The 207,677-nt window shown below is 38.6% G+C and overlaps 2 protein-coding genes across 6 annotated transcripts; one reads left to right on the top strand and one right to left on the bottom strand.

Annotated features, from left to right (window-relative positions):
* Positions 1-8,510: 8,510 nt before the first annotated feature.
* On the bottom strand, positions 8,511-18,103 carry DORIP1 (dopamine receptor interacting protein 1). Of its 5 annotated transcripts, none has more exons than XM_089907651.1 (5): positions 15,080-18,103; positions 14,753-14,977; positions 12,840-12,929; positions 11,508-11,642; positions 8,511-10,671 (listed from the first exon to the last, which is right to left on the bottom strand). In XM_089907651.1, exons 1-5 carry the CDS (start codon positions 15,274-15,276, stop codon positions 10,488-10,490), a joined length of 831 nt encoding a protein of 276 aa, XP_089763777.1. In that variant the 5' UTR covers positions 15,277-18,103; the 3' UTR covers positions 8,511-10,487. The 5 variants fall into 5 exon arrangements, with proteins under 5 accessions (XP_089763777.1, XP_089763776.1, XP_022426373.1 ...); XM_089907650.1 differs by having other exon boundaries at positions 14,753-16,259; positions 17,782-18,099; XM_022570665.2 differs by having other exon boundaries at positions 14,753-15,277; positions 17,782-18,099.
* On the top strand, positions 17,494-122,781 carry LOC149750283 (uncharacterized). Its single transcript, XM_089907653.1, has 4 exons — positions 17,494-18,168; positions 21,866-21,948; positions 74,595-74,645; positions 101,777-122,781. Exons 1-2 carry the CDS (start codon positions 17,704-17,706, stop codon positions 21,932-21,934), a joined length of 534 nt encoding a protein of 177 aa, XP_089763779.1. The 5' UTR covers positions 17,494-17,703; the 3' UTR covers positions 21,935-21,948; positions 74,595-74,645; positions 101,777-122,781.
* The last annotated feature ends 84,896 nt before the right edge of the window (positions 122,782-207,677 follow it).

The raw sequence follows: 207,677 nt of genomic DNA, 5'->3' as shown, positions 1-207,677 counted from the left end.
ACTTGACTGTCACATCCCTAAGTCAATTTTAATCTCTACCAGTCACTGCCCTCCTCCCCCTTTTCATGCCATTTACTTGTTAGTAAATGTGATCGTTTGTCTAGTAGTTTGTCCCACATTCTAGATCTGGCAGATTGCTTTTTGTGTGTTTTGTTTGACTTACTGTCCTATTCTGCAAGTGTTCTATAAACTAACTGATGGCTGCAGAGTCTTCATTAGATTCAGGGGTTTTTTTTTGTTTTTGTTTTTGTTTTGCAAGCATAGTTGATGCTGCATATACCTCCTATTGTATTGCATCTGAGGCATATTATGTCTGGTTATCCCACTTTCAGTGATGCTAACATTAACCATAGTTTGGGTTCAGTTGTCAACCTGATGCCTTCGTTATCAAGTTCCCCATCAAACTCTCACCAGATGGTTTTAGCAGCTATTAGTGACTACTGCTGGATCCATTATCATATTGAGTTGTAAAATAGTAGTTTTCTAACTCTGCCATTCCTTCTGCATTTATTAGCTGGAATTCTATAAAGGAAAGCATTTCCTCATCACTTATTTGGGTACCTTGAGACAAGGTCTATTAAGGAAAAGCTGGGGAAATTGTGTGATTCATTCCTTTCTCAATCTTTAATGAATTAGTGCCCTAAAAAACTCCAAAGGTGATCAAGTGTCACGAACTCATGATTTTTTTTAATATATTTGTTTGAATATATGTGTTTCAATCAACACATCTTAAGCCTGTGTATAAGATTAAGTTCCATTGAAAGCCTCCTTGCTTTTAAAGAATTATTTTCACATAATTTAAAATAAAGACAAACTTAACAGAGAAATTGTAAGAGTAATACAAAAAATTACTATATACCTTTCTCAAGGTACACCAGTTTTTGACATTTTGCCACACTTGTTTTATCATCCTTTCATCTTTTTCAAGCCATCTGAAAGTAGGTTGCATACATTGTCTTTTTATCCCTTAATACTTAAGCACATATGTCGTAAGAATAAGGATATTCATTCTCTTATTAACCACAGTTCAGGTATCAAATTCAAGCATTGTTGTGTTTTGGCTTTTCCTTTTCCTTTTCTTCCTCAGATCTAGAATCTCTAAATGGTATTTAGAGGTCCCAAGGTTTTGCTTGTGTTTTCTGCTACTGAGTTGTCCTTGCTTGTAGGCTATTCAATAGGCAGAGTCAGGAAATGCCTCCTTTAAAATTTTACTTTATTTTACTTAATTTCTTGGATTTTAATTGTTTTTTTCTTAGCTTGAAAATCTTGGTTTCTATCAACATTAACATAATTTAATTACCTATTTGATTTGTTTTACAACATACTTATAATGTTTTCAAAATAACAGTACTGATATAAATAATAAGACCAATGAATGTAGTTGAGTCCTTTGTGACATTTTTTGTCCTTAGAATATATTTCACAAGGATCAAAAATAAAAACACTGGTTTTAGGGTCAAATGAAGTAATATTTTTATTTGGTTAAAGCATAATTGATTCATGTACAGTGAGGCTATTTTAACTGAGGTTTTAATTTTTAGAAATATACTTTCTAATCTAATTTTATTTCTAAATTATATGGAATATTTACTTGACTACAAAGTTGAAACTATACGAGAAGATGCATTCACGGAAGTTTTGTCACGGAAGTTTCTCTTTCACTCTGTTCATTTTTATTACTGTATAGGTAATCGTTTTTATTAGATGCTTGTTCCATTATTTCATTTTGAAAAAATCCTTCCCCATTTCCTTACCAAAAAAATAGCATACTATAAAAACACTTTTTTCCACTTAAAATATTCTGGAGATTATGTCATGTTAATATATTGAGATAATTCTTAATCTTTTTTACGATTACATAGTACCTCGCTGTGTAGATATACCATAGGACTTTTATCTAGTCTTGTGCTGATGGACATTTGGGTTGTTTTTAGACTTTTGCATTTACAAATAATGCCACAATGAATCGCCTTGTGCGTTTGTGTTTTGAGCACAGATTTTTAGAAGTGGAATTTCTGGGCTGTAGATGATATGCAATTTTCCTAGATCATGCCTGTTTTAGTTCAGGCTGCCATAGGCTAAATACCACAGACTGAGCAGAAATTTATTTCTCATAGTTCTAGAGGATGGAAGTCCAAGACCAGGGTGCCAGCATGGTCAGGTTCTGGTGAGAGCTTCTTCAGGGTTGCAACCTGACAACTTCTCATATCCTTACATGAAAGAGAGTAGAGAGGGGGAGTAAGCTCTCTCATGACTTTTATAAGGACACTAATCCCATTAATGAGGGCTCTATCTTCATGACCTCATCTAATCATGATTACCTCCCAAAGAGCTCACCTAATACCAACACGGCAGCGGTGGGGGGGGGGGCAGGGGGTAGGGTTTCAGTATTTAAGTGTCGAAGAAACACAAACCTCCCATCCATAACATTGCCCAATTCTCCCAAGACGTACCATTTTCCATTCCCATCAACAATAGAAAAGAGTACCTTATAGGCTGTTTTTATTAGTTCACCTACGCAGTGTTACCATTAACAGGTAACACTTGGGGGCTTCCCCGGGGCTTCCCCGGTGGTGCAGTGGTTAAGAATCTGCCTGCCAATGCAGGGGACACGGGTTAGAGCCCTGGTCTGGGAAGATTCCACATGCCGCAGACCAGCTAAGCCCATGCACAACTACTGAGCCTGCGCTCTAGAGCCCGCGAGCCACAACTACTGAAGCCCATGTGCCTAGAGCCCGTGCTCCTCAACAAGAGAAGCCACTGCAATGAGAAGCCCGTGCACCACATCGAAGAGTATCCCCCGCTGGCCGCAACTAGAGAAAGCCCCCGCGCAGCAATGAAGACCCAACGCAGCCAAAAATAAATAAATAAAATAAATTTATACATAAAAAAAAGGTAATACTTGGTCTCATGTTCTTTTTGGTTCAAATTATGTCTAATATTAAAATATAATTAAAGACATGAAAAGCTTATTTTTAGAGTACATGAAAAGTGCCTTAAACCTTATTGAGTAAGGCAGGATCTAAATAAGGATGAGCCAATCACTTTTGTTGTCCTGATTAGAAAGAAAGTATTGGAAAGGATATTCTTGTGTGTGCCCTGAGGACAGTTAGAGTTTAAGTAAGCAGGGGTCCTAGAATCTAATAAAGCAGGTGTTTTCAATGAATAGAGGACTATGTCTCAAAAAGTTTTAGAGCCAGATGGCAGATAAACTATTTTGGACTGTATCTGGTGGATAAACGATTTTGAGCAGGAACAAGATATGATATTTCACTACTATTTAGTATCTAGGAAAATTTAAGCTATTCACTTTCCTCCAACATTTTTACTTTTGCTTTATTTGTTTTTGCTTTTCAAACTAACTCATGAATTTAACTTTTTTTTTTTACTTTTCTGATATTATAGTTTGTTCTGTGAGCTTATTTGCCACAGAAAGAGCAACAATGGTTTTCAGTGTGAACTGAAAACTTCATTGTGAACTTGAAATCTTCACACAGAATTTATTCATCTCCTGCAGCAGCACTACTTATCTACTAATTTAATTTCTTAATAGAATATTGAGGACCTCCCTGGTGGTCCAGTGGCTTAGACTCCACACTCCCAATGCAGGGGGCCCGGGTCTGATCCCTGGTCAGGGAACCAGATCCCACATGCATGCCGCAACTAAGAGTTCGCATGCCTCAACTAAAAGATCCCTTATGCTGCAACTAAGAACCGGCGCAGCTAAACAAATAAATAAATAAATATTTTTAAAAAATAGAATATTGAAAGAGGAGTCAACAGTAACTGTAGCGGGACTTCCCTGGTTGCACAGTGGTTAAGAATCCGCCTGCCAATTCAGGGGACACGGGTTCCAGCCCTGGTCTGGAAAGATCCCACATGCCACGGAGTAACTAAGCCCATGCGCTCTAGAGCCTATGCTCTAGAGCCCGCGAGCCACAACTACTGAAGCCCACGTGCCTAGAGACCATGCTTCGCAACAAGAGAAGCCACCTCAATGAGAAACCCGTGCACCGCAAGGAAGAGTAGCCCCCACTCGCAGCAACTAGAGAAAGCCCGCGCACAGCAACGAAGACCCAACACAGCCAAAACAAAAAACAAAAACAGAAACAACTGTAGCAAACACTTTCACAGTGCTTACTGTGTGCTGGGCACTAAGTGCTATAATAATAATTCATCAAATCTTCACTGCAACCTTTTGAGATATATTCTATTATTATCTCCATTTTACAGTTAGCAAAGTTGGAACAGAAGAGTTAAGTAATAGGACCAAAGCCACACAACTAATGACAGAGTCCAAATTTGGACCCAGGCAATTTGGTTTCAGAGTCTAGGCATTTAACTGCCATACTCTTGCCCCTAATTGACATCAAGAAAATCAGTAGTCGAGAACTGATGGTAATAAAGAGAATCCAGTGGTAATGTGATCACGTAACACGATTCACCTCAAAAGTCTGAAATTCCATTATTTTTTTCCTAGGTGAAAAATGTCAATCCTGAATTAAGTCTTCTGGCATTTCCATAAGCTCTCTAGGGACAGGAATTCCTAACCCTTTTCAAAGAAGAGCTGAAGAAAGCAGAGAGGAGGCCAGAAACATGAGGGTTGTGGAAGTGATGAAGAAATCCCAGAAGTCAATTTACAGGTATAATTTGAGCTGGGTTGTTGTTGGCAGAGAGCATAGTCAGCCTCACCAAAGACAACACCATTGTATGTTATCCCCAAGCTATGAGTGCTTATAGTGTCATAGAACTGAGGGAAAATTGTACTTGCCTTGCCCAATTTTTAAAGGCCAGAAAGTTCAGGAATAGGTCTTGCTCCATCCTGTACATTCTATACTGGGGAGCTTCTGCCACCTAGTGTTCATGTAGAAAATGGCAAGAGTTTGGAATCAACAACACTGTCCCTCCACAAGTCCAGGAGTATTTAAAGACTGGTCCCAATGGCTGTCTCATTTTTTTCTCAAGTTATCTTCCCTCCAATGAGAATTAGAAAATATTTGATATTATTAATTCTTTGTGGAAGAAAGAATTAATAGAAAGAAAGAACTTCAGCTACAATAAATTTCTTTTAAAATTTGATGGGGTTTGAAATTTGTTTTATCTTTAATTTTAGGATTTATAGCTTTCTAATGGAAATTTAAAATGGTTAGGCTTTGTAGTTAGACATAGAGGCAATAATGAAGCAGACGGAAAGGGGACAGGGCACAACCTTTAAAAGAATGACATAGCCATTGGGACACAACAAAAACTGGTTGGAACCAACTAGGTCCAAGATGGCAGAAGATTCAGCTTCCAGTAGAACTTGAGCCTCATTATACATTAATTGTAATGTATTAGCATGCTAAATGACACACCCACAGGCGCCATGACTGTTCTGAGACCAACCATAAAAGGCCAAAAAGTGGGTGGTGGCCCAATTCCTGGAAATCTCCACCCTTTCTCCAAAATAGTTGGAATAATCCTCCCACTCATTAGCCTGTGAAATTATCCAGCTGATAAAAACTAACCACCCCATATTTTGGGGCCTCTTGCCTTCTGAGATGACCCACATTCTGTCTGTGGAATGTGTCTCTCCCAAGGCTGTTCTTGCCTTTTGAGATGGACCACATTCTATGGAATGTGTATCTCTCTAAATAAATCCACTTCTTACCTATCACTTTGTCTCTCACTGAATTCTTTTTGTGACAAAACATAAAAAACTTGAGCTTCATTAAGTCCTGAGACCTTGTGTGTGATCTCAATTAAAATGCAGTGGTTCAAGTCCCAATCTGAGTTGTGCAGTTTCAATTGCCTTTGAAATCACAAGTTGAACAATCTGTAGTCTCTTTCCTCCAAAACCTCCTCCAGGGATGCTAGGTAGCAACTGGGAAAGGACTGTTTCAAAGACCTCACAGCAGTTGTCTGTAGAACCGTCCCTCCTCTGTACTCAGAGCCTGAGGTGCTCACCCTGCCATAGTACTTCCCTCTGTACAGTCTCCATTGATTGACTCACCGTTCCCCCTTTTTAGACATGTGCATACCTCCAGGGCAGAAATCATTTCTAATTCTATTAGCAAGTAGTGGATATTAAGTATGTATTAAATGGATGCTGTAGAGAAAGTACGTCTGCTATTAACTTGTTCCAGCTTGTAGCCCTCAAATCAAGCTTAGCCTGCTTGGGCAAAGATTTCCCTAACCAGCTAACCATTTCATTTAAGCCCTAACCTGGTGTCTTCTTGACCTGAGCACAAATCAACTTTCCTGTGTTTCCCGCCTTCACTCCTCTTCTCCTTTCCTTCCTTCCCATATGTTGGTTATGCAGAACTATTTATCGTGCTGGTTTTCCCCCTCTTCACAAACTCTCTCAGCCAACTTTTTCCTACTCTACTCTTAAAGCAAGCTAATTATGCTCAGTGTACTTTGATTTTTCTTTGTTACACTCTCTGTTAGATTAACAGGGAAATATAAAAAGTCTATTTTGTTGTATCTGTTTGGGGACAGTCTATACCATCAGGGTCTTCTTGCTTCCCAACTCTGGCACCTGGGATACTAGTTTTGAAATGTAGGTAGAGGAACATATAGGAATGACATCTTTCATAAAATAAAATAATGAGTTCTTGAAAATTTGAGAAAATAAAAGCATCTGAAGGCAAGTGTCCAGGTAGAAAGAAATGTCTGAACAGGTGGCCACTGCAGTTTTCTTCAGAGTCTCACTTTCCTGTACACATTTTGTCAAGCTGCTTACTTCTATCACCGCTATGCTGGCCCCCAGGAGTATACACTTCTTTCTTCAAAGCCCGAACTCATTGGTTCTTGGTTTTCTTCAAAGTACTGTGGAGCCATGGTGGACTTTTCAAAAAGTCTTTACCAGTATGAACCAATGATTATCATTGGGTGGAGAAATCGTGGATGATCATTTTCTTCTTTACAGTTTTTCTGGGTTTATTGATTTCTTACTGATTTATGTATTAGTTTTATAATCATCTGAAAAATTAGACTTTACAAAATTCAAAGGGAAAACAAGCAAGTAATAAAAATATAGCTAAGCATACAAACAGCAGGTTTCTAATTTTACCACACTGTTGTCTGCACAGCTCATCGGCTCCCCAAGCTCTTGTTCCATACCACATCATTTTTGAGGGCCTTACCAGAGTAGCTCACTTTTTCATTTTCAGTGGTACTCCTTTTGACACCGTATAGACCTCATTGAGAAAACAATGGATGGACTGTGGAACTGATTGCTCTTTGAGGGTAAATAATTTTATATCCTCAGGTAGATATCAGCATATAAAGAAATCTTCTAGCTACAGAGGCCTCCCCACCAACTTCCTCAACTTCTCAGAAATAAAGTAAAAGCTTGTATTTCCTGAGATCAAATTAAATTTGAAGTTAAAGGCCATCCAGTTGACCAGACAGTGAACCCTGGGCCAGTTGGGTGGGTAGGAACCCTGTTTGTTAGTAAGGCATCAAGTGGTTAAAATGAACTTCAAAAGCTATGTGATCTTAACTTTTGATTTTAACAAAGGAAGGTGAGAAGAATATAAATGTTTGCTTAGGCTGGAGTTTAGTAGTAGTAATTGCAGTCATTTTTACACGAACTGTTTACCTTTCCTGCTTAGGTATAGTGCATTACAATTATTGTCAAATAATTAAATGTTATTAACTCATTTAATCGTAAAACTAAACTGTTGATATATGCTCAATACGTACAGCTTTTTATGTGTCACAGTAGTCATCTGCTTATATAGCTTAGTTGTTTGCTCATACTCTTAAGAATGAAATAGAACCTAGGATTCACCCTAGTAAGCATGCCTGTGGTAGTGCCTTTGTTCCTCTTTCTCTTTGATTGGATCCGATCCAGTGACAATGCCTCAGATGTTAAGTCAACCCTAATAATGAAAAGCTACTTTGAAAGATAAATCTAAGATTATTTGTTAAGTTTTGGGTGGGGGGTGGGTAAAGCTTCTTTGGCTGAAGAGAGGTTGGAGACTTCTTAAATGCTGGACATTTCCCCTTAAATTTGCTTTATTTGTTCTTTTTCTCCCTTTGATTGAGGTGAGGGTTTTAAAATCATTTCTTCTCTCCCCATAGGTATAGTTGTGATTTGTGGCACTTTGATTAAAAACATATTCTGATTATTCCCTCGTATCTTTTGCCCATCCCCACCCCCAGCATTCCGATTTCTCTGTTTAAGGTTATAAAAAATTTTCCATACCCTCACCTTCACATTTTGTGATAATCTTGTTTACTTCATATTTTTTCATCCCTTTTCTACTCACTATTTGGTCAGCAGGGAATAATTTCTTCAATTACCACCATAACAGCAAAATACCTATTATCCTTAAATCCTAACCATCTGGGGTCCAGAGCCATACTTAAATTTCATTACACATTAATCCTGTTACTGATATGATATGTCTGTTACTGATAGAAATGTCTGAACAGGTGGCCACTGATATGGCCATTACTGATATGTAGCTAATGACCTCTGAAAAGGTCATTAGTAATAGAGAATCTAGGAGACCTGCCTGTACATGAAAGAGGTAGAAAAGATATTTTTTATTAGCATGTTCAAGGTAGTCAAGATATTAACAAACATTTTAATCCTCACAACAACCCTGTGAGGTAGGTAAGTCATTGTTTCGTGACAAACTAGTATTATTCCAAATAAAGTGCAATTTATAAAAGAATAAATCTGCATCAGGAATAATTTTGTTAATGATACCATTTATGTATATGCTAATATTTGTGTTTTTGTATACTTTGATTCATGCAGTTGATTCATGCAGTAAGGTGTCCCCAGAAAAGTTTACTATAAATCAAATCCTATTTAAATACATGTGGGAACAATTTAAATAAACTCTGGGGTGAATTTTTTTAATAAAATAGATCACTTTTTGAGCAAATACTATGAATATTCCTTTCTTACACAAAATAAAAAGGCATCCTCATCAACGTTGCACTCACATTTATTCATTCTTCAGTAAGTTATCTCAACATGGCACCAATGCAATGTAAGACTTAATTTATTGAATTAAACCTTAGCAATTTGGCATATGGCAGTGAACTGTGTTGCTGTGTAGAAATCTCCAAATACATTGCGCTCAATCTCAACCCAAAACCTAGGATGGACTAATTATTGAAAACACTAAAATAAATGATGATAGATTTCAAAAAGTATTGTCCCTTGAGAACATTACTTATTTTTTTCCTTTAAATTGCAAAAGGAAAAGAGATCTTAGGGTCTTTGAAAAGAAACATAATATTCTGATAACTATAAACTTCTGGTGATTTATATTACAAATCAAAGAAAGCCTCATGCTATCAATTTACTTATAAGGGAGCACACAGATGTTATCCCCAAAATTTACGTATTTTTTCCTCTGTGCCAATATGACTTACTAGGAAGAGAAATACAGTTGACCTTTGAACAACATGGGTTTGAACTGTGTGGGTCCACTTATACGTGTATTTTTTTCAATAAATACATACTACAGTACTACATGATCCGAGGTTGTTTGAATCCGAGGATGTGGAACCACAGATATGGAGGGATGACTGTAAAGTTACATGGGGATTTTTGACCGCGTGGGGGGTCAGGGCCCCAGCCCCTGAGTTGTTCAAGGGTCAACTGTATTCCCAGGCACCCATTTTCTCTTAAATCCACATTTAAAGTACATTTCCATTATTCATCCAACATTAGTAAACATACAGTTTGCCTAACATTTTTTTTATAATTGTCTTATCTGCAAAATAAACTTTTACTAGAGAACTCCTATTACATTTAATTTAAACATTTAGATTAGTTATATAATTTATCTGTAACAATAACTTTAAGTTTGGGAGCTTAGTTAAGTTAAAATCCACTGGTAGGTTTTTAATACTTTAACAAGTGGTTAAAGTAATTTACCATTACAAAGAAATAACTGAAGTCCAGAAAAACATTCTCACCAAAGTATTTTAAAAAACTGTTGCAGGAACATTAGGCAAGTCAACAGGTAAAATAGACTAAGCCATCTATAGGTTGTACATTCAAATCCATACTAGATCCAGTAGTGCACTTTGGATTATAGTGAGGTAGGGCAAATAAACACAGTCAGATACATTTTGAACTGTTAAATTTATATAAACTGAAAATTGACTTATACCCAGGTTTTATTTGGATATCCAAAAAGAAAAACTGAGAATTCAAATGATGAAGTATTTTCTTGGATTCAAAGACAGAACTGTAAAAAACCTTTGAGGTACATATACAAAGGCTACAAGATATATTTTATTTCAACATAAAATATGCTTGTATAAAAATAACCTGGGATATAGAAAAAAGAAATACAAACATTTTTGCATAGATTCTCTATATACCTGGGGCTAAACACTAGATAATACACCTCTGAAACTAATATAGCTGAACTATTTCCTTGGATACCAAGTATATACAAAATAAAAGCCCTTCATCTGGGGGAGCATGGGCAGGAGGGAAAACAATTTAATTTAGCATCAGTCTATATTTATTTCTCTGTTGCTCGAATATAAACTAATGATGACAAGAGGAGAAACTCTGGGGGTTTATTTAACAAAATTAAGTTCACATTTCTGAGGCCATCATAGTGCATCCAATGTCCATCAATTTGAAAAGCTGCAGAATAATGATGTTCCTCTTTGTTAAACAGTGTGGCACCTTCCAACAAATACCTGCAAATTAAATGACAAAGTGTAGCAGAAAATCACAATACTTTGTTCTTGAGAAAAAATTCCCTAAATTTTTAACTAATAAAAAACTGAGATTATTTGCATTCTATTCTCTGTAAAAGATATCCATCTGTAAAAATTATGTATTATAATTGGTAATTTGGAGAAAGATGTTTAAGAATTTTAAAAATTGATATAATTTAAGAATTTTTAAAAGCATATTTTAACAGTTTAACCCATAATCTGCATGGTTCTGTTATATAAAATACACACAAGAAAATTTTTAAGGCAAAAAGTTAAAAGAACACTGTATGTCCTAATTTGTATGCAGATATCTTAATCTAATGATGAGAGTAACATTTTATGTTTAAATGATGACCTCATACTATACACTACTTTGACTTGAAATACAAGTAATAGCCAACCAGAATTTACTGACTATTTACTATCTCTCAGGTACTAAACACTTCACATGTGCTATCTTATTAAATCCTCACAATAATGGCACCAGATAGATACTGTTATCTCTGTTCAATAGATAAGAAAACTGACGTGTAAACTGGTTGTTACTGGCTCAAGGTCACATAGCTTGTAAGGTAGGGCTATTCCATAGTGTATTCCATAGTCTAAGCACTTAACCACTATGCACTCTGCCAGCAATGACTCCCTGCAGTAGATTCTAACCTTATCCAGGCTACATAAATTTAGAGATAGCTATGACTTTTCCAACAATACGTATCTCCCTTAAGGGCTACTCAAAATCATGATAGAATAGCAGAAAAATATAGAAATAAATTTATTTTTTACTAGTTTTATAAAACAAACAAAAAAACACATACTTGTGATCAGATAAATCCAAGTAATAGGGTACATATGCCAGATCTTCAGATTTCCAATGCTGCATATTTAAGACAACAAAAGGGGGTGCCCCGTGGCAGAACACTCGCTGGGAAAATTCCCTTAAGCCACCACACCTAAAATTGAAAATAGGCATGAACTTTACTACACTTGGGACAAAGCTGCCTTTTATCACTCTGGGTTGCCTTTATTACATAATTTCATAGTAAGCATAATTATCTATTTTAGGTATGGGTATATATCAACAGTATGGCTATATTAATACCTTATATGCCTAATTCCCAGAGTTAATAAACTTTGAGATTCTCTATATAGGAAATGATACTTTTAAAACTCCAGGAAAGGCTAGCTGTGTTTATCTAAGCTTATAAAAACATGTATCTTTTAGACTGATAGAAAAGTTTTTATTTGTAAATACATTTTTCTTTCTCTAGGCTGGTTTCAAACGGGAATAATGGCAGAGAGGGAATAAGATGACTCTTATAGTCTTCTTTAGACTGGATGAAATTCCCTAATTGCTTCCTTTTGCCATTAGGATGAAGCAAATTCTGTTTTCTTAGTAGTATCAGGTATTAAGCATATGGATCAGAATAAAACAAACGCAATTATACAGTAAAATCTCGATTAACCGGAATGCTCAGGGCACAGTATTTTGGTTAAAAAAACACTGACTAAACTAAGTTACCAGAAAACCATTTTGTTTCAGTATTTGTTGCAAAAATACACTAGTTCACTTTTTGGACTTAAGTACAATTAACTGAAGGTATTTTATTCTTTCCTTTTGTGATTAATTAGGCCATAGGATCACCCTTCTAAATATTAATTCTTATTGCACAATGCTGTAGATATAAAGATTATTGAGACTGGGATGAATATGTTCTGCCCCTTTGTATTTCCTTTTCCTTTTCTTTTTTTTTTAACCACGTTGAACTTTTTGGTTGTCATTTACCTCTTTCTCCTAAATGAGGAGTGCAGAAAAAAATCCAGTTAATTGAGGGTCCCGATTAGCTGGGTTCCGGTTAACCAAGGTTTTATTGTACCTACTCAGCAGTAGGGAAAAAAAGAAAAGGCATTTGCTTTGTATTCATCAAGTAACTGTAGTATTATATTCTATATAGTGATATTGATAATGACAACACAGCATAAAATGGCATAGTAAACTAGAAGGTGTTAAGATTCCAAAACTATTAGGCTTTCTAAATACTTATGAGTTGCTATTTCATAAAATATTAACATCAAAGAACATACCAAAACAGGTTTCTTTATAAAAAACGTACAAATACTTTCATCTTAAATGTCTCTCATACACTCACCCACACTCTTCACACAGTTCAATTCTGGAACAGAATAACTCATCCACAGCCAGTCGTATCAAGTTTCCATGTGGAATTTCTTGGGGAGGACTACAACAATTGCATAATGCATGTAAGAACTGTTTCGATATTTTACATGTAAATACATTATTAGGATAACAAATTTTACAGGTCATTCATTATTAGCAAACCACATATCAAAGTATAACCTCTGTTATTCATCTTTGTATTTCTTATAGATAGTATAGAAACCAGTTGAACTTAATAAACATTAATGCATGAAGCTTTCAAGAAACATTAAATCTTTCTATAAACTGATCCTGAAACATGCAGTCGTTACTTTAAAAGTTTCCGAGAGGATTCAATAGAGTGGATTCTGGTCTTGACGAAGAAAGCAGGACCCAGAATTAGGAGAGTAGCTGCTTAGTTACCTGACTCAATGCAAGTTACAGCCATTGTTGGCCTCAGTTTCCTGATTTGTTAAAAAAATTTTTTTTCCTACATACTTCAGAGGTTGTTTTAAACATAGGATTAAAAAACAGGCAAAAGACTTAAAAAGTTATATAGAGTATAATGAAAAATATTTTATTGAGAATCATAAAATACTAGTATTAATATAGGATTGTAAATATTTCATTATAGTTTCAAAAGATATACACATAAAAAGATACTAGTTTTTTAAAAACAAGGCAAATTTCTGAAACACTTTTTTTAGTCCATTATGATTTAGAGTAACAATTTTTTCTCCTGATGGAGATTTCAAAACCAACATCATCATATCAGCAATACAGGAAAATGGACAAAGTGTATTTCAGAACAAGAGAGACATTAATTGGTAGACCCTAAAAAAAATAACGTATCTTCAGCTTTCCCTAAGTAGCATGATGTTATAATACAGTATTAAACTAAATATGCTATACAGAAAATGTGAATTTAATAAGTTCAGGTATGTGACATACATTCCCAAAAGGGAGCAAATCTATTAGGCTGTTTTTCTGGACCACAGGGCCAAGTAGGCTTTCTGACAACAATGTGTTTGGTTCTATTTTTCTGGACCACAGGGCCAAATAGACTTTCTGACAACAATGTGTTTGGGTCTGTTTTCCTGGACCACAGGGCCAAGTAGGCTTTCTGACAGCAATGTGTTTGGGTCTGTTTTTCTGTCCTGTTTTTTTTTTTTTTTCCACTGGCAATTATCCCTTTTCTTGTTCATGTCCCCTGGGGGCATTAATGTTTCCCAATACTCCACTAGGGCTTGCCAGTTTGGCCTTCCTCCCTATCATTTACCAGCTTGGAGGTCTATCTTCTCTCCGAAAGCCCAAAATACTCAGCAAGCTATCAGAACCTTTCCTAGCCAATGAAAAATTCCTCACATCCAGGTCCTCTTCAGGTATTAACATTCCAAGTTTGGGGTTCCTGTCTCTAATCATGCCCTGGCCATGACATGGAGTACTTTCAATCTTCCTGTTCAATCTTCCTAGCCTACCTGACAGAGATCCATTCAGAGTGAAACATCCCAATATAGTATTAAGTGTTGTTCAAGAGGTTAAATTTGTGACACAAGGAATTAGTTATCTTCACAGTCATATTAGTAAATTCTGAGCAAGAGGAAAACATTTTGCATACTGAATAGTTCATTACTTTGCAAGTGAAATAGTTATCAATTGGTTTTGTAAAGTAAATTCTGAGATGTTTGGATGTAATAGAAGAGTTACATTTTTGTCATGGGACCTAATAAAGAGTCTTGCGTTTGCGTGGTTGCTTTATGTGTAAGTTGTTACACAGGTCTGTACTTTAAGAAGTACTTTGACTATATCTATCTACCTACCTCCCTATCTCTATATATATCATTCATTATAAAAAAGTATACTATTTTTGCTAAAAGTGACAAAACAGACTTTAGAGCAACTTACTTTATATTAATTGTGCGCTGCTGATCTTCCTGCACTCGAGTTGGGCATCGCCAGTTGGAACAGTAACTCTCTTGTATGGTCGACATGAGATTTTCAAGATTTTTTGTAAAATTATCATGTTCATTCCCAAACAAATCAATTATTAATGAAGCTTTATGAACTTCAGATTTGTATTGCTGTTTTTCCATTTTGTCCCAAATCCAAAGTAGCTTCACAGTTGTAAAGCTGTAGGTGTCCATTAAATAAAGAAAACAGTCTATAAACTCTCTACCTAAATGAAGAGAGAGTTCCCTGGGGAAATTTTCATTTTCATTGAGAATAACATACAATAACATCAAGAATCCATCTATGGTGCAGGTATTTTTCAGTCTTATTTCAACATAGAGTGGTGTACAGGATACTGCTTTGCGGCCAGCTTTGATCGTAAAAACACCTCCCCAAGGAAGAACAGGCCTCCAAAATGAGCGATCTTGGTTATAGTTATTTTTAATTGATGCTTTGATCTCTTCAAACAGTGTCTTCATCCTGCATTTTAAAAGTTTAAGATAGTACTCGTAAATTTGACTTTATATTTTAAATGCATATGTTTAAATGAAAATAAAGGTATCTAAAGATTCAAATTAAATTTGGTTAGCTTGACCCCCAATGTAACAAAAAAATTTAAAACAAGCTATGAGCCATTTTTTGGCAACCTGCATGGTCTCTGGAAAGACCATTTAAGAAGCTGCAACCTTTTCTTGAGGTACGGAATGGTCATTTGATAGGACTTTATATTAATTATATTGCAGATTTTATCAGTCATAGAGGAAAACCCTGTAACAAAAAAATCCTAAATAAAAATAAAACTATTTAAAGATACAGTCTAAATTTGGTTGGGTGTATTCCTAATGTAAACCTCTTCCTCCCCTCAAAATACAAGCTGTACTTCATTTTCTTGATAATATGTGTGGTTCCACTTATGAAATTGATAATGGAATTCTTTGTTGGGCTACAGAATAATGACCAACTGGCTTTGAAAGACAACATATGAAGAGTAATTGTGAGAACTTAATTGAATAGTAGCACAGCTAAAACAAAAATCATTTCTATGCACTTTGGGATTTTTATTTGAAATTTAGGACCATGCTAGATATCCTATAATTTTAACTACAGAGGCCATGCTGGGAAGAGCTGATTCAGAACTTGATAATTATCTTGATTCCTCTCTGCATGTTTTGGGAATGAACGGAGGCGTCCTTCCTATTTAAACTGGTACCTATCTTTCCCCCAACCTTGAGGATAGCTAAGCACTTGGTTTTAACATCATTGACAGTATTCTAATAAACATGTTGGTGTCATATGTATGTTATCTAAAGCAAAATTGAAAAAAATTAAAGAATGAGGTCCTAATGAAACTGAATTGAAAAATTGCTTTACTTTATTTGGGACAAACGCATGTCTAAACTAAAAACATCACAGGGTTTTCCAATATGTTTCATCCTTCCGTTTTCATGAAAACTGGAAGCATCTGAGGAATAGGAACAGAGAAATTAGTGACTGAGGTCAGTGTCTTACTTTGATTGTCTTTTCAAGTGCCACATCCTCCCAAGCACAATAGGAATCCAACACTCAGTGTTGCAGACCTATGTGTCTTGTGTGAAAAATTAAGTTCAAACTGATTTTGTAACACTAGCAGACTAAAAATTCAATTTTACCACACACACAGAGTATTTTTGACTTAGGCAAGATACTGTGGACTCTAAAATATTCAACACTATATTTAGCCTGAAGTGTAGATGTTTATATATAGTTGCTAACATGTGGGCTCTAGTTAACCACTTAGGAATAAGAGGGAGTGGAAAATTTAGAGCCTAGGAAACACAAACTCAGTTTCTTCTAAATGAAGAAGAAATGCTTCAGAGCATATTTTAAAAAAATCACAAGGCATTTAAATACTTTAAAAATGAAAATAGCTTTTTTCATGGTTTGACTGATTTCTGTTACATTTTAAAGAACTCTGTAGCAAGGTCATAATTAAGAGCCCGAGTTCAAATTCCTAAATGTTGCACTGGAAAGGAACTGTAAATTTTTGCAGTATTTTTTGCCAAATTATCTTTTATACATGACCAAATGAGTAACTATAGCTCTGTAAAGCAAGTTACACTCTAAGAGAATTAAACTACAATTATATATATATATTAAAAAATATACACATACATAAAATGAAACTAATTTCTTTAGCCTTTTTCTGGGGGAAAAAAAGGAGGTAAGAGAGGATGCAAAGAATTAGAAGACAGTGTAGCTTCTGCTGTACCGTGGTGATTTGTTACAAAGTAAATTACCAAAAAAAAAAAAAAAAAAGCGGCTAAAAGAGATGGAAAAATGGCTGCAAAGAGCTTTACTTAAAATTGTCTTAAGTTCTGGCCACACCGTCAAAAACATCGTTTAGAAGCCCTGAAGAAGGTATTCTGCTGGCTTTTTTCCCCTGCCTCAACAGGCCCTCCAGTTTGAATAAATCTGGAAAACTCCCTGGACTTCTATTTCCTTAGCAAAATGACACATTTCTTCTGCAGTCGTTTCCAAGGGTGACAATCTGTACTCCACGCAGGTCGTGAGGACCAGACCATTTGCCCAAGGCATTGAGTGCCGGACGCCCTAACAGCTCGGGGGTCCCAAGGGTACCCTCCCGAGTCAGCGCCCCAAAATAATCTGGAAAACGGCGCTGAGCTCCCGCTCGAAGCAGCTCCAGGCTGGGCGCAAGGACTGGCTGGGCGCGCGGTGGGCGCTCACCTCCGCCCCCCGCACTCCGGCCACGCCCACCCCGCCCAGGGCCCGCAGCACCGGGGAAGGCCTGGCATTTAGGGCTGGCCGCGCACGGCGGGCGGGTTCCCGAATCTGGAGCCGGTGAAAGGGCTGGGCGTCCCCTGCCCGCCTCCAGGCAGTGGCCCGATGAGCGCCTGGGACTGCGGGTAATGGGCGGGAGGGCCGGGCCACGGAAGGCGTTCTCACACCGGCCAGTCTCCGTCCACCAGGAAGCCGACTTTTCGTACCTCCCCGGGGACCGAAAACCGCCGGTGCTCCCGCACCCGTCGCCGCCGCCGCTTGCTCATGGAGAGCCCGTGCCGCCGCCGCCTCATCTACTAGAACCTCCGGCAGTCTCGGCCTCCCCCGGCGTGAGCGCTGGGCCCCGGCACAGCCTCCATCGCACTCGCCGCGGCGGCAGCCACAGCAGCTCCAGCGCCCAGGCCCGATCCGACCGGACCCACGGAGCCAGGACCGCGGGACGCGTAGCTTCTTATTACGGAGGAAGATTCGGCCTGACCTCCGCCCCCCTCCCCCCAGCCCCCAGTCCCCAGTCCCCAATCCCCAGTCCCCAGTGCCCAGTCCCCAGCAGCCTGACGGTCTGCTGCGCAGGCGCGAAGACGCCCCTGCCAAAAGTGCGTGTGCTCGGTGTATATACAGCTTTCGTATTTGCCCAATGGACACCAGGATCAGGTGCATGGGGCGGGACCTCGCAGAGAGGGGCGGTGTTCCAGTGTTAGAAAGTGGGTGGGGCAGCCGGAAGTGGGCAGAGTTTGCACGGAGGCGGAACTTTGTTGGCAAACCTGCTTGGCTTCTTGAGGCTTGTATCGTTTTAGGACTTGACTTGATTTTGGTTTGCTTCTACGTCTCGTCTTTTCAAATTCTTAACTCAGAAGAGAAAAGCTTGTTTTCTCCGTAAGTTATAATTATTCAAGCATTTAAGTATATATTTAATAAAAAGTTGAGTTAGTGTGTTAAATGCTATTTTTAGTGTTCAAGTTAATAATTGGCCAGTCTGCTGTAATTTATAATGGAAGTTAATAACAGTTAAAGAAATTAGATGGCTTTGGCCCCATTATAGAGATGAAAAAAAATTGAGTTTTGGAGGTGATAAAGTCCCACACATTTTGACAGCTGGATATTGAAGCTAGAGCCTCTTAATGCTACAGTCTGTGGACACAACCACTTTTCCTGTTCTGTGGGTCCTAGTTCTTGTATCCGCCCTTAAAGAGTCAAAGCCCGGAGAACACAGGCCATCCTGGAAAACTATCTCCACTTGCAATTAGAAATGGGGATGCTGTTGAGATACTCCCCATCCTGCCGTGCAACAAAAAATGATTGTCTGGAAAGTGAAGCTCAACCTCCAGAATACACAATGCACAGAGCTCAAGGCCAGCCCAAGACATCAGTGTGGTACCCAGTCACAGCAGAGTCTTGGACACCTTCTTGACTAATTTAATGGCCAGCCAGGGCAATGGCAGGGACCTTCCTCTTGGACCTCTCTTGAGGAGTCTAGTGATAGAGGGATGAATCTTCTGGGAGAGAAGCTTGACTCACTCAAGATAATTACTGCCAGTGGAGTTGGGAAGAAATGGACACCTCTCAGAGCAGAGAGGGAACAAAGAGGCTCTGCCCAAAAAGGAAGAATTAATAAATCTGGCAAAATCTGCTCTTTTTAGCTTCCTGGCTTTTCTTATTTCTTATGGCATTTCACAGGTGAGAAAACTGAGGTGCTGATGCATTAAATAACGAGTGTGTCTGTATTGGAATTCACATACAAAACATTCACTCTCAATATTAAAATTATCTTGCAAGGAGAAAGCCCTTTACAAATGTTCGTAAGTGTGGATTATATGTTTAATTGACAATCTCTCACAAGACACAGAATTCATTTTATACTGATTGGGTCATTTTCTAACAGAAAACAGACCCAATAATGACGGTTGTCACCATTTCTGGAGAATATCAGGGAGATGGCTCCTTAAACTGTGCTGAAGCTCAGCTAGGCAGAGGAAGCATGAATTCCTGGCATACTTGGATAATTCACAAAATTCACTGAGACTTTTAACCAAGATTTCCATTCTGCATCCTTTCTGCTCCTTTCAAAATCTGACGGCTGAGCTGAAGGTATTTTTAGCTTAATTGAGATATAGTTGACATAATATATGGAGCATATTTAAAGAGTATAAATTGGCAAGTTTTTATATATGTATACCCCCTTGAAAACATCACTATATTCAAGTGAATAAATCCATCATCCTCAAGTTTCCTCACGCGCCTTTGTAATTTCTTTCTCTTATCCCTCCATGCCTCCCACACCTAAGCAGCCACTATTTTACTTTTTGTCATTATAGATTCATTTGTCTTTTCTAAAGTTTTACATAAATAGAATCAGACAGTATGTATTACATTTTTTCTGGTCTGGTTTCTTTTACTTAGTGTCATTATCTTGACGTTCATCCATGTTGTTTTGTGTACCAGTAGTTCATTCCTTTTTATTGATGAGTATATTCCATTATATGGATGCACTGCAGTTTGTCATCTGTTGATGGACATTTGGGTTGTGTCTAGTTTGGGGCTATTACCATTAATGTTGCCATGAACATTTGTGTACAAGTCTTTGTATGGACATATATTTCTTTTTTCTCTTGGATAAAAATCTAGAAGTGGAATGGTTGAATCATAGGTAGATGTATGTTTAACTTTTTAAGAAACTGCTAAATTTTTTCCCAGAGTGGTTGTACCATTTTACAATACATTCCCATCAGGAGTATATTTGAGTTCCATTTCCTCCATAAAATAAAATGTTTATAAAATGTCCTCATGGACACTTGGTGTAGTCAGCCGTTTGTAATTTGAGCCATTCTAATAGATGTATAATGTTATCTTGTGGTTTAAATTTATATTTTCCTAATGACTAATGATGTTGAGCATCTTTTTATGTGCTTATTTGCCATCTGCATATCTTTTTTGGTGAAGTGGCTGCTCAGATCTTTGTTACATTTTTTAAAAATTGGGTTGTTTGTTTTTGTAAATTTTCAGAGTTCTTTATATATTCTGGATACATGTATCCAGATACATGCTTCGCAAAGGTCTTCTCCCAGTATGTGGCTTGTCTTTTCATTTTCTTAATAGTGTATTTTTAAGAGCAGAAGCTTTAAATTTTAGTAAAGTCCAATTTATTCTTTTATGAATTATGCTTTTAGTGTCATTTCTAAGAAATCTTTGCCTAACCTAACTCAAAAAGGCCATTTCCTATGTTTTCTTCTAGAAGTTTTACAGTTAGGCTGTATGTTTAGGTCTATGATGCATTTTGAGTTAAGTTTTATTTATGGTATGAGGCATTTTGGTTCGTATTTGTTACATATGGATAACCAATTGTTCCAGCAATATTTGTTGAAAAGGCTATTCTTTTTCCACTGTGTTGCCTTTGTGCTTTGACAAAAATCAGTTGTCCAATATCATTTTATAAACATTTTGTGTTTTATTTGTTCATCATCAACTATGTATAGATCACAGTGTGCTAGCACTGGAGTTATGTATCAGTACGTACTGTCCATAGAATAGAGACTAAATATTGCTAACTTAAATAAAATGAGAAATTTATTGGAAGAATGTGAGGTATAATAGGATTTTTTAAAAAGCTAAGCAATTATCAGGTCTCAGCTACCTTGATTCACCCAAAGGGAGGTAGTTCCCCAAAGGACAATGAGACTCTATATTATAGAAGAAGAGGTCCTGGGCAGATGTCTCCTGTAGCAGTGCTTCCCAACTTTTTTTACATCCACACATGATAAATGATCAGAATTGGGCAGTGTGCAAGGATAAACTGATGGAGATTAGGAGGTGTCTATATGGGATGTAGTGAAAAAAATCCATTATTTTTCTTTATATTATGTAATTGTAAGTAAAAGGCAAAGTGTTAGGGAGATATGAAATATTGAATTTATATAAAACATCGCAATAAAATCTAAAAATTTGATGAGAAACTTGAGCCTGTTTCCATGATATGATTTTTATTTCAAACCTAAGTATAATATATGTATGGAAAAGTGTATACAGTTGTCCCTTGGTATCCATGGGGGATTGGTTCCAGGCCCTCCTCCATCCCTGGGGACACCAAGATCGTTGCATGCTCAAGTTTCTTAAATAAAATGGAGTAGTCTTTGCATATAACCTATGCACATCCTCCTACATACTTTAAGTCATGTCTAGGTTACGTATAATACCTAATACAATTTAAATCTATGTAAATAGTTGCCAATGTGCAACAAACTCATGTTTTCTTCTTGGAACTTTCTGGAACTTAAAAAAAATATTTTTCATCTGCAGTTGACTGGATCTGCAGATGTGGAACCCATGCATATGGAGGACCGACTACATCATAATTATGCAGCTTAATGAATTTTCACAAAGTAAGCATACTGGTTGTATGTTCTAGTTACATATACTTGCAGAACTAATCACCCCTAACTTTAGTGGCCTAAAATAACATTTATTTTGCTTATGAATTTGCAGTTCGGTCAGGGCTTGGCTGGGATAATTGGAAGGCTGGGGGCTGGAATCATCAGAAGTTTCCTTCATTTACATGTTTGGCTGTTGATGCTACCTGTTGACTGCAAACTTAGCTATGTATGTGACTAGAATACCTCCACAAGGCCTTTACATGTGACTCCTTGACTTTCGCAAAGCATGGTGACTGGGTACCAAGGGTGAATGACCCAAGAAAGAGAGCCAGGTGGAAATTCTAGTGCCTTTTCTAACCTAGCATTGGAAGTCATATGTTGTCAGTTCCAATGCATTCTGTTTGCTAGAGGTGAGTCACTAAGACCAGCCACATTAAAAGAGAGGGAATTGGTCTTCATTTTCTGATGGAAGGAGTGTCAAAGGATCTATGGAGATGTTTTTAAACCACCATACATATCTAAACAGCTCCCTGATCAAGAAACAGAACATTACCAGTGACCCAAACTCGCATTCCTGTCATTACCTGCTGTCCCATGAGTTACCACTCTTTTGATTTTTAAGAGCATAGATTGGTTGTTGCCTGTTTTTGTACATTATATAAATGGAATACTACAATATGTACTTTTCAGGTTTAGCTTTTTTCTCTCGACATTGTGAGATTCATTCATGTTGTTCCATGTACATTATTCTTATTACTGTTAAGTATTCTATTTTGTAAATAGCACATAATTTTTTGTCCAATTTAAAAATGTCATTTTAGTTTACCCACATATTTACCATTTCTGGTGCCTTTCATTCTTTTGTATAGATCTAAGTTTCCATCTGGTATCATTTCACTTCAGCCTGAAGAACTTCCTTTAATGTTTTCTGTAGTACAGATTTGTTATGTTGGTTTTTAAAAATGGCTGTACATTCTTGGACACTTTTTCCACTGAGACATTGGGTCTCTGTCTCCTCCTCTTGAATCTGGGTAGACTAGGGGTTTATTTGACCTATACAGCACAGCAGAAATGAAACTCTATGACTTCGGAGGCTAGGTCATGAAAGACCATGAGGTTTCTGTCTTATTTACTTGGATACTTGCTCTCAGAGACTTGAACCACCATATGAGAAGCCCACCATGCTGGAGAGACCATGTTCTGGTCAACAAAGCCAGCCAAGCCTAGCAGTCTAGTTATCCCTGCCATGGTGCCAGATATGTGAGTGAAGCTGTCTTGATCCCTCCAAGCCTCACATTGGCCAGGTGAATACCACTGAGTAACTTCCTTTGGTAATAGGGGTGGGGTGGGCATGAAACCGTTAGTGCTTGACCATAAGCACGAGACCCTGAGAGCGGCAGTTAGAGGTCCCGCTCTGCCAACAATCAGCTCTCAGTGGTCTGCGTAGCAGAGAGTGTGGTGAGAGGGAGATGGCGGCCTTCTCCCCGGGGCCCTCCAGGCGGGGGGGGTGAGCTGGGGACCCAGGGACAGGCTGAAGCCTGTGTCCCGCAGAGCTCCAGAGCCCTCACCACAGTCACCCACTGGTTGGGCCCAGACCTTGAAGCAGCAGTGAACCTCTCCCCTATCCCCACTTCTGTGACCTAACGGCGGCAGCTGTCTCCATGGGTGTATATGGACCCTGCTATTTAAGGTAACAGCTTTACCCAGCTTCAGTCTCTCCATGCAAATTTCAAAAATTGGTCCAGCTTAGATCAGTTATCTACCCCTAGAAGGTGGCCAAATGTCAGGGTTAAGTTGCAAGGACATTGCACATCATTACTTCAGGTCCACCTCTGTGGTTGGGGCTATTCTCCAAGAGGAGCAATTGTTGTGACCTGGGAATTCACCTGATTGGTATTCGTATTTGTATTCCTATTGATCCTAAATAAATACTTCTCTCCAGTTTAAATGAAAAGCCTGAGGGCTGGCTGAGTCCTGGGCACCTGGCTCCCTCAGTGATGATGGCTGGGTAGGGTCTGGGGACCTGGCCCTGAGGGCACCACCAGCTGAGATCTGCCTCTTCAGCCTGGCTTGGGCACTGGCAGGAGGACCCTGACTGGGTGCTGGACGAATGCTCCTGGGCAAGGTAACCAGCCTGCACAGGGTCCCTCTCTTAGCCAGGGCCTGGACCTTGGAGGGAGAAAGTTGAGCCTTGGGATCTTGCCCTTTCTTGTCAGAACAGAGAATAACATTTCTTTGTTAGAGGTTTACAGGAACATTGTGACCTGACCCTAACCTGACCTCAAAAACAAAGGATCTGACACCAAGAAGTTTGCAACAACTAACCACACCCCTCCCTTCCCTTTCCTATAAAAGAGCTTTGCTGAAAGCTTTTGGGGAATTTGGGGTTTTTAAGACATGAGCCAGCTGTCTCATTGCATGACCCTGCAATAAACCTTTCTCTGCTCCAAACTCTGACGTTTTGGTATTGTTCGGCCTCACTCTGCGTCACTGGGCACACAGACTTGCGTTCAATAACACGTTGATGGCACAAAGAATAGAATGAGTACCTAGCTAAAACCTGTGTAAATTCCTGATTTTCTTGATTGTGAGTTGTAATAAAATCATTGTTTTTTCATATATTTTTGGAATAGTTATACAGCATTACATAAGTGGAACAAGATTGGGGGTAACAAAAACCTAAAACATGTGGCATTGACTTTGGGACAGTATGTCAGGCAGAAGTTGAAAGGGCTTCAAGAAGACTGTTAGTGGAATCCTGATAGGCATCGAGGAGGGTGTCAATAAGGACTTAAAGGAAAATAAGAAAAATGTCATTGGAAGCTCTAGGAAAGGAGGCTCTTGTTATGTCATGGCAGATGGTTTAGCAAATGTGATAACGTGGAGAATTAGAAAATATATTTAATGAACTGATGGATCTGGCCTAAGAGGTATCCAGGCAGAATGTTCAAGGTGTCAACTGTTTTTTGTTTATCTGTGTTTAAACTATGCATCATAATGTATGGGTAGACAAAGCTGTTAACTTACATATCAGTTTGATTCTTTGGAAGCTTTTTTTTTTTAAGTTCAATTTTGAGATAATTCTACATTTATATGCACTTGTAAGAAATAGCACAGAGAGCTCTTATGTACCCTTCAGCTACTTTACCCTAATGGTAACATCTTGCACAACTATAGTACAATATTACAACCTGGAAATTTATATCGATAACAACCCAGTGACCTTATTCAGATTTCATCAGTTTTACATGCACTTATATGTGTGGGTGTGTGTGTACATTTAGTTCCATGCAATTTTATCACATGTGTAGATTCGTGTGACTACCAACACAATCAAGATACACAACAGTTCCATCACAAGAATCTCTTGTGATATTCTTTAACCCCCACAGTGGGTTTTTCACTCAGCATATTTCTCTTGAGATTTATCCAAGTTGTTGTGTGTATCAATAGTTCATTCCTTTTTATTACTAAATAGTATTCCATGTTATGGTTATACTACAGGTTAACCATACATGTGTTGAAGGACATTTGAGTTTTTTTACATGTTTTGGTAATTATGAATAAAGCTGCTATGAACATTTGTGTATGGGTTTTTTTTTATATGATCCAATTTTTAAAAATTTAATTAATTAATTTTTGGCTGTGTTGGGTCTTCGTTTCTGTGCGTGGGCTTTCTCTAGTTGCGGTTAGCGGGGTCCACTCTTCATTGTGGTGCGCGGGTCTCTCACTGTCGTGGCCTCTCTTGTTGCGGAGCACAAGCTCCAGACGCGCAGGCTCAGTAGTTGTGGCTCACGGGTGTAGTTGCTCCGCAGCATGTGGGATCTTCCCAAACCAGGGCTCTAACCCGTGTCCCCTGCATTGGCAGGCAGATTCTCAACCACTGCACCACCAGGGAAGCCCCTGTGTATGGGTTTTTGTGTGTACATAGTTTTCATTTCTCTGAGCTAATTACCTAAGAGTGCAACTGCTGGGTCATTGGTAACTTCATGTATAGTTTTGTAAGAAACTGTCATACTTTTTCTTCTAGAGTGGTTGTACCATTTTACAATCCCACAAGCAATGTATGAGCGATCCAGTTTCTCCAAATTCTCATCAGCATTTGGTGTTATAACTATACATTTTATTTTAGCCATTCTCGTAAATGTATAGTACCATCTCAATGTGGTTTTCATTTGTGTTTCCCTAATGGCCAGTGATATTGAACATCTTTTCATGTACTTATTTGCCATCTGTATATCCTCTTCAGTAAAACGTCTGTTCATGTCTGTTCCACATTTTCTAATTGGATTGTTTGTTGTCTTTTTTTTTTTTTTTTTTACTGTTTTTGAGAGCTCTTTGTATATTCTAGATTCAAACCTTTGTAGGATTTGTGGTTGAAAAATATTTTCTGCCACTCTTTATCTTGTCATTTCATCCTTTTAACAGGGTTTTTCTCAGGGCAAAAGTTTTAAATTTTGATGTGGCCCAATTTATCAATTTTTTATGTTACAAATTATGCTTTTGTTATCAAGTCTAAGAACTCTTTGCCTAGCCTTACCGCCCAAAGATTTTTCCTATGTTTTTCCCAAACTTTTAAATAATTCTGTATTTTATATTTAAGTCCAAAATCCATTTTAAATTAATTTTTGTATTACATGTGAGTTTTAAGTCAAGGTTCATCTTTTTGTGTCTACATGTCCAATTGTTCTGGCACCATTTATTGAAAAAAGGCTATTCTTTCTCCACTGAAATGCCTTTGTAACTGTCAAAAATCAGTTGGGGATAACTGTGTGGGTCCATTTCTGGGTTCTCTATTCTGTTCTGTTGATTTATATGTCTATCCCTCTGCCAATACCACACTGTCTTGATTAGTATAGCTATGTAGTGATACAGCTGTATGGCATGCAAAAAAAGTTAATAGACCTGTCACTGCTGTCCTTAGAAAGATCTTCTTCCAAGGTTGGCCCTTGGCTAGCATCTGGAAATTAGGATTTCAGGAGGACTTTCCTAACTGATAATGACCACCCTAACTGATAAGGGTAGCTCATTGTGCCTAAACTGTGTAAACAATGATGGTTTATGCTGAACACCTGCTTTCCTTCTGTGACTCTGGAATTTTGGATTGTGCTAGGCAGAGTGTGCTCTGTGACTAGTCCCCATTAAAAACCTTGGCACTGAGTCTCTAATGAGATTTTCTGGTAGACAATATTTCACATGTGTTATCATAACTTGTTACTGGAAAAATTAAGCAAGTCCTGTGACTCTAGTGGGAGAGGACTCTTGGAAACTTGTGCCTGGTTTCCTCCAAACTTTACGCCATGCACCTTTTTCCTTTGCTAATTTTGCTTTATATCTTTATGCTGTAATAAATCATAGCCATGAGTATGATTATGCTGAATCCTGTGAGTCCTCCTGGCAAATCATCGAACCTGGAGGTGGTCTTGGGGAGTCAACACAGTAAGCCTTAAAACTGGATAGAGTGATTCCTCCCACTTTATTCTTCCTTTTCCAAAAAAATTTTTTAGCTATTTTAAGTACTGTGCTTTTCTGTATAAATTTTAGAATAACTTGTCTATGTCTACCAAAAAAATTCATGGATTTTGATAGGAATTGCATTAAACCTATCCATCAGTTGGGGAGAATTGACATCTTTACTATATTTAATCTTCCAGTCCATGAACACAGTATGGTTCCTATGTATTTAGGTCTCCTTTAGTTTCTTTTTTTTTTTTGCGGTACACGGGCCTCTCACCGCTGTGGCCTCTCCTGCCACGGAGCACAGGCTCCGGACGCGCAGGCCCAGCGGCCACGGCCCACGGGCCCAGCCGCTCTGTGGCACGTGGGATCTTCCCGGACCGGGACACGAACCGGTGTCCCCTGCATTGGCAGGCGGACCCTCAACCACTGCGCCACCAGGTAAGACCCTCCTTTAGTTTCTTTTATCAGCATTTTGTAATTTTCAGGATACTGATTCAGTACACATTTTGTTAGATTTACACTTAAGTAATTGGTTTTCTTTGAAGCAATTGTAAATGGTAGTATTTAAATTTCAGTAAAAACAAGTATGAAGCTTGTTTTTAAGTATTATTAAGGTGGTATAAAGTGGCCTTTTAGGACTAGATTAGCCCTACTCTAAAAGTGTATTTTTATGAGGTCTCTAATGAATGCTGCAGGATTTTTAGTAAGGTCTCTCCACTCTGGAGGTCAGACTCGAATGGCTCCCAGACTTACGTGAACTCTAGTAGTTGTTCAGTTCACAGCAGCCTGGTTGTTATACTTTTTCCAGTAGTGGTTCTTTGTGCAGCTTTGTAGATTCTCTCTGTGTGTGTGAGTATACCTTAATACTTGGCAAAAATCTCAAGGGGACCCAGTGTAGATTTCTGGATCTCTTTCTCTGGCCAGCTCCCTTCTTTCTGGTACTTTGCCTTACAACTTCCAGCAACGTTGTCAATTATACCTAGTAAAACTGGAAAAAAGATAACATTAATAGTCAGATATCATCTCCATTGATTTCTTATTTATTTATTTATTTATTTATTTTTGGCTGTGTTGGGTCTTTGTTGTTGCGCGCGGACTTTACATGCGGCGAGCCGGGGCTACTCTTCATTGTGGTGCGCGGGCTTCTCATAGCGGTGGCTTCTCTTGTTGAGGAGCACGGGTTCTAGGTACACGGGCTTCAGTAGTTGTGGCTCGCGGGCTCTAGAGCGCAGGCTCAATAGTTGCGGTGCACGGGCTTAGTTGCTCCGCGGCATGTGGGATCTTCCCAGACCAGGGCTGGAACCCGTGTCCCCTGCTTTGGCAGGTGGATTCTTAACCACTGCGACACCAGGGAAGTCCTCCATTGATTTTTTTATACCCTCCTCCCTACCCTCCCTACCCTGATGAGATCCCTGTACTTAATTTGTTTTATTGAGGTATAATTGACATAACATCATATTATTTTCAGGTATACAACATAATGACTCGGTATTTATATATATTGCAAAATGATCACCACGATAGTCTAGTTAACATCCATCACTATACACAGTTAAAGATTTTTTCCCTCTCTACTTAATTTTTCAAGAGTGTAAGCAGAACTGGAAATACCTTCTTGTCAGTCTTCAATCCTAGAAGAGATTGACTGAAGGAGTATAATCATGGTCAAGCTATAGAAATTACCTGATTACTGCTTGGTCCCTCTGTGGTGATCTGTATCCTGATTTTATACCCAAGTGATGTTACATCCCAGTGATGTTATATGATCACTAGTTTTCCTTTTTATTTGAAGTCCTTAGAGGGGTCTTCCTTTAGGACATGATAATATGAAACAGCAAAAATGCAAAGATTCTCACAACTGCTCAGGATATAAAGACTGTAGAACATCTGTCCCTTAACATAAAATATAAATTATCCTGTGGAAATGACTGGCCTAAACTTTGCTGAACCATGCTGTCATAGTGCCAGTTTTAAATGAGTATATTCAGATGTAAAAGAATCATTACGACATTGCAAATGGCCAAAAAGTGCCCTGCCTGTCCCACCACACTGCCTCACAGGATTGTCCAAGGGGCTCCTGGCCAGAGGTTTCTTATATCACCAACTTGAAACTGAGCCTTGATGTCATTGTTTTAAAAAGATGCTTTTTCTTTGCACTTGGTAAAATATATTGGTTTACCAATTTGTACTGGTACAGATGTAAAAGGATGGAGATGTAAAGAGATGTAGGAACATGGCTTGGCCTTGCTGTGTGCCATTTAATACAGAAATTTGCATTAGATGTCCATGACTACCCACTCTGGTTCTTATGCTGGTTTCATGATAGAGGACTAAAGGAGCATTAAACCTGTATATATATACCCCCCACATTTGTGATTATAATACTCCTCCCAGTAATGATTTCTATCAGTAGAATTAAGAAAAATTGATAAATGCTATAAAAGTGTTTTTAAAATATTCTACTGATTTTTCTATTGGGAGAAACAGAGTTTAATTGTGGTCAGTGTGGGGAAACCTACCTGTTTCCTTTATAGGATTCTAGACTGAAAGATCCATGCAATTCAAATAGGAGAAAGCCAATTTAGAATTTGATGTTTGATTTTTTTGTAATAGAATAGATTAGTGGTTGTCCATACTGGCTAGGCTTCAGAATTATCTGTGGAGTTAAAAAGAAAAATACAGATGTGAGGATTACACCCCTAAAGATGCTGAAATAGTAGTTTTTAGGGGCCTAAAAATAGTAGGTTGGGGCCTAAAAATCTGTATTTTAAAAAAGCTTTTTAGGTAACAGCTGTGTTTCCTGGTTTGATAATGACACAGAGATGGAATGTACATATTAATTAGTAAGAAGAGTTAGCTTGAAACAAGCCTGTATTAGTCACGACACTTTGGTTATAAGCAAATGTCAGAAAACCAAACAAGCTTGAGCAAAGTGGGATTCACTGGCTCTGGTAACTGGGAAGTTCAGGGTGGAGCTGGCAGGAGTGCTCCAAGACACTCTATAGGGACTCAAATGATATCATTAGCTTTCTCTCTCCTTTCTTCCTCTCTACCAACAGGTCCTTTCATGTGATGGGAAAGGTGGCTTCTGACAGCTGTAAGCTTTCATTTTTATTGTTCATGACTCAAAAGACATTCCCTCTCCCAGATTCCTTACATGAAATTGCATGGATGGACTGTGGCCCTGCTTGGTTCATGTAACTTTGACCAGTCACTGTGAAAAGGAGGATGGTCATATGATTAGCTGGAGGTCATACAGGGCCCTGTGATGACCAGTTTCATCAGAACCACATAGGAAGGAGAAAGGGCAGTTTTTCAGTGGAAGAAAGTATGCTGGGGAGGACTTCGCTGGTGACGCAGTGGTTAAGAATCTGCCTAACAATGCAGGGGACACGGGTTGGAGCCCTGGTCCAGGTAGATCCCACATGCCATGGAGCAACTAAGCCCGTGCGCCAAAACTACTGAGCCTGCGCTTTAGAGCCCATGAGTCACAACTACTGAGCCCATGTGCCACAACTACTGAAGCCCGCGCGCCTAGAGCCCATGCTCTGAAACAAGAGAAGCCACCACAATGAGAAGCCCATGAGTAGCCCCCCGCTCACCACAACTAGAGAAAGCCCACGTGCAGCAACGAAGACCCAACGCAGCCAAAAATAAATAAAATTTTTAAAAAATTATTAGAAAACAAAATAGTGAGTATAATAGTGCTGTACAATATATTCTTGTTGCTTATCTATTTTTTTTTGCGGTACGCGGGCCTCTCACTGTTGTGGCCTCTCCCGTTGCGGAGCACAGGCTCCGGACGCGCAGGCTCAGCGGCCATGGCTCACAGGCCTAGCTGCTCTGCGGCATGTGGGATCTTCCCGGACCGGGGCACGAACCCGTGTCCCCTGCATTGGCAGGCGAACTCTCAACCACTGCGCCACCAGGGAAGCCCGCTTATCTATTTTACACATAGTAGTTTGTATCTCCTAATCCCATATCCCTATCTTGCACTCCCCTTCTCTCTCCCCACTGGTAATTACTAGTTTGTTTGCTATATATGTGAGTCCGTTTCTGATTTGCTATATTCATTCATTTGTTTTATTTTTTAGATTACACATATAAGTGATATCTAACAATATTTGTCTTTGTCTGATTTTTTACTAAGCATAATATTCTCTAGGTCCATCCATGTTGCTGCAAATGGCAGAATTTAATTCTTTTCTATGGCCAGTATTCCATTTTATAAATATACCACATCTTCTTTATCCATTTGTCTGCTGATGGACACTTGGATTGCTTTCATATGTTGCTATTGTAAATAGTGCTGCTATGTACTTGGGAATGCATGTATATTCTCAAATTAGTGTTTTATTTTTTTCCAGATATATACCGAGGAGTGGAATTGCTGGATCATATGGTAGTTCTATTTTTATTTTTTGAGAAACCTCCATACTGTTTTCCATGGTGGCTGCACCAATTTACATTCCCACTAACAGTGTACAAGGGTTCCCTTTTCTTCACATCCTTGCCACATTTGTTATTTGTAGACTTTTTGAGGATGGCCATTCTGACAGGTGTGAGGTGATATCTCATTGTAGTTTTAGTTTGCATTTCTCTAATAATTGGCGATGTTGGGTATTTTTTCATGTGCCTGTTAGACTTCTGTATGTCTTCTTTGGGGAAATGTCTATTCAGGTCTTCTGCCCTTTTTTTTTTTTTTTTTTACGGTACGTGGGACTCTCACCGTTGTGGCCTCTCCCGTTGCGGAGCACAGGCTCCAGACGCGCATGCCCAGCGGCCATGGCTCACGGGCCGAGCCGCTGTGTGGCATGTGGGATCTACCTGGACCGGGGCACGGACCTGTGTCCCCTGCATCGGCAGGCGGACTCTCAACCACTGCGTCACCAGGGAAGCCCTTTTCTGCCCATTTTTTGATTGAGTTGTTTGTTATTGAGTTGTGTGAGCTGTTTATATATTTTGAAGATTAACTGCTTGTCAGTCATATCATTTGCAAATATTTTCTGCCATTCAGTAGGTTGTCTTTTTCTTTTGTTGAGGGTTTCCTTTGCTGTGAAAAAGCTTTTAAGTTTAATTAGCTCCCACTTGTTTATTTTTGCTTTTATTTCTTTGGCCTTAGGAGACAGATCCAAAAAAAATATTGCTAGGATTTATGTCAAAGAATGGTCTTCCTATGTTCTTTTCTAGGAGTTTTATAGTTTCAGATCTTACATTTAGGTCTTTAATCCATTTTGAGTTTATTTTTGTGTATGGTTTTATGGAGTGTTCTAATTTCATTCTTTTTTTTTTTTTTTGCGGTATGGGGGCCTCTCACCATTGTGGCCTCTCCCGTTGCAGAGTACAGGCTCCAGACGCACAGGTCCAGTGGCCATGGCTCACATGCCCAGCCGCTCTGCAGCATGTGGGATCTTCCCAGACCGGGGCATGAACCTGTGTCCCCTGCATTGGCAGGCAGACTTTCAACCACTGTGCCACCAGGGAAGCCCTAATTTCATTCTTTTACATGTAGCTGTCCAGGTTTTCCAGCACCACTTATTAAAGAGACTGTCTATTCTCCATTGTATATTTTTGCCTCCTTTGTTGTAGATCAACTGATCAGAAGTGAGTGGGTATATTCCATTCCATTGGTCTATATGTCTGTTATTGTGCCAGTATCATGCTGTTTTGATTACTGTAGCTTTGTAGTATAATCTGAAATCAGGGAGGGTGATACCTCCATGTTTGTTCTTTTTTCTCAAGATTGCTTTGGCAATTCAGGGTCTTTTGTGATTCCATATGAATTTTAGGATTATTTGTTCTAGTTCTCTGAAAAATGTCTTGGGTATTTTGATAGGGATTGCCTTACATCTGTAGATTGCTTTGGGTGGTATGGACATTTTAAAAACATTTACTCTTCCAATCCAAGGGCATGGGATATCTTTCCATTTCTTTGTATCATCTTCAATTTCCATCATCAGTGTTTTATAGTTTTCTGGATATAGGTCATTCACCTTCTTGGTTAAGTTTACTCCTAGGTATTGAATATTTTATTCTTTTTGATACAATTTCAATGAGATTTTTTTTTTACTTTCTCTTTTTGATATTTAATTCTCAGTGTACAGAAAAGCAACAGATTTCTGTATGTTAATCTCGTATCCTGCAACTTTACAGAATTCATTTATTAGTTCTAATAGTTTTTTGGTGGAGACTTTAGGATTTTCTATATAAAGTATCATGTCATCTGCAAATAATGACATTTTTAGTTCTTCTCTTCCAGTTTGAATGCCTTTTATTTCTTTTTCCTGTCTGCTGTGGCTAGGACTTCCAATGATGTTAAATAGAAGTGGTGAGAGCAGGCGTCCTTGTCTTGTTCCTGATTTTAGAGGAAAGGCTTTTAGCTTTTCATTATTGAGTATGATGTTAGCTGTGGGTTTGGCTTAAATGGCCTTAATATCTTGAGATATGTTCCCCCTATGATTTATGATGAATGAATGTTGAATTTTGTCAAATGCTTTTTCTGCATCTATTGAGATGATCATGTGATTTTTATCCTTCCTTTCATTAATGTGGTGTATCACATTGATTGATTTGTGAATATTATACCATTCTTGTGTCTCTGGAATAAATCCTACTCAATCATGGTGTATGATCCTTTTTATATATTGTTGGATATGGTTTGCTAATATTTTGTTGAGGACTTTTGCATCTTTGTTCATCAAAGATACTGGCCTGTAATTTCCTTTTGTAGTGTCTTTGTCTGGTTTTGGTGTCAGAGTAATGTTGGCCTTGTAGAATGAATTTGGGAGTATTCCATTCTTTTCAATTTTGGGAAATATTTTGAGGAGGATAGGTATTAGTTGTTCTTTGTATGTTTGGTAGAATTCCCCTGTGAAGCCATCCAGTCCTGGACTTTTGTTTGCTGGGAGATTTTTTTTATTACAAATTCAGTTTCACTGCTAGTGATCGATTTGTTCAAGTTCTTTGTTTCTTCTTGTTTCAGTCTTGGCAGGTTGTATATTTCTAGAAATTTGTCCATTTCTTCTAGGTCATTGAATTGTTGGCATATAACTGTTCATAGTATTATTCTCTTAGGATATTTTTTATACCTCTGTAGTGTCAGTTTTTATTTCTTCGCTTTCATTTCTTATTTTATTTATTTGGGTCCTCTCTCTTTTCTTCTTGGTGAGCCTGACTAAAGGTTTATCAATTTGTTTATCTTGGTTTCATTGATCTTTTCTATTTTTGGTCTCTATTTTATTTATTTCCTCTCTGATCTTTATTATTTCCTTCCTTCTGCTGACTTTAGGCTTTGTTTGTTCTTATTTTTCTAATTCTTTTAGGTGGTAGGTTAAGTTGTTTATTTGAGTTTTTCTTGTATTGCTGTAAACGACCCTCTTAGAATTGCTTTTGCTGCATCCCATAGATTTTGGAAAGTTGTGTTTCAATTCCTTGCCTCAAGGAATTTTCTGATTTCCTCTTTGACCCATTTTTTTTTTTTAGGACCATGCTATTTAGTCTCTATGTGTTTGTGTTTTTCCCATTTTTATTCCTGTAATTGATTTCTAGTTTCTTAACATTGTGGTCAGAAAATATGCTTGATTTAATTTCTATCCTCTTAAATGTGTTGAGACTTGTTTTATGGCCACACATGTGATCTATCCTAGAGAGTGTTCCATGTGCACTTGAAAAGAACATGTATTCTGCTGTTTTTGGATGTAATATCCTACAGATATCTATTAAGTCCAACTGGTCTATTTTATTATTTAAGACCAGTGTTGCCTTATTGATTTTCTGTCTGTATGATCTGTCTGTCCATTGATGCAAGTGGGGTGTTAAAGTCCCCTACTATTGTAGTATTATTGTCAATTTCCCCCTTTATGTCTGTAAGTATTTGTTTCATATATTTAGGTGCTCCTTATTGGGTGCACATATGTTAACAATTGTAATATCCACTCCTTGTATTGATCTCTTTGTTATTATATAATGTCCTTCTTTGTTTTTCTTTATAGACTTTGTTTTAAAGTCTATTTTGTCTGATATGAGTATTTCTATCCCAGCTTCTTGTCATTTCCATTTGCATGAAGTATCTTTTCCCATCCCCTCACTTTCAGTCTGTGTGTCTTTAGCTCTGAAGTGAATCTCTTGTATGCAGCATATAGATGGTTCATTTTAAAAAATTTATCCAATCAGCCACCCTATGTCTTTTGATTGGAGCATTTAGTCCATTGACATTTAAAGTAAAGTATTGATAGGTATGTATTTATTGCCATTTTATTACTTGCTTTCTGGTTGTTTTTGTAATTCTTATCTGTTCATTTTTCTTATTTTTGTTTCTCTCCTTGTGGTTTGATGACTTTGTTTAATGGTATGCTTGTATTCCTTTCTTTTTGGTTTTTGTATATCTACTGTAGGTTTTTGATTTATGGTTACCATGGGGTTTATATATGTTGACCTATAACTATATCTACTTATTTTAAACTGGTAGTCATTTAAGTTCACATACATTCTAAAATATCTACATTTTTTACTTCCTCCTCCACATTTTGCGTTTTTGATGTCCTATATTAAATCTTCATGTTTATCCCTTAACTATTTATTGTAGTTACAGTTGCTTTTACAATCTTTGTCTTTTGTCTTTGTGTAGTGGTTTATTTAAGTGGTTGATCCTCAGTCTTTATATTTGCCTTTCCTAGTAAGATTTCCCCTTTCCTATAGCTTCTTTTCCACTTAGAGAAGACCCTTTAACATTTCTTTTAGGGTTGGTTTATAGTACTGATGAACTCTTGGGTTTTTGCTTGTCTGAGAAGTTCTTTATCTCTCCTTTGATTTTAAATGATAATCTTTCTGGGTACGTGGGGCCTTCTTTAACATTAAGCATTTAATTGTATGATGCAAAACTGTTGGGGTCACTGAATTTCAAGCAGGAAATTTGTTTGAGTTCTTGTACAAGTTAAGTGTAGAATATACCTGTTACAATTTGAAAAGTATATCTTCTCTTACCCCTGATTTTCATGTGTGGTAGGCAGCCTCCTAGAATGGCTTCTAATGATCCCCTCCTCTTGGTATTCACACCCTTGTGTCATCTCCCCCTCCTGTGGGCTGCACCTAATGACTTGCTTCTAATGAAGAGAATATGCAAAAGTGGTAGGATGTCACTTCCAAGACTGGGTTATAAAAGACTGTGACTTCCAACTTTTTGGCACTTTCTTGCTTTTTTTGCTTTCCTTACTTTGATGAAGGAATCCCCTTTTCTGAGCCCCTTTGTGAGCATTTGTATGTCCTAAATGAGTGCTTCCAAAGAATCTCCTTGGAGGAGGATGTCATCAATGTAATGTCATACCTGTGGTCCTCAAGAAAATTGGATGCAGTTAAGATCGTGCCGGCAAAGATAGTGTTGATGTTAAAGTTGTTGAGGTATCCCATGAGCTGCTGAGTAAAGGCATATTGTTTCCCTTTGGGGGTAAGGCACCTGAGAGGATGTTGAAATAGACACTGAACAGCATATATTAGCTAAATTTATAATAGCAAAATATTTACCAGTTGTTGATTGGATAGAGTCAGTAATTTCACTAATGTTGTGTATAGGAGCCTTGATGAGTAGGACCACAGCATTTAAGGTTGTGGTAATTCACCACGAGGCACTGTTCATTCTTTCCAAGTTCAAATACGGGCAAAATTGGGCTGTTAAATGGAGAAGCAGTGAGGATAATCACCCCCTTCTCTAGATAGGTCTTGTATGATGGATTTTGATCACTGAGTATTTTAATTTTCAGTAGGCCATGTTAACTATTTTAACAGAGGGAGAGAAGATCCATGGTATCCTACTTTTATCAAATGCCAACAACTTAATTTAATTTTAACTAATTACTCATTGGGTCAGAGCATTCATGCCCATTATATTATATTTTAGGGCAATGCTAAGGCTGTGGGGATTTTAGGCAAGGCAATAGTTCCAATAGTTAAGGTGAGGCATAGTTATTTGTCCCCTATTTTATACTTGGTAACTCCCCTAAGAGTATAGGGGGTATCTTGTTAAAATGCAGTGGGATCCCTAGTATTGATTAAGTTCATGAAAGTTTGCCAGTTGGTGCACTTTATCAGGTACTGAGTTAATATAGAACCTGTGTTGTATAAGCACAAAAGCCAATCAGTGCCCTTTTATCTTTTGTTGTATAAATTCTTTTGGTAAATTTTGGATTTTCATTTTGGTCAAATTGTAGACCTTTGTTTCAGTTTTTTGTTTGCTTGTTTCCTTCCCCCATATCCAGGCTTCTTTCTTTTTATTTTATTTATTTACTTATTTTTGGTGTATATGTGTGTGTATGTGTGTGTGTGTGTGTGTGTGTATTCTTCAGGGGCAGGGGAGATTTCTCCAACCTGCTTGTATTTATGAATTTCTTTTTCCAGAGAGCCTCAAATAAGTATAATCAGGGTTAGGGGTTTCCCCTGTGGCAGTGGTTGTTTTATAGGGTTTAAGGACTCCAGTCTTAAGTCAGGTTTGAATTAGCCCCTTTGCTGTCTCTCAAGGATGCCATGGGTGTTTTTTTCCATATACCCCTGAGGATTAGCATCTTAGTTACGGCACAGGCACATGCAGCACAGCAACAGAAGTATTTAAAGGTCCTGGTGTGCAATTTGCTCTTAGGAGTGAGGACTTCATAAAATTCACATCATATAATGGCTGTTTTTTCTCTGTTCTCTCCCTCTCTTTCCCACCCTATCTGACTGCATAATGACTGTTCTTTAATGTGTGACCACTGTATCTTGCATGCACCATATCAGTCTTTCCCCTGAGCACTTTATATATTGGACACAGTGCCTGGCTGAGATACCACCAGTTGGTAACAGGGTAAGAATCTTTCCCCAGAGCTTAGGATCAGTCACAGCTTCATTCTAAGACACACAGTTCTTATTTGAACTTTCAAACATGCTGAATTTTGTCTGTTTTTGAGATCCTACAATCTCACCTCAAGCTCATCTTGGTAATAACTGATTCTAGAATTATGCCTGAGGCTACTGTGTGTCTTGGATAATCTCTTGACTTTTACAAAGTTTCTCCTTTTAGCCTGGTTATTCCCCGCAGAACCTACTGGGCAGATCACTCTCCAGGTCTTGGCTCTTTCTCCTTCTCATGTTGCCACAAATGTACCTTCCTGCTTGTGCTCCAATTTTAAACTATAATATTAGTAGCCAACATTTAATATGTGTCACACTACACTAAGAGCTTCTAATATGTAATCCAAACGTCAACCGGGGTGGTAGTCTTGATTCTTGGATATCTAGATAATACTATCTCACATCTCCATTTTACGTCCTATGGAAGCCCAAAGCTCTTCCCATGATAGTACAAATTCATGTGGTTCTTGATATTCCTCAAAATTGTGTGCTTAGTTCAATTTATGGATTATCTTGCTAGCACATGTGTATGTTCTTGCTCCATGCCGTGACCCAGATGTAAGAATTAACTCTGCACTCTTGGGACTTCCCTGTGGTCCAGTGGTTAAGATTCCACACTCCCAATGCAGGGGGCCCAGGTTCGATCCCCGGTCAGGGAACTAAGATCCCACATACTGCAACTAAGCTCGTGAGCCACAACTCCTGAGCCCGCGTGCCTCAGCTAGAGAGCCTGCGCGCTCCAACGAAGAGCCTGCATGCAGCAACGAAGACCCAGCACCGATAAAAATGAGTAAATAAATTAATTAATTTAAAAAATAGACTAACTTAAAAAAACCCCTCTGCACTCTCAAAGGCATTTTGGTGTACAGTTGACTTCACTCAAGAATTGGGAAGGATGAGGAAGGGTTTATATGTTAGCAATGCAAGAGTTCTAATTAAACACTAGACATTCTCCTTTCTTAGAAAAACTTTGGCATCTTCAGCACTATGACTTTTTTCTAAAACTTTTTATTTTGAAATAATTTCACACTTTCAGAAAAGTTGCAAAAATAACACAAAGTGTTCCTGTACGTCCATGGTTTTCCAAGTCCATCAGGTGCCAGCAATAATTGGTTATAAATTTGTCAGTTTTCCTAAGCCACATTTCCTAAGATTCTAAGATTAATTCCAGAGTAATCAGAATATATTTAAGATTAAACATTCTATTTAGGGTGGGTCAGAGAATTAGGAAAGCATTACAGCCTACTCTTTTCCTTGATATGTCATGTCCAGACTATGAAGTTCTGTTTTTCCTATCTTTCTCCACCTTTACCCTGGGAGTGGACAGAATCCCCTGGGGAGGAGAGGATATTGAGAAAAAAGAAGGGAAATGCTGGGACTATAAACCTCCTTGCGTGTTCACTGATGATAGGAGAACACCCAGCCTGGTAGCCTAGGTTTGATTGTAGTAGTCTAAGTCTTCCTATAGCCCTTGATTAATGAATTGTCTGGGATTGATGGAAAAAAGGAACTAACAGTTTTTGAGATCCTGACAGTCACTGTGTTAAACATTCTACACTTGAAAATGTAGGCAGATTAGAGCTCCTTTGTATAAAGTCTCTATTTAAAAAGAACCTCAAATAAGTGATTAATTTGTGATGGTCTTGTAGCTTAAACACAGGACTTTGAGGGACAGAAGGACTGCTGATCTTCTGAGGCTTGCTTTTGGAGCAGGGGAGATGGGAAGTGGGTGAAGTGGTAGAGGACATTGTTGGCAGCAGGATGAGGGGTGGAGGAAGTGAAATCAACAGCATCTGTGGTGGTGGTGCACAGGCAGTGTGGATGGTAGAAGAGAAATGTTTGTTACAGTCTGCTTTCCTCAGAAAGCAGAGCCAGAGGATAGAACTTGGATGCAGGTAATTTTTTTGGGAAGTGATTCTTGGAAGCAGGAGAAAGAAGGGTGGTGTTTTTGTTGTTTTTTTTTTTTTTAAGAAGGGTGGTGTTTGCTTGAAATGGCAAGCAGTGGGGCTGAAGTTGAGTCTGAGGTCACAAGGAACTGTCCATCATTGTTGTAACTGAAATCAGAGGTGGGCCTTGAAGATGAAACCTGGACCCTGGAGGCATTTACTGTTGTCCACACAGTACTGTGCCCTTACACAGCTCATATTCACATGTATCCCACATTAAGTCCTTGGTTTCACTGAGTCTTCAAGGAGATGGCTCCCCTCAATATCTATGTCAGACAAAATAGTGGGCTAGAAGACCAAGCTTTAGTCTCTGCTGTTGCAGCGGGTCAAAAGGTCATGACTGATATTTTTTCTTCTCTACCACCCATTCTTGATTTCTCTTAGTCAGCATTTTGGTGGGTGTCACTTGCTTACGTGGCAGGGTAATCCACACAGATTCTGCCCCTTGGTTGTCTTGCTTTCATCAGGTATTGGTTGCTGCACTTGCTTGCTTGCTGTTATCACTGGACATGAGAGCACCAGAAGACGCAAGTTGATATCCCAGGTACCAATATACATCTCCATGCCCGCATTACATAGCAGCAATCCTGGTTCTCATGATAATCAGAGTCCATGGCCCCTGCTACATAGTAACATCTTTCATTGTCTGCTGGCCCACTGACGGGTAAGGCTCCCAAAGTGATCAGGTTGCTAATTGTAGTTTCAGGTTCAGTGCAGTCCTTGCCATGCCCCCTGGTGGAAATAAAATCCTCTGAGAACCAAAGACCTCTAATCAGAGAGCCCAAGATGGTGGAAAGGGAAGAACACATTCTGTACGTGGAGTCGCTAGGAGTGATGGATGGATGGGCCAATACCACATCCACTCCTTGGTCCTGTACCCATGTATTCAGCTATAGGGGTGCAGGTCTCTGTATCAGTCACTGGTTGAATTGCACATACTGTATCCTGGAGGATAGTACCCCTGTATTGCAGAGTATCAACCCTGAATTTGTGTCTCAGCTGAACTTTAATAGGATGCTCTATAATTCTTTTAGTCTAAGTTGCTTCTGGGTGAGTCTAAGCTCACCCAGAACTTTCCCCCAAAGTTGCTGCTGAAATTAAGGGTAGGCTGAGGGAATGTGACTCAGGCTTTAAAGACATCTGCTATAGGGGAGAACTGTTGATATTTAAGATGACCAGAAAAGTTTTGAAGGCTGCCTTAATTTTTGCCTGGGAAAGGGTGTTGATCTAGACTCACAGATGATGATTTTCCCTACCTTTATTGAGTAATGATTGACAAAAATTGTACATATTTAAGGTATACAACATGGTGTTTTGATATATGTATACTTTGTGAAATGATTACCATAATCAAGATAATTAACATATCTATTACCTCACATAGTTACCATTTGTGTGTGTGTGTGTGTGTGTGTGTGTGTGGTGAGAACACTTAAGGTCTACTCTCTTAGCAAATTTCAAGCATACAATATTTATTATTAACTATAGTCACCATGCTGTACATTAGGTCTCAGAACCTACTCATTTTATAACTGAAAGTTTATAACCTTGACCAACAGCACCTCGTTTCCCTCAGTCCCCAGTTGCTGGTAACCACCATTTTACTTTCTGTTTCTATGAGACTTTTTTAGTTTCTACATATAGGTGAGATCACACAGTATTTGTTTTTCTGTACCTGGCTTATTTCTCCTAGCATATGTCTCCAGGTTCATCCATGTTGTCACATATGGCAGGATTTCCTTTTTTTTAAAGGCTGAATAATAGTCCACTGTGTGTGTATGGTGAATGGATAAAGTGAGAGTGGTAGTTCACATATCGTTACCCATTATGTACCACATTTTCTTTATCCATTCATTCAATGGCAGACATTTAGGTTGTTTCCATATCTTGGCTATTGTGAATAATGCTGCAGTGAACATGGGTGTGCGGGTATCTTAGTACCTTTGAGATACTGACATCATTTCCTTTGAATATATACCCAAAAGTGGGATTGCTGGATCATATAGTAGGTTCTATTTTTAATTTTTTGAGGAACCTTCATACTATTTCCCATAATGGCTGTATCAATTTACATTCCCACCAACAGTGTATAAGGAGTCCCTTTTCTCCACATCCTTGCTAACATTTGTTATCTTTTTGATTTTTTGATAATAACCATCCTAATAGGTATGTGGTGATAGCTCATTGTGGCTCATTGGCCATTTGTATGGCCAACAGTCTTTTTGGGAAAATATCTCTTCAGGTCTTTTACCTATTTTTTAATGGGATTATTTGTGTTTTTTGTTTTGTTTTTGCTGTTGAGTTGTACCAGTTCCTTATATATTTTGGATATTAATCCCTTACCAGTAATATGGTTTGCAAGTATTTCCTCCCATTCTGTACACTGCCTTTTCATTTTATTGTTTCCTTTCCTGTGCAGAACCTTTTTAGTATGACGTAGTCTCAATTATTTATTTTGGCTTTTGTTGCTGTGCTTTCAGTGTTATATGTGAAAAATCATTGCCAAGACCAATGTCAAAGAGCTTTTCCCTATGTTTTCTTCTAGGAGTTTTAAAGTTTCAGGTCTTATGTTTAAGTCTTTAATCCATTTTGAGTTGATTTTTGTGTTTGGTGTAAAATAAAGATCCCATTTCATTCTTTTGCATGTGGATATCCAGTTTTCCTAGCATCATTTATTGAAGAAACTATCATTTCCCCATTGTATATTCTTGATGCCTTTGTTGAACACTATGTGTGTGGAGTTATTTCTGGGCTCTTTCTTCTGTTTCACTATTCTATATGTCTATTTTATGCCAGTTCCATACTGTTTTGATTACTATAGCTTTGTTATATAAATTGAAATCAGGAAGTATGATGCTTCCAGCTTTGTTCTTCTTGCTCAAGATTACTTTACTATTCAGGGTCTTCCGTTTCCATGCAAATTTTATGATTGATTTTTCTATTTCTATTAAAGATGTCATTAGAATTTTGATAGGGGTTGCAGTGAATCCCACAGATCATATTTTAAGGACTAGTGAGTGACAAAAGTAAAATTGCTTTCTGATTATACCCCAAGAGTCCTTCTTGTTCAGTGTGACAGTTATGCAATCAAAGCCATTATTCACAGTTCACAAAACCTTTGTCTCAGTGTTGCATGATTGTGAGAATGTGAGATATACGAGTGGCCTGAGGTGAACAAAGGTGATGCTGGCCAGGACATGAAAACAAGCAAGCTAGAATCTCTTTGGAGTCATTCTTTGTCTGGTGATCTAAAGGTGAATGCCAACTTGCTTGCACCTTGTTCTGCCTCCCATCTAAAGATTATTTTTGTTTGGTAAGAACAGACACCGTGAGATAAAACCTGTCTTTGTGAGTTCAGGCTGCTATAACAATGTACCATAGACTGGGTGGCTTATAAACAACAACAATTTATTTCTCACAGTTCTAGAGGCTGCAAGTCAGAAGTCAGGCTGACAGTGTGGTTCAGTTCTGGTGAGGGCCCACTTCCTGGCTCATAGATGGCTGTCTTTTTGCTGTGTTCTCACATTAGAAGGGGTGAGAGAGCTTTCTGGGATTTCTTTTATAAAGGCACTAATCCAGTTTGAGGCCTCCATCCTTATAACCTAATCACCCCCAAAGGTACCACCTCCTAATACCATCACATTGAGGATTAGGGTTCAACACATGAATTTTGGAGGACAAAAAACATTTAGTCCATTACAATACCTTCAACTAAAACTAGGTAATACAAATGCTAGATAAGTTGTAGCTACCCCCTTCCCACCAAAGGAGGAGGAAAATGGAGGAAGAACAAGAAAAGAGTGACTGATTTTGAAGTTGAAGGTATAAGAAACAGCAGAATCCTGCTAACCTCCCCACCTTCTTCCCAGCTTAAAAAAAACTCTTTATGCTTGGGGTTTGTCCCAGATACACAGGCCCTGAATGGAAAATCTGAACATATGTGTAATATCTAAAGGGACTTACAGGTTTTAAAAATTCACTAATATATCAGTTACATTAAAATAATCAACTTTACTTTCTCAATCTTAGAATAACTAATTCATGCTTAACATGGCATCTGTTATGTTGGAAAGACTTTGAAATTCCTTGTGCTCCCTGCTCTGCAGTGTGGTGGTGCCTGAGAGGTTAAACAAGCTGAAACACAGCAACATCAAGGTTGAGTAGAGTGTAGGAAGGTATAAAATGTCCAGAAAAAATTGACTCCATGATACATTTCAACAACCACTTCACCTTCCCGTGCCTCTTAACAGTTTGAGAGCTTTTGATTAACTCTTTTTTTGATCACTTTATTGGGCTGTAATAGCACTTAGAAAAATCTGTGGCACTTTACGAGTGTAAGATAATATTTTGCCAAAGTACCATATGAAGAAATTGGAAGACATGAGAGAAGGTGGTTGCTAACATGCTCTTGGGCCAAGAAGGAAGTTGAGTTAATTGACTCCTATTCATCAGAAGAAAAAAAGTTATTTATAAATACAACTAACTGAACAGGATTATCTACTATCAGTGTTAGTTTAGTAGCTTTTTTTTTAATGTTGGCTTTTATTCTGTTTATTCTTTTTTTTGAATTTTATTTTATTTATTATTTTATACAGCAGGTTCTTATTAGTCATCCATTTTATACACATCAGTGTATACATGTCAATCCCAATCGCCCAATTCATCACACACACACACCCTGCTGCTTTCCCCCCTTAGTGTCCATACATTTGTTCTCTACATCTGTGTCTCAATTTCTGCCCTGCAAACCGGTTCATCTGTACCATTTTTCTAGGTTCCACATATATATGCGTTAATATATGATATTTGTTTTTCTCTTTCTGACTTACTTCACTCTGTATGACAGTCTCTAGATTCATCCACGTCTCTACAAATGACCCAATTTCATTCCTTTCATGGCTGAGTAATATTCCATTGTACATACATACCACATCTTCCTTATCCATTCATCTGTCAGTGGGCATTTAGGTTTCTTCCATGACCTGGCTATTGTAAATAGTGCTGCAATGAACATTGGGGTGCATGTGTCTTTTTAAATTATGGTTTTCTCTGGGTATATGCCCAGTAGTGGGATTGCTGAGTCATATGGTAATTCTATTTTTAGTTTTTTAAGGAACCTCCATACTGTTCTCCATAGTGGCTGTATCAATTTACATTCCCACCAACAGTGCAAAAGGGTTCCCTTTTCTCCACACCCTCTCCAGCATTTGTTGTTTGTAGATATTCTGATGATGCCCATTCTAACTGGTGTGAGGTGATACTTGTAGTTTTGATTTGCATTTCTCTAATAATTAGTGATGTTGAGCAGCTTTTCATGTGCTTCTTGGCCATCTGTATGTCTCTTTGGAGAAATGTCTATTTAGGTCTTCTGCCCATTTTTGGATTAGGTTGTTTGTTTTTTTAATATTGAGCTGCATGAGCTGTTTATATATTTTGGAGATTAATCCTTTGTCCATTGAGTCATTTGCAAATATTTTCTCCCATTCTGAGGGTTGTCTTTTCCTCTTGTTTGTAGTTTCCTTTTCTTTGCAAAAGCTTTTGAGTTTCATTAGGTCCCATTTGTTTATTTTTGTTTTTATTTCCATTACTCTAGGAGGTGAGTCAAAAAAGATCTTGCTGCGATTTATGTCAAAGAGTGTTCTTCCTATGTTTTCCTCTGAGAGTTTTATAGTGTCTGGTCTTACATTTAGGTCTTTAATCCATTTGGAGTTTATTTTTGTGTATGGTGTTAGGGAGTGTTCTAATTTCATTCTTTTACATGTAGCTGTCCAGTTTTCCCAGCACCACTTATTTAAGAGACTGTCTTTTCTCCATTGTATACCCTTGCCTCCTTTGTCATAGATTAGTTGACCATAGGTGTGTGGGTTTGCCTCTGTGCTTTCTATCCTGTTCCATTGATCTATATTTCTGTTTTTGTGCCAGTACCATATTATCTTGATTACTGTAGCTTTGTAGTATAGTCTGAAGTCAGGGAGTCTGATTCCTCCTGCTCCATTTTTTTTCCCTCAAGGCTGCTTTGGCTATTCGAGGTCTTTTGTGTCTCCATACAGATTCTAAGATTTTTTTGTTCTAGTTCCATAAAAAATGCCATTGGTAATTTGATAGGGATTGCATTGAATCTGTAGATTGCTTTGGGTAGTACAGTCATTTTCACAGTATTGATTCTTCCAATCCAAGAACATGGTATATCTCTCCATCAGTTGGTATCATCTTTAATTTCTTTCAACAGTGTCTTATAGTTTTCTGCATACAGGTCTTTTGTCTCCCTAGGTAGATTTATTTCTAGGCATTTTATTCTTTTTGTTGCAGTGGTAAATGGGAGTGTTTCCTTAATTTCTCTTTCATATTTTTCATCATTAGTGTATGGGAATGCAAGAGATTTCTGTGCATTAATTTTGTATCCTGCAACTTTACCAAATTCATTGATTAGCTCTAGTAGTTTTCTGGTGGCATCTTTAGGATTCTCTATGTATAGTATCATGTCATCTGCAAACAGTGACAGTTTTACTTCTTCTTTTCCAACTTGTATTCCTTTTATTTCTTTTTCTTCTCTGATTGCCGTGTCTAGGACTTCCAAAACTATGTTGAATAATAGTGGCGAGAGTGGACATCTTTGTCTTGTTCCTGATCTTAGAGGAAATGCTTTCAGTTTTTCACCATTGAGAATGACGTTTGCTGTGGGTTTGTCGTATATGGCCTTTATTATGTTGAGGTAGGTTTTCTCTATGCCCACTTTCTGGATGGTTTTTATCATAAATTGGTGCTGAATTTTGTCAAAAGCTTTTTCTGCATCTATTGAGATGATCATATGGTTTTTATTCTTCAGTTTGTTAGTATGGTGTATCACATTGTTGATTTGCATATATTGAAGAATCCTTGCATCCCTGGGATAAATCCCACTTGATCATGGTATATGATCCTTTTAATATGTTGTTGGATTCTGTTTGCTAGTATTTTGTTGAGGATTTTTGCATGTATATTCATGAATGATATTGGTCTGTAATTTTCTTTTTTTCTAGTATCTTTGGTTTTGGTATCAGTGTGATGGTGGCCTCATAGAATGAGTTTGGGAATGTTCCTTCCTCTGCAATTTTTTGGAATAGTTTGAGGAGGTTGGGTTTAACTCTTCTCTAAATGTTTGATAGAATTCACCTGTGAAGCCATCTGGTCCTGGACTTTTGTTTGTTGGAAGATTTTTAATCACAGTGTCAATTTCATTACTTGTGATTGGTCTGTTCATATTTTCTATTTCTTCCTGGTTCAGTCTTGGGAGGTTATACCTTTCTAAGAATTTGTCCATTTCTTCCAGGTTGTCCATTTTATTGGCATAGAGTTGCTTGTAGTAGTCTCTTAGGGTGCTTTGTATTTTTGCAGTGTCTGTTGTAACTTCTCCTTTTTCATTTCTAATTTTATTGATTTGAGTCCTTTCCCTCTTTTTCTTGATGAGTCTGGCTAATGGTTTATCAATTTTGTTTATCTTCTTAAAGAACTAGCTTATAATTTTATTGATCTTTGCTATTGTTTTCTTTGTATCTATTTAATTTATTTCTGCTCTGATCTCTATGATTTCTTTCCTCTGCTAACTTTGGGTTTTGTTTGTTCTTTTTTCTCTAGTTCCTTTAGGTGTAAGGTTAGATTGTTTATTTGAGATTTTTCTTCTTTCTTGAGGTAGGTTGTATAGTCATAAACTTCCCTCTTACAACTGCTTTTGCCACATCCCATAGGTTTTGGATCATCGTGTTTTCATTGTAATTTGTCTCTAGGTTTTTTTTTTTAATTTCCTCTTTGATTTCCTCAGTGATCTCTGGGTTATTTAGTAACATATTTTTTAGCCTCCATGTGTTCGTGTTTTTTATGTTTTTTTCCCTGTAATTGATTTCTAATCTCATAGCGCTGTGGTCAGAAAAGATGCTTGATATGATTTCAATTTTCTTAAATTTACTGAGGCTTGATCTGTGACCAAAGATGTGATCTATCCTGGAGAATGTTCCATGCGCACTTGAGAAGAAAGTGTAATATTCTGTTTTTGGATGGAATGTCCTATAAATATCAATTAAATCTATCTGGTCTATTGTATCATTTAAAACTTGTGTTTCCTTATTAATTTTCTGCCTGGATGATCTGTCCATTGGTGTAAGTGAGGTGTTAAAGTCCCCCACTCTAATTGTGTTACTGTCTATTTCCTCTTTTATAGCTGTTAGCAGTTGCCTTATGTATTGAGGTGCTCCTATGTTGGGTACATATATATTTATAATTGTTATATCTTCTTCTTGGATTGATTCCTTGATCATTATGTAGTGTCCTTCCTTGTCTCTTGTAACATTCTTTATTTCAAAGTCTATTTTATCTGATATGAGTATTGCTACTCCAGCTTTGTTTTGATTTCCATTTGCATGGAATATCTTTTTCCATCCCCTCACTTTCAGTCTGAATGTGTCCCTAGGTCTGAAGTGGGTCTCTTCTAGGCAGCCTATATATGTGTCTTGTTTTCGTATCCATTCAGCAAGCCTGTGTCTTTTGGTTGGAGCATTTAATCCATTTACATTTAAGGTAATTATCGATATGTATGTTCCTATGACCATTTTTTAAATTGTTTTGGGTTTGTTTTTGTAGGTCCTTTTCTTCTCTTGTGTTTCCCACTTACAGATGTTCCGTTAGCATTTGTTGTAGAGCTTGTTTTGCTTTTGCTTGTCTGTAAAACTTTTGATTTCTCCATCGAATCTGAATGAGATCCTTGCCCGGTAGAGTAATCTTGGTTGTAGTTTCTTCCCTTTCATCACTCTAAGTATATCATGCCACTCCCTTCTGGCTTGTAGAGTTTCTGCTGAGAAATCAGCTGTTAACCTTATGGGAGTTCCCTTGTATGTTATTTGTCATTTTTCCCTTGCTGCTTTCAATAATTTTTCTTTGTCTTTAATTTTTGCCAATTTGATTACTATGTGTCTCAGTGTGGTTCTCCTTGGGTTTATCCTGTATGGGACTCTCTCCACTTCCTGGACTTGGGTGGCTATTTCCTTTCCCATATTAGGGAAGTTTTCGACTATAATCTCTTCAAATATTTTCTCCGGTCCTCTCTCTCTCTCTTTTTCTTCTGGGATCCCTATAATGCCAATGTTGTTGCGTTTAATGTTGCCCCAGAGGTCTCTTAGGCTGTCTTCATTTCTTTTTTCTTTATTCTGTTCTGCAGCAGTGAACTTCCACCTTTCTGTCTTCCAGGTCACTTCTCCATTCTTCTGCTTCAGTTATTCTGCTATTGATTCCTTCTAGTGTATTTTTAATTTCAGTTATTGTGTTGTTCATCTCTGGTTGTTTGTTCTTTAATTCTTTTATATCTTTGTTAAACATTTCTTGCATCTTCTCGATCTCTACCTCCATTCTTTTTCTGAGGTCCTGGATCATCTTCACTCTCATTATTCTGAATTCTTTTTCTGGAAGGTTGCCTATCTCCACTTCATTTAGTTGTTTTTTTGGGGTTTTATCTTGTTCCTTCATCTGGTACATAGCCCTCTGCCTTTTCATCTTGTCTGTCCTTCTGTGGATGTGGTTTTTGTTCCACTGGCTGCAGGATTGTAGTTCTTCTTCTGTTTATTTATTCTTTTTTTAATTTTTGGCTGTGCTGCCCTGGATGTGGGATCTTAGTTCCCCAAGCAGGGGTCGAACCTGTGCCACCTGCATTAGAAGCGGGGAGTCGTAACCATTGGACCACCAGGGAAGTCCCAGTTTATTAGCTTTGTGGTTTTGTCCTCCAAACCTTTGATTAAGTATGGCCCTCCCTGGTGGTAGTGGTGTTTTATGAAATTAAGGAAAAAGCTTATTCCAAATCAGGGAATGATTGGGGAGGTGAGACTTGAATGCATTAGAGAGTTCAATAGGAAATTGAGTGCAAGGCAGTTTGAGATTATGAGCCCCTGGAAATTCTAAGAAATCCTGAGGAGGCAGTAGCCTTCCCTTTAGACCTGGAATAGGAGTGTGAAACAGTTCTTATACATTTCAGAGATCAGAGAGACCTCAAATGACATCCAGGTGACACTTACCTTCTGTTTTCCTAAACCTCCTAATTCTGACACGGGAGCTATTACAGTTGAGTGGAACCCAAACTCAGAACTCTGGTCAAAAGGAGGATCAGGGGCTTTCAACTTTAGGCAATAAATATCAATATTTGAATACATTATTTCTTTGGGATGATCAGGGGTCCTGGTTATACTTTTTCTTTTTTAAAAAATAAATTTATTTATTTATTTTTGGCTGCACTGGGTCTTCAGTGCTGCTCGCGGGCTTTCCCTGTTTGCAGCAAGCGGGGGTTACTCTTCGTTGTGGTGCGCAGGCTTCTCATTGCAGTGACTTCTCTTGTTGCAGAGCATGGGCTCTAGGCACGTGGGCTTCTGTAGTTGTGGCATGTGGGCTCAGTACTTGTGGCTCGCAGGCTCCAGAGCGCAGGCTCAGCAGCTGTGGCGCACAGGCCCAGTTACTCTGCGTCATGTGGGATCTTCCCGGACCAGGGCTCAAACCCACGTCCCCTGCATTGGCAGGCGGGCTCTCAATCACTGCACCACCAGGGAAGCCCCTGGTTATAGTTTATAATATTGTTTTATGTTAAATGAAATTCTGTTGAAGATCAGTTTTACAAATGGTGTTTTAAAATGAAAATGATTCATAATTTTAGCAAATTAGCTACTTGTTATTGAAAACTGAGTAACCTTCATTGCCTCTGCAAAATTCTGGACTATCTTTTGCTATTCAAGTGATTAATGATTAGTGATTAATAATTCCCAGCAAACTTTTCCTTTTACTGTCCCCTCCCCCAATTTATTTTTACCCATTTATATCTTTTTAAAAAATGTGTTTATTTTTTAAACAGCATGTTCTTATTAGTTATCTATTTTATACATATTAGTGTATATATGTCAATCGCAATCTCCCAGTTTACCCATTTATATCTTGATCTTTGCACTGCTGTAAGTTCCATAGTAAATTCACTTACTTTTACATTTCAGATTCTGGGAAAACACATATCTTTTACTTTGAAACACCCTTGCCTTATTTTTGATTCAGAAGCCTATTTCCTATTGAGGTAGGAGTTCTTTGAAAAGATTACTACTCTAGAATTTCCCGTTTTCTATTTTACCTTAATTGTACTTGCATTTGTTTTAGATTTTCAGTTTTAACAATTTTAACCATCTTGCATGTCATAGGCATGTTACTGTGCCTCTAGATGGCAATACAGTACCATTAAAGAAGCTCAGATTTTTCTGCTAGTCATAGACTGTTGGTGGTCCTGCTTCCAGAAAGATGAACTTCATTTGCAAATGATACCTGCTTCTCCTTTCATTGTTTCCCCTTTTTACCCAGCCTTGAAATATATGATCACTAATTATATCTGGTATCAAAGTGAAATCTGTAAAGCACCAAGGTAGCTACAAGGATGCTGGATCAGGTTTTAGGGTGCTGCCAAGTCTTATTATCCATTAAACTTAATAAAACTTAATTAAACTATAATTTGAATGTTGGTGCGTTTAATGTTGTCCCAGAGCTCTCTGAGACTGTTCTCAATTCTTTTCATTCTTTTTTCTTTATTCTGCTCTGGGGTAGTTATTTCCACTATTTTATCTTCCAGGTCACTTCTCTGTTCTTCTGCCTCAGTTATTCTGCTATTGATTCCTTCTAGAGAATTTTTAATTTCATTTATTGTGTTGTTTATCATTGTTTATTTGCTCTTTAGTTCTAGGTCCTTGTTAAACGTTTCTTGTATTTTCTCCATTCTATTTCCAAGATTTTGGATCATCTTTACTATCATTACTCTGAATTCTTTTTCAGGTAGACTGCCTATTTCCTCTTCGTTTCTTTGGTCTGTTGGGTTTTTACCTTGCTCCTTCATCTGCTGTGTGTTTCTCTGTCTTTTCATTTTGCTGACCTAACTGTGTTTGGGGTCTCCTTTTCACAGGCTGCAGGTTCGTAGTTCCCATTGTTTTTGGTGTCTGCCCCCAGTGGCTAAGGTTGGTTCAGTGTGTTGTGTAGCCCTCCTGATGGAGGGGACTAGTGTTCTGGTGGATGAGGCTGGATATGGTCTGTGTTCTGGTGGATGAGGCTGGATCTTGTCTTTCTGGTGGGCAGAACTGCGTCTGGTGGTGTGTTTTGGGATGTCTGTGACCTTATTATGATTTTAGGCAGCCTCTCTGCTAATAGGTGGGGCTGTGTTCCTGTCTTGCTAGTTGTTTGGCATAGGGTGTCCAGCAGTGTAGCTTGCTGGTCGTTGAGTGGAGCTGGGTCTTGGTGTTGAGATGGAGATCTCTGGGAGAGCTTTCTCCGTTTAATATCACACGGAGCTGGGAGGTCTCTGGTGGACCAATGTCCTGAATTTGTCTCTCCCACCTCAGAGGCACAGGCCTGACACCTGGCCGGAGCACCAAGACCCTGTCAGCCACACGGCTCAGAAGAAAAGGGAGAAAAAAAGAAAGAAAAAAAGAAAATAAAGTTATTAAAATAAAAAATAATTATTAAAGATAAAAAAGTTAAAAAGTAATAAAGAAAGAAAGAAGAGAGCAACCAAACCAAAAAACAAATCCACCAATGATAACAAGCGCTAAAACTATACTAAAAAAAAAAAAAGGACAGAGAGAACCCTAGGACAAATGGTAAAAGCAAAGCTATACAGACAAAATCACACACATACACACTCACAAAAAGAGAAAAAGGAAAAATAAATATATATAATTGCTCCCAGAGTCCACTGCCTCAATTTTGGGATGATTCCTTGTCTATTCAGGTATTCCACAGATGCAGGGTACATCAAGTTGATTGTGGAGATTTAATCCACTGCTCCTGAGGCTGGTAGGAGAGATTTCCCTTTCTCTGTTCTCACAGCTCCTGGGGTTCAGATTTGGATTTGGCCCCGCCTCTGCGTGTAGGTCGCTTGAGGGTGTCTGTTCTTCGCTCAGACAGGACAGGGTTAAAGGAGCAGCTGATTCGGCGGCTCTGGCTCACTCAGGCCGTGGGGAAGGGAGGGGTACGGAATGAGGGGCAAACCTGCAGTGGCAGAGGCCAGTGTGATGTTGCAACAGCCTGAGGCACATTGTGTATTCTCCCAGGGAAGTTGTCCCTGGATCACAGGACCCTGGCAGTGGCGAGCTGCACAGGCTCCTGGGAGGTGTGGATAGTGACCGGTGTGGATAGCACACAGGCTTCTTGGTGGCTGCAGCAGCAGCCTTAGCATTTCATGCCCGTCTCTGGTGTCCGCACTGATAGCCGCGGTTCGCGCCCGTCTCTGGAGCTCATTTAGGCGGTGCTCTGAATCCCCTCTCCTCATGCACCCTGAAATAATGGTCTCTTGCCTCTTAGGCAGCTCCAGACTTTTTCCCAGACTCCCTCTTGGCTATCTGTGGCGCACTAGCCCCCTTCAGGCCGTGTTCATGCAGCCAACCCCAGTCCTCTCCCTGGGATCTGACCTCCGAAGCCCGAGCCTCAGCTCCCAGTCCCCACCCGTCCCGGAGGGTGAGCAGACAAGCCTCTCAGGCTGGTGAGTGCTGATCGGCACCGATCCTCTGTGCGGGAATCTCTCCGCTTTGCCCTCCACACCCCTGTTGCTGCGCTCTCCTCCGTGGCTCCGAAGCTTCCCCCCTCCGCCACCCACGGTCTCTGCCCGCGGAGGGGCTTCTACTGTGTGGAAACCTTTCCTCCTTCACAGCTCCCTCCCGCTGGTGCAGGTCCCGTCCCTATTCTTTTGTCTCTGTTTTTTCTTTTGCCCTATGCAGGTACGTCTGGAGTTTCTTGCCTTTTGGTAAGTCTGAGGTCTTCTGCCAGCGTTCAGTAGCTGTTCTGTAGGAGTTGTTCCATATGTAGATGTATTTCTGATGTATTTATGGGAGGGAAGGTGATCTCCACGTCTTACTCTTCCTTCATCTTGATGGTCTCTCCTTCAGCCATTTTTAAATTGGGTTGTTTGTTTTTTTGATGTTGAGTTGTATGAACTGTTTTATATTTTGAATATTAAACGCTTATCAGTCATATCATTTGTAAATATTTTCTCCCATTCAGTATGTTGTCTTTTCATTTTATTGATGGTTTCTTTTTCTATGCAAAAGCTTTTAAGTTTAATCAGGTCCCATTTGTTTATTTTTGCTTTTATTTTCTTTACTTGATATGTCTTGGTGTGAGTCTGTATGGGTTCATCTTGTTTGGGACTGTCTGTGCTTCCTGTACCTGAATATCTGTTTCCTTCTTCTGTTTCAAGAAGTTTCAGCCATAATTTCATCAAATACATTTTGAACTCCTTTCTCTTTGTCTTCTCTTCTTGGAGAAGAGGTGATGTGAATGTTGGTATGCTTGATGTTGTCCCAGAGGCCCATTAAACTGTTCCTATTTTTTAAAATTTGTTTTTCTTTTTGCTCTTCTGATTGGTGATTTCCCTTGTTCTATCTTCCAGGTCACTTATGCATTCTTTAGTATCACCTAGTCTGCTGTTAATTCCTCCTAGTGTGTTTTTCATTTCAGTTACTGTATTCTTCAGTTCTGCCTGGTGGTTTTTATATTTTCTAGTTCCTTGTTAAAATTCTCACTGTGCTCATCTGTTCCTTTCCCAAGATCAGTTAGCATTCTTATTACTAATGCTTTGTACTCTTTACGTAGTAAATTATTTATCTCTCTTTTATTAGTTGTTTTTCTGGTTTTTTTTCTTGTTCTTTCATTTGAAGCAAATTTCTGTCTTCTCATTTCGCTTAACTTTCTCTGTCTCTATGAAATTATGTGAAACAGCTACCTATCCTGGTTTTGAAGGGGTGTCCTTTTGTAGTAGCATTCCTATACAGTCTACATGTGCCCAGTGGCTTTGGTGGGAGAGCTGGATCTGAAGTAAGCATGAGTTGCACCTTCCCGCAGGGTGTGCTTGCACCTATCTCCTTGGTAGGAGGTGGGGCTGGAAGTGAAGGGGTTAGAGCCAGAGCCGGGTGTAAGCTGGGGCTTCTCCTCTGCTTAGTGGCCAACATCACTCTATCAGGGGCAGGGTTGGGTCCCCAGCTGCTGGAGCAGAAGCCCTGAGGTTTGGGTCTGAGCTGGTTCTCTTCTCTAAGTGTGTATTCTTCCCTTTCCCAGCATTGACACCTTCATCCCAGTGGGGAACAGTACTGAGCAAGAGGTTTTTAGAGCAGGTGCTTGGTGTGGACTGGGGTGCATGCTGGGGTGGTCCTGTCATCAGTCACCTTTCTGGACTACCCCTGATTTGCTGTCTCTGCAAGTGCTAATAATAGCCACCCTTATACTGTTCAGCTGTCATTCCAGGTGGGAGCCAGCTCCATCCCCCATAACCGCACACACACCTTGGCTGCAGCAGTCTTTGCCCTAGTGTGGAGCTACACCATGGAGCCAGAGGAGCCAGGGCAGGTGCTCGGCTCAGTCTGGGGCATGTACTGGGTTGGTTACAGGAAACTGAGCCAGAGTCCCGGGCAGTTTCAATCTGCTTCCTCTGCTTTGTTTCAGGAGTAATCAAGTGTGTGCTTGCTTTTCATGAGCAGAATCTAGGTTTCTTACAGCTCTGTTGTCAGTCCCACTGGTTTTCAAACCAGCTAAGGGGACTCGGCCTCCCAGTGTTGGACCCTAGAGCTGGGGTGCACAATATGTGGTTCACTCCACTCACCCTCCAGGGAGGATCTCTAAGCCTGTGTAATCCCCTCTTCTTCTCTGTCCCCTCCCAGTGGCTCAGGTCCCAAACTTATCGCTTCTCTTCCCTTCCTATCAGACTTTGTGTGGATTTTTCTTACGGCATTGGTTGTACGAGTCTTTCTGCCAGTCTCCAGTTTGTTTTCAGTGAGGATTGCTCCACATGTATTTTTGCTCCAGGTGTATTTTTGATGTGTTCATGGGGGAAACTCCCCTAAAGTAATTCATCTTTTAAAAGGGAACTGAAAAATCTCACTCTTGCAACATGAGTTTTTAAGGATTCTAGTATTACTTGAAAATTCCTTCGTTACCACTTAACATATTTGCATGTGAGAGATGAAATATAAAAGCAAGTCTTCTTGTTAAGCTATTGGTTATCTTCTGAGGATTACCTTTCTAATACCAGCTAGCTTCATGCTCCTAGGTTTAATGTTCAGCATAATATAACTGAACTTGTAAAGATATCCTGATGTTAAAATCTTACATTGTTATTTTAGGCCAAGGTTTCTCAAATTGCCCAGTTATTAGAATTAGCCTGGAATACTTGTTAAGAATAAAGCTCATTCCCTCCCCAGTCAGAATCACCAGATGGTGAGGGAGGTCTAGCAAACTATTTTTCAGTGTCCCGGTGCTTTTTATCATTAGGCAATTTTGAGAAATTGATTAATACCAATGATATTTACACTGAGTGTACACCTAGGGAACTTATTAAACGTGTGTTTCTGGATTCCATCCCCACGTGTCCAGATTTTAAAAGATGTGAGTGGTCCCTGGAAAAGTAGGGGCTCAGGAGGGTCAGCGTCAAGGCTCCGGATCATCAGAACGAGGTCTGTGGTCATCAGAGATTGACAGTTTGTGGAGCTTGGAAACCCCAGAGGGCAGGCAAGTGCTGAAAGGACATAATAGGAAAGAGCCTCAAGCCAGGAGTCATGGCATTTATCAATTACATCACTAGAACAGCTCTCAGAGCTTGAGAACATGAGCCTGACTTGAACATGAAGTCCATATGAATCAAGGTGCAATTTGTATGCCTGTTGGCATACAACGTGGACACTTCTAGGTCTGGATTTGCAGGGTGAGCAGCAGGATAATTGTAACTGGTTAGGAAATGAAATAACTATAATTATAAGGAGGTGCTGATACTGGTTGAAGAAAGAGGGAGGCAGCTATAGTTGCCAGTGGTTTTGATAATCTAGAGTTCCTTAGTCCCAAAATATCTTCCTTTGTAACACTTCCTCAAAGAGTGGTCTTCAGATTGCTTACATAAACATCATAGAGGGTGGGGGGAGGTTATTTACTCTAAGTGCAGGTTTCTGGGTCCTACCTTAAATTTATGGATTAAAAATCTGTAGGAGTGAGACTGGGGAATAGCATTTTTTTTTTTTTAACATCTTTACTGGGGTATAATTGCTTCAGAATGGTGTGCTAGCTTCCGCTCCACAACAAAGTGAACCAGCCACACACACACACACATGCTCCCATATCTCCTCCCTCCTGTGTCCGGGAATAGCATTTTAAATAAGCTCTTAATGATTCATATACATACTGAAGTTTAAAAAATCATGACCTTATCAGAGGCCCTGAAGCCTGAAATATATCTAGACAGGCATTTTACCTGGTAAAATGCAAACCCGCTGGGAAGGATGATACATTATATGGATTATCAGACATTAAATGAATTAGCTCTCTGGAGGAAAAAGGAGCTGAGATAAGAATTTGATTGAGGAAGGGGAAGGAGGAAGTAAATGAAAAGCAAAGGCAAAGAAACTTTCCTGGTTGGCTTTACCTGAGTCTGGTTTTACCTTTGTATGGAGGAGAAACATTCAGAGGGATAGGACACTTGGGGGCTTTGAAGATGGGCTCCAGTGGTACCTTCAACCCAGAAGCATGCTGGTGTGGCTGTAGCCAGTCAGCAGGGTGTTTCTATCATAAAATGAAGAGATGTTTTATGGGAGAGTATAAATAGTCTCCTGGAAAACTTACTTTAGTGTTTTTAGAGTTCCTTAATAACTGTTATAGTTCTAGGATTGATTACTTTAAAGACCCCTGGAGCCTATTATGTTTTGCAAGGTACTCTGTTTCTAGTGACAGTTTCTTTTGAAAGAAATATTCTAGAACGGAGAAAGGATTTAAAAATTCAGCTCCCATAGTTTTTAGACCTATTCTGTAAGAATATCCAACTATCATTTTTCTAATTCTAGCTCCATAAAACAACCATCAGATTTTAATTTGGCCTCTTGAATGTACCTAATATTCTAAGCAACAGCTGGTCCACTTCTCATTATAAATTATTAAATTGATATTTTGGGTTAAGAATAATGCTGTTGTGAGTTTGGTGTCAAGTGGGCATGAATCTAGGGACTCATTATTTTGGGGTAACCTGAAGAAGTTGAGTTTATTAACTTGTAAAGCAAAGAATCAGTTTCTTCCAGTCTCACCAATATGCAGATGTCTTGTGTGAGTAGGTAGAATTTGTTATTGATTTGGTTGCCTGGACCGCACCAGGGTCCTAGCCCAGGTCAAGACCCCTTGTCTCAGCAGGGGAAGTTCTGTTTTTGCTTGGATTTGCACAACCGATAATAAAATCGATGCTAAGACTGTAATAGCGCAAGCTTTATTCAATGGCCAAAGAATGGAGAAGTGGGAACTTAGTTCGCAAATCAACTTCTCAGCCTGACTGAGACACTGTATATATAGGAGGATTGAGGTGAAAGGGAGGGAATTGAGTAAAGAGAGGGAGGGATATTCATGACTTATCTGAGAACAGGAGTGTGGTTTGGACCTGGAACTGAGGCAGTACTCCTTTTCAGTCCTTGTATGAGTTCTTCTGGTTGTTGTCATGGCAACTGTCAACTGTCAACTGTCATGGTGCTGGTGGGTGTGCCACTTAGCATGCTAATGTATTACAGTGATCCTATAAGGAAGCTCAAGGTCCTCTGGAGGTCAGGTCTCCTGCCATCTTGGGCCTAGCTGGTTCTAACCAGTTCTTGTTTTTCTTTTTGCAGCCTCCTCCTTCAGATAAGAGCAGTTAGTTTCCATTTGAGGGAGGAGCAGGGATATGATTCTGGGGCAACAGCCTGGTAATAGTAAGACATCTACCTATCAGGTTGAGAAAGTCAGTGTATTATTTATTGCTGGCTCTTTAAACAATAAACATTTATTATCTTATAGTTTCTATACGTCAGAAATTCAGAAACAGCTTAGTTGGATGATTCTCGCTTGGAACTTTTCATGAGGTTGCAGTCAAGATGTAAGCCAGGGCTGCCTTCATATAAAGTCTTACTGGGGGCTGGAGGATTTGCTTCCAAAGTGGTTTCCTCAAGTGGTTGACAAGTTGGTCCTGGCTAACAGTGGTACACCTTAGTTCCTCCTGATGTGGGCCTCTCAACAGTCTGATTGAGTGTCTTCATGACATGCCTACTGAATTGCTAGTAGTCCAAGACAGAACGAGGAAGAAGTGGTAATGTCTTCTATTTCTGTAGCATTTGTTATACAGGCTAGCCATGATTCTGTCAACCTAAATAAACCTAGGAGGCAATAAACAAGTGAAAAGTGTTTATTTGGGACCAAAGAATTGCAATTCAGGGCACACAGTTTTGGTAGCAACCCAAACAGTGTCCTAGAGTAAAAGTCATGGGTTTTTAAAGGCAAAGAAGGAAGGTTTGCATTACAAAGAATTTTAATTGGAGCTGGAGGCAGAAGCTAGTCTTGGCTAAACATGACTGAGTGCTAAGGCTATCACTAGAAGGAGGTAAGTTTGTTCCTGTGACAAGCTGCAGGTATTCTTGCAGAGTCCTTGGAGTATTTGTGGTTTGGTCCAGTTCAAAATTTCATGGTTCCACCAGGTGAGGGCGTATGTAAGGTCCACCTCCTTAATGGCCTCCCAGCTCCATTTAAAAACCCCTTTACAGGGCTTCCCTGGTGGCGCAGTGGTTAAGAATCTGCCTGCCAATGCAGGGGACACGGGTTTGAGCCCTGGTCTGGGAAGATCCCACATGCTGCGGAGCAACTAAGTCTGTGTGCCACAACTACTGAGCCTGCGCTCTAGAGCCTGTGAGCCACAACTACTGAACCTGTGTGCTGCAACTACTGAAGCCCTCGCGCCTAGAGCCCATGCTCCATAACAAGAGAAGCCATTGCAATGAGAAGCCTGCGCACCACAAGAAAGAGTAGCCCCTGCTCGCTGCAACTAGAGAAAGCCCGTGCACAGCAATGAAGACCCAACACAGCCAAAAATTAAAAAAAAAAAAATTAAAACCATTTTATGATGATGGACTACATTTAGGTTTGTTTCAAAGTTCCTAGTTGTGTGTCTTTGCATCTTCCACTTTTTGTTTTATTCTTTGGCTAGCAGTGAGACTCCATGGATTTAAAAAATCAAAAGAAATATTTTTCAGGACTTCATGTAGTGCAGTTTTTAAAGCTATAAATACAGTTTATGCTTATGCATGTCTTCTCAGGTTGTTCAGATAAGAATATTTATGTAGTGTTATTCCTACACTTTCAGGAAGGTATTATAGAAGTTACCATTGAAGAATTCATTGTTTTTCTGACAGTAACATCTTTGCTGCACCATTCTTAGAGGCAATTTTCTTGACAGCATTATTTGTGTTCTATGTCTGGAAATATCTATAAATTATATTCAATTCTCTGAAAATCTCAAAGGAAGAGTTGCTGTGATAAAATTTTTGACACAGATATTTCACATTTCTAGCTGTGGCAGCAACTTCACAATTCTAGAGGGAAAAAGTGAATGTGTGTGTGTGTGTGTGTGTGTGTGTGTGTATGTATATACACAAATAACTCAAATACATGGATGGTGACTTCTATTTCAAGAAGATAAAAGGAAAAATCTTTATCCTAATTTGTATTTTCTAACTTTAGAAACACATTTCCCCTTGCAGATGTGGTACCATTTACAGGTACCAAAGAATTATGATCCCTTAACTATTATTAGTATATATGCTTGCTGACTATGACTTTGTAAATGCTACTGGGAAAGTTGAGAGAGGGGCCTTAGAAGCCGTTGCTGTGAATGTGAGAAAATGCCTACTGAAGCCAGAAGATAAATTGTTAGCGGCCCAAGATCTTGTGGACAACATGATGCTTATGAAATATTGAGCAAAAAGTTGAACTGGGCAGAAGTCATTAGAAAAATTTGTATTACAGTCACATTAACATGATTCCTTGGACTGTTTAGTTGGTAATTATGACATAGTATAAAAAATTAAATAAAGTATTTTCATGTGACTCAATATATGAAATTTAGAAATGTGTGGGATTTAGAAAAAAAGAGAGTTTGAAAGAAAACTGAAGGTTCTTGTTTGACAACTGAGCATGGTAAACTTCTATTTGAATTGATGATCTCAAGTCTGTAGACCTACTAAGTTGAGAAACCAGATCACAGATTAGTGAAAAGAATGCTAGAAGTTTCCTAAAACAGCCTTCTTAACCTTACAGCTACTTTGTGGTATGTGGGATAGTTCTTAAACAAAATCTTTGCTCCAAACAAGTTTACCTGGGCAGCAGTTGAAGCAAAAGATTTAGCCCCAAGCCTGTAGTTTCTCTTGGGTCCTTTCCCACCTGCCCTTTTGATGCAGTATGAAATGGTAGAGGAACAGTATCTTTGGAGTCAGACTTATGTTTGAATCTTGGTGTCTGCCAGTTGCTAGTTCTGTGATCTTGGGAAAGCTACTTAATCTCGCTGAGCCTCAGTTTTTTCATATAAATGAGGGATAATAGTACCACCTCAGGGCCAGCTATAGCAAAAGGAAATTGCCAGGCTCCTTGTCCAAAAAGCAGGAAAAAAAAGTGCTATAAAGTAGTGATATATAAAGCCGTTTTTCCGTTATAAATATTTTATAACTTATAAAACATAATGGTATAATCATTGTAAGTTCAGAAAAATTAAATTTCAAATTATTATCATGAATTTTACCATTCATCTTTATATTGTATAATGCCAATATATATTTACAATATATAATTGTAAATGCAAGCATAAAGGCATTTAATTTGTATGTGGAATCATTGGTATTTCATAGGTTGTTCATGCATATATAGTTCATTCTTACCAGAATAGTGGGGAAAAAAGCTGCACAAAACTAACTTTTAATTTCACTTCTTTATATGTGCATATTATACCAATACACTCTATGTCTAGCTTACTGATGAAGAAAGGTCTGAAATGAACTCAACTGTTGGTGGCCTTATCTTTCCCATTTTTACTATGTCATCATATTTAGCATTAGTGGTACTGGGAAGTAACATGATTAAAAAAGGATATGGTTGGGTTCCTTGGTTGTTCATGTTTCTTAGAACACCATTACCTTCTGTTTGTGTTCCAAGCAAGGCCCCATTCAAAAGGGTAAAGCATGAACTGTGATCTGTCAGTGACCCTGCTTACACACACATAGATGTGTCATAAGGAACATGAGCACAGAATTCTGGTGGAACCACTGTGCATTGTGTTTTAGTGAGACTCAAAGTGAAATACGCATGTTATGGAAGCCATGAAGGCTATGTGTGAGTGGAGTGGCAAATTATAGCTGACACATGCATGTATTTGTTTCTGCTCATATGCATCCCCCATTGTCCCACTGAACTTCACTTACAAAACATGCTCAAAATTAAAATCGTTAAGAATTTCAAGAAGGCAACAACAGAGCTTTTAAGAGCAGGGCTGTATCTGACTGTGCTTGCAACATGCCCATGAAGCTGGCCCTGTACCTACTTTATAACATTGTAAGTCCCCTAGCAGAGTACATAGTAGGTGCCCAATAAATGTCCTTTCATTTTCTTATAGAAAAACGTTAGATTCCTTCAGAATAGACATACATGTTGGCAGGACTCAGAACCTTGATGCCCAGGGGGTGATGAAAACTACTCACCTGTTACTTTTTTTTTTGCGGTACACGGGCCTCTCACTGTTGTGGCCTCTCCCGTTGCAGAGCACAGGCTCCAGACATGCAGGCTCAGCGGCCATGGCTCACGGGCCCAGCCGCTCCGCGGCATGTGGGATCTTCCCGGACCGGGGCACGAACCTGCGTCCCCTGCATCGGCAGGCAGACTCTCAACCACTGCGCCACCAGGGAAGCCCACCTGTTACTTTTTATAAGAGGAAAAGCACAGCATGATTTTTCAGGTTCTTGAGAAACCAATTGAAATCTTTCTGTACATTTGTCCTGATTCAGCCACCATGATTGGCTTGGTCACTAGATGAAACAAGTAAAGAATATTTGCTGTGATTTGCAGGGCTTTATAAGTCTTCCTCCCCCCCTCAAATCTCTCTCCACTATTCACTTGCTGTAGTGCTTCCAGGTTCACCATTAGATATTCATTCCTCTGGGTTAAACTGCTGTCCTATTTTAAAATGCTGTAGGTAAAACTACTGTGTAACTGAGCATAAAGGGGTTTTGTTCAAATCACTTAAAGTACTTAAAAAGAGAAAAGGGCAAGGTTTTTATGGGAAGCATTTTGGCTTTGACAGTCATATTTACCCAGAATTTAGAAAGAAATAGATTCCTTTAGAAAGGGAGCTGGAGGAATCAGTGATAATTCTGACCAAGTCCTTCTATATTCCTAGGATATAGTAATGCTTTCTTCAAAGGTCAGCTTTGGACCATTGTGGGTCAGATCAGAAGCTTTGTTGGAGGCAAATGCATAGTGCCAGGAAGAGCTTATTAAGGCTTATCTTGGCTGTGTAAGTCAGGAGAGGGCTAAAAGGACGCTAAGTTCTAGGATTTTGGTCAAGCTACTTATCTCATTGGAGACTCTTTGGCCTGAATGTCCTCTAAAGTGTATTCTGCCTCCCTAATTTTCCAAGTAAATGCTTTTGTGTTTTCTCCCTCCTCTTTCAGCTATCCCTGAACTTTTTCACAGTGGGCCTTCCCAAATAGGCATTGTGGCTTATTAGTGGGCAGAGTATCTAGAGGCCTCAACTAGAAGCTGAACTTATAAATTCAACCATCCTATTTGGGGAAAACATTTGAAAACACAAGTAAACTTGGGAAAGTAACAGATTAATCAAATAACCTCAAAATTACTCTGTTGTGTTTTTCTGTGGGCCATCCCCTACCTAAGGATTTTACAATTTTTATCTCATTTATTTCTTGCTCTAACTGTTTGAGTTAGGTTCTTTTTATTGTTTCCATTCCATATATAAAAGCCTGGCTATGGAAGGTAATATTGATCATTATTGCCCTCATGAAAATTAGTTTATTGGCTAGGGTATTATTTAGTTCTTGCCACAATAATGCTGAGTAACAAACCATCTCAGAGACTCAGTGTTTTGCAAAGACAAACATTTATATATTTTTGCTCATAGGGCTGTGGGTTGTCTGTGGCTTTGCTGGGTTTTGCTGGGATCAGCTGCATTTGCATATACCCAAATTTTCTCATTCTCCTTGGACCAGCCACTACCTGTTATTTGTCTCATGGCAAATCAGGAGCACAAAAGTACAAACCAAACTATGCAAGTATAGTTAAGGTCTCGGCTCGCGTCATGTCCACTAACATTCAATGACCAGAGCAAAGCCAATATCAAAGGGGAGGAAAGTATATTTTACCCATAGTGGGAGGGCACTACAAAGTGACATGGCAAACAGTGTGGATGTATAATCCTACAACAGGGGAACACTTGGGACCAATAATCCAATCAACCTCTAGTTGGGAGTAGACACTGAGAGAATGTGAATCACATTGGGCACGGAGGGAGGGAGACAAAGAGAGAAGGTGAACTATGATGCATGGTGCACAATGCAGCAGGTCTGGCACTAAGCAGCAAGAGGGTCCAGACTAGGTGGTGGGCATGCCAGAAAGGAGAGTAGCATCCTCTCATCTCCTTTTTCTGAGCCCAAACCAGATTGTCTACTTTGAAAAATCTATTTATGGGGACCGTTCAGAGAGAACAAGGGCAGCATAAGACCCCAGGATCTATTTTTGAACCATTACATTATCACAACCCAGAGGAGTATTAGGTTAGAGTTTGTGGTCACTGCTTATTCTCAGCGGATTTTATGATATTCATTAAAATTCTGGCCTGAATCTCCTTCATTGTGGCACAAATAATATTTTATGTAACTTTACTAAAAAGCAATGAGGATGCTTCTTAATTTAAGGGCTATGTTTTGGATCAGAGTCTAACCATTGGTTCCTTTGAGGTTTTGACAAGACTGTTTCTGGGAAAGAGTTACCATATTATTGTCCTAGCTGCCACAGACAATATGAAGTTATAACAAAATTAATAGCATGTTCCAAACTTCTCATTTGTAGTTCAGGGAGATATTCTAGCCTTTGCAGGGGAGAGGATGAGATTGGAAAGAGGGGCCAGAACCAGATGATAAAAGGCTTGGGGAATCCATGATAACAAGTTTGGACTTTATGGAAGTTTATTGAGGGAAGAAAAAAGGAGGAAGTGAAATGCTAAGATTGATTTTTTTAGACAGATGGCTCTGACAGCCTGGGAAAAATGGATCTGAGAGGAGACAGTGGGTAGGAGGTAGGGACACCAATTTGGAATTTACTGTGATGTTTTAGGCAAGAGGTTGTAAGAGCAATCATATTCTCATTCTTGGGAGCACCAGTTTCAGATATCCTTTTGAGACCATCTGTCCCTAACATCCTCTAGTACTTTCAGTTCTAAAATGACAAAATCCTGGAGGGCTTTAGTTGGAAGTACCATTTGATTTTCAGATTGGTGCTATTTAAAAAAAAGTCTTCCTAAAATGCTTCACAAAATGTAGGTGCTCACCGTTTGCTTTAAAAAAAAATTGAGTTCTATAAGCAAACTGACTGTTTGCTTTATCTCTCTTTGGTTGTTGTTTATGGAATGAAAAAATATGTACCTTGTAATATGTCCAAGAAGAAAGAAGGCTTGTTAAGACTCAAGTCTATAAGGGGTAAAAACATGCCCTTGTTTTTGATTGCTGTGGGTATTATCTTCTTGTCTGTAAAGGCCATGCACCACCCCTATGTCAAGGAAGGGAGGGGTAGTGTGTTGTGCAAAAGGCAGATATGCTGTTAGCTGGTCAAACATGTCTAGTATCACACATGAAGCCCTTCAGTTCAGGCTAAAGCAATATATTCTGCATCATACACAGGTCAGAGTGTGGCGGAGAGTAGCTTCTTGTGTAGTTTCTCTATGTAATGCACTTGTTCAAGGGTCTGGGGCCAACCCTGAAATTTGGCAGAAAGGTTTCCTCCTGGATCCTTTTTGTCCCATTGTTAAAAAGCAGTCCTCATTCTTGGCAGTGCCATCCCAGGCTCAGTGATCCATCTTTGCCCTGGACACTTAACTGGGTCCAGTGTGCAAATGCTGCTGCTGTGTCGGATTGAGGTCTGCTGGAGGATGCCCACTAGCTCTTCGCATATAAAGCTTGTGGAATTGCCATGTAGGCATGGTCTCCTTTTTCAAAGCGTCTCCTGTTCTATTAACACCTTTCCTTCTTATTTTTTCATCCCTTCATGTGAGTGTGTGTGTCTCTTTCAACCATCCTTAAGAATTTGACTGACTAGTATCATACTGGGTATTGTAGGGAAGTGAACCCTGTGCCCCAGTTTGGAACCTGGGTCAGGCCTGGGAAGTTGTAGTTGTGTTTCTGCTTTATCACCTTGCCTTAGCTTAGTTTCAGTATCCTTTGCTAAGTAAACTAAGAACCCAGTTCTGTGGAATAGAGCCCTTTACATCAGCTCCACGAAGGTTGGAAGAGTATTGGAAAGCATCACCCTGATAGCGTTGCCCACTTCTTTGGCTCTGCTTTGGAAACTGAAAAAGGGATTCGAACTGATGAATCTCCAAATGTCAGGTCCTCATTCAATAACCTCACCATTTTCTCTAACCCTGTGACAAGACTCAAGCTCTCATCTGTGGATCCAGGCCCTGCTCCTAAGTGCCATTTTCTCCTCACATTTACATTGAACAATCCCAATAGCTGTCACATAAGCTGCTTGGGTGAGACTGAACTCTTCTGGCCCTTTGTCACTTTCCCTAAAACAGAGGTCATTGAGTATGATATCAGGAAATGGAAAGCAAAGCTGGTGGCTTCATTCTTAGTGACAACTTGCGTGCGATAGGAAAGTATTTCAAAGTATGAATCTATGCACCTAGGGGTCATCTCATCAGATTCTTTCACTTATAACCTAAAGATCTTTCCCATCCCCTGGTGCATTCAGATAGACATGGGTCACGCAGAAACACAGGATGTAAACACTCTATTGTTAGGCTAAAAAAAGTTGATGGCTTAAGGAGGAATTGTTTGGAAGCATACTTGCAGAGATTTTTTTTTTTTTTTAATTCCTAGTTATATGTTGTCATGGGTAGAGAAGAGTAGGGGAGAGACAGGAATCATGGATAAATGGGTGATGTTTCTGAGGCAGGATCAAATGCCTCCATGTATTCAAAATATTTAATGGCTCATTCCATTCATTCATGATAAGTTTTGCTATTTCTGGAGCCAAACCCAAATACCATTGAAGAAAGCTGTAGCCTCTCAACCAACAGGGCTGAATATTTTCAATGTGCTTTCCTCCACTCACCTCTGAGGCAAGAGTGAGCACTTTAGGTTTATACACTTCATGGCTCCTGAGGATACAGCTCAGGGGGGTACTAGTCTCAGGATGTCGGTCATACTGCCTTACCCTTGGGGACTTATCAACTTCAACATTCCAAATTGTTCCCACTTACTTGCTGGGTGGGGCCCAAATTGCCAGAGGTTGGGGCTGGTACAAAAGAACATTTGTATCTCTATTGTTACATTCATCTAATAACAAGTTCTGTCATAATTTTCTTCTTTACTGGTTTAAGGTTATACATTTATGACTTAGTTTATCATAGTTCTGTTACTATAATAGTAACATGCATGAATCTAGGGATGATTATTACCGTAACTCTATAATTCAGCTCTCCCAAGCTATTGCTAGTGCAGCCAAATTAAAGAATGATATAAAGATGTGTTATATTAACCCTACACATTATGATCATCCTTCTTAGACAATATATAAATAAAGGAAACTGTCCTTGTACTGGAAAAGGAGGCTACAGATATTTTTGGGATATAAAAGTGATTGTAATGATAACTCAGTGTGGTCGGGAAGAGTTTACGGAACATGAATGTTAGATGTTTTGTGCCTTCCCACCGTCTCATGCGAGGAGAGGAGAATGTTCTACCTGTCCATCCTGTCTTAAAGTTAGGGCCCCCCAAAATTCTCTTTTGGAATTTGAGGTATTTACTATAGGCACTGGTGCTATCTTCTTGTCTGGAGCTCTCTGAGAGGCAGAACATATAGGCACAACCCACCCCTGGAACTGGGAGAGGGATAGTAGAAAACTGGCAGGGTGCAGCCTGTCAGAGGAGGCAAAGATAGTCCCTAGATTCCTATGGAGCTGAGCTTGTCAGAGTTGATATTAATAGGTTTCCTTGAGGTCTAGAGCAGGCTAAAGAAAATAACCTGAGGCTGTAGACTGGCTTACTACCTCCAAGGCTTTCCAGTAGGATGAAGAGACCCAATACAGAGGCTTTGTGGAAAACTAACTGGGAGCTGAGCTGGCAAACCACAACCTTTCTTCTGACACTAAGAGGTTATGGAGAGACTGCCAGGATGGATGCTCAACAGCCTTCAAACCAGCCATAAAAGAGAGCCAGCGACCGGACACCACCAGCACCAGAAGCCAGATCAGTGGGGATGCCAGCAGCCAGGACCAGAAGAAAATGGACTGTGAACAAGCTGTGCATCATGTTTCTTATACGCAGGCTCTCTGTCTTTACTGACTTGCTGCCAGGATGCACCACGGGCTGGTTCGTCTAGGAGTTTAGTGGGCGAAGAAAACTCAAAGAGAAAACTTTGAGCTGTGAATAGTGACTGAGATAGTACTTGAATTTCATTGAAAGAGGAGGACCAAGTTTCAAACTAAAAGTGACTAAAAAAGTTCTTATGTTTGACTGTGTTTATCAGAATAGAATAGATTAAATGATCTATTGTGGGCAGATTGGGAATTCAGAGCCAAAAAAGTATATACAGTTGTATAATAAGTATAGTCTAATTTTTGGGGTTACTATCTTGTTGATGATTCTTCAATTCATACCTGCTACAACAGTGACCTGGGGCTCACTGTCCCACATCACCTGGCAGAGCCTTTCCTCAGTCTGTACCTGCTCCTATGCTGGAAGTTCCACCAATCCTGATGGAAGGGATACGGACTGACAGGGGACAGATTCAGAGCGTCAATAGGATTGAGCTGAATGGTGTTCAGGGCTGGCTGAGCTATAAAGGATGAGAAGGAGCTAGGCACCTGGAGAGTCATGTGAAGAGTGGAAGACCAATCAGGAGTTGTCCTTGAATCTCCCCTTTTTCTCATGTTCTTAAACTCATCTCCAAAATATATCTGGAATCCACCCACACCACTAGCATATGCAAAGGTTCTGAGGTGGAAAAGAGCTTTATGAGCTACAGTGGGAGTGGCTGGAGGTCTCAGAGCAAAGGTGGAGAGTAATGAAGACATAGGTGAGGGTTTGATTTTATAAGACATTGTGGGAAGGTTTATTCCACGTGAACCAGGAAGCCATGGAAATGTTTTAAGAAAGGAAATGTCTGGTTCAAAGTATGTGTCAGGGTTGCTTTTGCTTCTGCGTGGGGCAGTGGTAGAAGGGAGAGCAAGGAGGAGGCAGTTGCAGGAATCTAGCTAAGAGGTAATTGTCACCTGGTATGCTACGGGCACAGAGCAACAAAAGACGTGTGGGTAGAGTCAAGATCTATGTTTGGTTGAAAGGCATGAGAGAAAGGGGGGAATTCAGGGATGACTCTTTGGTTTCTGGCTTTAGTAACTGGATGGGATGCTGGTGCTACCCTGTTCAACTGATAGATAAAATGGCGAAAACTCCCATTTTGAATATGTAAAGTTTGGGAGGTTTGTAAGACCTGCGACTAAAGGTTTCAAATGGCCTGTTTTTGTCTGAGTCTGGAGCTCAGAGAAAAAGGTCTGAGCTAGAGATATAAATTTGGGAATCACTAACACTCGAATAGTCTATAAATCTATGAAAATTGATGAGATCACTTAGAGAATGAAGACAGAGAAGGGTGCCCAGGAATAACCCTTGGGCACTTCAAAATTTAGAGGAAGAGCCAGGAAGTAGATGGAAGAGAAATGACCAGTGAGAAAACCTGGAGGGATTGGAGTCATGGAAACAGAGATGAGAGGGATTGATGTTGGAAAATAGTACTGGAAAGTAGAATAAGATAAGAACAGAGAAAAGCCCATTGAATTTGGCAGCTCTGGTGTTGATACTTCAATATAAGTGATTGGTTATTTTTTTTCTTTTTTGGTTTTTAAACTGTTCATTGATAAGGAAGTCCAATAACTTATAGTCTCTAATCAAATAGAAAATTTTAGACACTTTTATTGTACATGAAAAATTATTTTTATAAATAACTGGCTTTATATTGTTTAACGACTAGTTCTTGGGAATTATAATTGTCTCCAAGGGTATTCTAAGGAAGCTCCGGTATTCAGCAAATTTTAAATGGTGGAACTTTCTAGCCTTCATGGCAAAGAGGAGTAATTTTGAAAAATTGAGCCATTTAGCATACACCTCACATTATACCAGGTGGCAACCTGGATTTTGCCTAAGTATAAAGTCAGCCCTCTTTATGGACTCAGTCTGATAATAACAACATAAACACATACATGGAGGCTGAACTAGTATAAGTATACATTAATAAAACAACGTTTATGTGTGCTAATGCATTTCTGAAAGCAGTTTTTTTGGATTAAAACAAAAAAAAAGTCTGAATTATATTTCAAAATCCATTTGGTGATGAAAGAGAATTGGGTTAGAGGCAATTACCTGTCAGTCCCTTTTGAAGGTATGACTTGAAGATATCTTAGAGCCACACAGAAAAAATTGTCTGGCAGTTCTGCCTCATAGCTAAGGTGGCAATGAAGGTGACAGCTGCAGACCCTCTCTGGATGACCTGGGGCCCGCAGTGTGTCTTATTTATTCCATATTAAATAGGACACGTAACAAACATCCATCTCAAATGAAAGGGAGGCCAGTGTCTGTAGATGTAATACTTCCGTCTACCTAATGGACTCTTGAATTCCTGAACCCCTTGGTTCTGAATTCTTTAGTTACTGCTACTATGAGAGCATAATGGTAGAAACATATTCTCTTTTGTGTGTATGGTCTCTCAGATTACAAATAAAGCTGCATTTCCCTTTTTCTTTATTGTCAATTAAACTTAAATAGTAGCACTGAAAGCTCTCTCCTTCTCTTTAGGTGTTAGCTACACTTGAAAATTTATAGTTGCTAACACTTAAACATGGAGTACAATACAAACCCGTCTCAAGCTGCTGACAATCAATTATTTCAGACAGCGGGATTCAGTCTTGGTTTTCGTTCTGAAGTCTCTGCTTCCTGAAACACGAGCTCTCTGTTGGTAGCATCTTTCTTAATTCAAAATCAAGTCTTAAAATGTCTAAAACATATATAAACAAACATACATACTTACATATTTTAATTATCATTACTTAGGTGTTTCTATAGCTAGATTGGGATAAGTTATTCCAAATTATTCAATTCAAGTCTTTCATTTAGTTTGTTTTGTGAGTAAACGAATACTTTTGTAAGGGATGGAAACAAGGGGAGTGACGTATGAGTTGGCATCTGACCTTGTAGAAAGGGCTTTGTGTGATGTGCTTCAGACAGGAAGAAAAAGAATTTACAAAATGTGTTTTTATTGTTGATTTGAAAACCTTGACTTTTGAGGTGGGATATTTATACGAATAGAGAATGGGCTGGTAATTCAATTCCCTAACCTGCAGTCTTTTACTGCAGAATTGAGTAGGGGAGCAGAGCTGATCAGTGTTTAAGTGCACGGATGGATTAGGCAAAGGATAGAGAATGGACTTGCTTAGGGCATCAGCAAAAAACCATCTGCCTCCACTACTGAAAAGAGAATTCTGAACCCAAACTTTGTAAGTAGAACATTTAAACAGAGGTGACTTTAATTTTAGTGTATATGTGATTTTTGTATCACTTTGAAAAATTACATATGAAGGATCTAATATCTTCAATGTTTATTTAGGCCTCTAAAGAGCCTAACCTGGCCCTTGATTGGCAGATGGTAGTCCTCTATAGTGAAATTTGGAGGTATCTCAAGGGTGTCTTACCTAAAATTATCTAATGAAGATTTTGTGATTTAGATATTGCCTTCCAAGTGTAAAGAAATGGAGAATTTGCTTGCCTGCATTCTGGTGTGTGTGTTGGTGGGGGAGGGGTGGGGAGCTTCAGATTCTCATGAGAGTAATAAATAGGGCAGGGGATGAATTACATTTTCCCGGATGCTGTGACGAGGTTATAGTCTTAATACCCTAGGTTTAGTATGTATTTAATATATAGTATATAAAGCATCTTTTTGATAGTTGGGATATAAGAATCCTAGATTAGGTAGATATCATTTAGAGAGTTAAGATGACTTAAATATGCTTTTATGTCTGTGATTACCAAGGTAATATGCAGTTATTGCAGTATTTTGTAAACTTGTAAAGGTATAAAGAATAAAGTGAAAATTACTCATTCCACCACCCAGAGATGGTTGCTGTTAATTAATATTTGTGTGTATGTGTGTGTGTGTATAATTGAAATCATATTTGTAGCTATATGTGTATCTAGATGTGCTGCTTGGATTCTACTCTTTATGACATACGTTTTGATGATAAAAGAATATTTAAAACCTTTTTTCTGCTTTCTTTTTTACATTTGTGCTATAACGATATTTTAAACCAAGTTTAAAAATTTTTGTATTACCATAGCGCCTAATATAGTGCCAAGCATGATTAGGGCTTCAACAAATTATGATGTATTTATGGATGACAGTTTTTCCAGTATAATCTTATTTTAGTTTTTAATGCCCAAGAAGTATTCATCACTTATATACACTTCCTTTAGAGTAAATTTTGTTGAGTAGTTCATTTGCTACCCCAGGGCTATCTCAGGTCAGAGCACTTACAGTTGGGAGTTTGGCATGACTAAATAATGCCTGCTGTCATTTTGTGCTTTGATGTTTTGATAACTGGTCCAGCTTCAGGTTCATAGCTTAAGAATCATTTATTTGTCAAATGAAATTTGCTTTGCCACTTTATGATTTTGATCACTTGCAAATGTAAATGATTCACTAATTGCTTTCCTTATTAAGGTCCTTCTTATCTTATTCATGCAGTCATAGATGGAAAGATGTCAAATGGTTCCACAGTTGCAGTTTACTTGAATTTTGGATTAGAAGGAAAAGCAGGGTCATCTTAGGCCACTATGACTAAAGAACAATAATATAAGAACAATAATATAAGCATTTATGGTCTTTATGAAATTGAAAAGGAAAGACTGTTTCAGAAAACAATCCAATTAAACTGTGAGACATGAGATAAGCTCTTTAGAGGCTGACAGTTATTGCAATTCTGACAATTCAATTTTAGTTAGGAATAAATGGTGAACCTGTTGGTTTTGTCACATAAAATACAAATGGGCAGAATATTCTACTATGCTCTTCCAGGGTGGATTTCAAATCACAGTAAAAACTTCTCAAGAAATGTAATATAAAATTGAATTTTAAAATTCATGCTCTCTTGGAGTGCGCATCTGTGTTCCCAACAATTTAGCTAATCCATATTAGGATGTAATGACTTGAGTCAACAAACCTGATGAATGCATTATAAGTGCAATCACACAGTGATAAAGAGACATGACATCTCATTTTTTTGTGAAATAGAGTCCTACTTTTCTATAGACTAGATAAAAGTCAACTAATGAGAATATATTTTTTAACAGACCTTTTCCTCTTGACTATTACTTTCCCATCTGTCAATTACAATTTTTTAAATTTAATTCTTATGTATTTTCTTCCTTTAACTGATTAGTTTAACTGTTCTGAACAAAAAGGTTTTCATATAATTTCCTGGAACCCCATGATATATTTTAATGATTGAAATATAACAGAAGTAGAGGATAAACAGCAAGATCAGGAGTTCCCTCTGTCCTCCTCCTCTTCCCTTCCTCCCAGGTTTCACATGTTTCTCCCACTGCACGTCATGGGGAGAAAATGAGGTCCTCAGGCCTGCAACAAATTAGCTGCAGGACAATATGAGAGCTTCCTGGAGACCTGAGGCCGCCTAATAGTCGTTTATCCTGAAAACATATGTGGCAAGAGGAGAACATTCAGACTATTTTAAACATGGAAACGTATTTTTTTCCGCTTCAACTCAGTGTGCTAGACGGATGTGAAACAAATATCTTCCTTTGCCTCCAGGGAGGGTTTGGTGATTAAACCCTCTCTGCTCATGAAGACAAGAAAACTAGTTGTTTGGTGGCTAAATTGTGTGTTCAACACTTATTCAATGGCTATTTATCAAGTGTCTATCACAGATCACGCATTATTCTAGATATTAGTTTACATTTTATATAAATGAATAGAAAGATATCTAGGGAGAAATGTATAAGAAGAGCTATACAATTAGAAATACAAATATCTGATTTTCAAAAAAGTGCTATAAAGAAAACAAAGCAAGTAAAGGAGTGAAAGTTGAGGGATTGAGGCTTCTGGGGGGAGGAATTTAGTTTAGGTAATGACTTAGATTCTGGGTTTAATCAGTCACTGTCTTAGTTTATTCAGGCTGCTGTAACAAAAATACCATAAACTGAGTGGCTTATAAACAATAACTATTATTTTTCACAGTTCTGGAGGCTTGGAAGTCCAAGATCATGGTACTGACAGATTTGGTGTCTGGTAAGAACCTGTTTCTAGATGACTCTCTTTTTGCTGTAACCCACACAGTAGATAGAAGTGGCCAGGGAGCTCTGTGGGGCTTCTATTCTTAAGAGCTCAATCCCATTCACGAGGGCTCCACTCTCACGACTTAATCATGTCTCAAAGGCCCCCACTTCCTAATACCATCACATTGGGTATTAAGTTTCAGCATATGCGTTTTGGCTGGGGGGTGGGGGGAGAAGTGGGTGGGGAGGATACAAACAGTCAGACCGTAGCAGCCACCAAAGTGTTTTGTTAAAAAAGAGGGATGACAGGGTTTGAGGGAAGAGTCAGGGTGTCCCAGAGAAGCTGGAGGGAGCATGGGGATACCATCTGAGACTGAAAGGAGAAGGGGATCTGTGGGGTATGGTTTGTAGGGTGCACTGCTCTGGCCTCTGTTCCAAAGGTGTAGCCAGACTAAAGAGGGGAGTTTGTGTGAGCAGGGAGACAGCACCCAGGGCTGGGTTTCCAGCCTCAGCAGACTCTCATGTCCCATTTGTGACAAGAAAGCTGGAGAGGGCTGTTGGATTTGAAGGAAACCGTGAAGATCAGCTCGTGGGCATGACCTGTTCAGGCAGATGCCCAATGTCTAGAGTGACCTTCCTTCTGCATTGGTGTTAGGTAAGACCGTGGAGCCTTGGCTCAGCCCTGGTAGTGTGTGTGGGAGCACTGAGAGCGCCTCAGGTTTTCTCCTGGCCAAAAATTATATTGACCCATAGTAAATAGAAGTGATTTTTCTTTCACATGTGAGTTTGTTGAATGAGATCCATATTGGTTACATTTAAATGACTTTCCCAAGCTGCATTTTATCCTCTTCTGCCCACTCCAGTCTCATCCTACTCAAATGGAAAGTACATTATTTGCCGATTTCAATCTGAATGTTATTTGAACAATCTTGCTCTCTAGAGTTTACTAACGATTTGACCTTTCATGGCAATATTTCAGCAGCTTAAGAAAAGTTCACTGGGATGAAAGTTAATTTTACGGCAGAACTTTATGATCTCTTTTACATGTTAAAGTGCTGTCTGTCTTTAAGGAAACCTAAATTTAAGTCTTAATTTTTAAACAATTGCTGTTTCCTTTGAAAAGACGGTGGAGAAATAGTTTGCTTTTGATGTCACTTTTTTATTCTGGAGGTCAAGGTATGCCCATTTTGGGGCAGCTTTGGAATTTGAGAAAGAAAGGTCTAAATGGCAGTTCTTGTCTCCCCCTCAGAAAAATGGTTGTGAAGAGGTTTCCGTGCTAACATTTATTATTTTACAAAATGATTGTGGGTTATGAGTCATTGGATTCTAGCGTTTAAAAATTTGTGGCTAGAAATTTTATGGAAGAAAACAAGGTTGATATTTTACTGAACTGCTGTGAAAACTTTTCTCCTTCTTCATTTCAATTTGTCTGAAACAGGAATTGGGGTAGGCTCAGATAATGCTGTATCCCCTTCTTATTCTCACTCTTCCTTAATACGTGGACTCAGGAATGATTTGAGTCAGATAGCGGGGGATACTCTCCTTGAAAATAATTCTCCCTGCCTTAGGCCCTAGCTAAAGCGTAACCACCTATGCATGTGAAACCTTCTCTAGACCTCTTCAGCTACATATATCACTCTATCTTTGGAGATTTCTCATTTCCCACTCTGTGGTGGGAGGATTGCCAAATAACTCCCTCCCCCAACCTTTTCATGAGAGAGAGACTCTAGCTCAAAAGGATACAACCTGAGCTGGGGCCATTACCTGGGAGGCAGGATGCAGCTGTGTGACTCTCTCTGCCTTGTCGCAGCCCAGCTGAACAGAACCCCAGTGTTCTGAGTGAAAATGTGTTGCCCGTTGTTTCTTCATGGCAAGCCAGAGTGCTACTACCAGAGAAATGTTCTTTTTTCTACGTTGGAGACTTATTTGTCTCCAGGGAAAGCTAATGTTTGTCACTGAGAAAAGTGCTTATTTAATTGGTACCCTAGTAAGAGAATCAGCAGGCTTGCCACTCTCGCAGGAGGAAAACTGGAGCTAGAATTGGGGGACACATGTTCGCTTTGGTTAAAGAACTGCAATAGGATGGGGGTAATATCACCACCTGATGTGAGGAAGAAATTGAGAATGGCTTTTATACGTGTGAAGTAGGGAGTGGGTGGCCAGGCATATCAGTTAGGGGAGCAGAGCGTATGGGATAAGGGAATTATTATAGGAATTAGACCTATACAGTTGAAGAGATGGGCAAGTGAAGATCTGGAAAGGGAGTTGCTGGATCAGAAAAGAAATGACTCACTGGTCCATTTGAGAAGCTAAGCATGTCTAGCAAGCAGAGTGGGACTGTGAAAAGGAAGGTCTATGGTGGGCTCTTGCCTCTGTGTAGCTACTGCCTCTGGTGAGCCTGCAGCCAAATGTCCAGTGGTGGGCCTGCAGTCAAAAATGTCAGCATTTGGGAAGAAAAGTTGTACACGGATCAGAGGAGAGTGAGGATAAAATAGAATCTGCTGGTTCCTTCTACATCTGCCCGTCTCTGTATCTATCAACAATGACCTTCAGAGAGTAGTGGTCACTGCTTTACTCCTGCCTTTCAAATCTCATGCAAGTTCTTCTTTTGTACAACCTACCTCAGAACCATACAGGGAAGGGGATCTTGGGAAATGTAGTTTTTTAGTTTAACAGTTGCAACGCTGTCCCTACCCACAGCAGGTCTGTGAACCTCAGGGCAGTGGGCCTGATCAGAATCAGAGGGAACTACAAGGTGGTCACCTTCCTTGTGAGGGATGAAGGCCAACATCTTGAGATGCCTCACTTATATGGTGCATGTAAAAGTCCAGATTAACCGGGATGCTAATTTTGTCCATCCTGCATGGTATTTCTCTTTTGAACTTCCCTTCAGTAAAGAGCTTCGTAATTACATTGCTCTCTAATGTGTTAGTCTTCTGGAGGCTCAAAGGACAAAGTGACAAGGAAGGAAGGACTGTGTATTAGTTAATCATGATTTTGATAGTAGCAGAAAGCCCAATGAAGAGTAACTTAAATAAACAGGGTTTTATTTTTTGCATAAGGTAAAGAGGTCAGGATGATGTCTGTCCTGGGCTGGAGCAGAGGCTCAGTAAGGTTTCAGGACTCAGGTTCTTTCACTCTTCTCAGCATGTTGTTTTTTGTGCTTGTGCTTGTTGCCTCATGGTCTCAAGATGTCTGCCTTAGTTCCAGACATTACATTTTCTTTTAAGACAGGAAAAAGGAGAAAAGGGCTAAAACCTTTCTTTCTCCTATCATGGATACCTCTTTCTAGGCACCCACTCTCAGACTTCCCCTTCTATCCTATTGGCCAGAACTGTGTCACATTGTCACCACTAGTTACAAAGGTGGCTGGGAAAGACCTTATCTGTCAAGGGAAATTATTACCATGACTGCTACAAATTGATCATGATTCAACTCCTGGACCCACAGAGGGAAGCCTGAATTCCCTGATATTTACCTAAACACAAAATTGATGTTCTGGTTACACAGAGGGAAGAAATGGTAGTGGTGGGTGGGGAGGATGTCTGTAGTAGCCAAAGAACAGTGTCTACTGGAGGGTGTTTTGTTGTTTCTCATTTCCTCCTGGATCTCAAGAGGGAAGGGAGCATCTACCTACAGAGTGGACTGTGATGGAGAAACCCTCTTGGCTCCTAGTGGCAGCAGAGTCTACAGAACCACAGCTCTGAGGTCCTGGAGAAAAATTCCCCTGCTGTGGAGAAAATAGGACCAACTATTCTGAATATGGTGACCATTAACAAATGGCATCCTTTAAACTGGAAGGGGTGGTAGTGTGGTTGGCATCTGGGTTATATCACTATCACAAGACTTATTAAAGACATTGTGATTGTCTGTTTTATGTCTGACACTTCCATGAAGAAGTAAGCTCCTTGAGGATAGAGATCTTGTCTTATTTATCTGTGTCCCAGCATCCAGCACGGTATCTGCCTCAGAGTGAATACTGACTGTTGAAAGAAAGATCTTTCCCAGATCATTCAGTGATATAGTGATACAACCCTTTGTATGGATTTCAGGAGCCTGTGGCTATACATTTGAATAATGGGGTGAAAATTTTAAATTTCAATACCCAGGCTATACCTGAGACATATTGAATTAGATTCTCTGGGTTAGGATACCAGGCATCAGTGTTTTTGTTTTTGTTTTTTCTCTTCAAAAAATAGTTTTAATTAGGTAATACAGTCCCATAGTCCAAATACCAAAACACTGCTATTCCTATTCACTCCATTTCCTCCCTTCTCAAGCCTATCCTACTCCTCTAACACAGACCCTTTTTTTTTCAGTTTCTCACCTAGTCTTCCAAAACTTCTTTGTGCAAATACAAGCAAATATTTCCCCCTTTCTTACACAATAGGTAGCCAACTGTTCAGCCCTTATGTTTTTCACCCAGCAATATGTGTTAGAGATCTTTCCCTATCAGTACACAAAGAACTTCCTAATTTTTTCCCCACAGTTGTCTAACATGCCATCTTATGGATGTGACATATGTCCCTGTTGATGAGTTCTTGAGTGTTTCCCCCAACCTTTTGCTATTACGAGAACATTACAATGAGTAACCTTGTATATTTTGTATGCATGCAGTTATATATAAAGAATAAAGTCCCAGCAGTGGGATTACTGAAAATCATTTGTAATTCTGATAGATATTACCAAATTGTCTTCTAGTGGAGTTGTACCAATATGCACTCCTGCCAGTAATGTACGAGAAGGCTTGTTTCCCCATAGTGTAGCGTATAAAAGATGTCAGATTTTTTTATTTTTTACAATCCAATAGATAAAAATGATAGCTTGTTTTAATTTGCATATCTCTTATTTTGATTAATATTAAGCATATTTTCAAATGTTTGAAAGCCATTTGAATTTTATTTGCTCTGAACTTTGTTGATTTTTCTTTTTTTAAATTAATTATTTGTTTTTATTTTTGGCTGTGTTGGGTCTTCGTTGCTGTGCGTGGGCTTTCTCTAGTTGCGGTAAGCGGGGGCTACTCTTTATTGTGGTGCATGGGCATCTCATTGTGGTGGCTTCACTTGTTGCGGAGCTTGGGCTCTAGGCACGTGGGCTTCAGTAGTTGTGGCCCATGGACTATAGAGCACAGGCTCAGTAATTGTGGCACACAGGCTTTGTTGCTCCGCGGCATGTGTGATCTTCCAGGGCCTGGGATCGAGCCCCTGTCCCTTGCATTGGCAGGCGGATTCTTAACCACGGCGCCACAGGGAAGCCCTGTTGATTTTTCTTTTAAGTTGTTCTTTATCCTTATCAACTTTTGGAAGCTGTTTATATTGATATATTTGAGACATTGGCCCTTTGTTTGTAATATGAGTTGCAAATATTTTTCCTAGTTGGTCAGTAGCCCTTTGACTTTGTACTTAATTGCTTTAGCCAGGCACAATGCTTATCTTTTAATGTAATCGTATATATCAGTCTACTTTCATGGCTTCTGGATTTTTTTTTAATAGATCTTTATTGGAGTATAATTGCTTCACAATAGTGTGTTAGTTTCTGTTGCACAACAAAGCAAATCAACAATATGCATACATATGTCCCCATATCCCCTTCCTCTTGAGCCTCCCTCCTGTCCTCCCTATCCCACCCCTCTCGGTCATTGCAAAGCACCGCACCAATCTCCCTGTGCTATGCTGCTTCCCACCAGCCAACTATTTTACATTTGGTAGTGTATATATGTCAATGCTACTCTCACTTAGCCCCAGCTTCGCTCTCCCACTCTATGTCCTCAAGTCCATTCCCTATGTCTACCTTTTTATTCCCGCCCTGCAACTAGGTTCATCAGTACCATTTTTTTTTTTAGATTCCATAAATATACATTAGCAAATGGTGTTTTTCTCTTTCTGACTTATTTTACTCTGTATGACAGACTCTAAGTCCATCCACCTCACTACAAATAACTCAATTCCTTTTTTTTTATGGCTAATATTCCATTGTATATATGTGCCACATCTTCCTTATCCATTCATCTGTCGATGGACATTTAGGTTGGTTCCATGTCCTGGCTATTATAAATAGTGCTGCAATGAACATTATGGTACATGTCTCTGTGAATTATGGTTTTCTCAGGGTATATGCCCAGGAGTGGGATTGCTGGGTCATATGGTAGTTCTATTTTTTGTTTTTTAAGGAAACTCCATACTGTTTTCCATAGTGGTTGTATCAGTTTACATTCCCACCAACAGTGCAGGAGGGTTCCCTTTTCACCACACCCTTTCCAGCATTTATTGTTTCTAGCTTTTCTGATAATGGCCATTCTGAGTGGCATGAGGTGATACCTTATTGTAGTTTTGATTTGCATTTCTCTAATAATTAGTGATGTTGAGCATCTTTTCAGGTACCTCTTGGCCATCTGTTTGTCTTGGTGAAATGTCCCTTTAGCTCTTCTGCCCATTTTTTTTTGTTTGTTTTGTTTTGCGGTACGCGGGCCTCTCACTGTTATGGCCTCTCCTGTTGCGGAGCACAGGCTCCGGATGTGCAGGCTCAGTGGCCACAGCTTACGGGCCCAGCTGCTCCGCGGCATGGGGGATCTTCCCAGACCGGGGCACGAACCTGTGTCCCCTGCATTGGCAGGCGGACTCTCAACCACTGCGCCACCAGGGAAGCCCCTGCCCATTTTTTAATTGGACTGTTTGTTTTTTTGATATTGAGCTGCATGAGCTGTTTGTATATTTTGGAGATTAATCCTTTGTCTGTGTTTCATTTGCAAATATTTTCTCCCATTCTGAGGGTTGTCTTTTTGTCTTGTTTATGGTTTCCTTTGCTGTGCAAAAGCTTTTAAGTTTAATTAAGTCCCATTTGTTTATTTTTGTTTTTATTTCCGTTACTCTAGGAGGTGGGTCAAAAAAGATCTTGCTGTGGTTTATGTAAAAGAGTGTTTTTCCTATGTTTTCCTCTAAGAGTTTTATAGTGTCTGGTCTTACATTTAAGTCTTTAATCCATTTGGAGTTTATTCTTGTGTATGCTGTTGGGTAGTGTTCTAATTTCATTCTTTTACATGCAGCTGTCAAGTTTTCCCAGCACCACGTATTGAAGAGGCTATCTTTTCTCCATTGTATGTTCTTGCCTCCTTTGTTGTAAATTAAGTGCCCATATGTGCTTGGGTTTCTCTTGGCATTCTATCCTGTACCATTGATCTATATTTCTGTTTTTGTGTCAGTACCATACTGTCTTGATTACTGTAGCTTTGTAGTACAGTCTGAAGTCAGGGAGCCTGATTCCTCCAACTCCGTTTTTCTTTCTCTAGATTGCTTTGGCTATTTGGGGTCTTTTGTGTTTCCATACGAACTGTAAAATTTTTTGTTCTAATTCTGTAAAGAATGCCATTGGTAGTTTGATAGGGATTACATTGAATCTGTAGATTGCTGTGGGTAGTATAGTCATTTTCACAATATTGATTCTTCCAATCCAAGGACATGGTATATTTCTCCATCTGTTTATGTCATCTTTGATTTCTTTCATCAGTGTTTTATAGTTTTCTGCCTCCTTAAGCAGGTTTATTCCTAGGTATTTTATTCTTTTAGTTGCAGTGGTAAATGGGAGTGTTTCCTTCATTCCTCTTTCTGATTTTTCATTGTTGGTGTATGGGAATGCCAGAGACTTCTGTGCATTAATTTTGTATCCTGCAGCCTTACCAAATTCATTGATTAGTTCTAATAGTTTTCTGGTGACATCTTTAGGATTTTAACATGTATATCATGTTACTGGCAAACAGTGACAGTTATACTTCTTCTTTTCCAATTTGTATTCCCTTTATTTCTTTTTCATCTCTGATTGCTGTGGCTAGGACTTTCAAAACTATGTTGAATAAGAGTGGTGAGAGTGGACATCCTTGTCTTTTTCCTGATCTTAGTGGAAATGCTTTCAGTTTTTCGCCATTATGATGCTTGCTGTGGGTTTGTCATATATGGCCTTTATTATGTTGAGGTAGGTTCCCTCTATGCCCACTTTCTGGAGAGTTTTTATCATAAATTGGTGTTGAATTTTGTCAAAAGCTTTTTCTGCATCTTTTGAGATGATCATATGGCTTTTATTTCTTAATTTTTTTTTTCCTGTGGTATGCGGGCCTCTCACTGTTGTGGCCTCTTCTGCTGCAGAGCACAGGCTCCGGACGCACAGGCTCAGTGGCCATGGCTCACGGGCCTAGCTGCTCCACGGCATGCGGGATCCTCCTGGACCGGGCACAAACCCGTGTCCCCTGCATTGGCAGGTGGACTCAACCACTGTGCCACCAGGGAAGCCCTATTTCTTAATTTGTTAATGTAGAGTATCACATTGATTACTTTGTGTATATTGAAGAATCCTTGCATTCCTAGGATAAATCCCCCTTGGTCTTGGTGTATGATCCTTTTAATGTGTTGTTGGATTCTGTTTGCTAGTATTTTGTTGAGGATTTTTGCATCTATGTTCATCAGTGATATTGGTCTATAATTTTCTTTTTTTGTGATATCTTTTTCTGGTTTTGGTACCAGGGTGATGGTGGCTTTGTAGGATGAATTTGGGAGTGTTTCTCCCTCTGAAATTTTTTGGAAGAGTTTGAAAAGGATCAGTGTTAGCTCTTCTCTAAATGTTTGATAGAATTCGCCTGTGAAGCCATCTGGTCCTGGACTTTTGTTTGTTGGAAGATTTTTAATTACAGTTTCAATTTCACTACTTATGACAGGTCTGTTTATATTTCCTAACACTTCCTGGTTCAGTCTTGGAAAATTGTACATTTCCAAGAATTTGTCCATTTCTTTGTGCTTGTCCATTTTACTGGCATATAGTTGTTTGTAGTAGTCTCTTATAATCCTTTGTATTTCTGCAGTGTCTGTTGTGATTTCTCCTTTTTCATTTCTAATTTTATTGATTTGCCTCCTCTCCTTTTTTTCTTGATGAGTCTGGCTAAGGGCTTATCAATTTTGTTTATCTTCTCAAAGGACCAGCTTTTAGTTTTATTGATCTTTAGTTGTTTTAAGTGTAGGGTTAGATTGTTTATTTGAGATTTTTCTTGTTAATTGAGGTGAGATTGAATTGCTGTAAACTTCCCTCTTAGAACTGCTTTTGCTGTGTCCCATAGGTTTTGGGTCATCATGTTTTCATTGTCATTTTTTTCTATGTATTTTTAAATTTCTTCTTTGGTTTCTTCAGTGATCTCTTGGTATTTAGTAGCACAGTGTTTAACCTCCATGTATTTGTGTTTCTTACAGTTTTTTTCCTGTAATTGATTTCTAATCTCATAGCATTGTGGTTAGAAAAGATGCTTTATATGATTTCAATTTTCTTAAATTTTCCAAGGCTTGATTTGTGACCCAAGATGTGATCTATCTTGGAGAATGTCCCATGTGCACTTGAGAAGAAAGTGTATTCTGCAACTTTCCAGTGGAATGTTCTATAAATATCAATTAGATCTATCTGGTCTATTGTGTCATTTAAAGCTAGTGCTTCCTTATTTATTTTCTGTTTGGATGATCTGTCCATTGGTGTAAGTGGGGTGTTAAAGTCCCCTACTATTATTGTGTTACTGTCCATTTCTTCTTTCATGGTTGTTAGTATTTGTACTGACATTGTACTTATGTACTGATGTGCTCATATGTTGGGGACATAAACATTTATAATTGTTATATCTCTTCTTGGATTGATCCTTTGATCATTATGTAGTGTTCCTCCTTATCTCTTGTAACCATCTTTATTTTAGAGTCTATTTTATTTGATACGAGTCTTGCTACTCCAGCTTTCTTTTCATTTCCATTTGCATGGAATATCTTTTTCCATCCCTTTACTTTCATTCTGTATGTGTCCGTAGGTCTGAAGTGGGTCTCTTGTAGTCAGCATATATACGGCTCTTGTTTTTGTATTCATTCAGCCTATCTGTGTCTTTTGTTTGGGGCATTTAATCCATTTACATTCAAGGTTATTATCGATATGTATGTTCCTATTACCATTTTCTTAATTGTTTTGGGTTTGTTTTTGTGGGTCTTTTCCTTCTCTTGTGTTTCCTGCTTAGAGAAGTTTGTTTAGCATTTGCTGTAAAGCTGGTTTGGTGTGCTGAATTCTCTTAGCTTTGGCTTGTCTGAAAAGCTTTTGACTTCTCCATCAAATCTGAATGAGATCCTTGCTGGGTAGAGTAATCTTGGTTGTAGGTTTTTCTCTTTCATCACTTTAAGTATATCCTGCCACTCCCTTCTGGCCTGCAGACTTTCCGCTGAAAAATCAGCTGATAACCTTATGGGGATTCCTTTGTATGCTATTTTTTGCTTTTCCCTTACTGCTTTTAATATTTTTTCTTTGAATTTAATTTTTGTTAGTTTGATTAATATGTGTGTTGTTGTATTTTTCCTAGGGTTTATCATGTATGGGACTCTCTGTGCTTCCTGGACTAGGGTGACTATCAGCGCCCACTTCAGGGGTGCTGACCCTGTCTGGCCTCCACTTCTCCTCCCCCCTCAGTCTCCCTACATCTTACTGGTTCACTTTGGGGTTCCTCCCATCTCCTTGGGTGTCAGAGTACCCCACCAGTGGTAGGTGGGTGCCCTAGTTGTGGGGAGATGCTAACTCACATCTTCCCACACCTCCATCTTGACTCTACCTCTTGGATTCTCAGCATCAGTGTTTTTAACAGCAGTATTTCTTTTTTTTAACATCTTTATTAGAGTATAATTGCTTTACAATGGTGTGTTAGTTTCTGCTTTATAACAAAGTGAATCAGTTATACATATACATATGTCCCCATGTCTCTTCCCTCTTGCATCTCCCTCCCTCCCACCCTCCCTATCCCACCCCTCTAGGTGGTCATAAAGCACTGAGATGATCTCCCTCTGCTATGCGGCTACTTCCCACTAGCTATCTATTTTACGTTTGGTAGTGTATATATGTCCATGCCACTCTCTTACTTTGTCCCAGTTTACCCTTCCCCCTCCTCATAGCCTAAAGTTCATTCTCTAGCAGGTCTGCATCTTTATTCCCGTCTTGCCCCTAGGTTCTTCTGACCATTTGTTTTTCTTTTTTTTTTAGATTCCATATATATGTGTTAGCATATGGTATTTGTTTTTCTCTTTCTGACATACTTCACTCTGTATGACAGTCTCTAGGTCCATCCACCTCACTACAAATAACTCAGTTTCGTTCCTTTTTAGGCTGAGTAATATTCCATTGTATATATGTGCCACGTCTTCTTTATCCATTCATCTGTTGATGGACACTTAGGTTGCTTCCATGTCCTGGCTATTGTAAATAGAGCTGCAATGAACATTTTGGTACATGACTCTTTTTGAATTATGGTTTTCTCAGGGTATATGCCCAGTAGTGGGATTGCTGGGTCGTTCTATTTTTAGTTTTTTAAGGAACCTCCATACTGTTCTCCATAGTGGCTGTATCAATTTACATTCCCACCAACAGTGCAAGAGGGTTCCCTTTTCTCCACACCCTCTCCAGCATTTGCTGTTTGTAGATTTTCTGATGATGCCCATTCTAACTGGTGTGAGGTGATACCTCATTGTAGTTTTGATCTGCATTTCTCTAATAATTAGTGATGTTGAGCAGCTTTTCATGTGCCTCTTGGCCATCTGTATATCTTCTTTGGAGAAATATCTATTTAGGTCTTCTGCCCGTTTTTTTTTTTTTTTTTTTTAAACATCTTTATTGGGGTATAATTGCTTTACAATTGTGTGTTAGTTTCTGCTTTATAACAAAGTGAATCAGTTATACATATACAAATGTTCCCATATGTCTTCCCTCTTGCGTCTCCCTCCCTCCCACTCTCCCTATCCCACCCCTCCAGGCTGTCACAAAGCACCGAGCTAATATCCCTGTGCCTTGCGGCTGCTTCCCCCTAGCTATCTACCTTACTACGTTTGTTAGTGTGTATATGTCCATGACTCTCTCTCACCCTGTCAAAGCTCACCCTTCCCCCTCCCCATATCCTCAAGTCCGTTCTCCAGTAGGTCTGCGTCTTTATTCCTGTCTTACCCCTAGGTTCTTCATGACGTTTTTTTTTCCCCTTAAATTCCATATATATGCGTTAGCATACGGTATTTGTCTTTTTCTTTCTGACTTACTTCACTCTGTATGACAGACTCTAGGTCTATCCACCTCATTACAAATAGCTCAATTTCGTTTCTTTTTATGGCTGAGTAATATTCCATTGTATATATGTGCCACATCTTCTTTATCCATTCATCCGATGATGGGCGCTTAGGTTGTTTCCATCTCCGGGCTATTGTAAATAGAGCTGCAATGAACATTTTGGTACATGACTCTTTTTGAGTTTTGGTTTCCTCAGGGTATATGCCCAGTAGTGGGATTGCTGGGTCATATGGTAATTCTATTTGTAGTTTTTTAAGGAACCTCCATACTGTTCTCCATAGTGGCTGTATCAATTTACATTCCCACCAACAGTGCAAGAGGGTTCCCTTTTCTCCACACCCTCTCCAGCATTTGCTGTTTGTAGATTTTCTGATGATGCCCATTCTAACTGGTGTGAGGTGATACCTCATTGTAGTTTTGATCTGCATTTCTCTAATAATTAGTGATGTTGAACAGCTTTTCATGTGCCTCTTGGCCATCTGTATATCTTCTTTGGAGAAATATCTATTTAGGTCTTCTGCCCGTTTTTGGATTGAGTTGTTTGTTTTTTTGATATTGAGCTGCATGAGTTGCTTGTTTGTTTTGGAGATTAATCCTTTGTCAGTTGCTTCATTTGCAAATATTTTCTCTCATTCTGAGGGTTGTCTTTTCGTCTTGTTTATGGTTTCCTTTGCTGTGCAAAAAATTTTAAGTTTCATTAGGTCCCATTTGTTTATTTTTGTTTTTATTTCCATTTCTCTAGGAGGTGGGTCAAAAAGGATCTTGCTGTGATTCATGTCATAGAGTGTTCTGCCTATGTTTTCCTCTAAGAGTTTGATGCTGTCTGGCCTTATATTTAGGTCTTTAATCCATTTTGAGTTTATTTTTGTGTACGGTGTTAGAGAGTAAACAGCAGTATTTTTAAAGCTTTTCAGATGATTCCAGTGTGTAGCCAAAGTTGAAAGTCACTGAAAGAACCTTTCAGTTCTTTCCTTTTTAAAAATATTCCCTGGAGAAGTACTAAACACACCAAACAAATATCCAGTGGTGTTAGGTCTTAAGGAAGGTCTGTGCTTGGAATTCTTGAGGGCTCTTTCTTACTGGAATTCAAGCAGTAGTTAGGGATTACAACCCCAACAAAGATGGTGTCTTCCATTGAAAACATCTTCTGATCATGCTTATTAAAAAATCTCCATAAGGGAGGGACATGTGGGTGAGAAATAAGATGAGGTGATACCATCAGAACTATAGCAGTATTAAGGATATTACATAAATTAGTGATTCCAGTTTTTCTCCATGGATCTCTAAGAATGCCTTTTCCTCTCTTTCCTACTCTCCTATCTGCCATTTCTTCATCCCTTCCCCCAATTCCTGGTTGCTCAAGGCAGCTCAAAATTTCTAAGCAGCTCTAAATTTTCATGTTGCTAAAATACAAAGCTGGCAGTTCTAAGGGCCAGAAAGGATCTTTCTGGTATGTACTAAACTTGAGAACAGATGCTGTTTGTACAGAGTGTCATCATCATATTTTGTACTGAATGTGTCCCCAGTCCTAATTAGATATGAATTATATTATCTGGTCTTGCATGTAGTTGGTACACAATAGATATTTGTTGGGAGGCAGTATGGCAAAGTGGAGTCAGACAGTCCTGGCTTTAGGACCTGGTTCAATCACTTATTAGCTGTATTATTTAAGACTAATTAATCTTTATGACCACTGGGTTCCTGATCTATAATATGTGAGCCAAAATGTCTTCCTTTCAGAGATACTGCGATTCTCATCAGGTTAAAGCATATTCCTGTACCTCCCACTAAACCATAGCCAAACCAAGCAAAATCCTATCCCCGCCCCACTGGCATCCCCACTGTCCTAGTCCTGGCATGGTATAGACTGGGTGGCTTACACAGCAGACATTTATTTCTCAGAGTTCTGGAGGCTGAGAAGTCCAAGGTCAAGGTGCAGGCAGATGTGGCTCTTCCTGGCTTACAGACGGCTGCCTTCTCAGTGTATGAGTACTAATTCTATTATGTAGGATCCACCATCATGACCTCTTCTGTACCTGATTACACCCTATCTTAGTCAGTTCGGCTGCTATAACAAAGTGCCATAGACTGGGTGGCTTATAAACAACAGAAATTTGTTTCTCACAGTTCTGCAGGTTGGAAGTCTGAAATCAGGGTGCCAGCATGGTTGAGTTCTGGCAAAGCCCTCTTCTGGGTTGCAGACTGCCAACTTCTCTCTGTATCCTCACATGGTGGAAGGACAAGGGAGCTCTCTGGGGTCTCTTTTATAAGGGCCCTAATCCCATTCATGAGGGCTTTGCCTTTATGACCCAATCACATTCCAAAGGCCCCATCTCCTAATACCATCACATTGGGGAGTTGAGTCTCAATATATGAATTCTGAGGGGACACATTCAGTCCATAATACTCATAAAACCCGAGAAACTATACCTCAAACATTTTGTCAACCTCATAGCTATTTCCTTCCTCTACTAGGAAAATATCTCAAAATACTTCTCCATTTTCATTTCTTCCATACTTCTTCTTGCATTCACCCCTCAGCTAAGCCCTGAAACAGCTCTCACATATTCGTAAATCAATCCTAATAGGTTAGCAGCATCCTACATTGGTGATCATTCTCTTCTTAGATTCCATGACATTGCACTTCCCTGGGTTTCCTCCTACCTGTCTGTTTAATCCTTTATCTTTGGAGTTCCTTAAACTCAGTCCTAGGCCCTTCTCTTCTTACTTTATATTGTTTTCCTAGGTATTTCCACTTACACCTTTGGCTTTACTTACTACTTACAGGTGAATGACTCCCAAATTCATATCTGTAGCCCAGATCTCTTCTCTGGGCTCCAAACTTGTCATTCTAACCAACTTGTTGAAATTTCTGCTTGGATATCAGAGTAGAGGAATTCGGACTCAACCTCAGACTCAACTAAATAAAGCCAAAAATAGAGTTAAATTTTTTTCTTTCCAAATCTTGTTCTTATTCACCTCTCTTTCTTAAAGGATGGTACCACTTTTATTTATCCATTTTACAAGCCAAAAACCTGGAAGGACCTTTCTCCATCACCCCTCAAAACTAAGTAATTGACATGTCCTTGTGGCAGTATCTCTTAAATATCTCTTGAATCTGTCTATATCTTTCCATCTTCACTGCTCTCACCCTCCTTCACTATATCGCTTCTCTACACTAGACACTGAAATAACTTCCTAACTGGTCTCCTCATTCCTTTCTTGTCTTGCTCCCTTCTCCAGCTGGAGTGATCTTTATTTTTTTTATTTATTTTTTAAAAACATCTTTTTTGGGGTGTAATTGCTTTACAATGGTGTGTTAGTTTCTGCTTTATAACAAAGTGAATCAGTTATACATATACATATGTTCCCATATGTCTTCCCTCTTGCGTCTCCCTCCCTCCCACTCTCCCTATCCCACCCCTCCAGGCTGTCACAAAGCACCGAGCTAATATCCCTGTGCCTTGCGGCTGCTTCCCCCTAGCTATCTACCTTACTACGTTTGTTAGTGTGTATATGTCCATGACTCTCTCTCTCGCCCTGTCAAAGCTCACCCTTCCCCCTCCCCATATGCTCAAGTCCGTTCTCCAGTAGGTCTGCGTCTTTATTCCTGTCTTACCCCTAGGTTCTTCATGACATTTTTTTCCCCTTAAATTCCATATATATGTGTTAGCATACGGTATTTGTGTTTTTCTTTCTGACTTACTTCACTCTGTATGACAGACTCTAGGTCTATCCATCTCATTACAAATAGCTCAATTTCATTTCTTTTTAAGGCTGAGTAATATTCCATTGTATATATGTGCAATATCTTCTTTATCCATTCATCCGATGATGGACAATTAGGTTGTTTCCATCTCCGGGCTATTGTAAATAGAGCTGCAATGAACATTTTGGTACATGACTCTTTTTGAATTATGGTTTTCTCAGGGTATATGCCCAGGAGTGGGATTGCTGGGTCATATGGTAATTCTATTTGTCGTTTTTTAAGGAACCTCCATACTGTTCTCCATAGTGGCTGAACCAATTCACATTCCCACCAGCAGTGCAAGAGTGTTCCCTTTTCTCCACACCCTCTCCAGCATTTATTGTTTCTAGATTTTTTGATGATGGCCATTCTGACTGGTGTGAGATGATATCTCATTGTAGTTTTGATTTGCATTTCTCTAATGATTAATGATGTTGAGCATTCTTTCATGTGTTTGTTGGCATTCTGTATATCTTCTTTGGAGAAATGTCTATTTAGGTCTTCTGCCCATTTTTGGATTGGGTTGTTTTTTTGTTATTGAGCTGCATGAGCTGCTTGTAAATTTTGGAGATTAATCCTTTGTCAGTTTCTTCATTTGCAAATATTTTCTCCCATTCTGAGGGTTGTCTTTTGGTCTTGATTATGGTTTCCTTTGCTGTGCAAAAGCTTTGAAGTTTCATTAGGTCCCATTTGTTTATTTTTGTTTTTATTTCCATTACTCTAGGAGGTGGGTCAGAAAGGATCTTGCTGTGATTTATGTCATAGAGTGTTCTGCCTATGTTTTCCTCTAAGAGTTTGATAGTTTCTGGCCTTACATTTAGGTCTTTAATCCATTTTGAGCTTATTTTTGTGTATGGTGTTAAGGAGTGATCTAATCTCATACTTTTACATGTACCTGTCCAGTTTTCCCAGCACCATTTATTGAAGAGGCTGTCCTTTCTCCACTGTACATTCCTGCCACCTTTATCAAAGATAAGGTGTCCATATGTGCGTGGGTTTATCTCTGGGCTTTCTATCCTGTTCCATTGATCTATCTTTCTGTTTTTGTGCCAGTACCATACTGTCTTGATTACTGTAGCTTTGTAGTATAGTCTGAAGTCAGGGAGCCTGATTCCTCCAGCTCCTTTTTTCGTTCTCAAGATTGCTTTGGCTATTCGGGGTCTTTTGTGTTTCCATACAAATTGCGAAATTTTTTGTTCTAGTTCTGTGAAAAATGCCAGTGGTAGTTTGATAGGGATTGCATTGAATCTGTAGATTGCTTTGGGTAGTAGAGTCATTTTCACAATGTTGATTCTTCCCATCCAAGAACATGGTATATCTCTCCATCTATTTGTATCATCTTTAATTTCTTTCATCAGTGTCTTATAATTTTCTGCATACAGGTCTTTCGTCTCCTTAGGTAGGTTTATTCCTAGATATTTTATTCTTTTTGTTGCAATGGTAAATGGGAGTGTTTTCTTGATTTCACTTTCAGATTTTTCATCATTAGTATATAGGAATGCCACAGATTTCTGTGCATTAATTTTGTATCCTACTACTTTACCAAATTCATTGATTAGCTCTAGTAGTTTTCTGGTAGCATCTTTAGGATTCTCTATGTATAGTATCATGTCATCTGCAAACAGTGACAGCTTTACTTCTTCTTTTCCGATTTGGATTCCTTTTATTTCCTTTTCTTCTCTGATTGCTGTGGCTAAAACTTCCAAAACTATGTTGAATAAGAGTGGTGAGAGTGGGCAACCTTGTCTTGTTCCTGATCTTAGTGGAAATGCTTTCAGTTTTTCACCATTGAGGAGGATGTTTGCTGTGGGCTTGTCATATATGGCCTTTATTATGTTGAGGAAAGTTCCCTCTATGCCTACTTTCTGCAGGGTTTTTATCATAAATGGGTGTTGAAGTTTGTCAAAAGCTTTCTCTGCATCTATTGAGATGATCATATGGTTTTTCTCCTTCAATTTGTTAATATGGTTTATCACATTGATAGATTTGCGTATATTGAAGAATCCTCGCATTCCTGGAATAAACCCCTCTTGATCATGGTGTATGATCCTTTTAATGTGCTGTTGGATTCTGTTTGCTAGTATTTTGTTGAGGATTTTTGCATCGATGTTCATCAGTGATATTGGCCTGTAGTTTTCTTTCTTTGTGACATCCTTGTCTGGTTTTGGTATCAAGGTGATGGTGGCCTCGTAGAAGGAATTTGGGAGTGTTCCTCCCTCTGCTATATTTTGGAAGAGTTTGAGAAGGATAGGTGTTTGCTCTTCTCTAAATGTTTGATAGAATTCACCTGTGAAGCCATCTGGTCCTGGGCTTTTGTTTGTTGGAAGATTTTTAATCACAGTTTCAATTTCAGTGCTTGTGATTGGTCTGTTCATATTTTCTATTTCTTCCTGATTCAGTCTTGGCAGGTTGTGCATTTCTAAGAATTTGTCCATTTTATTGGCATAGAGTTGCTTGTAGTAATCTCTCATGATTTTTTTTATTTCTGCAGTGTCAGTTGTTACTTCTCCTTTTTCATTTCTAATTCTATTGATTTGAGTCTTCTCCCTTTTTTTCTTGATGAGTCTGGCTAGTGGTTTATCTATTTTGTTTATCTTCTCAAAGAACCAGCTTTTAGTTTTATTGATCTTTGCTATCGTTTCCGTCATTTCTTTTTCATTTATTTCTGATCTGATTTTTATGATTTCTTTCCTTCTGCTAGCTTTGGGGTGTTTTTGTTCTTCTTTCTCTAATTGCTTGAGGTGCAAGGTTAGGTTGTTTATTCGAGATGTTTCCTGCTTCTTAAGGTGGGCTTGTATTGCTATAAACTTCCCCCTTAGAACTGCTTTTGCTGCATCCCATAGGTTTTGGGTCGTTGTGTCTCCATTGTCATTTGTTTCTAGGTATTTTTTTATTTCCTCTTTGATTTCTTCAGTGATCACTTCATTATTAAGTAGTGTATTGTTTAGCCTCCATGTGTTTGTATTTTTTACAGATCTTTTCCTGTAATTGATATCTAGTCTCATGGCGTTGTGGTCAGAAAAGATACTTGATACAGTTTCAATTTTCTTAAATTTACCAAGGCTTGATTTGTGACCCAAGATATGATCTATCCTGGAGAATGTTCCATGAGCACTTGAGAAAAATGTGTATTCTGTTGTTTTTGGATGGAGTGTCCTATAAATATCAATTAAGTCCATCTTGTTTAATGTATCATTTCAAGCTTGTGTTCCCTTATTTATTTTCATTTTGGATGATCTGTCCATGGGTGAAAGTGGGGTGTTAAAGCCCCCTACTATGAATGTGTTACTGTCGATCTCCCCTTTTATGGCTGTTAGTATTTGCCTTATGTATTGAGGTGCTCCTATGTTGGGTGCATAAATATTTACAATTGTTATATCTTCTTCTTGTATCGATCCCTTGATCATTATGTAGTGTCCTTCTTTGTCTCTTCTAATAGTCGTTATTTTAAAGTCTATTTTGTCTGATATGAGAATTGCTACTCCAGCTTTCTTTTGGTTTCCATTTGCATGGAATATCTTTTTCCATCCCCTTACTTTCAGTCTGTATGTGTCTCTAGGTCTGAAGTGGGTCTCTTGTAGACAGCATATATAAGGGTCTTGTTTTTGTATCCATTCAGCCAATCTGTGTCTTTTGGTGGGAGCATTTAGTCCATTTACATTTAAGGTAATTATCGATATGTATGTTCCTATTCCCATTTTCTATATTGTTTTGGGTTCGGTATTATAGGTCTTTTCCTTCTCTTGTGTTTCTTGTCTAGAGAAGTTCCTTTAGCATTTGTTGTAAAGCTGGTTTGGTGGTGCTGAACTCTCAGCTTTTGCTTGTCTGTAAAGGTTTTAATTTCTCCATCAAATCCGAATGAGATCCTTGCTGGGTCGAGTAATCTTGGTTGCAGGTTTTTCTCCTTCATCACTTTCAGTATGTCCTGCCACTCCCTTCTGGCTTGTAGAGTTTCTGCTGAGAGATCAGCTGTTAACCTTATGGGGATTCCCTTGTGTGTTATTTGTTGCTTTTCCCTTGCTGCTTTTAATATGCTTTCTTTGTATTTAATTTTTGACAGTTTGATTAATATGTGTCTTGGCGTATTTCTCCTTGTATTTATCCTGTATGGGACTCTCTGTGCTTCCTGGACTTGATTGACTATTTCCTTTCCCATATTAGGGAAGTTTTCAACTATAATCTCTTCAAATATTTTCTCAGTCCCTTTCTTTTTCTCTTCTTCTTCTGGAACCCCTATAATTCGAATGTTGGTGCGTTTAATGTTGTCCCAGAGGTCGCTGAGATTGTCCTCAGTTCTTTTCATTCTTTTTTCTTTATTCTGCTCTGCAGTAGCTATTTCCACTATTTTATCTTCCAGGTCACTTATCCGTTCTTCTGCCTCAGTTATTCTGCTATTGATCCCTTCTAGAGTACTTTTAATTTCATTTATTGCGTTGTTCATCGTTGCTTGTTTCATCTTTATTTCTTCTAGGTCCTTGTTAACTGTTTCTTGAATTTTGTCCATTCTACTTCCAAGATTTCGGATCATCCTTACTATCATTATTCTGAATTCTTTTTCAGGTAGACTGCCTATTTCCTCTTCATTTGTTAGGTCTGGTGGGTTTTTATCTTGCTCCTTCATCTGCTGTGTGATTTTGTGTCTTCTCATTTTGCTTATCTTACTGTGTTTGGGGTCTCCTTTTTGCAGGCTGCACGTTTGTAGTTCCCGTTGTTTTTGATGTCTGTCTCCAGTGGCTAAGGTTGTTTCAGTGGGTTGTGTAGGCTTCCTGGTGGAGGGGACTAGTGCCTGTGTTGTGGTGGATGAGGCTGGATCTTGTCTCTCTAGTGGGCAGGTTCCCGTCTGGTGGTGTGTTTTGGGGTGTCTGTGGCCTTATTATGATTTTAGGCAGCCTCTCTGCTAATGGGTGGGGTTGTGTTCCTGTTTTGCTAGTTGTTTGGCATAGGTTGTCCAGCACTGTGGCTTGCTGGTCGTTGAGTGAAGCTGGGTGCTGGTGTTGAGATGGAAGTCTCTGGGAGATTCCGCCGTTTAATATTATGTGGAGCTGGGAGGTCTCTTGTTGACCAGTGTCCTGAAGTTGGCTCTCCTACCTAAGAGGCAGAGCCCTGACTCCTGGCTGGAGCACCAAGAGCCTTTCATCCACACGGCTCAGAATAAAAGGGAGAAAAAGTAGAGAGAAGTAGTAGAAGTATGAGGAAAGAAAGAAGGAAAGGAGGAAAGGAAGGAGGGAGGGAGGGAGGGAGGAAGGAAGGAAGGAAGGAGGGAAAGAAGGAAAAAAGAAAGAAAGAAGATACAGTAAAAATAAAATATAATATAGCTATTGAATTAAAAAATATTTAGAAAAAAAAAAGGGACGGATAGAACCTTAGGACAAATGTTGGAAGCAAAGCTATACAGAGAAAATCTTACACAGAAGCATACACATACACCTTCACAAAAAGAGGTAAAGGGGAAAAATCATAAATCTTGCTCTCAGAGACCACCTCCTCAATTTGGGGTGATTCGTTGTCTAAAGGAGGGAAGGAAGGAAGGAAAGAAAGAAAGAAAGAACGAAGGTAAAGTATAATAAAGTTATTACAATTAAAATTAACTATTAAGAAAAAAAATTTTAAAAAAAAACCATGGACGGATAGAGCCCTAGGACAAATGGTGGAAGCAAGAGTATACAGACAAGATCTCACACAGAAGCATACACGTACACATTCACAAAAAGAGGAAAAGGGAAAAAAATCATAGATCTCGCTCCTAAATTCCACCTCTTCAATTTGGGATCATTCCTTGTCTATTCAGGTATTCCACAGATGCAGGGTATATCAAGTTGATTGTGGAGCTTTAATCCGCTGCTTCTGAGGCTGCTGGGAGAGATTTCCCTTTCTCTTCTTTGTTCTCACAGCTCACAGGAGCTCAGCTTTGGATTTGGCCCTGCCTCTGCGTGTAGGTCGCTGGAGGGCGTCTGTTTTTTGCTCAGACAGGACGGGGTTAAAGGAGCCGCTGATTCGGGGGCTCCAGCTCACTCAGGCCGGGGGTGGGGGGGGGGAAGGAGGGGCACTGCGTGCGGGGCGGGCCTGCGGCGTCAGAGGCGGCGTGACGTTGCGGCAGAGGCCGGCGTGACGTTGCACCAGCCTGAGGCCCGCCGTGCGTTCTCCCGGGGAAGCTGTCCCTGGATTCCGGGAACCTGGCAGTGGCGGGCTGCACAGGCTCTGCGGAAGAGGGGTGTGGAGAGTGACCTGTGCTCGCACACAGGCCCCTTGGTGGTGGCAGCAGTAGCCTTAGCGTCTCCCGCCCGTCTCTGGGGTCCGCGCTTTTAGCCGCGGCTCGCGCCCGTCTCTGGGTCCGCGCTTTCAGCCGCGGCTCGCGCCCGTCTCTGGGGTCCGCGCTTTTAGCTGCGGCTCGCGCCCGTCTCTGGGGTTCGCGCTTTTAGCCGCGGCTCGCGCCCGTCTCTGGAGTTCCTTTAAGCAGCGCTCTTAAAGCCCTCTCCTCTCGCACCAGGAAACAAAGAGGGAAGAAAAAGTCTCTTGCCTCTTCGGCAGGTGCAGGCTTTTCCCCGAACTCCCTCCCGGCTAGTCGTGGTGCACTAACCCCTTCAGGCAATGTTCAAGCCGCCAACCCCAGTCCTCTCCCTGCACTCCGTCCAAAACCGAAACCCGAGCCTCAGCTCGCAGCCCCGCCCACCCCGGCGGGTGAGCAGACAAGCCTCTCCGGCTGGTGAGTGCCGGTCGGCACCGGTCCTTTGTGCGGGAATCTCCCCGCTTTGCCCTCCGCACCCGTCGCTGTGCACTACTCCACGGTCCCGAAGCTCCCCCCTCCGCCTCCCGCAGTCTCCGCCCGCGGAGGGGCTTCCTAGTGTGTGGAAACTTTTCCTCCTTCACAGCTCCCTCCCACTGGTGCAGGTGCTGTCCTTATTCTTTTGTCTCTGTTTTTTCTTTTTTTCTTTTGCCCTACCCAGGTACGTGGGGAGTTTCTTGCCTTTTGGGAGGTCTGAGGTCTTCTGCCAGCCTTCAGTAGGTGTTCTGTAGGAGTTGTTCCACGTGTAGATGTATTTCTGGTGTATCCGTGGGGAGGAAGGCGAGTCTTACTCTTCCGCCATCTTCAAGGGCCCCCCTGGAGTGATCTTTAAATTCAAAATTATATTATCCCCTGCTGAAAGCACATTAATGATTTCCAATTTTTGCAGGATAAAGACCAAAACCTTTAACTCTTGGCCTGCAAGTATCTGCATGATCTGGTCTCTGTTTCCGTCTCCAGCTTCATTTCAAAGCATGCAGCCATTTACTGCCTGCATTCTGGCCATATCAATTTCCCCTTACTTCCGGAAATATGCCCTGCTTCTTGCCACCCCAGGGCCCTGTACAAGCTCTCCCTTCAGCATGGAGCATGCTGCTTCTCCCTTTCAGACTTATTAACCTCTACTCATTCTTCAGAGTTCATTTTTCTCTGACTCTTTGACTAAGTCAAATGCTCTGTTACATGTGCTCATAGTTCTTTGAACCTTCCTTAAATGGCATTTTATCACAGTGTATTAGTTTGCTAAGGCTGTCACAACAAAATAACACAGGCCGGTGGACTTAAAAGCAGAAACTTATTTCTCACAATTCTGGAGACCAGAAGTCCAAGATCAAAGTGTCAGCAGGTTTGGTTTCTCCTGAAGCCTCTCTCCTTGGCTTGCAGAGGGCTGCCTTCTCACTGAATCCTCACATGGTCTTTTCTCTGTGTGTGTATTCACCCCTGTGGTCCCTGTGTCCACATTTCCTCTTCCTGTAAGGACACCAGTCAGATTGGATCAGGGCCCATCCTAACAGCCTCATTTTAACTTAATTACCTCTTCAAAGGCCCTATCACCAAACACAGTCACATTCTGAGGTACTGGGGTTAGGGCTTTGACGAATGACTTTTAGGGGGACACAGTTCAGCTCATAATACAGTTACAAGTTTATTTCAGTTTGGTGATTATTGTTATCTTCTCCAGTGGCTTATAAACTCAGTTAGGACAAGGATTATGCCTGTTGTGACCCGCCATTGTCATTACATGGTTTGGCAGCACTGTAGATAGTCTGTTTGTTGAATAAATGAATAGTTATGAATTAGAAAAACCTAGCAGAGTGTGTGAGATGTAATAAATGCTGTACAAGCAGTAGATGCGGTTAACAGTGATGGTGATGAACCCATGGCTCAGCTGACTCAGGGGATCACTGTTAGTTTTGTTCTCATGATCTAGTCGCACCTATTAGCATTTCTAATTAACATTTCTGAGGTCTTGCTGCTGAGTTAAATCTTTAGGCTTCCTTGCAAGAGTTTAACCAGTGACTGTAACACCAGGCAAAACAGTTCCAGCACAGCTTCAGTAATATAGACTTATAATGATGGATTTCCTGTGACTAATCTAACTTTCTTGTAAGAAACTCTCTTAAAGCTTGTTTCATGATTGATGTATAAACCCTTTCCTGAAATATTAATTTTCCAACTCCTCTTTGTTATAGAAAAGTATAGATGAAACTGAAAAATCCTTGATTGGTTATGTTTTATTTAACACAATGGTTTCAATTCTTTAATCCCCATTATAAAATTGTATAAAATGGATTCATAAATTAATATTTAATATTCAAAGCTGTATTATGTTGGATTAATTTGCATTACTTTGCTAGACTTTTATATATGCTTTGAAAGTAAAATGAACATATACTAATATTTCTCTTAAATATATTCCTCTTTTTCAGAATTTTAAGGTAAACAAATTGATTAAAACCAAAGAGTGAAGGTTGATGTGATGGATAATGTGGACTTTAGTTGTTCAAAACACTTTCTATATAACAAAGGATGAGCTATAGCCAAAGAGCTTATGTACAAATCTACCTAGGATTTATGTAACTTGTTTCCTGGAAGACAGTAGGAAAACTCCTTGCTTGGGCCAAGACCACAGGCTTTAAAATTTGCCAGTCTACCAGAATATGTAATTCATTTCTCTGAGCACTAGATGTCAGTGTTGTTTCACTATAAACACAGAGGTTGACGAGCCAGAGAGGATTTTACCTAACTGCTTAATCAACGCTGGCTTCTAAGGGTCACCAAAGTTCTTTTGGTATCACAGAGACGCGAAAGACCTTATATTCGCACATGCTGCACAGAATGTACTTTCTTTTATTAGGCAGATGAAGGATGAAGGGCAACAAGTTTCAAAGTGCCAAAGGCAAGTTTTGCTTAATAATAACTACCAACAGGTATTGAATGCTTATTATGTGCTAGGCATGGTGTTAAGCATTTTACACAGATTCTCTTATTTAATGCTCTTAATATAACAACTACAGGAGAAATTTCACTCTTATACTCAAATTTCACATGTGAAGAAATTGAGGCACAAAGAGGCTGAATAATTTGCTCAGTGCCACAGAACCAGGAAGTAGCAGGGAAAGAATTCAAACACAGGGAGACCAGTTGCTAAACTTACCTTTGCCCTTAACTACTAAACCACGTGGACTCACATTTAAATTAATCACAATCGGGAAAAATCTTTGTTAAAAACAACGTGCAATATAGTTATTTTGAAAGAAACTCATTTAGGAATTACTGTAAGTACAAATTGTGTATTGTGACTTAGTTTAGAATCCCCTGGAATATGAAATCCTCATTTCTGAGTGTTTTTAGAATACTCACCCAACTGCAAATTGATAATGTTTGCTAAATGATCCCTTGAGGTAAGGGTGTCCTGATGTCTGTTCTTGGTGGCATCTCTGGGCCATAGGCAGTGATGGGGGAACAATGACCCCTGAGCTCTAATTGATACCTATTTGTTATACTGGAGGCCAGCATTGTGAAAGCCTTTTGAATGAACCATGGGAAGATTCTAGGTGACTATCATTTTTACTAACCTGGCTAGCAGCACAGTGAACTAAGTAAAACATGGAACACTTAAAAAAGAGCCATCTAGATATCGGGCAATATATTCCAAAACATTAAAACATACATATAATTTAACGTAAAAATTCCCAATTCCCTTCTAGGAATGTTTCCCAGGAAAACAGTTTTTGATTAATCTACTAGAATATTTATCAAAGCATTATTTATAGCAATAAAGAATTAACCTGTAATCTCAGAGACTGGTTAAATACCATTTTAATTAAAATAATTAGTAGAAGAATATTTAATGATGTGAAAAAATGTTTGTAGTATATTATTGTTTCCAAAACTACATTCTGGGGGATCTCAATTTTATACAAACTAAAAACATTTTATATATATATATATATATATATATATATATATACAGGCATGGAAAGAAGTTTGAAGTACACAACAGAATGTTAGTAGTTACTTTTTTAGGTGATGAGATAATAGGTGACTTTTGTTTTCTTTCCTTGTACTTTTTAAAAATTAATTTTTATTGGAGTGTAGTTGATTTACAATGTTGTGTTAGTTTCTGCTGTACAGCAAAGAGAATCAGCTATACATGTACATATATCCCCACTTTTTGGGATTTCCTTCCCATTTAGGTCACCACAGAGCATTGAGTAGAATTTCCTGTGCTATACAGTATGTTCTCAGTTATCTATTATATCTTTCTTTGTACTTTTATTTTTCCTATTTAAATTACACATAAGTATCGTGTGTTACTTATGAATTAGAAAAAATCTCACAAGCTATTTATATTTTTAAAAACTTCACACAATTAAAAAAAACTGTGTTCAAAACTTAGTTTTGTTATTTAGAAAAGCTGATTATTGCCATATGTTTCCTGATATCTTCAGTGTTGTTAATAATTCATGGTGTGTGTGTGGGCAGGAGGCATGAGATAGCTCAAAAGGCTTACTCAATTTTATCTATGTCCAAAGGAATGGTCAGACGATTAAAAAAAAAATCTTCGGTACTGTCTTACGAAACTCGAGGATTTTTACTGAGGTTTTGAATAAGTGTTTCTTGGAAAAGTTCCAATTTAGTATTTCTAAAAAGGGCCATTGACAGACCCAACGACATTCACAAAGTAAGCCCTTCTGAAGTCATCAGTGTGTACTCTCACCTCCCACTCAAGAGGTCTGTGTTTAGTGACAGTCATAAAAAAAAAATAAATAAATAAAAAAAAAGGGCCATTGAGTTTTTTGTAGGCCAACACGCAAAGTAGGCACTGTGTTTTGTGGCTGAAAAGCGCTTGTCCTCTTTAGTTCCTATTTAGTCTGTTTTCTTATTAATATGAAAGCAAAGTAGTGTATGGGATACTCTAGAATATGTTGCTGCTTTTAATTCTGCTTCTTTACCATCTTGATTTATCCTTTAAATTTGTTGTTTCTTCTTCTTTTTTTTTTTGCAGTACGCAGGCCTCTCACCGTCGTGGCCTCTCCCATTGCGGAGCACAAGCTCCGGACGCACAGGCCCAGCGGCCATGGCTCATGGGCCCAGCCGCTCCGCGGCACGTGGGATCTTCCCTGACCAGGGCACGAACCCGTGTCCCCTGCATCGGCAGGCAGACTCTCAACCACTGCGCCACCAGGGAAGCCCTGTTGTTTCTTCTTTTAATGTGAGGTTGCACAGTACAAGGATTCTGGTTTATTTTATGAATGTTGAACATTATTGAAATCATAATTCTAATCAGACAGTGAATGCTCAATTAAACAATTCCAAATGTTCTCAGATTTTCTTTTGGGGATGTCACTTAGCAATTTCTTCACAAACACTGAGTAGAGTTCATTTGCCTTTAAAATATCTTTCAAGTTTTGTAAAGTGAAGACTTTTACCATCAAATTATTTTTTAAAATTGGAATTATATGTGTCTTTAACATGCTGAATTTTATGAAGCATCCATACCAAATGTCAGCCCTTTAGATGGACATCCCTTCATGGATCACAACTTGAATCAGAGCAGAGGATGAACAGAACCATGACTTAATAGATGGTAATCTTGTTGTGGCAGACCTTAACCTTCTGGTTTCAGCCTTACAAAGGCTACTGGTGAAAAGTGGCTGAATTGATTAGTTACTGTCCTGAGGTCTGGAACTCTGGCTCTAAGCACATATTGAATTGAAAACGTTAAATGCCTTGTTTCCAGGAATTTCTCTCGCTCCATATCTATATAAATAATCCACATTTTTTTCTTCCTTGAGTGCTTACTCTTTGCTTCTTTACTGAGCAAGGTCAACTGACCAACTTTCTTCTGAATTATGTATGAGATTTTGGCCATTGGCTTGTTTTGGTCCACACTACTCTAATTAGGAATTACAACAGGTGATGTCAATATTGGCTGGAAATCAGGATTCTAAACGGTTTTACTGCAGAGAAAAATCTGAAGTTCCTGATGCAATGGATTGTGTAACTAGTATTGAACCTGGTTAAATCAAATTGCTCTGGGTCATGGCTGTAGCCTGTAATACAGTACTGCTCAAACTGGCCTTAGCTTCCATTTACTTCCATTAAAATACCATCCAAAATTGGAAGTAACACAATGAAATGCATTCAAGATAGCTATTTTGATGGAAAATAGCACCTTTAGCTGCATCTTTTTGTACTGGCTTATAGGGTTTAGTAACTGAAGCCTTTTTTTTTTTTCTACTTAGTTGTGTTCATGCTTGAAAGCACAGCCTGCAAATGAAAAAACCATAGGGAAATAACCTAGACTATATAGTTTTCCCTATGTCATTTAGAATGAGAGAGTATGTTATTAAGAAAGAGTCGATTCTTGCAAAAATCCACTCAAGTTTAAGCTCTTTTGCTAGGTACTGTAGTGTTTAGGGAAAAAAACCCAAAGATGCTTATCTGAAACAATACAATTTTGAGTTTTATTTTATGTTGTATAAGGTAGAAGAATGGGGGCCAAGGAGTTCTAATGCCAAGCATGTAACATTTTTAAAAGTAAGGGAACAAAGATGACTGATTATATTTTAATCACAAATGGGATTGGTACATAGATTACAATCTACATTTTAAAATTACTTTATTTTAACAAGCCTAAAATTTATTTTGACAAGCTATTTAATGTAACCTATGAGCCAGGTACTATTCTAAGCACTTTGACACTTAATGAGTATTTATTTACTTAAACCTCATAACAACACTATGAATATTGGTACTGTAATTATCTTTAGCAATCCTATTTTCTAGATGGGTACTTGCTCATGTTGATACAGCTTGGAGTTAGCGTAGCTGGGGTACAAGCCCAGCAGGCCAACTCGAGTCTGCAGGCCACCCCACTGCTCTCCAGTGCCGGTGACTGTTGTTGAATCCCCTGGTTGGAGGGGAGGAGCCTGGAGTTGTATTACTCACTAGACTTGACCAAGGGTCACAACACAGGGTGACTGCATTTCCAAGCCTAATGCCCACTGTGATCACAAGCCCTCCCAAGAAGTTCCTTTTGTGTTAATTCAACAAAATAACTATTTTGTTCTTGGGGGGCAGCAAGTGAGAATTTCCTTTAAAATGGAGGGAGGGGGGAAGTCAAAGAAGTCAACTTAAGAGGTGGTAATCTCCCACATGTAGTATGTATTCTATTGTTTCCTGACCTGTTTCCTTTGAAGAGGACTTAGCAGAGGGAAGAAGAAAGATTCTTTTTTTTTTTTTAACATCTTTATTGGAGTATAATTGCTTTACAATGTTGTGTTAGTTTCTGCTGTATAACAAAGTGAATCAGCTATATGTACACATATATCCCCATATCCCCTTCCTCCTGCATCTCCCTCCCACCCTCCTTATCCCACCCCTCTAGGTGGTCACAAAGCACTGAGCTGATCTCCCTGTGCTATGCAGCGGCTTCCCACTAGCTATTTTACATTTAGTAGTGTATATATGTCAATGCTACTCTTTCACTTCATCCCAGCTTACCCTTCCCCCTCCCCACGTCCTCAAGTCCATTCTCTATATCTGCATCTTTTTTCCTATCCTGCCCCTAGGTTCATCAGAACCTTTTTTTTTTAAGATTATATATATATATATGTGTTACCATACAGTATTTGTTTTTCTCTTTCTGACTTACTTCACTCTGTATGACAGACTTGAAGTCCATCCACCTCACTACAAATAACTCAGTTTTGTTTCTTTTTATGGCTGAGTAATATTCCATTGTATATATGTGCCACATCTTCTTTGTCCATTCATCTGTAAATGGACACTTAGGTTGCTTCCATGTCCTGGTTATTGTAAATAGTGCTGCAATGAACATTGTGGTACATGACTCTTTGTGAATTATGATTTTCTCAGAGTATATGTCCAGTAGTGGGATTGCTGGGTCATATGGTAGTTCTATTTTTAGTTTCTTAAGGAACCTCCATACTGTTCTCCATAGTGGCTGTATTAATTTACATTCCCACCAACAGTGAAAGAGGCTTCCCTTTTCTCCACACCCTCTCCAGCATTTATTGTTTGTAGATTTTTTTGATGATGGCCATTCTGACTGGTGTGAGGTGATACCTCATTGTAGTTTTGACTTGCATTTCTCTAATGATTAGTGTTGTTGAGCATCCTTTCATGTGTTTGTTGGCAATCTGTATATCAAAGAGAAAGATTCTGAGCAGGGGAGGAGAGCTGATTGGTAAGTCGGAAGAGAAAAAGAAAGATCAGAGTGAGTTAGATTGGTAGGAGGTGATTGACTGACAGAGCCATCTCTATCACCTGTAAATGCAGCTTCCATTCCCTTTTCAGAGAAGCTAACCCATTTAGGCACTCTTTCCAACTCACATTCCATACACGGGCACACCTTTTATTTAGCCGCCTATTTCTGAATGTGACTCTGAGAGACTTCACGGAAACTTTCACATTTGGGTACCTCTTGTGTTGGTAGTTTGCCCAAAGGTAGTTAGTAGCCAGAGTCCTTTAAAGGGAAAGATTAATGGAAGGTAAGAGAATGTCTGTGAGCCCTTAAACTGCTGTTTCAGTCTCTTAAAAAGCTGCAAAAAGCAAAACTGTGTATGCAGATTTCACTATTAGAATTCATATTACTGGCAACCAAATACTATTTTCTCATTCTGATCTCTTTTGGTAACAATAAAAGTCTTTGAAAGTCAATTCTTGTAATCATCATCATTAAGATGTTTAGAAACCAAGTTTTTCAGGATTTATACTGTTTTAGAAAAGGGAAATTCTGGCTCCAGAGATTTTTCTAAATCGAAGCCAGGACACAGAAACATTGTTAAATAACAATTGCAAAGCATTGTAATTAAAAAAATTTTTATTTTGCACATTCAAAAATCCCTTTTTCTCTGTGTCTAGTTCAGTAATAGTGCATTTAGTCTCTGCTACTTTTGTTTTTCTTTGAACTATCAGTATGTGGTAAATAAAACTCAAAACAGCATTTCTCTTTTTCCCTTGGCTGAAAAACTTTGCTTTAGGTGAAATAGACACTGCCGTGCTGACCCTGGGCTTTTTAAAGCTCTGTTGTATAAGCTATAAATGGTTTCTTAACATGCTCCTCACATCTCAAATATCTTTGTCCACAGGACTCCGGAATAACAAAATGTCCGTCCAAGGCTTTGACACACAATGAAAATAAAAAGAGGAGAGGGGAATTCATTTCTTTATTAGGGTGGCTTACGCAAGGGAGAGGAAGAAGCAAAGGGATTACTGATCTTATTGGTCTTCTATAAAAGAATTGGGGCGCTTCTTTTCCTGATCTCTTAAGGATTCAATTGCACAAGTTGGTGAATGAAAACACATCCAAATGTGGAGTAGTTTTTAAGGGGTTATTTTCTTGAATGTGTCCTTTGTCCTCTTAATTTTTATTTCAGACAACCCGTTTCTCATATTTCTTTCGATTCTGTAATGGAAAAAAGGAAACAGTTTCCTTCTCATGAGAGATCACCATGGGGCAAAGGTAAAGAGAAAAGGAGAAACCAGGAAATGATGGGGAACAAATGGATAAAGGAGGGCAATTAATGCACACATTTGTTCTGGAGAATGTTTTGCCTCAGGTCACAGTGGAATCAATTTTAGAGCTATAGTTTCTAGTCTGTGTGTAGGAGAGATACATAAAATAACTTGCCTGAACCCTTGCTTATGACTGAGTCTCAGGTCTTCTCTGATGATTCCAATTCCATATGTAAAATGTAAGCTTAGTCTTTATTGAAATCCTACTTCAGTATATCCCAGAGGCATAGTGGGCTACAGGGGAAAGCAGAATTCCAAAAGACTGCAGCTTTTAAAATATTTCTTGGTACAAGAGACCCTTGACACACCAGTCTCGATCTTACAGATTCTATTAGTGACAATCTTGGCAAAATTGATTAGAGTTACTTGCCTATCTGGGGCTATAACCCTGAGCTCACATGGAGCTGAAAACTTTCAATCCCTGGTTTCCAGATGTCCCTTTTAGCATCAACAGCAGTAATAAAAACAAACCAGTAGCCGTAATAAGTGGTGTACACAGAAAAAAAAAAACAACTTAGTAAAACATGATTCTGTAGAGTGGTGCTTATTTGGCCCTATACCCTTGGCATCCTCTTTGCCCCAAAGTCTTGGCTATGGTCAGTAAGACTAACCCAGTTACGGCCTGGAATGGTTTCTTTATTCTGGATTTCGAGGAAAACACAAAAGGGTATGTTGAGAATTATAAAAATAATAACACGGGAAAATACACATTTTTATGAGATATACGTGCATCTATACACAAATCTTAAACTCCATGAGGAGAGTTATCACTGGTATAGGGTTCATTGTTGAATCCTTAATTCTGGGCACAGTGCCTGACACCACAGTCACAATGTATGTTTGTTAAATAAATGAAAGAAATAGTGAATTCTGACAATAACTTCTGTGAGGGTACTAATGATAACCTTTACTTAGTGCCACTAAGAGAATAGTTCCGAATATTCTGTTCCTTTTGTATTTCCCTTCCTTTTTCTTTCCCTTCCTTTTTTCTGTCTTCAATTCTCCTTCCTTTTCTCTCTCCTGAATACCCTCCCTCCCTCAGTTCTTTCTTACCTTTCTTCCTTCTTTCTTTCATCCCAGGGATATACTCCTACTTTTCTCATGCCATCTGTTCTGGACTGTCAACTTCTTGTTTTAGAACCCTAATTAGAATCACAGAAATTTCCTAGTCTTTGTCTAGTATTTGCTCAAAGTATAGTCTTTATGTAATGAGCCTCTGTCACTAGATATTTAGGGAAGGTCTGCTTTCTTCTAATATGTTCTTCAAAATACTGGAGCCCCACTTGCTTACACCTGTTGGGTCTTTGTTATGCAGTTCTTTGATAGCTTCTTATGTAGCATCATTAAGAGTCATCACACCTGAAGTAGCAACTCAACTCACGTGAATTAATTATGCTTCAACTACTATAAACTCAATATCATGTAGGCTACATAGTTGTTTATTGAATACTTATGTTGGTAACTTTTGGCATTACAATAAAGGATGCATTATAATCCCTGGTCTCACATACCAATTTTGGAGGCCAGAAAAATATAGGGAAGATAAGTTTAAAAAATTCAAATAATTTGTGAGAACAATAAGCTATTAATATTTCCTGGTTCAGAAATACCAAGATTCTTTTCATATTTGAAGAAACATCTTGCATCCTCTATAATTCAGTGTAGTGTTACCTTCAAGGAAGGTTGAAGTGTTGAAACAAGAAATAGGTGATTTTAGTGGAGGAAATATAATGTCAGGAGTAGGTAATTTGATTTTATTTCTCCAACTGTGTCAAAACACTGCTTTTTATTTTTTTGGAATGAGTCATTTTATACTTTGTATTTTTCTCTTTTCAAATTAAAATTTCTGAATTGTGGATTGGAAATTACTTTCTTTTGCTGCCATCCTGATGATGGACTGTGTTTCTGGGTCCCATGTCTTCCTTTGTTGTTTTTTTGTTTCTGTTTTATATAAAGAAATTCTTCAACAGCTGCTTCAGAAAGGATGTTTGAGAAATACATTTTTATGCTTTTTTGCAAGTCTGAAAATATCTTTATCTCATCTTCCTATGATTAATAGTTTTGTTTGATATAGCATTGTGGATTAAAAATGTATTTCCCTCAGAATATTGAAAACATTGTTTTCTTATATTCCACATTTCAGCATTACTGTTGAGGCTTGCCATTCTGTTTCCTATGCCTTGTATTATATGCAATCTGTATGTTATTATTATTTTTAACATATATATATATTTCACTGTGGATTTTTTTTAACTTTTTTATAGCAACATTTTCTATACTTTAAAACAAATTTTATTTGAGTATAGCTGATTCATAATGTTGTGTTAGTTTCCTCTGTACAGCATAGTGAATCAGTTATATACCAAATGCTCTGTGGGAGAATAAGAGGATAAATGACTCACCCCAAGCACATAGGCAGTCAAGATACATTCATTTTAGAGCAACGAGTTTAAAATTTTAATGCAGCAGATTTTGGCATTCTTATATCCACATTTCAGTGGGGCAATTGGAATGATATAAAATCTATCAAAATAAAATTTCCATTTTGATACACATTACAAACCTCAATCTACTATTTCTGACCCGTAAGAATATAACCCTTTTAAGGAATAATCTTTCAGACATACTCCTAAATTGAGACAGGTGCTTAATTTTCTTCACTCAAACAATACTCTTTCAGAAAATTACATGTTATTATAGGATAAAAATCTTCTAAAGTTTGAAACTAGTACTTAATATGGGCAGCACATTTTTGAAAACCTGAGATTTAAAAAGTGCAAGAAATGCTTGAGTGCCATTCCCTTTTAAAAAGTGGTAACAATATGAAAATATGGTTCCTTCTGACCAGTCATTTGAAAGCCAGTTTTCTTGTGGTATCTCAAGAATTCTATTGTTGTTATTGTTTTCTAAAATGTTCCATTCGAGAACTCCCATCCCCCATATCATTGTAAACTATGAGGCACAAATGTAAGTTTTTTATGTTGTGAATGAATGTTGAGCAAATGGATGTGCTGTCTGAGATGTTACACAATCACGTTGTTTTCAAATTAATGCTTTATTCCCCTCTAGTCCCACTGGCCTCCAACTCTACTCTGAGCAGCACGTGAAGTAAGCACTCCAACCTCCCTACTTTTGCTTTTGCTTATTTCCCCTCCCCCACTGGCCTGGAAAGCCTGGAAAGAACATCTCTCACCTCTTCCCTTTTTCTTTTCCTCTTCAGCACTTATCACTAACTTGTGTACATCTGTCTCCCCTCCCCTGCTTCATACTGTAAGCTCCTTAGCAACTTAGAAGCTTTGACTGTCTCCTTTACAGCCCTATCTCCAGGGCCTAGAATAGTTGGTGTCTGGCATAGAGTAGTCATTTAAGATATTCAATGAAAGAGACAACGAATTCAAAATCTTTTATATATGACTTGGTATTTATGAGTATGTCTGATGTTCTGAGAATTTCAAACAAAATAATGAATTCACAATGTAAAGAACAGATATATAGAACACATCATTATTTTTGTAACATTCTACACATTTCAAAGGCTATGATGTTCATAGTCTTTTCTTCCTTTTTTTTTTTTTTAACATAGCTATTATTTTCAGAAGAAGCTCTGTTGGACTCTGCCTAATCCTTTTCTAGTGCTCTATTGTGGAGGAATCTGTCTTTGAGGATGCTGACCTTTTCTTTCATTGTCTTGCCTCTTTACTATATACTGTCCTCTTCTTTTGGGACCTATTCTCTCAAAAGCTTTTCATTTATAGACAAAATTGGATCTGTCTAATGGCTTTTACTAAAGTGCTGAAACTTAAAATTTAATAAAATCCATGTGTGCAAGCAGTGCCATTCTTTTGTGTAGATAGGTATGCAGTGTGATTCTAGTAACTGTATTAGTACAGATTTCTCGGGGATTCAGTTTGGCTGTGAAACAGAAAACTCAAAACAGTGGCTTAAACAAGACAGGAGCTTGTTTTTTTCTTACGTAATGAGAAGTGTGGTTGCTGGTATTGCCTTGGTGGCTCTGGGTGTCAGGGCTAAAATGTCTGCAATTCTTTTGGCCTTTTTCTCAAGGTCTAAAGAAGGAAGAAGGGACAAGAGCAAAGGACAAAAATGACCGTATCAGCTGAGTTAGATTTCCTTTTTCTGGAGCTTCTCCAGAAGGCTCAACAACAAATTCCATTTCCATAGCATTGGCCTGTTCTACGTCCCATGACCATCCCATCTGCAAGGGTGGTGGGAAATATAGGTGCTATTTTTTTTTCTTGAGCACATGGTTGCTGCCAACAAAATTGGAATCCCATTAATGGGGAAGAAGGGGAGAATGGATATTGAGTAGATAACTAGCAGTCTCTGACAAAGCAAAATATACCTGAAAGGTAGATAAAATGTCCATTTGTTTTTTTCACAGAAATGAAATTGACCAGGCCACATTATCCAGAGGAACAGTATTAGGAAAATTCCCTAGAGAAAATGGCATTTCAGTTTTTTGGGGGAAGCATGTAAATAAACTACTCTTTACAATATAGTGTAGTTGATAAATGTAATTTAGAGACAAGAAGATATGTTGAGCTCTACAGCGAAGAACAGTGAGCATAACATTTACATGTTTCTGTCTGTTGAAAGACATTGTTCAGAAAAAGTTCTAAATATTAGCACAGGTTTGAATTGTAGTTCTTAGTAATTCTGATGAGTCAGTGTGGATCATAAAGATCATAGAATTTAGTGACAGATTGTATAAATATTTAGGTTATGTAATAATTTAAGGTACATTATTTAATAATTAAAATTTAACATTTAACAGGGAAGATTGTATAATAATAAAGCAATTACATATATTTTTTTAAAAATTTATTTTATTTTTAGCTGAGTTGGGTCTTTTTTGCTGTACGTGGTCTTTCTCTAGTTGTGGTGAGCAGGGGCTACTCCTCATTGCGGTGCACGGGCTTCTCATTGCAGTGGCTTCTCTTGTTGCAGAGCACAGGCTCTAGGCACGCGGGCTTCAGTAGTTGTGGAATGTGGGCTCAGTAGTTGAGGCTTGCGGGCTCTAGAGTGCAGGCTCAGTAGTTGTGGCACATGGGCTTAGTTGCTGCATGGCATGTGGGATCTTCCTGGACCAGGGCTCGAATCCGTGTCCCCTGCTTTGGCAGGCAGATTCTTAACCACTGTGCCACCAGGGAAGTCCCTAAAGCAATTATATTTTGCAAACAGACTGTTTATAATATTTGTAACTCCTCTCTGATAACTAAAACAATGAAGAATATTGCAAATAATGAGCTTATATATCTATAAGTTGCTATTACATCATTTAGAATTACTTTATTGCAGAGGAATGTTTAATGTTTTTCTATTATAGAATTTATTTTTTTAACTAAGAATCATAGCAACCCAGAATATATATTGAGCAGTCATTGGCAGTGATGATTTAATATTCCTAAGAAAAAACTTTAAAGTATTTAATTTAAATTTCTTTTATTCTAGTAACTACTTAGGAAATGACTTTAGGAGGCTTATGGTATAAAAGTTGTAAATGGAATGAAAGAAATCAAATACCCAAAGAACCAACACACTTCAATTTTTAAATGTAGTCTATAATTATACAATAATGCATTTTAATCCTAGGGAACGAGTTTTTTTGGATCTTATTTTTCCTTAATTTTAAATGAATGGGAACTTTGTCGAGTTTGAATTAACATTGCATGTTGAATTGTAGCTGTCTTTGTTTTTCTTGATTTTAAATGATAGACAAAGAGAACTATTTTATTTTCTGTAATTTTGTGGCTTAAGAAATGTATTGCAGGTGTAATGATATTTTAGATTAAGTAAGGCTCAGGAGACATAAGTGTGACTCATACATGGTCTTTACATTCATGAAGCATCTAGTTTGATGGGAGAAATAGATGTATGGGATATTAACTTCCTTTGTGATTAAGCATTATGCTAGAGGCATGGATAAATGTGCTGTGGATGTCAGGAGGATGAGGAGATGATGCCAGAGGAATTCAGGGAGGAAGATGACATTTTACCTGGATCTTGAAGGCATTTGACCAGGTACAAAATTAGGGGATGGGCATTTCAGAGAGGGAACAGGTGATACAGAGGGAGAGTTTTCTGAATGGATGCTCAGTGGGGAGGGGCAGTTAGGGGTGCTGCTAGGCAAGAAGTTGAGGCTGACTGAGAAGGGCCTAGAATGCCTAGCTAAGGGCTTTAGATTGCACTGGTAGGCAGTGAAGTATTAATAGGGTTTTTAAGCAACACAGTGACATGATCAGATTCAGTTTTAATAGATATGACAGTTATGACTCTTAAGAGGACAGACTGGGGCAGATAGTAATTATTGGTTTAGGAAGTCACTGGAGACTGTCATTTGCAGCCCAGGGGACATGAGAGCATGAACAGAGTGACCATGAAGACATACTCGAGAAGATGACTTTGGGAAATATTTCTCTTAGGATTACGTATCTGCTTATGGAAGTGTGTGTGTTTTGGTATGGGAGTCTTGAGTACCTGGAGTTGAGTATAACTCTGTGTTTCTAGCTTGGAAAATGATATAGCTGTCATTTAGTGAGGTCAAGAATTTAGGAAGCAGAGAGGTATTTTGAAGTAAGACAATGAGTTCAATTTGGGACGTTTATTTTCAAGAGCATCTATCTAGTAGGCATTTGGATATATGAATCTAGAGACAAAACTTAAGAGAGACAAGTTATGTAGTAATTCCCACATAGATAACAGTTGATAAAAGACCAGAGAGGAATGTATATTGTCTTCCTTTTGAACATCAGCTGAGACTGAGAGAGGTTAGGTGACTTGTTTAAGGTCACTAGAGACAGTGAAAGTTTACAAGAAAAAGCCAACATCTAATCTAGGTCTTCTGATCCCAGGGTCTATTATCAAATTTCTTTGAGCCTTAGTTTCTTCATATGTAAGGTGAGGTTAATAATACCTTCCTTATATTAATTAGGATTAAATAAGATAATATAAACAAAGTACCACATAATAACACAGTGTCACAATCAGACAGTCATTAAATATCTGTTAACTTCCCTCTTGCCTTCTCCTGTTTACAAATGCTGATTTGGGCTGACAAAGACTCTCTTTGACCAAACTGTAAACAGGCTCCTCTGAACACTCTTTCTGATTGGTCCTTGTCCTTGGGTCCTGTTTTCAGCCTGCTGAGTCCAGTTTTCGCAATTATCCTGCAACAGTTTAGAGAGAGTCTCCCATCCTTGTTGTCTAAACAAATTCCTCATCCCCCCCACCTTCAATATTTCATTACCTTGATCTGCCATCAGCAAGAATTCTGTTAAGTTGGTTTAGCAAAAATCCCCCTACCATTGAAGTCTCCTCTTAGTAGTTCTCTATCCATGATCTCCCCCAACTCTGCTCCTTGGATACAGACCCTCAGCTGTCTTTGCTGTATTTGGCATGGAGCCAGATATCTCTTCCCTGCTGTGATTGCCTTGACACCTATCACAATAGTTCTGATTGAAGTCTTCCCTACCAATTAACAAGTGTCAAATAATTTTTTTTCTTTAACAGGACCTAAATATGACTACACCTAATAATATTCCTAGAGGTCCATTAATTAGCTTCCTATGTGTCCAGTGTGATGCCCTTACTACCTGGGACTGGTTGTTCAAAGGTGTTCAGAAACAGAAAGCACCAAGTGGGCATCAGGTTGAGGCTGGGAGCCAAGAGAGACAGGATCACGGGGACGGTCAAGATTGAAAATAGGAGTCATCAGAAGATGTGGAGAGCTGAACAGCTGAGCCAGAATTGTGGTTGCAGGATGAACCCAGAAACTGGGGAAACAGCCAAGATCATGGGAAATAAGAATATGAGAAGCAGGTGCTGAAGTGAGATAATTCTACTGGAGGAGAATTTTTTTCTTACCCAGGGATGCTTTTGAGAAGTTGAATGTTCTTTGGATCTTATGTGAAGCCTCTTTGGCTACTTTGGCATCTGATGCACAATAGACTCTGTGGGAGATGGAGGTCAGCTTTGTTGTTTCATATACATGCTTTCAAATCAGCACAATGAAGACCATTGTCCTAGATGGCCTGCTAGGGAAATGGGATTTTGTAATTATAAAGAGCTAAGAGTTATCACTTGTACCATTGTTATTAATATTTTGAATACCAGAAAGAAATAACGTTACTCAATATTAAAATCATCTTTACCATAGTTGATTTTGGGGGGGGATAATTTAGAAGGCATTAGCTGAAGGGAGGACTTCAAAGCTTCCTTTAAGGATGTCAATAATCTTTGTGCTATAGGTGTGTTAAGGGGCTGATGGATAGAGTCCTAGTGTTTCCGATGCCCCTTAACTCTAATGAGCGCTTAAGACTGACTTAAGGAAAAGGCAGAGTGGGCAGTAAAGAGAATTGCAAGAGTCAAACATAAGGGGAAGGAATGTGTGGGGGCAGAATCAAAAGAAGATAAGGTAGTTCAGCAGCTACAACAAATTAGTGTGTACTCATTGGAGCTTCCCAAGGTTCAGAGGGTTATATAATATCTGAAAAATGGTAATTCACAAGCATGGAAAATGAAAAGTACTAGAAAGGATAGAGAAAGGGAGCTTTTATAAGGTCCTTAGGATCTTAGCTTTGCACGTGTTGCAGCAGGACAGACTACATGTACACACACCCATATCCACACCATCCTCCTGACGCCACACATCCACATTATCATTTTTAATGGCTGCTGCATTAGCCAATTACCCCAACACTTAGTGTTTAAAGCAACAAATATTTAAGTGGGTTAGGCCTACAGAAATCACAAGCCTCAACTGGGGCAGGATTTGCTTGCAAACTCACACACATGCTTGTCGGTGGGATTGTGTTCCTTGTAGGCCATTGGTCTGAGACCTCAGTTCCTCACTTGTTGGCTGGAGGCTGCCCTTAGTTCCTTGCCATGTGGGCTTCTCCACAGAGCAGCTCATGGCAGCTGGCTTCTATCAGAGGAAGTGAGAGAGCAAGAGGAGTGACCAAGAGAGAAGCCAGTCTTTTTGTAACCCAGTCTCAGAGGTAACATCCCCTCAGTTTTGCCATATTCTGTTGGTTAGAACAAATCATTAGGTCCAGACAGCCCTCAAGGGGCAAGGATAACAGATGATACAATGGGTCAGGTATCACTGGGGGCTATTTTAGAAGCTGCCTACCACAATTGCATAGCATCTCACTACGTGGATTATATTATAATTTACTTAACCAACCTTATATTGCTGGATGTTTAGATTGCTTCCAATCAGGTCACATATCCACAACTTTCCGCTTTCTCTCATGCCTATTCTATGTCTCAAACGTCCAAAAATTCAAGCTCTAAAGCAAACTTTCTTCAAGTACAGACTGCAGAGAAATATACGACTGCAGAGAAATATACTTCTCCACTACTAACTCCTCTGGAATTTTAATGAATAACATTTTCTCCATCCTGTTGCAGGTATTTTAGATCAAAGACATATTGGTCATTTACCCCTTAATATATTCTCAACTTTAGAGTTGATATTCTGTACATAAAGTGCTCTTCCAATTGAATAAAAGACGATGTCCTCAATAGAAAAACAGGTGAAGAGAGTCACCAAGTGAAAAACAAAAATGGCAAATTAAGATATGAAAATATTAAATAATAAAAAAGATAAATTATAAAAAGATATTATTTTTAATTAATCCAATTGACAAAGATTTTAAAATAGCATAGTACCTAATGTTGGCAAGGATGTACATAACTAGGTATTCTCAAACATTCCTGGAAGGAGTTTGCATTTGTACCCTATGGCCCGTCAATTCAATTCACCTGGGTCTTCTTCTATATCTTATAGTTAAAATTGGACTGTAGAAAATTTCCAGTGTTAGCTGTCACTGTGGGATCACTGTCACTATATTCAAGACACCAGAAAATATCTGTCAGTGAAGTGAGAACAGCTTATCAACAAAGGCCATGCTGTGACCACTTTATGGGTGCAGATCCTGACAAAAGGATTCTCAAGTTGCCAAGCAGGTTAAAGACAGTCAAAACAATGGTGACAGTCATAACAGAAACACTTCATTGCTTGCCACGAGGATGTGGGTGCTATAGAGCAGAACCATCGGTATGTGCCTGGGAATACATGAATAGCACTGCGTAACACAACAAACTCTTTCCAGTATGTGGGGAAAAAGTGTTTTTGTAAAACTTCACTTATAGAATCTTAAGTTTCTCCAAGTCAATTTTTTTTGAGGGAGGACACCACTGAGTCTTTTGTCCTCATTAGTAGTCAGTACAATGAAATGGATTGAAACTAATTGATTTCTAGATCACTTAAAGGAAATGCCATATCCTTAAATAACTATTTCATTCAAAGGGTGTGTTATTCTCTGTTACTCTGTCTTGGAAACCAGCTTAGTATATCCTTATGATTGTTCCCCAAGTATACGATAGAACTGGGGCCAGAAGCCTTTTCCCATCTGTCTTTGTGTTCAGGGTATAATCCTTGACACATAATACAGTATTTATGTCATTTGACATTTCTGTATCTCTGAGATTCTTTACAAGATTAGTTTGATGATTAAGAAGGGAGAGATTAATGTACAAGAGCACTTTGAATTGTTAGGCCATGGTTCTCTTCCAATTGGAGATATCTACTCATTGCCCTCTTTCCCTGGTCGAAACAGAGAGGAGACTGTTGATTTTCCTTGTGTATTGACTGTGAAAAACCAGTGATTATATGAGTGAATGTGTGATGCAAAAAGCTTAATAGATATTTTTTGATTCTCACATCTTTTTTAAAATTTTTATTTATTTTTATTTTTGTGGTACGCGGGCCTCTCACCGCCGCGGCGTCTGCCGCCGCGGAGCACAGGCTCCGGACGCGCAGGCCCAGCGGCCATGGCTCACGGGCCCAGCCGCTCCGCGGCACGCGGGATCCTCCCAGACCGGGGCACGAATCCGTGTTCCCTGCATCGGCAGGCGGACTCTCAACCACTGTGCCACCAGGGAAGCCTGATTCTCACATCTTTTAAGTGTATCATGACCCAGTGTGTATTTTACTTCTTGAGGTCCTTCCTCTTTTCTTCTTTCTTAAGTTTTCTTTTTCCTTACTACAATTGTATTTTTTGTATGGAACTCTAAGTAGTTCAATCTAATGAATTAGTGACATATCCTCAGAAATCATGTTATTTGCCGATTAACTAATGTAAGGCGTCTATTTTTTTACTTCTACCAGTCTGGCAATGTTTTACTGGCCCTTCTGAATTTCCAGTTAACACAAGATAGGAGAAATTAATAACCTTGAATCTAAAAGGCTTACCCTATTTGTCTTCATAGCTGCAAAAAATCTCCAGTTAATAATACTCATACATTTTTTCTCATATTTTGTAGAAAACTCACAAACTCTTATCAGTCTATCTTATTAACAATTGATTTAGCATATTCTACTTATAAAATCACTAATTTGAACATTCTTTAGGAATCCTTTACCTCATATGTTTCCTTCTCTTTTACATGTAGACCCTTATACATTATTAAAGCAGCCAGCAAGCTCAGCATGTCCTTCAGGTTTGATCCTTATCTAATTTGTGTTTCAAGATTGTAGAGGTCCATGAGCTTAGAAATCCAACTGTGTATTTTACCTAGATGGCCTATGGGCAGGCTGTAAGCCTCCAAGTGGGCCAAATAATGGTGAGCTAATTCATGTTCTGTATATTTGTTTGAGTGAGTAAAGTTATATCTCCTGAGGAGTGTTTGGTGTGGAAAGCAATTCCTCTGTAAGTATTGAGATTATCATTATTCTAAATAAAGTGGCAAAAGGCCCCACCAGGATAGCATGATATTTTGAGAAGTGGCACATTGATCAATTACAGGTCTTCTGATGGTGTAAGGGTTAAAACTCTTACTGTAAGATATGGCAGAGGTGATGTGATCACTTATGATATAAAAGCACGAGTAAAAAGCTTATAAGGAAGAAAATTTGATCATTGTGGCTGGCATAGAGATTCTATATAGAATAAGTCAATTTAAAAATATCTTTTAAGTGCTCTAAGTTTTAAAGTGATTTACATTTTTCTGCTATTTGATTTTAGCTTATATTATGTGGCTGAGAGACAGAAGAGCATGGTTTTAAGCCCTGACTCTGCCATTAACTCACAGTATGACTTTGGGTAGAATTTATCTTCTTCTAAGCTTCCTCATTCATGAAATTGGGGAGTTTTGCTAAATGATTTCCAAGGTAACATTGGCTTGAAACCCATATGATCATACCTTGTGTAAATGGTGTATCCTCTGATTTCTGATTACTTGAAAATAGTACCCAATTGGATTTAAAACACAAAATAAATAAATGCGAACATCTAAAAATTTTCTATGCTATTACTATCATTTTAATTCTGAGGCCTATTTCTTATTTATGCCTTAGTCTTTGAGAAAGCTAAGGTTGGCTGTTTAATAGTTCTCCTAATTAGTTTGAATGATTCTAGTATTTAAAATCCTTGTCCTGCTTTGATAAGATCAAAATTAGAGTGAATAATATGCCTTGGTTGAGCATTAGCATGCAAACCATGTAGCTTGAAAAGATGTGTTTAGGCTCTGAGAATAAAGCAGAAGCCAGCACGTTCTGACAGCTGTGAAAGACACAAAAAATATTAATGGTGGCAGTCAGAGAGTCAGACAGAGAATAGCAATGCACAGGTGCATTTTCCCTAGTGTGTGTGTTTCTTCTTTAGTATTCATGATAAGTTTCCAATACCTTCATCTTTACACAGGAATTAGAAAACAGTTCAGACTTATTAGTTTGGCTGAGCAGTAGCCTAGGACAGCTAAAAGAACAATGCCTAAATGTGTATGTATGTCTGTAATAAAGTAGTCTTCTATGATAATGCTTTAAATATCACTATAATGCCATTTTTCTTTTCCAATAAAGTCATCACCATAAAAGTTTTATGGTTCTTTTAACATCTTATCTGAGTGGAGTGAAAAATTACATTAATTGCAGACTTTTTTATGTGCCACATTAGCCACTATCTTTAAATACAAGTTTCCAGTATCTATCTCTCAACATTTTGATTTTAAAGGTTAAAGTGTCACTTATGGTTTAGGATAATTATGTGAAAAAACTAAGTAAATATAGAAACTCATCACTTCAAATTAGCAAAAAATACAGAAATGGGAAGCATGAATTCTCATATGAATATGTCTGAGCACATGATCACACTGAATCCCTCTGCACACTCCACAAAACCCCCAAACAAACCGAAATAGAGAGTACTTTGTTCTCACAGTTATCAGGAGATATGATTAAGTGTGCACAAAGCAGCTTCCTAGTGATAGTGTGTATCTCTCAAGTTCACTGTCAATGAGCAATGTGAAACATTTGGGTCTAGTATCTCTACAGATCTCCTCCTTAACCTCAAGCCTCTAGTCAACTCAACTACTTGAAGAAAAATGATGAAAACAGTGTTATGCTGCCATAGACGCATTATTAGTAGAATTCTACCAAGCCATTGATGGAAATTTTCTTTTTACTTCAAAATCCAGAATGAAAACTTGTATGTTAATTTTTCTTTTAGGGGAAAATGTTCCTTCTCAAATCACCTTTTGTAATGAACAACCAAGTGTCTTAGAATATGTACTGAAAGTGCCTATTTAGAATTTGTATTAAAATATATATGAGGCAGACTGAGCTTTAATTTTTAATTCTGTCTCTTTAAGACTGTTATATACTATTCAAAAGATCCCAGCGTGGGCCTGATGGTTCTAACAACAGCAAGGTGGCTGACATTGGTTGCTCTTATGATGCCATCATATGACACCTTTGGAGTCTATCATCTTGGGATGGGTATATTTTCTAACTTTGGAGAAAAGAACATATCTTCCTTGAAGACATATTCTTCCTTGCTTCTTCTTTGAAACTATCTCCCACCCTTCTACCCTGCCCCACATTTCTCATTCTCTAACCATTATGTTCCTGGAGTTCTTCTGAAACTTTCCCTTGTTTGCTTATGATGTGCCGATACAGGGTGATACAACTTCATCAAATTCCTAATTGCCAGTTGTGATGTGTCAAGTGAGACTTGAGATTGGTTATGTGATCAGTAATGACTGTATATCCACCGATGCACACACACACACATAATTTTAAAAATAACAAAGTTGTTCCCAATCTGTTTGAACTGATTTTGGGTATCAAGTTTCAAATGAGATGTTGTTGTGTATCATATAACAAAATGTATATTGGAATCCATATTGCCAAATTTTAAGCTCCATTGTTAGAAAAGCAGATATTAGCTCATAGACTGAAGATTTTTCTTCTGGGTAGACATTTTGATTATTATGTTTTTTTGAAATCTATACATCTTTTTAGTTGTTTCCAATTTGAAATGGTATATACCATTATCACCTTATCTTCATGACATAGTCTTTTTTTCTTTTTCATTCTGCTGAAGTGGAGTTCACCATAAGATTAATTATTTCTCTGATTTAAAACCACTGTTGATGAACTCATATTCCCTATGCTGCTTCCCTGAACAATCAAACTTTGAGGAATTTCAGCACAGATTTATAAAGAATATTTTTACTGTATGGATTTGTCTGGAGTTTTGAGCAGTGTGTTGAACATTATAAATGTATATATGATGTGGAAAATGGATGTCAGCTCTTCTTTATTTTAAATTATTTTTATAATTAAAATTTGTTTCGCGACCTCACTGATTCCATGGTGACACATTATGAAGACAGTATAAACAAATGGGTAGATTGTAATGAAGCCTTTTCATTTAAGACATGTGGTGTGAGCTCAAGTACACACAGTGGAATTGCTGTAGCCAGAAAGGCCCCTCTGATAACACAGCAGGTGATTGATTTCCTGGGCTACTCAGGAGCCTTGAGAATGAAATCTTTGTTTCTGCTTTGATTTTACCACAGCTGGATCTCATATACTCTGGGAAATATGTAGAAGGCTGTAATTTATCAATGGGAACATAATGCATAGAAATCCATCTGACCACGAGATATCCCTATACACCATGAGAACAGCTAAATAAAAAGCGATAGTACCAAATGCTGGCGATAATATGGAGAAAGTGGATCTCTCATATATTGCTGGTAGAAATGTAAAATGGTACACCCACTCTGGAAAATAATGTGACAATTTTCTTATAAAGTAAATGTGCATTATTATATGATCCAGAAATTGGTCTTTTGGGCATTTTCCCCAAGGAAATGAAAACCTATGTTCACACAAAAACATATGTATGGGTGTTCATAGCAGTTTTCTTTGTAATAGCAAAAACTAGAAACCACCCAACTGTCCTTCAGTGCTTGAATAATTAAACAAACTCTGGAACATCCGTACAATGGTATACTACTCAGCAGTAAAAGGAACAAACTATTGATACATGCAACAACCTGGGTGGATCTCATGAGTATTCTTCTTTTTTTTTTAACATCTTTATTGGAGTGTAATTTCCTTACAATGGTGTGTTAGTTTCTGCTGTACAACAAGGTGAATCAGCTATACATATACATACATCCCCATATCTCCTCCCTCTTGCGTCTCGCTCCCACCTCCCTCTAGGTGGACACAAAGCACTGAGCTGATCTCCCTGTGCTATGTGGCTGCTTCCCACTAGCTATCTATTTTATATTTGGTAGTGTATATATGTCCATGCCACTCTCTCACTTCGTTCCAGCTTACCCTTCCCCCTCCCCGTGTCCTCAAGTCCATTCTCTATTTCTGCGTCTTTATTCCTGTCCTGCCCCTAGGTTCTTCAGAACCATTTTTTTAAAATTTTTAGATTCCATATATATGTGTTAGCATACGGTATTTATTTTTCTCTTTCTGACTTACTTCACTCTGTATGATAGTCTCTAGGTCCGTGCTGAGTATTATTCTTAATGAAAAAGAACTCAAAAGGTTATATACTGTATGATTACATTTATATAACCTTTGTTAAACAATAAAACTGTAGATATGGAAAACAGACTAGTGGTTGGCAGGGAACAGGGACAGGATATGGATGGGGTACATGTGTGGTGTGAACATAAATGGGTAGCACGAAGGAGTTCTTTAGTGGTGATGGAACAGATGTGTATCTTGATTGTGGTGGTAGTTTTACAAATCTATATGTGGGATAAAATTTCATAGAACTACAAAACACACACACATATAAACATATGAATGTTAAAACTTGTAAAAATGGAATAAATTCTGTAGTCTATAGTCAGTAGTCTAGTTAACAATATTTTTACCAATGTCAGTTTCCTGGTTTTGATATTATACTACAGTTGTATAAGATGTCACTATTGAGGAAAACTAGGTTAAGGGTACAAGAGACTCTATATACTAATCTTACATCTTCTTGAGAGCTTATAATTATTTCAAAATAAAAATAAAAAAACCCTCCAAAACCAGTCCATTTTTGTTTTAATGATGTACATCAAATGTCTCCGTGCCTCTATAGTGTAAATACTTACTGTGCTGGTCATTTATAATGCATCTTGTACAGTTTTGGAGGATTACATTCAGTAATTATATGAGAAAAGACACTGGCTTCCAATGCCGGATTGAGATATTAAAAGTGTTTTGAACTGAAATACAGGCTAATCATCACACTGAAGCAACTCTCTTCAGTGGGCTCTATAAAACTGGATCTCGCATCTGTACCACATTTGATCAGTGGACAAAGTAGTAGGTACATGTACTCTCTTGTTCTAAGGGAAGACATGGGACATGGAATGTTGCTTTCTTAATGTGTAGAACATTGATGGTCTGTGCATAAAAAACAAAACAAGAGCCTCATTGCCAACCCACAATCGGGTCAAGAAATGTGCAATAAATACTGTAAAATTAAAGCTAGCCCAGAGAAACAAGCAGGTCCTTAATTACCATTGTCAAAGTAGTTTATTTTAGGGAGAAAAAAAGTGGATTATTCTGATGAAGAAGGACGAAATAGCAAGGTAAGCTTAGGCACATTCTGATAGGCATGAACAAATAGAAGCCAAATAACAAAATAAACAGAGATTCAGTGCTTCCCTTCCCTGTTTGTGTAGTAACCACCTTAACAAACTGGAACCCCCACCAGACAAGATATTGGATTCAATCAACAGTGGTTTCCTAATTATTTTGGCTCTGAGTACGTCTTGAGGGTTTTCAAATTGTTAAAAATCCAGTAATCCCCTCTGAAGGCTGCATACCTGAATACCCCCACCCTGCTTCTTTCTGCCTGAGTTCCATCAACTAAGACAGGTATTGGTTATGTATGATGAACTATGGCTAATTTCTTCTTTTACAAGCAAATAAATAATTTTGCGGCTCATTAGGCTGATCGTTTCTCTGATTTGTTCAACCTTTGCTGTGCTTTTTTATCAGTTGGTTTTCTCAGACCTCATTTTCCTCTGTAAAGCTCCAGTAATCAAATGAATTGCTGGACCCGTCAATCTGATGCCATGACCTGTTAAAATGGGATTCATTAGAAGAATTTCATTATGTTTTTGTTAGAACAGTTGTCAGAAATCTTTCATTCCTGCTCTCTAGTCCCATTGAGTGATAGGTGATTGATACACACATGAAAGAAGTGAAGCATTTATTAAGAGTTTTAAGTTGAGATGCCAGCTGAGTCAAAAGCTTCCTACGTATAGTATCCTCTGCAGAAAAGATTTTCCCAGAGCCATTTGTGGACGATTAAACTTAGGATCTCCTCTTCTTGAAAGATTAACCTAGGTGGGAGAGTACTCTCAGTTTAAATACCAAATGGAATGTGTTTTGGGTTGTACCAAGTCCCCAAGGAGGATTTAAGTTGAAAGTGGAAGACAGCATTTGCAAAGAGGATTTTAGTGTGATTGCTGTTTGCCTTAAGAATAATCATTCTTTGAAGCAATTAACCTGCAAAATAGAATCATGGGGCTAAACCAGAGAAAAGGGGAATCTTTATTGAACCAGATGCAAATAGTTTTCAGGATGTTCTTTCCAAGGCTGGAAAAAGTGACCAAGGTGGCCTTAACATTCCTCTCAGCTTGACTAAATTTTAGAAATCTTTTTCTTGACAATAGACCCCTGACCTCCCTTTTCTTACAGCATTTACTTTAGAAAACTTGCTGTTGTAAATTCTTTCTTTGCCCCTTTGAGATGTAAATCTTCTACTACTCTAGAATGTTTTTCTCAACAACCTGAGAGCCAGTCTTTTGAAATATGATCAGCAAGAAAGATAGGGCCCCTGTGTCCCATTCTCTCTGAGAGGGTAGAAACCTAACTTCAATAAACATCAATTAGCAAATATCAATACAAATGCCTAATCACATTGACCAACCTCCACACTGACGTCCTCCAAGACTTTTCCTATAGCTCATTCCCACACTTGAAAATCCTCCTGTATTTTATTCAGTGAGTTCATTCTCTCTCCCTATTGCAACAGTCTTGAATAAACGTCTTCCTTGACTTGGTCTGGTGCAATTTTTCTTTTACAATAGATCCCAGATAATTTTTCTGACTTTATTTTCAACCTCTATAAATCTGTTTGGGTATATTTTTTAAATTTATTTATTTATTTTTTTGCGGTACGCGGGCCTCTCACTGTTGTGGCCTCTCCTGTTGTGGAGCATAGGCTCCGGACGTGCAGGCTCAGCGGCCATGACTCACGGGCCCAGCTGCTCCGCGGTATGTGGGATCTTCCCGGACCGGGGCATGAACCCGTGTCCCCTGCATCAGCAGGCAGACTCTCAACCACTGCGCCACCAGGGAAGCCCTGGGTATATTTTAAGAATAACAAATTTGTTCATTCAGTTTACCTAGTTTTGACTCTGTCATTATTAGATCACTTTAAAAAGCCATAAATGTCATTTAGGAGTTAAGTCCCTATATCTATCTATCTACATATGCATATATATATATATATATATATATATATATATATATATATATATAAAATGCTGCCAAGGGCAACTCTAGGCATAATTGTACAGTATACTCCTCTCCTTTCAGCATGTTTCTCTCTGATTGCCAGATAACAGTGAACTCCCATGGGGATGAGAGGTCCTTCTTCCAGAGCTGGGTCAACAAAACCAGTTGTTCCAGCTGCTTTTTCTGTCTTTGGCTTGATCTCCTGCTCTTACCTTCAATATTTGGTTGTATGTCTCATTTCTGATTTGGTTTTACCCTAAGAATGGCCTTGTGCATTTTGCAGAGAGCATCTGCTAGTAATAAGTGGAATCAGGAGCTATTGGCTCCTGGTTCAGAGACACAGCTTAATGCCCACAAAACTAAGGTAGTGTTATGGTCTGTTCTCTAGTGTCAGTAAATGTTAAGTTTTGTCTCAGATAGCAGCAGTGGCTGCTCATCTTGGGGACCCAGCATCTTGGCTGATAATAACTAACTAGTTACAGTTCTTTGATGGGGATGACATTTTGGGTCAGTGAGCCAGGTTCAACAAGCCTTTAAATTATATTATGTAGTAAACCACATCTTCATTAAACTGGGCATGAGTATATACAGCCCTAGTCACAAGGGTCAGGAGACACAAAGTCTTAGGTAAAAGATGATGGCTTTAAGCCACCTCAAGCAGTGCTTGATAAAATGTGTTCTCAACAACCATCTTGGTTATAAGGTACTGTACCTTGGAGTTAGATTGGACTGGCTAGAGTCTTCTCAAATCCTGTTTCCTCTGCTCTTTTGTCTCTGCCAGTTACTGCCCCTGGCTATTTATTCCTGACTCTTTACCAGGCATCTGAAGGCTTCTGTTCTGATTCCTAGATAATGATTTGTGGTTTTACTCCTCACAACCACTCTTGCCTCCTAAATTAAGTTTGATATCTGCTGAAAATTCTTCAGAAATGACCTTACCATGCCTATTATTTTGGCCTCACCATCACTTGCCTTAGAAAACCCTGGAATTCAGCCACCTTCAAAGACAGAAATTTTAATTAAATTGTGAAGATTTTAAAGATGAAACCCAGAATGAAGTCAGGAAAAAATAGCTTTTGTTATTACACAATGACATCAAGATGTCAAATGATGCTTTGGTTGTGAAATGAATGTACATGTAGTAGGTATAACATGATATCTCAGACTTCACCGGGCTGTGACCACAAAATATGGTTACAGATTTACTCTTAATAACCACATTATGGTAGTTAGAACTCTTACTGATGAGTTGACCGATATTAGGCCCTCCTAATGCCTATGGTGAGACCCTCAGAGGCCTACAATCCAAGTTGCCATTTGGGGAGGTCTTCGCATTGACAGTGCCTGTTATTTGAATGCCAACATCTATGTCCAGGATGATATCTCTAAGAGTTTCCTGTCCTTGGCAAGCCAGAGAATCTCTGGATTTTCTGCTGAGGTGTCACACTTTGTTATCAGGGCTAGCAGTTCTCTCTTGAACAGTTCCCAATGTGAGTCCCTTGGCTATGATCTTAAGTCTCAGATGAAAAAAAAAGCTCCACCTGTTCCTGGTCTTTATTCTTTCCTCTTCCCCAACTGCCCTTTCTTACCACACCTCCCCCTGACTCAACACCCCTGGTAAAGGAAATTCTTCTTTCTGCCCCAACTGTAAAATAAAGCTCTTGGGGAAATACAATCAAAGAAAATATATGCCAGGAGGGACATGGAGCATGGGAGAAGAAAAGTTGGATATTGATGGCTTCAACAGCATCTGGACTCCACCTTGAGGCAAAAAGAGACTCAGTAAAATGTAAACCCTCACTCACTTTGAAGACTTTTTCTTTCACTTATTTTCAACTCACCTTGGTTTCTCTGTTTTCCAAGAGTAGACCTCTGCCAGGAGATAGGCCAAAACCCACTGTGCAGCAGCTCTCAAAGAGGTGAGTGTCAGGGAAAGGGACTGACCTGGTATCAGGGTCTCTGCAATGGGGGGCACAATGTACCTGGAAGATCATGCTGTTAGTGGACATCACTGACAGCACTTCTTCTGCTACCTCTGCCACTGCAGAGAGAGGAGCTGATCAGTTGGGGAAAAGGAGAAACCAAGAAATTAAGGGGAGATAGCCTCATCCACCAGAGGGCAGACAGCAGAAGCAAGAAGAACTACAATCCTGCAGCCTGTAGAACAAAAACCACATTCACAGAAAGATAAACAAAATGAAAAGGCAGAGGACTATGTGCCACATGAAGGAACAAGATAAATCCCCAGAAAAACAATTAAATGAAGCGGAGATAGGCAACCTTGCAGAAAAAGAATTCAGAATAGTGATAGTGAAGATGATCCAGGACCTCAGAAAAAGAATGGAGGCAAAGATTGAGAAGTTGCAAGAAATGTTTAACAAAGACCTAGAAGAATTAAAGAACAAACAAACAGAGATGAACAATACAATCACTGAAATGAAAAATACTCTAGAAGGAATCAATAGCAGAATAACTGAGGCAGAAGAATGGATAAGTGACCTGGAAGACAGAATGGTGGAATTCACAGCTGTGGAACAGAACAAAGAAAAAAGAATGAAAAGAAATAAAGACAGCCTAAGAGACCTCTGGGACAACATTAAATGCATCAACATTCACATTATAGAGGCCCCAGAAGGAGAAGAGAGAGAGAAAGGACCTGTGAAGATATTTGAAGATATTATAGTTGAAAACTTCCCTAACATGGGATAGGAAATAGCCACCCAAGTGCAGGAAGCACAGAGAGTCCCAGGCAGGAGAAACATGCCAAAACACACAGTAATCAAACTGACAAAAGTTAAAACAAAGAAAAATAATAAAAAGCGACATGGGAAAAACAATAAATAACATACAAGGGAACTCCCATAAGGGTAACAGCTGATTTCTCAGCAGAAACTCTACAAGCCAGAAGGGAGTGGCATGATATATTTAAAATGATGAAAGGGAAGAAACTACAACCAAGATTACTCTACCCAGCAAGGATCTCATTCATATTTGACAGAGAAATCAAAAGCTTTGCAGAGAAGCAAAAGCTAAGAGAATTCAGCACCACCAAACCAGCTCTACAACAAATGCTAAAGGAACTTCTCTAAGTGGGAAACATGAGAAGAAAAGGACTTACAAAAACAAACCCAAAACAATTAAGAAAATGATAGTAGGAACATACATATAGATAATTACCATTAAATGTTCCAACCAAAAGACACAGGCTTGCTGAATGGATACAAAAACAAGACCCATATATATGCTGTCTACAAGAGACCCACTTCAGAACTAGGGACACATACAGACTGAAAGTGAGGGGATGGAAAAAGATATTCCATGGAAATGGGAATCAAAAGAAAGCAGGAGTAGCAATACTCATATCAGATAAAATAGACTTTATTTTATTATATTTTTAAAATAAATTTATTTATTTTTGGCTGAGTTGGGTTTTCGTTGCTGCGTGCAGGCCTTCTCTTGCTATGGTGAACAGGGGGCTACTCCAGTTGCGGTGCACAGGCTTCTCACTGCAGTGGCTTCTCTTGCTGTGGAACATGGATTCTAGGCATGGGGGCTTCGGTAGTTGTGGCTCACAGGCTCTAGAGTGCAGGCTCAGTAGCTGTGGCACATGGGCTTATTTGCTCCACGACATGTGGGATCTCCTGGACCAGGGCTTGAACCCGTGTCCCCTGCATTGGCAGGTGGATTCTTAAGCACTGTGCCATGAGGGAAGACCCTAAAGTAGACTTTAAAATGAAGAATGTTACACAAGGAAGGACACTACATAATGATCAAGGGATCAATCCAAGAAGAAGATATAACAATTATAAATATATATGCACCCAACTTAGGAGAACCTCAATACATAAGGCAAATGCTAACAGCTATAAAAGAGGAAATCGACAATAGCACAATAATAGTGGGGGAGTTTAACACCTCAGTTACACCAATGGACAGATAATCCAGACAGAAAATTAATAAGGAAACACAGCTTTAAATGACACAATAGACCAGATAGATTTAATTAATATTTGTAGGACATTTCATCTGAAAACAGCAGATTACACTTTCTTCTCAAGTGCACATGGAACATTCTCCAGGATAGATCACATCTTTGGTCACAGATCAAGCCTCAGTAAATTTAAGAAAATTGTAGTCATATCAAGCATCTTTTCTGACCACAATGCTATGAGATTCGAAATAAATTACAGGGGAAAAACCCATAAAAAACACAAACACATGGAGGCTAAACAATACATTACTAAATAACCAAGAGTTCACTGAAGAAATCAAAGAGGAAATAAAAAAATACCTAGAGACAAATGACAGTGAAAACACAATGGTCCAAAACCTATGGGACACAGCAAAAGCAGTTCTAAGTGGGAAGTTTATAGAAGTACAATCCTACCTCAAGAGACAAGAAAAATCTCAAATAAACAATCTAACCTTATACCTAAAGGAACTAAAGAAAGAAGAACAAACAAAACCCAAAGTTAGTAGAAGGAAAGAAATCATAAAGATCAGGGCAGAAATAAATGAAATAGAAACAAAGAAAATAATAGCAAAGATCAATAAAACTAAAAGCTGGTTCTTTGAGAAGATAAACAAAATTGATAAACCTTTAGCCAGACTCATTGAGAAAAAGAGGGAGAGGACTCAGATCAATAAAATTAGAAATGAAAATGGTGAGGCTACAATGGACACCACAGAATACAAAGCATCATAAGAGACTACCACAAACAACTCTATGCCAATAAAGTGGACAACCTGGAAGAAATGGAGAAATTCTTAGAAGGGTATAACCTTCCAAGAATGAACCAGGAAGAAATAGAAAATATGAACAAACCAATCACAAGTAATGAAACTGAAACTGTGATTAAAAATCTTCCAACAGGGCTTCCCTGGTGGCGCAGTGGTTGAGAGTCTGCCTGCTGATGCAGTGGACGTGGGTTTGTGTCCCAGTCCGGGAAGATCCCACATGCCACAGAGTGGCTGGGCCCGTGAGCCATGGCCGCTGAGCCTGCGCGTCTGGAGCCTGTGCTCCGCAACGGGAGAGGCCACAACAGTGAGAGGCCCGTGTACCGCAAAAAAAAAAGTCTTCCAACAAACAAAGGCCCAGACCAGATGGCTTCACAGGTGAATTCTATCAAACATTTAGAGAAGAGCTAACACGCATCCTTCTCAAACTCTTCCAAAAAATTGCAGAGGAAGGAACACTCCCAAATTCATTCTACAAGGCCATCATCCCTCAGATACCAAAACCAGACAAAGCTACTACAAAAAAAAGATTACAGACCAATATCACTGATGATTATAGATGCAAAAATCATCAACAAAATACTAGCACACAGAATCCAACAACACATTAAAAGGCTCATACACTGTGATCAATGGGATTTATCCCAGGGATGCAAGGATTCTTCAATATGCGCAAATCAATCAATGTGATACACCATATTAACAAATTGAAGAATAAAGACCACATGATCATCTCAATAGATGCAGAAAAAGCTTTTAACAAAATTCAACACCCATTTATGATAAAAACTCTCCAGAGAGTGGGCATAGAGGGAACCTACCTCAACATACTAAAGGCCATATATGACAAGCTCACAGCAAAACATCATTCTCAATCATGAAAACCTGAAAGCATTTCCTCTAAGATCAGGAACAAGACAAGGATGTCCACTCTCGCCACTATTATTCAACATAGTTTTGGAAGTTTTAGCCATGGCAATCAGAAAAGAAAAAGAAATAAAAGAAATGCAAATTGGAAAAGAAGAAGTAAAGGTGTCACTGTTTGCAGATGACATGATAATATACATAGATAATCTTAAAGATGTCACCAGAAAACTACTAGAGCTTATCAATGAATTTGGTAAAGTTGCAGGATACAAAATTAATGCACAGAAATCACTTGCATTCCTATACACTAACAATGAAAGAGCAGAAAGACAAATTAAAGAAACAATCCCATTCACCATTGCAACAGAATGAATAAGATACCCAGGAATAAACCTACCTAAGGAGGTAAAAGACCTGTACTCAGAAAACTATAAGGCACTGATGAAAGAAATCAAAGGTGACACAAACAGATGGAGAGATATACCATGTACTTGGATTGGAAGAATCAATATTGTGAAAATGACTATACTACCCAAAGCAATCTACTGATTCAATGCAATTCCTATCAAATTACCAGTTACATTTTTTACAGAACTAGAACAAAAAATCTTATAGTTTGTATGGAGACTCAAAAGACCCCGAATAGCCAAAGCAATTTGAGGGGAAAAAATGGAGCTGGAGGAATCAGACTCCTTGACTTCAGACTATACTACAAAGCTACAGTAATCAAGACAATATGGTACTGGCACAAAAACAGAAATATAGATCGATGGAACTGGACAGAAAGCCCAGAGATAAACTCATGCACCTATGGTCAACTAATCTATGACCAAGGAGGCAAGGATATACAATGGAGAAAAGACAGTCTCTTCAATAAGTGGTGTTGGGGAAACTGGACAGCTACATGTGAAAGAATGAAATTAGAACACTCCCTAACACCATATGCAAAAATAAACTCCAAATGGATTAAAGATCTAAATGTAAGACTGGATACTATAAAACTCTTAGAGGAAAACATAGGAAGAACACTGTTTGACATAAATCACAGGGAGATCTTTTTTGATGCACCTCCTAGAGTAATGGAAATAAAAAAGAATAATAAACAAATGGGACCTAATGAAACTTAAAAGCTTTTGCACAGCAAAGGAAACTATGAACAAGACAAAAAAAAACAACCCTCAGAATGGGAGAAAATATTTGCAAACGAATCAGTGGACAAAGGATTAATCTCCAAAATATATAAACATCTCATGCAGCTCAATATTAAAGAAAAAAACAACCCAATCCAAAAATGGGCAGAAGACCTAGATAGACATTCCTCCAGAGAAGATATACAGATGGCCAAGAGGCACATGAAAGGCTGCTCAGCATCACTAACTATTAGAGAAATGCAAATCAAAACTACAGTGAGATATCACCTCACACCAGTTAGAATGGGCATCATCAGAAAATCTACAAACAACAAATGCTGGAGAGGGTGTGGAGAAAAGGGAACCCTCTTGCACTGTTGGTGGGAATGTAAATTGATACAGCCACTATGGAAAACAATATGGAGGTTCCTTGAAAAACTAAAAATAGAATTACCATATGACCTAGCAGTCCCACCACTGGGCATATACCCAGAGAAAACCATAATTCAAAAAGACACATGCACCCCAATATTCATTGCAGCACTATTTACAATAGACAGGTCATGGAAGCAACCTAAATGCCCATCAACAGACGAATGGATAAAGAAGATGTGGTATGTACATACAGTGGAATATTACTCAGCCATAAAAAAGAATGGAATTGGCTCCTTTGTAGAGATGTGGATGGACCTAGAGACTGTCATACAGAGTGAAGTAACTCAGAAAGAGAAAAAATATATATATTAATGCATATATGGGGAATCTAGAAAAATGGTAGAGATGAACCAGTTTGCAAGGCAGAAATAGAAACACAGATGTAGAGAACAAACATATGGACACTAAGGGGGGAAAGCAGGAGGAGGGATGGTGATAGAGGTGGTGGGATTAACTGGGAGATTGGGATTGACATATGTACACTAATATGTATAAAATAGATAACTAATATGAACCTGCTGTATAAAAAATATATAATTCAAAAAAAGAAAAAATAATTAAGGGGAGGGAAACCAATATGGCCAGAGGACTTTGAATTATCTCTTTGAAGCAGTGGCCTCTCAAACCAAAATGAAGCTTTTTTTTTTTTTTGGTAGGGGATCTTAATTGATTTGAATTAGGGTTTTTTGTTTGTTTGTTTTTCTTTTTTCCTGCTTATGAAGGGTGATTGCCTTGGAAGCTGTTTGTGAATCCCATTCTCACAGGTGCTGGATGTGCATATAGCTAATCTGGTAACTCCAACCTGGATGAATTTTTTCCTTGGGGTTGAAATCTCAGGATTTTGACACCCAATAATAATTGAGGTTGGGATGATTTGGAAAACCATCATCTTTCCCTATATTTTTACAAGGTTGTCATAAATCATTCCCAAGGTCTGCAATTAAGAACAATTCATACTGCATTTCAGAGAAGTTTAATATGAAAACATTTTTTTCATTCATTGAAATTTCCCATTTTATACATTATAGTTGCAATTGTATTTTCATTACTGAACTATATCCATGCCACCTACCAAATGTAATACATAAAGGACTTCCAACATCACACAAAATTTAGAAAGCTCATAAAATGTTATTCTTATATTTTTAAACAAAAAATTAAGTTGTAATTATGATAGAAATATTCTCTAAAAGGTATTTTAAACAAAATTTATTAATATTGCTGGCAATGAATTACCGAATTATATGCTCAGTAGTGTTTGTATTTTAGACTTGTGACAAATGAAAATGACTTTCTTAGATGAGAAAGTAAACTATGTTCTTTGGCTAACAAGATCGAAACTCATCTTGACTTTGAAGAACAAACAAATCTGTTTGGTTTAATTGTAATTATGGATTATCTTTTTCCTTGTACTGACACCTAAATAACTTCACTCTAAAATTTTCATAGAATAGTTTCAGGAAAGACATGTATTTACAAATTATATGGGAGACAATAGACCATAGTGATTTAGAACACAGATTTTTACAGACCTCAGACCTGGCTTTGAAACCTGGCTCCACCACTTACTAACTGTGTGACACAGGTAGATTTTTTTCATATTTATGAGTCTCAGTTTTCTTATTTGTAAATAACATTGACTTCAATGGAGTTTTGTAAGGGGTGAGATTCTCAGTAAAGCACATACTAAGTACTTGTTAAATGGTAGTTATTATTTTTATTATGACTATACATCTCAAGATCAGGTCATCAAAATGGGACTGAAAATTATCTTGTTAAAAGTAATGTAATATGCAAAATAAAATAGAGTAAAAGATTAACAATTTGGAAATTTGAATAATTGAGAGGAAAATAATTTTGATTCCACAAACAAACATTTATTGAGTCCTTACTGTGTTCCAGGTGCTAAGCATCACAAACGTCCCTCTTGTCTTAATTTTTTAAACCATTTACCTCCACTGCATCCTTCCTTTTCACTTACGAAGTAGTGTTCAGATCTCTCCCATTGTTAGAAAACAAGGAAAAGTAAAGAAAACCAAACACCTCTTTCTTGATCCTGCACCCTTCAACTCAACATCAAGTTCTCTATGCAAGAATCCTGAGAGTTATCCTAAATCCCAAATTCTTTATCATCTCCCGCATCCAACTGATCAGGTCTAGAAATATTCTTTCAGTCCATCCCCTCTTCTCATCAGGAAGGCACTGCCATTGGGCATGCCATCATTATATATTACCTAGCTATGGCAATAGTCTCCGTGATGGACTGCTAGAATGATCATTATAAATGCGTATCTGATTCTCATTTTTCTTCTTAAAAAGCTTTCAATTCTCTCATTGTAGGATAAGGCCCAAACTGTTAAATATTGTGTATAAAACTCTTTACAATTTGGGCCTAACCTACGAAGAGCTTCTTGATCTCTTTCCACTCCTTCCCCCTCATTGTCTTTGAGTTCTATCCTGCAGTCTATTGAACCTCTTACCATATCCAGAAAAGCCTGTTAAGGAGATTTGATACGTCAAAAGTAACCTCCTTCTTGCTGGTTCTGTTTTGCATAAGAAATTCAGCTCTGCTTCAGTTTTACACACATATTTGCATTACTAATTTAATCAGTTAGCAGGCCACACATTCTTTATAATCAACATTTAAAAAAAAATTAGGAACACAGCCTGAAGGGGGCTAGTGCGACACGGCTAGCCAGGAGGGAGTCCAGGAAAAGGTCTGGAACTGCTGAAGAGACGAGACTTTTTCTTGCCTCTTTGTTTCCTGGTGCGCGAGGAGAGGGGATTAAGAGCGCTGCTTAAAGGAGCTCCAGAGACAGGCGTGAGCCGCAGCTATCAGCGTGGACCCCAGAGACAGGCAACATACGCTAAGGCTGCTGCTGCCGCCACCAAGAAGCCTGTGTGCAAGCACAGTTTACTCTCCACACCTCCCTTCCTGGGAGCCTGTGCAGCGCACCACTGCCAGGGTCCCGTGATCCAGGGACAACTTCTCCGGAGAATGCACGGCGCGCCTTAGGCTGGTGCAACATCATGCTGGCCTGTGCTGCCGCAGGCTCGTCCCACATCCGTACCCCTCCCTTCCCCCGGCCTGAGTGAGCCAGAGCCCCTGAATCAGCTGCTCCTGTCTGAGCAAAGAACAGACACCCTCCGGTGACCTACACACAGAGGCGGGTCCAAATCCAAAGCTGAACCCGGGAGGTGTGCGAACAAAGAAGAGAAAGGGAAATCTCTCCCAGCAGCCTCAGGAGCAGCAGATTAAATCTCCACAACCAACTTGATGTACCCTGCATCTGTGGAGTACCTGAATAGACAATGAATCATCCCAAATTGAGGAGGTGGACTTTGGGAGCAACGATATATATGTATTTCCCCCTTTTTCTCTTTTTCCGTGTGGAGGACAGGCTCTTGGTGTCAAGCCAGGCGTCAGAGCTGTACCACTGAGGTGGGAGAGCCAAGTTCAGGACACTGGTCCACAAGAGACCTCCCAGCTCCACATAATATCAAACGGCGAAAATCTCCCAGAGATCTCCATCTCAACACGAAGACCCAGATCCACTCAACAACCAGCAAGATACAGTGCTGGACACACTAGCCAAACAACCAGCAAGACAGGTACACAGCCCTGTCCATTAGCAGAGAGGCTGCCTAAAATCATAATAAGGCCACAGACACCCCAAAACACATCACCAGAAGTGGACCTGCCCACCAGAAAGACAAGATCCAGCCTCATCCACCAGAACACAGGCACTAGTCCCCTCCACAAGGAAGCCTACACAACCACTGAACCAACCTTACCCACTGGAGGCAGACACCAAAAACAACGGGAACTATGAACCTGCAGCCTGTGAAAAGGAGACCAAAAACCAGTAAGTTAAGCAAAATGAGAAGACAGAGAAACACACAGCAGACGAAGGAGCAAGGCAAAATCCCACCAGACCTAACAAATGAAGAGGATACAGGCAATCTACCTGAAAAAGAATTCAGAATAACGATAATAAAGTTGATCCAAAATCCTGGAAATAGAATGGAGAAAATACAAGAAACGTTTAACAAGGACCTAGAAGAATTAACAACAAACTAACAATGATGAACAACACAATAAATGAAATTAAAAATACTCTAGAAGGGATCAATAGCAGAATAACTGAGGCAGAAGAACGGATAAGTGACCTGGAAGATAAAATAGTGGAAATAGCTACTGCAGAGCAGAATAAAGAAAAAAGAATGAAAAGAATTGAGGACAGTCTCAGACACCTCTGGGACAACCAAACGCACGAACATTCGAATTATAGGGGTCCCAGAAGAAAAAGAGAAAAAGAAAGGGACTGAGAGAATATTTGAAGAGATTATAGTTGAAAACTTCCCTAATATGGGAAAGGAAATAGTTAATCAAGTCCAGGAAGCACAGAGAGTCCCATACAGGATAAATCCAAGGAGAAACACGGCAAGACACATATTCATCAAACTATCAAAAATTAAATACAAAGAACAAACATTAAAAGCAGCAAGGGAAAAACAACAAATAACACATAGGGGAATCCCCATAAGGTTAACAGCTGCTCTTTCAGCAGAAACTCTGCAAGCCAGAAGGGAGTGGAAGGACATATTTAAAGTGATGAAGGAGAAAAACCTACAACTGAGATTCTCTACCCAACAAGGATCTCATTCAGATTTGAAGGAGAAATCAAAAGCTTTACAGACAATCAAAAGCTAAGAGAATTCAGCAGCACCAAACCAGCTTTACAAGAAATGCTAGAGGGACTTCTCTAGGCAGGAAACACAAGAGAAGGAAAAGACCTACAATAATAAACCCCCCAAAATTAAGAAAATGGTAATAGGAATATACATATTGATAATTACCTTAAATGTAAATGGATTAAATGCTCCAACCAAAGATACAGACAGGCTGAATGGATACAAAAACAAGACCTGTATATACGCTGTCTACAAGAGACCCACTTCAGACCTAGGGACACATACAGGCTGAAAGTGAGGGGATGGAAAAAGATATTCCATGCAAATGGAAATCAAAAGAAAGCTGGAGTAACAATTCTCATATCAGACAAAATAGACTTTAAAACAAAGACTAGGGCTTCCCTGGTGGCGCAGTGGTTGAGAGTCCACCTGCTGATGCAGGGGACATGGGTTCGTGCCTCGGTCTGGGAAGATCCCACATGCTGTGGAACGGCTGGGCCCATGAGCCATGGCCACTGAGCCTGTGCGTCCAGAGCCCGTGCTCTGCAACGGGAGAGGCCACAACAGTGAGAGGCCCACGTACTGCAAAAAAAAAAACCCACAAAAAAACCCCCATAAAAAAACAAAGACTATTACAAGAGACAAAGAAGGACACTACCTAATGATCAAAGGATCAATCGAAGAAGAAGATATAACAATTGTAAATATTTAGGCACCCAACATAGGAGCACCTCAATACATAAGGAAAATACTAACAGCCATAAAAGGGGAAATCAACAGTAACACATTTATAGTAGGGGACTTTAACACCCCACTTTCACCAATGGACAGATCATCCAAAATGAAAATAAATAAGGAAACACAAGCTTTAAATGATACATTAAACAAGATGGACTTAATTAATATTTATAGGACATTCCATCCAAAAACAACAGAATACACATTCTTGTCAAGTGCTCATGGAGCATTCTCCAGGATAGATCATATCTTGGGTCACAAATCAAGCCATGGTAAATTTAAAAAAATTGAAATCCTATTAAGTATCTTTTCTCACAACAACACTATGAGACTAGATATTAATTACAGGAAAAAATCTGTAAGAAATACAAACACATGGAGGCTAAACAACACTACTTAATAACCAAGAGATCACTGAAGAAATCAAAGAGGAAATAAAAAAATACCTAGAAACAAATGACAATGAAAACACGACGACCCAAAGCCTATGGAATGCAGCAAAAGCAGTTCTAAGAGGGAAGTTTATAGCAATACAATCCTACCTTAAGAAACAAGAAACATCTCAAATAAACAACCTAACCTTACACCTAAAGCAATTAGAGAAAGAAGAACAAAAAACCCGCAAAGTTAGCAGAAGGAAAGAAATCATGAAGATCAGATCAGAAATAAATGAAAAAGAAATGAAGGAAACAATAGCAAAGATCAATAAAACTAAAAGCTGGTTCTTTAAGATGAACAAAATTGATAAACCATTAGCCAGACTTATCAAGAAAAAAAGGGATAAGACTCAAATCAATAGAAATAGAAATGGAAAAGGAGAAGTAACAACTGACACTGCAGAAATACAAAGGATCATGAGAGATAGTACAAGCAACTATATGCCAATAAAATGGACAACCAGGAAGAAATGGACAAATTGTTAGAAATGCACAACCTTCTGACAGTGAACTAGGAAGAAATAGAAAATGTGAACAGACCAATCACAAGCACAGAAATTGAAACTGTGATTAAAAATCTTCCAACAAACAAAAGCCCAGGACCAGATGGCTTCACAGGCGAATTCTATCAAACATTTAGAGAAGAGCTCACACCTATCCTTCTCAAACTCTTCCAAAATATAGCAGAGGGAGGAACACTCCCAACCTCATTCTACGAGACCACCATAATCCTGATACCAAAACCAGACAAAGATGTCACAAAGAAAGAAAACCACAGGCTAATATCACTGATGAACATAGATGCAAAAATCCTCAACAAAATGCTAGCAAACAGAATCCAACAGCACATTAAAAGAATCATACACTATGATCAAGTGGGGTTTATCCCTGGAATGGAAGGATTCTTCAATATATGCAAATCAATCAACATGATACACCATATAAACAAACTGAAAGAGGAAAACCATATGATCATCTCAATAGATGCAGAGAAAGCTTTTGACAAAATTCAACACCCATTTATGTTAAAAACCCTGCAGAAAGTAGGCATAGAGGGAACTTTCCTCAACATAATAAAGGCCATATATGACAAACCCACAGCCAACATTGTCCTCAATATTGAAAAACTGAAACAATTTCCACTAAGATCAGGAAGAAGACAAGGTTGCCCACTCTCACCACTGTTATTCAACATAGTTTTGGAAGTTTTAGCCACAGCAATTAGAGAAGAAAAAGAAATAAAAGGAATCTAAATTGGAAAAGAAGAAGTAAAGCTGTCACGGTTTGCAGGTGACATGATACTGTACACAGAGATCCCTATAGATGCTACCAGAAAACTACTAGAGCTAATCAATGAATTTGGTAAAGTAGCAGGATACAAAATTAATGAACAGAAATCTCTTCAATTCCTATACAGTAATGTTGAAAAATCTGAAAATGAAATTAAGAAAACACTCCCATTTACCATTGCAACCAAAAGAATAAAATATCTAGGAATAAACCTACCTAAGGAGACAAAAGACCTGTATGCATAAAATTATAAGACACTGATGAAAGAAATTAAAGATGATACAAATAGTTGGAGAGATATACCATGTTCTTGGATGGGAAGAATCAACATTGTGAAAATTACTCTACTACCCAAAGCAATCTACAGATTCAATGCAATCCCTATCAAATTACCACTGGCATTTTTCACAGAACTAGAACAAAAACTTTCGCAATTTATATGGAAACACAAAAGACCCCAAATAGCCAAAGCAATCTGGAGAAAGAAAAATGGAGCTGGAGGAATCAGGCTCCCTGACTTTGGACTCTATTACAAAGCTACAATAATCAAGACAGTATGGTACTGGCACAAAAACAGAAATATGGATCTATGGAACAGGAGAGAAAGCCCAGAGATAAACCCATGCACATATGGTCACCTTATCTTTGATAAAGGAGGCAAGAATATACAGTGGAGTAAAGACAGCCTCTTCAATAAGTGGTGTTGGGAAACTGGACAGCTACATGTAAAAGAATGAAATTAGAACACTCCCTAACACCATACACAAAAATAAACTCAAAGTGGATTAAAGTCCTAAATGTAAGGCCAGACACCATCAAACTCTTAGAGGAAAACACTATGACATAAATCACAGGAAGATTCTTTTTGACCCACCTCTTAGAGAAATGGAAATAAAAAGAAAAATAAACAAATGGGACCTAATGAAACTTAAAAGCTTTTGCACAGCAAAGGAAACCATAAACAAGACGAAAAGACAACCCTCAGAATGGGAGAAAATATTTGCAAATGAAGCAACTGACAAAGGATTAATCTCCAAAACATACAAGCTACTCATGCAGCTCAATATCAAAAAAACAAAGAATCCAATCCAAAAATGGGCAGAAGACCTAAATAGACATTTCTCCAAAGAAGATATACAGATTGCCAACAAACACATGAAGCAATGCTCAACATTATTATTCACTAGAGAAATGCAAATCAAAGCTACAATGAGATATCATCTCACACTGGTCAGAATGGCCATCATCAAAAAATTTTCAACCAATAAATGCTGAAGAGGGCGTGGAGAAAAGGGAACCCTCTTACACTGTTGGTGGGAATGTAAATTGATCCAGCCACTATGGAAAACAGTATCGAGGTTCCTTAAAAAACAAAAAATAGAACTACCATATGACCCAGCAATCCCACTAGTGGGCATATACCGTGAGAAAACCATAATTCGAAAAGAGTCATGTACCACAGTGTTCATTGCAGCTGTATTTACAATAGCCAGGACATGGTAGCAACCTAAGTGTCCATTAACAGATGAATGGATAAAGAAGGTATGGCCCATATATATAATGGAATATTACTCAGCCATAAAAAGGAACGAAACTGAGTTATTTGTAGTGAGGTGGATGGACCTAGAGACTGTCATACAGAATGAAGTATGTCAGAAAGAGAAAAACAAATACCGTATGCTAACACATATATAAGAATCCAAAAAAAAAGAAAAAGAAAGGAAAAAAAATGGTCAGAAGAACCTAGGGGCAAGACGGGAATAAAGATGCAGACCTGCTAGAGAATGGACTTGAGGCTATGGAGAGGGGGAAGGGTAAGCTCGGACAAAGTGAGAGAGACATATGGACATATGTACATGGACATGGACATATATACACTACCAAATGTAAAATAGATCGCTAGTGGGAAGCAGCTGCATAGCAGAGGGAGATCACGTCAGTGCTTTGTGACCACCTAGCGGGGTGGGATAGGGAGGGTGGGAGGGAGGGAGATGCAAGAGGGAAGAGATATGGGGACGTATGTATATGTATAACTGATTCACTTTGTTATAAAGCAGAAACTAACACACACACAAAAAAGAATAAAGAAAAAGAACTCTTACAAAGCCCAACTGCTGTAAATTTTATTTAATAATGATCCCTCAGTACTTATAAGGAATAAATTTCCTGCTATTTTTACTGTAAAATAAATGTAAAATTTTAAACTTGAAAAAGCAAAAATAAAATAAAATAAAATAAATTAGAGCGTGAAACTTGGGGGTAGTACCCATCACCTAATGCAGCATAGCCTTGTAATTCCTCCTAGGAGGCAGTGCCTTCCACAAACAAATTTTGGTGATTGAAATTTTCTTCATCTTCTTATATAATTATTGTCTTTACCTATTTCTCCTAGAGTCTGTTGCATCATTGTGGGAAAAGCTGTATCTTATTCATGCTAAATTTCCTGGACCCAGTACATTGCTCAACAAAGATTTGCTGAATGAAACAATAAACGGATATGTGGATAAATGAATGAAAGAAAAGCCTTAGATAATATAACAATGTTACATAATAATTGAAATTTAGAGTTTTTTTCTTCTTTTTTTTTTTTTGTAGAGCTTCTTATGAAATTCTCACTTATCTCATCCCAATGACCAATTTACATGAGAAAAATAAATAACAGAAAGCAGTCAATAATTACAAAGTAAATCTTACCGGTCTAGAGTTAGAAGCTTTGTTCATACCTCACTGACAATGGTGTAGTGAACATTCTTTGAATGATGAAGATTAAAGCAATGACAGCATACCCTGTAAGTTCTTGATGTGATTGAAGTAAAATTCTCAGCAGACATACTGTTGTTTCACCGGTTTTTATGGTTGACAAATATCTTGTATGTTTGTTATACTATTGTATTAGTAATAGAATTTCATTTTTTATTATGGGATATTAAATATAAAGAGAAAAAGCGAAACTGGGAGATCCCAATTTAAGTTTTTTCCTGGAAAAAATGTCACATTTTGTTTTTAAGTAACTACATTTCAACTCTAAAGTTTCAATTTACTAAGCTATTTCTCAGAATGCATGAAAATAGAAGCGGGTTAACTGATGAGCAATGAAATGTAGTTAGCATATGAGTTAAAAAAAGTTTTTTCTAATAAAGCCCTGGACTAGATTTTGTTCTTTAACAGATATGTTTATCAGCCACATGCCAACTTTTAAAGTAATCTCAGATAAGTAATAAGCAGGACAATCCTAAAATAGTTTGTAATATCTTTTGATTTGAATACTAGTTGGCTACTTTAAGAGAGATCAAAATAAAAATGGATTAAGCAAGATAGGAAATTTTTTCTATCTCTATCTCTATAAAAAGGCTGAGTTGCAAAGTGGTCCAAAGTGTCAAGTTTGGCCTCTCAGGGACGTAGGCACCTTCTAACTCACTGCTCTATGATACAGGGTGTTAACTTTGTGTTACCAAACAGAACTTGGGTTTGTTTGCCAGATGCCCAAAAAAGCCAATCCACTGACACCAGGGTGTGATGAAGGAAAGTACAACATTTATTTGCAGGGTGCCAGGCAAGGAGAATGGACAGCTAATGCTCAAAAGACTTGAACTCCCCAATGGGCAAAGGTTTTTTAAGGCAACATTAAGGGTGAGGGTCACAGGATGTGTGATCAGTGTGTAGACATTCTTCTGATTGGTTGGTGGTAAGATAACAGGGTGATGTTTTGGGAATCTTAATCATCAATCTTCTGGCTCCAACCAGTCTGGGGTCTATGTGCTTGTGGTCAGCAGTTTCTATCTGGTGGGCTCCTGGTTTCTGTGAAACACCTCAACGATATGCATCCAATTGTTTTTTTTTTTTTTTTTTTTTTGTGGTACGCGGACCTCTCACTGTTGTGGCCTCTCCTGTTGCGGAGCACAGGCTCCAGACGCGCAGGCTCAGCGGCCATAGCTCACGGGCCCAGCCGCTCCACGGCATGTGGGATCTTCCCGGACCGGGGCACGGACCCATGTCCCCTGCATTGGCAGGCAGACTCTCAACCACTGCGCCACCAGGAAAGCCCTCCAATTGTTATTTATATCCCTTGAGAAGGAACTAGGAGTACTGACTCTGTTTTATCGCTCAACTATTATTCAAGCTACTATTACTTTTCTTTCTTGACTACTTTTCCTTTGTTTCTGCATTTTCTCACTTCTCTAATCATTAACAATTTGAGTCAGCTTTTTGGAACTTGGGGAAGGCCTAGGAGACAAAAGCTTTTTTTTGTTTGTTTTTTTCTACAAAGAAATGGGAGACGCACAGGGGGTCTGTCACCTGCAGGATCCTGCTCAATTTCACTCGGCTGCACGTTTTAAGTTGGCTTACCACCAACACATCTGAGTTCCAGTGCTCAGAAAGGGAAAAAGAAGTGGCCTAAGTGGCTCTCACATCACTTCAGGGCACCCTATTGGCTGCAAAGGGTGCTGAGGAATATAGAACCCACATTTAGCTGCAAGATAGCTAGGGAATATAGTCTCTAGCTTGGAAGCAAAATGTCCACTTAATAGTAAGAGAAAGAAAGGGGTAATGGATAGTGAAAGGCAATGAACAGTCTTTATCACAAACATGCAACCCCAAAGACATAAAGATCTTCTGTAGATAAATAAATGCCTAGTCTATACTTCCTTGGAGATAAATCAATGTTTAGAATTGAAGAAGTCAAGGAAGAATGTCAAAAAACCTGGAATTCCTTGCTGGCAGCAGTCAGTCAGATGAGGAGGATATATGCCTTTTATCCACCATTGCATGTCTCATCCTATTGTTCATATATAGTTCAATGATGCACAACATGGAAAAAAAATGAGAAGCAACAATAGCAATGTTTGGATTGTTAAATCTTGATTCTACACAGTACAAATCCTTTTCTTCAGAATGCTCAAATGGCAACGTCAATGCCAAGATGAATTCTTCAGCAACTACACACAATGCTTAAAAAACAGGAAATCAGGGCTTCCCTGGTGGCGCAGTGGTTGAGAGTCCGTCTGCCGATGCAGGGGACATGGGTTCGTGCCCTGGTCCGGGAGGATGCCACATGCAGCGGAGCGGCTGGGCCCGTGAGCCATGGTCACTGAGCCTGCGCGTCCGGAGCCTTTGCTCTGCAACGGGAGAGGCCATAACAGTGAGAGGCCCGTGTACCGCAAAACAAAACAAAACAAACAAACAAACAGGAAATCAAACCTCTCTGAAAGTGTGCCTTGAAGATAAATTGTTCCCGGTGAATTTAAGGTTCTTGCTTTGTCGCAAAAGAATTCAGAGACGAGGTGATAGGTAAGAAGTGGAAATATTTAGAGAGAAACGAACTCCACAGAGTGTGGGCCACCTCAGAAAGTGAGAGAGGGCTTGGGAGAAGCACACTCCACAGACAGTGTGGGCCATCTGGAAGGCAAAAGGCCTCGAAATATGGCATGGTTAGTTTTTATGGGCTGAGTAATTTCATAGGCTAATGAGTGGGAGGATTATTCCAATTTGGGGGAAGAGGTAGAGATTTCCAGGCCTTGGGTCACTGCCCACTTTTTGGCCTTTTATGGTTGGCCTCAAAACTGTCATGGTGCTGGTGGGTATGTCATTTAGCATGCTAATATATTACAATGAATATATAATGAGGCTCAAGGTCCACTGGAAGTCGAATCTTCCACCATCTTGGACCCAGTTGTTTCCAACCAGTCTTTGTCTTGTACTATGGCTATATCATTCTTTTAAAGGTTGTGCCCTGCCCCCTTCCCTCCTGTTTCAAAATGACCAGAGTTGTTTTGCATTACTCATTGTTCATTATAGTTACTTCCTAATAAAATTTCATGTCTGTCCTGATTTCATTGTAATTGCTCCTTAGGAAGAGAAAACACTCCTGGGAAAATAAAATTCTTTCAAGTTCTCTAACAGGTTTCTGTTGATCTAGCTACCACTGACTTCAGATCAACCAGATTTCTTTGCTTGTTTGTCCAAATTCTCTATCACACATGATTAAAACATAGCTTCTGACATTTCACATAGATCATTAGAAACACCTTTAGGCAATGTATGATATCAGAACAATTTGCATTAGAAATCCTATTATTCACTGAGATTAATTAACAGTGTGGTATTTATGGAATTAGCATTACAATTCCTCTTGGTGCTAGTTGTAGTTTGTGTCCCCTGAAGGGATGACACTGAATGAAATCTTGCAAGTCATTTCAAAATAAATAACTCTGTGAGAAGTAAATGTGCACTGAGCCAGTCCCAGAAAATACTTTAAAAAATTGCTTGCAAAACTCCCTTGTTTGCATGTGTTAGATTTTGGGTAGCTTTGCTCTAATTATAAGTTTATAACCAACCTGTAAGTGAGAAAAGCTTAACAACTAGAGCTGAATATAAAAACATTTTTTTCCCAAACCCTGGACAGTTTGGGAAAAGGATTGGTTCTCTGAACTCCTGGGAGTGTAGTTGGTATCTTCAGCCTGGTTATGTCTCAGTCTTGGTTTATGTCTGTGAAAATTAATAAACAGAAACCTCATTTAAAATGGACTCAGGAGGCCGGAAGGGAGAGCGCTCATGCCCTACCATTCCACACCAATTGCAGACCCAACGGGAAGAGCGTATAATTGCATCTCCAACAGAAAGAAAGTTACTACAGGCATATCTCATTTTATTGTGCTTTGCAGATATTGCTTTTTATTTTTTTCTTTTTAAGATTGAAGATTTCTGGAAACCTTGCATTGAGCAAGTCTACTGGAGCCATTTTTCCAATAGCATTATTTTAACATTAAGTTATATACATTGTTTTTTAGATATAGTGCTATTACACATTTAATAGACTATAGTGTAAACATAACTTTTATATGCACTGGGAAACCAAAAACTTCATGTGACTTGCTTTATTGTAGTATTCACTTTATTGTGGTGGTCTGGATCCCAACGCACAATAGCTCTGAGGTATGCCAATACTTTACCACCCAGTAGGAGGAAGGAAGAATTTCTCCTTGCTCAGCAACAGCCCAGTCAATGAGAGACTGGCACAAGGCAGCCAATGAAAAGCCATTACACTTCAAACTCCCTGTTTTCTCCAGTGGACTTTGTTTATGGAAGCCCCTCTCAACTCCCTTTGCTTCTCTATAAAAGAACCGTCCTCTCCTTTGTTCTTCAGACTTGCCTGTGGTTCACCATAGCTTGCATGTCCTGAATTGCGATTCTTTGCTGTTCTCAAATAAACTCATTTTGCTGGTAAAATAGGTCAAAATGTCTTTTGTCTCAGTATAATAATTAATAGTGCCATCTTTCACTCCCCCAAACTGTCCCTGGTTGAATGGTAAATTATATAGTCTCTCCATAGTTAATTTGAAGTTAAAGATATTTCTCTTTTTTAAAAAGTATGTTTTTAAACTGGTTCATCTGTACCATTTTTCTAGATTCCACATATATGCGTTAATATATGATATTTGTTTTTCTCTTTCTGAGTAACTTCACTCTGTATGACAGTCTCTAGGTCCATCCGCGTCTCTACAAATGACCCAATTTTGTTCCTTTCTATGAGTAATATTCCATTGTATATATGTAACACATCTTCTTTATCCATTCGTCTGTTGATGGACATTTAGGTTGCTTCCATGACCTGGCTATTGTAGATAGTGCTGCAATGAACATTGGGGTGCATGTGTCTTTTTGAATTATGGTTTTCTCTGGGTAACTCCCGTATTAATATGAATAGAGTTTGAAACTTGGAATTGAGTCACTGTGTTTTGTACGTGCAGATTCTCATTAAATATTTATTTAGTTGAAAGGCACCATTCTTCTGAAGTGAGCTTGTGGTTGAGAAAGTATTTAATTTTTAAGCTATGTCTTCTCAAGAACTGTGAACGGTCTGAGACTTAACCTTATATGCAAGTGAACAAGTCAGCCTGCCACAGTTTCATGGATGCTGACTGTTGGGTTGTACCTTGCAGGCCTACAAGGCCTCTGCTTGCCCAGCTTCAAGACTGAAGAAAGAGCCTGGAGTCAGTGACAGAGACATCGATGGTTTAATGTATGGGGAGCTTACACATGTGAAGCAAAGTCCTGGAGCGACACTCCACAGTGTTCGGCAGACAGCAGGCAGGATGTGGCAGCAGGCTTTGCTCCCCAGGGGAAGGGGAGATTGCCAGTTATAGGGGGAGTTACGCAGGTTGGCTCATTAGTTACCAGGGAAACCAGCAGAGGGGCACACCACTCACCACCCCTTTGATAAGAACAATCACTAGCTGAGGCAGGGGCAAGTAGGTAGGAGGATCAGTCATGTGAGTAGGGTATAGGTGAAGCAGGCACTGGTCAATCAGGGGATGTACAGAGAGCAAGAGAACAGCCATCCTGAGTGGCCCGACCATACAGTGAGCAAAGGCGTGAGACTCCTGGATCAGAGAAAAGAACTAATGCTTACGATACAGCAGGCAGCATAATCTTCATCTTTAGGTTGGTTCCTATTACTCCTTAAATCCTGCGTGTACAATGTGGAGTCATCCAGGTGGATGATGATCATATTGTGGGTGTACAACACAACTGAGGAACTTACAGAACTCCAATGTCTTTTTTTTTTTTAAGCTGAACTATAGTTGTTTTACAATATTGTGTTAGTTTCAGGTGTACAGCATAGTGAGAACTCCAGTCTTTCATAATGGGCTGCAAAGCAAATTGCCTAGTCTTTACTTTGTAGAGAGACATTCTCTTTATTATACAGACAGCAAATAAATCTGCCCTCTGTTCCCAAGGAAGACACTATATCCGTTTTTCAAGGTTGTTTGCTATACAAACGTCCTTGAAAAGACAGTCTGGAACAAAAGCTGTCAGTGTCTCTGCTTGCAAGACATGCAGAAACATGAGAGACCCATGGAGAATTTTCTCCCAACATATCTTAATACAGATTTGGGTTTCTAAGCACAGATGTTATTTTATGTATAACATTAGCCATCTAATTGCTAAATCTTTGCTTTCTAATCAGCTGCAGTGACAAACTAAGGAGAAATTATTCTTATCTCTTGACTGTATTCCAGTCTTATTTTACAAAAAAAAAAAAAGAGGACATATTAAAAGCTTGTTAGATGAGATTATATCTGCTCTCATTTCTTATTATTTTATTATGTATCTACTGTTTAAAGTATTGCATAGATATCTAGAAAACATGGGTGCTATTTCTGAGTAATTTATGTAACCAAGAGGTAAAATAATAACCACCCCAGGCACTTATTAGCTATGGAGAAGATTGCCTTGCTTGTAGATTGGAGAAGGAATGTTAAAGGTGACTGTGATATTTTATGCCTGGTAGAAGCCTCCAGCAGTAACCATTGCCCCATGAATATTTTGATTCAATGACTAAGGTTGCCAGATGTCTTTGAATCCTTCATTTCCTTATACATTTTCCACTTTATCATGTTTCTTGGGAGCTTTTCATGCTTCACCTCCTTTCATTTCCTTAAAACCTATAAACTCCTGTTGATTCTGAATTCAAATAATCAAAGAGCCCAGATGCTGAATTTGTGTGTGTGTGTGTGTTGGGGGTGTAAAGCTTACAGTATACTTTTATAAGAAGAAGAAAATAGAAATAGAAAGATAATACATAACAAAGTCCTAACAGGGCTTATTTCAAAAACATAACTTCCACAGCATGTTTCATGGTCAGTGCAGGTTCAGTTTATCTTCTAATTCTAACGATAACACATACAACAACTATAACTGTAACAACTACTATTTACTGAAGGCAAATTATTTGCAAGTTATGTGGCAAGTGCTTTGTTATTCCTAATCCTCAGAACAGTCCTTCAGGGTAAGTGTTAGATTCAATTCACAGATCAGAAATTGAGGTTCAGGGCTTCCCTGGTGGCGCAGTGGTTGAGAGTCCGCCTGCCAATGCAGGGGATGTGGGTTTGTGCCCGGGTCCAGGAAGATCCCACATGCCGCGGAGTGGCTGGGCCCGTGAGCCATGGCTGCTGAGCCTGCGCGTCCGGAGCCTGTGCTCCGCAACGGGAGAGGCCACAACAGTAAGAGGCCCACGTACCGCAAAAAAAAAAAGAAATTGAGGTTCAGAGGTTAAATGTTACTTACCTTAGGTAACAACTCAAGGCCTTTGAGTATCCTGAAATTCTTTTGAATTATCAAAGACAGAGGTTATCATGTTTAAGGTGGCTTTTGAAAACTGATAAACCCAAATTTGCTATGCCTTACTATTTCTGTTCCAAAATATTCAATTCATTTTCACATCCATTTTAGATAAAGGCATAAATTATGTATTCAAATTAGCTAAAATTGGAATATATGTATATGTATGTATGTGTTTTTTTCTAACTTTTTCTCACTATATATAAGTGTATGTATATATATATATATATATATATATACATATAAAACATTTCATCAACAATTAATGACATGGATTTTTTTTTCCTCCCTGGAAGCTTTCTTTGACATATTTTGTTCCTTATTTTCTTACCTCCCTGTGATCACTTAAAGCTATATTTATCCCTCAACTATAGCACTTAACACATTGTCCTATAATCAGTTTCTTTAGGTGACTGCTGGGCTTCTATAAGACCCTGGAAGACAGGGACCATTTCCTATTTATCTTTGTATCTGTAGGGTCTAGCCTAAGTGCCTGGAACTTCATTAGTAATAAATATTTGTTTTTGAATGAAAGAAAATGATCGGTTTACACTGCACACGTTATAGGCACTGCTTAAGTTTTTCAATTAATTTATACAAAGGGCTGTTACAATTCACCAGTTTTACTTTAATAGCATTGAAGAATCACTGTGAATCTTAAAATAACTAACATATTGTGTAGAATTTGCTGACTAACCTAGAATATGAACCGTATTGTTTCTTCTCTGTAACCTATTTCTTTCCAGCCATGGCATAATACTAAAGAGTGTAAAACATAAGGCTGGAGGAAATTTGAGTGGTTATATAATATACTGCCTTATTAGGCAGCTTGAAACCTAAACCAGATTAGACACTATTCTCTTTTCAAACGCTGCCTGAAAAGACAGTTCGACAGCTTCACTTGGCACCATATTCTGAGATTTTGTGTCACTGAGAAAATGTTACTGAATACGTAATCTAGATCTTCCGATTTGGAATTTAAGCACTACAGGTTAGGCCAAATGTTCTATAGAAGTGTAGAAAATCTTTAGAGCTTTTATATTAATTAAGAAAGGCTAGTTCATGCTCATTCAGCAAAAACAACCCCTAGTTTCAGTGGCTTAAAACCACAAATGTTTATTTCTCACTCATAGTATATGTCCAACATGGGGCATCTTTGAGGGGCTTTGCACTGCTTTGTCTGGAACCCAGCCTGAGGAGCAGCCACTATCAGGAACATTGCCATGGCGGAAGGTAAAGAAAGGTAGTGGCAAAGCAGGCACTAGCTCTTAAAACTCCCATATACAAGTAACACATGTCATTTTTCATGTTTTCTTGGCCAAAGCAAGTCATATGGAAGCATCTAACTTCACGTAGGCAGGAAAGTGCGATCAAAGCACATTCCTGGAATGAGAGAAAGTCAGAATATTTGTGAACAGTTCCCATGACTACTACAGCTTCTCATAATATTTTCTCCAGGACAGCATGAAATGAATTTTAGAACAAAATATTTTTGGCTGCTCAGGTACAATGACTAGTTTTAAGAACAAATACTTGTATAGCATATTTGATTTTTTTGGTCTTATTTGAGTATTCTAAGTCATTAAACAATATAGAGTAATATAATCACAGTGTTTCTACCTTCTCAACTTTACTGTTAAATTCTACTCCATTTCAGACATCCATGAGCGTAGAGTCTTAGTAGACTCATTGCTATTTAGAAATAGGCCACCACCATGATTTCAAACACATGACCTTCCCATTGACTATAACCTTCTGTTATTCATTCATCAAGTACATATTGAGTGCCCAACACTAGGGGATGCAATAGTGAACAAAGTGGAACATTCATGGAAATGTTTTGGTGTTCTAGTTTCAGTATAATGTATCTAAGTGCAGATCTCCTTTTATTTGTTCTGTTGGGATTCACTGGACTTGAATTTGTGGATTCATGCATTTTTATCATTTCTTTGCCATTATCTCTTCAAAAATGGACTCTTCCCTATTCTCTTTCTCTCCTTTTAGAACTTATAAAGACTTCTGTTAAACTTTTTCACTGTGTCTTCCAGGTCGCTAAATCTTTTTTTATATATTCATTCTGTGTCTCTCCTGGCATCCTAGTAACTTTTTTCAGGTGTATTTTAAAGTTCACTAGTTATCTTTTCATCTTGTGTCTAATCTGTTGTTAAACCTATCCTCTGAGTTTTAAATTTCAGTTATTATTGTTTTCACATCTAGACATTTTATTTGGTTCTGTAAAGTAGGCTTGCTTATTCTTTATAGTATCTTGCTCCTTGCTCATATTTTCAAGCTTATATATTAATTCTTTAAATCTAATGTATTAATAATGACTATTTTATATTCTGTATCTGTTAGTTCCAGTATCTGATATAATTAAAAGTCTGTTGATTCTCAGTATTGGTGACTGGTTTTCTTTAGTGTTCAGTGATATTTGAATGTAAGTCACTCATTTTTCTTGGAATACTGGGAATTCTTTGGCTTGCATATCTGTTTGCACTAACAGTCCAAGACTACTTTAAATTAAGCTTTTTGCTTAAGTTTTCTTCCCCTACAAATTGGTGAAAGTGATGAAAATAAGTTATTCTTAGTTTTATGTAGTAGTTTTGCTCTTTATACAGAATTGTGATAAACATCTTTTAATTTTGTATATAATATTAACAAAATAATCTTAATTTTTGAAATCTCACAGAAACATGTATTTAGAAATTGACTCCAAATATTAAAACTGCAAAAATGACGATGTGTTCTATATAGAGATTGTTTACAGCTTTATCTAAAGAAGAAAAAGAAAACCACATATGCTTTGTTAAGGTATAAAGTTATCCAGAATAAAGTTTATCCAAAAATAAAATAAACTTTTATTTTATTTGAGAGAGAGAGGGAGAGAGCAAAAGAGAGCAAGAGAGAAAAGAGAGAGAGATCTTTTAAGGAAATGACTCAATTGATTGTGGGTGCTGGCAGATCTGAAATCAGCAGGCTGGAGATTCAGGTAAGAGTTGATGTTGCAATCTGGAGCCTGAATTCTACAGGGCAATTGACTGAAAACTCATGTAGGGTTTCTATGTTGTAGTCTTGTGGAAAATTCCTTCTTATTCAGGAAATCTCAGTCTTTGCTCTTAGACCTTCAACTTGATTAGATGAGGCCCACTCATTATGAAAAGTAATGCCCACTCATATTATGAAAAGTAATCTGTTTTACTCAAAGTCTACTGATTTAAATGTTAATGAAATCTAAAAAGTACCTTCACAGCACCTGGTGCTTGACCAAACAACTGAGCACCATAACCTAGTCAAGTTGACACATAAAATTAACCACCACAGGTGGCCAGCATCTTGGAAGGTTGTTTGGCACTAGGTGGGATTTCCCATTCTCTGGAAGGTGTACCAATAGGTCTGCTTTACTGATTCTGTTTACTAGCTGGTTCTTCAAACCGAAACTTTCTCACTTTTCCTTCTAATATCTGCATGCAGATTTTCCTAAAACACAGGATCCTTCTTGGAGAGGTAGGTGTATCCAGTGATGAAGAGTCCCTATGCTACCCCTACCATGCTGGATCGTGGAACCATGAGCCTGGGAGGGGTCACGCCAACCAGATTGCCTCCCTTTTAGTCTAACATGCAATCCCTTAGAGACATTGGAGTCCGCAGAATCATGGCAGAGCAAGAAGTGCTGGCCAGGAACTCCCACTCATGAAGAAGCCATCACTTTGAATCTACCTTCTGCTTAGGATGAACTCTCCATATTTTTCTATAGAGGCTGCAGATGACAATGTGGACTTAGGTATTAAGAAATAAGTCAAGCAGGAACAAAACCATGCTAAATAATTTAGGCTCTTTTTCGCATGATAAGGCATCCAACCTCATGCTCATTATCCCAGAATGTGATCTCTATGCTCCTGATTCTCAAGCTTCTTGAGTTGGCCAGGTGAACCTTACATGAGGAATTTTTCAGATGAATCTTCCATGTAGAAGTCTGTATCTTTGAGACCATTCTGTCAGTTCCCTCAACTGTTTTTCTTAAATTATTGTCTCTGACACTTTCCTAAATAGGGGGAAGAGAAACAGAAATGGTATTCAATTTACATTTTAAAAAGAAGAGAAGCTATAACTATGTTTATCTCATTCAACTTCCTTGTTGGATGGCTCTATGATGGTACTTAGACAATATGTGGCTATTTGCCATGAGTGAAAACTTGACATAATAAGGCCATGGGTAGAAAGAGAGCTATGCTTATGTTTGGGAAAGTGATGTCATCAAATAAAAAGATACACCAAAAAAGGTAATTTTAAATCCATAAAAAATGTCAACCTCAATTGCAAAACGTTCATATAACCAAGTCCTTAAAATATATCATTATTCCTAATCCCACAGCTGCAAATATAATGTGCATATATGTACATAGAGTTGTTGAAAATTTAAGAATATAGGCATGAGACTTTCTGCTCCATTCGGATAGTATGAATTTAGGCTGTAAACCTGCATGAAGGCCAGCTGTGTTCACAAGTAAATTTGAGATAAGTAGTTTTCTTTGCAAGTCTCAGTAGAGATTAGGGATTATTACTAATCTATCCTTAGATTGGGAGTGTTATTCTTTAGGGTCCCAGCTTTATTGGCATAGGGTCTCCTATTAGGTGCCTCATCTTAGGTTTTATTTCTCAGACCCTTGAGGTTGTGAAAAATGAAAAACTCAGGTTCACCTGGATTGGCAAATGGACTGGAGGCTAAAACCAGATTCAGTGTTCTATTTTCCCCTCTGGGTTTCAGCTTTACTAAGTTTTTTGCTTGAGTATTCCTTATTTTCTTGCCATATTATAGATGCCATTAATAAGGTTTTAAAATATTTTATCCAGCATTGTATATTTTCAGTGCAGTGTTGGTCAAGGTACTAAGTCCACCATGCTGCAGCTGTATATATAGATTTTCAAAAATTATAAAGAAATACGTGAGTAAATCATCTCAAATTTGAACTTTACAGATAAAGCTATAAATACCAATATTGATCTCAATATATAAAATCCATGAAAAATTCTTGAAAATAATAAGAGCCAATGTTTATTATATTCCTCACAAATTGTGTCAGGCACTGATCTAAGCATTTAAAATTTACTGAAACATTTAATCTTCATAATAACCTTGTGATATATATGCTATTATTATCTCAGTTTTATAGATGAGACACTGAGGCACAGAGAGGTTATCTCTGTTTTCTTAAAATGTAATTCAAGTTATGTTATTAAGTGGTGGAATGAGGATGGAAATCTAGGCAGTCTGAATCCAGAGTCTGTCAACACTATACTATACTGCTTCGCCCTTAGTTAAATATATACAAAAGTCCAATAAAAATGGCATGGCATGGGGTTAATAGCGATTTAGTGATTTTGAAGGAAGTGGGTGGGAGCTTGGGAGGGATCAGGAGCAGGAACATTAACTGGAGCTTTAAGTTCCTTCACCTTATCTGTAGGGCTGCTCACTTGCACTGAAAAGATTTAAATCATTGAGATGGAGTCCCCCAACCTCCTTCTTCTTCATCTAAATCTATTGGCATCTTTACTCTTCCTCTTGTTCTCTGCTCCTGACCCAAGAAGGAGTCTCCATCTTTCCTTTACAAGAGTGACTCTCCATCTGGGCTCTCTAGGACCAACTTTGTCAATATTTTCTTCCTTAATTTTTTCCCTCCTTCTTAACTAGCTTCTTTTTCTGCCTACCAAAAACCCTTCCATTAAACTTTTTGTCACTCAAATACCAAAGACTGTCTCTTTCCCTTCTTTGTTAAGTGTTTTGAATAATAATCATGGTAGGCAGAATAATGACCTCCCCAAAGGTGTCCACGTCCTAATTCCCTGTAACTTGTGAATATGTTACCTTACATGGCAAAAGGTATTTTATATATGTGATCGAATTAAGGCTCTTGAGATGGGGAAATCCTAGATTATCTGGATAGGCTCAGTGTAATCACAAGGGTTCTTAAAAGGTGGAAGAGAGAGGCAGAAGATAAGAGAGATCTGAAGATGGTAACTGCTGGTTTTGAAAATGGGTGAAGGGGCCATGGACTAAGGATACAGAATGCCTCTAATAGCCAAGAAAGGCAAGGAAATCGATTCTTCCCTAGAGTCTCCAGAAAGAAAGCATGCCTCCTGACTCCTTGATTTTAGCCCAGGAAGATTCATTTTGGATTTCTGACCTCCAGAGCTGTAAGAGAATACATTTGTGTTGTTTACAGCCACTCAGTTGTACTAATTTTTTACAACAGCAATAGGAAAATAATACAAGAGTCTATGACTCTGTGCCCATATCTTCACCACCAGAAATCCTGTACTCATCTTCCACCACTCTACCCAACGGGCTCTCTCAAAGGTTTCCATAATCTACCCTTCAATCACTGCTGACTTCTTTGAGATTGGGTAAGCTTCTATCTGCCGAAAAAATTATGCAGCGTAACTTTGAACTTTGATATTTAAAATTATTATTCAATTTATTGAAGTTACAAGTGAAAAAAAACTCAACAAAAACAACAACAAATAAAACAAAAGTTCATCCTTTAGCTCTCAGGTTCAACTTACAAATCTTATTCTGTTTATAAGTTTAGCAATTTTTAGCTATCACTTTTCAAGGGGATTCGGATTGCTATTTAGGAACATTTACAAACATAATTAAACTCACTTAAACATTTCAACCTTTATTTATGAATTTAATACATTTGATTTGTCTCATAAACACTATAATGATCTATTTTTTAATTATTTATTTATTTTTTTAACATCTTTATTGGGGTATAATTGCTTTACAATGGTGTGTTAGTTTCTGCTTTATAACAAAGTGAATCAGTTATACATATACATATGTTCCCATATCTCTTCCCTCTTGCATCTCCCTCCCTCCCACCCTCCCTATCCCAACCCTCCAGGCAGTCACAAAGCACCGAGCCGATATCCCTGTGCCATGCGGCTGCTTCCCACTAGCTAGCTACCTTATGTTTGGTAGTGTATATATGTCCATGCCTCTCTCTCGCTTTGTCACAGCTCACCCTTCCCCATCCCCATATCCTCAAGTCCATTCTCCAGTAGGTCTGTGTCTTTATTCCTGTCTTATCCCTAGGTTCTTCATGACATTTTTTTCTTAAATTTCATATATATATGTTAGCATATGGTATTTGTCTTTCTCTTTCTGACTTACTTCACTCTGTATGACAGACTCTAGGTCTATCCACCTCATTACAAATAGCTCAATTTCATTTCTTTTTATGGCTGAGTAACATTCCATTGTATATATGTGCCACATCTTCTTTATCCATTCATCTGATGATGGACACTTAGGTTGTGTCCATCTCTGGGCTATTGTAAGTAGAGCTGCAATGAACATTTTGGTACATGACTCTTTTTGAATTATGGTTTTCTCAGGGTATATGCCCAGGAGTGGGATTGCTGGGTCATATGGTAGTTCTATTTATAGTTTTTTAAGGAACCCCCATACTGTTCTCCATAGTGGCTGTACCAATTCACATTCCCACCAGCAGTGCAGGAGTGTTCCCTTTTCTCCACACCCTCTCCAGCATTTATTGTTTCTAGATTTTTTGATGATGACCATTCTGACTGGTGTGAGATGATATCTCATTGTAGTTTTCATTTGCATTTCCCTAATGATTAATGATGTTGAGCATTCTTTCATGTGTTTGTTGGCAGTCTGTATATCTTCTTTGGAGAAATGTCTATTTAGGTCTTCTGCCCATTTTTGGATTGGGTAGTTTGTTTTTTTGTTATTGAGCTGCATGAGCTGCTTGTAAATTTTGGAAATTAATCCTTTGTCAGTTACTTCATTTGCAAATATTTTCTCCCATTCTAAGGGTTGTCTTTTGGTCTTGTTTATGGTTTCTTTTGCTGTGCAAAAGCTTTGAAGTTTCATTAGGTCCCATTTGTTTATTTTTGTTTTTATTTCCATTTCTCTAGGAGGTGGGTCAAAAAGGATCTTGCTGTGATTTATGTCATAGAATGTTCTGCCTATGTTTTCCTCGAAGAGTTTTATGGTGTCTGGCCTTACATTTAGGTCTTTAATCCATTTTGAGCTTATTTTTCTGTATGGTGTTAGGGAGTGATCTAATCTCATACTTTTACATGTACCTGTCCAGTTTTCCCAGCACCACTTATTAAAGAGGCTATCCTTTCTCCATTGTACATTCCTGCCTCCTTTATCAAAGATAAGGTGACCATATGTGCGTGGGTTTATCTCTGGGCTTTCTGTCCTGTTCCATTGATCTATCTTTCTGTTTTTGTGCCAGTACCATACTGTCTTGATTACTGTAGCTTTGTAGTATAGTCTGAAGTCAGGGAGCCTGATTCCTCCAGCTCCGTTTTTTGTTCTCAAGATTGCTTTGGCTATTCGGGGTCTTTTGTGTTTCCATACAAATTGCAAAATTTTTTGTTCTAGTTCTGTGAAAAATGCCAGTGGTAGTTTGATAGGGATTGCATTGAATCTGTAGATTGCTTTGGGTAGTAGAGTCATTTTCACAATGCTGATTCTTCCAATCCAAGAACATGGTATATCTCTCCATCTATTTGTATCATCTTTAATTTCTTTCATCAGTGTCTTATAATTTTCTGCATGCAGGTCTTTTGTCTCCTTAGGTAGGTTTATTCCTAGGTACTTTATTCTTTTTGTTGCAATGGTAAATGGGAGTGTTTTCTTGATTTCACTTTCAGATTTTTCATCATTAGTGTATAGGAATGCAAGAGATTTCTGTGCATTAATTTTGTTTCCCGCAACTTTACCAAATTCATTGATTAGCTCTAGTAGTTTTCTGGTAGCATCTTTAGGATTCTCTATGTATAGTATCATGTCATCTGCAAACAGTGACACCTTTACTTCTTCTTTTCCAATTTGGATTCCTTTTATTTCCTTTTCTTCTCTGATTGCTGTGGCTCAAACTTCCAAAACTATATTGAATAAGAGTGGTGAGAGTGGGCAACCTTGTCTTGTTCCTGATCTTAGTGGAAATGCTTTCAGTTTTTCACCATTGAGGATGATGTTGGCTGTGGGTTTGTCATATATGGCCTTTATTATGTTGAGGAAAGTTCCCTCTATGCCTACTTTCTGGAGGTTTTTTATTATAAATGGGTGTTGAATTTTGTCAAAAGCTTTCTCTGCATCTATTGAGATGATCATATGGTTTTTCTCCTTCAATTTGTTAATATGGTGTATCATGTTGATTGATTTGCATATATTGAAGAATCCTTGCATTCCTGGAATAAACCCCACTTGATCATGGTGTATGATCCTTTTAATGTGCTGTTGGATTCTGTTTGCTAGTATTTTGTTGAGGATTTTTGCATCTACGTTCATCAGTGATATTGGCCTGTAGTTTTCTTTCTTTGTGACAGCCTTGTCTGGTTTTGATATCAATTTTACATTTTAAATTGGAATTATAAGTCTGAACTATTATTTGAGTAGACCAAATGTTCTTTAATGATACATGTATATAAAATACCAATATGCAAAAAAAATCTTACAATTAAGGTTTAACTCTTTTAAACACTTCTATATGTAATTTTAAACCTTTTTGTTTCCATTTAGGAAACAACTATGTTTTCCCAAACACTTAGAGAGATGCCTTTCTTTTCAACTGGTTGAAATGGCATAACAACAAAAGATTTTGGCTAGGACACCAAGTGCATTCTTGTTATTGATACTGGTGGGATATATGACTGATTTATAGTCAATAATTGAGGTATTGAAACAAACCAACTTTTTCTACACTTGGACTTGTGAGTCTGGAGTCAATTTTGGCTTTTTTTTCTCTTATTTTTTTCCATATTGGTAAAATCACTTGCAAAATCCTTCATATTTATCATATCTTTGACTTAGTGTTTCACAGTTGGTTTTCTATGAAAACTTACTTTAATTGTTGTTTCATTAAAAAAAATTCTCTGTTTAAAACACTTTGAGCAATGCTGTTTTCTCTACCTCCCTCTGGGAGATTCTTATTCCACATTAAGATGGTAAAATCTCTTAGAAATCCTATAGTGAAGATGCTTATCTTGGTTTAAGCTAGCATTTCCAAAATTAAATGAACGAAAACCATTTTTTCCTCCTCACATCACTTACCACCCGACATAACTAGCAGTTTGGGAAATGCTACTCAAATCTGCCTGCTCCTTCCATTCTCATTATTCTCACTTTAGCTCAAGCCCTCATTATCTCCCACCTAGACTAGTCTACTTAGTCTTCTAAACAGAATCTCTGCTTCTTTTCATTCTCATTTTCAATCTATTGTTTAGATGCCACCAGAGTGATCTTTGTACAACACATTTCTGAATGTGTCTCTCCTCTGTTCAGAAGCAGAGGAGTGGAAGGATTGGGGATCTGGAGACTTTGATTCGTATCCTGGCCTTGAAACTAACTAGCAATGTAATCTTGGAAAATTCATGTTATTTGTCTGGGCCTCTAGTTTTTTTTCAACTGAAAAATCAGCAAGCTGTTCTAGATGGCTCTTCAGTTCAACTATAAAATTCTATACTTCTAGAATAAAGTACAAATTCCTTCTTTTGCCTCAAATGAAATTACCTTGGCCTACCTTTTTCCAACTTAATTTTTCATTCTTTTCCTCTTGAAACTCCACAGTTCAACCCAACTAGACTGCTACTTATTGTCCTCTCCATACATTATGCCACGTCGACACTTTTCCTTTTCCTTCATCTTCCTTATATCTTGGATTCCTTACATCTGCCTCTACGATTTATAGTCAACTTTTAAGATGCATCTCAATTACTCTTTCCTTCAGGAGAGTCATAAGACTCTCAAATCAGTTGGGATTTCTCTCAACTTTGATTTGTAACACCTTATGCCTCCATTTTAGCTCCTATTGCTCTGCCTTGACTTATATTGATGCATATGTCCTGTTCACCCATTAAGCTGTAAACTAAATTAGTGATTATTATCTTATTCATAGGCACTAAACAGAAGTCAACGACTACTATCTTATACATACTCTTTTGCGTGCTCAATTTATAATGTTTAATTGAAAAGAAAATTTTGAACCATTAGAGATATGCTTGAGTAAAAGCTGAACCTCTAATGGAAATACTGATTTTCCGTTTGGAAATAAGATATAATGTGAAGAAGATTTTTAAAACTTTTGTGGCGTATATATATATATATATATATACACATATTCATAAAACAATGAGATTTTATTGTCAACTATACATGAAAATATGTTTGAAAAATTACTTATCCAAACTTTTGGGACTTAGGTGTTTCTGTTTCCTCTTGTCTGAGTGAATATCCCTTCTGTAGAGGTTTATATCTCTTTAATTTTCTGTCATAATGTTTTCTTTGAAAATAGTATTTTAAGTAAATAAATGTCCCTCTATTGATAGGAAAAAGAAAAGCTGGGATAATCTTGTCAATTTAGCTATTTTGTTACTTCTCAATTTGTATTTGTCTGAGATCTGAGTCCTTCACTTGAACTTCATTTTGTTGGTGTTCCTTAAACATTGCATTCCAAGTCCCATAGTAGTCAAATTAAGCCAAAATAATTGTAAGTCAGTACAATAGATCCTACATATTGCTTTTGTATTAACAAAACAAAGCAAAAAGCTTTAAGCAGCACTTTCTTGTGTTTCTTGTATCTTATACACATGTATATACATTAGAAAAATGAAATCCTGCCATCTTAAATTTCTCCTCATAGATTAAACATGAATTTTTTTTCCCAAGAGTCTCGGAATAGCTTCTGTTAGGGGATGCTGCCGTGATTAGAGAAGGGAACAGTGTTGTGCCTGCCATTTGAATAAGGATATAGTGAGGTCTATAACACTGAGCTAGTCAAAAGGGAAGCTTGAAATATACATCAAAGGGAATTTAATCTAGGCAAAGCTAAAAATAAAAAGGTCCATTTCATGGAGAAGTGCTAATAAAAAAATTTCAGAGTGTGAAAAAGAGACATCATCTGGGAAAAACAGTCTGAAAAGGGAGGATATAATGTTAGTTGGTTACAAACACCATCATCCAAGATTTTGTATGTATCAAAGGACTAGTGTTCACACTGAGGTATGTGCTGATTTAATGGATTTTTTAGTTTAGCTCTTTTGGAAGCTGTCAGTATTCAGCAATGAATAGAGCTATGGAATCTAATTTTTAAGTGAGAACAACCATGCTCATGATATTGATATCTCTGGAAGCATCCATCCAGTTTTATTTCTGAATGCATAATTTGCTTTATAGAGTTATAGTTAGTGTATCTTTAAGGTTAGCTATCTTGGTTGGGTGAAATCTACTACTCATGCGGCTGAAGTCAAGGTCATCAGTTCCATCCTCTCAAATGCCTGTTATATTATGCAGAATAAATCTCTATTATGGGGCTACAGACAATGCTAGAATTCCAGGTGGCCATCTCACACATACTTGCCACTGATCAAAAGTGAGTGGCTAAGAGAAAACCTATGATTCCTGTTTGAAAAAACAGCTCAAATGCAAGTCACACTGGTGGCAGCTCAGTATCTTCATTTTCATATACAAAATAATAACACATGTCTTAATGTGAAAGGCATTTCAAATCGTAATACAGAGAGTCAGCTAATGGTGCATGGGGCATACATGATTTATTCAAGTAAAGAGTTTTTCTATAATTATAATATTTATTACTAGATGCTGTGTTTCTAGCACAATGTTCAGGAAGAGCCCTTTTATGTTTATTTGGGAAAATATGTATCCAGTATTTCTGAAAACAGAAGATACTTAACAAGATAGAGAAAGGACTATTTTTGTCTTTTGGACTTGCATATTAATTTTGTTTAAATAGTTGCTCACCAGCAAGTTGAACAAATGATCTTTGACAAGTGAATATGTTGTGCACCTTTAGAGGGTTTTTCTCTGCAGGACATTTAATGAATTTTCTATGTGTTTTGTACTATAGGGATCTCTGACTTTGGATATATTTAGCTAAATTACAATTTGACAAAAGAAAGGTGACTTTCATTGCAATTCCAACTGAGTTTGGGTTGGATCTGGGATCTCTCCATACCTTCTATTTCAAAATTCTTGGAAGTACAACTATTGCTAAGAACATCCCCTGTAAAATGCATGGCATACAACTTAGAATTAATTCTGGCAAAATAATAATAAATATTAATATACCAAATGTCCCAGTATCAAGGCTAAAAATCTTTATCATTATGTAAGCTTCTTTTATTTATAATACAAAGGAAATTGATGTTCATGATTACACCTATGAGGCATTCCAAGATATGAAGAAGGTGCTGAATTAATAAAAGTTAAATTATATTTGATGAAGTTTTGGAGTTAGTGTATTTGATTGTATTCTCTTTGACAATTGATTATTCATGTGTGATGTGTGGTATATGAAGTGACTTTCAATTTCCCAGAACAGAGTCTATTAAACTTCTGAACAGACTGAGTTCACTATATATATATATATATATATATATTGTATATATATATATACATATATATATATATATATTTTTTTTTTTTTTTGCGGTACGCAGGCCTCTCACTGCTGTGGCCTCTCCCGTTGCGGAGCACAGGCTCCGGACGCGCAGGCTCAGCGGCCATGGCTCACGGGCCCAGCCGCTCCACGGTATGTGGGATCCTCCCGGACCGGGGCACGAACCCATGTCCCCTGCATCGGCAGGCGGACTCTCAACCACTGCGCCACCAGGGAAGCCCAACAAAATATATTTGTATACTAATTTGTTTGGAACTAGGAAAATATGTTTCTATGGAAACAATGTTATATTGTTTATACAGAAAATTTTATTGTGTATCTATTATGTGCCATGCCATACAGGGATAAAAGAAAGATGACTAATACCTCCTCAAAGACCTTAAAACAGTGGGTGAGTGTGATAGAGGTAAATGTAGAGTGCTCTGGGGACACAGACAATGGGTATATAAATCATTCTAGGGGCCAGGAAGGGCTTTCCTTGGAGGGCCATGCCTGAGTAGTTTTAAAGAATAAATAAATATTAGTATATTGGCCGTTTGAGGAAGAAGGAGGGTAACCCAGGAAGAGGGGACAGTATATGTGAAATCATGGTGGCATGAAACAATAGGATATATTCAGGTAACTGCTAGTGGTTTGAAGGAGCCAGAGCATGGGACTGATGGGGAGAACAGGGCAGCAAATTGGATGTATCACTTTGAAGCTATGGGAAGCTTTTGATGTCTCATTAACAGGGAAATGAAATCATTAAGTTAATGGTTTTTAAAGACTGCTCTGGTAGCTCTGTGGAGGGTCACTGGAAGGAGTGTCACAAGATACAGGAAAGCCAGGCAATAGTCAAATGCAGGTGTCCAGAGGTGAAGTGAAGGGGCCAGAACTACGCAGTCCTATAATTACCCTCATTAAAAAAGCCTTTGTCTTCTGCCTGCGTCCCATTCACTATAGAGGGTCAGATTAATCTCTTTGAACTGGTTGGGAAATAGTTACCAAACTGCTCTCCATTTCCATACTATTTCACTATCTCATCTGAGTCCTGTGGACTGATCTCCTTTCTCTTTCCTTCAGCCCGCCAAACCCCTGAAGCTTAAGAAAGTAGATTCCCATGTGAATAAGGGGTGAGAAGGTGGGCATGGAATTGAGGTCTTTAGCAACTTGTGCCATATTTCTGCTGGGCTCTGCTGGGACCATTCTTATATAACAGACCCATAGAATTTATTGGATTGATTGGGTGCTTGGGGAATTAGAGAACGGGAAAATTTTAGGATAATTCTCATGTCCAGTTCAGGTAACAGAGGTGTTATTTATTAAAATAAGCTTCACAGGGGGCTTCATAAGATGTGAGGGAAAGAAGATAAGTATAGTTCTGAATATTTGGGACATCCAGGGGTGAAGACAGTTTTCCAGTAGTAGGGCTCAGGAGAAATGTGGCTGGAAGTGTAGACGGGGAGTCATCTTCATATTGGATCTCACTGAAAATGTACTTCAGATCAACTCAGAAGACTGCTTAAGGTAACTTGGAAGATGGAGGAAGGAGATACAGGAAACTCTGAAATTTAAGAGGGCAAGTTGAGGGAGAGGCTTTTTGGAAGTGGATTCTTTTATTTAAACCAGAGAGATCCTTTATCAACCCTACTCCAAATATCTAAAACATGTAGCCTTCAAGGGAAGGAATGAAGTTTCCTTCCAAAACATAAGACAGTCTTGTCTTCCTGGTAGAAGTGAGTATACAACCACAATGATGTGCCTACTCAGAGCTTACATATGATTTATAAATCGCAAAGTAGAATTAAAACACAAGAAAAAGGTCATGAATACGATATAATAAATATGTATAGTCTCTTCAAGTATCATGTTTGTTCCGTGAGCTATAGTCAGAGCAATTTCAGCTAAATTGTAGATAAATATGGAAAAAGAAACAGCCAGGGACTTCCCTGGTGGTCCAGTGGTTAAGACTTCATGCTCCCAATGCAGGGGGCACGGGTTCGATCCCTGGTTGGGGAATTAAAATCCCGCATGCCTCACGGAGAGGAGGAGGAAAAAAAACAAACAAAAAACCCCCCAAAAAACAAAAAACAGCCAAAGTTTAGAGAATTCTACAGAAAAAATTCACTTTCTTAAATATTTTATTCTAACAGTCACAGGATGGCATGAAATATTCTGAAGTCAGAAATTCTGAAGAAGATTTTCTTCCTGTCAATTATAGCAGAACAAAGTAATGTATAATGAAAAGAAACCAAGGGTAACAAAGTTTTTCTTTCCGAGAGTGCTGTTTGTGAAAATTGTCCTTAGTCCTTTTCCATTTGTTAAAAATATTTTTTGTAAGTAAACAAAATTGAATGGCTATACTTAGCAGGGAAATTTGACCCTTTCATGAACCAAGAAGTATAATACTTATTAGTAAGGTGAGAGTCAACTCAAAGTTCTGTTGCTACACCTGGTCTTTCAAAAATTCCTCAGTTTTAGGCATCTGCAACACAAGGCGAATTTTAATTGGGAAAAATATCTTCTAAGAATTTTTGGTGAAATGCAGTATTACAGAATATTTGCCCATTTTCACACATTTTAATATTCATGCTTAAAGTTTAGGGTTCTGTTGGATGGACAAAAACTATTTACTAAATCACTTTCACAGAAGGCTAATCATTCATAATTAATAGATAAATTTCATTGAATGGCCAATAAAATTGATAGCATCTTTTTATCACTGCCTCCCATGATTGTAGGTGTGTATGACTGAATCTTGTCCCATACAGTCGAACGATAGGATTCAGTACCTTATTCTGCATTGCTTGGCATATAATATTCTCTTTGGGAAGCTGACATCTTTCCTTCAAGACATATGACCAGCTCAGGAAACCACTGCTGACATTAGGCTCTATTCTGCAGATGTTACACAAAACTGCAGGATTTCAAACATGGCATTGCTCCAGAAATGTATGCTATTTTTCTTAGACAGCACAAAGTAATACAATAAAAAAGTCACATCTAGTGTAAGTTTTCATCTTATTTTTCAGTTCACACCTTCATCTTCATGACATCAACTTTTCAGGTTGTAGCCATAGATCCATGGGTCAGATGAATTAAGGCATCAGAGTATAATAGTCCTTCCAGGATGGGTTTATGTTTCCAAGTTATTATTGTTTGGCACTCAGAGCATATTCTCCTATTGAAAAACTATACTGTAAATGATAGTTTACATTCCAAGCCTATTCAACCTATGATGCAACTGAAATTCTTAAAAATATTAATGAAATACAAGAAAACATTGTGACTTTTTTCAGGATCTTAAAATATATGTAAACATAGAATATGTTAAAAGAATTTAGAGAATACTTTTCTGACATTTTCAACATTAATAATTAAGGAGATGCATAAAAAAAAAATAAGGTGGTTTAAACTTTTTTCCAAATGGTAGTGCCTGTGGAAAAGCAGGTTTGACTGAAAGGTAACAGAGTGAACAGAGATGTTTGAGGAAATTCTGAAAAAGACTTGGCATTTTTAAGCCAAATTTGGAGCTAAAAGGCATCTCATTTTTTCTGTGTATAGTTTAACTTCAATTTTCACTTTTCCTTCATAAAGTTATATCATTATCACTTCTTCCATGCATATGAACCATGTCTAGATTAAAAACTGTTACTTTTTTTGTTTTTGGTGGGAGGAAGGGGGTTCATAAATGGAATAAATCCACAAGCCTTTAATTTAGAGACTAACATTTACTGTACTCTTAAAGCAAAATTTCTCTATTTAATTTGTTATATATTAAATTCATGGTCTTCCTTCTCCCAGGAGGTTGACTCTCACTGTCTCTCTTTATCTTCCAGCCCACTTTCCCATGCCTTCTCTTTCCTCCCTAGATCTGTTTCCCAGAAAGAACATAAAAGATTTATGATTCAAATTTCTTACACTAATTACCCACCTGCATTCTTTTTCTCTTCCCAATAGCTATGTCATACAGTATTTTAAATTTCTTACTTGTGCTTTTAATTTTTCTGTAAACATAAATAACATTTCTTAACTCCTTATTTTGTAACTATTTATACCCTTCTCTTCAGTTCCCTTCCCTACTTTCATCTTCTAATTTCTATTGTCTCTTCTTTTATCATCAAGGACGATAACTGTGGCAAAAGCTGATAATTCTCACCCAATATCCATTCCTCCCCTCTGCATTAGTAATAAAATTTCTATTTTAGCTGGACACATAGCTGCCCAGAATAGAAACTACCTTCCCCAGTCTCCCTGTGATCAGGTGTGGCTGTGTGGTTGGCCAATAGGATGTAAGTAGAAGTGTCCGATGTGACTTCCAGGAAATGTCCCTAGAGGGAGAGGCCACATTTTCCTCCATGTTTTCCTCCTTCCTGCTGTTTGGAATGTGGATGTTATGTCTGATGCTTGAGCAGCCATTGTGGGTCCTGAGGTAGAAGCCCTATGCTGGTGGAAGAAGCATGGGTCTCTCCTGATGGCACCATACCAGCCCTAGACTGCTTATTTATAGACTCTCTTCATATGAAAGGACAATAAACTTCTGTCATGTTGAAGGCACCAGTATTTTGAGTTTTTCTCACAGCTGAACCCAGAACACTATAATAGTTATACTCTGTTTTGTAACCAAAATTAGGTCTTCTGTGATTAGTCCATAGGTTGATTTGAAAAGTTGAGAGCCGTAAATAGTATTCACATAATTATAATTGGGTAAATATTGTTCAATACAAAGTCTAGAAGTTCTTTTTTTGGTGCATATCTGCAAAATTAGCCTGTATTTTTTTGCCCAATCTTACCTGCAACTTTTCCAAAATAGCATCTGTTTTGTTTAGTCTCCCTTTCTTTCATTCCTACTAGAGACCTCCCTCCCAGAGCCCTGTATCTTCCTGTCCCAGCTTTGGACTTGATGATTTCTAGACATGCTGAACATCTGTCATACTAGCCTGCCATTCAGTGCTTTCAGGAAAATCTATTAATAAGGCCAAGTGTGAAAATGACATCTGCCATTCTTCATTTAACAGGTTAGTTGTGGGGAAGAAGCTGGTATGGGAATCCCTTTTGGGTCTGTAAAATGCTTTTATGGGCAACCACCCCATGAATTCCTTTGAACCTTACCCACCATTCCTATTTTTCTGATCATTTCTATTTTCTGGCACAGTGCCAGGCTAATACAATTCATAGATTCTCATTTTGATTCTTTCTATTTTAGATTCATGAACTCCTGTTTTTCTTTGTAGGTTTTTCTCTTTTACTCTCTTTGTATCTCTGAGGGTCAATATAATGAATTGGCCAAGTGCATGATCCTTAGAGTGAGATAACCTGGGTGTTATCCCAGCTCCATTACTGATTGGGTGTATAATTTTAAACAAATTAACAATACTTTCCCTTTCTCTAAGCCTCAATTTCCTTATCTATAAAGTTGGGATAATGATAGCACCTACCTCATAGGTTTGTTGTGGAAATAAGCAAGTTAATCCATGCTTAGTGTTTATTGCAGTGCCTGGAACATAGAAAACACTCAATGTTACTTATAGTTGATACTATTAACAGTAGCATTAGAGATGTGAATTGGCCAAGGTCACACATACAAGAGCCTGAGTTCAAACCCAACTTGGCTCCAGAGCCTGAGGTTTTAACAACCATGCTCTGCTGTTTCGTGTGGAACACATGGTTTGAATGTTTCTGTCGGGGAACCAGCTGCCGTCTAGAATAGTAGTTTGCAGTTATGTGTGTGTATGGTTTGTGAGAGGCGAGGGCTTAATGTGAGACAGGGAGCAGAATACCTTGGTCCCTTGAGGAGGCTCTTCTAAGTACATATGCCTGTAACCCCTTCTGAGAAAGTTTGATAAACCCTGGGGGGTGGGCTGCGGCAGGGATGTGTATTATGAATTAGCTCTCCTTGTGATCTGATGGCCCCTCTAGTTGAGAAAGCTGCTTTGGAAGAAGTTGCCACATTTTGCTGAAGCAGAATGAGTCTACTAACAGAAATCCTAGGAAAACATCCAAGAAGAAAGTCAAATGAAAAGAAAGAAAAATGTAGGTTCAGTATGCCCTTTGGAAACATTCAAAACAATCAACATTTTTCTTTTTTTTTTTATACTTTCACTGCTGTGACTCATATTTGTACATGCAAAACATACTTCTGCAGCCACATCACTCTTTTTAAACAAAATTAAGCTAGTTTCTATTCAGCTAGTCTTTCTCTTTGATGAGAGCTTTAGTTAACTCTTAACAGTATCAAACCTATATATAATCCCCCAAATGCTTACAGCTATAAATTAGCTTCAAATACATAATTCAACAACAACTAAAATAAAATAAAATAAAGATTGTTAAGGATTTTCCAGTACTTCAACAAGATATTGTCACATTGTTCTTTTGTCCTAAACTGAAATCACTAAATCAATGCCATGTACTAAATATATAGATTTTAAGCAAAATTCTTCTTTTATTATAACATAAAGAGTTAAGATGCAAATAACTTAAAACACGATAGAAGTGAAAAAGTGAATGCATATTAAGTAGCTAACACTTATATAGGACTTACTGTGTATAGGGGACTAAGTGCTTTACATGTATGAATTTATTTAACCCTTACAGCAACCCTGTGAAAGAGGCTCAATTATTATATGCCCACTTTTGCAGATGAGGAAATGGAAGGTTTACATGCCCAAGTTGCATAGCTAATAAAGTGAGGGAGCTGAGATTTGAAGTCAGAAGTGTCTGGCTCCAGAACCTGTGAGCTTAACCATAGTGCCTTCCCTAAACCAAAGGAGAAAGGAGAATGGAAAAAGAAGTCCGTGACAAGTAACTAAGAGATATCATGTGATGAGCATAAAATAAATTGAACACTCCTTTATTATTTTTAATATACTTCTGTTTCTTAGAGGGTTATAACTATCTAAATTTCAGTTCTTTAAGTTATATAAGACAACTTAGCTCATCATGTCATTCTAGGACATCTCTTTCTCCCTGCCCTCCCTCTCCCACAAGATCTATAAGGCTATGAGGTGTTGTACATATGCACACAAATGCTTGTGTTCTCTTGGGCTAACCCACTGGTTCTCAAATTTTAGTTTATGAGGTGTTGTACATATGCACACAAATGCTTGTGTTCTCTTGGGCTAACCCACTGGTTCTCAAATTTTAGTTTATATCAGAATCACCTGAGGGGGTTCCAAGATGACAGTGTAGGAAGATTCTGAACTTACCTCCTCCCACGGACACACCAAATCTATAGCTATGTATGCATCATTTCCTTCTGGAGAAGATCTGAAAACTAGATGAACGGCTTCTCCACAACAGAGGATAAAAGGACTGCATCAGGTTGGGTAGGAAAGGCAGAAACACAGTCTCAGCAAAACCCTACCCCTGGCATGGCAACAAACAATAGAGAGGGATTTCACTAGTCCTGTGCTTCTCCCAGAGGACTGAAGCGTTGGTGCCCCACATCAGGCACCCTGGGATCTGCATTGGAGAGGTGAACCCTAAAACATCTGTTAGAAAATCAATGGGGTTAATGTCCAAGGGACTCAAAGTACTATAGGAAATTGAGCTTCCCCTTCTAAAGGGCTTGCATGCAGTCTCACTTGCTCTGGGACCAAGCAAAGAAAGAGAAGTTTGAAAAGTGCCTACTCTATGTAAAGGGTATTCATTTGCTAACCTAAAATCATCTATGGAGGGTCAGTTGAAACTGCCCTTGGAGACGGAGGTGCTGGTGGATGCCATTATTGCACTCTCCACCTTCTCTGGTAGCACAGGTGCATGGGCTTGGAGGTGGCACCCTCCTACTGCCTTGCTAAGACAGGCAGGGCTGAGCAGTCAAGGCAGTATCCCACTGCCTTGCAGCACTACCCTACTCCCTGGCTGGGGCAGGCAAGTGTGAGTGGTTGCCTAGTTCTCCCACTCCCAGCCTATAGCTGGTGTGTGCACACAGGCAAGGCGCTCTCCTGCTGCATTGCTGAAACCTGTGGGGTGCACAGTCGAGATATTCTCCTGCTGCCAGCTCAGTTTCATTTATCATTTCTATTGTCTTTCTAGTCTCAATTTCATTTATTTCTGCTCTAATCTTAACGTTATTTCCTTCCATCTACTAACTTAGGGCTTAGTTTGTTGTTTTTTACAGTTCCTGCTATTGTAAGTTTACATTGTTTATTTGTGATTTTTCTTTTTTCTTAATGTAGGCATTTATTATTATAAACTCCCCTCTTAGAATTGTTTTTGCTGCATCCATATGTTTTGGTGTGTCGTGTTTCCATTTTCATTTGTATCAAGATATTTTTTGATTTCTCTTTTGATTTATTTTTTGACCCATTGATTGTTCAGGAATGTGTTGTTTAATTTCCATATATTTGTGAATTTTCCAGTTTTCTTCCTGTTTCTGCATAATTTCAGAGAGTATGTGACAGACATATCTCATTACGTTCACATTTGTTTATTCACAGACATTTACTTCATCAGCAAATTCTTTAACACATGCTGAGTACATAATATATTGTATTCATTATTTGCTCTAAATTTAACATTTAGCTTTGCAACATATACTTATATTTTTGGAATTTCTGCTCAAAATAAAATTTCTTGTATAGTTCTCTCAAAATATTTTTAAAGCATTTTATGCTCTGATACATGGATTTGGAAGTTCTGCATAAAATTCTATTCTACTGGCAAAAAGTCACAGAAAAAAATCTGCTAGTCAGTAGGGGCTAATTTTCATAGATATTTGAAATAATTACAGTTGTACATTTTAAAGAAATGTATTGCAACAGAAACCTTATTGTGTTTATCCTTCATAAATAAATTTCTTGGATTTTTTTCTTGTGAAGATTTTTTCTTTAACTTGAAGATAAATTAAAATTCAGTTTATCAGTTTGACAGAAGATTTAAAATAGAGGAATTTTAAAGCAAACCTTTATATTTTGAAAAATGTAAGAAGTACTTCTTTATTAATTTTCCATAGTTTGTTTTTCAATGGGAAAAAAACCCACATTTGATCTGCATCTGACTGACTGCAAGACAAAAGTCAAGTTGGTCTAATTTAAAGTGACTTGCTCTTATCATACGATGTCATCTCTTATTTTCAGCAGAGATAGAAGAAATTGAGTGAGAAAATTGAAAAATCATTTTAATGCTCCCCAAAGAAATGTAACATGGGCTGGAACATATGGGTAATTTGTGAGGAAAAGTCAGCTATGGAGTCTAATCATTCTCAATGTAATTTATGTGGCTGAAGTGTTCTAAATCAAGAAAAGTTTTCCTTTTTTTGAAGACAAAATTCTGATCAGACCTCTTCAAACTTTGTTTCATTTGTAACTGGGGTATTGAACAAGCATGACTCATGAGACATGATAAAAATGCAACTCTACTTTTGCTCCCTGCTGCTCCTTTAAGATTTATTTAGTGGAATAATCTCTCCTTTTCTCTGGATGGAGGACTGGTTCTGTGATTTTTTGCTCATACCTAAGTAATAGACTATACTAAAGTCACTTTAGGTCAAAACCAGTCTCAATTCAAACACTAGAATGTTTACTTCCCAACAATGATCAAAACATTAATGATAAATTTTCTCTTTCCCAACAGGGCCCATCAGATTGGAATGGGGAGGGCATTTTCCTCCTCACCCCATTAATATTTCTTCTCTTTTCCCAGCTTGCTAATTGTGTTTTGACCCTCCAGTGTTAGACCCAGGAGGAGAGGGAGTTAAGGGGAAAGAGTACAATTTTAAGTGGTTGGTGCAGTCAGTACCAGCTATAATTTTCAGGGCCTGGTACAAAATGAAGTATAGGGTCCCTTGTTCAAAAAGCAGGAGAAAAATGTCTTTAAAAGTTCTAAGAGATAAAGCTTTTTCCTTTCTTCCATAACCTCTCTTTTGACTTGTCATGGTGTTTTTATTTGCTATTTAATGTCATTCTAAGAAAAAAAGTTAAAAATAGCATGATTTTATTGTCCATCTTTATATTTTGCAATGCCAGTTTTCAAAGCAAATATAAGAGCATTTAACTTGTATGCAAAATCCCTGAAATTACATACCTTGTATTTTGTAGCTGGAACATACATGTACAGAACAGTAGAAATGCTGCACATGACTAACTCAACTGTTTTTATTCCACATCTTGATCCATGTACATTTTACTAACATCTTCAACTTTGGGCTTACTAATAAACAAGGGAGAAATGAAAGGAAAAGGAACTGTGAGTTGCACTGGCTTTCCCTTTCCTTCTATGTCATCACTTTAGCATAAGAGGTTAGTTTAGTCAGAGAAATAAAATGAGTAAGAAATTTTTTTTTTTTTTTCGGTGCGCGGGCCTCTCACTGTTGTGGCCTCTCCCGTTGCGGAGCACAGGCTCCGGACGCGCAGGCTCAGCGGCCATGGACCCCGGCCCAGCCGCTTCGCGGCATGTCGCGGTATGTGGGATCTTCCCGGACCGGGGCACGGACCCGTGTCCCCTGCATCGGCAGGCGGACTCTCAACCACTGTGCCACCAGGGAAGCCCGAGTAAGAAAATTTGATTAGGGTTCTTTGGTCATTTGTATTTCTCAGAATGCCATTGCCTGCTCTTTGTGTTCGAAGCAAGTTCTCATTCACAGGCAAGGCATCGCCTCTGAGCCCTGTCAGCAACCTCAGCTTCCTCAGTTATAGACATAACACATTCACTGTGTACTCACTTTGAGTCTCACTGAACTCCCACACATCGTGGGTTCACTGGAATTCAGTGCTCATGGGACATCATAAATGCTCTGTGCCAATGAGGCAGCAAGAAATGACATGTTGGCTCCTTGGACTTATAAAACACTAGCTCAAAGACACAGTTATTAAGAATCTGAATATCCAGAGCATTAAATCAAGCATGGAGTCCTTCTGAGTGCAGGGTCCTATGTAACTGCACAGGTCATGCTCCATGAAACTGACCCCGAGTACAGTTGTCCTTCACACATAGTCTCTTGCTGTGGGAGTCCCATTGACCCTCACAGGTAGTTGACTTAGGCAGGCTCTCAGCTGACTCCTGTGAGGCCCACATCTGGTCTACATTCAATACTCACATAGGATTTGACTGCAAATGCAGATACTTCTCATATGTAGCAATACCCACCTTTGCTTTGCTACCAAAGCAGCTCTCCAAGTTTTCCTAGGGAGACAGCCAACCTTTGTGTCCTAAGCTGCTAGAAGTCAGATCTCCATCTCTCTAGGTGGTCTCATAGAAGCACCCTTCCCTCTAGGCTTGAGGTGAAGCCTCAAGCCTAGATTACTTTCTTTGAAGTAATCCCACAGGTTAGAGCTCATAATACAGCATCCTCATCTTTCTCACAAAATCTTCTCCCCAACTCTACTTTTTCAAGTATTTTATATCTCCCGATGGGTACAAACCAGACTTTGATCTCATTTTTTGAATAATGTTTTGAAAATCTGCTTTTTTTCTCAAAAATCACTTTGGTGTCTGTTGTCTATCCTAACTCAGTGCCTCAGCTGAAACTCCCAAATTAAACGTTCTGTTCCATGTAAATTTTCATACTGGGTACAAAGCATGCCATGGGCACAGGTTTGGGTATGTTAAATGTTTGGTCATTTTGAGTTTCTTTGCAGTCATTTTGAATGCCAGTGAATCTTCTTCCTGAGGACAATATGCCACTAAGCTTTCAATCTGTCTTGAAGCTCATAATATAGGGACACTGATGAAAAGCAAGCTCATTATATGCTGGTCTGAGGAATTCAAGCATTTTCTATATACATTGCTAATGCTTCACCTAAGACCAAACTATTTGTGCTATAGGGAAAAAAGTGGAGTTCTAATGTCAGAGAGATCTGGGTCTGATTTCTGTTTTTTCTACTTTATTACCTTGTAGAAGTTACTTAACATTCCTAAGCTGTAATTCCTCATTTGTAAAATGGGAGAATAATACTAACTTTCTTGGGTTATTTGATGATATGATGTGTGTGAAAATTCCAGACATTCAACCAAAGTTACTTGCCTTGATGACCATTAGTAATTTGGTGGGGAGTTTTAAGTTCATCTGATGGAGAGGAAAAACTGTTATTTAAATAGCCACTGACAACAGCCTCTTCTTATAGGAGTAATATATATTGCTTTTGGTTTAGCACAAATCTTTTCAATGGGGCTATGGGAATATAGGCCTCAGGGTATGCACAAGAATTTGAAGAAATGTGAGGAGGAGAACTAAAGTGCTCTGTGTAATAGAGTAAGAAATTTAGAGTTTAACTCAAACATGACTTTAGTGTCACTTCTATCCCTATGTCCTACTCCAGCAAACATATGCCACTAAGTAACGGTGAGTAATGTAAACTTTAGGAAGATGGAATTGTGAACAGCATTTCATTCCAAAAAAAAAAAAAAGCCCATCAGATATCTCTTTTATCTGCAAAGTTGTTCTTCTCAGCCTCCATGCAGCCTCTAGCTCCTGGTTCCAGACTCTTCCCACCTCCCAGTATTCTTTATATCCATTTTCTTAAGCAAAGCAATTTAGCTTTGCTCAAGTTTTTCTAATTTTGTGTCTTCATACTCTTCACGAAACTCTTTCATCAAGTATGCGAAAGACCATTATATTAAAAATTATGTGCTCAGCAGAAAAAAGGTTCTTTAACTTCTAGGATTCATTCACTCTCCTTAGAATTTGTAAATTGTGAATAGTAGTAGGCTTTTCATCGTTTTCTCTTTCTTGTCATAGGAGTTTCCAGGAATAGCTTAGACATAAGAGAAGGTGGCCTGGAAAGCGGTGTAAAAGTGCAAAGAACTTCAACTAGCCCAGATGGCACTTTGTGTAGCATCAGGCAGATGTGGCCCTGTTGCAAGACATGTGCTTCAGATTGTGGAGCAGAATATGAGCTGAATTGTAGTCCTCTACTCACCCCTTTAGACAAGCACTCTTGGGCAGGGAACAACCTGCACAACTAGATGTGCTGTCTCTGGAGAGGGAAGAACAAAGTAGCAAGTGGAATCTCTATGAAAGGTGACCTGTGAGAAGTTGCCAATGCTTAGGCAGCTGGAATAATTTTAAGGACAGGATTGGCTAATGTTCAATTTTGAAGACATCTGCTGAGAGGCAGTATATAATTTTAGTTACTGGAGCTATCAGTAAAGCTGTCTATTAATAAAGTCTTGAGTTGGTGGTACTTTGAAGAGTAAAGGGATAGAGTCTGAGTTCAGTTGATTAAACAGTGACCCAAGGTAGAAATGTGATTGGAGAGTAGAAACAGCTGTAATATGGGGGTGACTAAGGAGCAGTCTTCAGCCTAACCACCCTTTCATGAATATCCTGGAGAGGTGTGCTTTGATTACAGGGGATGGCCAATGCTTGGATTCTATTGCTATGAGTGGAATCCACAACTAGATCAAGGGAGGCAGAGTATAATGCTGAAGAGCATCAACTCAGCTCACTGGAGCCGTAACTCACTGTGGTATGCCCAGTGCGGAGGATGACCCCCAATGAGCCCCAATTCCTGGTATTCACACCCTTGTGCAATCTCCTCTCCTAAAGCATGGGCTGGATTTGATTACTAACTAATAGGAAATAGAATATGGCAAATTGGATGTGATGTCACTTCTGAGAGTATGTTACAAAAAGACTTGGCTTCCATCTTGGGTACTCGCTTTATATTTTCTCTTACTTGCTCTAAGGGAGGACAGCTAGCTGCCATGGTGTAAGCTGCTTTATGGAGAGGCCCACGTGACAAGAAACTGAGGGAGTTCTCTGGCCAATAAGCAGCAAAGAACTGAATCCTGCCAACAGCCGCATGAATGAGATTAGAAACGTATCCTTTCCCTGTCAACCCTTCAGATGAAACCTCAGTCTTGGCAAACATCCTGACTTCAGTCCACGAGAGAACTTGAGACAGCAGCACCCAGCTTCACTTCTATTGGATTGGCCAAAAAGTGCCTTTGGCTTCTTAAGTAAAAATAAAAGACACATTTTTCATTTTCACCAAGAACTTTATTGAACAACATATTTATTTACCCTTTTGTTCCACTACCTTCTGCCATTTTTCAGGCAACTTCATAATTCCATCTTCCCAAAATTTTTTAGCTTTTTGAGCAAAGAACTGTTCCAGGTGTCTTTTACAGTCTTCCAGGGAATTGAAATTTTTTCCATTAAGAGAATTTTGTAAAGACTGAAATAAATGGAAATCCAAAGGTGTAATATCTGGTGAATATGGCGGATGAATCAGAACTTCCCAGCCAAGCTGTAACAGTTTTTGCCTGGTCATCAAAGAAACATGTGGTCTTGCATTATCCTGATGGAAGATTATGCATTTTCTGTTGACTAATTCTGGACGCTTTTCGTCGAGTGCTGCTTTCAGCTGGTCTCACTGGGAGCAGTACTTGCTGGAATTAATCGTTTGGTTTTCCAGAAGGAGCTCATAATAGAGGACTCCCTTCTAATCCCAACATCAACACACACAACATCACTTTCTTTGGATGAAGACTGGCCTTTGGTGTGGTTGGTGGTGGTTCATTTTGCTTGCCCCTCGATCTCTTCCATTCCACATTATTGTACAGTATCCATTTTTCATCGCCTGTCACAATTTGTTTTAAAAACGGAATGTTTTCATTATGTTTCAGTAGAGAATCGCATGGGGAAGTACGGTCAAGAAGGTTTTTTTCACTTATGTGGAACCCAAACATCAAAGCGATTCACATAACCAAGCTGGTGCAAATGATTTTCAATGCTTGATTTTGAGTATGTCAGCTATCACCCGCCTGGTATAACGTTGATTGTTCTCAATTATTGTTTTGATTTGATCGCTGTCAACTTCAAGTGGTCTACCCAACCGTGGAGCATCGTTCAGCAAGAAATCTCCAGCACGAAACTTCATGAACCACTTTTGACACGTTTGACCAGTCACAGCACCTTCTCCATACGCTGCACAAATCTTTTTGTACGTTTCAGTTGCGTTTTTACTTTTCTTGAAATAATAAAGCATAATATGCCAAAAATGTTGCTTTTTTTCTTCCATCTTCAATATTAAAATGGCTACACAAAAATTCACCAATTTTGATGTCGTTTTTAAATGTATGCTGATATCACAGCTGTCACATACAATCTAACAAAATTGTTTCGAACGACGTTAAAGACAACTAAGTGCTACTAGAGCCATCTTACAGAAAAAACCGAATGAACCTTTTGGTCCACATGATATATCAGTTATCTATTTTGGTCTAGCAAGCAACCTCAAAACTTAGTATTTTGAAAAAACAACATTTATTATCTTACAGTTTTTGTGGGTCTGGAATTTGGGAGCTGTTCACCTGGGTGGTTCTGGCCTGGGGTTTCTCATGAGTTTACAGAAAGATGCTACTTGGGGTTACTTTCACCTCAGGGATTGACTGGAGCTGGCAAGTTGATCATGGTTAGGAGGCCTCAGTTCTTTGCCACATGCTCCTCTTCTTATGACTTCTGTGTGTTCTCATGGTATGGCAACTGGCTTCCCCGAGAAAGAGTGATCCAAGAGAGCAAAGTGGAAGGTGAAATTGTTTTTACAACCCAGCGTCAAAAGTCACACACCATTATGTTTTGGCCAAAATGACTGACCCCTCTCACATTGTATCGGGGACCACCTAGGAGTATGACTATCAGGAAGCAAGCTATTAGACCTTGGACTGGTTGCTCAATGTTGCTAAACTTTAGTTTCCTTGGCTTTGAAATGAGGATATAATGGTAGCTGAGTTTTGGGTTGTGAAGATTAAGTGTGATATTTCAGATATAAGCACTTAGTAACCACTACATGCAAATTCTCTTTCTCAGCCTAGTTTAGTAAGCTTTCTAAAGAGGGTATGTGTGTGTAAGAAGAAAATGATGGGCATTTCTAGTACAGCCATCTTCAGTTATAAGAGAACCTTATAACTGTCATCACACATATATAATGTGTGATAAATGTTAGCTATTTTCATCATTATTATTACTAGTTATCAGGGTATTATTACTTATATTGCATAGCTGACCCATCTTTCTTAGCACAGTTTCAGAGGGATTCCACAGATGATTTGTTATATGATCATGATGCATCTGAAGTTCATTGGGAAGCTATCTAATGGCAGCTCTTGAGTAAACCACATTTAACACATTATGACCTAATAAAATATTCTGGCTAGTGAGACTGCCTCATTACATGTCACAGAAGTTAAAAGTGTAGCTTCTAATATAAGTGTGCTGTCCTTAATGTGCTGCCACAGAGCTTTTTGCTGACAGAATCAGCAGAATGCAGAACGTGCTTGATCTACAATATCTGCAGGTCAGTTCAGACATTGTGAATCTTGTTTAGATTGTAAAGAGGTGTATTATATTTGCTTTCAGTCTCACAAAGCTGGAGTACAGATTCTGCAGGAAAATGGGATTTAGTCTTAGGAATAATTTGGTTGTGAAGAGCAGCAATTCAATCAAGCTTGCTGAAGAGTAGGTGCATTTATTTTAAATGTTCAGAAAAATCTCACAGAATGCAACTATTGGAAATAGCCATCTCCCATGAGACTGGAAATTCATCAGGTGATCTTTCCTTCTCTCTTGTCACATGGTCTCCGTCTCTCATTTTGGGGTCTGTGTGAAAGGCAATTTCTGGTATTCATGCCCTTATGTAATCTTCTCTCCTTGAGTGTGGGCTAAACTTATTGACTCACTTCTAAAGGTGGAAGTAGGGAGATGTTACTTTTGAGATTAGGTTACAAAAGATGGTGACTCGGGTTTCCCTGGTGGTGCAGTGGTTGGGAGTCCGCCTGCCGATGCGGGGGACGTGGGTTCGTGCTCCGGTCCGGGAAGGTCCCATATGCCGCGGAGCTGCTGGACCCGTGAGCCATGGCCGCTGGGCCTGCGTGTCCGCAGGCTGCGTTCCGCAGCAGGAGAGACCACAGCAGTGAGAGGCCAGCGTACCGCAAAAAAAAAAAAAAAAAAAAGATGGTGACTTCAACCTTGGGTGTGTCTTTTTCTCTCTCAGAACTCTTATGCTGGGGGAAGCAAGGTGCCATGGTTTGAGTAGCCATATAGAGAGGCTCAGACGGTATGGAGCAGAACTGAGGTCCTCAGTCCAACAGCCTATGAGAAACTGAAGCCCTCAATCTGAAAGCCCTTGAGTAGCTAAAGCCTGTCAATAGCCACAAGAACTTGCAAGTGGATATCTTATCCCCAGATGAATTGTTGAATGAATTGTTGAATCTTAAGATAGTTGCAGCCTTGGCTGACAGTTTGACTGTAACCTCATAAGACACTCTGAGACAAAATTATGTAGCCAAACTGCTTCTGACTCCTGAAACAGTGAGCTAATAAATATTTGTTGTTTTAAGCTGGTGATTTTTGGTGTAGTTTGTTATGCAGCTATAAGGAATACAGATTTTGGTGTCTAGAAGTAGAGTGCTGCCATGATGAGAGCCTAAAATGGAGAAGTGGTCTTGGAACTAGGATTTGAGCAAAATGGTAGTGAAATTCTAAAGTTTCCAAAGAAACTGTTAATAGAGGGCTTCTTGGTCTTTTATAAGACTGAGGGTGAGTGGTGGCAAAAACGGAAGAGAAAGGGAATCCTTGTTATTTAGTGGCAGAAAGCTTAGAAACCTCATTTCTTGTAGTAACATGAAATGTAGAAAATGTACTTTGTGAACTGGGTGATCTAGCTCATGAGATTTCCAAGCAAAGGTGCTTGGAAGGTGGTATATGGTTTCTTCTTGCTGATTATAGTAAAATAGGAGAGGAATGAATTAAATTGAAGTAGGGATGTTAAGTATGAAAGAGCCAAGACTTCATAGTTTTGAAAATTCTGTTTTTCCAGATGGCAACTGGTACCAAAATTAAGAAATGGCTTTTGAGCAAAGATCAAATCTAGGGCACTGCCAGGAGAACAGAGGTCTAAAGAGGAAGCAAAGGACTGTCAAAACTTCTGTTAAAACTGAAGGTCATGCCCCAGGGTAATATTCAGTCATAAAAAGGACCCTTTAAAGAGATTAATGGTGTGTCTCACAGACCCTCTCAATGAAACAACAGTGCTTCTAGGAAGCTAAGGTCATTGTGTTTCAGCTATCTTGAGGCAGGAGTTGGGCCTCAAGAGGAGGAGAAAGAGGAGCTGAGCCCTGCCAAGATGAGAGACCACATATTTCTCATTCTCGAGGTCAAGGACCTTCCCGATTATACATCGCAGAAAGGGCTCCTCGGAGGTCAAATGGAGGGGGCGTCACCCCATAGTAAGTGATGTCAGCCTATGCATAGGCCTCTTTGCTAGAATCCATCTTGGCTAAGAAATGCGTGCACGCACAGCAGGAGGACCCTGAGATAAACCAAATACAGACTCAGAGCCAGGCAAAGAAAGACAATTGGCCAGAGGAAACCCAGAAGAAATGCCCCATATAAGTGATTCAAACTACCACAAGGGTGTGACTTTCTCTCTGAGTCTGCCCTTGTGAGTCTATTCACATGTACCTTTTTTCCTCCTAATAAACACTTTACTTGTTTCACTAACTTCTGTCTCTTTGTAGGAATTCATTTCTACAAAGCTGAGAGGCCAGGGCCGTGTCACTGGTCACTGGTCTAATGGCTAGGATTCAGTTCTCTCACTGCCACAGCCTGACTTCAATCCGGCAGGGGAACTGAAATCCTGCTTCAAACTGTTGCAGGCCGAGGTCACCGGAGATCAATCTCAGCCAAGGCTCAAGGGAGAGAAGAGCTTATTTCAAGATTTCTGAGTATGGCTTTTGTCTAATGGAGTGAATCCCAAGGTGATTCACAGGAGACCCACAAAGTTTTTAAGAGAGTTATATATGCAAAAACATTGCCAGCTTGAACTCAGGGGGATAGAGACAGTATGGAAAAAGGAGAGGCTTTTGGACCCCAGGACTATACTGGAAGGGAGAAAACTGTGATAGATGCTTGGCTGTAAAAACATGGTACATGTCACAACAAAAGGAAGGAAGACTCAGAGGGCAGAATAAACAACTGAGAATCAAGGAATATCCAAACTTTGCCCAGCTGGATTTCAGAACTACCATGGACCAGTGAATACTTTGTATATTCCTTTTCTTCCCTTTTTGACAGGAATGTGTATATAGCAGTTTTTCAATACCTGTCCTCATTGTATGTTGTGTGTTTATGGGGGGCGGAGGCAGATAACTTGTCTCTTTAATTTTATAAGTCTGTTGATCAAGAGGTATTCAGAAGTTGTATTTAAGGAACTACAGCTGACAAGCTTCATCAGCACCTGGATCTAATTTAGATGACAGGATTCTAGACTTTGAACTCATACTATAATAGGATGAAACTTTCAATGCTTTGGGAGGGGATGCAGGAATTTTGCATGTAAGAGAGATGTGAATCATTGGGAGCCAAAGGTGTAGACTGTGGAAGGCACCTTCTAAGATGGCTCCCAGTGATGTTTCCTCTTGGTATTCATGTTCTTGTGTAATCTCCTGCCAGTAGGGGCTGGACCTAGTGACTCACTTCCAATGATTATAATGTAGCCAAAGGGATGGGCTGTCACTTCTGAGATTAGATTTCAAAAAGACTTTGGCTTCCATCTTGGATGTGTGTTCTCTCTCTTTTCTTGGATCACTGGTATCAGGGGAAGCAAGCTGTCATGTAGTGAGTGAGCAGACCTATGAAGAGGTTCATGTGATGTTGGAAGGAACCACCCCCCTTAAGGGCTCACCCCAGGAGGAACTGAAGTCTGCCAGCAGCCATGTGAGTATGTTTAGAAGCAGATTCTTTGGCCCCAGTCTGGTCTTAAGATCCCTGCAGTCCCAACTGGCGGCTTGACTATCGTGCTATGAGAGACCCTGAACCAGAACCACCCAGCTAAACTGGTCCCAGATTCCTGACTCTCAGAAACTGTAAGGTGATAAATGTTTGTTGTTTGAAGGCACTGAGCTTTGGAGTAATTTGTTATGCAGCAATAGATAACTAAGACAGTCTGCTTTCTCTTTTTGGCTTCTCTGATGACTCATTGCTTTCAAACAGGGTTGCTCTGCTTCCTGACCATAACTGACTAGATCAATCTCTGGGTTCCAATTTTAATTTTTTGGAGAGAGAATCTCATTCTTCCAGCTTGGGTCAGAGGTCCCATCCTGGTTCTACTTCCTTTACCCAGAAGTGGTGAAGCATTAAGTATGTAGAGCTGCCTTTTCCAGGTTGTTGGTGAGTTATGTTCTTATAAAGACAGTAGAGAGGGAATGATGGGCCTTTTTAGAATTGCTGCTTTGGAAAATATTCCCCCAAGCTGTTTTGTATCTGGCAAACTGAGCTGGGTTATTCACAACAGTGAATCCAGGGGCTGTAACATATTCAGTCAAAGTGCCATAGGATGGTATTAACAGTGATACTTTTATTTTTTATTTATTTTTTTAATAGATCTTTATTGGAGTATAATTGATTTACAATGGTGTGTTAGTTTCTGCTGTATAACAAAGTGAATCAGCCATGTGCATACATATATCCCCATATCTCCTCCCTCTCACCCTCCCTAAAAAAAAAAAAGAAAGAAACTGATACTTTTAAATAGTTATACATACTAAATGGAAGTTAATGCTAGTTGCAACTCAGCAGTAATTAGTAAAGCCATTTCCTCAATATTTTCACTAAGGTAGTTGAGCTGACCATACTTTTCTCAAAGTATAACATCACAGGTGATAACTGGAGCTGTCTAGTGAGCACATTGAGGAACTCCTTCAGGGAGATGTCCTCATTCGTCAGGAATGATTCAGAAGTCTGTTAGGAAGGAATTGGCTCATACCAGTGTGATGGGGAAGGAAGACTATTATGTATGCCTAGGGGCGGAGTTACAGTTAACATTTTATATTTCATTGGTGCCTTCTAGTTGCAAACTGCAGTGATTTTTTCTTATAGAGTAGATTGAACTCAGAATTGTATTACAGTAATAAAGGACTGTCTTGTTGAAAGCCTTTTTCCCTTTTCTATTTGATTAGTGTTACTCTACATAGCACAGTGATTTGAATGTTCTTGAGGAGATTGTAAATTGCATCCTAAAAAAGAAGAAACCCACCCATGTACATGTTTTAGCATCAGAAAAGTTAAGGTGAGAGAAGATTTGAGTAAAATGTTTATAACAGATGTATCTTGGTATCAAAATGGTTCTGAATATGAATATGTGTTAGATAATATTCACCTATAATTGACTAGCTAGTTGTTTCTGTGATTTTGACACTGAAGCTTATACAGTGAGATTCAGGTACAGGTGAATTTGCATATCTGTCTCATGATCTCTGGGACATTGGGTCAGGCACCAGTAGTCCTAGTTCCTTAAGGGCTCCTAGGAATCTTTTGAGGTGGCTGTGGGGATCTTGGACCTGAGAACTTGGCTCCCAGACACTAGATTTATGACTGTTTAATGCTGAAGGAGAAAAAAGAGGCTGCTTTAAATATTGGGAGTGTCCTGGGGGACAAAGGAGTCACTCTGAGGTGGGAGGCACCACCTGAATCAACTGTTGGCCCAGCTTCCTGGGGAACTTGGTTAAAGTTTTGGCACAGAGGGTTTTATAAAACTTAAAGAGTAAGACTGTATTTTAGGACCAAAGGAGCTGTAATCATGTAGATCAAAGATCATCAATGACTAGCTGAAAGAAAGCCATCTTTTCTGCTATTTACCTGAGGCAGAAGGTACAGTAAATTCCTGACAAGGCAGGTGCCATTAGCGGCTTCAAAAGAGTTGGTCAAGACAGCAGCGACCTGAGCATAGGATCACATGAAGGGGATGAGAGAAGGGGCTAATTAGCTACACACATCCTTCTTACTGATTATGGTGGTGTGATCCAATTCTTTTCCAAAAAGCTGGGGCCAGAGGGAAGGATGAATGGGTGAGTTAAATTAAAAAAAAAAAAAACCAACAAAACACACACACACACACACACACACACACCAAAAAACTGGAACCACACACTCTAATCCAACAGTCATCCAATCCCTTGAACTTGTCCCCCTGGGGACTGACATAGTCTGGAGAAAGAAGAGTTAAGCTTCCCCTGTGGAAAACTGTTCTTTTCCTTATCAGAAATAATAGATTCTCATTCAAACCACTAAGATACCCTATTTTAAGATGTGTCAGCAAATGGAATTTTAATGCCATGTTGATGTCCAAGTTTGCAATATTGGTATGAAGCAATAATGGGGGCAGCCAAAACACGGCCTGTGCAGAGCAAGCAGCGTTGGATGTGCTAAGTCACCCACTTTTACATGACTGGGGCAGGCTGGCACTCACTACCCAATCAGTTAGCCTCTTTTAAGTTTCCTCTTGATGCATGACACATGGGCTCTGTCAGTTTGTATCCAGTGAAAGCAAAATTCTCATTCTTTCTCTTGACATTATTACAAAAGAATTCTAGAGAAAGAGTAGAGAGAAGGTAGAGTGCACAGTCTACATTTCTGTTCTACAGATACCAACACACTGAAATGTGCTTATAAGTTAAGATTCGGTACTTAAGTCAGAAAGAGAAAGACAAATACCATACGAGATAATTTATATGTGGAGTCTAAAATATGACACAAATGAACTTATTTACAAAACAGAAACAGACTCACAGGCATAGAAAACAAACTTATGGTTACCAAAGGGGAAAGAGTGTGGGGGAGGGGTAAATTAGGAGTTTGGGATTAGCAGATACACACTACTATATATAAAATAGATAAACAATAAAGTCCTGTATAGCACAGGGAACTATATTCAATATCCTATAATAAACCATAATGGAAAAAAATATGAAATGTATAAATAACTGAATCAATTTTCTGTACACCAGAAACTAACACAACATTGTAAATCGACTATACTTCAATATAAAAAAATATTCTGTACTTCCCACAGCATTATGCAATAAAATGCGAAGGCAAGTCACCTTTGTTGATACTAGAAAGGAAAAAAGAACACTCCAGCATAGTTCAGTTATAGCAGTGGAGCTTTGAAAATAATTCTGATTATCCATAACAATTAATTCAGAATCCAAGAGTCAGTATTTATTAAAACCCTCTAGGTGATTTCAATGTGAAGTCAAAGTTAAGATTATTGAATTACAGTCTCTTATTTGCAGCTCCTCCGAACTGCAAATATGGAGCTCAGAAATATGTACATAAAGCCTCCCCTACTAAGTCACATTTCTAACCCCTGAGATAAAATCAACTTGTCTTTGTGACTAATAGCTTAGTCTGAGTCTATTTACAATCTCCCTATCTATCTATCTATCTACTGGGTGGGCCAAAAAGTGCCTTCAGTTTCTTAAGTAAAAATAAAAGACATTTTTCATTTTCACCAAGAACTTTATTGAACAACGTACTCACCCTTTTGTTCCACTACCATCTGCCATTTTTCAGGCAACTTCATAATTCCATCTTCCCAAAATGTTTTAGCTTTTGGAGCAAAGAACTTTTCCAGGTGCCTTTTACAGCCTTCCAGCAAATTGAAATTTTTTCCATTAAGAGAATTCTGTAAAGACCGAAATAAATGGAAATCCAAAGGTGTAATGTCTGGTGAATATGGTGGATGAATCAGAACTTCCCAGTCAAGCTGTAACAGTTTTTGCCTGGTCATCAAAGAAACATGTGGTCTTACCTTATCCTGATGGAAGATTATGTGCTTTCTGTTGACTAATTCTGGACGCTTTTCGTCGAGTGCTGTTTCAGCTGGTCTCACTGGGAGCAGTACTTGCTGGAATTAATCGTTTGGTTTTCCCGAAGGAGCTCATAATAGAGGACTCCCTTCTAATCCCAACATCAACACACACAACATCACTTTCTTTGGATGAAGACCGGCCTTTGGTGTGGTTGGTGGTGGTTCATTTTGCTTGCCCCTCGATGTCTTCCATTCCACATTATTGTACAGTATCCATTTTTCATCGCCTGTCACAATTTGTTTTAAAAACGGAATGTTTTCATTATGTTTCAGTAGAGAATCGCATGGGGAAATACGGTCAAGAAGGTTTTTTTCACTTAACATGTGGAACCCAAACATCAAAGCGATTCACATAACCAAGCTGGTGCAAATGATTTTCAATGCTTGATTTTGAGTATGTCGGCTATCACCCGCCTGGTATAATGTTGACTGTTCTCAATTATTGTTTTGATTTGATCGCTGTCAACTTCAAGTGGTCTACCCAACCGTGGAGCACCATCCAGCAAGAAATCTCCAGCACGAAACTTCATGAACCACTTTTGACACGTTGATCAGTCCCAGCACCTTCTCCATACATTGCACAAATCTTTTTGTGCGTTTCAGTTGCGTTTTTACTTTTCTTGAAATGATAAAGCATAATATGCCAAAATGTTGCTTTTTTTCTTCCATCTTCAATATTAAAATGGCTACACAAAAATTCACCAATTTTGATGTCTTTTTTAAATGCATGCTGATATGACAGCTGTCATATTGTATTTGTGGTATTTGCTTGACTAAGATATTAGAATGATCCAAGGAAAATCTGTCAGTATAAATATTGGGGAACCATTTGGGGCTCTCTTCTGTTGAATCCAAAGGTCCTTTTCAGGGCCAGGCTAGTTTCCTCCATTCTCCTTTTCCTGCTTGTTGCACATTCAGGCCTTCTGCTTGGTTTTCCTTCTGTTTTCAAGCTGCCACTTCTCAACTCATTCCTTGGATTTTCCAAGACTGATTTTGGAGTGAGACACAGTCCTTTGTTCCTTACTGCATTGGAAAGCAAGCACCCAACTGGATACTTTTAATATTTTATTGCATATCACTTTGTGTAGTCTTTTTTACCAACAAGGAGCTAGGACATCATTCTTTTCACTGTTTCCACTCAGCCCAGTATCAACTTCCATATCAGCTATCTAGTGCCACTGTAATGCTGTGGGACAACCATCCAGAACTCAGTGAGTAAAACAATACATTTATTTAACTCATGCGTTTTCAGGTGAACTGGGTGGTTCTTTTGGTAATTCATGTATTGACTGATCATGATTGGGATCTCTCACATATTTGAGTGTTGGACAGCTCATTATCTAGTCTAGAAAACCCTTTGCTGGGACAATTGAGGCTCTGTTTCATGTCTCATAGTTTAGCAGGCTAGCTTGGGCATGTTCTTGTGGCAAAGGCAGAGGAGTAAAAATCAAGTGGATATGTGTAAGTGCTTTTTCAAGCTTCTGCTTGCTGACATCCCAATGGCTAAAACAAGTCACTTGGTCAAGCCCAGAAACCAAAGGTGAGACAGAGTACCCTGCCCAGAGTGGAAGAGCACTACAAAGTTACAGGGCAAAGGCAGGTGTGCAAGAATGGGTGGGAGGGGGAGAGTAACTAATGCAGTCAACCCTCCACATTCTTTTTTCTCATTCCCTCCATTACTTAATTGAGGGGTTGACCTTCTCCCCCTGATAATACTCAAGAGTCCTCATGGAAACAACACAAGGAGAGATTCTGTTAAATCTTTTGCCTTTATTCTTAGGTTGATGTTTTAACTCAACTTTCTGATTCCTTAATAATAATGACAACAATAAATCTAATAATAGTAATAATAATGATCAAATCTTTCTATGTAACAGACATCATTCAGATTTCTTTACTGGCATTATGGCATTATTTAGTCCTCATAACGACTCTTTTAGGAATTGCTATCCCTATGTAACCTTTTGACATTTTGATGAATGAACTCTTTTATTATATATTTTGAGAGCAGATATACCAAGGAATGAATATTTTAATAACTGAGATGTAGGAAATTAGCTTTATTGGTAATACTGACTTTGTATGAACAACATGAGACTGTATTAATAGACTGCATTTATATAGAGCTGAAATGAGTAAGATACTCTTAGCTCTGCCCCAAACTACAACCCACCTCCTTCTCTCAACTACATGATTTACCTATTGAATTTACTTTTATTTTCTCATGTTGATAAAAATTTTTCTAACTTTATGATGATATACAGAACTTAACAGGTTGTATAAACAACATAGCAGAAAGAGAGAATTACAGTTAGAAAATTATGAAAAACTTTTCCTCCATCATCTTGCAGGAGGCATACAAAGTATAAAGGGTAAAGGTAAGTTTTATTCATTTGCAGAAGCATGTAATAAGTAAGCGCAAGAAAATGATCAGTAGTATTCTAACACATTTCAACTCAGAGCATCTATCAAAATAAGAAGTAAGATTAGACTAATGTGAAAAGGTTTTGTAACTGCAGTTTCCCAGATTTTCTTCTAGTGTGGGATTGTATTGGGTCTTGGTGAAATTTAGTTCAAATGCACAGTGAATACCAATAGAAGTTCTCTGAGAGTTACCCCAATGATGATATCATTAAGAGAGCCATAAGTGTGCCACTGAAATGAATGTTCCAGATTAATAAATTTTATCACTTTAAAAGCCAAATTAATTATTTTTATTTTAACCATTTTTCGAAGGAAACCTAACACAAATATGCCATTTATTTCTCTGCTTCTTGAACTGAGCATACTAAATATTTTATTCATTTTGAGATGACTAGGTCTCAGGTTACCATTATGAATAATTTTTGTTTTATATGTTAATACAGTGTTTCCCTCAGGGGCTAGTGAGTTATGTAGGTCTGTTTGATTAATTACCTTAGATTTTGTAATAAGTTCTAGTGATTCTTTTGCCTGTATTGTCTCTTTTTACTCTAGGCCATTTCAATTTGACAATTCCCTTTCCTTGATACTTTTAACCTATTTTTTTCTGTAACCCTTATTTCAGTACAAATCAGATAAGCATTCAGAATCAGTAGATTAAGTTGTATATTAAGTTATAATTCAGTAGCTTTTTGCTCAAGAGCCTGAGCCCCACACTTCTTCTGAAAATGTGATAAATGTAACTTACTTGTTTATTTGAAATATGTTTTGAATGCAAATACAATATTGCATTGAATGTAAGATGTCAATTATAATACAGACCACTATTATATGGACTACTAAGAAAGAAAAAAATGTTGCATATTATAAGATGCATCTCCAATTTAGAAATGTTAAAATGTGTAAAAATATAGGTCTTGGAGGGGATGAAATGTGATGTGTGAGTGAAATAATGTTCTGGGTGATGGGGGTATATCTGTGATCAAAGCAGTTAATATCCCTACTCTAATGGAGTTTGCATTATAATGTGGAGGGAGCAAATAATTATGTCGGGTGATCATTAGTTCTCTGAAGGAGAAACAAAGGTAGGCAAGGGGAAGGAGAGTGGAAGTGTGGGTGTTCTTTTCATATAGAATAGTCAGAGAGTCAGAGAAAGCAAAGAGTCAGAAAGGCAGAGAAAGTCTGGTCAGGGATATTTGAGAAGAGACCAGAAGGAAGGGAAGGAGTGAGCCAGGAAGTGGGAGAAGATAACTACAGGTAGTGAGAAAAGTGAGTGCAAAGGCTCTGAGATGGAAACATGTTTGGGGTGCTGGAGGAGCAGCAAGTAGGCCAGCATGGCTGCAGTGGAAGAAAGGAGGGAGAGAGTAGTGGGAGATGACATTAAAGAGACGAGGAGCTCCAGATTAGGTCAGGCCTTGTAGACACGGTAAGAAGAACTCTGGACTTTGTGATAGATAGCAATCTGTGCAAGGATTTTGAGTGCAGAAGTGACACGATTTGATTGTGTTTTAACAGAAACATTGTGACTTCTATGTGGAGAAAGACTGTTGAGGAATAAGGGAGTGGAAACAGGAAGATCATTTAGGGAACTATTGCAGCCTATCCATATAAGTGATGATGGAAGCTTAGACCAGTGGAGCAGTGAGGGAGGCGGTGAGAAGTGGTCAGATTCTAGATATATATTTGAAGGTCAAGCTTATAGAATTTTCTGATGGATTTGATAATGAGGTATGAGAAAAAGAGGGGAGTCAAAGGTGACTTCAAGGTTTTTGGCCCACGAAGGAATAGAGTTGACATTTATTGAGACTGGGGAAAAATCTCAAATTGAGGGAGGAGGAACAGGGTTAAGGAAGAAGAAGTTAAGACCTTGGTTTTGTACATGTTCACTTTGAAATGCCTTAGCTGTCAAGTGAGATACGCAGTTGGATACATGAATCTGGACTTCAGGGGAGAGGCCCAGACCAGAGAAATAAATTTGGGAGTCAAGAAAAAGAGTGAACAAAGGTGCCAATTGCTGCTCATAGAGTGAGTAGGATAAGGATTAGGAATTGACCTTGGATTTGTCAACATAGAGTTTGTGAGACAGAACAGATTGGAGTGAATTCAGGAAAGAATGAGAGGAAAAGAAGTGGAGGCAATTCTTTCAAAGGGGTTTTCTTGTAAAGTGGGCCAGAAAATGGTGTAATTACTACTTTTTCACGTGAGTTTGAAACCTTCTCCAGTTACTTGTGATATCATTCTGTTAGAAGGCATAGCAACAAAATGTTTGGGCTGCATTATTTCTTTGATGTCATATCTCAAAGGACTTGGTCAGGAAATGAAATAAGCTCAAATATAATTTCCATTCAAAGCAAAACCATGTGTTGTTTATAATTTACATTGCTTTTTGCAAATTCAGGATAGCATAGAAGATAAAAGGACAAGATTTGCAAATACAGGGTCCAAAAGAATCAATCATCTTATATTTTTAGAAATCCCCACATTAGTCTATATGCAGATATTTGTGTTAATAGGTGCCTAGGCAGATACTAGCTTGGGCTTCAGATACTACTGGATGTACTGATACTTCAGACACTACCTGTCTGAAAGAATGACTGGGGATTCAACAAGAACTCAGAACAGCTAAAAACATAGGGAGGCTCCCACGTGGAATTCATGCTGGGACTTCAAGTAGCTGTTGTACTTCTAGAGCGGATAGCTATTACCTTTTAGAAATAAGTATTTGAGGATTGATTAATTGTTCTTCTGTAACTTGCAATATCCAGAAGGTATTAAATATGGTCCTGTTATTATACAGTTCCAGATTTTTTTCTGGCTGGATAACCCCCAACACTGACCTCAAGGCAGGATGACAACCCCAATCCCTTGAGTTTCTTCAGACTCTAGTCTTCTCAGTGGGTCTCTAGGTGTTTCACAAGTGATCAGGGGTCAGTCAGTGCTGTCACTGCTCCACTGGGTACCACACCATCTACTCTGGCCTGGCTGGCTACAGTACTCTGCTGTAACTCCAGTTTGCTTTTATTTCACTTTTCTTCTGGGTATGGGCAGGTTCAAATACTTATTTCAAGATAGCAGTAATTGACACTTTCCTCTAAACTTTAGGCTCTGAGTCATCATGCCAGATACCACCATCTTCACTTGGTATGATTTCTTTTCTAGGGACTCTGTAGGGCTCAGAGGCAATTTACCTTCTCCTCCTTCTCACCTTTGTTGGCCAGACATGCCATCTATGTCTGAACTCTAATCTTGGACAATATTTGAGTTGTTTGCCTTGGAAGTTCCTCATCTCTCATGTAAATCAGTGGATGTAACGAGATACCAGGAGCTGTGTGTGACCCAACACTACATGCCAGATGGATCCAAGTCTCATGTGTTTCCAGGCAACTGGAAACCATTTAGAGTAACATATGGGTTTCAGAGAAGGGGAGAAATGCTCTGAGCATGAGGTCTCTGTGTTTTTGCCCCCTTACTATGCTAACTAATAGTAACTTAGATCTTTGGAGAGGCAGAAGGAGAAATGGAGTTCAGATTCTCTGAACTACCACAGAAACCTTTTTTGGGGCTTAAATTGATGGTAAGTATTGCTGATATCTAGAAAAAGATTGCAATATTTGTGTGTGTGAGTGTGTGTGTGTGTGTGTGTGTGTGTGTGTGTGCATCTGCTTGTCTGCCTGCTAGTGTGGAAAAGTGTTTTATTTGCTTTTTCCTTTATTGAGTATAGGACATAGCTCGAAAATAAATCCCCTGAATGATTTTGCTCCTGGAACTTCGAGAGTTCAGATGGGTGGGGAATGTGTTGGAGTTTCATTTAGAATTGCTATTAAAAAGCCTTTGTGTATAGATGATGACGCTACTGACACGTACTGTTGACAAAATAAGTGTTTAGTGGCAACTTTTGTTATTCCCAGCAACAGGGATGAGTCTGAGCTGAGGCATCCTTGCTACTCTCAAGGTCCCCATTTGCAAAATGGTTGGCCGCTTCTGGGGAGGAAGTTGATGGCTGGGAACCATTTTCTCCATGCAATGTTAAGTGCTCCTTGTAGACACTGCTGCCAGAGAGATGACGAAACCCTGACAAATTACTGTTCATCTCAAGCAGCTCCTAATGTGCTTTCCTACTGAGGGGAAATTGAAAAAGAAAAGGAGGCTGCAGCAGGCAGGTGCTGATGCCTTCCTCTCTTTGGTTGGTCCCCAGCTGCTGGGTCTTGCTTTTGTGGATGCGATGACCATGCGGGCAGCACAACCCATGAGCTTAGGACAGCTGCTTATAATCCAGCAGAGGCAGCTGGCAGGTGAAACACTAACACGTTATGCCATAAAATATTTAAAGAAAGCTGTGCGTTTAGTTTTCTTTTGATTAGCTCTCCAGGTTTATACTTCAGTAGCTTTGCCGAAGGGCCAGAAGCGAACCAGAAATACCCCCAGAGCCCATTTAAATACTTTGCAGTGTTTACTTAATATTTTAAAGTTAAAAAACACTTTGGAACATTGAGCACTCCAAAAGAACAAAACCTATTTATGGACCCTGAGGGCATTTCACCTTTAAGACAGCAAAGCGGCCAAGAAACTGAAGAAGTCTCTCATTTTTATAGCAGTAGATAAATTATAGGATGAGTCAGCTTCAGTGGGATCTTTTAACTCTTTCTGCTCTGCCTTCTGGAGTGTAAAGCATAACATCTAGAGAAAACACTTCCTTTTATTATGATGCCTTTCAATGCTTTTTATTTCAGATGTTTAATCTAACAGCCAAATGTGTTTTGCCATGACACAGGGCTTGAAGGGGAAACAAAAGAACTGTAATAGATTTGTAATAGATTTCTGATTCAGAATCAAAAGACAGGGGTTTTAGTCTGACTCTGGTGTTAGTGGTATGCAACCTCAGGAAAACCTAGACTATGCAGTTACTAGTTGTGTGGTGGTGGGCAAGTTACTTGTTTTCTCTTCTGTAACATAAGGAGAATTAATAATGTCTACCTCACTGGGCTGATGTGAGAATTAAGAGAATTAAGAATGCAGGTACAGAGCCTAGCACAAACCCTTGCTGATGATTTCAAATATCCAATAATGTTAAATGTTACCAGATCTGAAAAGAAAGCATGTGGTTTTAACTCTATTGCCTTTATTTGTAAAATGGTGACAAGAATATACATCACATAAAGTTATTTAAGTACATGTGACATGTGTGGGCACTTTGTGTACTAAATGCCGTATAAATGGGATGTATATTGATAATCATAATAGATTTTGAGAGCGGGCAGAGAAAATGGGTAAGTAAAAGAAAAAAATAGAGAAGACAGCAGGAAAGTTGGGAACAAACCCATGGAGAGGCTTGCACATTATTAGAAGGGAAAGAACAGAATTAAAACTGCTACCCAAAGCAAATCAAACCAAATCTAAATCCCCAATTAAAACCAAAGCAAAACATATAAACAAAACAAGGTAAAAAAAAAATAAGCAACACTCAGCTTGCTGCTGCACAGAGCACGCTAGCTGCTTCTCTCCATCTTAAGAATACATTCATTATAGCTTCTCAGGAGAACCTGCTGGGCAGTGCTTCTGGTTCTGGGATAATTATGAAAAGAGTGTTGTGAATATAGAGTGAACACAGCTACTGGAGAACATCACACAGAACATCTTAGTTTAGTCCCAGAGCCCCTTCTCTGGCCCAGCATGGCTCCTCTTGACCCGGGCAGTCCAGGAGCCCCTCTTTTCTCTTTCTCTTCTTCGGAGATATCACACCCAACCCAGCACTTTGAATCCTGGGAGTAGGGAGTTGTGTCTCAGTCCCTAACTCCTTACTTTCTTCCTTTACCAGAACACAGGCAACAAGCCTTTTTCGTTTAAGAAATTTTCTGCTGATAAATATGTGGTAATAAACAGGAGATATTAAAAATGAGAAACAGCAAATATGGTAACGTTACAAAGTTTATAACAGTATTAGTAGTTCCACTACTAATAGTAATGCCACCATTTCCATTATATTTTACATTAGGAACGGAACTAAAGGGTTAAATTTGAGACAGGTTCACTAAAGTCTTTTAAGAAAGAGAGAGAAAGTGAATACTCTCTCGTATGCCGCATACCTTAGTATGAGAAACTTCACGTGTATGCATGCAAATGTGGGAATCTTTTCCCCCACCCAGCCGTGGCTGGGCAGATGTTACTTTGGTATCTCTTGAAATCATTTTTCTTTCCTCTGGTCATGCACACAAATCTGTAAAGAAGCCAAAAGAATGTTTGTGCAAGTAGAGAAGTTCATGCAAGTTGGAGTGGAGTAAACTATCAAGGAGGTGGGGATAGCTTTTCAGAATCAATGGGGACATGAATGGTGAATTAATCACTATGAATTAGCCTAGGATCACAGATCAGGACTCAAATAAATCAAGCTGATGTAAGTCAGAAATTTAATAACATATAAAATCTGGTTCAAAATGGTAGTTCATACAGTATTTATTCAGGCTTCTGATATTTACTGCTCTAAGATATAAAGCTTTGAAAGAGCTGGGTAAAAGGGTTTTAGGCCTGTATGAATTTTTACAGGGTAGAAGTTTCTGGACCAATTCATATGGTTTTCATTATGACCTTCTACCTGGAATACAAGGATGTTTGCAGATAGATCCTGTTTCTCCTTATATTTGTGGATGCTGGTGAGCTTGACAAGTAAGTCTCTTATCTAGGTGCTCATAATAGTATATAAATTGTCATTTCACAAATCCTGGGAACTCTGTAAAAGCCTCCTGTCCTTCAGAATGGCAGGAGACTCTGTGGGGGCTTAACTGAACCAAGTATGAAGGTCAAAGACAGCTGTTTGATCCTGAAATTAAATGATAAATATTAGGGACTATGTTTTCCTTTATTAATCCTCAGCATCATGTTCCCTGCATTCCCAGGGAAGCCAAACACATGACTCACAAGATCGGGCAGTCTTCTGTAAGATAAGAGTGGAGGGAAAGTATCTACAGATGGAAGAATGAAGCCATGAGAGTAGAATTGGAGTGAGGGGCAGAAGCAGTACCTCTTAATTTTCCTCTGTGTTTTGGTAGAAACAAGTTGTCAATGGGAGATTTCAAGGCACATTAGTTTGAGAAAGAACAAAATAGACAAAAGATCTAGTGTTAGATATAAATTAAAAGCTGTTTCTGTGCATTGCAAGTCTCTCACTCCTAAAAGGAGAATCACAGATTATTTTTTTAAACCAAAATTTGAAGTTTGTCATTTGTGTCTCCTAATTCTCAGATCATTTATTACAACTTTTCTTTTTCGAGGTGTTAGAATAATTTTCTGAAGGATAGTGATAAAGCAGATGTTTTCTAAGCCTCTGGGGACCAGGTAGAGTTTGGAGTGATTTAGGGGCAACCAGACAATGCTTCATTACTCAGGAAACTGACCCTTCTCCCATCTGCTGTAAATGAGATCTGAAAACTTTCTCCATCCTATTATCTTGTCAATTCCTAGCATCAGTTTCTAACAAGAGAGTTGAAATGCAATATAGCTTTGGCCGAAAAAAAAAAGTGCTTAGGATTTAGTGGGCTGTAACTTGACTACAAATCCAAATGGGTAATATTTAGCTCATAATATGATTTCCTTCATGCAGATTGCAATTTTTACATCTTGTAATGAAGCCTATGTTTCTTTGTATCAGTGGTTCTTATATGGAAAACACTGGAGAATAGCAACATGGACCTAAAACGGGTGTCTCCTGCACACCTCTGTATGAACATTGACCCTTTACAGAGTGAAAGTTGAATATGAATAAAAGAAAATTCATGGAATTTTCATTCATGAAAATTAACTGTTTTTTTTCACTTGCATCTCTTTGGTGTGCTGTACCGTTTCAAAGCTTGTGTTATCAAATTCTTGCTTCTCCCAATCACAAAATTTATTCATGCATCCAAAGGAGCATTTTTTTTTCTTTTTTAAAAGTGTAGGTGAGTCGGTGGCCTAATTCTATTTAGAAAGACAGAAAAAGAAAAAGGATTACACATACATTTTTCATAAGCTGATCTGTTTAGACTTTTGGTTGCAAAGAGCTCAGCCTGAATAAAACTGGGGCTTATTGTAGGTCTATGTATGAATTAGAACTGGGAGTGAAAGGCTGGAACTAAAACAGTGTTAGTGTTTTAGTGGAACTAAAACAGCTCCAGTTTCCAGCTTCTTTCTCGATCTTTTTCAAGGTCCATTCCATGGCATCACTGTATCACTCTGGTGTCTGAGCCATTCTTTCTCTACCAACTTCCTCTGCTTTAGTTCCTTTATAATTTTGGCTGGTATGAGGCCTGTTGTAGTCGCTCTATTATCTCCAGCTGAAAAACTCCTTTCAGCTTCAGCTTTTGCTCCACATTGCTCAGTCTTGTGTTTCTGATTCCTGAGAGTCAGGCTCTTATTTTTCCTAGCTCATCTTCCATATCACATAAGTCATTGGCTAGCCAATAGATGGTATGGTGGCTTGCAAAAAAAGCCACGGTTCCCTGTAACCACATACTTGCAATGTGATTCTGTAGCTTCTTTCAAGAGATGGAGTCTATCCTTGAATCTGGGCTGGCTTTGTGACCTGCCTTAGCTAGTAGGAGGAAACAGAAGTGAGGTTGTACACTTGGTCCTTTGGAAGCTTTAAGCCCTTCCTCTGTTTCCCTTGGAACTCTGCCATATGCCTTGGCTAGGCTTATGGAAGTTGAGAGACCAAGTGAACAGAGATAAGCCATCTTAGACTACCCTGCCTCCAGCCACTTGGCAGCTTACTGCAAATTCATGAGTGAGCCTAACCAAGCCTGGCCGAGATCAGCCAGATCGACCAATCTATTCCAGCACAAATTGCTGCCCTATTTAATCGTGAGCTAAATAAATGGCTGTTGTTTTAAGCCACTAAGCTTTAGCATAGTTTGCTCTGCAGCAAAAAGTAACTAATAAAGAGGTACAGTTCCTTCTCCATATCTGCTGGTTCCACATCTATGGATTCAACCAACCATGGATAGAAAATATTTGGGGGAAAAAATTCCAGAAAGTTTCAAAAAGCAAAACTTGAATTTGCCATTTGTGGGCACCATTTATATAACATTTACATTGTAGTTACAGCTATTTACATAGACTTTACATTGTATTAGGTTCTATAAGTAATCTAGAGATGATTTAAAGTATATGGGAGGACGTACATAGGTTATATGCAAATATTATGCCATTTTATATAAGGAACTTGAGCAACTTGGATTTTGGCATCTGATGGGGTCCTGGAACCAATCTTCCGTGGACACTGAGGGAGGACTATACTCCTTTTGGTCTAACCAGCCATGGTAAGTAGTGTACTGGCATTATGGCAAAAAACGTGACTGCTTGCCTCTTTCTCAGTGGCTATGGGCAAGGCAGTTTTATTTAGAAAGAATGTAGCCTTTCAGTAATTCAACAAATATTTATTAACTGCCTATAATGTGCCATGTACTATGCTAGGCAATAGAAATCAAGGATGATAAAAAAATATGCCTAGTTACTAACAGTGATGAATAAATGGAACTTTCACTTAGTAAGGGAGACAGGCATTAATCACATAATCACCCTGAAGAATATTTAATTACAAACTGAGATAAGGCTCTTAAGCGAAGACACACATTTTTATGAGGGAACAGCAAAGGCTTACACTGGGTCTTAAAGGCTTACTGAGTAAGTGGTGCTTGAGACAAGATCCAAAAATGGGTAGAGTTTGTTAGGGAAAAGGGTAGGGAGAGTGGCTTGTGGATGAAAGGAAGACATTTTCAGCATGTGCAAAGATCCCACGACAGAAGCTAATACGGTACATTCAAAAAGCTGAAAGAAGGTCAGTGTTGAATGTGACTGGAATATATATATAGACAGAGGTGGGGACTGTGAAGAGGTGTGGGTAGAGAGATGTGTAGGAGCTCGAACGCATGGGGACTTATAGGTTATGTTATGGATTTTGGGAATGTGGAAAGCTATTGAGATGGCTGGAGGGAGAAGGGAAGCATGGGCGCATGATCAGTTTTGTGTTTTGGAAAGATCACACTGTATGCAGTTGAGAAATGATTGAATTGAATTCAAACTGAGTGAATTTGAAAGATCAGCTAGTAAGGTATTCCACTGTGATGGTGAAGAGATGGTTTCTGGGAATAAAATAGTAGCTAGGAGAGGACAGATTTGCGAGATGCTTAGGAGATAAGACCAATAAGGTAAGACCAAGAGGCGTAAGAGATAAGATCATGGGGTTTGGATGTGAAGGTTGAGGGACAGGCAGTTGAGAGAGACTTCTAGATTTCTGGCTTTCACAAGCAAATGAACGAGGGTGCTACTCGCTGAGGTTAGGAACACTGGAAGAGGAAGGAGTAGGTCTAAAGAGTGAAATGGTGAAAACTATAGGATATGTTGAGTTTGAGGTATACTGAGGTCTCCAAATAGAAATATTGATTGTGGTATTGGCTATATGAGTTAGAGGAGAAGAAAATTTGTCAAACATTTGTGTTGAGTTAGCAACTGAAATTGTGGACATGGAGAGAATCTGGGGCAGACACTGTAGATGATAGTCCATAGGCCAAAACTGAACCACATAGTTTGTCAGTTTAACATGGCATTAAAAATAAAAATTGAGCAAACAAGTAAAAATCACAATATTTCACAGCAGCTAGATAACAGTAGGATTAGGAATTCTGGTGTCTATTCTACTTCTTACAAGGACACCAGTCCTATTGGATTAGGTCCCCACCTTTATGAGCTCATTTAACCTTAAGTATCTCCTTAAAAGCCCTATTTCCAAATACAGACACATTGGGGGTTAGAGCCCCAACATATGAATTTTAGGAGGATAGAATTCAGTCCATAACATGGCCTTAATGGGAATTTCTGGTTCTTTGACCCCTTTACTTTCTCCCAGTCCATCAGTTACATTTTTTCTTTATTTCCCTCCTCAGCCAGTTTGGAGTCCACAGTTCTTCATTTCAGTAACACTGCTGTGAATCTATAAATTCCTTCATCCCTTTGTCTTTCCATCATAACCATCTGATGAAATTCCAGTCTTAAGTGGACCCTACTATTCATTTCTCTATACCTGCACTGCAGCAGCCAAGAAGTTCTGGAAAAAATCACACAATGTCCAAATACTACGATCAATTTTTGATTCTCTCTTTCTTGGTAGCACCCTATCTTTTTCTTCCACATGTAGCCAAATTTCTTTTAATAACTCTATACTCATGGTTTCAATTTCCTAACTCCCTATATTAGCTTCCTAGCACTGTTGTAACAAAACACCATAAGCTTGGTAGTTTAAAACAAGACATTATTCTCTCACAGTTCTGGAGGTTAGGTGTCCAAAATCAAGATGTCAGCATAGCTGTGCTCCTTCTGAAAGCTGTAAGGAAGAATCCTTCCTTGTCTCTACTTAGCTCTTGGTGTTGCCAGCAATCCTTGGCATTTCTTGGCTTGTAGATGCAATTTCTGTCTCTGTGTTCACATGGTGCTCTCCTCTCTGATGTCTCTTTGTGGCCGAATTTTCTTCTGTAAGGACAAGACTCATTGGATTAGGGTTTACCTAATCTTGTATGACCTCATCTTAACTCGATTGCATCTGCAAATGTTTGACTTCCAAACAAGCTCACATTCACATGTTCCAGGTGGACATGAATTGGGGTGTGGGGGTTAGGGAGTGTTATCAATTCAGTAATTTCTGACACTCCTAAACCCACTTCTATATAGCTTCAGGGTCTAACTTAAACAAACAAATAAGAACAACAACAAAAACCCCCAAAACAACAACAACAAAAAAGAAAACCAAAAAAAAACCCCACCAAAAACAAAACAAAAAAACCCACAAAAAAGGTAAAATTGCCAACTTCTAAGCCCTAAATCCAATGGGTTTATCTCAGTTCTTGTCTCATGTGCTCTCTTGGCCACATTTGAAACAGTTGGTCACTCTCCTCTTCTGAAAACATTCTCTTCACATCACTTCCAAGTTGTCTTCCTATCTCTGTGACTCCTTCTCAACTTCCTTGGCAAATTTGTCTTTTTCTTTCGGGGCTTTCTTAAGGCTCAGTCCTGTAGAGAAGTACTACAGTGATCAAGCAGGGAACATAAATGAAGGAAATGGATCAGATGGAAATGTATCACGCTAGAGAGCTCATGATCCATTTAGAGGGTGTCTGCAGCCCATCTCCAGCCAGTTCTTGCCATGCTGGAATGGGAACCCAATGTTGTCAGAGGGTCTAATTCTTTTGTTTGAATCCTAAAGCCCAGCCAGACTCTTGTAGAACTGGTGCTCTGGGAACATGAGTAGTGAGTGATAAGGATAATAAGAATGAAAATTTATGAGAGAAAGTAAGAGCTGGAGTCTCTGGCCAGTTATTTATTTTCATCTTCTCCTATTTTTTGACTCCCCCACTCCCCATTTTTTGGTATGTATGAAGAACAACATAGATTCTGTAGAATCAATAACAATGGCATTAAGATCTTCATTATTAGAATATTTAGTGAAATGTTAAAAAACATTTTTTTAGTTGACACATCCTTCACATTACCTTCCAGTCTTTAAGATTATGCTTATAATGTAAACAATGAAACTGGTAAAGTCCCATGTTAGTTCAGTAAAAATAGCACAGATGTAGTGTCGATTATATTTCACAGGAAATGAGTTAAAAGTCACTGCGTATTAAGGAGAAGTGGTTTATATCTTTTATTTTGTTTGCAACAGGTCACTAAATTTGTGACCTCGTTCATTTTTGCCACCTATGCACACCTGTCATGAAAACCTCTTAAAGTTTTCTTAGCCAACTGCAGTTTCCCTTCCAAGGTTGTATTGATTTCATAGCATTTTGTAGTTGTCACATCTTGACATGAACCATAGGTGTTATTTTGAATTCTCAATGCCTTTTATTAGATCTTTAAATCAATTACTACTAATGTAATGAGAAATTCAGTGTTTTCAACCACAGGCAGTGTTCTCAGTACTTCAACTTGACAGCATACGAGATTGGAAAATAGATGAATTGAATTGAACACAGGTTTTCTGACTCCTAAGTCAAGTTTCTTTCCAGCTAAGTAGTTTGCTTAATAGATGGTAATTTACTTTGATCCCCACAAGTTAAGTGAGTTGGAGATCATAACATGAGCACTGTACTTCAGATTCACATGCTTATGTGAGAGGGAAATCTGAGATGAGAAAGAGGGCTGAGGGAGTTATGGCAGGGTGGTGTAGTGGGGAAATAAGAATCAGGCAGGTTTGAGAGGATTTTGGATGCCTACACTTTAACCCAAATTTATGTGTGGGCTTATATCCATTTTTATTTTTCTTTCTTTTATTGAAAATTTTTTCATGTTCTTTCTCTCTCTGTTCTTCCTTCTCCATTTCCCCCCTTCCCTCTTTAGTCTACTATTTGTAAGACTAAAGCATTTTTTGTTTGTTGAATTTAGTGGATAAACTGCCTCACTTGAATTATAATTAAACAGCAAATGCATGAGCATCTGTATTTCTTTCTTTCAAAAGACAAATATAATCTCCCTTTTCAAAATAGTGTACAGTTCAGTGGTTTTTATATATTCAAAGAGTTGTGTAGCCATTACCACTATAATTCAAGAACATTTTCATCACCATTAAAAAACCCTACCTAATATGATCCAACAATTTCACTTATGGGTGCAAACGCAAAAGAATTGAAATCTGAGTCTTGAAGAGATATTTGTGCATTCATATTCATAACAGCATTATTCACAACTGTCAAACGGTGGAAGCAAGCTGAGTGTCCATCAGTGGATGAATGGATAAACAAAATGTGGTACATACATACTACGAAATAGTATTCAGCTTTAAAAGCGAAAGAAATTCTGACACATGCTGCAACATGGATGAACCTTGAGGATGTTATGCTAAATGAAATGTTACTCACAAAAAGACAAATACAGATTCCATTTATATGAGGTATCTGGAATAGTTAAATTCATAAAGACGAAAAGTAGAAGGATGGTTGCCAGGGGCTGAGGGGAGGGGGAAAGTTGAGTTAGTGTTTAATGGGTGCAGAGTTTCAGTTTTGCAAGATGAAAGAGCTCTGGAGATGGTTGGTGGTGATGGTTGCACAACAGTATGAATGCATTTAATGCCATTGAACTGTACATTTAAAAATGGTGACGGGGATACATTAAAAAATTTTTTTTAAATTAATTAATTATGGTTGAGCCTGGTCTTAGTTGCAGCATGCAGGATCTTCATTGCGGCATGCAGGATCTTTTAGTTGTGGCATGAGAACTCTTAGTTGTGGCATGCGTGCGGGATCTAGTTGCCCAGTTAGGGATCGAACTCAGGCCCCTTGCATTGGGAGCACAGAGTCTTAATCCACTGCACCACTAGGGAAGTTCTGAAGGTGATACATTTTTAATGTGTATTTTACCACAATTAAAGAAAAGAAAGAAACTCTGTCTGTACCCATTAACTGTCACTCTCTACTCTTCTTTCTTCCAGGCCCTGGCAGCCACTAATCTACCTTCTGTCTCTATAGGTTGGCCTGTTCAGGACATTTAATATAAATGGAATCATACAATATGTGGTCTTTTGTGTTTTGCTTCTTTCACTGAGAATTAGCTTTTAATATTCATGTTGTCATGTGAATCAGTCTTTCATTTTTCCTGAATTGTACTTTTTTTTTAGCCATGCCACGCAGCTTGTAGGAGTTCCCCGACCAGGGATTGAACCCAGGCCACAGCAGTGACAGTGCCGAATCCTAACCGCTAGACCACCAGGGAACTCCCATCAGTCTTTCATTTTTTATGACTGAATGATATTCTAGTATATGAATATACTATATTTTGTTTATCCATTCATTAGTTGCTGGATATTTGGGTTGTTTCCACTTTTTTGTTATTGTGAATAATACTGCTGCGAATATCTGTGTACAAGTCTTTGTGTGGACATGTGTTTTCATCTCTTCCGGGTTAACACCAAGGAATTGAATTGTTGGGTCATATGGTAATTCTATATTTAACATTTCAAGGAATCATCAAAATGTTTTCCAAAGTGGCTGCACCATTTAACATTCCCACCAGCAGTATATGAGTGTTTCAGTTTCTCCACACCCTCACTGACACTTGTTGTAGCCTGTCATTTCCATTATGGCCATCGTAGTGTGTGTGAAATGGTAACTCACTGTGGGTTTGATTTGCATTTCACCAATAACTAATGACATTGTATAACTTTCATGTGCTTATTGACCACTTGTGTATCCTTTTTTGGAGAAATTCAAATCCTTTGCCCATTATTTGTCTTTTTCTTACTGAGTGGTAAGGGTTCTTCATATATCTGCAATAAGACTTTTATTGATATGTGACTTGCAAATATTTTATCCCATTCTGTGGGTTGTCTTTTCACTTTTTAGATGGTATCTTTTGATGTAAAAAAGTTTTTAATTTGATGAAGTTCAATTTGTCTATTTTTCTTTTGTCACTTGTCATATTTAAGAAAACCAAGGTCACAAAGTTCTGTTCCAATGTTTTCTTCTAACAGTTTTATAGTTTTACTTCTGACATTTAGGTCTGTAATCCATTTTGAGTTAGGGTTTTTTTTTTGTTTATTTATTTATTCATTCATTCACATGTGCATTCATCTGATTGTTCCAACAAAATGTATTGTAAAGACCATCCTTTTCCCATGGAATTTTCTTGGCACTTTTGTTAAGAATCAATTGACCATAAAAGTATGGGTTTATTTCTGAACTCTCAATTCTACTTCATTGACCTATATGTCTGTCCTTATGCCAGTACTATACTTTCTTGGCTACTCTAGCTTTGTAGTAACTTTTGAAATCAGAAAGCGTGAGTGCTCAAACTTTGTTCTTCTTTTTCAAGATTGTTTACATTGGGTCCTTTGTATTTCCACATAAATTTTTGGATCAGCTTGTCAATTTGTGCATATAAGCCTGCGTGGGTTTCGATAGGGATTGTATTGAATCTGTAGATCAATTTGAGGAGTATTGCAATTTTAAAAATATGCTTCTCTTGAGCCCTGGACATGGGCTGTCTTTCAATTTGTCTAGACTTTCTTTTATTTATTTCAATGATATTTTATGGTTTTCAGTGTACAAGTCTTGTACTTCTTTGGTTACATTTACTATTAAGCATTTTGTTCTTTCTGATGCTATTTAGAATAGACTTGTTCTCTTAATTTCATTTTCAGATTATTCATTGACAATGCATAGAAATACATACAATTGATTTTTGTATGTTTCTCTTGTATCCTGTGACCTTGCTGAACTCATTTATTAGTTCTAATAGTATTTTTTTTAGTGGATTTATTAGGATTTTTTCTATGCAAGATCATGTTGTCTTTGAATGAAGAGAGTTTTACGTCTTTCTTTCCAAAATAGATGCCTTTTGTTTCTTTTACTTACCTAATTGCTCTGACTTGAAGTTCCAGTATGATGTTGAATAGAAGTAGTGATAGTAGACTTAGCTTCTTTTGCTCAGTGAGGAAAACTGAACCTAACAATCTGGAAGTATTTAATATGGACAGCACCAGGAAGCATAGGGCAGTGGTTAAGAGAAAGTACCTTGGAGTTAGAGTCCTGTATTCAAATCTCAATTCTTTCACTTATATTCTTTGTGACTTTGTGTAAGATACTTAATCTCTATAAACTTCAGTTGTCATATTATAATATGGGAATTATAATAATATCTAACTCATATTTTTGTTATGAGGGTTAAGTAAACTACGCATATGAAGAGTTTAGCAAAATGCTTAATGTTACTCTAGCAACATTAGACAAATGTAAGCCATTATGATCATTATTATATAACAATATAACTCCTTAAAACAATCAGGATATTATTAAGAATATATCTTTCTATATTTTCCTTGATTATCATTTTTTTACCCCTATCCTGGGGACTTCTGGTTACTTATCTAGATCATTCTTCTTCTTCTTCTTCTTCTTTTTTTTTTTTTTTTTGCAGTATGCGGGCCTCTCACTGTTGTGGCCTCTCCCGTTGTGGAGCACAGGCTCCAGACGTGCAGGCTCAGCGGCCATGGCTCATGGGCCCAGCCGCTCGCTCCGTGGCATGTGGATCCTCCCGGACCGGGGCACAAACCCGTGTCCCCTGCATCGGCAGGCGGACTCTCAACCACTGCGCCACCAGGGAAGCCCTATATTCTTCTTTTTTTGATCACCTATTCCCCACTCCCTGTTGAAGCAACAAATGAATTAAATAGTAAAGTGGTTGGTGCTGGCAGCATTGTATATATTTCTATGTAATTTTGCTATTGCTTTAGAAGGGTGAGGACATTAAATATTAAACATTTTCCTGTTTGAACCTTTCGTATTGCAGAGATTTTAGTTTAAGAGGAGCTAAAGAAGACTATTTAATATTTCATTTATACATTACATGTTCTTGCTAGGCAATTTGATTTAGCAACATGATTTTAAGTGCCACCTATTTTCCAAGGGCTCTACAATTTTCATTCCTAACCTATACCAGCCATCCACTTCTTTCTCCTGAGCCTATTCCCTCATGAATACCCTGACATTTCCTCAACTAATGCCACTACATTCCTTCTTCACTCAAAATGTACTTCTTTTCCAATCTTGGTTATGGCTTCCTCACCTCAGAGGTAATTAATTCACTTAGCTTCTTAAATCAGGGGCAAGATGGGAATAAAGACACAGACCTACTAGAGAATGGACTGGAGGATACGGGGAGGGGGAAGGATAAGCTGTGACAAAGTGAGAGAGTGACATGGACATATATACACTACCAAACATAAAATAGCTAGCTAGTAGGAAGCAGCCGCATAGCACAGGGAGATCAACTCAGTGCTTTGTGACCACCTAGAGGGGTGGGATAGGGAGGGTGGGAGGGAGGGAGACGCAAGAGGGAAGAGATATGGGGACATATGTATATGTGTAACTGATTCACTTTGTTATAAAGCAGAAACTAACACACCATTGTAAAGCAATTATACTCCAATAAAGATGTTAAAATAAATAAATAGGCTTAAAAATTAAATAAATAAATAAAGCTTTCAGCCTGCAAAAAAAAAAAAAAAAAATTAAATCAGAAAACTTGGTATCATTCTCCCCTTCACCATCTATCCCAGTTACTCACTAACTCACTGTTACTTAATTATTTTTAATTGGAATATTTTGAATTTGTCCCTACCTCTCCTTCCCCACTTAGCAACAGCTGCTATTTTTATTCAAGTCTTTGCTGGGGTTAATTCAGTGGTCTTCTAATCAGTCTCTCTATCTCCTTTTTCTTCTCATACAATCCATTCTCTACATCAGTAACACTACATATTTTTCTAAAGCATGTCTCTTATCATGTGGCTTCTCTGCTAGAAACTTCAAGTGGCTTCCCATCACCTGGATAAAGCCTAAATCCTCTCCAAACTTCTTAGCAGAGTGTACAAGGCCATACAAAATCTGTGTCAGATCTATATTTCTAACTTTGTTTTCTGCCACTCTCTTCCACTCTCTTGTACAGTCTTACCTTTGCCATTACTTTAGAAGAAAGAGGGATAAAGTTTTGGATAGTGTGTCATATGTTTCACCTGAATTGCTTGCTATTTTCAGAATATACCATAATTTTCATGCCTCTGTGTGTAGCACTTTGTTTCTTCTACTTGGAGTATT

Source organism: Delphinapterus leucas, chromosome 2 (genome assembly GCF_059928025.1).
Source record: "Delphinapterus leucas isolate spDelLeu-1000000601 "Yukka" chromosome 2, BTC_Dleu_Yukka2, whole genome shotgun sequence".
NCBI lineage: Eukaryota > Metazoa > Chordata > Mammalia > Artiodactyla > Monodontidae > Delphinapterus > Delphinapterus leucas.
Note: the sequence above shows the minus strand (reverse complement) of the source record. Positions and strands in the feature narration are given on the sequence as shown.

What these genes read in the sequence shown, in the direction of transcription:
- DORIP1 (XM_089907649.1), bottom strand. Translation starts at nt 15,276, where the DNA reads ATGAAGACACTGTTTGAAGAGATCAAAGCATCAATTAAAAATAACTAT. An exon ending in GAACTGTGTGAAGAGTGTGG is followed by an intron (nt 11,643 to 12,839) that starts GTGAGTGTATGA and finishes TTTCAATTTTAG; the next exon opens with GTGTGGTGGCTTAAGGGAAT. An exon ending in TTGGATTTATCTGATCACAA is followed by an intron (nt 10,672 to 11,507) that starts GTATGTGTTTTT and finishes TTTAATTTGCAG; the next exon opens with GTATTTGTTGGAAGGTGCCA.
- LOC149750283 (XM_089907653.1), top strand. Translation starts at nt 17,704, where the DNA reads ATGGGCGGGAGGGCCGGGCCACGGAAGGCGTTCTCACACCGGCCAGTC. An exon ending in CGAAGACGCCCCTGCCAAAA is followed by an intron (nt 18,169 to 21,865) that starts GTGCGTGTGCTC and finishes TTTCATCTGCAG; the next exon opens with TTGACTGGATCTGCAGATGT.